The 231,833-nt window shown below is 41.2% G+C and overlaps 1 protein-coding gene and 1 long non-coding RNA gene across 8 annotated transcripts; both read left to right on the plus strand.

Annotated features, from left to right (window-relative positions):
- The first annotated feature begins 22,478 nt into the window (after nucleotides 1-22,478).
- Nucleotides 22,479-157,579, plus strand: HIVEP2 (HIVEP zinc finger 2). 7 transcript variants are annotated; one of them, XM_079330889.1, is made up of 11 exons: nucleotides 22,479-22,919; nucleotides 54,094-54,199; nucleotides 82,522-82,587; nucleotides 104,879-104,976; nucleotides 130,512-130,556; nucleotides 131,811-137,415; nucleotides 138,174-138,328; nucleotides 143,428-143,603; nucleotides 146,187-146,288; nucleotides 146,839-147,749; nucleotides 155,110-157,579. In XM_079330889.1, exons 6-11 carry the CDS (start codon nucleotides 132,022-132,024, stop codon nucleotides 155,926-155,928), a joined length of 7,557 nt encoding a protein of 2,518 aa, XP_079187015.1. In that variant the 5' UTR covers nucleotides 22,479-22,919; nucleotides 54,094-54,199; nucleotides 82,522-82,587; nucleotides 104,879-104,976; nucleotides 130,512-130,556; nucleotides 131,811-132,021; the 3' UTR covers nucleotides 155,929-157,579. The 7 variants fall into 7 exon arrangements, with proteins under 7 accessions (XP_079187015.1, XP_079187013.1, XP_079187018.1 ...); XM_079330887.1 differs by having other exon boundaries at nucleotides 82,522-82,583; XM_079330890.1 differs by lacking the exon at nucleotides 22,479-22,919 and adding an exon at nucleotides 25,179-25,309 and having other exon boundaries at nucleotides 82,522-82,583.
- LOC306815333 lies at nucleotides 148,147-152,485 on the plus strand. Its single transcript, XR_013777380.1, has 2 exons — nucleotides 148,147-150,552; nucleotides 151,202-152,485. It is a non-coding gene; the product is annotated as an uncharacterized lncRNA (long non-coding RNA).
- Nucleotides 157,580-231,833: the final 74,254 nt, after the last annotated feature.

Consider the following 231,833-nt stretch of genomic DNA (forward strand, 5'->3'; position numbering starts at 1 on the left):
CTTTAAATGCAGATTAGTTGTCTACAGGGAATTATGCCACAGACACTTCCCTCCAAAGCAATTATGAAAATAATGATAATTATAATAATAATAATGAAAATAATAAAAAATAAAAATAAATAGTTGTTGGAAATTGGTAATACTGCCTCAACCCAATGTGCTCATGGCAAAGCACCTTATACTGCAATTTCTAATATCTGAGGCATGGAGTACAAACTGTCCCAAGGTAAGTACTTGAATGTGTGGGGGTGCAACTCTCGCACAAGCAGACATTCAAAAAATAAACTTTCTTGTAAGGAGCGTAAGTGAAATTACTGAAACACTGCAAGTTAAAAATCAACAGGACATTGTTGAAAAATCTTCTCGGTGCCTAAGAGAAGAGTTTTTACAAATGCTCTCAGTTAATATGTATGTGTTTAATATATAGCTTTTCAGTCAAATGAAGTATCACTTAGGTAGGAAATGGCCTCATGTATCAGTGGAGGATTCAACTCAAAATGTTTGGTAAAGACAGATGCTTAACTAGGCTTGTTGTTAAGAGTATTAATGAAGTTTAGGCAAATTTTTATTTCTTAATTTACTTTGAATAGGTATAAATTACCTATGTAATAAAGATTGAAAGATGGAAGAAAAAATATAATAAAAATTTAAAGACCATGTTCATACCTGGTAGAAAGAGCAAGGTGTTCATATTTCTGGAACCACTTAGTTTTCTGATGACTGATTATTGCCAATTTACATTCAAATTTAGGTTTAAGAGTAACAGTGAAGTTATTAATTTGGCATATTTGTACTGCATATTGTACTATATATCTATCTATATGTATTTAACAGTGGGAAAAAAAGCTGGAGCAGAGATGACCAGGATATTAGTGAAACAAAGCTTGAGGCAGATGGAAATTGAGTTATCCTCTCTGCAAGTTAAACTTGGCTTTATCCTGAAAAAACATTAAAACATTCTCACTATAAAGATTAAATGAGTGAAAAAGCTTGCTATGTTCATCTTCTCTCTTAAATAATACTGCCCCAAAGGGATGATTTTTGTAAAGAAAAAGTCGCATTGTACAGATCAGGACTTTTTAAATATGTAAGTGATGCAGGGACTGTGTAAGCAGATTAACTTTTCTCCATATTTGGATCACATAGTTTGTGTGTAACAAAGCTGTTTCTGGGTTAGGATTTAATATCTCAGTTTCATATACTTTCTGTTGAGTACATCAGACAGTGTTAGGGCGGAAAGGGAAGGCAGGCACCAGGCCCTGAGGCACAGAGGTGTGCTACTGACTGGGAGTATTCCACCTGCCCACAGATCAGAGGGCCCTCTGTAAAGCAGAGAAAATATCCTTCTCCTGTAGCATGCAGTCTCACAGTGGCTTTTGGGAAACTGTTTAGGAACAGGCAGTGCACAGTTATAAATTATCTGCTGTCCTGTTTCAAGAGCTTATCCCTTACACTACATCTAGCTGTTGTTCTTGTAATGAGCTGGATATTAGCACCATGCTCTAACCAACTGAGCCAATCTTGGGCTCAAAAGATTCAGAGAATAATCTGAGTTGGAAGGGATCCACAAGGATCATCAAGTCCAGCTCTTAAGTAAATGGCCCATACAGGGGTTGAACCCATAACCTTGGTGTTCATTAACCTTGGTGGATATGTGGTGTTGTTTAGGAATATCAGTGAGCAGTAAAAAAGCAGTACTGTTTGCCATGGGAAATATGAGTCAGCTTCTTATTCATTAAAAATGTACAAATGAAGACAAACCAATTTTCCACAAATAATTGCAAAGCCAGAAAAATTAATCTTGTGTGGAATTGCACAATAAGGATCTGCCTTCTCTTCTTTTGATAGAATACAATCCTGGCATAAGAATTTTTACCAGTTACCATTGAAACACCTGAAATCCCATCTGAATGTAAGAAAATGCTGTTCACTCTCAGAATGGTTACACATGAGAGCAGTTGCCCAGATAGACTGTGGATTCTGCATCTGTGGTGGTATTCAAAACCCATCTAGACATGGTCCTGGGTAAACTGCTGTAGTTGACCCCACCTGAGCAGGGGTATTCAACAATATGTTCTCAGAAGGTCCCTTCCAACCTCAACAGGTTGATGGGATGTGTTAGTGCAAATGGAGATACGTTCACATTTAGTGACTAACGCATAGCTCATTGTTAAGTTGTTCTGGAGACTTAACACATCTTATTAATGGAATTGGAACAAATCTCTACCCTGAATTGCCCATCAGAAGTTGTAGAATTATTTATTTGCACTGTGTCTGTACCCAACTTCTTATCTGTAATTCTGGACTAGTAAAATGTTGTCTTGTGCCCTGACTGAAAGTTCATCTTAGTAAAAGCTGTTTCTCAATTTATTTTGAAAATAAAAACATGTACTTCACCCAGTTACATACTGGACTTCTGAGGAAATATGAAATGCTAAAAAATACAGAATTTTCTTAAACAAACAGCATATTTTCTCTGTGACAACCAACTCATAGGCAGCACTGGAAAATAGAGTAAGCATAAAATATCTTCTGTTATGAATGACTAAATTTTCTGGTTCAGCTGCAGTAAGATTTAGCTGATCAAGGGAGAGCAGCCATACACATCTTATACAACAGCCAGGACAGAGAGCACATTTCATTCAGTAGCAGAGAGACAGCACTGGCTATCAAGGACAGGAGTGACTGAATACCCATACCAGATTTGTCATGGCCAGTTTTTTTAACTAGTTTTGCTTTGATGCTTTTGCAGCAGCTTGTATTGTGTTTGGGCTGCCAAGCAAACCTGGAGGTGCCTCCCATCATCTGCTAGCCCCCCTGCAGGGAGTGCTGATCGTTGCCAATTCCTCCTCTCTTGGTAGGAGTGACTCTCAGCAGAATGCCACACTTCTGGCTTTTCGCTGTCTGCCAGACAATACAGCAGCAACCAAGCTCTCTCTGTCACCAGCTGGAAGCTCTTTTTCTATCTGATTTTTTATTCTAGTGCTCATCCTCAAAATGTCTTTCACACAACTTGTAGAAACTGTCATTTTTCAGTGTGTGTCCTTCCCATTGATCCAATCTGCTGCTGAAGGCTCACATTTCTCTGGGCTAACAATGGCAGGGGGTCTCCATCGTACTGTGATGATATTGCACTACAGATGGCTCCATAGGATGGTTTTCCTGGATACCGATGCTTTTTTTGTTTTGTTTTTCTTGTCTATGTATCAAAATTGTATCATTTTCTGGAAAATAAGAATATGAACGAGAAATCTTTGGATAAGGTATTGTCATGCCTCTGGAGCATCCTTTTTTTCCCTGCCTTTTTCATTCAGTCTGTTGCTGTGCTGATGGATTAAACTCCTTCCCTGTTCATTAATTTACACTCCTACAGCCTGCTTTCAAATCTTGTTCTTAGACACACAAAGCCACTGTGGAAATAGTAGACAGAAAACTATTCCTGCAATTTCCTCACTTATTAATCTGCCACGTTTCTGTATCTCCATAACTGAAAGCTTCTCTTAAAATCAGTTTGAAAAAATACAATAGAAACCTCAAAATGTAAGTAAAAGGGGAAGGAAACACATATAGTGATGTGACACAAAAAGCAAATTACAAACTGGGTTTAGGGAAACAACCATGAATAACTTTCTCCACTGTTTGTTCAGCTTTGTATGTTTTTATAGTCTGATGATCATTTGAGATTAATTGCAGAGGATGGAAAGATAATATGTGTTAAAGGAGAAAATGAAGGGAGAAGCAGGAGGTTGAGACCAACCTGCAGAAAGAAATCAGTTATGCACTATTGCATATTTGAGCTCTCAAGTAAATCCCCACAAATACAAATTGGAATAAATGAACACACTGAAATTACTTCAGACTTTCTTACAAATACCTATTTTCATGTTATGATTATTGCTATCCACTTGCTAAAACAAAAAAAAAAAAAAAGCAAAAAAAGAGCAAAACTGTTTAAAACCATTCAAGCTAAATCATGGGAACTTCTCTACAAGTGAATGAGATAATCATAATCCTTGTTTTCCTGGCTCACAGCAGTGCTGCACAATGTTCATAACCACTGCAGAGGACACACTGGAAAAATGGGTGTTTGCAAAGAAAAACTAGTACTTAATATCCATGGGAAAAGTTTGGTTGCCAGAGCTCCTGCCCATGAATCTCAGATTCACTAATTGAATGGACTAGCCACAAGTCACTTTGGCTTTTTTGTTCCTGTTTATAGAAGGAACACAATTGTGTACACTTCACAGATACATCATGACAAGACAGCAGTTCAAGCAGATGTGGAGCAGCATTACTGTAAGCTAATAAAGTGCAGTTGAATAAACCAGAAGAGGCTGAATTAGGATGTCTTGGTGGAAGTAACCCAGGAGACTAAGTATGATAATTAGGATACCTTTGAAAGCCTTTAGGTGCCTTTTTGGAGTATATTAATTGGTAAATCTGACTACTTATACTAGTAATATACAACTGCTAGGGATAATTGAAAATGCACAGGACTGCAATTTTTTACCAAAATATTCATGTGAATAAGGGTGAAAGAAATCCTGTTTATGAACATTTTGCAAAAATATAATCTATTCTCAAGCATCTTCAAGCCTTGCATGAACTTATGCAGCCACTGGCCTAGCAGCTTTATAATTTATGAGCAGCCCAGATGGCGCACTATGATTCAGAACACAATCTAAATCTTTGTTAGACTCCATTTAATTTTGGCTGATTTAGATTAATCACAAAACTGTCCTCTATGTTTTCTAAGCAACTCAAGGTTTGAGAGGGTTTTTTTTATTTTGGTTTTGTTTGTTTGTTTTTGGCATCTTAATATAACATATATCCTTATCAGAGTAAATTATATCATGAATATTTCCAGAAATGATTGGTGATAGAGATTTTTAAAATTTCAGACATTTTTGTGGCAGCTGAGGAAATTTTGTTTTTCATTTTGTTACAGAACACATATCCAAGTGTGTCTAATTTCCTTGTAAGCGATTCACTGCAGAGCAACAGTGCTTATGAGAGAACTGACCAGCTATGGTGGATTCACATGGAAGAAGTACACAGGTACCTCTCAGGGCCAGCATACTTTGTTAAAACTTTACCAACTGCAAGATATAATGATTTATCTCTTGGGAATTCCTGGTCTGTGGTGAGGATGGGGTGCAATGCAGGTGAATATAAATGGTTAACATTTAGTATTAGTATAAATTTTAAATGGTTACCTAAGTCTCTAGGAACTAAATTATCTTAATAAAGTCATCTTTTTAAGGTGTTTAACAAAGTGGGAACACTTAAGGGTTTCTTTGCCAAGTATTTTATATCATTTTTATATCCCTCATTAATAAAATAACATGCCTAAAAAATCTTGTGCTACTTGTATTGTAATTATCTTCAAAGATTTCAACTGATTCAACTAACCATCTAAATTTTTTGTCCAATTTTAACACCATCAGTAGGTCTCAGGTGAAAATTTGATTCTTCTTCTTCTGAATGTAATGATACAGCTTCCACTGATAATGATACATGATTAAGCCTGAACTCATGTAACTGACTTATTCAAGACCAGTGTTTTGGTATCATTAAAATATTAAAAGCAATGCATAGGTTTCTGTGCCACAACCAGAACATAGTACATAGTGAGTAACACAGTTCTTTTCTCAGTATGAGCAGATATTCTTAATTTTCACTAATGTGCCAGTAAGTTGAAGTGGAAAAGAAATAAATGAGCAGAATATTAAAGCAAAACAAAAAGCATCTCAGCATGAAAAGTGTGCATGCAAATGAAAATATGTGATAGTGGCAGGAAGTGATTGAATCCTAATCCTATGCCTTTTTTCCAGATTTCGCATTATTCTTTAAAATTATAGTGATGGATCAAGTAATTTTCATAAAACCAAAACACACTGTTATTAGTTTGAGCATATATACCATGTAGAGTTTGTTACCATTTGCTAATTTTCAATTCATTTATTAAGATCAGCTCTCATTTTTTAATTTTCAGTAATCAGTGTCACTCTAGTTATGAAAGCACCTCTGCAGTCTAGACAGTACATACTCATTTATGTGATAAATAATGGATAAATACTGAGTGTGCCATTAGCTGCTAATGCAGTAGATTGATTCCCTACAGCACACACTCCATTCTTGTTTTAGCACTTATGCCACCTGTCTCTTGCTCTTACTCTATGATGCTTCAGTAATGTCAATGGGGTTCCCTGATCATTCTTAATTTAGCTCATTTTATCATTTCATAAGTAGGCTGGCATTGCTCTGACAGATGTGCAAAAGCAAAAGGTGCCTCACTACTGCCTTTATGATCGCTCTCATTACCCTTGCCCCATGTTTTTAGCACAATACAGGTTGCATGAGTGTGATGGGATAGAAGCAGTAGACCTGTTTTCTTTCCACAGATTTCCATTTTAACGTATCACTACTGCTTTGGCTATGTGGCTGAGGCAAAGACAGCTTACTTCAAGTTCCTGCTCCTGTTTCCTTCAGCTGTAGGAACAGGGATCCAAATGGAATTAAATCAAATAGACAGATATCCGTATGTCAGGAGGGCAGGTTGGCATTCAGCCAAGATTTTGAAGGAACTCAAATGTGAAATTGTAGAACTGCTGGCCAACTTGTCTCACAAATCTATAGAAACAGCCACTATGCGAGACTGCCAGTGAAACTTCCACCTACAGGTAGCAATTTGTGATTGTAATTCATCAGTACGTAAGGAAGATTATGTACTGATCAACAGTGCTTACATATAGATTTGTTACAAATATATGTTGATAGTTCAGTGAAATAAAATTCTTCCATCGTAGAGTCTATCAATCTAATTAATGATTTATTTGTCCTTACATAATACCTTTGTTTTTACTTTGATGCCCTTAAGATCCTTCTTACTTTTGATAGCCCATTGCATTTAATCTTAATATGGGTAATACAATATTCAAGTCCTGCTATCCTGTTTTGCATGGTTCCCTCAGTTCCTGTGTTCAAAGTGAGAGATTTGTGGCTGCAAATGGGTAGCAAATTGCTATCAAACTGTTGGTCTGTAAGAGAATATGCAAATAACTTAGATCTGAGAAACCTTTTTATGCAATCTGAAACATTATACTGTGGGAAAGATGGGTGAGAGAGAACAGAGGAAAGAATGTACACAATAAACTGAAAGGGTAACATTTTCCCCTAAAAAGTTCAGGAGTTGAAGAAATCATGAAGTATATGAGAAAGTTTGCTTTAGTTCTTCCCAGTAGCAGAACAGACTATAATCTGTAACTTCTATTTCTTGTTCTGTCTTACATCTTAGGGGATTTGCTTGGGTAGGGAAGGTTTCTAATTACTTTTGGTGACTATATATTTTGCATAAATAATAAAATACTTTTTTTTTTTTTTTTGAGATCAACATTCAAGTTGTTGCAGCAGACCTCTCAGGGGTAGAAATGAGCCAGGACACAGACTCTCATTAAACAATATGTAAAGGGTCCCGGTTTATACTTCCTACAGATTAGCCATCCTGACCCCAAATAATCACAGACTTTGACTGCAGCAAGCTCCCACTGGAAGTTTCCTTTGCAGACTCTTCATCTAGCTCAACTCTGTCTGCAAGCACCCACTGCAGATCCAGACTGACCTCAGAGCAGATTCCTTACAGCAGCAAGTCTCTCTCCCATTTGGTCATTCCTCCAGTCCTTTTCCTGCAGTACCTTCAGGTCCTTCTTCCTCAGGGCTCCTCTACCACCTATTAAGGGCAAGGCTATTCTTTGGTAATTAGTACAGCTCTGACTTATCAGGGGCAGGGTCACCTGTAATCTTCTTCTACACCTACACAGGTTTCATCTATGAAGCAGGACTGAGGTTTATTGAGACCTTGACTGCTGACAGCTTGTTTTATGCAAAGGAAAATTTGTAATCCGTAGAAAATTTGGCTATTCTATAGTTTAGCCTTTAAGGTGCTCATGTAGTGATAGTGAGGGAATAAGTTTGATTCTACTCTCTGCTTCATATGATGTTAGTCATGCTCATCACTTGCATTAAGCTGGGGGGCAAAGATTTGGGTTCCCATTAATAATAATTTTCTTCCTTTGTTAAGAGGAGTCCCCAGAGATGGCCAGGGGAATTGATAGTTTGCTATCTCCTCCTTTAATAACAAAAACCTCCTTGCCCACAGAAAGTTTTGCTTCTTATGAAAATATAGACTGGATAAACTGGAAAATATGCCACATCAAGGCTGTTTACAGCACCAAGAGCAAAATTTATGTCTGTTCAGATGAGCCACAAGGTCCCTGGTCTGGTTGCAGCAAAATTCTCCTGCAAAAGATGTTTCCTCACCATCAGGTCACACTTGTGTCCAGCTCTCTGTGTCTGCCCCAGCCTAGATTGCTTCTCCTTCAATTATGGTCCTGCATGCCTGGTTGAAAGCCTGGCTTCCCCCAGAGCAGCTTCTCTTCCCTGGGAGTCTGGGATTAGGGTGATTCTCAGAGTAAGTCACAGGAATCAAGATCCTGCCTGCAGTAAATCAGGAGAAAGACAGTGGTTCCACTGTTTCCTCAGCTTTCTCCCTTTCATTCAGGAGGGAAGAGGTGCAGGACAACACTGTGAGCCTCACCTTACAGGGTTCCTGCTTAACCTCCCAGAAACCTCACTGAAGGAAACCAGGCAACATATTTAGCTTTGCTGCATGGATCATAAAGCAAATTTAAATAATGTGATTCAGTTGCTCACTGAATAAAGCTTTTGCTTTAAAAGAAAACTCAAAGAGGAACACTAAATGATGTAGGCATGTCTCTGTCTTTACAGATGCATAAACTGCTTTGACGGCAGTGAAAACCAATAGCCAAAAAAGATCAGAATGCAAGCCTGTTCAGTTTAACCAACAAAAACTGTTTCCTCAAAGCACTGTCAGAAAGTATTCACTTCTGTTTAATCTATTCATTTTGTGGGAGAAAGCTACATCTCTTATCCTCAAATTAAATTTATTTACTGATGCATAAGGGAAAAGCAGTGAGCCTGGGAGATGCCCTGTGATTTAAAATTCAGTAGATTTTGCTTCTAATTCCATTAGGTTATTTCCTTCTTGAATTTCAAAGACTTTCAAGCAACTGAGTCATGCTATGATGAAAAATTACACCAAACAATCTGACTTTCAGAAGAATGATTGTTATGGCTGAACCTTGGAGAGAGGAGTAAGAGGCCAGCTTAAAATATTAGGCGTATCTTATTGTCAGCTTTACAACGCTGAGCTACGTCCACTCTACTGTTCTTGGCAGGATTTTGCATTCAGGAGAGCAAAGTTGTTTCAGGCTGAAAAATAACAACAACTATTCACGTCCTTCAAATAACACATCCCATGTATCTTTACTGTCAACTAATCTGATTCGTGTGTGTAAGTTATTGCCCTGTCAGTTCGTCAGAAAAGACACAGTCATATATTTTCTTACTTCAGGGGAAAAATCACAACAGCCTCGAGAAAGAACTTGTGCTGAGTACCAAGATGTGGCAGATCACAGAAAAATGGAAGCAACAGGAAAAGGAAAGCAGCACAGTCCCCTTCTTCCTATGTCAGCCCATCAGTGCTGCAACTTAGTTTATCCCAGTGGACTTCTGATATCCTGAGATCATGGATATTTTTCTGGTTCCTTGCCCGTAATCCCAAGAAAGGAGTAAGGTACTGACTGAGACTGGGGACCAATTAAATTTGATGCTGATTCCACCACATTTTAAAATTTCCAATGGCATTTTTAAAAGTTCAAAGCAGTGATAAAATCTCCAAACAACAGGATTCAAACAGCTTATCCCACCTTTGTCCCTATGAAAGCATAGCTTGACGGTATGAGGAAGAGCGTTGGGAAATAAGTATATCTCAAAATATATATGGGATGAAATTGCTGACAATGACAGAAATTGCTTGACATCTGACTTCTGATAAATAGAATCAAGTTTTTGATTTTACTTGCTGTCCCATATACAAACCCCATCAAACTATATGGTGGAAAAGCATCAAAGGGGAAGATGTATCCGTTCTATAAAAAAGGTCACAGAAAGCACCAGGGAGGTCCGCTCCTGCTGATTTTCTTGCCTACCAGTGCAAAGTGAAGTAATAATCTTTTACCTTCAGCTTCCCATCTTTAAAATAGTTCTATTTTCTTGCTTATACAAGAGACTGAGAATAAATGTTTTAGAAGCAGTCACATGCTACAGCAAGAGTAACTGCAATAGAGATGGCCTCCACTGGCAAAGCCTTTGGGGGAGCCTAGAGCTTCCTTTTAACTGACCTCTACATTTTACCACACTTTACATACATATGTACACAGTATTTAGCATATGTAGCATTTACAAGAAACAGCAAGTTTTTTAAAATAGTCAGACAATTAATTTAAAATTAACAGACAAAAAAACATACTCATGTCCTTATCAATATAAGCTACATGTTTCTGTTAAATAATTAAAGCCCCCACCTCTCTTCTTAAAATTCTCTTTAATAAATCTGTGAGTTTATTCTGTCACTTCTAAATAGCTGAAGTATTTTTTGAGGAACAGCTTCAATCCTAGTCTGTCCCAACAGACCAGCAGACCCAGTGTGCTGTGCTCAGCCAGAGCGAGCAGGGCTCCAACTCCGTGGGAACAATGAGAACATGTTAGTCTTGTCATCTGGAATATCAATTAAGCATCCTGTTTTTTTTCAAGAATTCTAAATTTTGTCTTCATTGCTGTTTTGTCTTTAACATAAGCCCTGTAAAATCTGAAGGAAAAACTACATAGTTAGGTTTCATATTGATCAGGGATTATCTGACTGATGGAACTGTGATATGGTAGGAAATGCCTTTTAGCCCCTAAAGAGAGAAAAAATATTGATCACAGAGCCTATGAAATCATTCTGACTATTCTAAAATATTTAGCTGTTCTACATGTTATGAAAGTCAGTTTATCAGAGTTATAAATAACAGTACAGCCCACTAAAAGTCAGATTAATGCATAGCAATCCCAAAAGCATTCCATCATGGAGTACATTCATTTGGGTAGATAGCTTTAATCAGTTTATTACTAACCTGATTGGACACTCAAGATACTTATAATGGATTTAATTCGGTAATAATAAATTATTGCTTATGCTAATGGTGCTATCCAGATTAATAGGTTTTAAATGGTTAGACCTATTTTATTGTCTTATCCTGACTAATGAACTAGTTTATGTCTGCACTGTACATTGAGTGATGGAGACCAATAACTTAAACCATATCATACAGTGGTATCAGTATGGGATGTGTAAACATTTTTTTCCTTAAACATTGGAAGGTAAAGTTGAAGTTTATGAAAGATTATGAAAGATTAATGTGTGCAACAGAACTGTAAATAGCTGACAGAACACCAGGAAATTAGTTTAAGTGCTGCACCACTCCTCACTCAAACCATCTGTCAGCCACTTCTCCAGTAAAAAAAACCAAAAAAACCCACCCCAAACACAATTTTTAGAAATGTTTGTTCTGCAAATGCAAATTAATACTTTTAAATTTCTTTCAAGTCACATAGAAGGATATGTATCTTACAACATTTCTGCATGGAGATTTGGTGTCTATTTAACTACTTCTGAAAAAGGTTGGGAAGGCTCAGGCAGACCATCCAAGATAAGCTTGAATTGTCTGTTTAGGTTTGCTACAAGAGGAGTGGAGTGGCTGAGGACACAGAGTGCGGTTTGACAAGCGCCTTCAGCTCATGTCCAGCTCACTTGCATGTGCAGAAGAAGCCAGTCTTGGCCTCTGCCCAGCTGCTCGTCCTCCAGCCCCCATTGCAAGGGCATTGCTGGTGCTGCAGACAGTGCAGCTCCCACAAGCACTTGTGCCAGGAGAGGAGAGATGGTGGAACAACAGCAATAGGGACATCGGGAAGGGGTGGTTCATGTGTCTCAGTGACACCAAAGACTTAGGGCACTTTAAGCAGCTTGTGAAACTTCATTGCAGAGCCCCAGCTCAGCAAGATGCTCACATAAGTGCCTAACTTGAGACACACAGGCTATTGGTAAGAAGATACTGAAGCATATGCTTTATTTTTAAACATATTATTAAGAGCTTCCTGAATTGAGATAATTTCCTTTTCAGTATTTCTCTTCCCATCCAGCATAACTTTATTTTTTCACTTCCTGCCAATATGTACTTAATTTCCCTCTGCACATTGCCAGCCAGCCCTCAACTTGCTGGTTGGCATCTTTTCATTCTCTTAGGTGGAGTGTGGTGTGTGGGGCCACACTATTTTGGGAAGGCATTAAAGATACAGGGCAATAAAGATACAAATCTTCAGGGATGGGCCCTGTTCATTGACTACTATAGCTATAGTTTTGTTGTCTTTTGTGTTGTATGAGTCCTGAAGAAAATTAAAGAGACCCTAATTAAAAAGCCTAAATGTCTTTAAAGAAGTTTGGATTCAGATTTCCATACCAACCTAGGTTATGATAACCTATGATAACATAGGTTATCAGAACCTAGGGTATGGAGGAAAAATCTAGTTCTGCACCATCTCTCATTGCTATCCTGTCTCCTGTGGCCTTGGAGAGGCAGATAAGGGGTATAAAGAAGCTTGTGAGTACTGCATTGTAAGTCAGGTAGTAGGTCCAAGACAGTATAAGTAAAGATCCCAAACTGTAGACAAGTTGAGTTCACTGTCTACCTGATTTGTTGGCCCCAAATATTTCTTTAACCAGAATATTTTATTCATAATTTCACTAACAGCATTTCACTGAAGCCAAACTTGAAACTTTCTGTTTTCTTGGTAATTACAGGTTTGTCAGGCATTCCACAAACATTCTTCTTCAGTTGTGGGATCTTGAACAGTATAGAGTATGTAGGCAATATCTTGTTATATTAATGTAAATGGCAAATACCTATCAATCTCTGGAGTGCTGTTGGGGTGAAAATAGATGACCACCACTGAGGAGGACTGGCCAATCTGTTAGGTTGGTTTCAGTGATTTTTTTTTTCCCCATGGGATCTCCCATTTTGCCTTGTATCTGGCTGCTAGAATACTTTTTTACATTGTATCTTTTGACCAAAATCAGAGTCAAATTACACTTCAGAACATCTGTTTTCTACAGTTATCAACTGTCTTTAGCCATATTTTAGTTTGTGCACAGAAACTGAAGATGTAATTTTGATCTTTTAAAAGAAAATAATTTCACTAAATTATTTAATGAACATTTACACTTATGTGCAGCAGAGAAGTTTGCTTTTAATTTATTGTACAGCTGTGAGTTCCTATTACAGCACACAAAGTTAGCTGCTTTTCTGCAGTTTCAAAAGTTTCTGGATTATTACAGTTTAAGTGAAGATGCCACAGAACTTTGAATTTGCTCTTTTATTAATTTCTACAGTCCAGAGATCTTGAGCCAGGAACACTGCTGGCCATGCTGTAAGCCCAGGAATGAATCTCATTTTATACATGTTGGTATCCACCAACAGCCTTTTCTTAGGCTTCCTGCTCATTCCTTGCCAAAACATTGTAATTGCACTGGCAATTTCCATTCTTAGTTTTCAGGTAAATATGCTTCTTAAACAGTCTTACAATGTCCTTATTGATCAAGAACACAATTTGACTCTTTTTTTTTTTTTTTTTTTTTTTTAGTTCCCCAGGCAGTGATTACTCATACTGAGGTTACAACTGAAATTGTCAACCAACAGCTTCCAATGAATGTAACCTGTTTGAATTTCATAATGTCCAACCACTTGAAAAATAAAAAAATTCTCAAAAAGTAAGAAAACCATGTACTTGTGTACTAACAGTCAACTAGAGGTGTGCAAGAAATGTCACTGTCTGTGAGTAAGGATGGAGGGCACAGGATTGTGAAGTCTAGATTGTTTAACTTTAAGCCCAAGAGTACATCACTGAAATCACTAGGTTTATTCCTGCACTTAACAGTAATTGTGTCTTTACAAAGCAGCTTCACTTCAGACTTGTCTATACTATACTGACTATGCAACTTTACCCAGCTCCCATTGATCAGAATCACCGTGCAGCCCTTAGTGTGTCTTAAGTGATACTGGACATTTCATAAGAGAAACATTGCTTCCATGGCAGCTTAAAATGTTAACATTTTGAAACTATCATTAAAATATGTAGCTTTAGAACATACTTTTTTTTTTTCATGTATGTAGCAGATGGCTACTTACTGGCAACTGGTCATGTATTAATTTTTCAGAAACCTGTTTCCTGAATATGATTAATGACTCACATCCCCTTCATATCTCTTTATTCCAGATGAATGGTATATGGATGCTGAAATGCAAGGCATATGCTGAACACCTAATTGGGCTGCCAATGGCTCAAAAATATTATAAGTTCAAAAACTCAGGTAATACAAAGTTTGGGTATTTCACATTTACAATGTGAAACATGGGAAATTTATCCTGTTTGCTGAATGGCACATTTCCTGTGGCATTCAGGAAATACAGTTTGTATTGATATTTTAGCCATTAGAATTGGTAATATTATGACAAATTAGTAATTTTTTGGAGATTTTGGATGAGTTTTGGCTTTTAAAACAGAAAATATAACATGCTGTGCAATATCTCTTTCATTATGAAGAGGAATAATAATTCAAGGATGAACTGAAATTTTCATTGAATGCTTTTCCATACAGTCTTTGAGAATAATTTTAGAAGCCCAAAAGTTGTCAGACATTTGCAGAAAGAGAAGCCAGTTGTGACTGGAAAAAGCCCCCCAAAACAACCCACCATAAATTAGTAGGAAGATAAGAGCTGCCATTATTTCAGCCAGATGAGAACTTCATGTAATTTGTTGTCCTCAAAGTGTAGCCATTTACATTACTTAGGGAAATAATTTCCTCTTTTTGTCTCCTGTACTTTCTGCATGATACACCCACTTCTGCCAGTCAGTGAGTGGTTTAGGGACTGACCCCTAAGCATCTGCACATATATGAGCTATTTTTAATAGCCAGTGATGGACTATCTCACAGCTAATGAGGTGGATCTTATTTTTAAGACATTCACAGTCTGGCACCCCACAGCATTCTTCTGCCTCAGGTCTACACTTTTGCCATGTGCTATGTAAATGAGGGTTTTTTACCTGTTTTAAATCTGCTAAACCTCGTCATTTTCTGTATGGGAGGGGCAGATGGCACCATGATATTTTTCAGATTGTGCCTGAGCAGAAGAGTATTTGGTGTGTGTCACCTGGGTCTATACAGGTGTAACAGTTTTTTATCCCTTTTATTTCTGAATTACTCCTGATAATGGTGCTTTCATCGGTCACTGGGCTGATGGTTTTTCCAGACTGTCTGCAATGACTTGCAGAACTTTTTAAGCTGATAGTAGGTATAGACACTACGGTCAGTCTATAGTCAGATTTCTCCCTATTTTGTGCTTGCTGACAATTAATTTTATTTCCCTTCTATGTCCTACACATGTGAAACCTTGAGTGGTACAGTTTCAGGTGTTACAGAAGTGCTAATGTACTGTGTGACAAGCTGGTTAAGACTGACAAAACTGGTAGAAACACTTCAAACTTTTATTTTACACATCCTCAAACTATTAAGTCATTAAGATATTTATTCTAAACCACATTATTTTATTTGTTACATTCCAGAAGAAGTTTTGATGACATTCTTACTGAGAATTATTGAGAACAATATTTCTTAGGAACAAATCAGTCCAATACAGAAGTGTGAGAAACTTTAAAGGCATATATTATTTGTTAATTTAAGTGAATCACAATTTTAGAAGCTTTGATTCACTACTGTAATACACATAACAGAATTTAAATTGCTGACTGGAAAGTGAAAGGCTCTGATGAACCTCAAGACAAAAAATTTTTTACTTAAGAAGTTTCATAATATTAATAAAAGAAATTGGATCGTTGGAAAATGATCCACTATAGCAACATTTGAAACAACACTGACATCTGTTTCAATTTTTTTGGTAGCCAAAATAATGCATTACTGTGCATGAATAACTCAGCAGTGTGATACTCAGGTAACCAAAGAACACTCTGTAGGTGTGTCAAACAGCAAGTTAGGACAACAGCTGTGTAAAATTTGCCCTGAGCTTGTTCAACCAAATGATTAACTGAACAAAGCACACCCACCATCAGAGACAACTACTGCCTGGCAGTGAAGCTGGTCACTCATTTGTTAAAAATGCCTAACTTACACCTAAACTGCAAATACCATGTGTGCCAGTACTGCCAACTCATCTGCGTGTTTTACTGATTATCTACAAATCTAATATTTTCTTACATTTGTAGAGATAATTCTTGATATTGATCTCACTTCTGGCAAAAAAGTAGCAATGTAACACACTGCTTTCAGATAGAAGACTTATTAAATTATGCCACTTACACATGAATTAGATGGAACCAGCCTGGATTAGATTTGCTCATGTCCATATTCATGCCCTCCCAGTTGCAGAGTTTACAAACTTTCATAAACAAAAGACTAATTTCTAATTCAAATCAGTAGTGTGAAGGCCTGGGAAGTTCAGAAATAAGAAAGCCCAAGACATATAGAAAATGTCTGAGGTCCTTCAGTAGGTGGCACACTTCCCTCTCAATCAGTTGTGGAGGAAAGTATTTGCAGGATGCTTGGGGCGTTTGCTTGTGGGAAGATTCCAGAGATGCAAAACCAGGAAGGCAACCAATGTGGTTAGGAAGGTTCCCATGACATGTGCCAGAGGAGCAATGGAGATAGGATAATGTGGTGAAATTCTAGCTAGCTGCAACTTAAATAATGCCATTTTTCTTATCCAAAGTGCCCCCTGCCATTTTGAGATATCTTCTTTACTCTGTTTTCAAGTTGTAACTACTCAATGTTAAGAGTGGTCTGTGCCTCTGCTCTCTCCAGCCCATACATGAAATTCTCTATGCATAAAGCACTGGAGGTTTCTTTGAATTGGAAGATGATGCAAAAGAGTTGCCTGTTTGAGAAGAGCACTAAATGAAAGGCTATCAGAGCAAATGGGAATATAAATAGGTAAGCTTTTAGAAAATTAAGTTGCTTAATAGTTCAGGTTATATATAACTCAGAAGTTGCTAAATCATGCCATGCTTTTGGCAGGATCTTGCTTCAGTTGTTCCTATAAAAAATGGGGCAGGGTGAGGGGGAGAACTGAGTCTAGTATCAAACAAAATCTGTAGGAGCTAATACTTTAGATATAAAGAGAAATAACCAGTAACATGTTCCACTTGTCAGCAAGGCAATATATTTGTTTTCCAAATGCCTAAAAATCTTTCAAAAATTTAATTGGATTGTGATGTTAAAAGGGACAAGCAAAGAGAACCTGGCTATAGAACTTACAGGCTTTATTTATCTCACATGAAAAGTGCACATAATCCCTTGCCTGAGTTTCGAGTCAGCAGTGTAGATTTTCCTATTCAGCTAGTCAATTAGCTATGAAAAAAATGAAAATGAGTAAAAGTAATCAAATTTTATTTAAAAACATTTTCCCAGGATTCATGGGCTTTTAAAAAATGTTCCCATGAAAGGGCATAATTTCAGAAAATTCTGCCTTTTTCATTTTTTCACCCTCTTCCAAGGTCAAGTGATGACATGTTATTATCAAGTTGTTGATGCACACAGCATGTTAGTTCTGCATCTGGAAATACTTTATGTGAAGAAAATAACTTTTTTTTTTTTTTTAAGGAAATCTCAAGATAGCAGAAAAATATTTTTCCTTCAGGAAATATAGCCATTTGTTCATTATCAGGCAAACAGGACTCCCCTTCCTTTGGGCCCTCTGCCAGAGTTATTTACACACAGGCTTGTTCAAGCTAACCACCTTGGCTTCGTGCTCCTTCACACCATTTGATACTGTATGAGATTGGAGCTGTTGTGGATAAAGAAGTGCTTCACTGTGACTCCTTTGTGTTCTGTGGAGGAGTCATGGGCACACTCCCCTATGAGGAAAGATTATCCTTGTTTACGTAGGAGAGTAGACAAACAAGATACAGCAGCCTGGATTCAAGGAACACATAGGAAGAGGTGCTGAGAGGATGAACTGGCAGTGTCTTTTTCCCCTAATATGATAAGATGGCACTTGTGCAAAAGGAAAGCAATATGTACAAATAAGAAAGTGGAATGCCATGGCTGGAAATACATTTTATGGTATTAAATGATATGTGAAACTCATAGGTGCTAGTTATCTCTGATAAGAGCTTGAGATGGTCAGTAGAAGGGAGGTATCTCTTAAAATAAAAAAATCAGTTACCTGAATTAGTACTGCTCTTCAAATGGATTTTGTGATGTATTTGACATCCAAAGTCAGAGGCAAATGCAGCCCTTTCAGTACTCTCCCCAACTCTTCTGGTCCATCTTGGTCTCCCTTCTCACCCACCTTGCTGGCCCCAGAACCGCTGGATGTGCCCTCCAGGCTCTCCATGCGTCCCTGAGAGCAACTGGTGGCCGGGACCCTCATCCTCACAGGCTGTTCACTGCCCAGCACCCAGCTCAGGGTCCTTCTCTCTCTGATGAGGGGAGAAAGAGCAGGTCTTCCAAAGAGGAGAACAGAAGAGGGAGTATACTCACCTCTTCCAGCATTGGAAAGCCAGCCCTGAGTGTCTTGCATATTTTTCTACTAAGCGCAAAGAGCACTGAGTGTAATGAGGGCATTAGAAAAGGCAGTGGTGTAGGCAAGGGCAGCAAGAGACATTGCGGTCCAGGCAGTCAGAAAAATTAGAGAAGGAACATGGGAGGAAGCTCCTGTATAAATAAGGACAATATCTTTTAAACATCAGTGATAGGAAACTACTTGTATTTGTTTATGAGGAAAGCCATTCACAGGCAGTTTCCCATAGATTTTCTAACTTCATCAAATCTTAAGAAAGAGGATCTAAACAAAATAACACCACGAGTTTTGTTTTGCACTCCTACCCTCTGAGACTTTCAGAAAATTGGATAAATTTGTTCCATTTTGCTTTACACTGCTCACAGTGAAATCAGTAGGTAGGTATCAATGCTCTATATAAAGGAATTGTCTCTTTTGCTGCAGTTCTATCTCTAAAAACTTTGTGAAGAATAGTCATAAGCTTGTGGGTACAGGTTTGGGGATCAAGTAATTTTTTCTTAAGAAAAGATGAATTGCTTTAACATCATTAGCTATTTTGGGAATGAATGGTTGTTTAACAATTCAACTTCAGTATTATAGAAAAATTATGTAATGCTTTCTATTATCTACTTTGAGAGCAGCACAGTTTACAAAACTGATGGATTCTGCGTGTTCTGAGATCAAACCAAATTTTCAGAATAATTTATAGCGTTTAATAATCTGTGAACATCATTGCTGAATATTATCATTATACATTGTGTTTGCTGTGAGCTGCAGCTGTGATGGCCAAGGTGCTTTCCAAGCGGCAAGAATGACTTCATTTTTGATGAATCTGCAAAATCTATATTTAAATAACAGCTGTAAATCTTACGTCTGAGAGCTCCCTTAGTTCTCTTCTTTGTTAGAGTTATAGTTTTATTAAATGCTGGGTGTAAACATTAAAAAAATCTAGAGGGAAATGATAGGATAGTATGATGCAAGGACATCATTATTAAGTTGTTGCTATGAGTAGGGAGAGAAAGTGATTCAAATGTCTGATGGCTCCCTGTGGAGTCACTGGCAGGAATTTGGGAGGAGAACTATTCTGGCGTCCCAGCCACAGTCCCCCTATGGGACAGTGCTCCTGCCTCATGCTCCCCGTGGGAGGGGAAAGGGGCATTGGTCAGGGATGAAGGTCAGTGTGTACTTAGTTACACCCAATCCCCTACAACTGTGCACAAAGGGGGAGAGGGCTGAAGGAGCCCTGTGAAAAACTCCTTGCCTCCTTGGCTGGGGAGATCTCATCCAAGCTAAGGACCTTTGCAGCTGCAAGATGTGCAGCTTGTCAAAACCTGCTCTGGGGCTTGAGCCAAACAAATTTTGTACAACAGTTAGGGTCTCTGAGCACAGGTGTAGCTTTACTCTCTCCCCTGGGAATACCAAAGTACAACCAAAGAGTTGTAGCTCTAGCACATACCTTTTAGAGCCACAGTGAAGGAAGTGGCTGTGGCTCAGATGCAGTACTAATTGAATGTATTACTAAAAGAATACTAAAACAATGTGGAAAAGCACACACAGATTCTTGAGGTAACCAACATAATTGGAAAAAGATCCTTATTTTGAGAGGCATGATGGAGAATCATTTTTTTACTTTGCTTTGAGACTGAATGTAAATAAACTCCTATTTTGGACACTGAAACTTGCTGCAGTACCTTCTATGGGTTGCTCTCTGTGACAGTAAAAATGAACTTCTGAAGTCTTGCAAGAGGGAGGAGAGAGGACGATGATGCTGGGCATACACAAAGAAGTCAAAGGTGCTGGTCAGGAGTCTGCAGTCTCCCAGAGGGGAAGATACTGGCAGCCATCATTTGGGGGCTGAGATAAATGCTGCTAGTGTAGAAAACAGCAAAATGGGAAAACCTCAATCTGAAACAAATTCTAAGCACTCCCATTTCCTATTGACTTATTCTGACATGACATCAAATAAAGATCGCAAGCCCAAAGTCAATATGTTTGCTCAGACAGAATAATTCCAGTCAAACAATACTCAGTGTCAGGAATGACAGTGTCACTTACACCAAAATCAGGAAAACAAAGACAGACATGCTCATGGACCTAACAAGGAGCAAAACCCCCTTTGTTTAGCCCTCTCAGTATTGACCATGCTTGTAGGAGCAAGCGTTTTTTGTAAAAGAAGTCATAATTTATCATGAAAGTATGGTCACATGTCTATACAACTTGAGGGAAACCCCAAGAAATCCCAAGACTCTCCTGCACTTCCTGGATTGAGCAAAATTAAGCACTTAGGAACCTGACTCAGAGATCAACAAAATTAACAAGGGCCAAGGACCACAGTAGCACAGTAACACAAGAAGATTTTTATTAATAGATTCTATGCCCTTCTATGTCCCTGTATTGCCAACTGTGAGCACTGAATTGTTATTAGTCCCTAAAAGATGTAGGAACAACTTAAAATTCTTAGCTAATAAAATTACTAATGTTTTTTTCTAAATAATTTTTTTTTTAAATAATGTTTTTATTTACTGTGGTATCTGCCATAAGAACCACTGCTTTCAGGATTTATGTAAAAACTTTTTCGTCCATGAAGCTGATTTTTTTCTTGATTTCAGTCAAAAGAATACTCTCAGATGCCAGTATGACTTTTGATGTCACCGTGACCCTGCTGCGAGTTGGCATCACTTCGAATCAACTTCCAGTAGCCTGAAAACGCGGCTGAACGGATTCCCCAAATGAAAATTTGCTCTGAAAAGTAAGGGAAGACCTGCTGTCAAAAACCCAGCGGGCGCCGGTGTCACCGCAAAGCCAAACCAGGCGAGGCCAGGCAAGAGACCCCCGCGCTGCTGGAGCGGCCGGGAGAGGGAACCAGCCGGCTGAGCTTCACTCTCCGAGCAGCCGTGGCAAATCTCAGGAATACAAACGCTGTTCCCCGGAATCGCGCTCAGGCTTGACTAACTCAAAGACAGTGTGAGCGGCAGGACCGGGGCGTGTGCCGGAGCGGGACCAGGGCCGGGTCCTGCTTCGGCGAAGGTTCCGAATACCCGTGGTGGGTGCCCGAGCACCGCGGGAGGGCGGTGGGATGTCTCAGGGAAGCACGAGCACCGCCTCTCGCGGCCGGAGGGCATTCCCGCTGCAGCGCCGCTCTGCCCCGGCCCGGCCGGCCCCGGGCGCTGCGGGTCCCCATTGGCCGCGGGCGGCCCGTGAGCGGCGGCGGGGGGGATGCGAGCCCCGTTACCCGGCGCGGTGCGGCGGCTGCCCGTGTCCCCGCGGGCCGCTCCCGGGGCCGGCGCTCCGCTCCGCTGCCGGCAGCGGTGTTGCAATAAATGCGTATGTCTGCGGCACAGCCTGGGGCGGCAGAGCCCGGGGCGGCGGGCGGGCTCCTTGCCCTCCGGGGCGGCGGCGAGCCCCGCCGGCCGGCCTGGTGCGCGCCCCCTCCTCCGCCGCCACGTGCCCTGGGGTGAGCGACGGTCGCGGTGGTCCCCGCCCGGGGGACACCGGGCTCGGGCGCGGAGCCGCAACCGGCTCGGGGAGCCCCGGCGGTGTATTGTTCTCCCTGACAGATAACGTGATCTCGGCCCGGCGAGAGCGAGGGGGCGGAGGGGCCGGGGGAGGGAGAGCAAGGAAGCGGAGGGAGCAGGAGGATCCCGCGTCCTCGGAGGAAATTCTCAGGCCGGGAGGACGCGCGGCTTGCGCACGGCAAGCCGGGACTGGCTCTCCTGGGAGTTCCCTCGGCGGGGAGGGGGAGGGGAGCGGCGATCTCCGCCGGCGGGGAGAGGCCGCGGCTTCGCCCTGCGAGGCCCTGCCTCCTCGGTGCGCGCCCTCCCTCTCTCCCCCCCTCCCTCCCCGGCGCGGAGCTCCCGCGGCTCCCGCCCCGCGCAGCTCCCAGGGCGGGCAGCGCCCAGCACCGCGCCCGGGAGCGCTCCCGCTGCCGCGCGGGGGGACCCGGTGACGTCACGGGCGGCGCGCTCCCCGCGCTCGCCGCCCTGTAACTTCTGTTCTGGGAAGTGGTGCCAGGAATAGCCCGGCGGAGCCGCCTGCAGCGCGGAGCGCTCCCTCCCGCCGCGGCCAGGGCGGGCTGCGGCTCCCGGGCCTCCGCCTCTCCCCCGTGCAACACCAGCCCCTCCGCCACTGTCAGGGAGATGGTGATGAGTCTTTCCAAAAAGAGGGAGAGGAATGACCTGCCTTAAGATAAACGCGTGAAGCGGGCGCCCCTTGGCCGCTGGAATATCTCTGTCTGTCTTTATATATAAAGAAGCACCGCGAGCCGCCTCACTCCGGGCGAGCCCTTAGCAAAGGAGCAACACGAGCGCCCGGCGGGATCAGCAGCAGCAGCAACAACAACAACAAGGGCACCGGGAGGGCTTCCCTCCTTCCTCCTCGGTGATTTCCCAGGTGAGCGGCACGGGCTGCTGCGGGCAGCCCCCTCCTCCCCGCCCGCCGCTCGCCCCCTGTCACCGGCAGCAGCTGACAGCCGCGCCGGGCGGCGGGGCTCGGTGCGGGCGCCGCGGGGCTGGGGTCGGGCCGCGGCACGCAGGGCGCTCCGCGGAGCGGGGGGTCTGCGGCCGGCGCTCCGAGCGCCGCCCGGGGCTGCGGGGGTAAATGGAGGGCAAGGCGGCGGGAGGGCGCCGGCGGGGGAAGCCGGCGGGGCTGTGAAACCGCCGGACCGGTAAGTCACCTCTGTGGCGGCGGCTCCGTGCGCTGGCAAGCACCGGCACCGTCCCCAGGGCACCACGGCCGGCGGCCCTTCCAGCTGAGCCGGCGCAGGAGGGGGACACGGCGGGGACAGGCCTTTGTCGGTGACACGCCATTAGGAAATGTGGGGAATACCCGGCTTGTAAGTGTATGCAGATGAGGAGAAGGCTGCCTTGCGTAATCCCCTCCTGCGGCGGGGAATGGGCATGGTCACCGCCGGCGAGAGGCGCCCGCGGGGGGGCCGGCCCGACGGGGCTCTCACCGCGGCCTCCGGCGCCCCGGGAGCGGATGGGGGGGCACGGAGGCAGGGGGAGCGCCCGGGGCCACCCGGCGCGGCGGAGGGCAGGGCGCTGGAGGCGGCGGAGGGAGGGACGGAGGGAGGGAGGGGATGTGCCCCGGCCGCCAGCGCGTCCCCGCGGGGGTGCCGGACACGGGGGAAATGCGTGCGTGTGCGGGGACACCCGGCACCGCGGTGGGGTGCGTGTGCCAGAGTGCGTGTGCGCGCTGCGCCGCGGTGACTGTTCCCTGAAGTGGGTGGGACGTTGGCCCGTTCCGGGAATGTTCCATGACGTGTAAACGCCACAGGAAGGGGGTTAACGAGGGGCTCGGCCGGGGCCGCCGCCGGGTCCCTCCCTTTCTCCCTCCCTCTGTCCCCCCGCCCGCCGGCGGGGCTGCCGCGGGGGCCGGCGGGGGCACGATCCCTTATGTAATGCGGGGTACGTGTGCGGCCGGCGGGGATTATGTAAGCGGCACGTCCGCGCCTGTCGCATAGGATATCGCATAGGATACACCGCCGCACGCCGGCACCGCGCCGGGAGACGGGCAGGGGCGGCGAGCTGCCCCGCCGCGGCCCCGCCGTGTCCCCGCCGCCGGGGTCAAGCGGCGCGGGAGAGGCGGGGGAAAGCCCCGGGTTATCCCGGGTCATGCCCCGCAGCCCGCCCCGACCTTCCTGCCGGGGGCTGGCGCGCCGCACGGCCCTCCCCTGGAGAGAGGGAGCCCGGGGCCGAGGGCACGCAGGGCGGAGGTGTCCGGGCTGCGGGGCTGGGTGTCCCCGGGAGCGCCGGCCGCGGGAGGCCCCGCCGCCCCAGCGCGCCTGGCCCGGGGTCCCGGCCAGCACGGCTTGTCTCCGTGGGCAGGCGGCCGGGGCTCGCCCCGGGACAACGATAAACCTCCTCACAGCTTAATTTCCCGGAAAAGGGTTCTGTTTTTCTTATTAGTTGGCACTAATAGTCAAACTTTTTTTTTTTTTCGAGGTTTATTTATTTTTTTTTATATATGATAGTTGCAGAAATGAAACTTCTGTGGAAACACTAAAGAGCTGGGGTTTTTTAGGCAATAATTCTTAAAAACCTTTTTAAACTAAAGTAATCGAAATACCAGTGAGTTTCAGCCGAAATATTTAGCTAAATAGTTTCCCTTCTCTCATTTTAAAGTGAAGCTTACTTTAATATTAAACCTGTCTGGGTTTGTACATTATTAAATAATGGAGGGGGGCACTAAACATTTTGTGCTGCCTTAGTCAAGAGTGTCACTTTTTCTTTATTTTTCTAATGAATTTATACTGAGCGTTATTACGAAAGAAATAAACAAAGTGGTCGGGGTGGCAAAAGAGAAGCATTGCTGGCTAGCTCTGTGTTTCTCTCCCGCCGGAGCTGCGGGTGCAGGCTTGTGTTCGTGCGGCTCCCAGCGCAAGGGGGCTCCGGTCATCACCATCAGCAGTTCTGGGGACACCGGGTAATTAGAGTAATTACAAGATTAAAGGAACTACTGGTCTAACGAGGTACAAATTCAGTGGGCCCAGTTTTAAATTCTGTTGTTGTTGTGGATTGCCACTGACTACCGGAGGAATTTGATCCTCAGGTTATCAGGACATGGTGTGGAATCCTCAATATTTTGATAGTGAAGATGATATACAGACATGCTGAAAAAGTGCATCTGTTTTTCAAAGATAGGAGAGTCTCTGCCTGTTAGATTTGCAGCAGGAGGACATATTTAGATAGATGCTGTGTAACCTGGGGTTATATTTATTTACGCTTAAATGCTAAATCTTTCCTGATCCTTCCACTCAGGAGATATTTCTGAAACTTCAGGTACGGCTTATCTGAAACTTTCTTCATTTTTTTTTTCCTTCGTCTCATGTCTCAAAAAATTTAAGTGTTGTAGAATAGGCTGAGAAGGTTTTTTCATGTGAGTTTTAAGAAGTTACTGCTATAATCTACAAATGTATTTTAGATTTCAGCTGTGCAAAGGCAGTAGTGATATGGTATGAAGTCAGTGTGTCATTAATTTTGTTGATAGAACAATCTGCATTTTTAGCGTTTTGTAGTCTGTTGTGTTGATTTTTTTGTGTTATTTTCCAATGGCTGTTGGGCATAGCAGTTCTATGCATTCTGTCTGAGGTAACTTCTTAAAACCTCACTGCTATGTATTAGAATGGAATTGAGCAGCATTTGTCCCAAAGCACAAATGTAGATGACTTTTAATTGTGTATCTATGTCCAATTGTGTGGCAACAGTGCAGAATGCTTCTTTATAAAGGCAGATTATTAGATTCTCAAGTGACTAGATTGCCTCATATGTGAGATCTGTTTACAAACCTTCTTGTTACTATGAAGACAAAACAGAGAGCCATATGCATTCATGTGGTCCTTGCTGAATAATGGTACATGTGTCTACTTGAGTGTTTGGCAGTATATCATGTTTAGTTTATGTGGTGGCACCCTACAAGGCTATTCTTTTTTTGACTTTTAACTATTTCTAATACCACCGGCTGTGTTCAGTTGTGTGAGCTAATTTATGACCCTGGTCTGCATGTTTGTAACTAAGCTGGACATTTTAAAAGCAGGACATTTATTGTTGAGCATTTTGCCAAACTTCTTTGCTCATTCATTTATTTAGGTGCTTTTTTAAAAGAAAGGAGAAAGGTGAATTTCATTTAAAAAGAAGTGGAAGTAATGAGTACCATTTTGTATGTTTCTCTGCTCATCATTTCTGGTCAATATCAGGGGCAGTAGTAACTGTTACTGTTACTGCTTTTGTAATTTAACCATATTGGGTAAGGTAGTGGGAATATAGGAGCTGTGTGCCTGGCAGAGTGGTTTACTTAGTGAAATACTGCAATACTTACCCATCAAAGAGAAGAATGCTTGATATTTAAGAGTATTCCTGTATAGAAGTCATGGTAATGTGTAAGTCACAGTGAAGTGACTTGGATTATGAAATATGGCTTGCTGTCTCTGAAATTTGAGTGTGGTGGGGTTTATAATAAGCTGTGGTTTGTTATATGGATAGTTATCTATCCAGCTCTGTAAGTAGAGCTCAGCAAGTACTGCTTGCTTGTAGTTGATTCTGCCTAAGAATTGCAGGTAAATTGCCAGAGCTGAGTACTGACTTCCTCTGTCTTGGGTCCCATCATGAATCAGGCCCGTGAAAAGTTGCTTCTTTGTGTCTTCACACAGGGTAAAGAGAAAATGTTTTATCCATTTTACCTCAACTGTCGGTATGTGGTTTTAAATTATTGGTCCTCCAAGCAGGAGGAATGCATAATTATTATTATTCTTACAGGTTAAAGGCTTCATGTTGAGTTAATTGTTAATACTTTTGGGAGTTGAACAGGAGTGTTGAGTGCAGAGGCTGCATACCTTTGTTGTTTGAAAAAGGTCCGATAAGTTATGAGGAAACTGCTTTAAAAATTCTTTTTTTTTTTTTTTTTAAAGAGGCAGGTTATTTTTTTTCAAGATTTCTTAAACAGCATCTCTGAAGTAGTATTACAGATTAAATTATTTGGCTTTCTCCTGTGCTTTAACCATTTGTTTTTTGGAGGTTTTTTTTTGTTTGCTTGGGTGTTTTGGTTTTTTGGCATTTCCCCCCCTTCAATAGACTAACTAGCAGGTGCTAAAAAAAGTGAAAAAACAGCAAGGGGAAGTGTAAGCTAGATGGAAAATGGAGAATAGTACTTTTCACATAATCAGTCGGTAATTGGGGATGCTACATTTAAATAAAGCAGCATAGAATTGTGATAGAACAATGAAAGTTTCAAGCTGGTTGTGCCATTCTGATAGGAAATAGCAGCTTTGTACAGCCTTGTTTCTCTTTTGGGTGCTTAAAAATTTTTATAAGACTTTGCAAGAGCTCCCCTATTTCAGCAGGAAATATTAAAATGCAGTTCATTGTGGCCATATTTTTCATTCTCAAGTGAAATTAGCAGTTGTGAAAATGCTGGTCTGACAGCCTGAGAGAAAAAAATCCACTGTAAATAGAAATATTAGAAGTTTTTCCATGACAACCAAGTAGCAAGCCCCTGTTCAGAAATAATTAGTGAAATTAAAGAATATGTTAATGTCTGGAAACATCTGGGGTTTTTAAAAATGTTTTTCTTTTTATTGAAATAGCAAGTGGGAGGTAACATGGGCATCTTATTTCACCATTCTGCTTTGTTCACAGATTAAGCAATTGGCTTTACCCTCCCTACTTATTTGTAGTAGATTGTCCCCTGTAAGGTTTGTCCCCAAGAAATCTCTCTCACAAAGCTGTGAACATGGAAAAGGTTCAAGAAGATGTAGGTAGAGGGAACCATCTTACACAATATTTCAAAATCCCAATGTAGAATAAGACAAAGTAGCATATGCAATTTTGTCTGTCAGAAATCTCTTGCATTTTTTATTGTCTTGTGATTAAATTCTTGCCATCATTGATATGGTCTAAACATAAGAGATGCTTCTTGCTCTGAGGAAGTATTGTGAATCCTGAGTGCTTGTTTTCATTTTCATTGTCTTTTGGGAACATTCTCTACATCTGCAAAATGGTCACTCTGTTTGTTTTCTGTATGTCAGGGTAACAGCAATGGAGTGTTGACCACACTGGTTTTGGTCACAGGATTGCTTATATTTCCATATTTCCTTGTTCTACCCTGGACATGTCTCTCTTACTGTTTTTTCAACCTGGATGTCGCCCTTTCTTGAATAAGCAAAAATTGTGCATGTTTTCCCCCCCCTTCATTTCTCTGGATGGGAGCCTCAGGGCATACCTACCCAAAAATGTACCACTTGAGTGGTTTTCTTAAAGTAATACAGTGCACAAATATGGATTTAATTATCTGATGTAAATTCCCCTGGTACATGGTTATACTGATATGACCAGTTTGTATAGTGATAATATCCCTTTTTTCTGAGCTTGTTTATGCACATTCTATTGCTGTCAGCGTAAACTTAGTTTCAGCAGAAAAGTTCTTTCTAAATATGTCATGGAAACCACAAGAAATGTAATAATGTAGTAGTTAATGAGTTTATAGCCACTTCATGTACACATGGGTTTGTTTTGTTGCACCTCAGTTTGTGTTTTTGCAGAAAATTATTTTCTTGTTTTGGCTTTTTTTTTTCCTATTTGTTGATAGTTCTGCCCTAATGCACTTACAGAATCTGTAAAAGGAAACTCACGTACAAGAAATTTGATATTGCACACCCAAAAAAGAATAGTATAGAATACACCTTTCTTAAATGTGTAAGTTCACTTAATTGCAATGTAAGTAAGTCATAATTAGCTGCTGCAGCTCTGGCTAAAATCTTTTACTTACGTAATTTGTTAAAATTGGGGGGAAAAGGATGTACAGTATTTTTGAAAGGCATGGCTTACTGCTTTTGTGTCATACAGGAGAAATTCAAGGTTTGACTGCTACAGAAAGTTTCTTTTTCAGGTAGTAGTTTATTGGAAATTTCACACAAAGAAAAGCAGGTAATTTGCATGTATAGTTCAGTTTAATAGAAAAGTGGAAACCAGAGGAGTGAACGGGAATTGAAATTACAGTGTCAGGTAACTTTTAAAAAGTAATGCAGTAAAGTAGAGCTTGACCCTCTTCATAAGAAAATACTCATAAAAAATGAAGCAGAAAAATTCCAAGTTGTTTTTTGTCATTTATGGGGAAGTTTAGACTTTTGTGACTACAGAGAATAGTATTGCTAAAGAAATATAAAAAGCTGAAAGGAAATTCTAACTGCACAGTGTAAGATACGATATAAGATCAGAGAATTTTGTTGAAATAATAGTATTTTTGAGCAGTTTTTCAGTAGAGCAGTATCTGTGTTTAGGCAGAAAGGAGCTCTTAAGTTTAAAAAATCTAGTGGCACAGGATCAGGGTTACAGAATTAGTCTTATTAGACAGTGGGGTTTTCTTGCGTGTTGGTGTGTTTTGTCATTTTTGTTTGTTTAAATAAGATAAATGTCCCAGTTCTCTGTATTTTGTGTTTCTGGCTTACATTAAAAGAAAACGTGTAGTGTGTCAAGAGAGAATAGTACGAAATAATAATCAAGGTTACCCTTCCTTGACAACAAGACCTGACACTATTTAGTTAGAGCAAAAACTATTTAGTTTAGACCAAAGTCAGTATTCAACAGAGATGTGAGTTGCTGGCATCTATTAGCCATCTTCATAGGTCAGTGTAGTTCATTTTGAGTGTAGTCTGCTTACAAAAGTTCTAGAAGTATGGGGAGTTTTATGTTCCTTGTCTCTCAAAGACAGCTAAAATAAATAGTTCAGTTGGCTGAAAAATAAAATCTTCATTTGCTCTTAACTGTTGTCAATTTTTTGTGAGGACTGGGTGTGATTTTTTCTTTCTGCACAAGCATTAGCAATGAAAAAGAGACGCCCTAGAGTGCAGGGCAGGCCCTGGTTCACTTACACCTCTGCACGCTGACAGTGTTCAACTGAGTCCTGTGTGACACTGAAACTGATTCATCTTGAGAGCTGAATTTCTACAACTGTTCTGTTAATGTCTTAGAAAAGAAGATAAAATGCAATTCATGGTCTTCTGTAACGACAGAAATAGACAAATTTTGACTTTTTTGCATTTAAAATCAGTTGTGTTAATGAATGCAATTTCTGAAACTGCTTATGAAAAACCTTTTAGGTGCATTTGTCTGAAATAAAATAGTTCTTTAGTGAAAAAGGTGTTTATTTTTGGCAGGACATTCATAGACTCCTACAGCCAAATTCCCTGTCCTGTGTAAGTCAATAAAAGTTTCTAGTTTGGTGAAAATAGGATTAAACTATCAGCTACAAGACTATAAGGTTGGACATCTTGCTTCTGTCTTGATATGATAATCTGTTCTGATCACCAGGTGAGGCTGTAATATTAGGCTCTGAGTAAAGAGATTTTGTTTTAAAATCTCTTCAAAGGTGTGTGAATTTAATTTCTTCCTACATTCCTAGTAAATTTCTGTCAAACAAAACTTGCAGTCTGTTCCATTATTTTATGCTTGGTCCTGCAACAGTAGCAAAATCCCTTTAAAAGTTAGTGAATGTTTTCACAGGGCTGCTTGGCTCGAATGTTTTATTTCTTAAGGTTTAAATAATGGATAAGCTACACATATTTAATTTGTGAGATACAGCTGAATTTTGATACAGGCTTAGCAGGATGTTACTGATACATCTGAAGAAATTTCTTAAGAAATTTGTAATAAATTTAAGGGTAGGAGTTTATATAACACGCTTAGGAGGAAATGGTGTTAGTGAAATACAAACTGACAGAAAAGTATTTGTTTTAGAGCTAGAGTGATGCCAAATACAGTGTTGCTACCTTTGCAGTTGGTTTTTATGATGGAAAATGTAGGGATCAAGAGGACAGTGGAGTTGGTCCAGTAAGTTATCTATCATGTTTGATATGCCACATATTTTTAATCTCTGATTTACCTAATTACTAATGAAATACACAAATTGTGCTCATCTTTGACCGAATTAATTGTAGTGAGTAATGTTAATTATTGGTGAGGAACTTCATAGTCAGCCACGCATTTGGAGTGATTAGTGGAGCAATTTTGAGTCAGCTGTTTTTTTCTAAGCAAGTAAGGTTGTAAATTGGAACTAATATAGGGTAGTATGACAGCACCTTTCTTTGGCCTGACAGGACTTTGGTCTGTAAAATGTGGGGAGGCAAAAGGATGCCTACAATACGTTCATTTTCTCTGCTTTGTTTTTTAGCTCGGCTCATACAGTTGTTCAGTGATTCTATTAAATCAGTGATCTCTTCATGGAAAAAAATTTAACCACTCTGCATCTTAACGTTTATGAACAGGCTTGAAGGAGAAGTGAGAAAGTTTTGGAGAACGGAATGGAAGCATGTCAGGCTTTCCAGATTTTTCTTTTGGAGCAAGGATGAGATGCTTTTGCATGTCACCTTGGAAATGCTTGTTTTGTCTGGGTTGTGCAGATTTCCTCATCCTAGGCTGGTGAACCTGAACCCTCCATGATGGGAGGCTGAACTGGACACGTTCACTTGGAAAAGATGAGTGTACAGGAAGAATCTTTGCTTTAGTTTTGGTCTATGTCCTTTGTGTGATGCTTTATAGTCGTGTATCTGGGGTCTTTGCTCATTCTTCTGTAGGAACTGTGAAGTAGCTTGCAGTAGATGTATCCTGACTTTCTTTCCCTTGCTCCTCAGATCACCCTGTGCATGGCAGGAAAGAGAAAGACACATGGGATGATGGAGTTCCTTTATGCACAGCTCTCCAAAAGTTCAGTGCAGCATATTTTCCACAAATGGAATTAATATGAGAGAAACCTTTTAATTTTCTTTCTCACTCACAGTCTTATTAGTTATGGAAGAAAACAGGCATGTTAAATACACAATTTTGGATGTATGGTGGTTGAGGATGAGGCTTAGAAGGGAAGATCAATAAGATGAAGTGGAGAGGTTTGAATGTGACTGACAGTGGATTATAATTGCCTACCGGAAGTTATTTTTAATCACATTGGTGTCCCTCTAACCTACAGAATTTTAGTAATACAGTCTTTAGTAAACCTGTCCAGTCTCAAGTTGTACAAGCATGTGTCAATAAGTAACTAAGGTCCTATTGAAGGCACATTCAAGGACACTATTGTAAGATACTCTAACTTCCAACTTTGACATCTCCACAGATGCCTTGCGCACAGAATATGGTGCTTCTTGTCTTGCTCGGTGCTTGAAGGTATTTGTTTTTACATTTGCTTATGCATGGTTTTGATTTAATTTATTTGCAGTATCATTTGATCCCAGTTCAACCCACTTAACTAGCAAGCAGGGGAATAAATGAAACTAATTTCGACTCTTTTTCTCAGTCAAGTGGGTTGTCTGGTGAGCCAAAAGTGTAATAAATACATTTGATGACTGTTTACAGATTCACACACTAGAGAACTGAGAGCTGTGTTTTAGTTTCCTTGCCTAATTCAGACATTGTCTCATGCAGGTGATGGGAATATACATGTCTTTTATCTCAGCCAAAAATGCATTTTTTTGGCTCCTGCTTTGATGCTTTTCCATAAAAATGAATATATTAGAGCAGAAAATGGAGGGAGTTTGCAACATTGTGTGAAGAAATATTTAAGAATGCGTGTGTAAGTATATACATCAAGACTCATGTATGTATATGTGATTGTAACTTTTATCTCTAGTCATGTTCTGTCTCCTTCATAGTACCATATACCTGGAATAATTTCATGAGAGCTCATGGTTGGAGGTCTGGCTTGTTGTCACTGGGAGGAAGATTTGTCCTGGATTCTATGTTGGTTCAACTTCTGCTGTTGGTTAACTGTCAAAGAAAATATTTTAAATAAATAAATTAATTTGAATTATTTATGTATGACTGTTAGCATTTATTTCACAAATATCTATATAGATGCGCATACACAGCCACATGGTGTTGAAAAGGTAAAAAATCTTTTTAAAAATCTTAATCTGAAGTTCTCAATGAGGACTGCCCAGGGTATTTTTCTAAAATGTTATCCACTGCTCCTGGTGCTCTGCTGCTAGGAGGATGCAGCAGGATCAGCAAGTGAGCATGGCCCCATTTAGCTGCTTGTGACTGACTCAGCCAAGGTCATGTCTTGTTGGCCCATAAAGATGTTTGCCTTTAAGCTGAAGCACTTTGAATTCCTTTTACATCCTCGTGTTTCTGGGGGACATATTCACATCACTCTCAGCCTGCTTGGAAGGGGAGAGGGTCATTCCCCAGGCCCTGCCATGGATGGTGCCTGGCATTTCCCTTGTGCATGGTTCTTGCTGAGCCTTGCTCCTCTGGTGGGATGCCCACCATGACACTGCAGCTGAACTAGTGGTGCCAGCTCTTGCAGTTGTAGGGAAGTGGCTGGAAAGTCACTCCATGAGCAGGCTATCTGTGCAAATAGGTGATGGAAAGCAAAGCTGTCTAAAAGGCACTTGCATCATGCCAACGTGACTCTTATTGCTGGGCCTTCACTTTCTCTGGAGCCAACACAAAACCTCAGTCTTGCTCTCACCTCACAGTTTTCTAATCTGTGCCCCATATTTGAGAAGATGACACCAAACTGTGCCTGGCACAGCTTGGTGACACCATGTGAACTGCCCCATCTCCTGTGAATATAATGAAGATCCTGTCATTTTGGATTGTGTCCTGACCAATAAAAGTGCAGAATGGGAAGTTGCTACTGATTTTGATATATTTTTTTCATGAGGCCAGGGTTTTGCCATTGGCTGTAGATAGGACTTGTACTGCTGAAGTAGTGCTCCTTGTGACTGTCTCAGCCTATAAATGGAAACCTTCAGCACACAAAGTTTGCTTTTCATTGAGTATAGTAACGCTAGGTGAGAATGTTGGGAAAATTGTCTGCAAGGAAACAGCCTCTGGATAGTTCAGGCAGAGAGGACCTACAATGAAATGCACTCAACAGAAATGATCTTGCCATTGCCAGATAGTATAAGGTATTTCAGAAAAAATTGCGTTTTGTGTTGTATTGTACATTATGTACCCCAAGGTACTTTCCTTGTGATTTGAATATAAAGTGCATGAAGTCTTAGGTGAAGGTGTTGCAACTGACTGGCTTAGAGCTGTGGTTTTAGCTTTTTTTTTTTTTTTTTTTTTTTTTTTTTTTTTTTTTTTTTTTTTTTTTTGTTATTATTTGTAGTTCTAACCTAGCTTAAAAAGAAACTTGCTTGGAGGTGGGGCTGTATCTTACTTGTCCTGTGTGCTTCTCTCCCTGGTGAAATCCTGTTATTTGGTTTTGGAATTATTAAAATGTGAGAAACCTGCATTTAATTTCAGTTTGTGTATGATGTCCTTTTTTATTTTATTTTATTTATTTATTTATTTATTTATTTATTTTTAATGATGTCTGCTTACTTCAACTGGCATAATTTCAAACTTTTTGGGGGCTTTTTTTTGGGTCTATTTCTGGTATGGTTCAGCATAAAAAGACAGATAAAACAGTATATACAAAAGGTTTGCATGGTTTTAGTTCATTCTAGTGTACTCTACCTGCCCTGTGTATCTGCTCCTCCATCTGTAGCCCAGTAGTGCCAAACTGAGTTAGGTTATCCCTGATAATGGAGTTTTTCTTCACATTTCCCTGTTTTGGATGTAATTTAAAATAAATTCCTGCACTTCATCTGATGGGTGGATAAGAGGGGAGTTGAAGTTTTTGGTTTTTTATTTTAATGATGCAAACAAAATAAAAAAGGAAGAGGAAAAAGCCTAGTTCAAGGAAAGCTTATGACATGATTCTAGAATGCATAACCCTGGGCAAAAAGGGCCAGTTATTGGAGTAGTTCTTGAGTAACCTAATTGTTTGATAAAGATCCTTGCCTGTTTAAGTTGTTGTTGGTTGTTGGAAATATTCCATTTCTAAATTTGTTCCTTATTGCATACCCTAAGGTATGTGTACAACCCAGTGTAATTGCAGTTTATTATTTTATTAATGAGAGCTGTGATAATGTGTTGGCTCATGAATTCCCTCCAGTCCAGGTATGGTCTCCTAATTGCCCAGGGCTCTGCGATTCCGTCGTTTGCTGTGGGCATGGTGGCAGGGAGCACAAGCAAATTCTCCCTAAGCACAGTTTACAAAACTGAGACCTTGCCCTGAAGCCTGTGTTTGGTGTGATAATGCAACCAAAACCTGGAAAGGCCGGATATGATTTTAGTGCACATGTAATAAGTAACAATAGGAGCAGCAGAAGGAAATTCTTACTGCACGATCCTGAGTGCCTGAGACCTTGCCAGCTGGAAGGAGAGGGCTGCACACCTTACTTGGCCTTCTTAACCATAACAAAGCACCCCTTAGCACTTCTTTGATCTGGGTCTCTCCTTCTGCCTCTGTGCCCAAGTGGCTGGAAGACGCTCACTTCATTTGCTGTAAGGCACACAACAGTGAGCAAGCATCTGGCATGCAACAGCATCTCCTGCTTTCCATGAGCCTCAGGGGCAGCCTGTACTAGGGTGCCTGTTCCTGTGTTCTGGAAGCTATTTCTGTTTGCTGATCCTGGATCCACAGTGCATGAGAAGGGAGCAGCAGCAGTGGAGGTGTGGTCTGTGGAGCAGTCGGGGAAATCCAGTTTACTGTGTCTGTAACTCTGGAGACGAAACTTTCCCGTAAAAACCCATGGCAGGACACCACATCCTCAAACGAGTGGCGCTTGCTCCACGGCACAGCCCAGCTTTCCTGGCACTCTGTAAACCTCTGACCCTGCTTTGCAACATTTGGGGAGCTCTCTGAGGACCTTGTGGCAGCTGTAACCCCAGCCCGCAGCAGGGGATGGCGATTCCCCCAAGCGTGTCACAGCTGCCTCCTTACTGGGGTGGCTCGTACAGTTTTCCACAGCTTCTGAAACTGCTCATTACAGAACTTGGCTCTTCCACAAGGGCTTTTCATAGCTGTAGCCCCTGTGGCTTGATGCAGCATGCTTTTCTGGGGGAACAGATGGTACATTGCGTAGAAAGTTACTGTATTTTTGTATCACTGGTTTGTATTTATTTATGTCGATCTTCATCTTCCTTTTTTTTTAAGGTGTTCATATAGGCCAAGTGCAGAACTTGGAATCAGTACTGGATTTGCCTTGGATATATTTGTGTATGAGTGCAGTGCTTTACACTGAGTAGGGTGTGCTCTCTGAAGTTTTAGGGAACAGATTTTCATAATTTTGATTGAAATTAGTTCAAAGTACTGCAAGGGAGAAAAAGTATTTTCAATTTAGAAGTAAGAAGATCTTTAAAAGAGAAAGTCAATGTCTTCCTAAACAAGCTTTGTACTCACTGAAGCACAGTTTAGTTTTCCAGTCAGTAGATGTGTTTTCTGTATGTAATCTTTGGTTTTTTTAATTAATATCATCTGGTCAATTTGAGTGAAAATGCTATTCCCATAAGAAAAATATTTATTCTAAATATTATTGTTGCCTAGGATCTTGTTGAATTCATGGGATACAGAAGCAGTCAAGTTGATTTAATATTTTTAACATTTTTAAAGTGTTTTCTCTTTGTTTCCATGAAAGCAGTTTTAAATAAGTATTTTAGCAATTGCTTATGGTTTCTGGAAATTAGGTTACTTATTGTGGAAGACTTCAGGTCCTTAAACATGGGTTTCAAATCTGCTTTGTCTTGATTAGACATTTAAAAATAAAATAGAAATACTTGAAGCCACAAAATAAGGGCTTGCCTTTTCCTCCACTTAGCTTCCAGGACTTAATGTGTTTTTCCCAAGGAATCTCCATAAGCCATTGCATATAAAAGATAGTTACAATCACAGGGTTGTGGTACCACTTGGCCAAAGCACTTTATATATGAACTTCTAATGTGAATATATATATATATATATATATAATTATATATTTAGATGTCTGCATGTTATTTTTATCTATACATTGACATGTGCACAAGTGTGTAAATATGTATAGACACAGCACAGACACAAATACACTCCCACATTATGTCTCTGTGGACACTCACACACATCTGCACTACATGGGATCATCCCATTTCAAGGGTAATGTTTTCACCCTAAACCCAATCCTTGCCATATAATTGGAACGTTCCTCTTGGAATGTGGCATTTTTCCAGTAGCTTTTGGGTGGGATGGAGGCTGCTTGTCCCTGTGCCTGAAGACCCCTCAGGCACCTGGCACAAGAGACCAGTGCTGGTGGCAGTGTCCTGCTGGGGCAGGAGGGCATGGCATCAGGCAGCTGAGTGCAGTGAATGAGGGGACAAAATGATGAGGAATCCTTTGGGAAGTTCTGGAGTTGCTGCCAATGCATTGGTGGTTGGATCGTGCCCTTCAGCAATGGGCAGACTCTCCTCCTGCATTCTGTGTGCTGCTGTATTGAGGCTGAACACCAGGTTCACAGTGAAAAACAAGCCCTCCCTGCCCCCACTTCTGTTTTTTGCCACACATATTTTGAATATAAATAATGACCTGCTATCAAGTGTTTTGTCAGCTTGGACTTTGTCATCTTTGCCTTGTTTTCATTATAAAATTGGTACAGGATATTTTAATTGTCTGCTTGTAGGATTGTTTCACAGAATTCCCTTAGTGATGTGACAATTCAACAACAAAAAATTTCAATATAATGACTTTTACACCTGTACTCTTCAAATGGTAGTGAAAGGATTATAAAAACCTTGTACATAATTTGAATTCCCAAGTGATATACTGTAGTGGCTTTGTTAAAAGTATTGTGTGGATGGGTTCTAAAAGGGTAAAAGTGTAACTGAGTTTGTGGGGGTCAGTGAAGGTGTTAGATACTTTGTAAGTAGCCAACTTTAAGAGTTGTTTTCCACCTGTATTTGTACCTACCATAACCAATGTCTGTTTTGGAGTGGAAAGGAGTTTTGGAGTGTTTTCATCAGTGTAGCAAGGGTGCAGTCAGTGAGGCCAGGTCACAGTTTGCATCTGTCTCTGCTGTAAGTTTCAGCTGTTTAATGAGTAAAACACCATACAACAGATATCTTTAAAAAATATTGGGGTCATATTTGGATATTGCAGAGAGCACGTTCCACTTTCTCACCTCAAACCATGGCAGAGATGGCTTAATACTCTTTGTCAACTAATGGAACAGTAAGGTGCAATTACACGAAAATTAACTCCTGAGACATGGATGGGTGTGTAAATCCACTGCTGTTCCTTGTTATATTCCATGTTCTTTAGCAGAGCTGTATTGCAGCAGGCAGCCATAGACATGTGGAAAAAGCCTGTTGTGATATGGCACAGTGGTGCCTGGTGGTTACACAGCCTGGCCCTGTGCTGCTGCTGCTGGGCCATGCACCAGTTGTCTCAGTATGGTCAGAAGTTGAAATTGTTGGTGCATTTCCTTCATTCTTGGACATGGGTCTAAAAATAGTTGTCCAAGTTTGTTCTGAGTGAGTGCAGTACCAAGTGGTCAGATTTCAGAAAGTCGAATGGCTCTTAGAGGTGTTGTTTAGGATGCTGTGCACAGTGGAAGCTTTCTTACAGTACTTTTGAAGGTTCCATCCCCTTTTTTCCTTCCCTCAGGACAATGTCACTACTTACACCCACTGCTTTGTACAATATGGGCTGGATTCTGTTCCAGCAACCACAGTTTTAAGGGTGAGATTCTGGTCACTTTGCTCTGAGCTAATCCAAATTGTCTTTGCTGCAAATCGTTGTCAACACTGCAGACTAATTTGTCTGCTCTCTTTTTTTATATTGAAAGGAGTCCTGATTATTAGTGCCAGGTTGACAACCTTCAGGATTAGGTTTTCAAGGTAATGTCAGAACAAGAAGCAGTGGAGGTTTTTTCATACTACTTGGCAATGAAGCTCAAGAGATAAGTTACCTTTGAAAAATTTACCTCTAAAGGACAGGGTAGTAAACAACCAAACCAGCTTGTATCCTTGTAGAATAATTTTGTTTGAAAGTATATCCAAAATGTTTAGTTTCTAAATAATTAGACTATTATATCTGATCTTATTTTAGTAAAATGAGCGGTTTTGGTTAGCTGGTGACACTGTTTATGTCCCATGAAATATATCCAAGATACAGTCTGGTGATTCCCTAGTTTCAACTCTGTTTTGCTGAAAACTGACTTCAGTTCCTAGTGTGACCACAGGGTGGTTATTGCAGAAATAAGGCAAAAATACTCTCTTCAGCTAGTCATGGTGGTATGAGAAGAAAATTCAGAAGAGTATTTTCCAAACTCCTTGTAACCTTGTAACTGAGGTTTATTAAGTACCTCTATTTGAAAAACAACTTCTATCAAGTGAGGCACTGCTACCCAGTCTGTGACATTTGATGTATTCTGGGACATGCTTATTGTGGAATGACTGTATTTATCAGTGTGTTTTAACATGTTGTTCTGAGACTATCAAAAATGGGTCTAGAATGTGTCTCATGTGCATCCCTCTGCCCAGGAGAGGATCAGCTGTAACCAAAGCATTTCCTACAGCTGGTTGCTCAGAATGCACTTTAAAGCTTCCAGTGGTGGGTGGAGACTCTGAAACCTCCTGAAATTCTGACAAGGATCTCATTTGGATTCTTGTCAATGCTTTCCATTTAAAAAGTCTTTCTAATGTTTAGCTTGAGAAGGTAGTAATGGTGGGTAGGATGCTTGACAACTATACTGATTTTCTTACATTTAGATGGACAAGTCTGGGTGACAAACAGTTACCAAATGTTGGGCATCCACATGCCACTACCCAGCTCCTGCATCCTCAGCATTTTCCTTAAACTGGGACCTTACCTGCTTCAGAAAGACAGAGGCAAATTTGAAAAGAAGCCTCTGTATTCACTCTGCCAGGTTGTCAGCCATATCTGATAAGGGAGTCCTGGAGCTTTACCCTGGAGCTTTATCCTGGAGCTTTATTGTGCCTCTGATGCATTTACAAAACATGTTTTACTTCATGGCATCCAAAGCAACGTAAGGCTTGATTTCCAGATGCTTGCAGAAGTATGAGCTGCAGAAAAAAAGCTGAGTGCATTTTGATATTGTAGTAATATTTCATTCCACCTCTATATTGCAGTAATATTCTTACACAAGCTGCACAAGTAAAACAAGAGCAGCACGGCTCCTGAGCAAATATTGTTTCTAGTCACATTCGATACTTTGCAGCTGACTGCTTGGCTGTTTTGCTATGCAAGTGCAAAGAACGCTGTTAGCAATAAAGGCACTGCTGGTTTCTCCTCCAAAACCTCCCTCCTTGTGGTGCATTGGAAATGACTGAACTTTGGCCCTCAATCTGCTGACACCCTGAGGGAGCGTAAGTGAAATGACGTCTTTGCTTGTTTCAGCTGCACAACAGGAAACGCTCGTGGCCTCCCCTTCTTCCTGCTCTGAGAAAGTGCTGCTGCCTTTTTTTTATCTTTTTTTTCTCTTTTTTTTTTTTTCTTTTTTTTTTTTTTCCTCCCTTCCTCTGCAGTAGAATGGGCTGAGACCTAGTTTCAGGTCTGGGCTTGGCAGGCAGCTGGTGCTCACACAGGCCCCCACTGCTGCTGCCTCCTCCCTTGGGCAGCCAGTCGCCTCCTATTGCACTGCTGGGGGGTGATGCCAGAAATATGAGCTTTATGTTTTTCTTTTTTCTTTTTTTTTTTTTTTTTTTTTTAAATTTTAAATTTTTTCACCTTTTGTTTTTCCATCCTGGAGAAGTAACTGAGAAGAGAATACAGTTATGTGGCAATGACTTGCTCCATGGAGCATGTCACTGGACACATCTGAGCTGCAAAGACCAGGATGGTCAGGTGATGATTTGCCTTGGTGAGACCACATCACTACTTTTATGTAGAGGACACTGTCAGGTGGGAAATGAGGGACCCTGGAATATGGTCCCAATAGTGCTGAATAATGCTGGATATACAGGGCCTGAACAGATTTCTTTGCCTTGCTGCATGAAGCTCTTGCAGAGCCCTGACAGGAAGCCTGTTTCACCCTCTCTGGCTGCTGCTTTTACACTTCATAACCAAAACAGGGATATGAGTAAAAACAGTTATTTGCAAAACACGAGCATTTTGCTGCTAACTCAGGGAGGAGGATTCTATCTCAGCATAGTCATCCAGAACATTAAAGCAGTGCAGTGTTTTTGTGAGTGAAATTGACTGATTCAGTATTCAGCTGTTATTCTGTAATGACTGGGGGGGTGGAGAGGGTCACTTTTAAAAAATAAAACACATCTGCACTAGGGAGTTTGGATATAGTGGTGTGAGAAGGGACACTGAGTAGTTTAGAGTACAGTATCCTGAATTTGAAAGATTTAATTAACTTTGAATGTAAACAGTGCTGGTGCAGTGGCTTATTCATTTGTTTAAAGTTGCATAGGCATATTATTTAAGGAGCAGCTTTTGTCTGGGTTCTGTAATAAGCAACTTCTGGATTTACCTCATTAATCTTTCGTACTACCTAGCTGCATAGCTGTTGTTTTTAACAAGCTGGAGTTATGTAACATGAATCATGCCTGGTGAGATGCTTGCTAGCAGGAAGAAGCAGGATAGGCAAAGAAATAATGGCACTCAACCTTCTGCAGAATAGGATATGACTGGGTTTTGAGATGAAATGCTGTGTGTTGGTACTCCCAGCTGTACAGACAGGATCCAGGTGTTATTAGGAGGATGTGTCTTGAAACAAAGTCTTGGGATGGGAATGTTTAACAGACAGAAGAGTGAGTTTGCTCAGGCATGAGCAGTTCTTGGAGGGTTTTGTATGTGTGCATGCCAAATTCCCTCCACTCCAACCCAACCCCCTGCCTTCTTTTTCCTCTGGGATAATAAATGGGAAAATTCCCTTAAATGGGTCTGATTTCACATGTAAAAGAAAATAACTTGATGAGCTGTGATTGCCCCTGTAAAGTGTTATATAAATCTTTTTCCTTCCTTTTTTTAATATGCCCTTATAGTATCATTAGGCATGTGAGCAACACACCAATCCTCTGTCTCAAGTGATTTTACAACCAGTTTATGGAAAGGAGAGGTAAGTGATTGTATGAATGCATTAGAATAAAAGCAATTGATTTAAAGTTAATTTTTCCTTTTATAATATTTCCTTGACAATTTTCTCAGCTGTTACTTAGGCTTGATCTTCAAAGTCATACTGAGTTGTTAAGCCTGGGATGACTTTTTGCTTTACTGGCATGTATACAAATATTAAATAGTAATGTCAGGAAATAAAGATGCAAGAATAACAGATCTTCAGGTAAAGAGTAGGAATAATGAATATTTTGGAAAGGAATGGTTTAGTGCTCCTGAATTCCCCTTCAAACTGTCCCGTTTGACCAAATAATTATGTATTTTTCCTTTGCCTTTTCTGTAAGTGAAACAGCTATAAAATGTGGCATAGGGTTATAAACTCCTGTACTTTTAAACTTTATTGTTATTAACAGCAGATGGCCAAAAATGAGTGCTGATATTAATGGTTTCCTGCACTGCCATGTGTGTGAATGAACACGGTGGCTGATGGTGCCTTGGTGCAGGTGACAGCTGAGATGTTACAGTGACAAGCAGCCTCTGTGAGCTGCTGTAGCCAGCACCAGTGCTGATAACCTCAGCACAGAGACAAGGGGATGAACAAGCACAGATGGAAATGAGTGTTTTCTCGCACAGGAGGCCATCCAGGTCATGGCCAAGGGATGTCAAAAAGGCACTATATGGAAGTAGACCATGTTTTTCTTGGTATGTCTTTATTTTCCAAACAAATGCAGGATTCCTCTTGGACTGTCAGTGCAACATCCTTCAGAAGAAACTTGCTTTATTATGAAAAAGGAAAATAAATTTCAGCCTTGTGGAGAATTTTCATTTATTGTATTGAATGGACTTAGTTTTGTATAGTCTGTTGCAGCAGCAGAAGCTTAGAGCTGGGACTCTAAATAGTGGCACATGAGGACACCAAGACCTTGTAGGTGGAGAAAGATATTTTCCTGAGCCTGCATGATGAAAACCAAAATTAGAGTTCATCAAATGCTTTCTCTTTCTATCAGCTCCAGTATTTATTACTTTTGACTCTGTAGTGGGCTTTATCTGACTAATGGTTATATGCTTTCTGCAACTCCATGATTTACGTGATGCAGATGAACATTGCGTAGAGACTGCATATAAAATTGTTGACATTTTTGTTGGTGCACTTTCCTGTTGTGGCTGCTTAGGAGGATTTGAGTGTCTTTTGCTTGAGTGTACTTTACTTGAGTTTCCCTTACTCTTTTGGATGAGATGTCCTTGTGGCTTTGTTAAAAGCCATGACTTGTAAAGCCAAGAGGGTCTGAGGGAGCATCACGGGACCCATGGGAGTTTCCACCGCGTTTCGGTAGAGTTGAGCTTGGCTGCAGAGGGAGTTGTTGCGGCTCCCTGCTGCCTTATCTTGTCAGGTGAGAGCTTTTTCCTGCTGGCTTTTGCTGGGGGGCATCCAGGGGTGGTCTGGGGGCTGCTGGTGGGTGAGCTGGGCTGTGCAGCACAGGATGGTGCCACGGCGGGTGAGCATGGCTGGGATCGGTGCCTGTGAGGAGCGAGGGTTGGTCACCATGTGCTGTGGGAGGTGGGGGCTGGCCTGGATTCTGGTGAAATTCCTGTTGAAATCTGTGAGTGAGCAGAGTGGGGTAAGCGTGTGGCTGCTGGATGGAAGGAAGTTAATTGTTGTGAGTGGCACTGATGCACAAAGAGGGGGTGCATCTGTGCATGAGCAGGCAGTGTCTTGCTTAGGAGTAAACTCTCACATCCTGGGGTCTTTGAATAGATCTTCAGAGGTTACTACTCCAGGTCTTGAGGCTCTGAACATAGGGATTTCTTGCCCTGCAAGTTGCTGTACACAGTTTTATTTTCCTTGCTTTTGTGTATCTTGTTCATTCAAACCCTTAAGTGTTGTCAGGTTATCAAGTTGTTTCCGTATTGTGGCAGAACTTGAAACAATTACCAACTCAGTTTCACCATTTTTGCCTGTTAAAAAAAAAAAGGTGACATTTAATTTGCATTAATTATTTAACCAAATGAGATGCTCAGCATGAAAATGACCAGGTGCAAATTAAGATGAAATAAGTAAAGGAAAAAAATATGCTCTGCATTACATTTTTCATATTAAGCATTCTATTTGTATTTAATTACCAGTCCATCTGCAAGAAGACTTTTCTTAGCAGATTGAAGCATTTAAAAAAAAAAAAAATCAAACTAATTTACAGTAAGACTGATACAAATAAAGAATAGATTAAGATGGGAGAATATTAAACAAATCGTCTTATTATTGCAGCCTTCTTTTCTCTTAACTCTGGTTGTACTGTGAGCCTTGGTATGATGTCTGGAGCCATGCAAAGGCCACCCTTTTTCCATGTTGTGTTGCTGCAACACAACCTCTCCAGAGCTGCTGTGTGTGTAAAATTGGACCCTAGGTAATACTGAAATTTGTATAATGTGTAACCTGAGTGGTGTGAGGTCTTAGCTCCTTGTCACAGGAATGGATTTGAGAGTGTTTGCCTGGTGATTGTGCTTGTTGCAGTCCTGCTGCCTCTCAGCCAGTCCCTTGTGAACCTGCCACTGCTTTGGGAGAGGCAGATCACAAGTCATGATGGTTCCACTGTTTGTGGGGATGAGAAGCAAAAGCTTTTGTTCAGCTGTAGACAGTGCTGGCTGTGGGGTTGTGTTGATTGCACCATCAGTCTCACCAAGGCAAGTTCAGCACCATAGTGGTGTTGCCATGGTGCATGTTTCTTTGGAAGCACCAATACAAAACCCTTCTCTGTTGTAGAGAACAGATTTCACCCTGCAAAAATACGTGTTCTGTCTTTCTTTACCTTGGCAGGCCCTGGGTTTGAACCTTCCCAAACTTTGGAGATGTTTGTCACAAGGTTTACTTTGTGAATGGAGTTGGTTTTTTGAGTGCATCATGAAAAATTTGGTTTATCTGCATGGAGCATGCTTCCTTGTGGAGTTGCTTTCCACAGTGCAGTGATTGTAGATTAAAATCCTTTCTGTTGTGCTTGTGCCAGTCAATAACCCCTGCAACAGGTCCATTTTCCTGACATACTGCATGCAGTGAGGTGCCTGGTTGCACTAGTGAGAAAGAAATTTTTTTGTTTTTGCTGACGTGTCATTCTTGTTGATTCAAAATGGTAATGACAGGTTTTTTTATTACCATTTTGCAAAGAAACTCTTAAAACTAGAATAACACTCACTGCTTCAATGTATATTTTATTCCATCTGAAAAACTGCTTTAAATGCATGTGTTTGCACTCGGAATTGGAATGCTTTGCATCAAAACTAGAAATGACAACATCATGTGCATGGAGTAGACTTTGAGTTTATGGTAGTGGCATGCTTTACTGTCTGTGATGTGTGATCACACAAGCTCAGCAGCACACAACTGACTTGATGTGTTTACTGTAATTCTCTACCCAAGGAAGTACAGTCTGGTGAATTGCAGGCTGGGCGGGGACTCAGTACCCACAGCCTCAGTTCCTGGTTCTGCTGCACAGTTCATGAGTTTGGGGCAAGATTCACACCACCTTACACTGATTTTCATGTGAGTTATGTTCATAAATATGAATGAGGAACAGCAACATCACTGTTGTGCAGTGCTCTCTTCATGTCAGTTCCACTTCCTTGTCTTACAGACATGTCCTGTAGACAGATGCTGTATTGTGACATTGATCCATAGAGAGCCAATAGGGGTTTTGTGCTAAAACTGACTGTGAAGTTTGGACCTTAATTATTTTTTTGTTTGTGTCTGTTTTTAAGTGACCGTTCTCAGAGCAACTGATAGTTGTGCTATTTACTATGAGTGCCTCTGCTCATGGTATTTATGGTGTTAAACATAGAAGTCATTGCAAAAGTCAGGCTACATGTGGCTTTGGAGTCCAGTTCTATCTCCTTTACTTATGAGGAAAATTATCCTAAGTAAGGTGCAGTCAGCAGCCGAGGCATGAGAGAAATGCAGCACAAATATCTGCCAGATGAATCTGATGCTTCATTAGCAAAGCCCCTAAGAGAAACTTTAATTTCAGGCAGATTCCCAAGTTGTAGTGAAATCACTGGGTCTTCTCCTGAAGTCCTTCTCCTGAAGTTAAGTATATGGTTATATACTTTGTGAATAGGAATGGCTTATTGAGCTGGAGCCAGCATGGGGAATTTTGGGACTCCTGCTGTTCTGCTTACAGTGTTTTGCAGGAGAATTTAAGGGTGTAGAATGACACCAACTGGATTCACAGAACAATCTGCTCCTGTTCCCGTGAACTCCAAATTATTTTCCTTCTCACATGCAAAGTTGTATCGAGAGCTGCATTTAAAAACCCATCTGTTGTCCATATTATATCAATAAGAAGAAAAAGTTTAGACTTCTAAAATATTCTGGTTATGTGCTCCATCCTGCTGTCATCTGTCTTTCAACTACAAGCCATTACTTGTAGTTGCACATTCTTGTAGCTACTCAAATCTTTTCCCTCACAAATTAAACTCTGAGTTACTAAACTGCCATGATGGAAGGAGGATGTTACAAACTGGTAGTGGAAAAAAAAGGACTGCTTTCAGAATATGATGCTTTTGGTAGCATAAAATTAACGAATCTGTGTAATATTTGTTTTCCTATTAAGTATGGAAATGAGTAATAAACTACTTCAAAAATTGTCCCATCATATTTTTCATTGCACAGTATATTTGAAGTATCAAGATGTGCTTTGATATAATTCATGACACAAATGCATGTAATAAATTACAGCTTTTTAAATTTTTTTTTTAAATTTTTACAGCAAAATAAGATTATAATTTCAGTGCTGCTGGTTATAATTTTGTAATTCACCTGCTGCTGGTCCTACTTTCCTGTGTTGCAATGGTAGTAGCATGGATGTAATTATTGGTAGCCCTTGCTTTTTGAGAGGATAGCCATGAAGTTCATGAGTGGTGTTTATTTTGGTTTTGTTGTTACATTTTGCTGAAACAGCCAGTTAGGACAGAACAGGAGAGACAATATTGTATTATTTTGGGTCTGGAATTTTGTCTTTGCAACTGTAATGAGTGCTCAGGGGTGTGTGTATGTGTATTTTCTTCTGCAACAGCTCCCAAGCTTTTCTCTCACCATTTTAAAGCAGTGTCTTCTCACTGAGGGCTTCAGGATTTTTTTCAAATGCTGCACTGTGTCCTCACTAGAAAACTCCATGGGAGACACACAGGGATGGGAGCTTTGTAGGTTTTTCCCTGTGAGATACAGACCACAGATACAAACTGTCCATTTCACAATGTTTGGGTAGCTGGGCCAGTGTACTCCAGTGTGTGAAATTGCTTCCTTTCCCACTTCTGTTTAGCCATATGGGTGCACCTCTAGTGGTGAACTTCAGCTTTTGACACCATTTTGCATCTCAGTACATCTGTTTGATCTGCAAATTCTGCATTCTCTGACTCAACATGGAGCATTTTTCCTTTAACATGAATGCTGGCCATCTCTCTCCTGTCTAAGCATAAATTGGAATTGGAAGGAACTTGTGGCAACTGAGTAATTTTGAGACTGCTAGCCCTTCATTGAATGTCTTTAGAGAAATTACTAAGAGAAGAAGGACAGACACAGGCATGACATCTTACACACAGTTTGTGATTGCAGGATTTTTTTTTATGTAGGAAACATGTTTACAAGAGATCTTGGGAGGAAGGTCAAATTAATTCCTTTGAGAATACTTTCCGGATAGGAAACTTTGTGAAAATGGTAAAATGTTAGAATTGTATGATGTAAGTGATTTTTTTAATCGCCATGAACTATTTTCTGTGTGGTAATATCTGAAGACTTCTATGAAGCACAAATATCTGACAGATGAGGAGAGGAAAGAAATGTTATCACAGGGATCAAAGATGGAGACATTGTGAGATGCCCTCCATGGTCAGGTAAGAAATCACTGGCAGCTAAGAACTCAGTCTGTTTGTCAAGTGCTGTGATTTGGTGGCACTCCCAGCACCATACATCACTTAGCATCACAGAGGTCAATCTGTGTGCTTTTGTGCACTGTGTTAAACCATGTTAAACCTTCAGCAACCCTTTTTCCACTGAAGCTTTTGACATATTTAGTTTATTACATGTATCTTTATGTTGCAATTCAGACCTAAACTTGTTTTATTTTTAAGTTTAAAGGTCCTTTCTGACATAAAGCACATTGATTTTGTGGATTATTTATTAAATGATGTCAGATGCCGCTTTAAAAAAAAAAATGTTACTGCCTTGCAAAAGTGAATGTCTTGTTTTCTTTGTTTAGTAACATATTCAAAACACTTGAAAGGAAGTTTTGGAATAAGGAGATTTCTACCCTGGGGGAGTAGTATCCTGTGCTTTCGTTAGGTCATGTCAGGCCATTGTTTTGCTTTTCTTATCATAAAGATCTTGTGTCTTTATTCATCTCAGCTGTGGACTTGAGTTTCCTGGAAGAGAATGAAATAATTAAGAAATAATACTACAAAATCATATGTTCTTTGTAGCTATGTTTGTTTAGTTGAAGAGAGTTCTGATCTGTAGTTATGTAGAGTAATAAGTGGTGTAGATAACTTCCCAGTAATAAGTGGTACCTTGTATCTGCGGTTCTCATTGTAGCTGAAAAGAAATGGGATTCTTCTGTACGAAAAAGATGTAGAGAAATTCAGGGTCACCTGTCAAATGGCTAATAAAAGTGGGGTCTCTTAACTAGTAAAACTGGGGCTTTCATCTCTGACTGCCAGCTGCAACTCTCAGTGGCTCTTTCTGTACTGGTGGATGACACGGTGGCAGGGTTTGGGAAAGGACATGTTTAATTTATTGCTGTGGGTGCAGCCGCTGGGGAGGATGGCTGCTACACAGGGAGGTTTATCAGTAGAAGTCATTAAAGTAGGGTGATTAATGTGGTGCCAGAGAAGGGCATGCAGTGTGTTGTGCTTGCACTTAAAATCTGTGAGCTGCCACACAAGGTCACACAGCCTAAATGCAGTCCTGGTGAGAGGAGTTGCAGGAGGAAGAAGGGCACTGCCAGCCTGAATTAAGATCTCATATTGCTGTGCAGTTTTGTCAGGGAATGGAAGAACACCTCCTTAATGACGTGCTAATGGGATGGATGGAGCTTGCTTGGAAAATCTGGCTTGGTTCTGCTGTGACAGAGCTGAGATATTAGTATAAGTGATATGAGCAATAGCTTTCCTGGTCACACCCTGGGATACATGTGCTTGCTTTGAAAATAAGTGGAATTTCTAGCAGTGACAGTGAGATGCCTTTTTCCAGGACTAAATTTATCAATACAAGTAGGCATGAGAAGGCAAGGCTTGTTACATCCCATATTCATGGGACTTCTCCTTTGAAATGTGTTGTTCCATTTCCTCCAAGTGTTCCTTGGGGAAACAATTTGGATTTAGTATGCATTTTACTATTGATTCTTCATTCATCACTATGTGCTGCTAGATTTTTGCCATAGTTTGTGTTTACTTTTATTTGCTGTCAAACACCACCACTGCTTGCAGGCTGCACTGTGATGTGCAGCTTCTAGTACACGTAGAGAAGTCTTGGTAGAGCAGAGCAGGAGTGCTATGGGTGACCCCATAAAACACAGAACAGATATGCAGCAGCCAACAGATGTGTCAGCCTGCCTGGTTAGCACATAAACTGCCCCCTGCACAGACCTCATTCTCCCAACCAGGGACCAACATGGTCTTTTATAAACAACAACAAAAAAAAATTGCACCTAGGGTATTGTAGTCAATCCAGGGGGTAGCTCTGACTGAGAGAAACTGGAGAAAAAGCTCCTGGCAGAGGTTATACACTGAGGTTCTCTTCTTCATGTAAGTGGCAACAGCAGAAGGAGGATGAAGCTGCACAGCCATATGAATAAATGTGCAGAATCTGAAACTCCCACTTCTGGCTCGTCTATCACATACCATCCTTTTATAGTGTGAGATGAAATGACCAGCACCAAGTTTCAGCTGCCCTCAGCAGACATGCCATTACCTTCTGTCTCAGTGCATGGCCGTAATCTCATCCTGAAAAATAAGATTTTACCTTCCACTTACCCTTCTGGAGACAGCTTGTCAGAGCAACATGGTACTACAAACTTATCCTGCTTAATGTCAGCTAATTAAATTCGGTTTTGAATATAGTACTAAGCCAATTTAATTCCGTCTTTCAGGGCCTGCAGAGACAGTTGTGACTTTCAGATGGGCTTCTGTCTGTGATTAGTGATCAAATCTCTTTGTGCTTTTCTAGACTGACTCTGTCTGTCTTTTTCTGTGTGTCTCTCACCAGTACTTGGGATGTTATATCCCAATGGGCTATGGGGTGGAATGGGGTGTTTTTTCCCATGCTTTCATATCCCCAGCATCTTCTGTCTCATTTGTCAACATTCTCTGTTTAATGACTTTTTTTCTCTGAAATCAGTTTTATTACTGTGGCTGGAATAGAAAGAGGCATTACTGTGAAATTCTCCTGGTGTTAAATCTTGGTTTTAGAGGTTGTTTTTCAAAAGTGTTGATCTTTGGAACGATGGGCATTGGAGTGACCTTCTAACTCTGAGCTGATATACCCGCCTCTGGATGATCATTCACATCACAGTCCAAGTCACAGTCCAAGTGCAACAGCCTCCAGTAATGTTTACTGTCTGTCACTCTTAATATATTTTGTGATCACAAATATTCATGAAAGTAAGGGGCAGAATTTAAAAACAAACAAGCAAAAAAGATTAGTCGAAAAGAGAGGAAGGTCAAAGCAAGTCATAGAGTGACAAAGTGACAAAGAATAATGTGCTTGATTAATTAAGTAGTGCTGGTGGAATATATTGTGCCAGGGACAGTGTAACAAGTATGTTTTAATTTTAGAGGCTTTCTCTGCAGGTTATCGAAGAAAGTTACAATGGTACAAAGGCAAACTGAATAGTCGCTATCAGCCATGTAATTCTGGGTTACTGAGAAACTACTGCTCCTGTTTTTCCTCCCAGAGTGCAGCTGCAGTGTGTGTGGAGACATGGTTTGGGGAAAAGCCTGTGTCACTGTCGAGCCCTGGGCCTCTTCTGTATGGAGAAGGGGCTTCAGTCTGCGTGGATGTCTGATATATCTTACTGTCACTCCATCCATCCATCCATCCATCCATCCATCCATCCATCCATCCATCCATCCATCCATCCATCCATCCATCCATTCATTTTTTGTGTTGCCTAGTAAAGCATACAAGTGCAGTTGTGTCTGTAATGCGGCTTCTGGTGGCAGGAAGAACAAAATATCAGCTTTCTCAACTTCACTGAAATCATGCTGAAGTTGTAAAACAGAAGACAAGTGCCAGGAAAATAATACTTGAGCTTTAGATTTATTGAGAGGAAAGGACAGAAAAGTTTTTTTTAGATCATTAATTACATTTTAAAATTTAATTTTAACTCTATTTTTCTGAAAGCTATTAAGAAGTGTATTTTTTTAAATTAGAAGCTATAGTTTTTAATTAAATTAATAATGAAATATGTTCTATGATATTTATCTGGAGAGTTTTTGAGGCTTGATACCTCCTGACCTGGGTTTGGTAAAGAGTTCAATGCTTGTATATGACCAATCTAAGCTGCTGGTTGGTTTAGCTGCTTTGTCTATTTCCTAAGTCCTCATTCAGATGAGGATGTCTTCTTCAAATGAGCATGAGGAGAAAGAATTGCTAAAACCCTGGTGAGTCCTGGAGCACAACAATGGTTTTATAGGGACTTTCTAAATAGCTGTGGTTGTTAGGCCTCTGTAGCTCTGTTGTTGACTTCACTGTGTGCATTATTGATATGAATATCTATAATACAAAAAATTGCATATTTGCTTCTTCAGTGCTGTACTTTGTTGTAAGAAAGGAGAAATTTGGGATGAGGGAGTAACATATCTGTAGTTTAGTTTGTATAAATGCAATTTTAGGATAGTCTTAAGACGTAGACTCGGTCTTAAGAAGTGATGGCAAACGTGTGGAATTAAGTTGGAAGCAAAACTTTCATTTCAGCCTCCATTAATTTTTTAAACTAATATTGCATTTACTTAAAACATTGCTTGTGAAAATGAAGGTTTTAATTGATAGCACTAGAGATTATCACTGTCTAGCTATAGAAAATAAACAGTTTGGACAAGAACTGTATTCATTTTCTTACCAGTTTCTCTTTCTGTATAGACTATATTGATTTGTATGTTTAGTTCCCAGTCTTTCTCCCACTGAGGTTTTAAGTGCTGGGTCCCCAATGGATTTCTGTCAACACTAACCATTTCCATAATTGCTAGAACCATGTATTTAAATGCTTCCCATGTAATTTCCATTTCATTTCACAACAACTTCCATGGTGGCCTAGAAAATCTGGACCTGGCCAAGGAAGAGGATAAAGACTCAGTGAAGAAATCTGGGCAGAAGGGAATCAAATGGAGAATTACCAACTGATTTCCTACATGACACTGGAGAGCAGGAAGCCAGAGGTAGCTTGTGACCAAGCTACCAACTTGAGTTAGGTTTGAACTGATTCACTTGAGATGATAGACTGCACTTGGTTCCATGTGTGCTGTATATTTCTGTTCATGATGTAGCTATCTGGTGATCATTCTTTTCAATTCATACGGCGATTTAGAACTTTAAAATAAAAGTATTCATGATAGTATTCATTTTCTAACACTACTGTTAACAGACACAAAGAAAAAAGAAAGAAAAATGTTTAAATTATTCACCTGAAAAGTCCTGGTGGTTTGCAAGGTAAATGATTAGGTGCAGTCATTAGGGACAGATTATTAAATGACTCCAAATAAATCTGTGAGCAAAAGAAGAATGTCCTGCATGTCTTACTGTGTTTTTCTGTTGAAGGCAGCTGGCCGTGTTTGTCCTTCTGTGGGAGGTATGTCACGGAGTATTTCTCTGGGAAAGCTTCAGTGGCTTGAGAAATTCTGCTTTTGTAGGTGAAGGAGAGTTATTGGAAAAGAAAATTTCAGGAGTTCCATAGAACAGCTCTATCTGACACTCAGATAGATCTCCGCAGCATCTGCCAGCCAGCACTGCCTTCTGAGCAGTTGCTGCTGCTGTTTTCCTCACTGCTGCTGGGTCCCAAGCCATGGCTCAGCATCTGGCATTTAAATGTGCCCATGCCCAAAAATATGTGCACTACTCTGCTTTTGTGCTGCTTCAGAGCAGGCAACCTTGAGGGATTACATTGTAGCATCATACCCATGAGCAGTGTACTACCCTTCACCAATGATTTTTTGTTATTGTTTTGGACCCATGTATTGTGTTCTTTGTAGCTTTGTCTTTACATGGTTTTACACTTGTTATTGAAAACCAAATGCAGAGTATAGGAGACTGACTTGCTTAGGTGGCAGCAAATGAAGGTGTACGTGGTACTAGTGAACTGTGGGGTGTTGAGGCTGCTCACTGAAGTGTAATAAGGGCAAGAGCCAAACTACTCTGGAGGCATGAAGAGTCAAAGAAGCATTGCAGAGAACCAATCTGAATTCTTGAAAATTCTTTATTATTTACCAGACTTTCTCCTTGAAAACTGCTTACTCTTGGATGAGATGCAGCTTGTAGAGTAGGAGGAAGATCAGCTTCTGTTTGAGGAGGCTTGATTAAGAAATTGGATTGTTTGTTTGCTTGTTTTTGCAGTGTGTCTTGTCATTGCAGATAGCACTGCTAATACAAGCTCATTTTCCATGTCAGCATTGGTTACCTACCAAAATATTTAAAATCACCCATCAGGTGATTTTAAATTATCAAATGATTGTAAAATAAGATGATTGTAGTCACCGGTGGGAAGATCCCTTGATCTCAAGAAAATAGGTTACAAGAGAGCTTTGGCGTTGCATCTTCTTCCAAACCATCAATTTACAATGTTAGGGGGGGAAAAAAAAAAAGAAAAAGGAAAGCTAAGGCCAAACTGGAATGCACTGGTGTACTGGTGAAAGGAATTATATGCTTTTCAAGGACCTGACAAATGGGAAATCTGAAATTCTGTATCTGTCCACCAGAAAGTAACAGCTTCTGCTTTTAATATTGAAAACTAGTTTTCAATGCCTGAAATATGGTCTGGAGCAGTGGGCCAAAACAGTTTGGCAACATGAGGGCACTTTTTCTTGCCATTGTGAATGGCAAAATGTTTTCTGCGAGCCTGGAAAAGCACAGGATGAATGTGTGAAATGCACAAATGTATTGGCAGAGCTTGCTGTAAACCTCTGAATATAATGAGCTTAGTATCTGGATTTGTTATACTTTCAGGTGGGACCCTCTTCTGACATGTGATCTGCCCTGAGCTACTTTGACTCCTACGATGACAATGTTATCACTGCCACATCTCTGGGAACCAGTTATTCACAAGTACACGGTATGTGAATGTCTGCATCTTACATTAACTGTTGCTTGTTGGAACAACACAGAAACAATAACAAGAAGGTGCTAAAAGTCATTGAATTAAATGTTAAGCCACATGTACAACCAGTTACAGGGAGCTGTTCCAGCAGATGTTTATCTGCTAGGCCTGGCCTGTATGCAGAATAGTGAACTGCTTTAACTTGAACATGCATTTATTCCCAGATATTGGTAGAAGCATGCTACCAATGTTTCCTTTGGACAAGATTGTACTGGTACAGTGATGATATGTAGATCTACAGATGATTATTTTCTGTCTCAAGGAGGGAGTGGTAGCAGTAGCATGGAGGGTTCTGTACTTTAACTGTATTTACTGTTCTGTACTTTAACTGTATTGCTGCACTTACATCAGTATTTTTTTTTTGCATTTAGGAAAGGTATTTAATTGCTTTCTTTCTTCATTCCATTTTCAGTTTCTGGTCAGTCTAAATTGGATTAATTTCACACTCCAGTGAGTCCCTAAAGAAGTGCAAATTAACTCCATTTTACCAAACTCAACCAGATGATGGCAGTTACTCCCTTGATGTTTATCTTTACATCACCCACCATCTTTGGCCAGGATTTCAATAGGAAGTAAATTCATAATTGAGCCTGTTTTCCTCACCCTATATAAGGAAATGGAGACTGAGATCCACATCTGGTGAACGGAAGATATTCAATTTATGGCCTACAAGGCAAAAAATATAAGGTCACTGATAGCTGGCATATTTTTCTTTTCTACAATTCTGGCTTGAAATTTTTAACACACACTCAGCTCCTGGAAGACTATGGAAAAATGGTTTTATGAGAGTGATTACATTGTTGTTTTAGGTTCTAAAGCAGTTCAGAGCCTACCACAGAGCTGTTAGCATGGAACATCTTTATCTGACTTATGGGCCCAGTGCAACTTCCACCAAAGCTGGCTGAAAAAAGTTTCTGCATGATGATGGCAGTGGAATGGCACTGCATTTAGCACCTTCTGTTAAAGTAATGTTCCCTGCTTGGATATTTTTTTTTACTGCTTAGCCATTTCTTAGAGATAAGGTATTAAAAATACAAAGGTAAAACAGAATTACAAGGAAATGGATAGACAAAATAATGAGAAATCAGTTAGTGAAATGCTTGTTATATGTGATAAGGAGAGATGACTGTTTCCTTTGAAAGTATATATCTGGCTGTAATGCACTGTATTTTTATATGTAATTTTGAAGACACTGTCAGAAATATGGACGAACCCCTGCTATAGCAGTGATGTAAGAGAGGGAAAGCAAGACAGAAGTCTTATAAGGAGCAGGAAGAGAAAGATCATTCTTCATGTATCAATGCAGTGTTTTGGGAAAGCAGTTCACAACTTGGGTAGCTTGTGTGTTGGTTGGTGAAGGTTTCCACATCTGGCTGGCCAGTTCCAAGAGAAGCTCTCAGAGGTGACACCTACCACTAAAGTGAGAGAGCATTGAACCTGCTTCTGCTGGCAGAACTTCTAGCATGCCTTTGTAGCCATCCTCACTAGTCTCTGCTGGTCAAACACCATTCACATCACCCTTTGCAGACTGTTTGTATTTGTTCTGATGTCTCTTCTGTTGTCCATACCTAAGCACCTGTTCAGGAGGGATACAGGAATAAGAATTTCTGTTGCTCATGTTTCTTGTGAATTGATTAATTTTCAAACATTCGTAATTATTTGTTGGCATGTGTTTTTGTAAATAAGTTGTTTTGGTGTGTGTGAAAGCATTGGTAGTGGAAAACTGCTTTGAAGAAGATGAGTTTCATGTCCTGCAGGGGCAGAGGTCTGGAAAGGACCCAGCAGATCAGCTGGTCTGCTTTCCTGCCATCACAGGTATCATCATGAAAAGCATGAATGGTCTTGGTGGACATTTTCAGTTTTCAGGTGGAGGGTGGCTTTTCTGGGACCTCTTGGAGTGCCAAGGGCAGGTGGTGGGGAGAGGCAGCTGTCAGAGTGGTGGCTGCTCACAGATCTCCATGTTCCCCAGCACAAAGGGCCAGCAGCCATCCACAGCTGAACTTTTAATGAGCTGTAGGGCAAGGGAGGCTGTCTCACACCTCATGAGGCTTCTGGTACACAGCAATAACCTTCACGGATTTGCCATCTACACACATCAAAATGAAATTTCCTTTGACCGATGAACACAGGATCAGAAGGAAGTGAGGGTTTTCATGTTTTGAGTGTTATTTTGGTTCTCTTCTTTTGCCAGTTCTCATACAGCATTGCACACATTTCAGGAAACTAATCTACAGGAGCACAGCTCATAAAAGATCGACCTGCCAGAGGACGAGGCTCTGCTTATTACAGAAAAGCTTCTGAGACAGTGACAACTGAAAAGATTACACACTTCCACAGGAAATTAAATTTGATGTAATATAGTGAAAGAATGACAAAATGGAAAGAGTGTATATATAACATATTTGTGATTATTAAGCGGTAGAAAAATGAAAACTTGAGATCCAATAAAGTGCATGTAATTTAGATATGGACAGAAAATTCCCAATAGTTGGTTTTTTAAACTTGGGCACTCCACTTTGCTTTGCCTTCTCTCAGTGTTATTATTTCAATGTGGAAAACCATTAACTTCTTAGAATCATAGAATGACTTCAGTTGGAAAGCACTTTTAAAGACCATCTAGTTCCAATGCCCCTGCCGTGGGTAGGGACACATTCCACTAGACCAGGTTGCTCAGAGCACCATCCAGCCTGCAACACTTCCAGAGGTGGGACACCCACAGCTGCTCTGGGCAAACAGTTCCAGTGTCTTGTGAAATTATGTTAACTTTCAGGCACATTAGATTATAAACCATTTAAATCAAGTTTCAGAGCAGTCCTGTGGTATCCAGGTAGATTGCATTCTTCAGCAGAAGTTGCATATGTGGCACCATACAGGGAGAGGCAAGAGCTTCCTTCTTTGCTTTGTCCTCTTCCCTTGTGGATGTGAAGTGCCAGCAGGGAGGGAAGCTTTTCTTCCCTGTCTGCCCATGCATGTTCCAGAGGCACAGCCTGGTGCTCCATGGTCAATGGAAGTCCTAGCTCTGTCCCAGCTGCCAACTGGAGTGGCAGGGGCCAGGAGGATCCACTGGGGACTGTTCAGGTGACATACATGATTGGTACTGAGGTCCTTGCTGCTAACCCAAGGTAGGGCAGCTGATGTATCTCCTTTTCCTCTCTTCCTTGGTGTCAGTGTGGGTGCCACAGTGAGCCTGACTCTCTCCTGGCCAGGTGCTTCATAGCAACACATAGGTTTTCTTTCAGATGGGATGGTAATACCCTTAATAATTTTACACCTTAATAATTTTTCCTTTAAGATCTGATTACCTGCAGTTGGAAAGAGTAAGCAGAACTTTGGCAGATTTAACTTTATTAACCATCATAAATCCTTTCCTTTTTGACTCTAATCAGTCCCTGGAGTCCTTTTAATGCTCTTGACATTGCACTGGCCTTTCATCACAGCTCAATATACATTTTCCTGTAACTGGAAAGCTGATGGTGGGAGCCTTATGTGAACTGGAGGTAATGGACACAACGATAGGGACGTGCAACTATCAGACTCATGCTGAGGATGGAGGGAGGAGAGGGAGCTTATGCTGCCAGCACAGCTCTGCCCTCTGCAGAGGGCACAAGAGGGAACCCAAAAACACAGGCACTCACAGGAGTGTGACCCATTAGCATCTAGGGACAGAGGATCAGCTGCCTTGCTCTGGCCTGACGGACACACAGAGACAGCAGAGCTTCTGTGCCTTATTTTGGCAGGTGGGGTGGCCAGCCCTGCCTCAGAAAGCCCCTCTGTGAGCAGCCCCCAGCCCGTGTCCCTGGGGCAGTGAGTGGCCAGAGCCTGCCTGTGGCTGGCATACCAGGAATGGGGGGGCAGGAGCAGCACAGGGACCGTCCAGCCTGCACGGGTGGAGGTGCTGGGTGAATGGGGCTTTTCTGAGCTGGGACAATGCTAAAAGGAAGGAGTGTTACCAGGTGGTCGGGGGGCAGGCACCAAAGCAACAAATGCTGCCTTCATAAAGTCACTACCTGGGTTATTGCCTCTCTGTCCAGCCTGCACACAAAATCCTCCGGAAACCAAGAGGGGAATTCCCTGGTCGGTAGTCTGTCTGTCTCTCTGCTGTCCAGGAATTCATGGGAAGGAGAAGGCATCCCAAGAATCTGCCCCAGTGTGCAGGGACAGTAAATTCCCTCTTGTTTTTCCATATACACAAGTCAGCAAGTTTCTTCAAGCAAATGCTTTAATTTTAAGCTTAATACTATGCAAATATTTAACTTGGGACAAAAAAAGCTTCAAACTGGCTTCAGACCATGAACTGGCTTCCAGTTGTTTCTGCAGGTACAGATCCAATGTTTACGTACATGAATGGCTATTTGTTTGTTTGTTGATTTATTTACTATGGTAATATTTTTTCTAATGGACTTGGATATTTTTGTACTTTGCTTTTGCTTTGAACATAAAAATCTCTGTATTTGCAATCCGTGTACAGGCATTTTCAGAAGCTTTGGCAAAAGGCTCAGATCTGCTGAAGATAATCACTGTAGGCTGAATCTTTAGGATGACACAGGATTCTACTGACTTTGTTTTTTCTCTCACTGAAGTGCCCAAAGCTGTGTTTACCACTGATATCCCACCAGCTTAGGTTATTAAAGAAAGGTATTGAAAGATTTGGTCCCTACTGCAGGATCTTTATAGTGTAATTTGTTTATCCAGAGAAATGGGTACAAAAGAATATTCAAGAGCATCAAGAGCATTAGCAATACATAGGTTTATTAGGTTTCAAAAGTCTGCTTAAAATGCCACCTTGAAAGATAATACTTTTCTGTATCCACATGTATTTCATACACTTATGCTTTCTGCAGCCCTCATCTCAGCTGCTGCAGGCCTGAAAACAGCCTCCTATTAAAGAGGGAAAGACCCTGGTCTTGTGGACCTTCTCTAATGTGCTCAGCATGAGCTTTTGAGTTCATGAAGATGAGAAGAGCTGTGTCTAATGTGTTTCATTTGCATGTGGCAAGATAGAGAAAGCAAACTCTGTGTGAAGACGAGAAGGCAAGAGAGACATTGAGTGCCTTAAATACTAAGGGAGTTAATGCTATGCAGTGATTTTGCTTCTGTTATAGGAAGTGTAAGAACAGTATGCTTCCAAAGCATAAGTACAGCATAAGTACATTGCCACCCAAACTGCACAGGTTTCAGTTCCATGGCAACACAACGGGCTTGGCTGTGCTGAAGGTGGATGTATTAATGCATTCAGAGTGAGGGGTAGGGGTTGAGCTGGGCAAAAATAAAATGCACCCAATTTTTTCCTCTCAACTTATTTATATATAAAATAAAGCCTTTGTTCTTAGAAAATCAAAGCTGACATGAATACACCACTTTCCCCCCTCCCCCAATTCTCTCTGATTCTTTTTTACATACATTTTTATCAGGCAAAAAGCAAATGAAGAGGCTGGGGTTTCTGAGGGTTTTTTTATAAGACTGGAAGTGCAGCAGCACTTGAATGTTGCAAGAAAATAATATTAATCCCTGAGACAGTTGTATATCCCTAGAGAGAAAGACTTGGGATGGGGGTGGAGGGACATATTGTTTCCAAGGTGTACTACTTTACAGAGCAGAATGAAGCAGTGGATGGGTGGTTGGTTTTTGTTTGTTTGGTGTTTTTTTAATTATTATTATTTTCCTTAATCCTTTTGATCTGCCCTTTTTCTGCCTTTCTCTACATCTACTTCCAGTTTCCCCTACCTCCCCTGGCTGAGGAGCAGGAAATAAGACTTAGTTCTGTTTCCTGACATCCAAAGAAATATAAAAGTACAAAGAAACAGTGTATTTTGTTTTCCCAGCTGACTTGGACTCACAGACCTGCACTAGAAAGGCACCTGCTCCCAGAGAGGTCAGGAGTCACCCTCCAGAACAACTGGGCAATTGGCCAGGGAATTACTGAGAGCTGATCATTACGTGAATTTTGATGGATCTGCTTAGTTAACTGCAGGAATGTAGGATGGGGGATTGTGATAAATACATTTTGCTCAGAGTGAAGAACCTACCTCAGCCTGATCCTGACAGCTGTGCTGATGGGTGGATGAATAGCAGATTTGCAAGGTTTAAAGTCAGACTGGGCAATAGGAGAACCTCCAGATGTTGGCATTTGTGAGGCTAACAGCAGTGCTAATCTGGCACGGTAAAGCTGACAGAAGTGGCAAGTTAAACTGGATTTACAGCTGCTCTGTATTGCTAAAACAGGCAAAGCAGCCAGAGCATACCAGTGGATCTAGCTTAGAGATTTCAGCAAGGTTTCTCTATCTAACTGGGGGGAGAGTTTAGCTCTGCAGTTGGGAGTTGCTGTGCAAGGGGAGAGCAGCTGACCAACTTCCAACTGCAGATATACTCTGCAAGAGGAGAGGAGGAATGAAATTAATCTCTCTTTTAATCTGTATCCTTTTCTTCCTTTTTTAAAATTTGTTTTGGGGCTTTTGTTTGTTTGTTGATAAATAGCAGCAGGAATGTATTTTTCCTTAAAAACAAGCCTTGCTTCTGTTGCAGTGGGAAGCTTGTGTTTGAGATTTTGCTTGGAGGAAATTTCACCCTCTTCAGGAGACCAGTGCAATGTGGGTAAATCTTTTCTAAGGGAATAAATAGCATTGAAGTGATCCTGTCTTGGCATTCCACAAAGGGGTGGATTTCACCCTCCAGGCAGTAGAGCTGCAAAGTAAGAAGGTGTCATTTTTATATGTTCTCTTTCTTAGAGAGAGCAGCACTGGTAAGACCAAGTCCCCTGGTAATGCTGCAATTGACATCCTCACAATGTTGCTGTTGTTGTTGTTGTGGCTTCTGATATCTGCACAGCCCCCCCAAAACAAGGAAGCTCATTAAATACTGGCATATGCTTCCCAAATTGCCACTCCTTCATTTTCCTGAGTTTTCACAAAGGACCTGCTGTGTATACAACCCTAAATGAAGAGGAGGAATCACTCCAGTCAACAGTGTAGCAAGAGAGCTGAAGGATTCCTTTGTAGGTGTCCTTACCTGATATAACCCTCCAAACAGCCCAGCTGCTCTTTGTCAGCACCTTCCCAGGGGAGTGCCTCAGCTTGGCAGGAAGGATGAAGAGAAAGCACCCAGAGGAATATCAAAGAAAGAAGAAAAGGAGGAGTGAAATCAAGGATGGGAAGGGAAAGGAAACAGAGCAAATGCAGAAGGGTGATCAGAGAAAAAACAGGGCTGGGAAGAGCACAGCAACAAAAAGAGATGTTCCTCTGGTGCCTATGAGGGGAAAGCGGTTTTTGAGATGTAATGCAGACAAAACCAAACAAAATAAAAAACAAAGCAAGAAAATTAAAATACACAGAGTGGGAGAAGGTACCAGAGGAAGGAGAATTCAGATTGACATGAAGAGAAGAAAATACACAAAATACGTGGATGAATTTTATTTTGAATTTCATGAATTTTCATACCATGGTCCAGCCTATTTTAAATAGTAGTTGCTAAGGTTGTGACCTTCTTTTTGTGGAGGTTTTGGGGTCTGGTGAGGAGCAGTAGGGCCGTACATGGAGGCTGTTGCAGGCACCAGAATGGGTGGTTGGAGGCAGATCTTTTCTGTGCACCATGTCTGGAAGACTAAAGCCAGTGTGAATTGTCTCCAAGGAAAATTGCTCATCCTGCATCTGAAGACTGACAGTCAAAAATGTGCCTGCTTCTCTCTGAAGGTATCTGAGGAAGAGCTGTTGCCATGCAGGCAGGGGTAAGGGCTCCCTCTAGATCCCTCTTTCAGTTGTTCAAGCAATCTAGGCTACCAGAAATAAAGAGCTGAATGGAAATTTTAGTTCTGGCTGTGAAAAAGAATCTTCTGAATGAATTCTGCATCAAATAATGAATGTCTTCTTTCCTCCTCCTCTCCACCTACCTTGTTCCTAAACATTAACATTTCATGTCAGTTGAGCTAAGTTCGGTGTCAGACTCAGAGGATCCTGCTGAAAAATACACCCCTGTTTTGTGGCAAGCCAGAGGAGATGAGAGGCTTGTGGTGTTTTTCCTTCCCAAGCTCTGTTCTGCTGGGAAAAACAGCTAAGGCTGTGTGAAGCTGTCTTCTTCCCACTCTCCTAAACTTCACTCCTAAAAATGCTGCTGTCTCAACAGCTTTGCTGCTTTCTCTGAAGGAGGCATGGCTTGGCCCACCTAGTGCCATCACTTGCCAGGGGATGTTTTCTCAGATTGTGGTGACTTCCATCTTGATAGGAGGCTGAAGAAGATTGCTGTGGAACAACTCATTGGCATTGCTAGCTTTGTCATTTAAAAATGGTTATTTAAGCACAAAAGGGAAGAAAGAGATCAGAAATAGGGGATTTATACCCTATCCAAAGCTCCAAATCTCCAAATAATTTCTGCCATTTCTGCTTCTTCTTTTCTAAAGACTTAGGCAGTATTTGCTTTATGTTTTTAAACTCTTCTCAGAACCACCAAGATGAGAAACATCCTTTCTCTGAAATAGGTTGTTTTGTGGGCAGTGGTAATTGTGTGTGCCAGGCTGAGGCTCAAACCCTGGCTGGCAGTGGCCATACAACACCAAGGGCTGAGCTTGGGGCATCAGTCTAGAATTCCTCCTCAGAGCCACCTACCAATTTTCTCCAGACTTTTTGGAATGTCACTGCTGAAATGCAAGAAGATAACACATATCTGCAGAGGTGGAGAAATGTGCATTCAAAACAGTGGGTTTGTTGTACCAGAAGAGGAATGGTTCTCTGGGCACTCGTCTCTGAGGTACTCTGCAGTATCTGGTAGTATTTAAAAGCATGGGGACAGGAGAGAGGCTGGAGACCTTAATAATTTTTCCTCCTATAGAGAAAGCAAGTGGTGAAAGGCACAAGAAGGAGATGTTGGTGAAAACAGATCTTTGACAGTGAGTATGGTCTTGCTGCTTTTTGGGATGTTCCTGTATCTCACTGTAGTGATGCAGAGATGTGCTGAGACTTGCTTATTTAGATCAGAGTTGAGAAGCAGAGACATAAAAATTGCATGTGGCTTTGGAGTGCTGTAATACACCTGAAATCAAAGCCAGTGTGATGTGGAAATTATGATGGCTGATGTTTGTGTAACCCCAAATCTCTCAACCTGTACCTGAATTAACTTCTCAGTTGTTAGAGGAACACCATCCTTAACACAGATGCCGTGTGAACAGGACAACCATCTCTGCATAGCAGGAGTAGTTTTTTTCACCTACTCTCACCTGGATGTCAAGTCTAGCAATTAGGAATCAAATTTAGCCCTCAGTGTTTGTTTCAGGCCCTCTGAGTCTTTAATTCTTTGCCAGAAGCAAAACAATTATTTTTGATAGGCATGCTAGTTGTTTTTTAATTTGTTTATAATCAGTTTTCTAGGAGGTTGCTTTGATGTGGGAGGAACTGAATTCTTTGGGTGCAAATATTTGCAGTTGACTCTCTTAGTCATTAAGAGATGTTTTCCACGTTAAGGTGCTTTTACTGTTAAGGGCTAATGTGAAGCATCTTCTGACACCAGCAACATGAAATGTATGGCTGCCTAAAGAGGAACCATTTGCTGAGCTCTAGCGTGTGAGGGCACAACCAGCCCCAGCCTTCTCCAGCTTCTTGGGGAGAGGGCAAACAGCCCCCAGGCCCTTCTGGCTGCTTTGCTGCTGTGGCTGCCCACACCAGTCCCCAGGACCTGAGACCCTGCAAGTGCTGGTTTCAGCTATTGACCTACATCCCTGCTGAAATGGCTTCACACTGAAAGATGTCACTGTTCTTTTCCAAAAAGAACGTGTCTCTTTTTTCTTGGGCTTTTTTCCTCTTAAATAAATTCCCTTGCCACCTTTTTGTATTTTCCAGCTGCAGCTCTTTTAAGGCTCCCTGCCTCTGCAGTTTTTTGCTTTTGTATAGGTTATTTTTGGAAACTGGGGAACCAGGAGGAGGGAGGGAATTTAGAGGAGTTAACTGCAGTAGAAGAAGCAAGCTCTTTCCCTTGGTGTGCTCTTTCTTCCCCACCCTTTCTTCTCATGACCTCTGTGGTCCGGCCCCGCTGCGCGCTCATTCCAGGGCGAGCCGTGGCTGACCCTCTTTGTGCCCGGCCAGCGGCTCCTTCCCACGCGGTGCTGCTCTGCAAGCTGTGCCTGCTGCTTCCTCCCTGCCCTGCCTGCTGCCTCTCTGCTGCTTTTCTGGGTCAGCCCAAAACCTGGGTAGGTGGTCGAGCAGAGTTTTGGGAGCTGTGAAACACTTGGGAGGTTATGTGCCTTAGGGTAAAAATGTGTGCAGAGAAGAACGTGTTCCCTTCGGTTTTTCCTCAGGGGAGCAGCCCCATCAAGGTGGTTGGCTTTTTCTTGAAATGCCAATGTGTTTTTTTTATATTAGAAGTGTCACATTGACTGCCAAAATTTGCAAGAAAAAACCAAATTCTTTGAAAGACTGGGGAATAGCAATTGAAACCTGACCTGGCAGAGAGACCAGGAGCTCACCTTTTGGATCTGGTGTGTGGGGCAGGAGTGGTGAGCACAGACCCCCCAGAATGCCTGAACTCTTCTGAACAGGAGCAATAAATTGACCACAAAAATCTAAGGAGAAATTTTCTCTGAAGGAGCAACCAAGGACTCTTTTTCCTGTCTAGGTTTTCTAAAATTACTAATGCATAGAAAGTCATTGACCATACGGTAAGTCAGGCTGCCCTTTTGCTGAGACAGAATCCAGATAATTGAGATGCCTGTGATTACCCAGGAAAACTTGCTGATGTTTACACTGCTGTCAGGTATTGAAGTCACACCATAATATTTGTTGTGGTATTTTGCAATAGGTTTTAAAATAGATTGACATCACAGCACAAAGTGGGAATTTTCCTATTTTTTTCTGTGGTTATGAAAATGCCTAAATAGCAGTGTAGCACAGTTAATGTTAAACACTAAAAGCAGGATTTATGTGTGCTGACAAGAGGACACCAGTAGAGAGGGCAGTAACTTGAGTTTGATAGGAATATGGAGGAAATTCAAGCCAGTTATGGTTAGAGACTCAGAGCATCAATATGGTGACTTCAAGGGATGAATTTGGGTCAGCATCATACCAAGAGTTGGCATTGAGGAAGAGGAAAACTTTAACCCTAAATAAATAAATTTTTGAGAAGATGATTCTGTACAAGAAGCTGCACAACTGATACAAAAAGCCAGCAAATATGAGGAGAATGAAATCAAAAGAACATGAAATACTGTCTTAAAAGGCATGGAAATGGAGGGGATTTTACTATCATGCTATTGCAGAGATCAATTGAACTGTGCAGAATGGTTATGCAGAATGTTTGCTGTAGGGAAGTAGCAGTTTTCCATAGATTCTAGGAACGAGTACTGGCATGCTGCCGGCAGTGATTTATTTTCACCCAGCCCTGGTGCTTGTGTCTGGCACTCAATGAAATCTTCCAGGGTAAATTATTTATTTAATTAAGAATGGCTGCAGTTGCACCAAGAAACTGGCAGCACAGCAACAGGAAGTCTGCTAGAGATTGCATCTAACTTCTTACAGATAGGCTTCTTATATATACTCTCATTAATTAATATAATAAATAATTGTATGTTGGCATTTTTGTTAATTAGCAACAGTTCCAAGTCTGACTGAGGTGAGTTTACTGCCATGCATTGTGGAAATCTAATTTCTTGATTAAGTAACCCAGAGGCTTGTGTAGCAAGCTAAGACATCAGATTGTTGCAAATGAACTTTTGAACTTTTCATAGGAAAAGGAGACGTCAGTAAAAGAAGAGTCAGATTTGTCAGTGCGTAAGCTGGAGCAACCCAAAAACTTTCATTTCAGAAGGCATTCCCATAAGAGGAAGGAGAGATATCCCCATCTTCTTATGCCAAGTTGGCAAGATAATGCTTTTTTCATAGTTTAATATATTCCAGAGATAAAAGATAAAAGATGGTGGTTAAGGGAGTCCAGGAAGAGAGGAATTTGGATATAAATAACAACTGAAACTGTCTTTTGAGGAGAAATCCCTGAAGAGTCTCCATGAGATTTCGTACCTTTTTTCCCTGTTGTTTAAGAAGTATAAAAGATGAAGCAATGTGATTTGGTAATTGTACTTTTTTCAATAAACTGGATTTTTAAGCATGCTTTATGAGCTTGATCCTTGCATTCTTTCCTTCGTTGTTGAGCAACATGAAAAAATCTTGCAAGAGGAAAAGAAACCACCTCCTTTAGAGCAAACTACTCATGGATTTAAGCTGTGCAGTTTGCCACAAAGGGGAAAAAAATGAACAGAGGTTTTGAAAAAATATTGCAAATCGGCATTTCTGAAACATCAGGCATACCTGGGTTTCAACTGGGCTAGTAGGCAAATCAGCATAGAGTTAAATGCACCTTCTGGGGTGATCTGCCCTTTTGGCAGGTGCTGGTGGTGGGGACCAGCCAGGAGGCTGCAGCCAAGCTGGGTCTGTCCTTTGCAGGGAGTGCTTTGGACATTCTCCTTTCTTGCCCCTGCAGTTCCTTCAAGGCCCTGCTGGCTCTCTGATGGTCCCTGCTGAAGCTGTCCACATCAATGTCTGAAGCACCTCTCAGCTTTGAGAGGTCAGCTTTTCTTTTCCTTGGCCTGGATTCTCCAGTGCTGCCAAAGCTGGAAGTGGGTGGGCAGGTGGCTGGAGATTGAGGAAAGGTTTCCCACTGTCCTGGCGGTGGTTTCATATCCCAGAGGGGCTGCTCCTGCTACCTGGGCTGGTTTGAGCAGCTGGGGGCAGTGAGCTGTTGGATAGCCAGGATTTCTGATGGATGAGCACCTTGGATTGGGTCCCCACCCCATGGGCACAGGCAGACTCTAGAGCTGGCAGGAGCACACAGCTGGCATTGAGAGGAAGAAGCAAAGTGGCATCCTCCTTTCTTGGGTGGCAGGTCACTGGACTGACCTCACTGAAGCATGAAACTTCATCCTCAAGGGCAGGTCAGATGGTGTGCATGTGCAGTTGTTAACACTTAAACACCATCTTACATTGTCCCACTGCTCAGGGATAGAGAAAGTGAATACAGTGGAGTTTTCTGTGCTGCTCTTTCCCACTCCCCAGTTTTGGTGACCCCTAGTCACTCTCTCTGTGTTTCCCATTCCAGATGGAGTTAGAAATGGGTATACATTCTGAATCAATTTTTTATTTGCAGTGCCTGTGGATGAAGCTTGTTCTTACTGATTTGCAATCAAACATCAAACTGGAATAAATGTCATTTCAGAATAGTCTCTTTGCAGTCACTGTTTCCATTTTTGCTTTACAGTATCTCTGTACTGTACTCCTAGTTCTGTGCACTGGAATTACAGAATCACAGAATGGTGTGGGTTGAAAGAGACCTTTAAATATTATCTGTAAAATAAATATAACCCCCCTGCCATGGGCAGGGGCACCTTCCACTAAGCCAGATTGCACAGACCCCCATCCAATCTGGCCTTGAACACTTCCAGGGATGGGGCATCCACACCTTCTCTGGGACACTTATTCCTGTGCTTCACCATCCTCACAGTAAAGAATTTCTTCTTTATATCTAATCTAAACCCACCCTCTTTCAGTTCAAAACTGCTGCCCCTTGTCCTATCACCACAGGCCCTGGTAAGAAATCCTCTCTTACAGTCCTCTGTAGGTACTGGAAGGCTGCTGAAAGGTCTCCCCAGAGTTTTCTCTTTTTTCTTCAGGCTCAATACGCCCAAGTCTCACAGCCTAGCTTCACAGGAGAGGTACTCCAGCTCTCTAGTCATCTTTGTGGCCCTTTCTGGATCTACTCCAACATGTCTGTGTTTGACTTGTGATTGTCACCAAAGCTGCATATGGTATCCAGGTGAGGTCTCACAGGAGCCCAGAAAAGGGACAGAATCACATCCCTTGGCCTTTCTAAGTTTTTTTTTAAGGTTTGATTTTATTTCTCATTATTCTACTCTGATTTTTTTGGGCAAGAAATTAAACTTCTTTGTCCACATTGAGTCTGTTTTGTCTGTAATGGTAAGTAGTGAGTGATCTCCCCTGTCTTTCTCCCATAATTGTGTTTTTTCCTCCCCTGTCCATTTGAGGAAGGAGGTGACAGAGCAGCTGTGGTGGGCACCCAGTGTCCTGTACCCCACAGTTCCCCCAAGTCCTGCACAGGGCTGCTCTCACACCATTCATCCCTTGTCTGTCCTGATCATGGGGATTGCCCCAACCCATGTGCAGGTCCCTGGCCTTGGCCATGTTAAATTCAGTGAGGTTCACACTGGCCCACTTCTCAAGCCTGTTAAGGTCCTTAGAGATGGCATCTCTTCCATCAAGTGTATCAACTAAACTGCTGAGCTGGTGTCACCTGCACACTTCCTAAGGGTGCCCTCAATTCCACTGTGTCATTAATTAAGGTATTGAACAGAGTCAGTCCCAGTGAGGTTCCATGAGGAACACCACTTGGTAGAGATCCATTTGGACACTGAGAGATTGACTCTCTGGATATGGCCATCCAGGGAGTTCCCTTTCTATTGAATGGTCCAGCCACCAAATCCTGATCTCCCCAACATAGAGAGACAGAGATGTTGTGTGAGACTGTATCAGAGACCTTAAAGAAGTCAAGATAATGACATCAGTTTCTCTTTCTTTATCTACCAGTGCAATCACTGTAGAATAATATGTAGAATAAATCTGTTATGTTTTGATGATTAATATTATTTGGTCCCGTCAAGTGGCATACATGTGATGTGAACAGACCACTGAGACTACTATTGTACTATTGTTTTTCATCACCATATTCTAGAAATACCTTAAAGAAATTTTGATAAATAATAGATCTTAAAGTATTTTTAGTTTTTATCTTGGAATACAGAATCTCGTTATACACAGACGAGGCTATTGCTATAAAATCCAGTTTCTTATTTTGAGAAAATCCAGTTTCAGGTGCTCAGGCAATAGCTTGCTTTAGTTTTATGGTTTGTTTTACTTTAGAATTTTGTAAATTCTGTAATTTACTGTTAACTATTCTACCAATGTGTCTAGCTTAGAGTATATCAAAGGCAGTGTTAATTTGAGATTTAACTTCAAGTGTACTTATTTCCACAAGTAAAAATGTTGATTTTTTTATTAAATATCTAAAATAAGCACAAGTCTCACCACCATCATCCATTGTTACTTATCTTAGATTTCTTTAGGGATGCTTGAATGCAAGGGGAGGTATCAGAGTCCTGCTTCCAAGTAGAGAAAAATCAATATGTAGTCTCAGAAGCCTGTGCTTCTATAATATTTTAATTTTGTTTTTCAGTTATAATCAATATCACCTGTTTTGCCAATGCTAGCGGTGAGAGAAAGGCCCTAAGACATCGATGGGCAGACAGACTGAGAATAGCATGAACTATATTTATGTTTCTGACAACAATGACCTTGTTTTTATCTAATGTTTTATGATATGGTGACTAAATGCACCATACTATCCCATCCTCCGTGAGCCAGTATTTTCTGATACTGCTCCTTGTTTCAAAAATCATAGGAATTTCATATAAAAATTTGCTAATGTGATGTGTTCTCTTACTGTCTGTTTGGAAATCTCATAGTCTCTTTACTTATCATAAACAATATTCCTACACTACACTAATGTGTATTCCCAACTGGATGCTCCTGGGCCAGTAAGAAATAATTCATCAACTTCCTACTTCAAACTATCATTTTTAAAACTATCATGAAATTTTGTGGTAACTGGACATCTTACACTCAGTTACCACTGTAACCATGATTCCTCTTCTGTCATTCACCTGTTTTCATTGTATTTTCTCTGTATTGAAAAGCCACATGTTTTTACTACTGGAAAAAGCAAGCGCTGCTCCTACCAGATCCTAATTTTTCCACCATATCTCCCTTTATCTCATAGATACCACCTTCACTGCCCATCTGTCACATTACCACATCTGTACTTATTCTCTTCAAGATTTTGTTGGGTTCTCTAATGTTTCAAGAAATCAGGCTTTTAAAAAATCTGTTGCCTTCCAGAAAAGAAGTTGCACAAACCAGCCTTGTTCTAGGTCTCCTGTGTGAGAACTAGCAGAACCAACAGCTGGTTGTAAAAAAAAATATAAAAAAAAAAGCTGAAAAATGGACTGTGCCAAAAAATTCACTTTGCAAATGGTGTAAAATGCCTGTTTTATGTGAGCAAAGGGTTTTTACTGCTCCATGTTCAAATAGCCCTTCATCTTTTAATTGATGTGAAGATTTGGCTTACAACTGCCTAATGAGTATTGACTGAGTCTGTAGCATCCTTTTCCTAGAGGTTTACATGAAAGGAATATCAGCTGGAATATTGTAGTAAGGTGCTAGAGAAATGGAGCCCTGGGACCCTTCCAAAATGCCTGGCCACTGTGGTTAATCCATTCTGTCTTCCAACATGGGAAGGTAGCTTTCCAAAGATAGCTGGAAGTTGCAGGATCAGCCTGATGCTTCCCACATATTTGAGCAGTTTCTGCTTTACAATTGGTGTTCAAACACAGAAATGCACGGTATATGCTGCAGCTTCCTTTTTCCCAATTAAGGTTTAAGCAGACCTTTTGAGGATTATGAATGTAACCCTAAAAGTTAGTCTATCCACAATATTTATTTTGAGCTTCAGATCCGGATCTCCCTTCTCTGTTTAATTTGATTAATGGCTCATAGGGCCATCCAGAGTTCTACACAGAGGTTTATGGCTTTAATTAAATGCACAGAGACAGCCACTTCAGCCAGCCTCTGTCTCTTTTAGCTGGACAAGGAGGAAGAGAACAGAGCTTTAACCCTGCTTTCCACACAGACTCCTATTCTCTTTCATCCTTTGGGCAGCCAGTAGCTTGGAGCAGATGCACTCAAAGGTGCCAAAGAGCTGTTCTGACAGCTGCCAGGCAGCTGTCTGCCACCACAGGCTCAGCATTTCCTGGGACAGCTCTTCCTCAGCAGGGGCTTTCCTCCAGCCAGGAGAGATTTCCTCTTTGGGATTTGGACACTGTTTTGTTGACCTCACCTGTCACACTGGAGATGATGTTCAAAGTATGTGTTAGCATCCCTGCCTTGTGCATTTCCTGCCTTTGGAGATGTGCTCCAGCTGTGTCCCTGCTGGACAGGGACATGCAGCTGTAAGGGGGTGAGGCCATGTAGCTCAGTGGTACCTGATGCAACCTCCAGGAGAGGCGCTGGAGGCAGAGGGGATAGGAACAGGGAGGGTGGGATGGGGACTCTGTCCCTTTGACAGACATCAGTGTGAGAGGAGAGGAAAGCTCTCCCTGCTCACCAAGGCTTGTGTGTGGCAAAAGGGAGATCCTGGGCTCTGAGCTGTGAAATTGTCTGATCCATCACCAAATAACTTCAGAATGTGTGGCAGAATGTAATAAAAGGCTTATAAGCTTTTTAAAGCCTCTTGATGGGGAGGGAACTGTATTGCTTCTGAATGGGTGAGGGTCTTCCTGTGTTTTATGCTAAATTTCAAGGTTGTATTTTGCCAGTGAATGTGCAGATTTGTTACAAAGCGTATTTATGTGCTTCACAGCTTCTTGGTAAGGTGGTGTTAAACAGAGTTATACCTCTCCTATTTTTCACAGCACTTATGCTATTTAAAGAGCTCCTACAGTTGAGAGCACTAAGGGATTTGAGTGTTTTGATTCCTGTATCTTCTGTAGGAAGTGGCTGATTTATTCCAGGGCATTGCATTCTGGGGGCACCAGTGAAAAACCCAGGAATGTCAGGAGAAAAGACAGACTGCTGCTTGGTGTCTGCAGGAAATTGGTGAGGAAAATCAGCTAGAGGGCACCAATATTTCTTCTTAGGACTGTTAAATTAGGCCATGTGGACTGGCAGCATATGGATGCATGAGAGAAACATGAGGGCTTTACGAAACAGTTGTGCTAAAAATAATTTTTGGTGTTATTTTTAATAATGTTATCACAGATGAAGAAAGTGAGGTAGAAGTTCATAGCCTGAGACAATTCCTTCTCCTGCTTTACAGGGTAAATGCTATAAATCCTTGAGTGTTTGTTTGGCTAGGTAATGCTTTCCAAAAGTATGTCAATGAAATAGGCATCAGAGCCATAAAATATTTTCCTATATTTAGATTCTAAATGTGCAATAAGAAGTCAATAAACTTTAGACTGCTGAGCGCCAAAATTACTTTCGAAAAGGGGGGTTGGATGTTAAATATTTTAAAAAATAAAAATTTTAATATTGCCTGAAATGCAGTGTTTCATGCTCAGTGGTGCTGGCAGGTTCATCTACAGCCTGGGAAGTTTTGTTGGTGCCTGGGCATGAGAAGGATCCTGAAACTGTTGAAGGGGGCAGGAGTATTGTGGGATTATCAGTTGATTGGTTAATTTAGAGGATTATGTTTTTAATGCCAAAAAATCCAGCTGCACAGAATTGCAGAATAATTTAGGCTCAAAGGGATTTCTGGGGATCCTCTTTCTAGCCCCTGCTCAAGGCAGGTGCACAGTACATGATTTTGCATGTTGCAAACTTACCTTTACGTGGTTTTGATTTGTGCAAGAAAGATTAACTATTTGGGTATTTTTCTTTCTGTGTAGTGCAGAGGCAAATACCAAAGACGGATAGAAATTAAGGCAAAAGTTGATCCAGATAGAATTTAAACAGTACCAAAATATCCCATACCATTTTGGATACATTGTTTTGGGTTTTTTTACTATTATTAAAAAAACATTGCTCTAGGGTAGCACAAGGGGCTTAAAAATTTGTGAATTAATTTCAAATTGTTCTTTTCATTGCAGGCTAATATGCAGGAGGAATTGGTAAATATTGACGGCAAAGGCTATACAGCATTTTTTAGCCAGTAGTTCTGTTTAGACTTAATCGCTATAATGCAGTGTTGAAATTTACAAAACAGCTTGTAATTGCAGTAGCTTATTTAAACCAGCTATTTGTGGTTATGTCTGCTGAGGAAACTTAAACTTCAATGTTCCCCAGCCATCTAATAGCAGCAAATTGACTGCGGGTCTCTTGAAGGAATATCTAAATGTAGGCTGTTGAATAATCCCTTTGGGGGCCCTGTAACTATTTTTGTGCCTGGATATGCGTCATCAGTGGGTATTTTCTCTGGTGACTAGCTTACATCAGTAGGTCTCCTTCCATACGCTCTATCAGTGAGTGACTTATGATTGATGGGAGTCACGGCTGCTGTTTAGCTTTTATCTGTGACCTCAAATAATGGACAACAGGAATTTCCAGGCTGTTAAATTCCTTGAATGACTGAAGACACGGGATGGCTCTGCTGATAAGCGCAGGTAGTGCCCAGATGCCGGGTGTTGAGCGGGGGCTGGGGCGGGGAAGGAGGAGAGGGGGGTTCCTCGGCTGCAGGGCGGTGAATCCGGCGCGGCGCGGAGCCGCGCCTTGCGCGTCCCCGGCGCCGGGAAGCGGCCGCGCCGGAGGATGGGGATCGCCAGGGAGGAGGATGGGGATCGCCAGGGAGGAGGATGGGGATCGCCCTGATGCTCCGGCTCTCCTGCCATCCGTGCCCGCCGGTGGCACTGGCGTTTCCATGTGTTTAGCCGCTGGTCTTTAGGACAGTTTGTCCCTCTGGAGCAAGGGAGACGCGCAGTTTGCAGCTCTGTAGAGGGAAACGCTGTGGAATTTTCAGCTGCAGTCTGAAGGGTTTTTAACCCTTTTTGCTACCACCAGCAGCGAGCGGATTTATTGGCGTGTTTCACCCAGGTGCTGCCTGGCTAAATCTGAAGGTGCAGTAGGCTATGTGCTCCTAAGGTGAAGTTGCACCTGCCACAATGACCCACTGAGCATGCAGTCGCAGTTCATTTCCTGGTGTTCAGTACTTCATTTTAAGGAAAGAAGGGCTGCAGATACTGAGTTATCTCCTCTTTCTATGTCCACTCAGCCTTTCTGTCTGACATGTGAAATGGAGCTGCAAGACAGCTACAAGATTTTCTGTGTTACCTGTGATGAATTTAGCAGCTTGAGTCAGCCCTACGGCGAGGCACTTTGTCATTTCTTCTTCTTTCCCTCCTGTTCTTCCTGTCTCAATCCCTTTGATAAAACTATGATAGCAAACAGCAGATTGGCTCTCTGTGAACTTGTGTACAGAAATCTCTCAAGCCCTTCTCCTGGTAACCAAGGAGTGAAAATGACAGATATAGATGCTCCCAGTGTGATTGAGGATTACAAAAAAAAAAAATCCTTAATGCTGTTTATCGCACGGCATTGTTTGGCTGATGGAGGATAGCAGCTGGATCCAAATTCCTTCTCACCACTTCTTCCTGTTGGCAGGTGGCCTTCTGCACAGGCTGGGCTTGCAAATTCTCACGCGGGTCTCACTTATTTGAGTGCCCGCTGTTGTCTTTCATTCAGGTGACAGCGGATTGGGTTTTGTGCAAGATTCTGAGACTTGAAAAGTTTCAGAGGGAAAACAGGAGCTTTGTTTGAACTCGCCTGTGTGTTCCCTCCTCCGCATGTACTAGCCCAGAGGTTGTAGTTAATGAATGAAACCAGGCTTGCTGCAGAAAGCCAGTTAACCCCTGTGTGTGCCTTTGCTGACACAGTGCTCACAGGTGCGCTGCCGGGTGCGGATGCCCTCGCTCTGAGCAGTACGGGCTGCGTGCACCTTTCTGCTCCCTTCAGACTGGTGCATGGTCCAACACAGGCACTGGTCTGAAGGAAGTTTCCTCATCTGCTCTGACTAGTTGAGTGCTGGTTAAAAATTGTGTTTGGCAGAAGCAGTAGGAAGAGAAGCAGCAATTTAAAAGAGGATTGGAAAATTAAGAGGAGGAGAGGAGGGAATGGAAAGGTCTTCACTGAACTGCGATTTACGAGTATAGTCTTCCTTTATTTTTGGGTTTATTTTTTTCAGTCACTTTAGTAAGATTCTGGGATTCGTGACAAACTGGTTATATAATTCAAAATCCGCAAAAGGTTGGGCACAAAACTGTTTGACGAATCTTGACTCATTTGAATTAAAAATCAATGGATTTTTCTAGGGTGTGCTTTAAAAATGTAAAGCTTGCTAACTGGTTGATGCTACTATATGTGTCATTTACCTCAGCTTTCTAGGAATCAAAATGCCTGGCTACACAGTAATATCTTTTGGCTAATATTGACCTCATTTGCCCCCATTTTTAGGAGTATCATGTTTTAGGGTAGTGATAGTATTTTAGGGTAGCTTTCATTTATGGTATTTGTGCAAAAGCTCAGCATTACTACCTTTCCAGAAAGACTCTGCAGACCTTCAGAACATTTCCAGAAAGGGTTGCCGTTTTCTAAGAAAAAGTGTTGGCAAGTTGCCTGCCGTTTCCTGATGCTTGGCACTGAGGCCAAAGCAGAGGGATGAAATCCAAACTGGCATGTGGCAGGGTGTGTAGGTACCTCCCTGTGCGCTGTGGCAGAGATGTCGCACTGGGGACAAACTTAATTTAGGTGCTGACCCTGCAGTGAAATCACGCCCCGTGGATGCCTGGGTCTGTATGCCTACACCCTGTTGCTTTCAGTGACTAAGTGCAGGCACCAAGTTCTGCTGGCACAGCTTAAATTGAGGAATGGTGACTGCACTAGCTAAAGCCTTGCTTTTCCAGAAGAGCCTTCACTTGTTCAATGGCTGCCTTTAAAATCTTGAAAGTCACCCTGCACAGTGGCTAACCAGATGTTCATCTGTTTAAAATAATTAGGTGTTGTGAGCAAGGGATACTGCACATTCACCAAAATCAGAGTATTTACTGCTGCATCTTGTAATATCTCCATTGGCAAACCTCTCCCTCCTCCAGTGAAGCGTGTTGGTGTTTCAATGTGCAACTAATTCCCAGTGGGCACAGGACTGTAATTACCATTCCTGGGAGGCAAAAACGGAGACTGAATCTGACACAGGAATATCGGGGCTTCATTCTGAAATCTGTTTAAAGACTAAATGCAATTCTTTTCCACCTCTCCCACCTGTTAAATCTATGACTGTACATTCTGTACAGCTGCTGTATGGAGTTGGGGGTCGTGTACAGAGTTGTTGAGGATCATGAATTGGTATTTAATAGTTTGTATCATTTTTGCACAAAATACTCTCAGCGTTTAAATACTCTTGAGAGTAAAGAGGTGCCCTGGGATAGAAAGAAGAGAAAAAGTATTAGAAAGCTCACCTTGCCATGGCCCACCATTTTGACTCTTTTGTTTGAAGAGTGACTGTATGGAGCAGGCAGTGCTGCTCATTTATTATGAAATCATCAACACAAGTCAATATATGTTATTAGTGTGAGCTGGCTATATGTTTTAAAAATACTCTGAAATATGAGGCAAAGTAGTGATTTAACATTTTCAGGGGACATGGTATATTTTGTTTGTTTTAGTTCAAAATAATCTATTATAGCCATAAATACTTGATCTCTCAAGGTGATCTTTGTGTTTTCATAAAGTCCAGTTGAAATCAGTGAACCAGTTCCCTGATGCTTGGAAACTGCAGTTTAGCTCAGCTTGTGTGAGCAATAGCTTATATGGTTTCATTGTTATGGGTTTTGTTCCTTCAGGTATCATGGAAGAAATAAAGATTAGCCATCACTTCATTTAGGCATTACTCTTTTGTAGGGGGAAAAAAAGGAGTTATAAACATTTCTCATATTTGTAGTGATGAAAGTAACAAAAGTGAAGAGGAAGAAAAATAATGCAGTGAAATAATACAAGAAAAATACAGGGTAAAGAAAAGTTGGCCCAGTGAAAAAAGTTACTTTATTTTTGTGAATATAATTTTTTAAATCCACTTGATCCAGTGAATAAAGAGCCTTACATCTTTTTGATGTTACTGTATACGGTAATGTGAGTGAATGGAGTCAGATACACTTCAACTCTTCCTGTGCTTGATAACCTTGGTCCTGAGAGCTTAAGTCATCATCTGAATCCTTCCTGCAAGTGGCCAGCGACTTCCATGAGATTGTTGGAGATCCAGGACTAGGTTGTCAGTAAGTTCATAGATTTATAAATGTTACCCTGGCATCAAACAGTTAATTTGAATGAAATCCACCTGTTTGTTGGCTCATGGGAAAGAAGAGAGAAGGAATATACTGCAGGTGAAGGCTGTGTACTGCAGCAGACAGGAAGGCTTATGTCAGTACTCTGGTACCAACTCCTGTAAACTGTGGCAAAGTCTTTTCTTGTTCTTCTGTCTTGTTTCATGTATCTACATGGAACAGTAGTTCTCGTAGTGATTTTTGCTCTTGGCAGTATTTCTCTTTAGTGCCACAAAGTGAGCATTTTTCCTGCAGGACCTCAAACAGCTCAACAAGTGGTGAGCTGCCAGTGACTCAGCCCAGTGTCCCTGTCTGTCTGCTTGCAGCCACCAGCACTCCCTACCAGCTGCCTCTTCTCAGTCGAGAAGCCAGGGGTGAATCCTGGGACAGGAGCAGGTGATGGACAGGGTTACCCTGGATAAAGAGGTCCTGTACTCCAAGGAGACATTGAGGGAAGAACTTTCCTTCTAGCCCAAGTTACATTTTTTCTGAGTCACGTCCTGGCCTTTTGCACATCCAGGAGGCAAGAAAGAGATACCACACACTGACATCCCCAGGAGCCTTGATAATGTCAGGACACCTGATGGTACAGCGGCACTTCAAAGTGGCACTGTCATGAAGGATTTACATGGTACTGCAATAGCTAGTAACACAAGGGCAGTACAAGGTACTTGTTCAAGGTTGCTGAGCAGTTTGTCAGGTGTCTGTAGTTTCATGACATGACTTTCTCCCTCTGCAGACAGGCCTTTAGCATTGAGGAGTTTTCCAAAAACTCAACCAGTCTTTCTCAAATACAATTGCCAGTTGCTACACTGCTAGTTAAAAATAACAACCACTAAGTTAAAAAAATTAAATTCCTTACCAGGTAGTCATTTTGTTTTCACAGACTTATTCCAACATTCTCAAGGATGGACTCTCTTTTCTTCTTGAACACTAATTTGTCCTTTTGGGTTGTGAAGTGAATGAATGTTTGGGGATTGCTCTGTGTGCTGCTTGGGACCATCTTTGTTCAGGGACAGAGGAGATACAAAGTCAGTCCATGAGGTCATGACATCTTCTCACCCTTGCCTGGGAAGTAGGATAACAATCCGCAGTGTGAAACTCCTTTCTCTCCTTCAAGGAATTCTATTTATTTTTACAAAGACCAGCCAGATATCCTAATCTGGAAGTCTGCAATTTGGGAATGAAAAGGGAGTCATTACAACTAAGAAACAGAAAACTTGTTAAACCCCCTTTCACTAATACGCAGGAAAAGTGATAGTAACCAAATTTTCTCAGTCTAACCAAATCATGGAGCATCACATTGACTAAAGAAACTTTTGAGGCTGCTTTGCTGTTAGCTCTCCATCCTCCATAAAGCTCAGAGCCATGCGCTGATGAAATGCAGCCTGTCTTTAGAAGTGAGGTAGTGATTTTCCACCCTCTTGACTCAGGTCTCATGCAAGCAGCTTGCCGCTGGTTACAGAGGGAGCAAAGCTGCAAATCAGAAGGTCAGTTGCTCTTTTTAGTTTAGCATTTTATACCTTGATTGCTATTAAATTAGATATCACAGTGGTATCGGAGCCAAGATATCTGGAAGGGAATAGCTGACTCACAGAGGTATAAAGTAGTAAAATGATGCAAATGAGCAAAAGGAGTATTAGTTTAACTACTAGAAAAAAAAATCATATGGTGAAGGTTTTGATGGAAACTAGAGGAGCTGAATAGTTTGAACTACTCAAAAGTGAACTGGACAAAATACTGAAAAATATGCTACATAGGTTTTTCTTGCTTAGATGCAATATGATCTAATAGGCTTTGGTTGGTCATTTCCTTTTTGATGTATTTTCTGGGATTCTAAGATCACTTTTTAAAATGTTCATTTTCTAGTCTATCTCACTGCAAACCTTCTTTGTGAATTTTTTTGGTCAGTTTTACCACAGAGGGAGGCATTTGCAATAATCCAGCGTGGTGGTATTTTGAAGACTCCAAACAGGTTTCTCATGGCTGTATGTTGCCATTGCTCCATTGTAAAATTCTCAGAATACTTGATGAGAGTTTTGCATTGAATTGTAAGGTATTTATATCCAGCTGCTCTTTAGAGACCCAAGTCATATCCATGCTCTATTCCCGTGATAGCCTTCTTCCAGTTCTTTAAGTATACAATTTGGCTTTACAGGAAATAATAGTCATGCCTACCACACTGTAGCTAAAATATTCAGACACATGAATCTTTTTCTTGACTTCCTATAAAAATGCCATTTGTAGCTTTATTTTGTTTGTTCTGGTTTGACTGTAGTATAAACAAGAGTTTATTAAAACATTAAGTTGCAGTTCTTTTTTGAGACTGCCAGGTCTTACAAAAAATATTACTGAAACTGCAGTGCAAAACCACGTATTAACAGAAAAATGAATAATGAGTCTGTTTTCATATGGATTTTTAAAAAAGTACAGATTGTATTTGAACTAAATGTACTATTTCCTCCACTTCAGTCAGGAAGCCCTCATAGGCTTTCGACAGTGCCGCCAAAAAATTAATGCTTCAGCTGTTTAACAGATATCAAAAGCCAGTTTGACAATTGTAATCTCTTCCAGGAATTCCCTTTCCCATTTTCCCTCCCTATAAAAACAGATAACAAGATGCTTATATAGTAGAAATGGAAAGTCAGAGCTATTTTACGAAGCATTGTGCATTCCTTCCAGCCTTAGGAGATGAGGCATGACATCTCCACGACGGGCCAGGAAGCGCAGGCACTCTGTTGTGTAAGTAGCATTTGCTTCAAGGATTAGCTGCTTGCCAAGATAGCACAGATTTAAATGTTTCCTAAGCCATTTCTGAGTTTTTATGTAACATGGCAGTGACAGGAGAGCTGTGGAGATGGCTGGGTAGAGACTCAAAGCAGAGACCAAGGAAAGACAAAACCAAAAGAAGCAGAGAAATATGCTGTGTGTGCCAGCATCAGCTGACACAGCAGAACTGAAGGCAAGGGAGAGCAGCACCAGCCAGGCTTCTCTTGAATTTCTGTCCTCACTTTTAACATGCAACAAGATGAGACAAACTGAAAGGAGACGCCGCTTGAACTTTTGTTCTGAAGCATCTCAAGAAGGCACTGAAATACAGACTCAAAGGTCAGAAGTGTTCCCTTTTCTGGAACAAATTCCCAGGACAGCTGTTAATACTACTCTGTCTTTTAGGGCTAATCTTTAATAGTATTCAGCAATATATATTAAGAAATATATAGTATTACTGTGGCTGTGGTAAGGAATGGTTTGTTCTCTAATGACAGAAAGGAGATTCTGTGTTAGGAGGAGTGAAATAATTAAAGGGGTTGCCAATAAAAAAGCCACTGTGTTTGCAGAGGATGCCCTTGTGTTCAGCAAATGCCAATTAGAGAAACGTCACTTTATGTGTACGATGGGTTATTACTGCACAAACAGTTGTACAATTATGTGCTGGGTCAGAAGGGCAAGTTACCTTCACCTCACAGCCATTATTTTAGAGCAAACACAAATAACAAGCACACAAACATTAGGCTCTGGCAGTAAAGTAATGGCTCTTAGAAAAGGCAGGCTAAAGAAAAAAGAGTCCATGTTACAAGCCTTGGCATTGTGGAAGGTAATTTGTACCATGTCTGCACTATGTGGATTAGAAACATCACCTTTATATAATGGAGAAGCACACGCTTCCTTCCACCACTTGAAATACAGTTTATATACTGTTGCATTGCTCTGATGCTTGGAAATGTGAAGAGACTATGCAGAATATACATTCCTTTCAGTTATCTTCTTTGACACTGAAATATTTGTAGTCCACATGCCCTTATAAATGTACTTCCTTCTGTTGTGCTACCAATGGTTTGATGTCACCATCATCTGATGCACTCTGCTCTCAGCTCTTGTGTGGCTCTGACTGACTTTAGTAAATGGAGTAAAGGGCAGTTCTGCAAGTGATCTTGTGCAAGACAAGGTGCCTGTTACTTGCACTTCTTTATAGGTGTTCTACTTGGTATTTTATTTTGCATATTTTGCCTGAAGCTTCATTGGATTCAAATCTAAATAGGCAGAAGGAGCTGGGGATGCTGTGGCTGTCCAGGGTGCACACAGGATAGCTGTGCTGTATGTAGGTAGATTCATAAGTTTTGCTCTAAGGCTATCAGGTTTGCCTTCTTTTCTAATGTGGTTGCCATCTGTGCTTGTTCTGGCTTCTCTCTGGGTCGTAAGGAAGAACACAGTTCAGCAGGGATTGTGTTACCATCGGTGGCCTGAACCTTTGTGCTCGCTTGACCTCATACCTCTAGGAAGCTGGGCTGGCAAACATAGCACAGACCTTTGTGGCAACACTCTCTGGGAGCGTGGGCAGCCACCAAGGTTATCCTGCTTCCATATATGCCGAGGTATTTCCATTGAGGTGCTCTTTTCACGGGTTTGAAATCTCTGTGGCTTTAAAGCCCCAGCTTGCCTTGAAGCAAAGGCTCACCCGAGGACCTGCTCGAACCCAGCATCTGCTGGGGCAGGACGGGGTGGCAGAAGTTAAACGGAGAGCGTTACTTTGAAAAATGTTATGAGGTCACCATCCTTTTAAATTGGTTTACACAGATGGCTGTCTGGTTTGTTGCTTTGTCCTTGCTTAATAGTAACTGTTTATGGAAAAACGAATTGCTTTGCAGAAGGAGGTCCAAAAGCTCATGCTGTTGTTCCCCTCGCTGGAGATCTTCGTGTTTTTATGGGCAGACAAAGATTTGGCCTGAAATGGAGATTAATTAGGAAGCGTAGTGAATAATTAACTGTTTGACTTATTCCTAAACTCTGTAGTCACCGGGTTAGAAATGATTTCCCAAACTGCAGGAGATAAGAGAAGGTTATTCCTGGTTTCACAATGTCCATATTGTTAGGGCTTTGTGCTGTGTGTACTCTGACATCAGCTGATACCTACGCAAGCTGGGTCCAGCTTCTCATCCAAACCACTTCCTGGGGTTTTCTTGGGTAATGGCAGTGATTCAGAAAACACCACAGTGCCTCAGAATGCCATTTTTTTACACATTGCACCCAGACTGTGTAACCATGAAGAAACTAAGTTCTTAGGAAAGAGTTTTGTTCTTAAAAAAAACCCAATTTTTTTTGTTTGTTCTGCATTCAGATTTAGATGTACATTGCTTGGCTTGCATCTTAGTGACCTGTTCACAGACTCAGTTTCTGTTTTGTGGAAGATGTAGGAATATGATGTACACATATGCACATGGCAGAAGCTTGAGGCCAGTCTCCAGGCAGAGGTGCTGATTTGACATCCAAAATTGTTCCTACCTGGAAAACAATTTTAAAAAATTCCCAACCAACTAATAGACAGGTTTTTTTTTAAAAACAAATCAAATCTAAATAATGGTGCTCTGCACTTTTGCAGGATTGTCTACCTAAGAAGCTGAGAGTGAGTTAGGAACATTGATGAAGCCTCTGTTCTGTGAGGTGGGTATGTGGTTTTTATTATGATTTTGAAAAAGCACAAAAAATGCAAACCATTTGCTGGAGACCAGCAACAGAACTATTTAAGAGCTGGTAATAGAGTCCAGAAATTTTCTGCATGGCCCGTGTTCCAATCAACAATTACAAAAAAGGTCTTTTGCCCTTCTCTGAAGGAAGTGATGAGCTTTTGCATTCTGTTAGTGTTTCAAGTGGCTCTTTTGATTTTTGATTTCTGACTAATGGAATAAGTGACTCTCACAGATACTTTTGCTCCTCTGCTCTTGCAGTGGCCTTAGATCAAAGTTTGGGAAGATAGAAGTCTGTAATAGGGGAGCCAGTGGATATCAAACATGTCCACTGGATACAGGCCAAACGTAATCTGGGGCTCAGAAATGTTCAGTACATTTCATTACTTTTTCATTTTTTAGCATTCCGTCATGGTCAGATGCACCAGCAATCTTTTAATAAATCCCCTTCCATATTCAGACTTGCAGCTCAGGTTTGCAGGCCCGTGGGGGCTGGACTATTTGAATAAGTCTGAGAAGTGAAACTGAACATTTGTAGGTGCAGCAATTACAGGCAGCCAATCTAGTGAATCTTGTAGTTTTGATAACCTTCGTTCTTACAAGATGCTGCATGCAAAACCATCAGCTCTCCCTGCCCTCTGTGTGAGCAGCTCGGATGGGGACCCTCAATGCTTCCTTGTGCCAAGGCTGGCTGCCCACCCCCATTCCTGGGGAGCTTGTCTTGGGCAGTGACCTGGGGAATCTCTCTCTTGGGTTCTTGGTTATTTGCACCACTTTCCCTATTGGCATTGTGAGGTAAACCATATTGAGTGGGATTCTGTCTCCTGCTTCATGGTGTTGGGATCCTGGATTTGCTGTGGCAAGAAATAAGTCGGGATGGGACTTTTCTTTAAACTGGTGTTCATTTTTAAAAGCCTATTTTGGAATAAATTACTCTGACAGTAAGTACCAAAATAGGTATCAATAAAATATGAATTTATGCATGCCAGCATTTATCTCTTTTGTATCTATTCACAAATACATACCAAAAATTGACTCGAGCTCCATATGGCTCCCAATCTCTTCCCTCCCCCAGCTGTCAGCTTCTCCTCACCTGGATGAATAAAAGGGAGCAGAGTGTTGGGCCATGAACTGAAGGTGGGTGTAGCAGAAAAGTTACATACAGAGCATGTTTTCTCTGGGAGTCACTGTGACTCCTCAAGTGCCCTCAGTTTGGATGGAAAATGCATTAAAAAGGTGATGCAGTTTGGTGCCAATCTTAGTTTCACACTCTGAAAAAGGAATGAAAATACTCAGAGGGCGAGTTATTTCTGTGCTGGTTTGCTTTTTGGGCAGCAGTGGTTGTGTAAAAGCTATTATTGTACAGTAGTTTTTCAGTGTTTTAATATTTTCAGGATACATTATGGCTATCAATTAAAATAACTAATTTTTTAATCTGAAATTTTCACTTGACTGAAGTACAGATGTCAGGCCTTCTTGTAATCTGTTCAACAGGGCTACAAGGAAGCAGAGACATCTCCACTCCAAGATCTTCCATTTCCTGAGCATAAAGCACTGTCTAGTTTGCTCAGTTCTGAAGTGTTTAAATTCAAAATCTATACTGAGATTTGTAATACATAGTTCGATTGAAATTATGCAAATCCATTGCCGTAGTGTAAAATGATGTGAGGTCTTTGGGAGGGAAAACACCTATTTGTTCTGCCCCAATGCCTCTGGAGGTGAAAGGTGCAGGTTTCCATGGCACTGCAGGATGGGTGGTGGGGTGGCACAGCTCGCTGCCTCGCTGCCCACGCGGCACTGCCGGAAAACCCGCACTGCTCACGTCAGCGTTCAACCAACTCCTCAAAGCCTCCAAAATGGGAAAGTTGTGATCCAGTTCTAAGTGCTGTTGCCATTAAATAACAATCCCAAAGTTACAGGGTTATGCCAGCTTCTGGTGCTGGGTGGGCAGGAACCCAAGTGGATTTCTTCTGTTGCTGAGGTTTTCGTAAGGGAGCTGAAAGGATCACAGCTGATTTGAAGGTTTTTTCCCAAGATTGCTTCATGCTACTACCTTTAGAAACCAGACCTGAGCTTTCTGTCCTGTAAGAACATTAAGTTTTATTGTCAAATTCAGAGCAGTTAGATCAAGTTTTAAAGATATTTAGAGGAATAAAAAGACAAAGAAACAGCTAAGGAGGAACAGAAGACAAAAGTGGTTGGAAGAAAATTTAGATGGCAGAAGGTTCTGAAATACTTTACCTCTCCTCTAACTGGGAAAAAACCTGGACAACTCATAAGCAGTAAGACATCTTACTTCATAACATTTTAAATGTTGCTTCAGTTTTATTTTGCATATTTTTGTGTCATGAAGGTATTCCAACTCATCTTGTATGTCTTGTTAAATTGTAATTCTCTGAGCAGCACAATACTGCCAAACTGTTAGTATTGATGTATCTTGTTATATCACAAGGCCTATTATTCTCATTTATCTTCATTTAAACCAGGGACAAAATTTCTATATGTTATTGAACTTTTAATTTCTGTCAAATCAGTATGGTTTTTTTTCAGCAAACCCCAGTATGAAAAATTTGGATGAGATTCAGTTTAAGAATTTTTTTTTTCAATTCTTACTATTCAGCTTCCCTTTTTAAAATAAGTAAAACATGCCTTCTTTTATTGTCTATAAGCTCCACAAATCCCTGGAATTGCATATTTATGAAAGCATAGGATTTCAGCACAGATAGGACTGACTTTCCATTTCTGTGAGAATGTTTACAGTTGAATGGTCTCAGGAATAAAACTGAAGCTTTTTTACGTGTATGTTTTGTGAATGTAGAACTTGCACACGCTCTGAGCTGTGAACCAAAAGCTTCAGATTGAGGCAGCAGAGAGGAAGGAATTTGTCTGCTATACAGCAAAAGGAAGTATTTGCTGTGTTATTGAAGCACATGGCCTTTTGCCATCTTTGATAAAGTATTTAAGGGTTGTGCACCCAAAGTCTGCTGCCCTCTTGACCCATCATTCATCACTGGCTGTAGATGAGGTAGATGAGATGCAGCTCCATAGGAGAGCCATTGTTTCAGCCCTGCAGAGTTCCTCAGAGGACGGAAGCTGCAGACAAAGCAGCTCCCTGTGATTCACCACGCTGCTCAGCCTCCTGGTGCTTTTTCTTTCACCTGTACCTTTTCAGCTCCTGCTCTGTGCTGGCCAAGGTGGACAGGCAGCCACACCATGAAGCTGTGGGACTGATTCACTTTCCACTCAGCTTCACTGGGTGCAAATGAGATGAGCGTCTGGGATTTTTTTCTCTGTATTGAAAAGGAAAAGCAGATACAATTATCACAGCATTTGCCTTGGCAATGCATTCAAATTTATTCCCCTTTTGACTATTCAACACTGTTGATAGATGATGCTTAAAATGTGGAATTGCCCATAATTTTTCTAGCACACTGTGAATTGCCCAGTCTTTTTTTTTTTTTTCCCTCTCTGTAAGCAGTTCTGGTTACAGAGATGCCAGCATCCCCAGTAAGTATGCTAAGAATGTAGAGTTATACTTTGTACTGCTAAATTAACAGACAGGAATAGTCACACCAAACCAGATTCAGCTCCCAGATGGGAAAGTGTCTCCTCTAGCCCAAATTTTAATGACTTTTTTTACACGAGAAATTTTCAGCAATGTAGCATACTGGGTGATTTAAAACAAATGCTATCATCTCTCTCTGTTGGTGTTAGGTAACTTGTAGAAAATACAGCTATCTTTGTAATGACCAACCAGGGCTCAGAAATGTCTGGATATTTAGATAGGCTACAAATAGGTTAACTTTTATTATCTTAAACTATTTAAATTGATAATTTTTTAGTTTAGCAAAATTTTTTGAGCACTAGTTTGAAGGATCTCATTCTTACTGGATTTGTTATATATGCAATCCTCTTAGCTTTTACATCCCTGTAAGTGACTAGAGAGTGAATCCTAGGTTAGCATAATAACAATATCAGAAGAGTTGACTTGGATTATTGTAGGATGTGGTGCAAAATATTCTCAGACATTTCTGCCTCCTGAGTAGGAAGGGTCTGTTCATGAGATGATGGAATCCATGATCTTTGGCAGTTTGCCTGTGCCAGCTGGAATATTGTAGGAGATTTTGGCCCCCTGCAAATTTTAACAATGACTGTGTTATGATGAAGTGATGCAGAAGTTTTATGATTTGTTTAAAAGAAAAGGTCTTCCACTTCTTGTGAATGCTTTACCCAAGAGACACTGCAGTATGCAGCCTGACTTGTCCTTGGAACTCCTTTATGTTTCTGCCATGAAGTGAAGTGAGATGTGCAAGTGCTGGAAGGAAAAGTTGAAAGAGGTGTACATGGGCATTTGGACAGAAATATATAGTTCTCTGTAGTTGTACCAGACACTTTAAATACCTCCCAGTCACTGCAGCTGCTCAGCCACTAAGGAGATACTTTAGATGTCATTACTTTGTGCTGTTCTCCAGTTCATGGTACTTCTAATTTTGAGTGCACTGTATTACCCTATTCCTGTTTATAAATCTTTTAAGTGTGCACATTAAAAAAGTAATTAAATTGTCATTATAATTTATAGTATGCCTGAAGTCAATCACCTAATTAAATGGAAAAAGCAGAGAGGCAGTAGGTTCATAAGCATTTATTAAGTACTACAGTATTAATTATGCAGGACTTTTGAACCAAGCAAAAGAGGAAGGAATGGAAACACCAATCTAAAAAGGTTTTCCATTGCTGGCCTTCTCAATTTAATAATGTGAGATACCCCCCAACCCCCAGTTGGCAGGACAACACTAATGCTTTCTTTTTGTTAATTTTTAATGAAATTATGATGGGGTTTTTTTATGACAATCACTTGCAGCATTTTCCTGTAATATTTTTGAAAGCATAATTTGTCCCCATGCAGGGGCCTATAAATACATGAGTAGAATTGAAGATGCATTTAGAGTTATGGTTTGAGGTGGATTGTGCAGGAGCAGACTCTTGGTCGTCGCTCCTCAGCATCTCAGGCGGGGACTGGAGCCTGTGCTGGTCCCAGTGGCTTGGGGGCCACTGGAGGCAGGGGCTGAGCCCAAAGGGCAGCCTGTGAGTGGCACTAGGAGAGGGAAGGGATATGGAGGGACAGCATGGACATGACAAGGTTTGAACTTTCTATGGGCTGTTCTCTCACCTCCAGCTGCTAATCCATGTCACTTGTCTGACAGTGGAGGGCACAAAGTGCTGGCTCACCCTGTGGGTCTGGGGTCAGGAGGAGGCTCTGTAGGGTGGCAAACTGTGGGCTGGAGCCTAAGAAATGGGAATGCATTCTATTAGTGAGCTTGTGAAACAGAGCTGTCTCACTGTGTCTGGTTTGTACTTTGCTGCATTAGACAAACTGCTTGGAGGAGGCAGATGAACTAGATGGAGCCGAACCCAAAAGTTAGGATTGCTTCTCTTTTGCTAGTTTGTTAAAAGATTAAAAACTCTGGTAAGACACACACTGAAATAAGCTTCCATGCATTCCATGGTGTTTCCAGGATTTCCATTTCATTCTCAGTCACCTTTGCACCTGAACATTAGTCATTGAAACCTCTCTTTTAGAGAGCAGGGGGTCTAATCCATCAGCCCAGGCCCTGAGCCCTGGCTGCACTGAAGCAGACTGCAGGCTGTAGGGAGAGAGACTGAGCAGGCAGAGGCAGCTCTTGAGAGCATTTCAGTGGTTCATGATCTGCTGATCCATCAGCCTGCAGTGAACTGGTTCTTGGGAATACCAACACAGGCAAACATCAGTTACAAACCAGGACAAGCCCCAGGAAGGGTTTGACAGAGTCCACAGTGTGCTTGGCAACTCAATTGGATATTGACGGTAAGGGATACAATGGAATCCTTGGAAAGGAGCACCTATGCTTTTTTACTGCAAGAACTTGTAGAAACAAAAGCTGGTTCACTAGAGAGGGGGCCTTTAAAATACCTTTAGATCACAGGTCTTTAAAAGAAAAGATGACTAAAAAACCCACTACTGTATAAACAGACAGCAAGGAGTTAGAGACCTACCTACTTGCCCTGTCATTATCAATTTGATTTAACATGTTTGAAACCTAACTGCACAGGTATCAGTTTATCTTGCAGTATATTAAATAGGAAGCCATTGGCAAAACCTAATCACAACATAAGGGCAGCATCTGAAAGTTGGATCTGACTTATCTGAAAACTGAAGAACCAGGTCAATACTTCTGAAAAAAATTGAGATTATGTGACTGGAATATAAATCCCCACTGAAGACCATGTCTTTTCACAGTCTTTAATAGGCTGAAGTGAATTGACAGCAAAAATGACCAAAAAAAGGGCTAGACTGAACCATCAAGTAAATTTACTTTGTATAGGTATATGTATATGTTTTATATTTATATATATTTGTGTGTGTATATATATATATATATGTGTGTGTATGTTATATATATATATAACATATCTGTATATGTTTTATACAAAAAACATTGAGTCTGGCCATAAGCAGTGCAGGATTGAGTACAATCTTCTTCAGTACAAGGATGAAGAGGATTGTACACTAAGGCCAGGTCCAGCAGCTAAGGTTGCAGCATCCCTTTTCCTTGTCCCACACACCCTCTGAGTTACAGGCTTGTGTGTCTTGCTGGAGGGACACCTGTGGGTACTGCTCTTAACCTGTTTATTACTGTAATTAATGTTTCAAAGAGATATAACTGGGATTCCCTTTGCAACAAAGACGGTGTTTTACCTTATATGGAGCAAATTAAATTATTGACAGCTCTTCATCTCAGAACTCATAATAACCCTAAAATGAGCACAGTCATTATGCTTCAGGCTATCACTGCAGCAGTGTTATATAAGGAATGTAACTTGACAGTTTTCTGGGGGAAATAATTAGATATATCCTATATATCATTTATATATACACATATATATGTATCTCAAAGATAGTGGCCTAACCAAGGTCTCAGATGACATAATACAAGTTGGGTTATATAATTCATTTTATGGTCAATAAGCCTGTCTTCTGAGATGCATGTTGGAAAACATAATGCTTGTCTGTTTGTATCAGACTTTACAGCTCTCTCTGTAATATAGAAATTGCTCGTGCCATGCTATTGTAATCTGTTTTCAGCTTCTCATGCTGGCAGTAGGCAAAGGCAGTCCCAGCAGTGGTGTCCTCTCTTTGTTGAACCAGTGAAAAACTAGGAAACCCAAACCTTCATGTATTGATTCTGAAAACAAGTTGGATGAGTCTTACATTGCAGCCCTTTGAAGTAGCAGTGAGCAGAGCTATTCAGATATGCTCTGCCAATCTTTGTGTCTAAACAGAGGAAAATGAGTCTCCTCTTCCTGTGTCTTTAGCACTTTAGGCATGTATTTTCATTGGGAAAATGGATTTGTTTTATGCTCCTGGACTTCCTCTATGTGTCACACATATTGGGTGAAGGGAGTTACTTAAAAATCAAAGTGTAAGGGCCATGATTGCAGACCAGGCATATCAGAAGTAGCTTTAAGTTCCTGCTACTGGAATTTAGTGTGGCCTCAACAGCCTCCAGATGTTCTGTGTAAATGTTCAGGTAATCTTGGTGCTGATGTGGCTTCATGCCGAGCAGCCCCTAAAGGAGGTGACATAAGTATATGGAGAGAGGTAACACTCTTGGTTTGTGTTTGGGTGGAAGTTCTCTGGAATTATAGGGCATATCCAGAAGAAGAGCAGTATTAAATTCCAGCTATTTAATTAATGGGAGTATTGATCTTTTATGTGGGATTTTCTTGAGGTATCTCTTGGGAGAACAATATTAAATTTGGAAGAACAAATACCACTAGAAAGCAGGGAGTTGTGCAGTGACATATTTTTAACTTCAAGCCTCATAAATTAAATTCCTAACTAGACTTGGTGCAAATATTTAAAATTGTCTTCAGTCCACAAAATCAAAGAGTCAAAGGGCAACCTCAATTCACAGAACTCTTCAGGAAGCTGGAAAAACCCAAAGTGAAGCTGAAAGTGAGAGAAGAAATCTAGGTACATTAGGTCTGGAGAGGGCCGAAGTGAGAGCTTTAGGTGCACATACATGTCTGCAAGAGCTGGAATGAACAGGGTAAGATATTTTCCTATGTTGCTGGAGAGAAACTGGGAGGGAAATACTGTGGTTAAACTACAGCAGGGAGTGCTTTGCTCTAGACTGTTCGATATTGGAAAGGGGGTTACTACTATGCAACATTTAGGTCAGTGGAGCAAACTGCCATGGGAGGGTGTGGAGTCGGTCACAGCTAGACTAGATAAGTGATTATTATAGGTGACCTGAGATGACCCATTTAGAAGTGGCTTCTATCCCAAATGATTCTGTGATTTTTGTTCTCTTCAGATTCAGCTCTTGTCAGACTGATTTGTTCTTCCAGTTGGTATATGAATTATTACAGTCCCATTGACAACAAAGCCCTCTGCACTAAGGATAGATGTAAGATAAAAATATGACCAATATTGCATTGCATTTATTGCACATGTAAAATGCCAAATAATTATTGCATGAATTCAATAGTGTATTCATGTTTATGCATAATCTCTGGAAATTGGTGTTAAAATAAAATATCTTACACATATTTAAGCCATACTTACACCATTTTGTTTTCTTCCTTAGTATTATACTTTTTTTTTTCTCCCACAGGAATGTCTCCATATCTTAAAGATAGGAAATTTATAAAATTTTAGAGAATGATCTCACATGGGAAGTGAGGTGCAATCTGTGTCCCCATGACCACATGAGCTACATATCTCCTGCTACAAATGTCAGTGGTGCAGGTTCCCAGGGGAGGGTTTAGAGGACCTGCAGACCAGTAAGCTGGTGCATGTGTGTGTGTTGGTATGTGTGTGCCTAACCTTAAGTAACAGTGTGGTAGTCTTACTGAACAGGCACTCTAGTCAGTGGAATTTTTAGCTAAAGACATGTTTCCTCTATGCCAGGTTATGTATTCTTTCATGACATGACATTGTTCAAAAGCAGGCTCTATTGTTAAATAATTAAAATTGGTGCATGGGCAAAGATTCACTTTCATCCACAGAAGCAACATGATGTATAGCTAGTCACGCCTGGCAGGGAAGAGCAATTCTCTTTGGTCTCAATCCAGGTTCCATCGACTTTTATGATATTTGGATCAAGTTTTCTAATCATGTTGCTGTGATGATTTGCAAACCCACTGAGGAGTTCATTGCTCATTGCCAGGACTAGTTGTAATGAAATGGTATGAAAAGCATTGGAACATAGGTGCCAAAACCTACATCTGCAGTTCAAGTTAAGAATTTCTTTGACTTGTCAGAATGAAAGAAATGGAGTAGCCCCAGCAAAGTTAATTCTGACTCCATTTACTTATCCTCTTTTAATCACATTTGAAACTGCTATAGGATTGGTGTATTAGTAAGCAATCCTTAGAGAAATGATGAGCAGTGCTTTACCTGTCCTGAGGTCATGCAAGATTCATCAGGCTCTGCCTGGAGCCTCTTCCTGGGATCTCATTATTCTGCTTGTCTCCCATGAAGTAGTCCTGACAGAAAAAAATACCTTCTTTTCTTTTAGTGCTTGCTCTTCTACCGTGCAAGCAGTTTATGATGGTCACAAAGGTTCTAGAACAGTGCAACAATAGTTTGGGACATAATTGACCTAATTTTAATATATCTGTTGAAACTGCCTGAATCAAAATTGATGGTATTAATCTCTGGAAATGCTCGAGTGGGAATTTGAATAATTCTTTGGAGATGTAAATTCAGTAGGGCTCTGCTTTGTCTTTTTTTCCCCCTACCTTATCACTTTTCTTAGCTATTCATTGTATCTGAATTTCTGAGTGATCACTATGGTTTGTTTGTCTTTTATTCTTCATGAGAAGCCTTTAGGTTGATTTCTTATGTTTCTTAGCAGTGGCATAGTGTTTTCCCAGGAGAAACATTTTTATAGGCCTTATGTGTTGACTCTTTTATCCAAAAGCATTTTTAAGTCCCGTGCACTTCCCTTGTCTCCTTTCCTAAAGCAGTTTTTCCTTGGTTGGAGCTTTTACAGTCAGACAGGCCTCTCACCATTTTTCTGGTTTTGCTAGTTTTTGAGCAGGAGCCCTAACATAAAATCAAACCTTGGGGGTTTAAGGGTAGGAGTCTTGGTGATACTGCCATCTTATTAGTCTTTTGCTTGCAGCTGCACCAAAGCTCAGCTAAATGCAAAAGAGAGAGAAAGCAAAGGTAGCCTGAAAACCTGTTTTTCCATTTCTCTGTTTCCTGGGGCAACCAGGCCTTGAAGATACCATATGTTAATATGAAACATCCTCAGAAACCAGGTTTAGCTAATCCCTGCCAGTCTATTTAAGTCAGCAAGTTTCTTTCTGCCATTTAGTGTTATGGTATCTGTTTGAGCTGGCACCTAGCTTTTGGAGCACAGGCATCAAATTTAGTGGAGGCTCTGCTCACCTGCATTATCATTTGTGTTTCAAAGGCCAGTAATTCTTTTCTTAAAATACATTGCAGTTTTCTGGGCATAGTGAAAAAAGACAATTTAAAGAGGGATTGGTTTAGTACACTATTTGGAGTCTGTATTTTATTCTTTCTTGTCTTGACTATCACAATAGGTTATTCAAGGGGGGTACTTTGTCTACAACAACATTCATGAGTTCTGAAAATTCAGGATAAAACCTGTGTGTCTGCTCTGAAGAAATGAGTATTCTTTACCGCATCGTAGATAATTTTTATTTAGGGCTTTATGTTCAGTAGCATGTCTGGTAAGCTTATTTCTTCAGCTGGTACTTTAGTGATGCAACAAGTTAAACTTTGCATGTCACTTTTTCTATAACTCTTCACCTGTGCCTCAGCTCTCAGGCAGTGGACAGGAATTGCAAGAGACTGACAGGTTAAAGGTGACCCTCTGCCCAGGGATCATTATTGCCTACAGCCTGGAGATTACTACCCCAGCACCCTACTTGTTAGAAGAGCTGTGGAAGTGCTCTCTTACTCTGGGCAGAGCCATCTGGGTTGGCTTTGGCTGAAGGTCAGTGGAGGGCTCATACTGATTGAGGCAGAAATGTGAGCCTTCAGCCAGCATGGAACAAGTAGGGACAGAGGGACCTTCAACTTCCATAGCTAGAGGAGGACATGCTGTCAGAGCTCTTAGCCAACAGCATTTTCCTTTAAATGAGACGTGCTGGGATAGCTTGGATAGCTACAAGCTTTTGCATCATGTTTTCCTACATGATGCTGAGGAGAAATTCTTGAAACGCTTATGGAAAAGTATACCAGAACCTGTCTTGTAACTGTCCTTGCAGGAGCTTTCCACTGGCCTCCAAAATCCAGCCTTTTATCTGAGATTATTCTCCAGGCTGTTGATTACATTTTTCAGAGCTGCAGTGTTCTCGGTGATGATTGCGTCAGTTATTTCCAGGTCCTCAATTTTCTTTTCAACCTCCTGCTGTTTTAATCCCAAACCTTCAAGCTTCCTGTCTATGGAAACCATAGTAGCCTGGAGTAAGTCCAGCCTTCCAGAAATAGGTACTGTATGTTTTATAAAAAAATTAGATAATACTGGGTTTCCAATGACTGCTGCTCTAGTCATTGTCAGACCAAAGGCAGGTAAGCAGGTAAGCCCTTTTAACAGGCTGAAGACTGTGTATGAGTATATTGCCAGATCTTTTGCTGGTCCTAATTTCTTCAAAGGCATGTTAAAGTCACTTACAAAAATCACAGACAACAGTCTTAAAATCTTAAATCACTTAAATGATTGTGACCAGTAGGTCATACCATATAACACACCTGGAAAATAACTTTTCACATAGCTCCTGAAAGCTTTCTAATAATATTTAAAAAAAAATTAATCTTAAATCAGTTGTTTTCATCATCTTGGTGAATTTGGTTGCTTTCTTAAACTGCCCACACAGTACCAGGCACTTGGTTTGGCATAATTTCCCCCCATGTCTCTGTACATCATGGTCCTCCCTTCTCCATCCTGGGAGGAGGCTGTGCCTGCAGCAGGCAGCAGCACCAAGCCCACTGTGTGCTTCCCCAGACAGGGGAAGGGTGCTCAGCCCCTGCTCAGCCTCACTGGTGTGGGCAGGGCCAGGTGGGTGAGCCTTCCACAGAACGGGGGTGGAGCAGGAGCTGGGGTCAGTCATGGGAGGGCTGGAAACTTCTTTTGCTTGTGGAAATACCATAACCTTTCTGATAAGGACATGTGTGCTGAGACATTTTGTCTCTGCATTTCTGCAAAAGTGCATGAGAAGGTAAGATTCCCAATAGGGGCAGAAGCCAGTACTGAAGCCTTTACAAAGGACTTCCTACTCCAGTCAAATGAAGAACATGCCTGTTTTACAGATTTTTGCTGTCTCTGCTGTCTTGGTGTAAAGAGGTGTAAAGAGGCATGATCTTTGACTTGATCTCTAACACACACAAAAGCTCTCACTGTGGATACACTTAGAACAAACCTTTACTTCTACTGAAACACTTTTAGTGTGTTGGATGAGGGAAGATGGAGCTCAGGAAAAAGCTGTGCCAGCAAATAACACAGTGTTGCTGGTACGAATGAAGGCTGTGCTGGAACACTGTCAGTACAGTGTGCTCGGACAGCTGCACCAGCAGAGCTATCCTATTCTGGATACAGCCTTGTCTTCTGTTCCAGTTTGTCATGCATGATTTATCTTTCTGTCACCTCCTCAGAACCCTAGGCACCTCTCGGCATAAAAAGAAATTAAAACACAATACAGATGAGTCTGCTCTGTATTGGAGCCTTGACCTTTAATATATCAGGTTTTCATATTGCAGCTTTTCCAGCAAATAGGCTGTTCTACAAGAACAAGGTGCTTTAGTGATCTGCAGAGGTCCTACCTTAGCCATGCTTCAGTTTTATTTGCTTCCACTTACCAGCTCTCAAGCTGCCTGAAATGCCTTTGAGAGGAGATAAGGTTTTCAGATTGCCTGCAAGATCATAACCATGAACTCCAGCAGTCCAGCAAGGCAAAAAAATTATCATTAAAAATCAGAGAAAACAGCCTGGCAACCTGAGTGTTAGAAAGATGGCTGAATGTTTCATCCTGTTTTACCAGTTTAATTTTTATCAGCCTTTGGGGTTTATGTTTTTCCCCTTGGTGCTCTCATTACATTTTCCTTCCTTTATTAAAGAAAGTGCTTGTGCCTTACTCTTGTGTCTGCATTTCTCCTGAACAGACTGGTGCATTGCTCCAACAGCAGCTTTGCAGTCAGACCCCTCAGATCAATTAACCATCTTAGTTACCTGTTGAGTATACCAGATCTGAATTTTAAAAATTCACAGTTGCACTTAAAATATCTGATATAAATTTAAAGAGGCATCTGAAGAATTGCTGTACATTGCAGCTTTTCCAGTGTTACCTTTTGACCAGATCACTGTTTGATTGGGTTTCAGTCTCATGTTTTTCTCTGCAACTATTCATGGTGTTGGTGTTCATTTTTTCTCCAAGAGACAGACAACTATGTCTTTAGAGAAACAAAACAACTGTGTCAACAGATGGGAGAGAAAATACTGTCTGAAATAGTGCTAGGAATAAACCATGTTAAAAATAGGTAGTCTTGCCACAACTGTTTCTTTGGCCAATGTGGAAATCCTTCTTTCCCATACTTACATGTTATCAAAACTATACTAAAATCCTGCTAGAAAAGCTGCCAAATAAACCTACAAAAACATTGCTACAACAATAACTATCCTTTTCCTGCCTAATTTTAGCAGCCTTGCTAGTAAAGGAGGAAGACTAAGGAAGTTGTGCTACCATGGGAGTGCTCTGAACACTGCCAGGGACTGACCTCTAGCCAGCAGCACTAAAACACAGCTCTTTCACTTGTGGCTATAGATTTTATTGATGTGACCTTCCTTTCCCCTCCCAACAGTACTAGCACAACACCAGAAGGTTGTCAGAATTTTGCCCTTTCTTAGAAGTGTTTCTGCATTCCTAAGTTTGGAGAAAAATAATTTTCCTGTCCCACGAAATACCTGGGGAAAACCCACAGCAGTTCAGCTAACAAGCTGGGTTTTTTTATAATAAAAACCCTTTTCCTCTCCAAAACTGGAAAGCAAACTGAACTGCTTTTAAATGTGACTGTTACCAGCAGCATTTTAAACTTTGCATTTCTGCTTTCCATCTGTCTCATTTATTTTTGCTGTTTGTCTCCTTGCTTTCAGTTGTCTCTTCTGTGTCTCAATTTATCCAATTTTTGTGGCTGACCAGCCAGTTCAGCATTATGACTGTCCTAATGGCTGTAAAGAGAGCAGAGAAGCCCTTCACTAAATGAGGTTTTTTTCCACAATGCCTCTGTGCTTTTCTTTGGTCCATTTTTGTTTGTGCTTGGTGCTTTGCATTGTGTCATTTGGGAAGAGAGAAGATGTTTGCATAACGTGTATTTTTCTGGAGTTGTTTAATTTCTGAAAACATTTATACAGTTGGTAGCACCTTTGGGGCAGGTACAGATTGCAATCTCAAACACAGAACTTGTCAGTGTGTTGACAGCAGCTGGAGGAGCAGAAAAACAGGTAGAGCCTGGCCCTCAGAGCTCCCTTCCCCACATTCCCCACAGCCTTTTCCTATGGGGACTCGCTTGGGAGCTTGGCAGAAAGCAGCCTCGGGCAGCAGAGCATAATTTAGGGCAGCCCCATGGTATTTGTAATTGATTCTGATATCTGCAAGGTAGATAAGGCTCCTTCATCTGGGGAGAAGGGCAGAGGCAGCCAAATGGTGCAGCCTGCTGCTGGGCATAAATTCCCTATGACTGGTTCCAGCCCTGCTCTTTGCAACAGGCTTTTCCTTTCCCACTTGTCTGCAGTCGAGGAATGCTCCTGGGGATCCGTGCTTGGCTGGAAGTCGTTTCTGTTAGATTAATGTTGCTTGCAAAGACTGAAGGAAATTTAAAGGAAAAGAATAGGTTTCAGATGATGTTAAATGCTGCCCTGTTACTTCAGTCCACCAAGGAAAGAGCCACATTTCCTATCAAAGTAGTGTGTGTATTATCCCCACTCTTTCCTTGTTGACACATGAGAAAATGTGAATGAAGAGTCAAAATGCCCATTATTTTTCACTCTTCTTCCAGTAGATGAGGAAAGCTCCAAATTCACTCTGTGAAAAGGCTCAGTGAGGCACATCAGCAATGTATGTACAGAATTTCCTAAGGTAGCTTACCTCATTCTTTTTGTGTTGACTCCTGCCTTTGTGGTCCCTGCAATCTGTGGGTAATATGTATATGTACATATATATATATATATATATAAATATCTGTCCACTCCAAGGATATATCCCGTGGCCTTTTTAAAATTTGTTTTTGATTAACTGATCTATGGATGAGTTAAAAAGGCTAGTACTTGACATATGTGAGTGGCAGGTTGATTAGCAGATGAATTCTACCTTCTTGTAGCCTGCTGAGCTCCAAAGGAAATCAAGGGAAGTTTTGTGTAATATCCTCACTTTGTGAGAAACTGATATTCAAAAAGATGCACACTACCTATTCACTTTTGACTTGAGCACATGCTTTGCTTTGCTGAATTGGCTTTACTGATTAGAGATGGGATTAAGTGACTTGCTTAAATGACTTGCTTAGCTATGATTGAGGTTGCATAATTTCTCTGCTGGAGCCTTCCTCCCAAACCAGTGAGAGTGAGCTCAGGCTACAGACAGCAGGATAATGTAGTTGTAATGGGTAGGATAAGTTAAGATTTATCTTTGTAAAGTATTTGTATTGTAAAGTGACATTTTACTTTTTCATTACTGCCAGTTTCAAATTATGGTTGTGAATTGTGTCAAGTGAATATAGTTTCGTGGGGCAAATACAGCAAAATATTTTTGCTTCAGCTATAGGAAGGTATAGCTAACAGCTCTTGTGCAGCCGTGTCCAAGCTAACTGCTGTTGCACTGCCTTGTTTTTCAGACTCATTCTTGTGTTGGATGCAAAAATGATTAGAAAACATTCACTGGCAGCATTTAATAGCATATATTTAGAACATGAAATAAAGAAGTCAAACATTGGTGATGCACCATAATCTATTAGTAATTTGTTTAGCTTCACTTGTCCACAAATACAAGAGAATAAAATGAAAGTTATTCAAATAAAATTGATTTTTAAAAAAATCTTCATATTTATGGTTATGTATGTTTTTTTCTTCTTTTTCTGAGAGTCAATGGTGATCGCGAAATGTGAAAAATTGCAAACAAAACTAAGGAGAAGTTCAGGTTAGCTTGGGAGCCAAAAGTGTGATTCAGTAGCTGAAAATATCTCTGCACTTCATGCATCAAACTCAAACACTGTGCTTTGGCAACGCCCCCTGGATTAGAGGCAGAGTTTGAGGTCATTCCTCCTCCAGCCTGCCATGTATGGGTAGGGCCCACGCTCATGACAAATTACTGACTTACTGAGCACACCCCAAGAGTGGAGTGACATCAGTGCAGAGGGATCTTGTCTCTCTGAGGAGGACTAAAGACTTCACTGCTGCCTTTCTCTTGGTAGACTTAAGACCTGGAGGACCAGAGTGGAGAGAGGACACTTTAACAGTCCCTCTCTAGATGTGGCAATAACGAGATAATGAGGTTGTTTCCTTGTAAAGAGATCACATGATGCCCAGCAGAAGTGCTACAAAAGTGTGTGCTCAGAGATGGTTTGGTGGCTCGTTCAGGTTTTCAAGACAAACGATCAGCTGCCAGTGATGGTGTTACACTGGGGCTGCCAACCTGAAACATCAGCTGTGTGTGCTCTACAAGCTGTCTCTGTGACTGTCCCAGAGTGTCTCAGTTTATCTGGTCGAAATTCAGAGTGCCATGAGTGAAGTCTATACTTTCAGTTGACACCAGACTCACTGACCTCTTAGTTTTATTTTATAGGGTACCTTGGCTTAGATTTTGCAGGTACCAACCAAAACTCTGTAAGCAGACCCTAAGTCCTTAGATTGTTTTCCCTGCTGATAAAACTCTACGGCTTGCAGACATCCCACTTCCCTCCTGCATGACTTCTCAGGGACAAGTTAGCTTTCACCTTCTGCTGAGATTGTCCAGCACTATGGCCATTACTCTGCCATGGGCTTGATGTTGCAATGGTCTTTCCATGGAGATGGAGGTGGTTTTGGCAGCTTAAGTGATTGCCATGGTCCAGTGGGCTACCTGCCATATTGTAGCCTATCTGCTTAGTGGTAGGCTTAATGGCCACTTAGTGCTTCTGCCTCAGTTTCTTCATTGTGCAATTGGTTTTCCCCAAAGCATGGGTGTCATAACGAGGTAGTCGTTCAAAGAGAGAATGGAAGCCAAGGCCAGTCAGTGTGGGAGGTTCCTCATGATGATTTTGCCAAAGTCTGTTTTGCCAAAGAGCATGTTTGGATCCCATGGAGCATGAGCTTTACCTAGAATCCTATCTTGGGCTTGGCTGAGATCTGATGTTTTCATTTTCCCTGCCTACTCTCGGAGGATTGCCAGATGTACTCCCATCTTCCTGCCAGCTGCCTGCACAAACAGCCCTCTTGGCAGCAGCCAGCCAGGCAAATGGGCTGAGCAATGTGTGTTTGAGGACACTGTGTCAATTGTCAGCTTGACCATTGTCTGAAAGCATCAAGCCTGGTTAGTGAGGGTGCTGGTCTCAGCTGGCAGTGTCTGAACTGTTATTTGCAGTGAGGTTATGGACCTATACTTAGGGGGATGTGCTCTTGCTAATTTAGCTCCTGGCTGAAGTGAAAAAAGCAACCCAAAGTCATTGTTTCAGCAGCGGCAGCAAAATGAGCTCCTGTGCAGATTGGGCATGGAAGATACAGGAGATAACATAGGGGGGCTCCCGAGAAGAAATTTGGCTCTTGGTTTTAATAAAGTGAATTACCTATGTGTAAAGTGAAAAAATTCATGGGAGATCTTCCTTTGAGTTAAACTCTGTTTGCATTGCAGAGAGACAATAAAACCAGCTCCACTAACCCACATGCATTAGTAAATATGTCTTTTTTATTTATATAATATGTATAAATATGCACATGTGGATATATACATATATATATGTAGATAAATACATATGTATGCACATAAATTTATGCATGTAAAAATTTGAACAAACTGAAATTTTACAAAGATTTCTTAGTGCTCTTTGCATTGAGATCTGCAACATGGAGTTATCAGGATACCAAAATGAAGAAAAGCTGTTTTTAATACAAATTTAAATAGTCTGTGACACTCCTATTGAGAAAATTGTAGAAAACAAAAGAATCATATTCTGAAAAATAAAGCAGTCTTCAAATCTCTTGCTGTTTTAATAATGAAGACAAAAATGTTTACAGCATAGAGACATTTGATTTAAAAAGAAATTATATTTCTTTTACTTTGGAAGTAGTTCAAGATTTGGTCCCTTAATTTTATCAAACTGGTTGTAGGAAAACATATTTCTGCAGTATTGGGAGCTGCCAGAATGACCTAGAATTAAGAGGGCAGAGGTAGAGATGCTTTAGGTATTTTAATTCATCTATTCAAAGGTGATTTGTGTGAACACATCAAGAACACCAGTAAACTAATGGGAATAATTCTCTTCCACTTTTTCCAAATTCAATTGCATATGGTATGATTGCATTTGATCAGGGCATGAACATCATTTCACAGATGATTGTCTTCTCACATTGATCATATGAAGTCAATTTAAAGGATGACATTGCTTTTACCTTCCTCATGTCAGAAGATTTTTTTACGTCTAGTCTTAGCTGCTGTAGCTATCAAATTGTGTGCATAATAAATTGTGTTTTGTTTAGAGAGCGATAACTAAAATATTGCCTGTTTGGAGTAAAAGTGCTGCTATTGAGATTGATGCCTGGAACTTAATGCATCACAGCTGCAATCAAGCAAATTTTAGACTTCTTATTTGTCCCATTACAGATGAGAATTCATAGAGTTCTGTGGACCTTTTGTGTTTTAGAAGGAAAAAAGGAGCAAAAAGAGAAAAATGAGAAAATTAAAATATTAAAATATTAGAAAATCCGCTCTGACTGGTTTCACACTCTCTACCTATTACAGTACAGAAGTTTTTATGATCAATTCATTGCATTAAGTAAGAAAACATCTGTAGAGAGAGAACTCATGCAAGATGGTTTGGAGTGGGAGATTTGCATATAGCCTCATGTTTTGAGTTACCAGCCATGAATTCCAGTTGTTTGTTGATGCACTGCAGAAGTGTGCACATTCTTCTACCCATATTGCCTAGCTCTTCTTTAGTACAAATCATTCTGTATAATCTTGGAACCTGACTTCAACTTAATGGTACCTTACAGACCTGGTCAGAGTGAGGCTTTAGGTAAATTCCCAAACCATGCTAAGTTACAGTCTTTATTGGAATGCTATCTGCTGCAAGCCAGTTAAGGAGTAACACGGGCATGAGTTTATTTGCCCTTTGTACTCTTGAAGCAATTTCACCTGTTTACTGTACTATTTCAGAATCTTTGAATAATTAGCAGTAAAATATTATCCAGTTGCTTTCCAAAAATTTTAGTTTCTGATTAAATTTCTGACTCTTTTTTTGCTTTTGAAGGTGCACAGGAATCTCCCTGTCAACCTCCCACCTTAGAGTGTCAGTTTAACAAGAAGTAATATAAAGCAAAGATTTTGTTGTTGATCTATGACTAATTAATGTGGCCAGATGATGCTGATATCTCTGTTACATTTTTGTTTCACCACTGAAGGTGTAGTTTTATGACTAGAAAATGATTACAGAGGTTGCCAAGGCTGCTAGCAGTCTTTCAAAAGCAGATGGTGTAAGAGTCATTATCAGAGCACTTCTGCCTGTGTTTCCAGGTCCTGTGTAAAAGGCTATTCCCAGAACGTTTGAGAGGCAAAGTTCAAATTGAAAAAGCTCTTCCAAACAGTGAGACATGCTGTGATTTTCATATTCTCATTTCCCTTCTGATGAGTTTGTCTATTCATAGTCCAAACAGCTGGCAAACTGCAAGGTATTAGGAGAGTCATGACCAGGTATGACCACATAGAATCACAGAATCATTTAGGTTGGAAGTCCAGCTGTTAACCTAGCACTGCAAAGACTAAGCCTTGTCCCCATGTGCCACATCTGCATATCTTTTAAATACCTCCAGGGATGGTAACTCAACCATTGCAAATAGAATAAACAGGTTTAAGATGCATATTAATTAAAAATAACTGCGTGCAATTGTAGCCAGCATCACTAAAACCAGTTCAGCCTGTGAAAGTACAGAGGCATCTGCTTTAGGGCTGCAAGATATACTTCCCACACCAGGGGAGGATGCTCCAATCCAGACTACCCCTAGGTCCTACTGAAGGATGGGATAATAAGGCCTCATGATTTATTTATTACTTTGCTTTGCTTTTTTGGCTGGAACTTTTTTCAGGTGAACTGTAAAAGTAGTGATTGAAATGCTGGCCCTGCTAAATACAGAGTTCTGCCCTTGAGTAGAGCTGTGCCAAGGTTTCACCAACAGATTAAAACCATATTGGGCCCTGTCTGTTCAAAGGTTCAAAACTGGCTCCTGGCTTCACACCCAGATAATTTCCTAGAAAGCTGTAGATTGGTGTGATAAAGCACCAGGGGCTGCAGCCAGAGCATATGTCATTTTATATACTCAGATGCCTGTATAGACTGCTGTTGACATTGCTGGTCAATAACACATTATCATTTGCTATTTGTTTTTGTTGCTGGTAGCAAACATTGCAGGGAAAAGCTGCATAAGCATTTTATTGCCAGCTGGTTCCAGACCTGCTTTACCATTCAGCTTTTGGCACCCTGTTTCCACTAGCTCACATCTGTGCTCTGTTAGCAGTGGAAGCACCACGTGTTGCCCACTCCACAGAGGACAGGCTTTCCCTGCTGGGAACAGAGGGAAGTTTGCTTTTGCTTCAGGGTATGGTATGGTCAGGCCACAGGCACAAATCTGCAGGTTAGGTGTGCTAAGTTTGAGATTTTCCTGTCCAAGTCCTCTGTCCATGCTCCTTTACCATGACTTGTGTAAGCCCTTGGGGAGTCATACCTTCTTCTGCTGTGGTGCCCTGATCACCTGAGATGGTAGCCAGCCAGGGCCAGTGACACAGCCAGGGCAAAAGAGCAGGAGAAGGGGCAACATGAGCTGCACTTCTTGCTGGGACCCTGTGCACCCCTGGAGTGCTGCCCTGTGCAGGAGCACACCCACTTGGGATGCTCACACTTGTTGCCTACCCATCACATCACCTGGGATCTCACATGTGGGTATTCAGGGATGCAGGGATGCCTGAAAGGAAGTGCCCTGAGCACAATGCTGTGCTTGTTGTCTGTGTGTTCACACCAGTCTTTGCAAAACCAGAACAGCCAGGCCCTTTGGAGTGCACTGTCACTACAAGATCACTGAAGGCTTGTTGCCTCAGTATTAACAAGATGGGCATTTCAGTCAGCTCTGCTGTGTACACATTAGATCTGAGTCTCCAGTTCCTGGTGCCTTGTCTGTATGCCCAGTTAGGGGTATTCAATAACCCACTCCCTGCAAGGTGTGAGCAAGGCAGCCTGTGGCTGTTGAACGTGTCTGACACATTAATGAAATATCTCCTGGTGCTTTGTGCCTCGGATGCACAGACACTCCTGCACACATGCCTACAGCAGGCATTTTGTATGCTTTCTTTGTGGTCTTTCCCAGAATGCGATCACATGGAAAGAGAAATGTAAGGGTTATGACTTTTTCAAAGTATATGCTAATAACTTACTTTCTAAAACATACTAATATCATATGGAAAAGGGAATTCCTAGACATATCTCACTTTTAAAGCACAGTTTTAAATAGGAAAGAAGCAGATTGAAAGACAATCATGTTGCTCTGGCTCAATAAAAGGAAAGTACTTGCATTTAATTAAAAATTATGTGCTCTTAAATTAGGATTTGGGCATTATGTTTTCAAAATTAGACAGCAATTAGGCAGAACACTTGGAATGACAAGGCCTAAATGTAAAGATACTACAATGATACTTAATGCTTTGTGTTTACCCTGCTTTTTGTATAGGTCATGTTTGAAAATACATAATTCTATGCACCTACTGGCCTTATATGCCTATTGTTTTCACTTTGATATGAATTAGTTGATGTGTATTCTAGCCCACAGCAATCTGGAAACCACAGGTGAGCTATTGATTGCTGGTGCCACATTGCTCTGAAGGTAGCAAGAAGGACTGTGACAATCTCTGAAATTCTTACATATATTGATGTAACCAACACCATAAAGTCAGTTAGGTAATAAAATCAAACAGCAGGCTGGATTGGTCACAGTCGTTAAAAATCTTTAATATTTGTTTTCCAAATAGGTGGAAGAGAGAGCCAACAGCCATATTTGCTGGAGTAGTGAACCAAATTTCTTTGACTGGAACCATTACTCACTTGCACCTTTGATGGCAGCAGCCAGGTAGGAGAGTGAAGGAAGGGTGGTTTGTGTGAGGTGGGGGAGCAGGTCTGAGAGAACAGGTCTTTGTTCTCGAAAGACTTCACGTGGAAGTCACCCTCATTTAAATCTTGTGTCCTTTTGTTGCAACTGAAGCCAACTTTTGCCAAAATTAGAGACATTTCTCTTTTGGGGCAGGTTTTTGCTAATTTGGAAGTGATGCCTTTGCTTTGTCTACATATTTGGTTTTACAATTTCTTTTCTCTTATGTAATTCTTGTATCAAGTATCCAGGAACTCCACTTCTTGAGCTAAACAACCAGAAAAGTGTGCTTGTAAAAATACAAGGAGATATGGTGTGTGAGGTTTTTATATCAGAAATGTTTGGGGATTTTTATTTACTTTGTCCTAAAATACAAGTTGGTAGTTTCTGCTTGACAGTCTTGCCATTTCAAATGGATCATGGACAGTACTGTTCAAAGTTTATTTTTTCCTCTGGGTCTTGAACACCTCTTGGGCATATAGAAACTGCATTTATGAATGTGCTGATGTTGTATGCAGTAACACCCAAGATAGCTTAAAATTAGTGGATCCCCAACAGAGGTCTTACTGTGACATCACATAGTTCAGAAGACAATTTATCTTGTCAAGAAAAGGTCCATTTTCAGCCACTGATTGCAGCACCATGGTTGTTTGGGTTGGTAGTCCCAAGTTGGCCAGTTTCCACAGTTTCCAGTCTCAAAAACTGTGCCTGTGTGCAGTACACACAGTTGCTTTTGTTGCTGTAGGAGACTGAAGCACTGAGAAGCTCTTCTTCTCTCATCTTCTCTGTATAGGCACATCCTTGATGGTCAAAGAATTGTTAGCCCTTAGACTTTAATAAGACAAGCTTGAAAGAGTGAAAAGTTAAGGAAAGTTTGATCTCTCTCATTGACTTTTTTTTTTAAATTATCCAATATTTATCTTCAGCCATAGAAGCTAGGTGTATAAGGAAGACCCTGGAGATTCTCATGTGATATCATGAGCACAGGAGAAGGTGTTCAAAGAAAACACAAAACATATTTTGAGATAACCCTGCCAGATTTTTCAGTGTTTGACCTATGTTCCATTCTATATATGAATTCAGTGAAAGAAGGGGTGAAATTGAGAAGGGCAATCCCTTGAACCTTTGCTCAACCCTGGAACTGATCCCACATATTCTACAGTCCAGGATGGTGCTGTATGGGATGTCTGTTCTTAAGAAGTCGTGGGTATGTGCGTTGTTCTCTTTCCCCTCTGCAGTCTCTGAGAAAAACCGAGATGTTTCTTCGCAGCCTGGGATCAAAGTTGGGTGGGCGAGAGGGTGTGAGCTGATGGCTGTCAGCAGGGCTGTTACCCCCACCGAGGTCCTGTGGAATTTCTGTTTAAAGTCCAGCAGGAAAATAAACTGTCCTCATGCACCCCTGAGCTCTGCTGCCAGTTTGGAAAGCATTAATAGCGTGTGAAATTTATAAGGAGGAGTAATGGAAAACTGCTGGAGTATGGAAACCTGGCCATGTCCTGACTCACCAGGCAGGATTTAAGTGGAAAACTGAGAACTTTGGTACACAAGAATATGGTGGCCATCCTCTGAAATGGGATTTTAACACACATTTTTCAGGTTTTGTTAGCATGTAACTTAATGGCACTTGTGTGCATTGGGCCCTTGTTGCTGTGGCTCTTGTACACCGAGAACTCTCCCTGATAATGTGTCAGCCAAGTAATAGCACACTTCACTTTTTGTTTGGAACAATTGAATTTTAGAATAGATGCTCTCAATTAACATAGTTCAAACCAGTGTTATTGTAACTATGATGCTATGTACCACTACCTCATGTGCTAAGGATATTAAGGCAAGCACTTAATACTGGTAGGGTAGTAAATACACTGTGTGAGCTAATAAAATGCTCTCATTAAGAAAAGGAACCCTGTTCCTGCCCACTTTAGAGATGAAAGCTCACAGTCTGATTCCACCACCAGGCATGAGGTGGTAGGAAGGCACATCTCCAAGGAGCAGAGCATGCAACACTACCAAACCAGCAGTCCCGGGTGTCCTTCAGGAGTGTTTCCCGCAGCAGAGCAAGATTGCAAGCTGTGGTGTGGAGCACTGGCTGCATTATTTTGGCCGAGAATCCTTTGAAGATACTGGTCCTGATTCTCTACTGCCTGAAACCTTTTGCTATTTTTATGTGGGTAAAGTGAATGCCGAGCGAGCATAAAATACCACTATGCTAGTGCTAAAGGAGCTGTTATCCACTTTGCCCAAATATAAATGACTATGCAAAGGGTGAAGCAAGTTCAAGGTCTCTTTTTTTGTAGTGACATTGCCCCTCGATCCTGCTGAAGAAGAATGAGGCTGAATCTTCGTGTAGGTTTGAGCTCAAAATGTGCAAACTCGGGGCAGTGGGAGCACTGGCTCCTGGTGCCTGTAATAGCCAGGGAGAGGCAAAACACGTTTGTTCTTTCACGAGCAGGGTGGCTGGACAGCAAATCCATTCGTCAGCTCCCTGACGGCTGTGCCGAGCAGGGGGAGGAGGGGGATGAGGCACCATGAGCTCCAGAGGAGGCAGGAATGGGCTCTCCATCCAGCCTCACAGCTGCCGGGCACCAAGGGCGAGGCGGCTCCGGCAGCTCGGCGGGGGCGGGCGGGATGTGGAAGGAAAAGGAGGAAAAGCCTCGTCCCCCTCGGGCAGCTGCGGCACTCTCCTGCTGGCGGCCTTTCCTTCTGCTTATTGCAGAGCGTCCCCACCCCCAAAGAACCGAAACCACCCCGAAGCCATAAAAATCAGCGCTGGTTTAATGAAACCGAGCAGATTCGTGTCCGCCCGGCGCACGGCAGCGCGCTGACATCCCGGCTATTGCCGGGACGCGGTCCTTGAAATCCTCCGCACCGCCAGCTGCTGCTTCCAAACCGGAGCAGAGACACATCAGGGTATCGTCAAGGAGAAATTTGGCTTTGCGTATTATGAAACAGAATCCTTAAAAAACCTGCGCGCTTTTGGCAGTATTTCATATCGTGTAAATAGAAGCCCATATATATTCATGCGTATTTTAGGCAGAATACAGTGTACTGCAATTTCTGCCATCTAAGCAGATATCTTGGTAGAGTAATTTAAAAACAGAGCTGCTGGGTTTGGGGTTTTTTGTAGCCAGCAGTGCAGCAATTAAATAACAAGGCCATCATTCTGTGTGTGGGGCATCCTGGTCCAGGCTGAAGGCAGTGCAGGAGTGCAGGAGCTGACCCAGCACAGGGTGAGGGCATCACTGGCTGGCTCTCCCTGGGCAGAGCTGTGTGGGGATGCTGTGCTGCAATGCAAGTGATACTTTTAAACAGCAAGACGTGCAAATGATCTTGAAATGCAGGCAGCTGGAAGGATTCTTTATAATACCTAGATAAACCTCCATAGGTTCAGTTTTTTATAATTCTGCAAGTATCCTTACGTCATAATAGCATGTATGATGTATAACAAGCATGAACACTTGAACTACTGAGCCCCCCCCCTTGATGATTATTTTTAGTTAATTTCCAATACATGTATGTACCTATTTGCATCTATATTTCCCTCTGTCTAAAAATATCTTAAGGTTATAGATTCGAGGCTTATAGCCTCAATTAAGCCATGGGGTGAACAATTGCAGTTTTAAATCTGTCAGTGACATATATGCAGAATTATTGTTTCATGCCATGCTATTGTAACCCTAAATAATTTCAAAATGTAAGCAGGACACTATACTTCTTTAAAAGCAATCCTATGAACCTTGCAGTGTTCAAAACAAAATTGAAAGAATTTATGTTTTTGAAAAATTACTGTCCAGAGCCCTGTGCAAATCTGTGTGAGGGGAGTCTCTTGCTCATTGACACTTTGCTGAAAAGTTCTGAGAGTGCAAAGTTTCAGCCAGTTGGGAAGCTCAGATCCACACTAGCAGTTACCTCCATATGGCTGCACTTTCATTTGGTACTAAGCCTTCCAGCATCTCAGTGTTTGCATGTTTGGGATGGTGATGTGTACTATTCCACTTGTTTTTGCCAGAAAATGTACAGGGCATTGTATGATAAGTTTTGACACATGGTATAGCTCAAAGAAGAGGTGAGAAAGAGAGTGTAGAGAGAGAGAATGGACAAGGAAAAGAGGAGGATAGGAAAAAAAAAAGAATAAGAAAATGCAGCAAGATAAGATTATGTCAGTGTAATGAATTCAGCCTGACTGGCAAATACAATCTGACTGTAAGTTGTGAATTTCATTGAATTTGATCCAAGAAAGACACAGCTGAGCAATCTGCAGGAAGCAATCTTTTCCTAGAAATATGCAGCTCCAAACTGTACAAATTCTTCCACTGGTCGTAAAATGTCTGTCTGCCACTGAACCTGTGCAATCAGATACTTTTGAAGAGAAAGTGTTGTACTGAAACAGTCAACTGAAGAATAACTTAAAAATATCACTAACTGTAGAGTTTTGAAAGAAGAAAACCTATATAATTTGAAGTTGGCCAATGAAGCCTTAGTGATAAGGACAGTTAATCATTCTGGTGCAGCTGTTTCCTGACATTTCTGCAAAATGTTGTGGAAAAATTAATGAAGGTTTGTTCAGTAATGGTTTCAAGCTTGGCTAGTGGAAAATATGACAGTATTTCCATCGTCAATTAAGAACAAGCAAGGCCTTTTTTTTCCGTAGGGGAAGTGGTATGCAGTTTGCACTGCACAGGAAACTGTAGACTTGAGAGCAGCTGTGTGATAGTAACAGGTATGCAGAGAATATGGAGAAGAGCCTGGGCCCTCTTCTCTTATCACATGTGCTTCAGTGTAGCAGAAGTGGCTCTGTTACATACTGGAAATACAGGATACTTATGCTATCTACCATGTGGGGTATTCCTTTGAGTGCCTGGCTCTGAAAATAAATGCCCTTCTTGTCACTTCAGTAACAAAGCTTGCTTTAAAAAGGCTTTCATTGCAATTGTATTACTGTGACATCAGCAAATACTAATTCCTTCAGGTGGAGAGACACGGGATTTTCTGCCCATCTCTGGAATTCAGGTTACATGCATTGAGCCTGGGGCTGTCTGGCTGTGGCAGCCATGCAGCATGCCTTGGTGAGCACATCTGGGTGTGGAGCAGCAGCAGGGCTGGAGGGGAACTCGCTGGCCTCGTGGGCAGGGTGGGCACGGGCTGTGTATGCCAGCTCAGTGACATGTGTGTGTTTGTGGTGTTGCAGATGGCCAAGGAAGCGTGTGGAATCAGGAGCATGGCCAGAGGGTGCACTCCTGTTGCAGATCAGCATAGCTGAAGGTCACTGGAGCAGCTGAGAAGTGACCTTTGTCCACTCCTTCACCTTGTAGCCCACAGCCCCTGGCAGGCAGGCAGCTGCTGAAAGCCTCCTCCAGTGGCACCTTGGGGCTCCTGGTCTTGCCAAGGATCCACTGTGCTTGAGCTCCTCCAGCCCAGCTCAGTCTGGGTTATGGTGGATCCTCTCTGTCCTTGAATAGGCTGTCAGGGGCAGAAGGCCATTGGGAAAGACGCAGTTTAACTCTATGGAATAAATTGTGAAGACCGGTCCTGTACAGCCAGTAGAATAAACTTTTTTACTCAGGGGGTTCTACATTTTATTTCGTGTTAAAAATGCATTAGTGTGAAATGGCCAGGTCTGGTACAGAAACACTGTAAGTCACTGCAAATGTTTAGGTGAATGATTTAGGTGCTCTGTACCTTTCTAGTACCTTTCTGACTGTGAGGTTTTGTACAAGCTTGCCTCCTGTAGTATCTTTTTTCTTCCTCTGACTTTCTGAGATACTTTGAGCCCTACCATAAATATGATTTCTAGCCTGTTTACACAGTATGATGATTCATGCTAAAGTGGTGGATAGAAGATGCATTATAATGAATGGTTTATGCTTTCCTAATATTACTCTGTAAAGGCGACACTTACTCAATGCTTCTTCTGGAAATTTAGAAGACCCTTAGCAAGCTAGCTAAAAATGTTTGTCTTGCTCTCTGTAATGTAGCTGTAGAGTGTATAGTTCTTATTAATAGGTTTAATAATGACAGGCTTGTATGCATGATTTCTCACCATTCACATAAGCACATAAAAGCCAGCCCCAAATTCTCTCTCCCTCATGCAGTCCACTGTGAGAAGCTTCATTTAAGATTCTCCCAAGCCTGCAATCCCTGGTGCAGGTAAACCTGTTGCTGGAGTCAGTGACAGCTTTACCAGTATCAGAGTTATCAGAGAATTAGAGAAAGCTCATATAAGATCCTCTAGTTAGTCTTGATTTGGGGACATTAAAAGATTAATTCTGCAAGATTAATTCCCCCATCTATAACCACATGCAGGCTGCTACTGCAGTCAGACACTCTCATGCCCACAGTGACACTGTTTATGTGCTGCAGGGTGTGCTCGGGAGTAAGGGAAAGACCAGGGCTTTGCTTTTGCAGTTTATCTGATGTGGGAAATCTGAGGGTGCTGGGCCAAACATGAGCTGCTTTTAAACTTCTCAGCATGAGGGCTGTGCCTACAGCTGCTTAGGAATTTCCCATAAAAACAATTTGTCAATTGAAAGCGGAATTTCCACAAGAACAAGTTTTCCACTGGAAAATTTCCATATTGCTATTTTTATTTTTTTTTGTTTTCCCATGGAAATCTCTGAATTAAATATTTCCCTTTAAGTCACTTTACTCCATGAAGAAGGCCTTTGTTTAGCTGTTCTGAGCTAAAATGGTTTCAGTTGCCATTAAGTTGCATCTGCCTGTTATGTGTCTCATCTCATTATGAATGGCAGTACAAAAATTTTATGCTTAAGAAGTTCCTGTGGGCAGATCACCCTGACAGTCTTTGTGTCCCACTCTGGGTTGTAGTCACTTGTGTGAAAAATTCTACTCACTACTGAAAAAGTAATGTCAAAGTGAAAGAAGTTATAAAATAGAGGCCCCAAACCCTGGGAAACCAGGGGAGCCTTGCTCTATTGTGAGCTTATATCTTTGCTGTTTAAACTCAGTTTCCAAAAATTTTGAGCATATTTTATTAGTTATTTAAAATGTCTGCAGGATTGTAAAACTCTTGGACTCCATTTGAGATTAATGGAGAATAAAAAGTATCTTTAAGTGATTGTAAAATTGACTAAGATCACACAATCAAGATGAAAGACTTCCACTTGTAGTGTTTTAATTCTTTCCCTGACAGTCCCTACCAAGGGCAGCTGGGTAATGGCTGAGATATTACTGGAGGTGACTGGACACCTGGTATTGAGCATATGGGAAGGGAGAAGAATGCTGCTGACATCATGTTGTTCATTGTATGACACAGTGACCTCTTATGGATGAATGTTTAAAAAGAATTAATACCACTTTTACTTTTAAAACTAACGATTTGAATAGTACCAATATTTGTAATAGGTGCTGGGCTCTTCTTGTGGTACTGTGTCTTCAGATTTCTGTGAATCTTCTTTGTCTTGCCGTCTCTCATTAGTTCTTCATTCTGTTCTCACTGATGCATGAAGCAAGTTCTAGTCACAGCACTAAAACCTCGGTTGCATTGCGTGGTGGCCAGCTGGCACTTTTGGTGATGTTGGCATGTGGCACGCACAGAGTACCAGTCCCTGCTGTCCCCGAGGGGAATATCCCCCAGGAGGAAACGGGCTGTACCAGAAAGTGCACTGTGTGACAGCCACTGCACCAGAGGAAGCTCACTATCTACAGGAGCCTGAGTGCAGGTGCAGATTTTCTCACCTGGTGCACACAGGAAGCAGCATGGCCAATGTCTGACTTTCCTTCAGGCAGCCTCCCCAGTGCTCCTCAGGAAGGCATGGGAGTTGTAGTTAAATATTACAGTCTAACCTTTTGCTTGCTCACAGACTGAACAGGAGCTAAGTTACTTTAAGCCATTAGTTTCATTTTAGGATTTTCTTCCACTAGACGAGGGGCAGTTGCCTTGCAATCGTATCTTCCAGGTGAATGGCTCAGAGTAAAAACTCTGGGCTAACTTTACCTACAGAAAAGCATGGTGCCAGCACACATCTAAAGCATCCTCCTCTATCCCTTTTTCTGCCCCTGTCATAGGAGTCTCTCAAGTTCCCATTCCCCCTTACTCTGTCACTGATACCCTCATAATTTTCACTGGGTAGCCTGAATTAGATTTCTGAATGCTGACTGTTGGATCTGAACCTTCTTCCTTCTGGGAGGGATAGGACTGACAGCTTATGGAGAACTTGTTTGACTGTGAAATCAGGAAGGGTTTTTGAGAGCTGCCTTAGTCATTTATCCTTCCAGCATCCCCATTCTTACCAGATGGTGCTGGGAACCCTCCCAGCCCCAAACCCTTCTGCTTTCCCACTGCTCAGCAGCCCCAGTGGTGCTGAAGACAAAGGTGAGAGATCTGAGTAGAAATGAGAGGGGACACATAAGGACTGGTCATAAATCATTTATTTAAGTATGTCAACAGTTGCCTTTAGGTGATACCAACATAAGTTGATGGCATTCAAGAAAACACCAAATAGGCAAAGACAATTGTACCAAAAAGCTGAACACAGTTTCAGAGATAAGACTGTGTATCTCCACCATTTCCATTTGTGTTGTCCTTTGGGTAAAGCAATAAAGCTCACCTCGCTTGTAGTCCCCTATACTAAAATGGAAGGTTTTCTTCAGGTATAATTGAAACTGGAGGTTTCATTCACCTGTTAGAATTTGAAGACTAATTGAAGGAATGATCACAGCAATTACTCACACTGTTTGGCAAGAAAAAAACAATTGGCAAAACCTGCATTTGTGACAATCAGTTGTATTTCACAGTTGCTTTGCAAAAGCCTTGGTTCTAAATATAAGATAGGCAGAAATTGTTCTGTTTAGTGTGTCCTAAAATTATCCAGCACAGAAATACTTTGAGGAAGTGTAAAAATGAATTCTCAATTTTTCAAAAGGCAGCTTAAGGAGGAAGGCATGCTGATGTGGAAGTATTGAATAAATGCCTTCTTGGTAACAATTTTACCAAATGTAGGGAAGAGTCATACACGTCATGTCCTTGTTATAAGATTCATGGAGAAAATACTCCCACTCAGATAGAAATTCACTGTAAACATCTCTCTTGCTGTTAGAGTTGATGTACTTTTGAAGATTCAGTGGCTCTTAGAAGGAAAAGAGCATGTTGTGCAATAATGTGACCTGACGTTGCATAGACACTTCCAGTTTTGGAATGTGAAATGTCTGAAACTGGGAGTGGGTGGACGAGAGGTGGAGCCAGCCAGGAGCCTGGGTGGCTGCATTTCTGAGAAACTCTCTTCTGCTGGTGAGTGCTGCTAATTCACCAAGCACACGGCTAAAGCCCTGAATAGTGCTGAGCTGAACCACTAAACAATATCAAGTTTCAAATGGACATGGAGCTATAGGGTGATATTTTGGAAGTTAATTGTATAAAAACCTCATTGAAAACAAGGCTGAGTTCTTTCAGACCTGAAACCACAGCCTCCCAAAATGCGTCAGAGACTCTTGATGCTGCAGCGAGGTCAGCTTCCCTCCCCCCCTACCTGTGAGTCAGGACAATTCTATTATAGGAAGCTTTTATTGGAGGCTCTCGATAGGGAGGGAGACAACTTGCAGATGGTGAGGACACAGCGGGACAGAGTTTGGATCCTGTGCCTGCATAAGTGGTCACCAACAGGCGACCAATAGGTCAGAAGAGCATTTTTTCTGGATAACAGTGGGATACTAAGGAAAGAATAGTATTTGACCAAGAGGTAGGTTTGACTGATTTCACCTTCTGTCTAATTAAAAACTTGGATTCAGAGTCCGCTCAAGCTGGCATTGTATTGATTTCTCAAGGAGGACAAAGGCTAAGTCTCTTGTGGGCTTAATGCCCTCAATGCTTGTCAGCAGTTCCTTCTGTATCTACTTTAGCTGAAAATCGCAGAAAAAATAATTTTAGAGCAACTCAGTTCACTGTAGAAAGAAAAAGAAGATGAGGAGGAAACAGAATGTGTTTGACAGGTGGGAATTTCAGAGGTGTTATCTTGATTTTCAGTCAAGGCAGACGCTTTTTAAAATAGAAACTTCCTGTGGGGTAGTCATCCACTTACTCTTTCCTTTTCTATAAATCCAGACCTGCTTATGGGTGGATAAACACTACTGGGACTTTAAAATACCAGTGAGCAATGCTGTCCTGTTTATATTAGTGTTCCTATAGCTTTTTCCTAGCTTTTTGTTATTGCTGTTATTACCTGGACTTCTCTAGCAGAGTGTTAGCATAGATGAAGTTCCTGCAACAAGCATTATTTTGGCATCTTGGAGCTGTGGTTTTAGATGTGCTCTTCTTTTAAATCTGGCAGATGCTCTGTGCTTCCTGGACTCACTGCTACTGGAGAAGTATCTTACAGCAGTCTGTGATTAAAAGGATACCTCTAGAAATAATTTACTCAATGAGGACTTTTATTATTTCTATGTGAGATTGCTAGCAGCAGGTAAGGGATCCTGGAAATCAGCTGCAGTTATTTAATTCATAACCTGTCAGAAAATAGGGTTTTGGTTTCCATTGCTGATGGCCACCTTGAGTGAAAAGCAGAGCATGCAAAAGGCTGACCTAACTGAGCCCTCAGCACCATGGGTAGTTCTGCATTTGAGTGATTTTCCTGAGAGCACCCCATGTGGAGTCTTCCACTTTATTGAAGGCTTGTGTTGTACTGGTTTGATCCACTTTTCATTTCACTGATGGAATATTTCTATTAACTTTCCCACAAGCTGGTTCAGACTGCATAAAAAGGGATAAAAAAGAAAAGATTTGAATTTGAATCCATGTGTGGTGCATTTTATGAGCAACTTCATCAATGCTTTGTTCCTAGAGGTGTAAACCACCTTTTCTTTAAAAAATGAAAAACAACTGGGTGCACTTCTGGTGTCCCTCTGGTGTCCCTCTGGCTGCCAAGTGTTCTTTAGTAAACACACAGGCAAATGAACCTCTTTATGCAGATGTGTCTGAGCCTGTATGTGGACCTATTCACATGTGGAGTTTGAATTGGAGAAAATAAGGTGCTTCTGATAGACTTGCTGAGGCAGTTATCTGCCTGAGATTACGTTTGTGTTTTTCATTCAGAAAGTTTTAAGTCTGAAGACGGTTGTGATGGGAAAATAGCTGCCTAACCCCTCAAGCAAGGCTGTAGTTTATCTGAGTTTTGTGATGGGGAGGGGGTGGAGAGGAAAACCTAAGCAGAGCACTGTAGTCTCCCAAAAGGGGTGTAGAACTGCCCCAGGCACAGGATGCTCCTGGACATTTTGATGGCACTATCTGCCACATTCCCCTTTGGTGTGATTCTGCCAATTATTTCTCTGTTGGAAAAGATAGAAGTAGGCTTCCTTTGCCCTCTGCCCGGTTGCCTGCTGTTCAAACTGACTCTGACCAGTCAGCAAGAAATGTGAGTGCCTTTAACCTCCACTGGCCCTTTCCTGGCCTTCCTCTGCCCTTTGCTCTTTCAGGCAAGGTCCTGTTGCAGCTAGGCTTCAGGATAGCAGCCTAAGTGCCAGCACCTTCCAGCTGTTGTCTGAAACTGCAATTTGGTTCACATCAGTTCTGTTCTTTCTCTAAGCAGTTTATATGGAATATAAAAGTTTGTATCCTATCTTATGATTAGATTTGACATCCTTCAACAGATCAAGAAGAAAAATGAATAGTTACCCTGAAGAAAGTTTTGAAGAAAAATATCAGAGTGATGGCTTTTTTGCCTCTAAGTTTTGCTTATCAGAAATCAGAGGCTGAATTTTGGATCAAACATCCGTAGCGATTTTGCAATCAAATACTCCCAGCTTGTGAAGATGCAAGCAGCAGCTCCTCCAGCTTTGTCTAATGAACCAGCAGCTCTTTGTTGATGCTAGCAAAGCAATTAGGCTCCCTGTTACGCAGTTGCATCTGAGCAATTTGGTTTATTTTACTCAAGCAGACCTCACCAATCCACAATTAAAGGGGCATTTTCATCTCACGCTTAGGGGTTGAGAAAACGCTTTTGAAGGTCTTTGTTCCTCTGATGAGCTTGGGAGAGAGGAGCAAATTCAAACAAAGTTTTTTCTGTGGCAGGAGTTGGGTCGTGACTGAGACAGTTGGCTACTTCATTATAGCAAACACGTAGGTGGCCTTTCTCATGTTTTGAGATCCAAGAGAGGAGCTCTGACGGGAGTGGCATCTTTGAGGGGAGTGGAGTCAATCCTCTGCAGAAGGAGGGTCGGGTCAGCTGTGCCATGTGCAGCATGATGACAGTGAGCCCTTTCCTCTGCGCTGCTTTGAAGTTGCAGTCTGTCTCTTTGGCAGGATCAGATCCAAGTGACGAGATGGCCCTGAGTTTGGGCAACTTGAAATGTCTGTAATTTTTTTGCACCTGTTTGATCGTGGTATTTATAGTTCATTTTTACCTGTGCTTGCTTTTCAGTGTAACAGTTACCAGCAGACTTCCTTGCTGGTACTGGTTCCACTCTGTAGGATAGGCTGGATGTAATTTGGAGGATCACTAGGGTGAGATCAGCGCTTGAAACCCGAGTCAAGTTAATGATGAAACCTGAGTTTTGTTAATAATACATTGTAATTATTAGTCCCAGCAGGGCAGATACCTCATACTTCTCATCTTTTTAGCTCGAGGATCCTAGTTACTGTGATCTTGTTCAACTTGTCGGTTGTTCCACCCTCTTGTTTGGGTCTACAAGAGGAAGATACCTGGTCTCCACCACCAGATTTCCACTTGAGCTTTCCCAGCTAGAGCAGTGTCTCTGCAGATATTGATGTGTTACACAAGCTGGGGTGCAGAGGGGCCGAGAGGAGGATACCTGATCAACAGATGAAACAGCAGAACTTTAATAATAAAAGACACCTAATTGGATGTGCCCTTTTGCCCAGTAACAAGGACATATGTCAGTGCACACAAGGCACCAGGCCCGTGGCAACCTGCTCCCACCTCCTACAGGTCTTCCTGAGGACAAAATTGCATGATGAGCTGAGCCACTTGCCAATAAAGCATTAATCCTAACCCTGTGTAGACTGCATCTATGCTTGCACCTCCATTGCCAATAAAGCATTAATCCTAGCCCTGTGCAGACAGCATCTAGGCTTGCACCTCAGAGATGCAGGGCTAGATTGGAGAGGTGACATAAATCATGATGTGCCTTATGTGCTGGTGAGTGGGAGGGGAGCACACATTTGGGAAAATGACACCATGCAGGGGTGGGAGGGAGAAGAGAAGGCTGTGGCAGGAAAAGCAACCTGCAGCAGGATGTAGGAAGATGTGAGATAGTGCAGACTCTCTTTACTTAATGCCATATTTCCTTACTGTGTCCCGTAGCTCCTGTTGCAGCCTCCCCTGCTGTCCTGTGCTCTCACTGCCTCCATTTGCCCATGGTAGAGTGGTGTGCTTGAACCAAATGTAGGCTTTCATTTTGTGGGAAATGCCACTGTGAACTGCAGTCCCATCTGGAGTGCAGGACACCCCTATATCCAGTCTCCCACCCCACCTGTGCCATCTGTTTGTGAAGGCATGAATTAAAGACTTACTTTAGGACAAGCTGAAATGGCCTTAAGTTGCATCAGGGGAGATTTAGTTTGGGTACTAGGAAAACTTTCTTCATAGCACTGGAACGGGATGCTCAGGGAAGGGTGGAGTCACTATTCCTGGAGGTATTTAAAGTCTTGTAGATGTGGCACATTGGGACATGGTTTAGTGCAGGACTTAGCAGTGTTAAGTTTATGGCTGGGATCAATGGTGTTAAAGATCTTTTTCACTCTAAATGATTCCGTGATTCTACGTTTGGGACAAGAAGGTTCCAACACCCATAGTTTAAACTCTGCCAAAGGAGAAAGCCTATAGCAAGAATTTGCAAAAAAAAAAAATACTTTGTTCTATGATCTGGAATTTCTGTCTATTCTACAGAATTTTGGAAAAAACAATGTAATAGCAAATGTTATGTTTTCTTAAGTGTACAGTGAAGTTGATTTTTCATTTTTCTAATTCACTTTTCTACAGTTTTCTTTGTTTAATCTTCTCCTTTTTACATTTCTTTAAATAGGTGCAGTCTTAAAATGATAGGTAATATATTACTGTTGCTTAGACAGAATTTCTGTTCCAAATCTGAGTCAGGAGATAGGCTGAGGTTGTGATCACTGTGCTTCTAACTTTATTACTTAAGGTCCCCAAAGTGGTTGAGGTTATGTGGACTTGTCTCCTCTGAACTTTATGAAAATGTACTGCCAGAATATGATTCTTCAGTGTTTAAGCCTACTAATAATTATTTTTACATCCATACTTCCTCTAATATAATATCACTTAATATTCATTTCAGATGAAAATTAAATTGTCTGAAAAATAGTATCATCAACTGATTTGTCTTACATCATCATGTTTATCTATTCTAGTAAAAAAAATCAGTGATTATTAAATTTACTGCTAAGGCAAAGAATGAAAAGACAAAACTGTGATGCTGCACAAAGAGTGCCCTTGCATCAATGGAAATTAATCACAGCATATCAAGAAAAGAACATGGTCTCAATTTCCCACTGGAGTTAATGTTAAAAATTTAATCTTATTAGCTTCAATTACTTTTTATTGAATGTTAAAATCAGAGGAAAATAAAAATTCTAATTTCAGAATAATCATTTGGATTGAATCTTGCCTATGAAGTTGTCAATATATTTCAGTGGGCTTTTTTTCCCTGTAGTAAATGGGAGAAAAAGTCTGGTAAAATCCTGTGTGTTTTTGTTTAGCCCAGCAGCGGTGATGGGCAACATTTGGAGGCACACAGGAAGGCTCCACAATAATGAAACAAACCCCTCCTGTGCACATCAGCCAAACGAGCTATGATATCAAAGAGAAAAAGTGAAATTGTGGGAGAGACCATTTCTTTGCACAGCTCATGCAGAGCACTAGTCAGCACTAGGAGTCTGGCATGAGTGTGGCTTCCCGTGGTGGTATCCCAGTCACAGGCTTTAAATAGTGGCAGATGTTCTGAAGGGGATTGTAGGGACCATCCCTGCCTTCCCTTTGGGAAGCAGGGAGTGAAGTGCATGGCCTGCTGGGCAGAGTTTCCCTGGAAGGAGACTTGAGCATCTCTGACCACCTCAGCTGAGTGTAGCTGTGGCTCATTGTTGCAGTGAAACTGCAACTGCAACTGCTCACGCTCCCATCGGGATGAGCAGTGGGATGGTTCCTGTGGCAGCCCAACCAAGGCTGGCCAGCACTAGGTCAAGCCCTCCCGTTCTTGCCCAAGGGGCAACCCTTTGGCTGCAGCCTGAAATGGCCACAACTAATGTTTCCCTTCCTGGCAGGTCCCAGGTGCCAGGGAAGGGCTGTGCACTGTCCCGGGGCAGGAGCGGGCTGTGAGAGCCACTGTGCCCCACTGCTGCTGGCCAGGCACAGCCCTGCTCCAGGGCATGGGACCTGCCCCTGCCTTCTCCTCCTGCTGCTCCTGGACCTTGCTGGTACAGTTCTGGTTTTATCTGAGTCTATTCCCAGAGTTCAGTGGGTTGTTTATCGGGATGTCTTCATAGAAAGCTTCCAACTATTTGTTATGGGATGTCAGGATGCAAAAGCCACATGGAAGATCTGCCTGGTCTTTTCACCTTTACTCTTGCTATAATGTCAGTGAAAAGGGGATGACTTCAAAATCTGACTTTTACCCCCCTCCTTGTTCTCAAGTTTCTCAAGTTAGAAACAGGAAGCTGTTTTGCATAAAGGTAAGATTGTGTTTTTAAAAAGAAAAGTTGGTGTTAGACAGACTAAATATACCCACACAGTCATACTCAGTGGGTAGTCCTGGCTATTTTTAGGCTTTATTTGTGCCTCTCTTTATTTGTTTTTTTTTTAGTGACACCTCCACTGTACCTTCAGCTGGTAGAGAGGCACCACTTCCTGTGCTGGTATGAAACTGGCAATTACAGCCTGCCTTGTCAGGTGTCATTTATCAGGCATTGCAGAGGGCTGGTTTCAGCAAAGGAAGAACAAAGCTTAATAAAAAGAGAGAGAGGCAGAAGCATTCTCTTAATAATTTGCCCTTTGCAACAACAGACCCTTATCAGATCACCCACGCTCATCTGGCTGCTGACGCTGTACTTGCTTCATTAGTATGAGCTATTTTTGCACCTTTTGTGTCTTTTGAGGAACCGACCAGTGCTCTGGCTTGTGGTGATTCACCATCTCCAGGCGAACAGGGTGTCCTCAAGCCCTGTCCGTGGGGGAGGAAGGGAAAAGTAGGGGGAAGAGTTCAATTGAATGAGCAAGTCAATAAAGTTGATTTTTTATCTTAGGTGGTGTGGAGGCTAAAACATTGCACTGTAGTCTCAAGGAAAATAGCCCTGTGTGTTTTCAGTTTGCAGCACAGCATTTCAGATTGTTAGGGGCTATCCCAAGGAACATTTCATAATAGGTAATTCAAGTGTAGCTTAGCAAACATGAAGCCCTGCATGCTTGTGCATGTACTCTACATAATCATTTCCCTGTCTATAAAGGGAAGGACGAGGGCTAGACATAGGGATGTTTGGGAGTTGAACTTGATCTTTAAAGGTCACTTCCAACTCAAAACATTGGGTTGCATGTTGGAGATGCTTTCTTTTGTTTGTTGTGTACAAGTGTTGGTGTATCACAAACACCCAAGATACTCTGGGCCAGACTGTTACATGATTTCACTTCCACTTCTGATAATGGAAAGAAAAACTAAACTTGATGGAATGAGCCAGGCAGGATGCAGGAGAAGGAGAGCCCTGTATGAAGTTGTCTGGAGTTTTTTTAAGCTGAGCAATGGTTACTTTTCCTTTTGATGGACCATTTGTCCTGAGAATGTCCTCTTAGAGCCTCTTGAGCTCTTGCCTAGTGGCTGAAATTAGGATTCTTCACTGCCCTTACTTCAGCTTTTTATGGATAGGAGTAATTTGGTGTTCAATGGTTTCACATTGCAGATTTCCTTGGCGTAGTTTCAAAAGTTAGTGGTATGTGGGATACATATGTGAAACTTTAAGGTGCTGTGGTGATGCCCATGATCTGACCGTGTCTGATAAAAGTCATCATGAAATCTGAACAGTGTCTTTCCTGAAAAATGTTTTGGCTTTTATTGTGTTGCACTTGTTGAGAATGTATAACTTAGCTGTCAGCTTGTTCTGTGCCTTAAATAGCAACAGCTCTGAAATAACAGAGGTTTTAAATACAGTTAAAGGCATTTTGGTAGACATTCATCTCTTCTGAAGTGTTTGCCTTGGGAGAGTGATGGTAATGTTAATAAACACAGTTGATTTGTGTTTTGTAGAAAGAAACTTAAGTGCAAAGAGTGAAATTTCAAGTATAACTACAAAATGCAACAAAAAGCGTATGCATATTTTGCTGAATTTTTAAGAGTTGTTCTGATGCAGTTGAATGTTATACATACTGACTTTCAATGCTTCATACTGTAAAAAAGAACAAAGTACTGTAAAATACAGCCACAATAATTTTAGAGTTTCTTTTTTCTTTTTTTCCTCTGCCAACTATCCTGGAGGTTGTAAAGAAAGTAGCATTCTTAAATATTCAATCTAATTAATGTATCCTGCATTGCCACTGTAATGATCAGTCTTCAGGCAATGCTCAGCGACTGGATTTGCTACACCAACATACCTGTATTGAGTCATTAGTTAAAATGAAACATTTTGGCCACTGAGTAGTGACTGTTGTGACATCTATGCATTATTTAGGATTTGAGGCTTAATAACTGAGCTCAGCTGAACTCTTACAAAGTATTCCAAATGGATTGAAATAAAACTGCTGTGAAGATCCATTCTACTTTGGGGTCAAAAATTGAAAAAAAAGTAGTAAGAATGTACTGCTGATGTTTAGTATGTGTTTGTTTTTGTTTTGACTTTTGATGACCACAGAGCTTAGTAAACAATGGCAGGTTTTAAAATAAGCTTGTATAATAATTGGTATGAGTGAAAAACAAGTGCAAGCTCAGCTGCTATAAATGTCTTCATATGTAATTCTTCCCAGGGCAATGGTTTCAGTCAGAGCCAGTGCATTTGCTCATTTAAAAAGGTGTTTGAAAGATACTGGTATTTTCATGTGAAATGAAAGTAGTTTCTTCTGACATGGTGTGAAAGGAGGCATAGCTGTTCACAAAATCTGCCGTGGTTGCATAATTAAGATTGTGTAACTTTTCAACTTAAAAAACCTCACTTTGCAGAAAAATCAGTTATATTTTCCCTCTGAGGTGAAAATGCTAGGAAAAAGCCTGATATTTGCCTAGTATTTCCTTTTGGCATGAGAAGAATAATTACTTTGTACCTAAAAATGTTGCAATATTTACTGAAATTTTGATTTATTTTTTTTTCCTGGGAAAACTTGCAGGAAAGCTGTATGATATCTTAACAGGGATTTACCAGTACAGCTGAGTTCTCCCCAGGGCTGCCCATTTGCAGTCCTGGTGTGAAAATGATGAGACTTTTCAGCCTTTGCATGGCTTTCAGCTAGAAAATTCTTATATCTGACAACTTTAACAGTTTGAACTCTCCAGTGAAAATGTTCTTACCCTTCCTACTGTAGGTGATGTTTTATAAGTCTATAAATGACTATAAACCACATCCGCGTGGGAATCTTGCTCCTTGTGTGCTCTATAGCCTTCCCAAGTGCTGCTAAATTCATGGTTTACTTAATCTGTCCTTTATTAGGTGTGAAATTTCCCTTTCCAATTAACACTTTCCTTTGTGCTGAATTGAGAAAAAAGTCCTTTAATCTCAGCAATTTTCAGCAGTTCTTCCAAATGCAAAACTTCCATTGCAATCCCGGTGGCACCACAGAGTATCACTGGTTGGTGTCTGAGCCTTTGCTTTTCAGAGGTTTTTAGCTCTTTTTGGGCAGGGCCAAAGCTCCATTTCTTTCCTACATGGTGAAAAGTAATTCTGCAAACAGTGACTGGAAACTATTTGACACTTCTATGGTTTGGCACAGTACCCTTATGTTTAACTGCTGTGGCTCAGAAGAAAGTGAGATAAAGTTGAGTTTCTGCTGACAGAGAGTAGTCCAAGAATTAAATTAATTTGTATCTCGGCACTGTTTGGATACTCTTGTACATTGATAATGTGTATTTAATAAATACAGTTGCTTGCTCCTTAATTAATCCTTGAGATGCACTCATTCTTCTGCAGATAGCACCAATGGGATTAGGCGTCATATAAACCTTGGTTTTGGCATCAAAATGGTGTTTAAAGAGCACCTTGCTGAGCAGTGGTTTCTGACTGTTCCCTGCATGGGAGCTGTTCTCTCTCTTTTAGTCACTGTGTGCTGCAGCTCAAAAGAAAATGGGGAGTTGGGGTGGGTGTATGGGCAGGGCAAAGCAATTGGGGTATTTTCATTGCCATCTGAAATTTTAATAGTCCTGGAAGTGCTGCCTGTCAGATCTGCCATTTTCTCTGCCATTGCATTTTAAGGTCCACATGGGAAATGATTGCTATTTTATTGAACTGTTTTCATTTTTTAACTTGCTCCCCAAGGAAATAAGTACCAGTGTGAAATTATTAGCAGTTTATATAGTTCTCTTGTTTAGTTTCATATCTGAATAATCCAAATCCTTTGCTTTTGTAGAGAGATAGATTCAGGATGTCCATGTCAGAAAGCAGTCAGACAGAACAGGTCTGATTTTGTGTTATCTGACATGCTCTGTCAGACTCTTGAAGTTCACAGCAAGATTAGGCAACCAGAAACAAAATATTTACCTGATCCATTAAAAGCAGTGGGATCAGAGGGATCAATTAACTGCTAATTGGTTGACAAGATTGTTTGACTTGTTGGCTGTTTTGGCATCTCTTTGATAGCAGGGTTTTGTTCAAGGAGAGAAGAATTGTGATTTGTTTTCAAATTCCTACCTATAAAGGAAGTGTTTAAGATTAATTTAGTTCCTGCATAGTTTTTTGTCTTTTTTTTTTTTGCTTCTTTTCTTTTAATACTCATCCTGTGGAAATAAGTGTTCAACTGGTGTTTGGCAACGTTAAAGCTTTTTTTATACATTTTTTCCATCTGGTAGCAATGTGTACATTGTGTATGATGCTGAAACAGGAAATAGTGATATACTTTTAAGTGAGCAATCCTTGTCATTATAGTTAAAAGGTCAGTGTTAAAGCATTTCTGCTCTAGACTTCTTTGGTTTCTTAAAATATATTCAATTTGAAGTTAAGGTTTTTGGTTGGTCCAACTTTTCTACAGAGAGCAGCATTTAAAAATTATATTTCAGATACTTAAAATAGAAAAAACTGAGTCTTTTCTGCAGCTGTACTCAAAGCATTTATGATGCAAGCCAGCATTTCTTAATGAAAATCACCCATGTTTTCTTACTACTGTGTAATTGAACATTTCCTGCAATATATGTTACAATTTTTTCTGTAGGCATCTTAGAGGTGCTGGATTAGTTTATTCTCACCTGTGGCAGATAACTTCAGGTATTTCACATGTAGGATGTAAAAGCCTAAACCTAAGTGGTCTGATTCTGTTTGTTTTTATGAGGAATAAATCTGGAATTATGTCCTTGGATTTGCTATTTGTTGCTTCAGATTCCAGGTTAATGTAGAGCAGAATTTGGCTCTCCTTATTGTTGAAATGATTTGTCTTCATTTAGTCTCTCTGAGTCAAGTCTTGTAAGGAGTGGCTCTTGTTTTATACCTGGTTTTTCTGTTAGTGTGTGCTTGACCTCTGACTCAGTAGGGTTACATTCAGAGTCTAGCACTTCTTCCCAGCAAGTGCACATAGACATTTATATGAACTGTCTGAACAGGTCTAAGGTCCTACAGTTCAGGTGTTAGGGTACAAATCAAAAGAGATTTGATTATTTAATTGTTTTCTTAGTTAGTTTCAGTGTGCTTTTATGCAGGAAGATTCCAGTTATTTTCTTCAACATACTCTCATAATGGTCTCAGGTAATATTTTGAATTGTATGAAATAATTAGGATTAAGGTGAATTTGGTAGCAGCATAAAATTAATTAGACTCAGCAGTACTACAGTTATCTAAAATGTGTTAGATGCCAATTCTCAATGGCTGAGATTCTAGAACAGTTCTCAAAGTACAAGCCAGATATTGTTCAAGCACTGAAATAATAATTGCAGAAATCAAAATGCCAGGTTTTATACCACTTCTAGTTTTACACACACAGAATCTGTCCCTTGAAACCAGCAACTACCAGGGACATGAAGGTGCCCTCATGAGAGTAAAAGCCTGAAGTTGTTGTTTGTTCACAGTGAGGTGGCAGTCTGCCCTTGATGGATCTGAAACTGGATCCTCTCAGTGAGTGCCCTCAGTTCCTGGTTCTTGGGGAATCCTTGTGAGCACAGTATAGCAGTGGAGAACAGATCCTGCCCTGTAGCTTGTCCTCAAGTAAGCTCAGTACAGTTTGTTAGATCACTGTGTACTGTATGTACTCACTGAGCAGTGTTTGGATTTGTATTGGATGGTACTTTTAAATGACATTTTTAAAAGTATATAGTAATAATTCAGCTGCCCAAATAAAACAAAACAAAATTAAAAACAACACCAAAAAACTCCCAAACCCAGCCATACCCTATGTATTATTCTAAATATTTCAGGGTTTTTCCAAAACAGTTCTCTGGCTGTTTTTGGCGAGTGGCAATGCATTTGATAAAGCACTGAAATCCAGAGGGCAGCCAAAATATTTGGGGTGGGATTAAATTAACAAATTAGAGTAGTATCTTCAAATCTGAAGAGGTAACAACAGCAGTTACAAGATAGAAAGTGATAGATTGAAAATATACATCTAAACTCTTTTGAAAGAGCTGCCTTCTTTGATTCACATGAGCAAAATGATGTCCTGCAACTCCTGCCAAACTGCAGCAAAGGCACAGGCATGCTCCCATTCCTCAGTAATTCAGACTTTGCCAAGTGTCAGTTGGTCACCTCTTTTTTCATTTGTGTAAAATGCCAAAAACTATACACCCCAAGGACTGCATTCTTTTTATTATATTGCTACATAATATCCTCAGCCCATGAATGAATATATAACCTTGGAAAGAAGCATCCTTCAAATGCTTATGCCAGTTAAATCCTTCAATTCAGAGGTGCACACTGGATGCTGGTTGAGAGCTCTTCTTCATACTTAGCCCACCTATGGCTTTGCTATGCAAGAGAAACTATAAATCTATGTTTTACTAGAGATCCCAGTCTTTTTTAGTTTTTCACTGGGATATCAACACCAAGCAGTTATTTGGGGAATCTCATTAGAGGACAGAGGGAAACATGCAGGACAGCAAGCTGAAAGTGTCTTTCTTCCTGAAGGCAATTTTCTTCTCAGTTGCAGGTGGGAAAGAGTTCAGTGTCAGCCTCTCTTATAAGGCTGGACTTATCCCAGGCATAAACTAGACTTGCTTAATAATGGTCTTGGCAGAGACCTGTGCATGGATGTAAGGATTTCATAGGAGCCACTGCAGTTTGTCTGTGCTAACACGTGCCCTATAGAATACAAATTCTTCAGGGGCCAGTTACTGTGGTTTTAGGCCAGTTTTGTGCTGGCAGAGCTGGACAGAAAAGACTTAAAACAAGGCTGGATCTGACCCTTAGTCCTTACGCTAGAGTCAATATTTATTCTGTTTGGTGCACTCAGGATTTAGCCTGGAAGACATAAGCTTCCAATTTGTTCACTTGCAAGAATTGTAATATGAGCTACAAATTGAGAAGCAGTAAAAGTAATATTTTGCCAAATTTTATTTTAAAGCTGTTGAGTGTAACCATTTTAATGGTCAGGGAAAAATAGAGAAAAAAGAAAGAAAAGTTGGAATAATCTTGGAGCTCTGCAGTCAATCAGATATACATCCCCTGCATACAGCTCAAAAAGGCATTCTCCTTAAAAAAGGAGCAATAGGATAATGGTCCTTTCTAGAAAGCTTTGGAAATCTTGATTTAGTAGGTGCATCTAACATAAATACAGCTCCTGCTTTCCAAGTAATCTTCTCATGTTCAAAGTTTTTGTAGAAGTGAAATGTCCTGTTTTGAAGCAGGCACAGCTAATGTCACTGGGGAAGCTGGCTCTTGGGCCACATTCCTGCCAGGAAACCTGGCTTGGAGCCCATCCAGGAAGGACTTTGCAGCTCCTGTCAAACAATGTGCTCTGTGCACCTCCCATACAGCTTCTGATCCGGGTAGGTGGGCTACTCTTACTCACTCCAGCAGAGTAGAGCTATGCCAAAGGTATTTAAAAAATTGTGCACTTCTGTCATCCTTAGTTTCTTGGTTTTAAATGGGTAGTACTTGAAATATAACGAGTTTCTGGCTATCAAATAGTATGTATTTGAGGAAAAGCAGCATTTAAAAGTATATTTAGAATTTTTTCTAAAGGAGAAACATTAATCACTTGGAAGTCTTTTGTTGGTTTAAGCTAGGCTGTGGATGCAGCCAGATGAGATAGAGACTTGAGTGGATAAAACAGACAGAATGCCAACAAGCTTTGCAGTGTCTTATGTTTCTCCAGTTAGGTCAGTCTCCCATTAGGGAGGGAAAAAAGAACAAGAGAAATAATATTAAAGCCATCTTTGACACAGGATGGATGACAGCTCAAACCAAACCAGAAAGTATTATGTTCGTTCTGGAAAGGGATTTATTTTCCCCAGGAGAGTGGCTCTTGCCATACTTAAGCCATCAATAATCCCTGTAATTAGTCTGTACCTGTTTCATAGTGTGGGTTGAAAAATTGTATAGAATGTTCTGAAATTGCAGGACTGAAGAATGGCTTTAACTCTATAACAGAGTTCACAGTCCAGAACAGAAAAGTTTTGGATGTATATTAGTATCATCTTTTTCTGAAATAAAACCATTACTATCACATTTCTGTGACTGGCAGATTTCTTCTATAAAGGTGCTTTCAATAAAAGGAGTATGGAAGAGAAGGATACTCCCATCTTCTAGAAATTTCTCCTTTACCATTTGCGAAATTGCCTAATAAGGAGAAGAGTATTTTTTCTTGAAGATGGAAAATGACTTTATGCTCTCTCAGGGAGGAACATTCACTCTTTTCCCTGTTTCTGCTTTCCCAAGCCACACATTTTCCTTTACATCTGTGCTTGTATATTGGCATCATTAGCAGCCTCAGTGTAGCTCAGCTGCTGGAACTGGCTGGTCACTTACCTGCCATTCCTCATGAGCTCCTGCCGAGGTGTTCTGTAGTAACCACTCCTGATATATTGTAACTTGTGCACAAGGATTTATTTTTCCATTTGGACCAACACTTTTTATCTGAGGAACTGGATTAGGAAATTTAAAAAAAAAAATCTTGCTTAGATTGCATTTTTCTTCTTTATTTTAGTCAATCGGACAAGAGAGTTATTTTAAAAAGCTGTTAGCATATCAAAGCTAAACAACATTATGATCTAAAATATTCTGGATTGCATTTGATAACTTGCTGTTGTTTTGTACTACAGGAGATTTCTCTATAGGTAAAATTTTAAAAATATTTGACTAAACCAACATTCCAACAGTTATTGCTGGCCTAACACTGATATATTATATGTACTACTGGTAATTAATTCGTAACAGGTGGCATGGTACTGATTCTATTTGTGTCAAGTTATCAGACTTTGCTAATGTCCATTTGTTCTTGGAAAGTGTTATTAACAACAACTATTTTAAAAGTATTTTTCAATTTTTGTTGATTTTATTCCCTCTATAGGCATTAGTTTTTAATCATCTTTTATGTCATTCAATAGAGAAAACATGAGTGTTCCTACTTCTTTCTGATAGTTGCTAATTGAGGATATTTATAATAGTCTATATCCCCTACTCTGAAGTTTATGTTCCAGATTTTTCTAGAGGTCTTTCTTTAGAGATGCTCTGACTTTTGGCATAAATAAAAGTCATAAAGAAATGCTGTCATTGCTTTTGTTATCATAATTGAACAAACATCCCTTTCAATGAAACAAAAGCAAAAATCTGTTTTTGAGGAAAGATTTGTTGCAAACTGAAAGGGAGAGTCCTCCTTTGATGGGAGAAATGGTCTTAATGAGATGACGTTCAGGCTCCCTCTTCTCTCATGGCAGTCACAGAAGTCTTTTAACCATGTATTCTGTAATTTTCTTCTGTAAGTTTTTTCTTTGAGAAGGCACACAGGTGTTAACTAATTTGGACCCTTACTCCTGTTTCACTACATTTTCTTGTCCCTGAATGGTGACACCCTGACCAGGAGTTTGTGCTGGTCCCTGAAACATTTAATGAGAGGCCTGGAGTCTAAAAGTATTATCTGGAGAGAGGCATTGAAAGGGGATTTGCCAAGGGGAATCAGGGATAATCCAGGCTTAACAAAGGCATAGGAATGAAGAGGTACATTGGCAGCTCTCTTTTCACTGATTCAGAAAGGTGAGACTTTATTAGTTTAGACTTGCTGCTATTCATCTGCACATTAGAAACCTAAGTCCTTTAAAACTATTCATGCTTATAGTCTTCAAATGTAATTGCTTAGACCTCTAAGACACTACAAGAAATTTTCCAGTGGATGGGTAAATGAAATTTTTAGACTTCTACTGTAAAGAATAGAACTTTTTCATCATCTGTACCTAATATCAAAAATGTCTTATAATTATTTTTTTTTCCACAGGAAATTTGAAGATAGTCATGCCTACTAGATGTTTAGAAGATGCAGGTAATTACTTTATACTGAAAAAAAAAAATCAGAAGTGCCTATTACCTGTGTATTTTCCTGCACTTTGTTATTGTTTCTTTAAGCCAAATTTATTTTCTCCACTGTAGGAATGAAAAGTATTCCAGTATCTCTAATACTGATTTTTTTACCCTTTTCCTTGCTATTGTTAAATCATGGCTGTCTTTATAATTCTCGCTATTTTATCCAGAAAATGTCCTGTGTTTGGATAACATGAAAACAGAAAGCAAACATTCTACTTCAAACTCAAATGCTGTACTTTTCTGTGAAAATCATACCTCTGAGCTTTTGGTATTTTTAATAGAAATGTGGAAACCTATTGCATTTAAGCATTAAAAATGTATGTATACCTGGATGAAATAGTTTCAACAGTGAAATCTAAAATGCTGAGGTCACATAAACACAGTCTCTAATACATCCGTTATATCTAGCAAGACATTCTCACTAGAATTTAACATGGTGATTTGAAGATGGAGCTGGAGAAATACACCAGTAGTGCTCTGTTTGAAATGTCTCTTTGATGCTTCTTTTTTTAAGAGTAGTTTAGAATGGTGAACACCACCACCTTATAAAATCAGTTAAAGGATCTAAGGTAAGAAGTACCTCACTTTAGCAATTTTTTAGCAATATTTGGTATATACCCCAAGGTGACTAGTTGACTATAAGAAACCAGCATCTCCATAGTGCAGGGCCATGTGCAAAGGCAGCCTCAGTGTCAGAAGCACCTGTCATGATATGGCAAGATTTATTCTCTGATGAACCTACTTTGACTTGGGAGGAAGGCCAGGTGAATAAAGTGCATGTCTGAACCGTAGGTGAGTAAAAGGACAAGGTATTTCCCACTCACAGAGTTAGGCTTCTGTTTTCAGCAGTGATTTGCTGAAAGAGCTTTGAAAGTATGTGGTGGAGTTTTTGAGATTAAGCCTTTAAACTGTCCCCTGAAAGCCTTCCAAAACTACTGTGTAATTTGGAGAGTGTAGGTCTCTATTTTCTGTTCCTAGAGTTGCTATTGGGTAGTGACTATGATTGTTGCAGTCTCTGGAGCCATTCTTTACTGTGTCTGCTCACAAAAGGGAGTTTTTTGAAGTGAGTTACCTTTGCTGAAGTCTGTCAGTAATTTCCATGTAAGGCTAAATAGAACTTCAAGTGACTGCACTGATGTTGTTGAGTATGGCTGTACTAACTGGTGTGTGTGGATTTTTTGTTTTTGTTTTTTTATTTTATATTTCTGTACAGATAGGTGTGTCACCATGGAAGAGATGAAAAGAACTTTGCTCTAGGAGATCACAAGTATCTCTGGATCATTCTGTGTCCCAGTATTTAATAACAATGGAGCATGTCCAAATGCTATAAGAATTCTTTGCAAATGTATAATAAACTGTTTAGGAAAGTTCATGCCATGAACAGAACTGTGTAATACTCTCATTAGTGTACAGACACAAATCTAATGCCTATAGACTACTGCGTGGAAAGTTCCAAAGAGAAAGAAAAGTCTGTGAACTTGCAACAGCCCTGGAAAAATGGGAGCAACAAAACTTTAAAAAGCACAGCTTTGGGCACACTCCATGTGTCTGCACAGCTTTCAAGTGAACTAGCACTTAAGACCTTGTGTAACAAAATGGACTCTGGGGACACGGCTATAGGGCAAAAAGCTACCTCAAGGTCTGGAGAAACTGCTAAAGTACCAAGTAGATGGAGGCAAGAACATCCAGCTGTTGTTAAGATGAGCACTTTTGGCAGCCAAGAAGTACGGCGGCAACCACAAATAGATCACGAGCAAGTAGGAAACACGGCATCAGCACAACTTTTTAGTTCTGGGAAACTGGTATCATCAAGTGAAGCTGCACAGCAAGTCACAGAGAAGCAATATCCACAGCATCGTCCAAGCCCTTACTCATGTCAACATTCACTTTCCTTCCCACAGCATTCATTGCCACAAGGCTTCTTGCACAACATAAAGCCACATCAGAGCTTGGAAGGCCCTCCATGGCAGTTTCCTAGCCACTTGCAATCAGTTGCCTCAGAGGACTTGTTTCCTTTTCATATGCATAGCCATAGTGGAGGTTTCTCCAGGAAGAAGATTTCAAGTTTGAACCCTGCATACAGCCAATATTCTCAGAAATCTTTAGAACAATCAGAAGATGCTCACAAAAAAGAGCACAAACCCAAAAAGCCTGGCAAGTACATTTGTCCTTACTGTAATCGGGCCTGTGCCAAACCTAGTGTACTTAAAAAGCATATTAGGTCTCACACTGGTGAGCGACCATACCCTTGTGTCCCTTGTGGTTTCTCCTTCAAGACGAAAAGCAACCTTTACAAACACAGGAAGTCACATGCCCATGCAATTAAGGCAGGGTTGGTACCTTTCACAGAGTCAGCAGTCTCTAAGTTGGACCTCGATGCCAGTTACATCGATGTGGAAGCTGAAATACATTCAGATGGGGAGCAGAGCACAGACACTGATGAGGAGACCTCACTCCTAGTGGAAGGGTCTGACAAACTGAGCCCTGTCTCGCAGCTCCCACTGGACATTGCTGGCAGGAGTGCTTTTCACTCCTCCATGGAAGAGTCCTTGGTGGGGCCGATGAAAGTTCCCATTTTGATTATCCCTAAAAGTGGGATTCAGTTACCCAGTGAGAGTTCACCATATATTAGCTCTGATATGTTGCAAACCCCATCCTTAAGTACCAAGTCTGATGACTCTCATACAGTTAAGCAGCGACTTGCACTAAGACTGTCAGAGAAAAAAGGACAAGATTCTGAGCAGTCATTAAACCTCCTGAGCCCACACAGTAAGGGAAGCACTGACTCCGGCTATTTTTCCCGCTCAGAAAGTGCTGAGCAGCAAATTAGCCCACCAAATACTAATGCAAAGTCTTACGAAGAAATAATTTTTGGGAAGTTCTATAGGATTAATCAAAGAACAGCACTAACTGTAGCCACAGCAAATCAGGAACACAGTTTAATGGGTAGAAAGGGCAAAACAGACCCATCACCTCTTTTAAATAGCAGATTAGATATCAAGATGCTTGAGGAACATATTTCTCACCTGACTCCAAGTAAAGAGGAATTCATTGACTCCAGTAATTTGAGCACTATTAAGTCTACACAGGTTTATCCAGGCAGCAATACAGAATGCAGACAATCCCAGACCACATCATCCATCAAAAGTGAATCCAACTTGTACCAAGTCGGTCAGCAGGGTGATGTGCCTGTCCTTCTAGAGCCCCCAGTAGATTCTTCTCCTCTCATTAGAAGTAACTCCATGCCAACCTCTTCTGCAAACAGCCTAAGTATTCCCCCATCTCTGAGAGGAAGCCACTCATTTGATGAGAAGATGACTGGCTCCGATGATGTATTTTATCCTGGGACAGTGGGAATATCTCACCAAAGAATGTTGAGAAGGCAGGCTGCCTTTGAACTGCCATCTGTACAGGAGGGACATTCAGATTCAGACTATCATGGAAGACCAGGGAAAAATATCATTATTGCTTCCAGCAGACAGACAGCAGGTGATAAAGGACCATCCTTAAAAGAGAAGAAAGGAGACAAGACCTTTTATGACTATGATGCCAGTGGAAAGCACTACAGAAAGTGGGAAGAATTTGAAGCTCAGAAGCAGAGCTACAGGGACTCACCATCCTTAGGTGGGATGAACAAAGGGGGAGAGATTTTTATTGATGCACTTGGACAATCTCAGTCAGTGCCATCCATTCTTGGAACAACTTTTGAAAACAGAAAGCGCAGGAAAGAGGAGAGTGTTGGAGATGAGGAAGACAGTCCTATGATTTGCAGCAGTACAACTGGCACCCCAGGGGGAATTCAACCTTTGGACTTCGATCCCAAATCCCAAATTCAGGAAGTGCCAAGAAGTGGGTTTGCCCTCCAAGGCCTGGAAAATGCTCCCCATTGCCATGCAGAGCGTTTTGAAATGTGCAGGCCTTACTTGCAGTCTGGAAGTCCAGCAGCTTCTCTGGAAGACTCATCCCTTACTTCCGAGCAAGAAAAGGCTGCAGAATCACTGGTTAGAAAGCCCCCTGGAAATGTCATCTCTGTCATTCAGCACACAAATTCGTTGAGTAGGCCAAACTCATTTGAAAGGTCTGAATCTACAGAACATATTGCATGCCAGCAGGAAAAGATGCATTCACCCTCTGAAACATGCGAGAGTGAGATTTGTGAGTCGCCCATGAGCCCAGAGCGAGCTCCACAAACGGAAAGTGCTGACTCTGGGAAGCCATCCCCATCCCAGCAGCCTCAGCCGTGCCACATGCAGCCCAGGCTGGTTCGCCAGCACAACATACAGGTACCTGAGATTCGTGTCACGGAGGAGCCAGATAAGCCCGAGAAAGATAAAGAAGTGCAGAGTAAAGAGCAGGAGAGACCCACTGAAGAATTCCAGTGGCCCCAGAGGAGTGAAACCCTTTCTCAACTTCCAGCTGAAAAGCTACCACCCAAAAAGAAGCGCTTAAGACTGGCTGACATGGAGCACTCCTCTGGGGAGTCCAGCTTTGAGTCTACAGGTACAAGTCTCTCTCGCAGCCCTAGCCAAGAAAGTAATTTGTCTCACAGTTCAAGTTTTTCAATGTCCTTTGAAAGAGAAGAGAATATGAAGTTCATCACACCTTCCAAACAAGATGAATTTGGAAAACAGTCTGAGTTTTTAACAGTTCCAGCAGGTGCTTACTCACTTTCCGTCCCTGGGCATCACCATCAGAGGGAAATGAGACGCTGCTCGTCTGAACAGATGCCCTGTCCTCATGCTGCTGAAATCCCAGAGATACGAAGTAAATCCTTTGATTATGGGAACCTGTCTCATGCCTCTTCAGCTGGAACACCTACTGTGGCATTGTCTCCATCCCGAGAAAGGAAGAAATGCTTCTTGGTTCGCCAGGCTTCCTTCAGTGGTTTTCCAGAGATTTCTCAGACTGATCAGAGCACAGAACAAAGTATAAAGCAGGAGCAGATGGAACATTCACAGGTTGGTCTTCGTTCTTCCCAGCTTGTCTGGCATCACTCTCCTTCCTCTGTACTTCAGCCCATTCAGGTAGATGACTCTGGAAAACAGTCTATTAATAATAGCTCATCCCACCTTGCCCAGCAACAGGCTCTTGTTGCAGACAGCCCTGAAATGTTAAGGACTCCCTTAATCCAACAAGCACCTTATATTCCTAACAAGCATCCATCAGAGCAGCAGCAGCTATTTGCACATCAGGAAAAAGTCCCATTTCCCCCTATCCATGGCACCTTGTTTCAGTTCCCCTATCCAGCTGTTTGCATGGTTCACTTAACACCATCTCAGCAGCCTATCTTGTGGCAGTCCTGCACAGAACCTCTGCACTTCCAGCATCCATTTGTAGAACAGCTGCAGAAATCTTATGTCAAACAGGCTTTCCAAATAGATGTACCTCCAAGTTATCACCTGGAACCTGCACCTGAGCTTATTGGAAAGAAAGCAGCTGATTATGTGCATGTTAAAGAGCAAGCATACCAGCATTACTCAGGAACATCTGGGCCGTATTCAAAAAATACTCTTGTTAAGTACCAGTCAGACCACAGCATTAAACCAACAGATACCTCCTCTGAGCAGCATCTTCAGGCAGATTTTGACTCCCCAAGTGATGGATCTGTACAGCCTTTGCCAGGAACAGTTGTTCCTGTCAGGATTCAAACTCATGTGCCATCTTATGGTAGTGTCATGTACACAAGCATTTCCCAGATCCTTGGACAGAGCAACAGTCCTGCAATTGTGATTTGTAAAGTTGATGAGACAGTTTCTCAAAGAACATTGGCAACTAATGCAACCATGCAAGGAATTGGATTTAACATAGCTCAGATGTTGGGCCATCATGGAGGACTAGAAAAATATCCTTTGTGGAAAGTGCCACAGACACTTCCACTCGGACTGGAGCCACCAATTCCCTTGTGTTTGCCTTCCACTTCTGACATGGCTTCTACCTTGGGAGGAAGCAAACGAATGCTCTCCCCTGCCAGCAGCTTGGAGCTCTTCATGGAGACCAAGCAGCAGAAACGAGTCAAAGAAGAAAAAATGTATGGGCAGATAGTTGAGGAACTAAGTGCAGTAGAGTTGACTAACTCAGATATAAAGAAAGATTTTCCAAGAATGCAGAAGCCTCAACTAGTAAGGCAGAGCTGTGCTACTGAGCCAAAAGAAAGTCTGCCATCCATGTCATCCTCTTCATCACTGTCATCCTCAACATCTCAAGATTTCCCACCTGTCAGCATGGCGGGAGCTGATGCATTCCCACTGAGCAGAGACAAACTTTCCAGTTTCGATTCCGCATCACCAGGACAGAAGTCCAGTGGCCCATCTGAAGGAAGAGACTCACCAGAGGAGTTGGATGTGGATGAAACAGCCTCAGATATGAGCATGAGTCCACAGAGGTCTTCATTGCCACCAGGAGAAGTTCAGGCAGAAGACCAGCTGAAACATCAAAAGTTACCTCTTGGGATGTTAGTCCAGATGTCATCTAATGCTGTTGGGAAAGTCACAGCCTCAACCATTCTCCTGACAGACGTAGCAGATTTTCAACAGATCCTGCAGTTCCCAAGTCTGCGTACTACGACTACTGTGAGCTGGTGTTTCTTAAACTATACAAAACCCAATTACACTCAGCAACCAACCCTCAAAGCTTCTGTTTATGCTTCATGGTGTATAAGTTCATGCAACCCAAACCCATCTGGGCTAAGTACAAAGACCACTTTAGCACTTTTAAGGTCCAAGCAAAAGAACACCACGGAAATCTACACCCTGGCTGCTATGCACAGACCTGGAGCTGGTAAACTGACATCATCAAGTGCATGGAAGCAGTTTGCTCAGGTAAATAAGAAATTTTAATAAAATCAAATTCATATGTGTTTATATTAGAAATTTCTAGTAAACTAGAAAGTGCGAGTTAATGATTTTTTTTTTTTTACAAAAAAGTTTCCCCATTGGGAAATCAGCCAGTGACATCTTCCCAAGACAACTTTTGAGCCTCAGTTTATCTTTCTGCAAGCTCTGCTACTTCTGCTGTCTCTGTCTCTGTCTCTATTTTCAAAATCAGATGTAAAAAGTGAGGCTTTTAAAGCCCTCCCCTCACATGTGCCAGAGCCTAATACATCATCCCCTTTTATTTTGCCCTTTGTTTTTCCCAATTAAAAGTGTCAGACACAAACATCCACATGCGTTTGTAAGAAAAGATTAAGATAATATTGAGTATGGATCTCCAGATCCATTTAATGTCTTTTACATATTGACTCTTCCTCATGGATTAAGCATTTGCTAATGGTGCCAGGGAAAATTCTGTAATGGTAATAAATTACCTTCTGAGGCTTTTCCATATCTATTTTCCATGATTTTTTTTTCCTGAGGAAAGATACAGTATTGTCTTTTCTGTCAAAACTCTTGTAAAAATTTGTCCGTGTTGCCTCCTCTCTTATTCTCTGTCAAATGAAATGGGACAGATTAATTTATCATATAGAGTTAGACCAAAATGAGAGTTTGGCTTTGACTTGGTATGTTAAAAGTATTTGAAATGAAGTGTGCGTTTATTGTATGCTCCAGAAGTAACACCCTTCCTTGACTTTGTTCTACAGATGAAACACGAGCCATTCTTCTTGTTTGGCAGCAAGCTTGAAAAGAAAGTAGTGGGGAATATTATAAAAGAAAGAGTAAAAGGAGACATTCATGGAGATAAAGACATTACATCCAAACAAACTGAGCCGATACGAATAAAAATCTTTGAAGGAGGGTAAGAAAATATAACTGGAAATTTCAAGCTCAGCCTGTCATTTTAAAGACATTTGAAAATGAATATGAATGAATTAGAATGTGAACAGTCTCCTGTATTCTTGCCATGTCTTGTAGCTCCCAAGTATTTTCTTTTTTTGTGTATTTGTCAGTCTTAAAACGCACTGCAGGATACCTGTATACTCACTTTGGGCTCTACTTTGCTATTAAGACAATTGTTTTCCATCTGTGTGAGAGCACTCACTTGAAATTGTTGCTTTAATGCCTTAAGTCATAAGGAAGTGGATGAACTGTTGACATTTTGGTGTTTTCTATGCCATTTCTTTGTATTTAATGACTTCCATGAGGATGTGTTTCCATTTTTAGGCACTGTGTGTTCCACTTAGTTGAACGGGTTGACCAGGTGTGCTTAGTCTTATTCTTGTAGTATTATATTACTTACTGAGAATGGATTTTTGAGATAAAATGTAAGATGCCAATGAAATCTATGGCATCTAAGACTAATCCATAGATCTATCATGTATAGTTTATAAAATAATGTTTAATTTTACTGTGGCAATCTATCACTCTGTGATAACAGAAACAACAAAGAGGAAAAAGCCAATTAACATTGTTTTGAGGCTTAAGAAACTTGTTAAGAAAGGAAAATTAAGTAGACACTTGTTTGTGCCTGCAGTATAGTCTAAAATGGAAGATATTGTTTAGTTTCTTTTACAGAATTCTGACAAAATGCAATTAGTTTGCCAATTTTCAGTAGTGCATAGTCAGGTGGCTAAACAAGATGTGCTTTTCAGTCTTACCAAGCTCAGATGGTCCCACAGCACTGTTTTATTGGCATAAATAAATAGCTCAGGAATGAGCTATAAGAAATTCATACATCTGTTTCCTTCTCCTGTCCATTTGTACCCTTTAAAATCTCAGTTGTCCTGACATTGTGTTTTTGTCTAAGATTGAATAATCTCCATGTCATTACTGTTGCCATTCCTCTGTAATCTGCAACACTAAAGAGTATAGCCTGCATTTTACCTGGAAAAGTAATTTTGGAGATTTTTGTAGGTGTACTGGCCCAGACACCCTTATCCTGACTGTTTTCTGTAGTTGTACCTTGTCCTAGTACCTAAGCCAGTGGACTGACTTTACAAGAGTGACCCAAATTCAGCAGTGAGCCTAAGTTTACAAGAAATTTAAAGAGCTGTTGCTTCAATTCACACCCACTTTGAAGTATAAAATTGCCTGCTTCCCACTATGTACCATTTCTGAATTTGGATGACCCAGCTGAAGATAGTCTGCCTTGATGTAAGCTGCATGATAAGAGGTCAGAAGGGTAAAAATGTGTTAAGAAAAGCAACTTAAAGCAAGATTCAGAGAAGTGTGAGCTGCAGCAGATCACTCTTAAAAAAACTTCTACTCTCTAATACTTACTTCAAGAAATTTTGTGTGTTACATTCCTTAAGTTTCCTGTACACCAATGAGGTTTATGAAACTATTTGAGGAAAAATCATATAATTCACACTTCACCTAGAAATGTCTCCTAGTAATACTTGGCTATGTTTAGTTACCCTTTGAGTAAAACTGAACATAAGAAACCTTCATGTGCACATTAATTTCTGGAGTGGAGAGAACAAATAGTCTGTGCAGTAGACTGAGACTTCCTCAATAGAAACATATAAACTGCAAAACTGCAGCAATGACTTGATGCAGTGTCAGTAGGTCCACTCTTCATTCACACATCATAAGTTTATAGTACATTTTACAAGAATTATTTGAGGAGGAATAGATTCATTCTTTCCATTCTAGACATTCATTTGGCTATTTTTTAAATTGATGTAATTGATATTATTGTCATGTCTTTCACTGCCTTCTGTCCTGGTTATTGAATTTTTCCTTCTTTTCAACTTACTGTTTATGACTTCTTAAAGCTAGTTTTTGACATGGATGGGTTTCTATGCTTGCTTCTTCTTGGCTGTTGAGCTGTTTTGTTCTCTCTTCAAGCACATCTTCATCTCCTCTCAGCACATAGTACAATGAGCTATATAGCAAATGTCTGTTGTCTTCATGTCTTATTTTCTCCCCTGGACAGACAAGCATGGATGGTCATGTCTTGTTTCAGCAGGATATTTTCAGTTTGTTTTTTTGTTTTCATGGGGAATGGGTTTCCTTAGGCTTTGTGTTTGCTTTTGTTTCATAGTTGTGAAGAAGGTAACCTGAGCAAGATCTGTGGCTGTCTGCTTTTAGTTTGTGGGAAAGCCTGTCCCCCTGGCAGGGAAGTGCAGCTCTGCACCCAGTGGGGTGGAGCATTCATATGGCAGCTGGGCAAAAAGCAGATAGCTAGGGATGAGTGAGAAGCTGAAGGAACAAAATCAGAATTGAGGCTAAAAGTAGATCATAGAATCACAGAGTTGTTACTTCTAAGGTTGTTGGGTCCCACTGTCACCCAGTATAGCACCAGATGTCACAGCAGATCACCACCTCTCTGCAGAAAGTCCATCAAGAGCATTTTATAAGCATTGTAGCAGAGGGAGTTTGGAAGGAAGAAACTAAGGGAGTTTGGAAGGAAGAAACCAACCACCGAGTGGCATTATTACCACTGGCAGGTGGCTTGATTTGAGTGAAATTATCTGAATCACAAAATCTGCTTTCCCTCATCTGTGACTGCAGATGTGACTGATGGGATAGGAGGCAGTATTTCTGAAAGGAAAGCAATAATTTGAAGTTCACTTCTTGCTGCAGTGTAGTTACTAATGGTGTACAAAGAAAGAGACAGGACAAGTATGCCTGCACATCTGACACCTACCTTAAAGACATTACCAGCTGACAGCAAGAATTCACAGCTTGTTTATGTTTGTACTTACATATCTACTAGTAATAGACTCTAATTGAAAAACTCAAATAAAATAACATTTTGGATAGAAATTGCAGGACTCTGAGAGTTGTTAATGCTTTAACTCAAGAGTTCAATCCTAGTCAAACTCAGAGAGACAGTGATCAAAGTCCTTACATGGATTCTATGTAGTAAGAAGCAGAAATTACTCAAAGCTTTGAGAGAGGCACAAGTTAGCAGTAAGATCTAATATTCCTGAGGTCTAAAAGGTAATCACCATAGACTCAGACTTCTGGTCTTAGTTTTTGTACCAGCCCTTCTTTAAATGTCAAGTTTGTGTGTGTCATTTCTCTTACAGTCATTGTTATGATGAAGCATACTTAAAGAGTCAAGGTCAGTTGTGGCCAAAAACCATCTATATGAATGATGAAGAGACACATGTTTTATCATTGTCTTTATGTCCAATGGGATCTGACAGGTGACAGAAGCCAGTGGAATGAGGTCAAGCAGAAGAAGAGCAGAGATGGAGCAACAGAAAAGCGCATGTAATAGCACAGCATTTATCTTACCAGTATCAATCAGGGGTAGTATGATAGACTCCATCCCAGCAAAATCAGACTGTAAGGAGAGATGAAGAGAAGATAAAATAGCCGTATTTAAAATAATATTAGGCCTTTTTTTGTTTGTTTGTTTGTTTGTTTGTTTGTTTTTTGTTTGGTTTTGGGTTTTGATTTTTTTTGTCTGTAGGAGAAAGTTTGGAGGTAGTTGATGAAGCAGTGGACAGAGAGATGACTAGCAGTCATTGGCATGTGCATATGAAGGAGAACCTGGGAAATGGGGCAGCCAGACAACCAAGACCCCCAAAATGTTGTACAGAAAACCTGCTATAGAGATGACTAAATATTAAATTACATTACACTATGCCAGTTTTGCCCATGCTGCCAGGGACAATGAAGGAAATGGGAGAGGTGAAACTTTATTGGAAATTAGATGTAAAAACCTGAATTTAGGCAACCACATTTGAAAGAGGAGCTAATGTGTTTAAAAGATAAGAAGATGGACTTGAGAACAGGACACTGTTTTATGTTTTTCTAAGATATTAACTTCAGAATTTATATTGCCCATGATATAGCTAAGCATATGGGGAAGTGTTCATCTAAGAACAGCACACTTGAAAAATGTTCCAGCTCTGTAACCCAAAAATTGCCACTTTTTTCTGGTAGAGTTTTCATCACATTAACAGAATCTACCACACAGTCTCTTTTTTATTTAAAGTATTGAATGGCTGTGCATCCACAGAATGACCAAAAGTAGTTTGTGCTACTTACAAACAGGGCAATAGAGGACAGAGGGCAAAAAAAATATTTATTTCACAGTTCTTGCACTTCCTGGATTTTACTTTGAATGAATGAGGATGGAATTCTTCCCCAAAGGAATGCCCAGCAGTCTTCTAACCTCAGAACAGCCTGAGTAGATTCCCTAGACTCTTTTAGATTTCAGTATTAACAATTTAGCATGATAATAATAAAGGCAATGTACAGCTTTACAGAGATTTTCATATCTTACTTATTTTCTAACTACACACTGTGTGATCAGCAAAAACAGCATAAAAAAGCTTATGTTTGTGCTAAGAAAAATTTCAGTAATAACTTTCTTCAAAGTATCCATGTTGGATATTTACCATTTTATTTCTAAAGCTTCACTTACCTGAGTGAACTCAACTCAGTGTCTCTTTAGGGAGCGATTTATCCTTGGGAATGTCAGGAATCTGTAATGTGGACACATACATCCTTGCTCATCATCTGTGTTCCCTTCCCTTTATGCTTAATGGGAAGAAACAGGCATTTCCAGGATGTGATTTATCTGATCCCAAGGGATAAATGCACTAAAATAGTTAAAGGAACTGTGCTGCAAAACAACACTCTTTTCAGCAGTGGTAAATATCTGTGCTGTACTAGACTACAGTGGGCTGAAATAAATCCAACCTGCAGGCTTATATGGAGTTGTGTCTATAGGAATGGTTGCTCATTGGTTTTCTGACAAGGTGTTTATACTGTTCTCTTCCAGCAACCTGTTGGTCTCATATTGTTTAAATATATTGGGACCAGCACATTCTCTGTAAACCAAGTACTTTATGAGTTCCAGACTGAAAATTCAGTAGTTCCTTTGGACTTGTGTGAGTTTGCTTTGATGATGAGGATCAGATGTGTAGAAATGATGTTTGTACATGCATGAGACCTAGAGTCTGTGTGACTGAAACACTTGCTCTCTTCCAACAGGTATAAGTCAAACGAGGATTATGTCTATGTCAGAGGTCGTGGCCGAGGAAAGTACATTTGTGAAGAATGTGGCATTCGCTGTAAAAAGCCAAGCATGCTCAAAAAACATATCCGCACTCACACTGATGTCCGGCCTTATGTATGCAAGTTGTGCAATTTTGCCTTCAAAACTAAAGGTACTTGACCCTTTTTGCTTGCCACTTCTGGGGCTATTTTGCCCTCTGGGATCCAATCACCCATTGCAATCAAGGGGAGCATATTCTTCAGAATGAAATTGTTGTGTTTATGTATAGAGGACTGATAAGAGTGTTCTCTTCTGTTTAATTGATCCAGGGATTTTGTAAGACTCTGAGACTCCTTGGATAGCTTCATTAAGATACCTATAAGTTCTTAGTCCTTCTGTCTTCAGAGAAAATGTAGTAGCATAAGAGCCACCCTGAAAAATAATACCCTGCCAACATTGTTACATGGTGCAAATTTTAATTGCAGCAACACTTGAATGCTACCAGGAGACCACACTTCTTATGACATAATGTAGAAGCAGAGCATCAGCTGCTGAGGAATACATGCCTTCACAGGCTTTACAGTGGGTCAGTTTCAAGTTTATAAATAATGTATGTCTCCCAGATGGCCCACTCCATCCACTGTGGCATTAATTATGAATAGAGATCTGATAGCTTCTGTTCACATGTATTTATCAGCACAGAAAAAAGCTTCCATTTGTCACCCTGAGGCCGTGGATAATGATATTCTTTGAAATTCAGATTTGTGATGCAACTATCTCCTTGAAAGAAAAAATCCTTTCCTTGGTATCATTTCTTTGTAGCACAGCCTAAATGAGCCTTATATTCTCAGTTTCTTAGGTTCCCTTTGGCAGACAAAATAAATGGATTCTGGTCCCAGTGCAGTGAAACTTAACTCATAGGGGTAGAAAGGAGGCTGAAGGAAATTTCTCCCAAGATCCCAGTGCAGCTTCATGGCTGTTTTGAGGATTGAGAATTGTAATAGTTTCCATGACTCCAGCACTTCTTCCTGTGCCAAAGATGGGAATTGCTGATGGATGGTAGTAGACCCATCAGCCTAATTTGAGAACTTTCATGGGCATGTAGAGACAAAGGCAAGGAGCTGCTTGTTTGTAGTCCCAATAGACCATCTGGTGAGCTGTTCTCATATCATGGCTTACATTTGACATTGCTGGAGGAAGGGTGTTGAGTAGGGGCTTGAAGTACATGACAGTATTGAGGTTTTACAGCTGTGTTCAGAGAGGACATTCCAGGAAGAAGAGGTGGCATGGAAAAATAAAGAGAAATTGCTCTCTGGGGCTGACATTTCTGACAAAGTAGAAGAAACATGGAGGAGGTGGTTTGCTACTGCTCAAAAAGGGCATGAGTAGCAAGAGACAAGGTTAGCTTTCGAAGTACAAGAAGTCTTTAACTGATGGATAACTGATTATAAGCAGTTGCCAGCCTCATAACTATTGTTGCTCTATTGCTGAGAGCAGTAGGGCACAAACTTTGAGACGTACTTGGGTTTTCAGGTTTTTTGAGCATTTAGCCATCCAGAGGCATAAATGGCCAGGTTAGACTTTTCATGCAGTGCATAGGCACAAGAGACTCCTACTGAGAAGGGAATTATTTGACTAACTGGAACTGAAAATCAGAGAAGAGCCTGCCTTGAGAGTTTCTAAGCACACCTGCACTATCAAACAGAGTGGTTCAGTGTTCCTGCCCCAAGAGGGCATGTGCCACAACACCCTCTGGAGATGCTGGTTGGGGTCCTGGAAGCAGCATAAATTCATTTCCAGAGGGCTTTCCTCTTTTCCTGCCAAGAAGCACCATGTCTTGGTAGTGGGTTGGGTTTGCTTGTGCCATACTTTCCCTTTTGGGTGTTGCAAGTGAGACTGAAGGGACAAATAGATTAGAGTGATATTCTCCTGCTTGTGCTTTGTGCTCAAGATTCTTTGTCATGAAATGTCTCTTGGGGCTAATCTCAACCCAGATTTTTTATCTGTGAAAAAACAGACCAAGACAGGCACTCCAGAAAGTCAATAGTCTAGTGTTAGATTGCTCCCTCAGGGGAATGGGAGATTTGCTTTCAAATCTCTGCTGTGTCTGGACTAGATCCGTACTCCAAATCTGGGAGCTGAACCTGAATTTCCCACATCCCAGGTGGGTGTTGTAAACACAGCTCCTCTCAGTTCAGAGACTGCAGCTAGATGGTAAATTTGCATAGAGAAGTCTCCCATAACTGACTTTTTATTTTTTGAGGGGTACTTTTCCTTCCAAATGCTTCAAATACATGGAGCATTTGGAAACCATGTGCAAGTAAATGAGAGAGCTCTTATCTTGAAAGTGCCACTGTGTAAATAGGAGCATGAGCCCTGAATGGCTGCTGTGCTGAGGATTTACTTTGATGTCTAAGCAGTCCATACACATAATGAACAGAGAGTCCAGGAACAGATGACATCCAAAGTGAGATTTTTAGGGGTGCCTAAATATCATGTAGAAAATTGGAGAGATGCTTATGTACCTCTCAGGCCCTGAGTTTATTTGATTTTTTTCTTTTCTAATGATACAAAAACCCACTCTTATTAAAACAGGTTTTGAGGCCAATGGTCTTGAGTCAGCCCTGTCTGTTGTTGTTTTTCTTTAAACTAAAATCCATTATCTGCAGCATAATGGAGTTAAGATACACCAAAACCTTACTTGAAGAGTGATCTTTGTTGTTGCCCATTAATTACGTTAATCTCTGATCCATAGGAAATCTGACAAAACATATGAAGTCTAAAGCACACATGAAAAAATGCTTGGAGCTTGGAGTATCAATGACATCTGTAGATGATGCTGAAACTGAAGAAGCAGGTATGTCAAAATGATTTAATTTAGCTGGAATGGCCTCATTCCAACTAAAGTATGGAAAGTATGGAGTCTGCAAATGACTCATTGCACTTCAGCACAGTTATGGGCATGGGAAAATATATTACAAGTATTTGGAGCATTTTTCAATTGAGAGTTAACTTTTTAATAAACAGGAAGTAAAAAAATAAATTCTATCTAGTTGTCTGGGTTATACTTTTTTACATGAAGAGGTGCTGGAAATGAAAGTATGGTCAGTTGTGATCTGTTTCATACAAGATTCCCAGTCTTTTCACTTAAGATATGAGAGATGGCAACATTTGGTGAAGTTGCAAGGTAGTGTGAGATGAATTTGTTTTCATACTTCCTATCAAGTATAGTGTTTTAAGGTACTATTTAGATAAAAATAAGATTTTCCTCCATGAGGAATGGCTTCATGCAGCCATTCCAGGTGAGGACCATCCAGTGAAGGCAATGAGTGTTCTGGGTGGGGAATGGTTGTGGTGTGAGAGGTGAGATATGTGCTAATCATTTGGACTTGCTGTTGTTGTTTCAGAAAATATGGAGGACATGCAGCAGGAGGCAGAGAAGAGCAGCAACCTGGCAGGGCTGTCAGCAGAGCACCAGTTTTCTGACGCAGAGGAGTCGGATGGCGAGGACGGCGATGACAATGATGATGATGATGAAGATGAGGATGATTTTGATGATACTCAGGGAGACTCGACACCAAAAACCAGATCAAGAAGCACCAGCCCGCAGCCCCCTCGGTTCTCCTCCCTGTCAGTGAACTCAGCTGGGGCATCACAGGGGGCTTCCCCAGAGGGCTCCCTTTCAGTGGGACACTCTTCCCTCATCAGTTACTTGGTCACCTTACCTAGCATTCAGGTTACTCAGCTTATAACACCGAGCGACTCCTGTGAAGACACACAAATGACAGAATATCAGAGGTTTTTCCAGAGTAAGAGTACGGATTCAGAGCCCGATAAGGACAGATTGGACATACCCAGCTGCATGGATGAGGATTACACTCCTTCGTTAGACCCCAGTTCTTCTCCGAGGGACCTCTCACCTTCCAGTCGACAATCGTCACCTGGCTACGATTCTTCACCCTACAGAGATAACTCACCAAAGAGGTATTTAATGCCAAAAGGGGATTTGTCACCCAGAAGACATCTGTCACCCCGACGAGATATTTCCCCCATGAGGCACCTTTCCCCGCGGAAGGAGGCTGTGCTGAGGAGAGAGTTGTCACCAAGGCGGGACGTGTCACCAAGGCGTCACCTGTCGCCAAGGAGACCAATGTCACCAGGGAAAGATGTGTCTGTCCGAAGAGATTTGTCTCCCAGGCGAGAGAGGAGATACATGGCCTCTGTTAGAGCAGCATCTCCCCGCAGGGGCTTGTACCATAACCCAGCGTTGTCCATGGGTCAATATTTACAGTCTGAATCTATTCCACTGGGACATTCGGTAAGTATGAAAGAATACTTTCACTGCTCTTGTCAAAAGCTGTCCTCTTACCGAATTTGGGCATTTCAGAAATCTTTGCAGCTTTGTAGAAGAAGAAGGCATTAACTTTTAGCCTTGGTGGGAAGTCCTAGAACAAATACAAGAAATTTGGAATAGACAGGGAACAAGTCAGGATGCTGATTCATTTAGATGCACTAGAGTCAGCCTAGGGGGCAAGTGTTCATTGGTAGAACCCTGAGTGGCTCCACCAACTTCAATGAAGTTAGGCTGGTTGGTATTTTCTACCTCCATATTCATTATATTTATGATAGATGGATAGATAGATAGATAGATAGATAGATAGATAGATAGATAGATAGATAGATAGATAGATAGATATAGATACAGATATGTATAATTTTTCACTGGTCCAGAAAGCTTACATGGTTTGTGAGGCTTGCTTCTGCGCTGTAAAAAAATCTCATACTTCCCAAACTCTCAGGTGAGATAAGCCAAGATCAAAGCTTAAAGCCCTGTTCCTGTGGTATGGTGCCCACTGAGTATGGAATAAAAATGTTAAGATAAAGGAACCTCTTAGAAAAGCAGAGTGCACACTGAAATCAGGATCCGTGGCTAGAATTTAAAGGATATTATATTATTGTGTGAGAGGAGCAGGCAGCTGTCTGTCCCACAGAAAGTACCACAACCATTTGGGTGGAAGTTTGCAAAATTTGTGCGGCTGCTGTCTGTGCTCATCCCTTTTGGTAAATCAGCTTTCAGAAATTGCCAGATTGGAACTTTTGACCAGCCCTAGCATTCACAAAGCACTCCCTCCACAAATAGATTACATCTTCAGAGGTAAGGAATGGCCTTGCTAGGTGTGAATTTACTTATGTATTTACTATGCTTCCCTCACCAGGTTACTGTTGTGGCTGCCTTCTCACTGCCTGCCTCTGTGTGGGTTCAACCTGGGCAAGCTGTGACAGTCTCAGATTACCTCAGAGCTACTTGCTCCCTGCTCTTCTCCTGACTGGCCTCTTCTCCCTGCTTCCCCATTCCCAGTCTTCTTGACTCTCTGTGTAGTTTTTGCTGTGTTCCTCTGTGGAGGAGAAGAATTGAACCCTGAACTCATACAGTCAGCATTTCTCAGCTCTGGTGTGATTTGCTCTGTAGAGTCAGGCTGATGTGTAATCTGTTCCCAGGAATGGAGTGAGGGATGCACCCAAAGATAGTTGTAACAGGGGTGGACCAAAAAGAACTGAGATGCTGCCAGCCTGGCAGATCCAAAAGTGATTTCCCAGCATTTCAGGGGTATAAAGGAAAGCTGCAACTTGAGTGGCCATATTTATAGGAGAGAGCAACATAGGTACTTCTCCCACATCTTAGACATGGCCCCATGACCTAGTAAGTTGTTCAGGAGAGCACTGGAGAGGGGTGACTGATTAAATGGTCCTTGAGAAAGGGCACGCTGAAACCCTGCTGCACTCTCACAGGAGTGCTCACTGCACAGTGGAGAGAGGATACAGATCCCAGCAGCAGTTCTACTGACTACACAAGGAAGCATAAGTGGGTGAAGAGTCACCAGTCTAAACAGTCATGATGTCTTCTTATCGAATGAGTGGGATCATATGGGATTCTACAGCTGACATTGTGCAGGGTGCCCCCAGTCCCTCATGGCCGATATGAGACACACTGACATCCTGTAGTAAAGATTTTGGGTGTGTAATGATGCTACCGAAAGTGTATGTTAACAGTCATCCTTGGCCACCTGACAGTTCCTGCTGTAATATTTGTCTTATGTGTTATGCACACTTTTCAGCAAAGCATTTAGCACATTGTAAAGACTCTCTTAGCACTTCTCACTCCTTCTCTTGAAAAGTCCACCATGCCACATGGACATCTAAAACTTAACTTGTTTTTGAGGTAGAGTCAGGCATGTGGCAGTGAAAAACACAAGGTAAGAAAACAGAAAACATCAGTAACTTGATGCTGTGTTGAGTGTTTTGAGAAAGAAGGCCAGACCTCAGCAGAGTCACTACAACCTGAATACAGGAGGCATCACTGTTTGCCTTAAGGCAAACTTAATGAAAAAAAATGACAAGCGAGGATGATTGCCCATTGCAACAAATGACTGCAGGGAAGGAAAGATGGATTCCTCGTCTCTTGTTGCCTTTCTGGAAAATGTACTTTAGCCAAACATTAGACAAGCTTAAGTGAAACACAAGTAATTATACTCAGCATGTGGGAAGACAAATAACACCTGAGCTTGCTATAAATGAAAGCTGTCAGAGGAGAAAAAGGATTAAAGGTTGTTTTTCACTTTTTAGAGTAGTGAAACCCAGCAAACCAGAACATCATTAGCAGCTGCATTGGGGATGCACATGCCAGCTTACAATCCTTCAAATACTTCAAGATCTGCATTGGGTTCCCAGTCCTTGCAGGAATAAGGGCAGTTTTGTGCTTCTAGTTCTTGCAATTCCCAGAAGAGACCAGTTTTCTTTCTTCTCAACTGAAATTGATATATTTGCTCTAGTCTCTTTGGCCAGTGCTGGTCTAGTTGCCCTTCATCTTGCTTCCTGTTCAATGTCCATGCACTTACATGGTCTTGTGCAAAAGGCTTGTAAAGTGCTTTGGCACTGAGAGCATAGAAAGAAATTAAAATTATTTGTTTAGAAAGTGGAAAAGAACATGGTAAAAGTAAATATTTTTTTAGATTGCATAAAAATACAGGAAAATACACACTTTTTTTTCCTTTGGAAATCCATAACGGGATACACTCTTGCAACAGAATCCTAAGTCTGTAGTGTATGCTGGGTCACACTTGGCTTTTGTGGGAGTCCAGGGTTTTTTCCTGGCTCCTTTGGGGGTGCACAAACCCCCCTGGCAAACCCCTCAGAGACTCCTGAGTGCTGCCCAGGAGCTGCAGGGGCTGGATTTGGCTCCTTGGGAGAATCTGCCCACATTGAAAGAAGAGACACAGAAAATAATGATGAGTAGAGTGTAAATTAGAATGTTAGAATGTAGATAAATAGGTTTTCTTGAATGTTTATGATAAGGGACACATGGCCAAGATGGAGAATTTGGGGGGTGGACACCTTTTCCTCCTTCTTCTCCATGTCATCCATGTTGGGTGACACATTGGCCTCTTGGATTGGTTGGGGTCAGGGCTGGACCATTTAATAAAATTGTATTGTATTGGTAAAATTTTGTAAACATGTAATACGTAGTACTAACTATATAAGATAAGCCCTGCCTTGACCAGAGAGATTCCACCATGGATGCCAGGCTGAGCAGACCGCTGCTGGCCAGGCAAAGTGTCCCAGAGATAAGAAACAATAAACTGTCCTTGGAAAAAGAGAAAACTGTCTCCGGCAGTCTCTCTTCGGCGGCTTCGGGGAAAACCAGGTTTTGAACCACCTTCGTGTCCCTCTGGGGTGATCTCGGGGAAAAGGAGAAACCCCAGACTGGGACAGGCTTTGACAAGTTAAATTGGTGTTTTTAAAATTAGTGCCAGATATCTTCTGCTCTCTAAATAAATTTGGGATCTAGTCTTCTGTTGATGCCAGAGGTTTCTTTCCTTACTGAGGAGGCTGATGCCATTATCAAAGGGCTCAGATTCTTCTTCCCAGTCATCTTCTGCCACACCTGAGAGAAAGAGAAGGAATAGGAAGGCTTCATTTGTTCACCCTGAGTGAATCTCTCTTATCATTTTAGATTGGATCAGGCATATATCTCTGTTGTCACATTTTTTGTGCTTTGACTCACATTTTCAGATCAGTCTTGATGTAAGTGACCTGCATTGTTGTCAGATGGAATTAAATTGAAAATAGGCACCAGGAGGGCAGCAGGTGCACTTGAACTGTGAGTGGCCATTCAAGTGACTGCAGAGGCCACACAGGCCTAATCTGAAGCAACCTTCCCTTCCAAACCCACAACACTTGCATTATGAATATGCAAAACAGTTTTCACTCCATTCCTGCTTCTCCCAACCCCTAGTAAACCCTACTGCTTCCTAGTGCAGACCAGAACCTTCATCTCTTCTTTGAGTCCAAGGATAGACACAATGAGATGGAGAAGGTGCCTTGCTGTGAGTGGTACAGACTTGTTTCTCACAACTATTTTAGATACCAGGCAGCAGTGGATTTTGCTTGTGTTGCCATCATGTTGCTCATCTCATTCATTTTGAAGTTTGAAGCCTGTGTTGGTGTATTCAGAAGGACTGAAAGGAGTTAGGCACCTACCTCCATGACTACTTGAAAGTTGATAGAACTTAAGGTCCTTTGATCATCCCAAACGTGGATATTAAATCCCTTCCCAAACACTCACTACTTTATCATCTTGAGTGAAATGCATTCTTGTACAGGGAGCCAGAAACTCCTGAATTCCAGTAAACTGTAAATAGGTTCACTGGTACACCTGAGCTACTGTGTGCCTTCTCTGTAGGGCTGCAAATTGAGCTGATCCTGAGAGTTGGCAAGTTGGAGTTATACAGTTGCTTTATTACACACCATGTCTTTTGGGAGGCACATTGGTAATATGTTCTGTTACTGCATTTCACCATAGAGTTCAGTGTTTTCCTGTTTTAACTTTAAAAAATCTCCAGTACATTATGACATTCTAATCAAAGAGACTGTTTTGCACCCAAACATGTTTTTCAACCTGTGGTCTGAGGCTGCCCAGAGGATGTCTGTGAAGGGTGCTTGGCTTTGAAATGTGATCTTCCTCTTAATCTCCCACAGCCTGATTTGGATGATGTACCAGATACAGGGTAATCCCTGTCTCATCCCTGAGGCATTCTGGAGGACTTGTGAGGCTGGATATGGCTTTGCTCAGGGATGGGATGTGGCAAAGTCTAGCTTTGTGATCAGGTCAGAGCTTTCCTTTCCAACACTTTCCAGGTCAAATCTACTGCAGAATACTGTTGCTTGGGAAATTATATGTCACCTGGAGTTGAAGGGAAATATGCTAAACTGTAACAAATTAGAATTATTAGGAAATGAACTGGATTCCCATCACCTGACAAAGGGAAGAGCTCAGCCCACAGCACTGGCAGCAACCCATTCTGACTGCACTGCAAAAAGATCCCGTGACTTCCTGCACTTGCCCTGTCAACTGAAGAAAGTCTTTGGATTTTCAGGATGCTTGTTGTAAAAAGACAGTTTTTCCCTGTGAATATGTGTGTCTGCTTGTAGGAATGAAAATGCTAGATATTGGTAAAGGAAATAAAATCGGGGTAAGAGGTAGGAACAGTTACTAGTGATTGTAACCATTTATGTTACCTGCTTCCAAATTTACCTGCCAGAGCTAGATAAGAATAATCCACTTATGTGCCCAGCCAGGCTTGGAAGGTATCCAGTGACATGCACCCACTGTCACTGTCTATGTTAAAATCAGGCATACAAGACATATATTGGATGATGCTGCTGATCTTAAAGCACACAGCAGTTTCTGTCATGTTAGCCACCTCTATCCAACAAGGACAGACTCTTGCTCTATTCCCTTATGAAACTCTGCAGGGCAAAACATGAAGACAGTGTCTTTCTCAATTAGAGATTTATATGTGACTAGTTTAATTCTTCAATGAGTTTTACTCTTTTTTTTTGCTCAATTTCCCTTAGCTCAAGTTCACATCAGATGTAATAGTAATGAATGTCATGGTGCAGGAAACATCCAAAAGAACATATGACTGAGAAACTGGTTGACAGACCAAAGATGGAAAAAAATAGGGGGCAAGCAGCTGTGCAGAGGTGAAATTAGTGATAGGAAGGACTGACAGGGTAGGTGAATGTCTTGTGGCTTTGCAACTGCAGTTTAATTTGCATAGTTTTCCCCATTCAGCAGTATAATGTGCTGTCGCTGTGCTTTCTTATGACAGTTTCTCTTTTATGAGACTCAAGCATCTCACTTTCTGAATAGGAAAATTCCCAACATAGATTAGTCTCTGAATAATATCTCTAAAGTTCGAGTCTGATGATTATGGGTCACCCTTTCCTGTCTCAACATTGATTTATATTAAACAGGACAAAGCATCTGAGCACAGTGAGACTGAGCCCTTGGGTAGCACAGAAACTGAATCTTTAATTGCCCCCTAAACTAGCTCCCTGGGATGGGATCAAGAGGTTGCTTAATGCCTTGAGAGCCAGGGTTTTCCAGCAGTGAAGTGCTGCCACTTTAATGCATTGGCATTTAGCAGCACAGTCCTCGGGCTGCCACACCAAGGCTGTGGTAGCATTACAGCTCTGGGGCAATTGATCCATGTTTGGTCAATTTACAGAGCAGAGATGAGCGTTTTCATTTAATTTCATATCAGAGTCCCTGAGAGTTGTGTGGCCAAATCCCACGTATAATTATGAAAATGTCATCCTGCACTTCGTCATCATTGCTCCTCTGGTCAGCAATAAATGATACTTAATCATCAGATAGCAAGCAAATTTTAAAACTTAAGAATGAAAAAAAAAGGAACCCAAAAGCCCAGGGCATATTTAATACTGAGTAGAGATGGAGCTATTTATTTTTCCAAGGCAGGAACTAATGGGGAGGCAGTGAAAATGTCAATATTGCGAGATTGGCTTTTATTAGCCGTCACAAAATCCCCCATTCTTCTCAATCCCATTATGAGTGGGTGAGGCTCCCTGGGACAGAATCATCACTTTTTCCTCACAGCTGATGCCTGTGCTTTTGTTATTATTTATTGTTTACACTGCAGATAAGCCAGAGGGGTGCTCCATTGTCTCAATGACTAGAAAAATTTGTGTCTTCATTTCACAGAGACACTTGAACTTGCATGGAAATACCCATCTGTTTTCACCAAGGATTGGGTAAAGCTCCCAGGGACCAAGTGCCTTCTGTGGGGCTCAAGAGCAGATTTTTTTCAGAGGGCAGTAAATACATGTTGTCAGATACTCCCTGTTATGCCAAGCAGTGGTGGTGAGCATGGGATATTCAGGTGTATACTTCTCTGCAACGAAGTTTAAATACCAGCATAGTTTTCCAAAGGAGAGGGTAAGATGGATCTCCCGGCCAAATTTCTCCCAGGGAATAAAAATCTATCTACCCCAAATTCTGTTCAAAGTTTCAGTTGAATATAATATCCTTCACTTCCTGGCCTAAATTGCTGCATTGTGTTGCTGAACTCTCTTAACTAGCCACTGCCTTTCACCTCAGAGGCATGAGCCCTGTAGGGCTGAGCTAAGCAAAACCTCCTCTGTTGTTTGGATATGCAATTAGTGGAGTTTTCCAAATGCTTTGGGATCCATCTGGATGAAAGGTGCTTCGTGAATGGGAGGTTGTGTTAGACAGGAAAGCAGATAGGTGGTTTGGCAGCCAGACAAGAATTCTTCTAGTAGCAGTGCTGACATCTCTGTTTTTCTTCTGATTACAGAGGAGGGGGCTGTCTCAGGCACCTTACTTCAACATCTACGGAGAAAAAGGAGGCCTGGAGCACCGCAGGTCTAGCCTGTTCCCCGAAGGTCCGAGCGACTACGTCTTCAGCCATCTCCCACTACACTCCCAGCAGCAGATCCGAGCACCTATCCCCATGATGCCCATTGGGGGCATCCAGATGGTCCATTCAGTCCCCGTGGCCCTTTCAGGTTTACATTCTCCGTCCGCTCTGGCCCTGCAGAGGGAGGTGTCCGAGGAGAAGCAAAGGGGAGCGGCGGAAGCCCTCCCGAAAGAGCCGTACAGTATTTCCAAGCCCCACGAGAAGCGTACCTCTCCGCACAGCTTGCACCCCGCTGCTCCCCCCAGCGCCCCCTCCTCGCCCCTGCTGCTGCTGGCGCAGAGCACGTCCGAGGACAGTGTGGTGGCCACCGAGAGGGAGCAGGAGGAGAACATTCAGACTTGTACAAAAGCCATAGCCTCCCTGCGGATCGCCACAGAAGAAGCCGTTCTGCACGGGGCGGAGCAGCTGCAGAGGCCTTCTGAGCCTCACCAGAAACCTTTAGAAAGTGCACATTTTAGCATTAAACACTTTAGTGGATCTGAGCCGGGCCAGCCCTGCGCCTCAGCCACCCATCCTGACTTGCACGGTGGTGAACAGGACAGTTTTGGTACATCACAGACTGCGCTAGCCCATCCCACCTTTTACAGCAAGAGCTTTGTGGATGTCCAGCAGCTGGGCTTTCACAGCAGGAGCGACCCCCCATCAAGCACACAGGAAAGAAAAGATCCGTCATCTGAGAAGAGCAAGCCACATTGATCTGAGATGCATGGAGACTTTCACCCATACATTTACCCCACTTTTTTTTTTTTTTTTTTTTCTAGAGATAGAAAAAGTATTCAACTTTACAGCATGCCTGTTCTAAGTTACAGTAGTTTGCTATTATATATACTTTTGTTATATCAAAAGAATTAGATAAAGTAACAAGTCATCATGAGCCTGACCAAAACTAAATTTGAAATTCTTATTGGGTCTGGTACTTTTAAATTGTACAGATGTTTGTGCCTTTTCTTTACTTTGCTTATATTCTTATAAGCATTTTTTTAGCAGTAATTTGTACATATTTTAGAATTTGTGTATCTGCTTTGTAATAAATGTAATTTCTTTCCTTTTTTGGACACTTGGATCTAAATGATGTAAAACAGAACAGCATCAATATATGTGAGGTTGCACTAAAACATATTTTTATATGATTAAAACTGAACAGCTTTTATGTACAGCTCTGATTCTGTAATACTAATATTTATTTACTTTGTTTCATAAATTGTAAATTTTTTTCTTAATGTTGTGGATTGCTTTTCTATGTGAAGCATGGGATTTACTGTTGCGTAATTAGAACAAAATGTATATTGTAAAACAAGATATTTAAACTAGAGTATCTTATCTTATTCTGCACTTATGCATTAGTTAAAAAAACAAAGATAAAAGATGTATCAGTCAGTTCTTAACTCTTGTAATTTTTTTTGTCTCTTGTTTGCTGGATTGACTATAACTTAAGTGCTGATTGTGATTTTAAACTGATAGTACCGTAAAGCATTAAAGTAAAACAATGTGCTATTGTGAGTTTTTTCAAAGCTTTATAAAACAGTTATAAATATATTAAAAGTATTTGGTCTTATGTGAACATGTTGATCTATATACTCCTTACAAGCTATGGGAAAACATTCCACCCCATGTAAATATGTGCATCACTGGTGCCATCTGTGTAGCTCACCGGGACCGGCAGGATTTGCTGTGCTGGTGCTCCCAGGAGCGGGACCGGGGCACTGCTGGCTGCCAGAGGGCAGAGTCCAGCAGTGTCCTGGCCACTCCCTGGCCTCCAGCAGCAGGGTGGCGAGGCCCCTATGGCCGCATGGGGCTGGGCCAGGAGCTGGCCTGCTGGCTGGACACTGCCGAGCCCGCAGTCCCCTGCTCCTGAGGGCTGACCGAGGGGCATAGCTGTCATGAGGAAGTGCCCTGGAGTGTCAGAGAGGGGTTTGGAGAGGAGGAAAAGGTGTTTCCTTGCACTTGAACTCCACAGCTGGCCCCTCCCTACTGCAATACCCGTGCCAGCTTTGGGGGAGGCTCCCGTTCTGTCCTGTTTCATCCTGTCCTGTGGATGCAGAGAGCACCGCCACCCCACCCTCTTCTGAAATGGGTTTCATGGGCAAGAAAGTCACAGTCTTCCAGTGTAGGGTCTCCACCTGGGCAAGGTTTGCTCCAGAGGGAAGAGAGGAGGAGCCCGGGCTTGTGTTTGAACACCTGTGGTGGGTTACCACTACCACCAGCAGCATGCGTGCATGCACGCACGCACACTCACACTCAAACACACGCATGCATACGCACAGATGAGAGAAACCAACGACCTGGATTATATTTTGTGCTATTTAGTGGATTATAAATCTGTGAAAACAAGTTTGTATATTGAAAATACATCTAAGGAGTGTTCTTTAAAAAGAAATAAATATACAGTTACATGCATGAGGTGTCTAGTTTTCATGTGTTCTTTGAATTTTACAAGTTTATCTGTGTTCCAGTATTCTGCACAAGAAGCACCCTTAAAAATATGAGTGGTAGTGAAAAATGTGGACCATATATTGGCTTTCTCACATATTACCAAATGGAACCAGTTTATTTCTCCAGTAATGCCATATGGGGGCAGAGCCACAGGTGGCATGTCGTAATTCTAGCATGATGGCCCATGATTAGTGTAATAACATAATGGATGGTGACCACTTCTAAACATTAAAGCTTAGCTTCTCATACCCATTGCAAAGCTCTGCCTGTATTCCAGATCATTGTGGTAACCTTGCCAAGATAAGCATGTGCCAGAAAACTGGCTCGTCTCAGGCTGGAGAGAGGAGAAACAGTATATGTAGTTGGAGATGAGCAGCCTGTTGGATCATGCTTCTATAAAAAAGGGAGAACTCAATTATACATTTTAAATAAACAAGCTCCATCTGATAAAAGCGTCTCTCCTCCTGGGCTTCATGGCTGTATTGAGAACAAAATGCTCTGCACAATGATCAGCTAATCAGGTAATCATAGATATTTTATTAAAAGGGAACCAGGCAACCCCTGATGGTAAATGCTCTATTAACATTGCCTTTGTAAGCAATCCTCTTACTGTGGGAGTTACCTCTGACTTGTTTGATTATTTTAATTAATTTGCAGCTGCAATTTACCATCCACCTTCTCAGCCTTGGGGCATTTTTTTTTTTAATAATCTGTGAGCAAGTATCACTGAAATTACATGTGATATTTTTGGGTTACAATGGAGCAACGCTGAAGAGGTTTCAGGTACTTACAATCTTAATTGTGTTTCCTTAATGAGCTAATGTGTATACAGTGCTTTGAAAAAAAACATATCCTCATACAAGGCATGAGACATCAATGATGACTTTTCATGCTTTGGAAAGGGTGTGGAGGAGAAATGGCAAACATGTCTGACAAAATTTCCCCAGGCACGACCAATTTTCAGAATCAACATAGCAAGCACAGCAGCTGGGACTGGGGGGCAAATAATTCCGTGAGCTCTCTGCCCGCACTTCCCAGTGCAGCCCCCTCCAAGCTGCCTGCAGAGATGATGGTGTGGGGCTGTTTGTGCCCCGCTGTGATGAGCCTGCAGCTTCAGCCTCCGTGCTGGGAGAGTGCAGCTGCATGGCTCCCTGCCATGCTGGGAATGTCGGGCTCCAGGCAGGACTGGAGCTGCCTGGGTGAGACAGCCCCTCTGAAGGGGACAGGGAGGGGGTTCCTCCACAATATTGAGTGCAGTGGATGCACAGAGGTCTCTTCAGGCCAGAACGTGTAACCCTGAGCTCTCTGATGTAAAGGTTCTGTGAAAAGGGGTGAAAATAAGAGATTTAACAGGGCACTCTAGAATAAACTGCAGAACCGAACAAGGATCCTTATATGCAATGTGCTAAAAAAAATTCCACATCAGGAATATAATTACCTATTATACTGTTCAAGGAGCTTATAATTTTCTATAAAGATCCATATGTCTTTTCTGTAAAGCACGAGGGAAATACAGATGCTCTGGCAAGCTCTCTTTATTTTCTTCTCTCAGAATACTGTCACCAGAGTCACTTCAGGATTTACTCGCATCAGCAAGACAGAGGGTGTATCAGTCTCACATAACTGCCTGCACAATCCTTGCACAAAGCCTTGGATTCTGACTCAGGGTAGTAACTCCATCGCATGTTAAATACTTCTATGTGGACTTCCCCACTGCAGGACATACTGCCAGCAGTGGGCAATAATTAGCACCAATAAAGAGCATCATTAACTATAACAGACCCAAATGGAGTCAGGGGATTTAAGTACAAAAATTTCAGTTTAAGCATGCTGCAGTCAACTCCCATTAAACCCTAGAGGTGCCTCAATTTGCAAGGCTCCCTACCTTGTTTGAAGTTCTTTCCTGCTTTTGGGCATGAGGTGAACTTCTCTTCTTGGAACTGCTTCATGCCTCTTCCCCTCCAACACTGGCCTGGACACCAGAAAGTATGTATTTCTATTTCTTGCCCTAGATCCTCCAAGGAACTTGCTCTACTGAGTGGGTCTTTGAAAACACCTGACACAGGATGAAATATGCTTCCCTCTTGAATTATGCTTTTGGCAAGTGCTGTCAGCACTTTTACAGATTAGTTTAATGATTTGGTCCCCATATATGGTCATCTAAAAAAACCTCAAAACATCCCAAATCTGTGCTGAAACTGGCTAGATCAACATCTCCAGTCTCTTAGGAGAATGCCCTAAATTGTCCCACAAGAAGTTTTTTCTTTCCTGCTGAAGTTCTCCTACCGTGGAACAAAATATTCTAGATTCATTAGATTGCCATTACTGTAGGTTATTGTCCCCAAGAGGAAGAGATGTTGGATGTGTCTTGTTCAGTAGGCAGAGAGCTGCCTGGAAAGCTGGTGAGTAAAGTGATGTGACAGAGACTCAGAAGGACAAGGACTGAGTGCAAGCAGCTCACTGCCTGAAGTCTTCGAGAGAGCTTGGAGAGCACTGTTTCCAAATATGCTTTCTACTTAGCATCCAGCTCCTGTCTGAGGTGGCTGAGTCTCTTATGTGCAATAGAGGCAGGTCAAAACTTAAAATTTTGGGCTTCAGAATGAGGAACAAATCCCAAAATTAGGTGTTAGAGTGCCTGAATCCTTTATTGGGTTTTTCCCTAAATAGCTCAGGGACAACAAGCCTTATCGATTTATTTCATTGTCCAGTGGACCAAGTCAATAGGAGTTATCCTTTTAAGTCATTTAGCCACCCCTGAAAGTCTCAATCAATATCCTCTAAAGAATGTCCTTAAAGTAAATCCAGGATATTCAATGCAAAACCTGCATAGCACATCATATATTTTAGTCTAGTCATTATTTTGGTGTTTTGTTGTTTTTTGGGTTTTTTTTTCCAGTTAAAATGCCTGCATGAAAAAATCAGCAGTCTGTGTACTGAGTTTATTACAGTGACAATATTCCTGTGCCCTTTTCTCAAACACAGATTACACGCACTAAGCACAGACCATGAACATATGCTTACTGTAAGGTCAATTTAAGATGAAAATGCTGCCTTGACTTGTTCTGCAATTATTCTTGGGGTCTTTACATACACTACATCTGTCACGTGTGTTTGCAACTATCTTTAATATGCCTGCTTTTAACAGGCTTCAGACTCACTGATAGCACCAGGAATGTGGGAGACAGTTCTCATTGGGAATTTTTGGCTTTTGCCCCTGTGATGATGCCTACACGAGATATAATAAGCTGATTTCATGTGTGCACATAAGTCTTTTCCAAGTGGTTGTGCTTGGTGACAAAAGCTCTTTCTAAGAGTTTCTTCAATTTATGAGTGTACATATGTGCAGAGCTTTAGTAGGCATACTGTAGAAGTAAAGGAAATGTCTCTATCTTTTCATACAAGACAATCTTACGTGGAGGCAGAACTGAATGAAACTCAACACGGAGCAAAACCGTGATCCACAAGAATCCCCATAAAGGATGAACTGGCCTTAAGGACTGCTGTCTCTCCATGCTGGCAATTCTGCACAGGGTGCCTTGGGGCCATTTTCCCTGAGCTTTAAGAAATATGGATGGTCTTCTATCGCACTGTGCATTGCTGTACATGTTGCAAAATCATGTCCTACAGGCAAGCTTCTCACCCACGGCACATCAGGCACCAGTGCACCTCTGCTGTAGGGCAGCCAAGGGACTCTAGGAGCCTAACACCTCCAAGGTCTGTTCAAGCATACAAATAGAGATCTGCTTGCAGGCTGGACTGCAGGCTGGTGGGAGCAGTAGTAGAAGAAAACAACAGCTTTCTGAAAACCATAAAAATTTTCTGCTCTAGTGAGCTTCCTTCCTTTTCTGCATTGTATGAATATTCATTCTGAAGCTGACATGTTGAGGGGAGCTTGGTCAGCAGGAGGCTTAATACATGAAAAGCCAAACAATATTACTATATAAACTGCCTTTTTGGATACCTTCCTGATGAGTGACATCTCTGAACTGACAGGAGCGCTGCAAAGCGAAACAGCCGGGATGAATACGCATGGCAGCACACAGCCCCCTGAGCACCCACTGAGCTGCAGAAAGCCAGTGGAGGCAGATGCAGCTCTGCACTGAAGAACAGCATTTCTTTTCCCCCATCTCCTGCCAGAATATAGGAAGAGGCTGACACCCTGCCATAGAAACCAGTGGAGTTTCCACATTCATTTTAGCAGCAGGAGGTGTAGTCTCTAAAGGCTTGTTTCCATGAGGTGATGAGAAATCTTGCTGCTAAAGTTGCAGAGGAATGTCAGAGTACTTGGCATTTTGCCGTTTCCACCTCTTTTGTTGCCATCTGTTCCTAGAGAAGCAAGGGTCTTTGCCTGGTTCAGCTGTGCTCTGCCAGGGCCATGGGGGACCATGGGAGGAGGTGGTGCCTGAATATCCTCCTTTCTGGTATAAATACCCTGAATCCTCTGAGCATGTTAGCCCATTAGCAGTAGTATGCAAGGCAAGGAAGGTTTGGGAAAAACCTGTGTGCTTATTCTTCCTAAACAGGTATACACTTAAAATCTCTCAAGGGTTACTTTGAAAGAGTGACTCTTAGAAAAGCCAGGTTTTCTGAAGAGTTGAACTTTGACTGAGGCACTAAGATGAAGTGGTCAGAGTTTGCAGAAGTGCTGAGCATTTGTTGTCGGCAGAAACTGCTGGTTTCTGGCCACATGTAAAAATCTGGCCCTTAAAAACTTAATGACTAACTTAATAATGCCTGGCACTTCACCTCCATTGGTTATTTTCCACAATCTTTCTTTCCCCTGCAACATCTTTATTTAGTCAGAAAAAAGAAGGAAAAACCAAATGAATGAAATAATGAGCCAATGTTCATGGCTGAAATACCCTGTTCCTTTTTACTGCCAGGAAAAATGTAAATGATAAAGTGGACCAGTTTTGTGACAAAGTTTTTCCTCAACATTTCATATTTCTTGATGACATTTTAACACATGGGGCTGGCACAGTGAGACATCTTGGACTGATTTTTAATATTTTAGAAATTTTCCTTGGACATACAGAAGAGAGGGGATCTTTTAACTCTGAGAAAAAAAAAAAAAAAAAGATAAATCAGAAAGGCAAAGGGATGGAGTACTGCAGGGAGCAGACTTTCTCTGGCAGAAGATGAGCTAAATAGTCTAATAGTTTTTTCCATCTGCATTTCCTCTGGCCCTACAGTGAGCAAAAGGGATTCAGATCCAGCTGATCTGTCAGGGTGGGGGTGAAGGGAACGGGGTGATGTTATAAGTCGAGTCCTGCTGCCTGGTCCATCAATTAATGCAGGCAGTAGGAGAAGCTGGGGGGGGGGGGGGGGAAATGCCCCTGTAGTGTTTGCCCTGCTCTGCAGGATCCTGTGAAATATTTTTGCTGCTCTCCGTGGAGCTGGATTCCTGCCAGACTGCAGGAGCAAAGGATCAGCCACTGTCTAGAGTGTTATCTTGCCTCACTAACCTGCTGGATTTCCATGCAGAAATCCAAGTGAGAGCTAATGCTGTGTTAGGCAGCCCAAACTTTGGCTTGGTTTGCTCTCCAGCTGCTGCTGTGCAGCTGTGGCTGCCTTGGCCACTGCTATGAAAGCCACTGGTGGGGCAGTGCTGGCTGGGGCTCAGCTGAGTGGGGCAGCTCAGGGAGCTGGTGGAGGCTCCAGAGATGCTGGCCTTGGCGGCCAGTGCTCTGCTTGAGGCTGCTCTGGCTGGTCAGTGTCCCAGGAGCTCCCAAAACGCACTTGGAAATTCTGTATCCTGGAGCTTGCAAAGTTTCCTGGCTCCTGCAGTCTATATTTTCCAGGAAAGGGGACAAGCTAAACCCTCCAATGGTTTGGTTTCTGTTGTTTTTTTTTTTTTAATTTAAGGTATACAAAATAATGCCGATGGTGTCAAACATTGCTCCTCCCTGGGGAAATATGAGACAAAAATATGTTGTCACAATGCACACTACCTGCGAATTTTGTCAAATTAAAAAGAGCAGTGAATAAGAAATGCTCTGACTCTTTTAAATAGATAGGATAGAGTCTCTTTCCTTCTCTAACTTTAGTCTGTTTTCTCCAGAAACATCGGCTGTGATGATAATTATTCATCTGTATTCTGCATGTTTTAATGAGATGCCAGCTCCTGATTTTATGCACAAACTTTATGATAGACTGTCTATTTCAACAGAAATTACTGTTCTCAGCTTAGTGCTCAGGGTGCTCAGATTATCATTGTCTGAGGTGGGTTAACCCTGGCTGGACATCAGGTGTCCACCAATGCCACTCTGTCCTCTCCTCCTTAGCTGGGCAGCAGACAGAAACCATGATGGAAAGCTGTGGGTTAAGATAAGGACAGGAAGAGATCACTCCCCAGTTATAGGCAAAACAGACTCAACTTGGGGAAATTGTGTTTATTACCAATAAAATCAGAGTAAGATACTGAGAAATAAAATTGGATCCTAAAAACACCTCTCCCCACCCCTTCCTTCTCAGCAGGCTTAATTTACTGCCCATTTTCCTCCTCTCCCCCAGTGGTGCAAGGGGGTGGGAAATGGAGTCTGTGATCAGTTTATCACACATTACCTCTGCTGCTCCTTACTCCTCATGGGGAGCTCTCCTCACACTCTTCTCTGTCTCCACTGTGGGTCCCTTCCACAAGGTGCAGTTCCTCAGGAAAAGGCTGCTCCAGTGCTCCATGGGGTCACAAATCCAGCCAGCAAACCTGATCCACTGTGGGCTCCTCTCTCCATGGATCCACAGGTCCTGCAAGGAGCCTGCTCCACTGTGTGCCTCTCAAAGGGTCACAGCCACCTTCAGGCATCCAACTGCTCTGGTGTGGGATCCTCCAGGGGCTGCAGGTGGATCTCTGTCCACCATGGACCTCCATGGGCTGCAGGGGCACAGCTGCCTCACCATGGGCTGCACCAGGGGCTGCAGGGGAATCTGAGCTCAGGCACCTGGAGCACCTCCTGCCCCTCCTGCCCTCTACCTTGGGATCTGCAGAGCTGTTCCTCTCACATATTATAACTCTGCTCTTCTCCAGCTTCAGCTGGGCAGTTTTCCCACCCTTCTTCAGTCTGTTATCCCAGAGGCACTACCACTGCTGCTGATGGGTTCAGTCTTGGCCAGCAGCACATCTGTCTTGGAGCCAGCTGGCTTTGGCTCCATTGAACACAGGGGAAGCTTCTGGCAGCTTCTCACAGAAGGCAGCCCTGTAGCCCCTCCTGCTACCAAAACCTTGCCTTGCAGATCCAATACATGTCCCAGTGCTCTAAATAGATGATGCTCAATGCGACATCTGAAGACAAGAACTCAGAGGGTGCCACATTTTCCAAAAAATTGCCATCACTCAAATGCTATAGGATTTGCATTTGGAATGAAGGCTGAGGCAGAAGAGGAAACCTTTTTGCATTATAACAAATAAAATGCTACTATGGAGTTTGAAGGTGCAAATCAGGCTGTAACAAAACATGAGTGTGCATGCTTTCAACACCAAAATGACTTACTGGCTGCTAATTAAATCTCACTGCAAATGGGATTTCATTTTTATTTTTTGATGGAAAAAGTGGTTTTATTACATTTACTTGGCTGACAGCCAGGAATACAGCTCAATACGAATCAAGCAAAGTTAAAGCCCTTCTGCAGCAACATATGGCTTGTTTGGGAAGTATGAGTCATAAATGGAACCAGATGCAAAAAAAAAAAAAAAAAGAAAAAAGTTATAAGAAGGTAGCAACTCTTCTCAGACAGATGCTACTATTGTTATTTCTGATGTTTCCACCCCATTGTGAAAAATTTTCACATGCATATTGGTGAGCAATTTTTTTCCTTTCAGTATGGATTGCTGCCTGTTTCAAAGCTCTTCAATGGCACAGGTCCACTCAGTCTGCTCATGCAGCTACTTCATACCTTACACAAGCTGTTTTCTTCTTGTGAGTTATTCAAACACAGTTCCCAGTACTGTTTGTTTCTTCTCCTGGTTTCAGGGTGTTTCTTAACATATGCAGGGTTGGCCTTTAGTTTGTTCTCCAAGTCCTGTGTAAATACAGGCTAATAGAAGTATGTCCTTGCCTAGGAAGAAACCCTACGGATGCTTTGTCACCACACCCTGTGCATATCTGCGGGGAGGGCGTGTGTGCATATGCCTGTACACACACAGCCAGCCCAAGTGCCAAGAAAATGACAACCAGCAGGGGAGGGGAGCCATCAGGGGCTGTCTTCTGCCAAGAGCTTCGGCTGCCAGCAGCAAGGCAGCAGGTAAACAAGGGGACAAGCTTAGCAGTGATGGGGGGTGAGCAGCCTGGGTGCATTTTGGCACCATCAGTTGGCCTCCCAGCTTTGCCTGGTGTCTGCTGCTGTAGGACTGCTGTCAAGGACTTTCTGCAGCCACATAAAGGAGCTACCTGTCTGTGCACTCATTGCTGTGTTGAGTGCCCAGAGTGTAGGTGTGCCTCTACCACAGGGGCCCAGAAATTTCTAAGAGTTTGACTCTTGAGCCCTAAAGACCATCCTCTTTTTGCCAGAATCATATTGCACCATATTCCTGCTGTTTTCCACATAATTTCTCGAGGCCTTCACTCCTTGTTTCCCATGAATATGTCAAGAACTTTGCTCAAATTTAACTCATCAAAAGCCCCTTCCTTCCCACATAAAATCCTCTTTCATTCTACAGGTAAAACAGATTGTCTGTGTCTCCCAGCTGGTCAAAGCCTAGCTAACCCTGGTCTGAAAGGAAGTAATGTCTTACATGCTCAAGTCCTGTACAAGAAAATGGCCACACACCCTTCAACAGGGACAATTCACATGGTGCAAGCAGTGCAGGTGCAAACACCAGGTGGTAGGGTAGGCTGTAAATCAATCTCCTTCCAGTGGTGGATGCTGGATGATGACTAAACAGGGAACACCCCACTGTTTGAACATGTTGTCCTGTTGCATGTGTTGTCCCACACCCAGCTCTTCCTGCATCCCACTGCCAATGCTCCTCCAGTGTGGACCCCTACAACAACAGAGCAGCACAGGGATGACCTGTGGCTCAGCCCTGACGTATCTCTTCAGAGGTGTAGCCCTGTGCCCAGGTGGACAAGGCCCTTGAAGAGCTTGTGAGGCACCTGCTTGGTGCTGTGGCCTCTTCCAGCAGGATGTTCAAGAGCTGCGCAGAGCCTTGTTCATGTCCCCCACCTGGAAAACTCAGTGCTTAAACCACAGCTCGAACCACTGCCCTTTTCTTGGCAGGCATTCTTTGTCCTTAGGAAAAAAGGCTATTGTACAACTAAGTGGCTATCTGATACCACAGCATCTCACCTTATTTGATCTGCAAGGCTGGTGAATCACCTGCTTCTCTGAGTGGAAATGTGTTTGGAGTCAGTGGCTATAGCCTGCCCAGAATGCCCAGTCACAGTCATGCCAGCTCCAGCCTCTCTCACTGCAGTTCAGGCTACTGCCCAGCTACAGCATAATCTGATATATGAGCAAGCTGGCTGACCTGAAGAAGGGGAACTGGCTCAACTCATAACTCAGGTGTGTGCTTGCTCTCTCTTAGTAAAAAGTCAAACTACAGGCAAACATTACCTCCCAGGGTTTGCATCACAGCCTATGTGCAACCCTTTGCACTTTAGGAATTCATATTGGATATCTGAGTTGGAAATATTTCCTTCTTTTGTACCTTGTTTCTGCTGATGTCTGGGATTATGGCAGAGAAGAATTGGGTGTCAATAATTTTTAAAGTGATATCAGGGATTGAAGCTAAGGAGAGAATTACTTGTAACGCTATTGCTTTGTATTCAAAGAAATCCTCTGGGAAGGTAGAGGGAATTTCAGAAGACTGCAACAACCTCTGTGAAGAACAAGAATCTGACACCTTGGTTGGGAACCCAGAGTTCAGATGGACAGTGAAACAGGCTGTGTAAGCTGAATGGATAAAAATTTATACCCACACTAAAACCAACCTCATGACACACAATACTACTTAAAAGCAGATAGATTTTGCAACCCTTTCTCATGCTGATGACATCAATGGGATTACTTAAGTGAACGGGTGTTTATTAAACATGAATAAGAGCTGTGCTATGTAGCATGAAATGCACTCCAGTTGAGCTGGGGGTTTGGGAGTTCATGTTCATGACTAATTCTTGGTGCTTGCTAAGAAGAGCTGGGAGTGCCAGCAAAGGAGCTTCCAGCTCCTGGGGGGAAAGGCTTTACTTTCTGTGCATTAATTGTATTAGTCTTGCTCATTGTGAAGGAAAAACTGAGCTCTCCATCATCCCCTCCAAAGGCTTCCTACCTCAGGAAGAGCTGTGGGAGGTTTTGTGTGCAAATGCTCCATAAGAAGAAAAGACCAAGAGAATGGAAAAAGTCTGTCTCTATAGCAAACACCCACAGAGAGAAATTTCAGGGGGGTTGGTCCTACCGAGAGAGAGGTATGTGCTTAACACACCCAGAGAGGCCCCATTGATTAAATATATTTAAAATCATTGTATGGTCTGTGTCTTAATTTGTAAGCTCTTTTAGTCACAGATTTTGTCTGCCTCTTTGGCCAAGATTTTGTTTCAGACAGAGCATCCTTCCAAACACAACACTTGTGGCAGTGTAATGGGTAACCCTATTTCTTAAGCACAGGAAACCCAGCAGTTTTTCCATGCTCGAGGGTTAGATAACCCTTTAGCATGCACTGGAGGCCAGATTTTCTCATGGAACATGTGTCCTGGCCCCTGGGGGGTCTGAGCCTGTCCCTAGTACACAGGCAGCCCCTCTAAAGAGCCTCATCTCTGCTGGTGCAGATCCAATAACAGAGATACCCTGATTTAATTCTACAGAGGATTTGGCTTTTAATTTTTACATGATTTTCATGAGCAGCTGGATGGAAAAAGAAATGTCTGGAGCTGAGTTTTGCTTTGACTTTCTGAGGTTTCCAGGTGAGTACAAAATGTATTAACAGCAATCAAAACCAGATCTGTACTTTTGCAGACCAAATATATATGTCCTTAGACTATGTGTGACTACAATAAACTGTAGACAGTTGTATTTAGAAATCTATTTGTTCCACCTCACCGAATATGCACTCGTGATGACAAGTTGCTATCATAACCCTTGGTGCTACAGCAAGCTTGAGCTTTTTGAGCAGTTTCCTATTGTCTTAGTGGTGTAATTTTTCATGGTTGTCCTTCATCACCAGTCTAGCGACACAATCACTGGCAGCTGATTACAACATGGAAGGAAAATCCACCAGCTTTGACCCATTTGTTTCCATCAGCACAGAAATCTGGAAACTGTTCCAGGTGGCCTGGGGGGACAAAGCCCCAGGTAACAAACTCCCAGGCCAGAGGAAGTCTTGGAAAAAGGACAGAGTTCACAGTTTCCCAAGGGCCAGGGGTAGGTCAATGGTCTTTTCAAAGTGCAAAATGATAACCAAAAGAGGGAAAGAGAATAGTAAAGGAAGCAGCAAAAAGCCCTAAAAAGGCTAGAAGTATCTTTTCTTATAGCACATTACACTTCCTATTGCATGACCATTTTGTGATGTTTTCATTCAGATATCTGTCCCTCCCAGGAACAATGAAATTACAGCAGGTCTGTGTGGAGACCAGGTTCAAATAGCTAAGCTTGCAAAGAGATATTTTAACAAAAAGCTGTATGTGAGCACCTGGCTGCTGCTGAGAATGAGATCAGGTAGGACATTTGAAAGCCACTTCTAACTTTTAGTGAATTGCTTTTTCGAATCTTTTGGTACATTGAATATTCCTGAAGGAACTCAGTTGCTCAAAAGCAACAAAACATCCAAGGTTTACAAGGTTTAATTTAAGACTCTTACTTACTAGTGAAAGAATTAAAATTTCAAGGATAAAATGAGATATGTGCAACAGGAGCAAACTAGAAAATTCAGCCTCGGGTTTTATGTATTCTGAGTGAGAAGATTAATTAATTTTAAAAAATTAAAGTATCCATGGCATGGGTAACAGTGTAAGTCTTTGTCTCCCATGGAATTCTTGATAACATGTGAGGATAGGTTGCTTCCGTAGTATAGAATATTTATTTATTTTTATTTATTTTGCTGGATTCTTCTCTGCATTGCACTTGTGGCACATTAATATCCAGTGCACTCCACTGAGCCAAATGAGGTATATTAGTCAGGACATACAAGAGATTTAATACTGTAATATTTTGTTGTGCTGGAGGCAGCTGGTGTCTTGTGGCAGATGTGATGATTTGGGGCATTTGTTGAAGAAAAGTTTAGGGGTTATGGATTTTGTACATTTGTGAGATATGGAAAACTCAATTGAATCAGAAGGCTGATCTTTGTGTCACTGCTACCTTTCACCCTCTGACTCAGGCTAGCTAGTGCTCCTAGGAGGAGCTGGCACAGGGCTTGTACTGATAATTGTTGATGCCCTGCAATGCACACATGCTGACCAATGGCAAGTCAAACTGGTTCATGGCTGCATAACTCAGTTTGGCAATGCTGTCACCTGGCAAGGGACTGTTGTCGTCAAACGAGGTGAATCAGAAACCAATCTGACAAAGGAGGGAGAATTTACCCTCTTGAATCATGCTAAGACTATCAGCTCATACAGCTGAGAAACAGCCTGCAGGAGGAAATCCTTAGGACAGGGAAACCCCAGCACTGTTAAATGCACATGAATTAGCAAGGGCACCCAAGAGAGTGGAGACAAGAGGCTAGAGACAAAAGCTGTTTAGTGAAGAAGTTTGTCCTTGGAATTTAATTGAAGCTTAAAATAAAAGGTAAACAAAATCCCAGGAAAATTATATGTATGTATCTGCTCATTTTTCCATGTTTGTTTACATACCATATTTGTGTTCATGAAGAGTTAATACATGAACCAGAATGTTTGTTTCTCCCCTAAAACTCTGGGAAAGTGGAACTCTGTGAGGTCTGTCTGGACCCCAGGAAAAGGTAGTTCTCCTGTGGGTCTCACACTCTGCCTGATCTCCCTGATCAGACAGCAGCTCATCATTGCAAGCTTGGCAAGGGCAACTTTCAATCAAATAAACATGAGGGAAAGAAGGATCCAAAATTGGGCTGTCATATTGTGAAGACTTTATTTCTGAATCTATATTTGCTCAGTAAACCCACAAAAATTTGCAGTACTTCAGAACTTGAAGCAAGTGGATCAATTGGGTGCAATGAGGAAAAAAAAAAGGATAATGAAAGAACTTCCATCAGGTTGAGGATGTTTTCAGCAGAACATCCCAAAAGTTTAGTGAAGGAATTGTACCCCAATACAATGGGCAAAGAAGGAAGACGTGAGATGCTCTAAGAATGAGAATTTGAGGACTGAAATGCAATAATGACGTGAAAATTGCACAGGAATATGAGTACTGGCTCACCTATGACATAACTATAGTGACAAGTGTCATGCAGAGCAATATTGGAAGATAAGAGACCCAGAATAAGAGACCCAGAAGTATTAGTCTTAGGTGCAGAATATCACATGGAGTTGTGCAGCTCTTCAGGTCTGGGGAAATTATAGAAATTTAGAAAGTGGAATTTTGAAGTTTGAAAAATAATATCAAAATAACTGGGACAGAAGATTCCTTTGCTGTTGATTCATGTCCTAAATGTCAGAAAAGAGGATTTCTATGTGAAAACATCAAGCAAATAGTTTGTGGGCAAATGGTCTGTTGTGGTAAAATGTGGCTTTGCCTAAGAAAGTAGAAGATATAATTAATTGTATATTGAAATAGCATTCTAGCAAAGAGTGGAAAAATAAAAAAGCAGTCATCAACTAAATCTGATTTTGAAGTCCAGGTTAGGATGAATTTTAAATTTTACCTCTCAGACGTTCTCACTGGTATGGATTCCTACTTGTTTCTGCAATATCTTTGATCCACGCATTTTATGTGTTTTATAAAACGATGACATACCCAAAAGAAAAAGTGAGTCAGTAGATTTGATAGATCACCACATATAAAACAGCCACAAAGTTCAAAGACGTTAAAATGTCTCACTTTGAAATAGGAAGTGGCCTAACTTCACCCTGTCCCACAGATTCCCTCAGCATTCTGGTTAAAAAGTCCCCAACAACCACAAACTCGATGCAGTCAGTGATTTGCCTTCACATAAAGAACTGTGCAAAATGCGGGCAGGGCAGAGAGCATTGGCACAGCAGAGGTGATGTTTGTCTTACAGAAAAGGGTACATGTAAAACAAGAATGGCCCTTATGCAGAGTATCTCATGGGATCATCAGTGGATCACGGTTTTGATTTGTTTTGTTTTGGTTTTGATGTGTGTAAACCTGTGCTTGAGGCAGGAGTAGGCAATCAATATTTGCTGTCAGCAGCCAACTACTCACAAAATAGTTGGAAGTTTTTCCACAAAGGAGACAAGAGACTCTGAGAGTAATAAAATTTTTGACCACATCTGATAAAGGCATTTGCAGAGATGGTTTTGAACCTACAGTTATTCCATGAGTTTACAAGGAATTGGCAGCCTACCCACTGCAGCATCTCAGGAGATGGGGGAAGAGTTCATTGAGGCTTATCAGTTTTCAGAGTGAACACTGTGGTTTTGGGACCGGACACATCCCACTTCTTCTCGTAAATTACAAAGCTTTCTGGATTGCTCCCTCCCCATTCAGTGAAACAGATCTTTGCACCTTCTTTGTAAATGAAATAGTCAATGCTCAGGAAACACTTGGCTTTTGCCAGCCAGTCATCCTGGATGAAGCTCCCTGCATGGCTCCAGGCTCTAACTGCTCACAGCAAAGCAGAGCCCCTTCAGGGTGCTAGGGGTTAGGTTGGCTTGCTAAAGCCTGCTTAATAAGTGTGCTACCCCAAGGAATGTATTTCCTTGAATGCACTCCCAGGGTCCCTTCCCTAGGAGGAAAATATTTCCCCCAGCTACGTAAATACCCCTGAAATAAAATTACCTGGTGTTCCCAGGCCAACAGTGCAGCCTACTGGCCATTTCACCCTAATTAGCTGATTGAGTCTCCAGAAAATCCAGTCGCCAGTGGGAACCTCATCAGGTCCATGCAGACATGCTTGGTTTCAATACAACGTGTTTTTACTAGCATTTATACCAGTTAATATCCACTGAGGGTGGCTTAAGTACCTTTGATTTGTGGCAGATCCCATATATCTTCGTAGAGAATTTGCAGTTACTATAGCAAAATAAGTCACTTAAGCTGCCTTAAGTTATTTCTTGGAATTTCCTTTGATTTATTCATGGCTGGAGGATTTGCAATTCCGAGTTTTGGCTGCTTGTCAACAGTTTCTCTGAGGGAGAGATGCATTCCACAACCTTTAAATAGGCTGGGACCATCTTGTCAGATGTGTTTCCTACGTCTGACCACATTCCTTATGCCTACAGTTAACAAAAATTTCTTGCAAGTATTTCCACTTTCTAGCCAATTAAATTTTTTCCTTAGAGCTTGGGTTAAAAAAAAAGTTATTTACCTTGTAGTTGATATGAATGCAGGAGCATATGGGACATGTTTTAGAAAAAAAATGAAAATTCATAGTATACAACCAAGAAAAGTAGTTATTCTCTGTCATTATAATTCATTGTCTCTTATTGTGGCTTAGGGTCAACCCTCCTTCTCTAGGTAAAATGTTTTCTTTCTGGTAGTTCTTCGACAATGTGTTAATCAAAAAAGGACATAACCATAAAAAATAAAGTGAAACACTATGTTATTTTCACTGGAAATTATCGCATTCCTGAATTTTGGCTTGGGTTAAATATAACTGTTCATACTGATCAGAAAACATACATAAAAAAGTATTTCAGCAGTGTTAATATTCATAATGGTGTCCTCCTCCATTAACCTAGCATTTCATTATGTTACTTCTCATTTACTGTTGTGTAAATAAGGGTATAAATATATCTCAGTTCCTGTGCTTGTTTCTTGAAATGTAATTTCACATTGATTTATTTTTAGAAATAGTAATAAAAAAAGAAAACCTAATTTTTCAGAGATTCTAGCTCTGTGCTCAGGAATTGTGAAGGAACTTGGTCAGGACAGCATCCTAAATCTCTTAAAACACTTCCTGCAAAAGCATGTTTATCCAAAGGAAGAGGTTCCTGACCCAGCCAAGCACTTAGCTGCTTATTTAGTTTTAAGCCTCAGCCTAAGTGGCTCACGGAGCTATCATCCCCCTCCTCTGAAGGGTGCTGCATGGAGCTGGGGGAGTAACAGGCATAATTTTTTGAGTCAAGAAAGTTTAACACATTGTGGAGGAGGAGAAATGTGGGAGGAATATGAACTGATTTCAACTTATCAGCCTCAAAGAAATGAGGAATGAAGTCTGAAACTGTGCTGCTCCTTTCCCCTCCTAATGAAAGAGAGAGCATCCTGCTGCTCAAGAGTTCTTCTTGCCTGTCAAGAGCATTCCCTGGGCCCATCTCAGCCAGCTCCCATTTATTCCTCTGCACTAAATACAGAGCCAGGCCATCCAGTTTATTTATGATTCAAATTTTATTGTTTTCCTTCCATTAATTTATCTGTTTATTAGATTTTTTCCCCCTGTGCAGACATACAGGAATTGAAATAGCAAAGTAACCTTTGGACTTGAAAATGTTTGGAGGCAAAATAGGCAGTTGGTATCATTGGAAATCACCCTGTAATTACAACCTGAAACACTTGTTGTGATTGGGCTTTGGCTTGCAAGAGCTAGCATAACCCCCTAGGCTGAAAGATAAAGGTCTGCTGACGTTAAATGAGGGTTGCAAATTAATGTAATGAATGACTTTTAATAATAACCTTTTGGAGATGGTTCAGTGTGGTTAGCAATAACTCAGAATCACAGAGTCATTAAGGGTGGAAAAGACCTTCAAGATCATCATGTCTGACCTTTGACCAAACACCACCATGTCAACTAAACCCTAGCACCCAGTGCCATGTCCAATTGCTTCTTGAACATCTCCAGGGACGGTGACTCCACAGTCTTCCTGGGTAGCCCTTTCTAATACTTCACCACCTTTTCAGTGAAGGATCTTCCTGCTGTCCAACCTGGACCTCCCCTAGAGCATCTTGAGGCCATTTCATCTGTTCTGTCTCTGGTTGCCTGGGGGAGGAGACTGATCCCCACCTGGCTACAGCCTCCTTTCAGGTGGTTGTAGAGAGTGATCAGGTCTCCCCTGAGCTTCCTTTTACCCGGGTTTAACAACCCCAGCTCCCTCAGCCACTTCTCTTAGGACTTACTCTCTAGATCTTTCACTGGTCCTGAGGGTTTACTGTGCCAGCCTGAAGGATGGGGGCAGGTACCATCATGGAAAGTAAGTGGGAGTGGGAGTGTCCTCAGTGTTTCAGAAAATCTCCATATTCTCTGTGTGGTTGCTGTCAGGTCTTTCATGACTCATAATTTCAAGGTCAGATCTTCCTAACTTTTATCTCCAGAGATGTGAACAGAGTGACTTTAGCCAGTTTATGTTAGGTCAGACCTTATTACGACATACCCTGAATCCTGAGGGTGATCCCATCTCATCCCTTTAACAGCCAGGGGAAAAAACGTGATGGTCAGCAGTTATAACTATGTTTCAGGGCCAAATGGATCTCTTTTGAGGTTTTTCCTCAGGAGAGGGGTTTTCCTCTGCTTGGATGCCAAAAGGCTGCAAAGGAAAATGATGACAGAAACCAGAGGAAGCAATAATAGAGAGCAGTAAAGAGGGAAGAGTATGGAAAAGCAGAAAATAGTCTCTTCTGGGTGTGCTCAGGGCCCCTTTTAATTATTTCGCACTTGGCTTAAATTTAAATATACCCGAGGCATTGTATGCGAGAGGAGGCTGGATGCCTTTCTCGGCAAGGCAGGCACAGTGTTTGCGGCTACAGCAAAGGGGGAAGGAAAAGCATAGCCCAGACTGAAGCAGCAGATAGAAAAACCCTCAGACATCCTCGTTGCACTGATCAGTATCTTGAGTCATTGCCTTTGAGGGAGGCGAGAGTTTCCTCAGTATGGGGGAATTAGATGAGCTCCTTTAATGAGGTTAGATACCAGAGGCATTGCGCAGTACCCTGCGGGAGAAAAGAAGGATACCTTTTCCCTGCAGAGAACGGAGACCTAACCGGGGGTGGTCGGGGTGAAAACAGTGGGATTTGGGATCTACTGAAGCTACCCTCGCTACGGCAGCCAGAAGCGGCCGCTGGAGATGGAAGAGCTGTGGCGCTGCGTGGCTGCTCTGCCCCGCAGCAGAGCTGCCTCCAGACCCTGGGCAGCCCTGAGGCTCAGCCTGTCCCCAGCCTGTCCCCAGCCTGTCCCCAGCCTGTCCTGCCTGTCGGGCTGGCCCTGCCCCAGCCCTGGAGGGACGGCCGAGGCACGGGCGGTACGCGAGTGCAACCCGAAACCTCCCCCGACCGCGGGGCGGGCAGCCCGGGGGGAATGAGGACACGGGCAGACAAAAAAAATAAAGGGAAAGAAATCAGGCTGTCTCTTTATCTCCTTTCAGCAGACATCTGTTACACAATGTGTGTCTTTCTGCTGCTTTATATAGCATGCGCTAAGTTTTCCTGCTTCCCGCAAGCGCTGCCCGGGACAAGGCGGTGGATGAAGCAACGCCGGCTGTGCTTCAGGAGTTAAACTCCGCCAGGAAAGGTGAAGGTGTAACCTACACAAACCCCATGACTGCTGATCTCTGGCCTGTGACTAATGGAAAAAACCCCAGTCTGGCTGTTCCGGCTTGGAAGCCACTTGTGCCCAGGCTGGATCCCAGGGGCCTTAGTGAATTTCAACACCAGAGGCAGGGCTGGTCGCTCTGAATAACACTGAGCTAAGAAAGCAGAGCTGGCCACTTGGCAGCTAAACCTGTTGAGCACCCTCAACTGCTAGCTGGACAAACAGGTTGTTGCCAACTTCAGGTGACCGCTGTGGAGGGCTGACCCCTAAAAACATCATTTGTCAGGCTGCTTCACTGAAAATCCTTCTAAAGTATTAAAAAAAAAAGCAGTAGAGGATGTTAAAATTGGAGATTTCACTTTTCATAGTGACCTGACTGTACTCAGGTTGAGTTTTGTTTTTCCATTTTTTTAAATTTAATTCTGTTTAAAGAATTTGCAGCTCTTTGTATAATTTTTGTAATAGTTTGGAGTGTGTTTAGAAGCTTGATTCTCTTCATTACCACCTTTCCCTTTTTGAAAGTGCCAGACTATTTTTTTTGCACATATTAATAGACTCAGGGCTGCTATAGTGTTAATAAAACAAAAATACAGTGCAGCTAGCATCCTGATGCAGAGGAGCGGTGCATCTAGTCACCAAACCTGTCTAACCAAACCAAAGGGGCTCTCAGGAGCCCTCTCCTGCTCTTGCCTACAATGGAGCTCAAACCAGCAGCAGATGCCCCAAGGGTAACCAGTCCAACTGAAGCTGCAAAGAAATTTAACCAAAAAAAACCAAAAAAAACCAAAAAAAAAAAACCCAGGCAAAGAGCTGAGATCGAAATTTAGCTTTGGACCTTTCGAAAGCACGGAGTGAAGTGTTCAGGTTTGGAGTTCTCAGCAGCTGCAAAGCTGAAGAAGTTCAAAACTCAATGAAGTTCCTGGCAATGAGAGGGAAAGTTGGTCCTGGGATAGCAAATGTGGAGGCACCACAACTTCCAGTAAAAACACCCCTAAGCTATTCCAGTTTTTCTTTGGTGAACACTTCTCTGGTCCCTTTAATGCATTCATCGCCCCTACTACCTTTCAAGATAATAGCTATGAATGCCTCCTTTGTTACAAGACGAATGCTGCCCTGGGTGTGTGGGAGGTGGGTGTTACGATAGGCATCATGCAGCAGTATTCTGGTATTTTAATAAATGAGCTTCTGCTGGAAGTGACATTACTTGAGTGTAAAACCAGGCATATCTGTCTCCTTAGTAAGATACAGGGTATTTTGTGGGGGTGTGAAATAATTTTCTTTGAATAATTGAATTAATTAATTGCAAGTTACATAAATGTATAAAGCTCCAATTGCCCATAGTATCTGTGTACCATTCACAGAACTCTACGCAATATTTTCTTCTGATTACATGAACATACTATTCTGAATATGCCAAACAACCTTCCTTTCTCCTTTTTTATAGTTCCCTGAGAACTACTTCTGCAACACCCATGAGATGTGAAGAACAACCAGAGACCTCCTACAGGGAACAATCTGCCACCAGAAGAGCTGTGCATATCACTGATTTTTTTGGCTCTGATGCCAACTCACACCCTCATTCTAAGACAAAAAAGAAAAAAATAACTTTCAAAAAATGGTAAAAACTTTATTTCTTGGTGAAGCAAAATCTCTGAACATCTGAAGCGTTCAAAAGATTTTGATTGAGGTCCTTGCAGACCAAAAAAGGAAATGCTAGATTCACAAAAGCTGCTATGGGAGGATATATTACCCAGTAGCCTCCAGCACACATTAAGCTTTAAAACTAGTTCAGTTTCCATCTCTGAAGAAATCTGAGAGCAATAGGACAGGGTTTTCACTAGCACCCTGCAAGCTGGTTGTGCATGTGCAAGGCTTGAAGCACTGCTCCTTGGTGTCTCCTGATGAGACAGCCACTCTGTGTGCAGCATTTCACATTCACTGCCACATGCTCTAGAAGCCAGACAGCCGCTTCCCAGAAGCGTGAATCATTTTCACATTTGTTTTCTGCTTTAGCTCCTGTTAAAAGTACTTTATTCCAAGCAGAATGGTTTTAAATGGCATACCTAAGGAGATTCAGCAACTGGAGAGGGATTTGTAAGGCATTTATCTTCAAGGCTGATCTGCCTCTAAAGGATGCAGCAGAGCTCTGAGCGGGCACCCTGTTCTCCCCAGCAGTGTCCGAGTCACTAGGCAGCCCTGTGCCCCAGGCAGCACCTTGTAAGCACCTCCAGGTGCTGAGTACTAGACTGGGAATAATGTCCAGGGGACTGGAACACACATCTGGGGAGTGCAGCCACACTGCAGAGCGTGCAGGGCTGAAGAAGGATGTCTCATACTGTCCAAGGTTTCAGTCACCATAATAACTTGGGGATGTGGTGCATCTGAGCAGAACAGACCATGCTTGTGGATAGAAGTGTCTGAGGTGGAGCTGGGGTGCCACTGCACATTTTCCATTCCTGCTCTTTCTTCCCAAGGCTTACAAAACAGGATCATAGCAGCATTAGGCAAAGCTGGCCACCTTAGTTTGAGGGGTCTTCAGATGAACTCTGGGAGGAAGCTTTTTCAGATTTACTGAGGAAAGCGAGAAATTGCCAGGAACACTAACGATGGGAAGCCCCACACTTTTCCTTTTGTTTGCTCTTTAGCTGTGTAGAAAAAGTGCATTATGAGTGAAATACAAGTTTGCAATACCAAGCTGTGCATCAACCATTTTTCACTGCTCTCTGGGCTGTAGAAATAGTAATGATTTCGCTTTAACTACTCAATCTTTTTTTAAGTTTGTTGTTTTTTTTTTTTTTTTTGACAATCTTTTCATTTTGCTGCTCTGTTTAAAAGCACTGAATTTTTCCAAGATCCTCTGGAAATTTCCGAGATGTAATGTTTTGCTTTGGGCTTCAGTGGTGCCACTTGTGACAATGTTTAGATTTTTATTTCAATTGCACCTCTGAGTCACAGAGCTATATTTCTTCCTTCTTTTCTTTCCCTTTAGAAAAATGTTTCAAATCTCTCCCTGTAAAAGTGCTTTGACAATAATAATAACTGGAATCTTAACAATTAATGGAGCTGTTTCAGTGTCTCTACTAGGAAACATATATTCATTGGTTTTTATTATCATTTGGAAATAAGCAGGTATGAATGTGCAATGCAGTTTGCTTGTGACATTGTCTTTAGGCATATTTTAAAATCATAATGTCCCTGGTGCTGGCTGTCCAAGAACAATGCAATTTCATCCCTTCAGGTGGTTCTGATGATACCAAATGTCACCCAGCTGCCTAATAAAGTCAGCTAAATGTGGAATAAACCAGTCAGTAGCCTGGGGAAGTACCCCTTTCTGTGTGGCTTCGTGTTCCTTGGCAATTTTATATGCCTGCATACATTATCCTTGTAAGTGTGATCTGATGTGTAGGTGGTCCCTATTTCTGACACATTACATTTATCTGCATCTCTGGAGAAGCTTAAAAAGTCAAGCCTTTTTTACAGTCAGAATATTGCCATGAATATGATGTATTCTGGGGACTGCATTCTGCATCCCAAGCATTCAGCTAATCAGAGCTGCAGCTCCAGCTGGCCTTATTTTGCCAGAGAAATAAAGTGGAGCTATATAGGGAGAACACGTGAAGGCGTGCAGTAAATTTTTATGAGCCTGAGAATGGAATGACCACGTTGCTCAAGGCTCACCAGCAGAAAGCTATGAAAGGCTAAGCTAAATAAGTGGCAATTAAAACTTTATAGTGTTTCACATTGTCATGTGTTTGTGCCCTGTGTGTAATTTTTATCTCTTGTTTACACCTGCACTGATGAAACTGAGGATAGTACATGTTGCTGTACAGTCACCCAAAAGGCATGGTTTCGTTTAGTTTGTTAATGGCTCTTTCTGGAAGCTACTTGGAGGTTTTATATGTTATTTTGAAACACCGGGAGGTATGCAGCCAAGAGGGAGCTGTGTGGTGGAATTGCCTTCTTCCTTCTGTGCTGCACAGTGAGCTGCTCTGTGCCAAGTACTGACAGTGCTGTGGTCTACAGCTCCTCATAGGAGCTCTTATCCTCCAGGAAGAATACTCTGTAGATGCCATGGAAACTGAAATGTATTGGTGGTGCTTATTACTGTATAACAAGAGATGAAATACAGATGTCATGGCCAGAGGGTGTATTTGCTGGACATCTTCTTGAACCAAAACTAGGTTTAAACATACTTTTGAGCTTTGTGCCTGACCCTAACCTTCCTTGCTTCTTTGGTTTCAAACTGCTTCCAGGTGTTTCTTTGGGGTGTTTTTGTTTTGTTTTGGTTTGGTTTTCTATTCCTGATACAGGTGGCCTCTCTGGTTCTCCTGGTATCCTGGCAAGGCCCATGGAATGTCAGGACAGGCAGAGAGGAAGGGTGAGGGTGCCAGCTCAGTACATCAGGGAGGAAGAGGGTAGAAAACTCAACTCAGTACAGACATGAGAGCAGAAAGCAGGGCAAGACAGAGTTAAATAGCTGGGACTGCAGAATCAAGTTTAAAAAATACAGTAAATAGTCTTGACACCTACATTCTGAATCCCAAGCTGAAAAAACCCTGAGTTACTCAGCCTCATTCACATAATGGGAAAATCTTCCACTCTGAAAAGTCGTGCCTCTGTCATTAATACCAGGCATCTCCTCCCCATTTCTGGCCTTAACATGTTCACCCGTGCAACCCTGGAATCCTGCAAGATGTTACTTTAGAGATAAGCCTGTCCCCAGGGAATCATAGAAAACAGAGATGGAAAACACCTCAAGAGATAATCTACCCCCTGTTGTTGCCCCAGGCAATGGAAGGCAAATTACAAGTATGGGCTGGGGTGTGGGGAGATGGGTGCATGGGCAGGGTTTATTTGCTGGAAAGCTGTTAAGTAACACGCTGGGAGAACAGTGAGGTAATGGGAATGGCGTTGCATCCAGGTGGTATTGGAAACTGTCAGGTTGAAATGAAGTACTTTGTAGTGGCAGTGGAGAGGCAACAATACAGGTTAATGATCGTGCTCTAAGTGTTGCCATCCACATGATTTAGGGCCATGCAGGCATCCTGAACTGACTGGGATATTCTTCATTGCACATCTGTATCATCTATATCCCACCTGGTGGGATGGGAGTAAGGATTAGGAGGGCTGCAGCAGGACTGCAGCTGTACATGCTGTGCTGTGCAATCCCAGTGTTGAGCAATGCTGCCCTTCCCAGTGACAGCACTGATGGATCCAGCTTGGTTGCTTTATAGGATCAATAATTTGCAGTAATCAGCTCAGTAGTTGAGCAAGGTAAGAATCAAATTATCTATTCGAGATTCCTGATTATTTCAGACATCAAAAGTGGTCTGATTGTGCAGTGCTAAAAACGTGTTTTCAGACATAGGGTGCCAAGTTCCTGTCCTCTGAATTGCAAAATTTCAGAGTCCTCTTTTTTTTTTCTCCATCTGTAGTGAAGGGGAAGTGAGGAGGACTAATGTGAAACTCGAGACTTAAGTGAGCAAAGTAAAGGGTTAGGGTGTAGAATAGTGCTGGAAGTCAATATGGGAAAGACGAGAGGGAAAGAACTTCAGCATTTATCTGGATAAAATTCTGCCGGATGATTAAATAAATAAATAAATAAATAAATCTGCAGAGCAGAAGGAAAAGAGATTGCAAGACATAACAGCGTCGTTCGCCAGCGGTCGGTGCTGGGGGCGGTGAAACTCGGTCCTTCCATGCCACCTAGTGTAGGGAGCTGAGCAGCTCCTGCTCTCGGCTGCAAGAGCTGCGCACCCAGCCGGGCTGGGCTCTGCCGGCAAGGGCGATTAGCAGGAAATTAGGTGAGGATCAGATGGTATAAACCATCCCACCCATGCGGGTAAAAGCCTGCTTCTTACTGCCATGGCAGTAAGTGACTGTGTTTGTGTTGTGTGGCACACTCAAAGGTTTTAGAGAGAACGGCACTGCTTGTGTTTCTGCATGCTTTAAGTGAAAAAGAGTAAGGTTACCTAGCTTGCAGGTCTCAACACACTAAGAAAAAGATAGCATGAGATGTTTTCATCCTAACTCTTACTAAAGTGGTGTGAGTCCTCATTTCTGTGACTAAAACTGTACATTGGATAGGTGGATATTAGGTAAAGTTGGATGGTTGGTTTTGTTTTTTTATTTGTTTTGTCATATTTGCTTGTTTGTTTGTTTTCAACAGAATAGGTCCGCAAATTTCTGGGTTTTGGCTGATTTGTGTAAGGAGAAAGAACATTTTGTTTCCATTAGCAGTTGCTCCAAAACATGCCAATGGATAAAAAGGGCCTAAAGGTGTGGTGAGTTATCTAATTTCTAAACATACATATGCTTCAGCTGAGTGGTTAGGAATACTTTTCTCTAGTGCCAGTTACTGGTGAAACTAAAAGACTAAAGGCTAAACCAAGGACTCCTGACCTTACTTTGAAACATCCAGTGCTGGTTTGTCTTTGACACAAAAAAGCAGATGAGGTGGGAGAAAATTTTGACAGCCTTTGATGCTCCCAGAAAATCTATACCAACTCATTAGACTTGTTCAAAACTGCTTCTTAACAGATTGCAGTGTCAATCCAGGATGTTACCAATCCCAGAATAACCAGATAGCTCTATATATATATTTCACCCAACACCCATGGACAAGGGCACCTGCGTGCTGGCAGATTGTCCCACGCTAAGATGTGAAGTGTGTTTATAAGCAAGTTTGAGAGTCATAGCTGCTAGCCTTGATATATAAAGAATGAATGATCTCAGCAGGATTTTTAAAAAAGGCTGTGATGGTGCCTGCATCAAACATAGCAAGAAGTAGTTCATGCTTAGTTTTGGACCTAATAAATGTCTCGGTTTTTTTTCTGAGCTTTCCAGTTTTTATTTTGTCACTTTGTTTATTCCCTCTAGAAAAATAGCTGTTTGAGTCACTGTCTTGCTGGAGTTGATAAACATTATTGCCTCAAACAGAAACGGTCCAGGCTCAAGAGGAGATCTGTGCCTGTTCTCCACCCTGACTCCTGCTAGATGCCCTCACCTGTGTACAGGCTTCTGTGCTCCCACATGCATTTACTGTGGTGCAAGAAAAGTTTTATGGGGTGTGCAAACAAGGAAATCCCTAGAAGCAAAAGAGCACTTCAGCTTGCATGATGGCAAAATGATGACAGCACTGATTAGGGCTGCATGTCTGCTGTGTGTTGAGAAATGGGTGAAGCACAGCACAGGGGAGGAAGAGATGGAATGTCATCATATGCTTTCCATTTGCACCCACATAAAAAAAAAAAAACAAAAAAAACAAAAAAAAAAGATAGTGTTTCTACTCTTTCCAAGGAAATGTGATGTATGTGTCTGGTTCCATTATTAAAAAAAGATTAAAATGATTTAAAATATGTTTCAGGATTAAAAAAAAAAAAAAAAGGTGGATGTTGGCCATTTTGAGTCACCAGCCAAACACTTGGCCTTCCTTTTTTTTCCTTTTCTTGGAACTCCCACACATCTCTAGTTAACAGAACTCCCAAAGATGAGTGATGTTTAAATATTTAAAATCGTTATTTTTCAACATTTTTCTAGTCTAATTATTGATCCCACAATGTTTAGTATCCAGGAAGCAATCCTAAGTTCCTGAAATGAAAACCACCTTCCAAAAGCCAGGCTTTTAAAAGATGAGTCATTGGCTGGCACTTGAGCATTTTTTGGCACTTAGCTTAAAAGTAAGAGGTTTTGAGGACAGTTTCTGCGTGTGAGAAAATAAAACAAAGATAAAATCAAATCAAAAAGTGCTCAGCATGCAGCCTGCCAACTTTCAGAGAAAAGTGTAATAAAATCAGTGTCCAGGCTGAAAGTAGGAGCACTCCTGTATTTAGTGTTTAACTCTTTCCTGTATGGCTTGTAATTACCATCCTGCATTTCTCAGAAGCCAGGGCAGCATTTCTCTCTTACTCAGAGTGTGTCTTTTTGCAGATGAGACTCTGGGGTCTATGAGGGCTTTGGTTTGCTTGGGGAGGTGGAGAAGGGGGAGGAAACTGTAGAGACCAAGTTCTCAGCTTCCTCATTAGCTCCTTGCAGAAACTCCTAATCCTATTAGGACTGCTGTCCTTGAGGCAAATGCTGGATTGGTAGAAGATATTTCACAACTGATGCACCTGGGGCTTGCCCTGCTCTTTGTTCCCTTAGGCAACACCTGGAGCAAGGAAAGAAAGGGCTGGCAAACTGATATGATTGTCAGTTAAAGTGCTGTAAACCTCTGCCTATAAATAAAAATCTTTTCCCTATTGTTTTCAACATCTTCCTCCTGAGAGCTCTAGTCCACTTTGAGGGAAATCTGCAGGTCCAGGTCAGCAAAGATTAACATTAAATAGAGAAGGCAGGAATTGGGATATATATCTCCCTGTATTGAACAAAATCTCAACAAAAATGAGTGTATTATCAGCATGGTGAGTGGTATCAATTAACCCTTGGAGATGGAAAATGTATTGATGACATGCATAGAGGACCTGTAGCCCAGAGGGTTGTGCTGCAAATTCATGGGTGTCCTGCAAGGTCAATAGCACAGTTATGTGCTCCATTGTTCCTGCCATGAGTAAATGAGGAGTAATTCCAGTGAATTGAGAGAATTGAAGGTTGATTATTAAGGTGTTTTTTAAAATTCCTTACACTTTTTTTTCATGTTACTCTAAATTACAACTTCCCATTTTCAGCTTACTCCTCCACATTGTTCTGCAATGGCTAAGCTTTCTTTGGTTTCTCTCAGACTTCATAATTGCACTGTTGCAGTGTTTGTAGAAAATGATGATGACGCCTCACAATTTCCATTCTAGGTACCTCTTTGATAAACTGCAGAATGATGAGGACTGAGGCTCTATACCTGTGTGAACACTTAGACACATGAAATCATGTAGCAGAAGACAGGTTGAGAGAGTTCCCTTAGACTCAGAAACGATTTTTCAAGCAGAAAGTGTAACCAGCTGACCTGGAATAGCCGTGGATTAGCAGTAGCATCACCTGTGCTCATTCCCAATGCCAAGCAAAACCCCCATGAAAACCAATGAAGTTACAGGTTTGAAGGAAGAAGAAATGTTCTGTACCCCTGATTGTTACAGATTTCCACAATCCAAGCAAGTGCTTTGAAAAGCACAGCTGCAGGAAGCAGGTGTGAGCATTTCAGTGCCTCTGGCTCTTGGCGTCGTGGCTGCAGAGCGCAGCCGGGAAAGGGCTCCCTGCAGCTGGGCAGGGAAACTGGGCTTTCCTCTGGAAAAGCTTCCCACGGCTCCTTGCCAAGGAGGCTGCACCGAGTAACCCTGAGCACTGGCCCTTTGCCCCTGTGTTCCCCTGCTGTGGTCAGGGCGGCAGCCTGGGAGGGAGCAGTGCGATATAAGTTGGGAGGAAGGGAGCAGATAAGGACACAGAGTAATGAAATGAGGAGCTGGAGTCAGGGGAAGTGGGAAGCTGACCTAAGGACTGAGGAATGTCGTTGGGGACGGAGGGGTGGGGACGTGCGAACTTGGCAAAGAAACTGGGAGGGGAAGCCAGGAAGAGAGGGTGTGGAGAGGCTGAGATTAGAAGGGGACCAGAGAGAAAGTCTTATTCTGGGGTTGGGTTTGTCTCGGGTTTGGGAAGAGGACAAGGGTCCAGAAAGCGGATCATGGCACTGGTCAGGAAGTGAGTCAGAAAAGAGAGCAGGAGGAAAAGTTGAAGGGCACTGTAGTGGGATGGAACAGAGACAGAAAACACCCACCCAAGTGTGCTCTAGCCTCCAGAGCTGGAATGGGACCCAAGAGGAATGGGTGTAGACCCCAACACTGTCTGCAAATACCTTTCAGACCTGTTCTCTGAGACAAGACTCAAGAGCACGCTTTCAGCTTCTTTTGTGAACTTTTAGAGGTTTGCCTGACATGGCATTGAATAACTTGGCTAGACGGGGTGAAAAGTGAAGTCAGGAAAGCAAGATGTGATATATACAAACAAATTGGTACTTTTTTTTTTCTGCTTTGTCATGATATATTTTTAAGTAAAAATCACATTTTATGGCTAAAATATTTGTCATAAGTTCCTTAATTTGCTATGCAATTGATCAATTATTTACATTTTAGCAAATATTTGAGTAGATTAACTTTAGAAAGATATCATATAGAAATAGCCCATTATTAAATAAACTATGACATGTTCTCTTGCTTTATCTTATCAATTTTTATCATTCTCAGATAATCTAAAAATTGTAACAGATATTTTTCTCTTATCAAAATTTCTAGCACCTGGCACAGATAAAGACAGTTAAAGACAGATTAAAAGTTAAAGACAGCTAAAGACAGATTAAGTCATACTTTAATATTTCCACGCATTTCATGACAATAAAATGTGATATCCCCTGTGATTTTTAAAACCTTTTGTCAGGTAATGAAAGAAAATATGATCTAAAGTTGTCTTATCACAAGTGCATTTAATAGAGTAATGTAGTGCAAGAACTTGGTAGTCATGTGGAAGTAAATATACCTCCTCAGTTTCTAGTTAATTTGTAGAAAGAAGAGAGTTCAGGAAGAGGAATAGTCTGCCACAATTAACATTGCTAATATGAAGTTTGCATCTAATTTAAAAATTAAAACCATTTTACTACACAACAGTTTTTACATTTTTCAAATATTTCTGATGCAGCTTTGGTGCAGTCAAAAAAAATGAGACAAGTAATTCCTTCCTTTCAGTTTTTTTTAAGGAGTGTAATTAAGTGCAGTCTTTGGGTGAGATAAGGGCAAAACTTCATTTTGATTTATTGTTTGTTTTTTTTCCTTATCTTGGTATTAATGTAGATTCTGCACTAGAAGCAAGTATGATCAACCTACTGAGGATGGATGTGTGCATTCAGCCTCCTTTACATTTATGTGATAAAAAAATGATAAAAGGTATTTCTGTACAATGAGACTGTGCTCCTGTCACTCACAGCAAGGCCCTGCACAGTCATCCCCTGCACTTCACTGCCTGCACTGGCAGCAAATGCCACACTAGCCTGTGATCCTTCAGCTGCCTTTGACACTGGAAGCCACAGAGAGGTGCCTGCCCTGTGCTAACACAACTGTGTGGATTGGCAGGAATCCAGTGAGATTTTTGGTATTGCACTTTGCTGGGTACTTCTACTGACTTACCTGGAAGTTGCTTCAGTATTTCTAACATTGCCTAGTACAGAGAAATGGAAAATATGATGGGATCTCTTAATTAATTCCACATTGAAATGCAAGCACATGAGAGGACTTAACATTCTCAGCCTCTAGTGAGAGAGCACAGGATACTGATACACTTGCTCCTTTCTGATTGTCATTACAGATGGCCTTTGGAATATAGCCCTGAGACTCCTTCTTTTTTCCTTTTGTAAAAATACAGTGTCATGTTGCTAAAAGATACTTAATGAAAATAAAATGTTTTCTAGAACAGGTACCATATGAGCAGTCGCTTTTCCTTGCTGCTCTTCATATTTTTACCACATGTATTTGCAGTATAATTTTTAAGGTTCTCATCCAGAAAAGTACTTGAGCAGGTGCTTAATTTTAAGCATATGCTTAAATATTTTTCTCTCTTAAACCCTTATTCTTGGCTTCCACTAGGAACTGCTGAAAAGGATGATAAATGTATGGAAGTTTCTGTGATGTAGAAAGCTGTCTATTAGTGACTCCAGAGAAACCACCAAGTGATTCCACATGGACCACCAAACTGTCTTCAGAGTCTAATGATTTTCATTTGCTCTGTCAGTCCAGGGTAGACTCAAGATGAAAAGTTATGTATTATTTTTCCAGCTCCCCGAGCTATTCAATCCTTCTTCCATCATTTGTTTAATACATTCCTCATATGCTAGTCTGGTCTCCTGACACCCAGGCTGTTCCTGGGAACAGCTGAATTCCCACATGAGGGAAAACATATTTTCATATGTTTTTGGGTATTTCAGAAGTGTTATTTTATTTAATAGATTTAAAATATTTAAGCCCCCACCCTTCCACCACTCCTCTGGCATGCTTTTAGTGGGTGTCCCAAAAGACTGTAAAGCAGAAATGAGAAAAACTACAATGGTACAGAAAAGCATGCTTTTCATGGGAGTTCAAGGTGACATGCAGTCAAGAAATACATTGCAAATAAACTGGACTTTGTTTCCTCTCAGGAGGAGATCGACTCTTCACCTCTCTGTCTATTTTCAAAACTACTTCTACTGTTTTACTTTTAAGACCTAATAAAAATACAGAGCCTGATTCTCCTCTTCCATCAATTTTAGATTGGCAATGTCAGGGTTATTGTACTCCATTACCTACAGAACTCCATTAGATGTTGGCACTACATCAAGAAGGAGAACTATGTCCATGTTACCTGAAGAATTCTGTCCTACTAGTATTTTGTGTATGTGCAGGTTAGAGGTATCTCTTTAACACAGAGGTGTTAGTCCTGCATGAAATTGAAATGGGAACAGAAGACATGGGCTAAATTTTAAAACTACATGAAAAAAATATGAGAAGAAAAGAAGGTAAACTCCTGAAGTCAGTTTGTGTTCCTAGTCACACCCATTTATCTTCCTGAAGCTTTGGAATGTCAGAGGACAGATGCCAGTGACTCTATGAAGCTCTAAAGAAATAACATTTTTGAAGTGAAATACTGGCACAGATGAATGCAGTGGGAGATATCTCTTGCTTCTTGTGTGAGAGGATTTAAGCAAAGTGTAGGTGCTATGGGGTGCAATGGCCATGTTTAATCTGGAGACTAATGCTCTTGTTCTTGCCCATCCCAGTCAGGTGAAACCATCACAGTCTAGTATCCAATAGATCCCTGGAAGAGCATATTTAGCAGCCATAGTGTTCCATGGCTTTGAAGCTTCAGGAGAGAATGAAGTAACCCAACATGTATTGTGGAGAACAAAAGTAACACAGACCATTGAAATAAATGATCTTTTTAATAGGAACAGCATGAAATCATGTGGTGTTCACTAACTTATGCTCCTTGGGATTTCAGCATTCTTCATATCCAGGGAATGCAGTGTGGTGACCCCCAGCATCTAATTTCCAAAAAGAGTGGAAAACTCTGCAAATTGGAGTAAACATGACAGAGCCAGAACTCTGCTTTGCATATTTCCTCCCCTTCTCCTCCTATCTGTGTCACCAAGCGTTTCCTATTAACACTTCTCCTTTATCCTACGCAGTGCCAGAACTTGAATGAGTCACTGCTGGAGAAGGGCTCGTTTGATGGCAAAGGCAAAGCAGCAGCATTGCTAACAGTTTCAAAACAATAGGGAATACTCGAATGTACAAAAAAGGAAGCACAAACTTTTGCTGTGTGAGACTGTCACTGGCTTACTGTCAACTCATTAGGCAGCATCCTGAGCAATGACGAAGGAATATATTTGAAAATACATTTGGGAATGTTTTGCAAGCATCAGATTGTTTACGCTCCATGTGAGCTTTCCACTTCTTTCCTACTGGGTTATTGTGCTTAGAGTATTTGTAGTTAAGACTGTTGATTATCCCAGCAAGAAAGCAGCATTTTCTTTTGGTGAGTACTTCTGAGGTTTTGAAATTTGATTTTGGTCCACATTTGGTGGAATAAAAATTGGAATTTTAGAGGTTTTTTAGGAATAACAAGTTGCTAGGAGAAGAATCAGGAGAGAGAAAAAACAGCAAAAAGATGAATCTGGCATTAACCTGACTTATGGGAAAACAACAGCTGGTACATCTCCTGCTAAGGTGAGGACCTTATAAATTACACTTTCAACTATTCTGCATTCTTCTCTGATAGCCTCTAGGAAATCTTTCTGATTCACAAAATATTCTGTGTTTAGCAGAATGTCAATTCTGGAAATAAAAATATCACTGCAAATGTTTGGATTAGCTGTATTGAGAACCCAAGAGCCAACTTTAAGGTATTATACCTGGAAGAATGGAAAATTAAAAGATCTTAAAGTCCTAATCTTACATTCTCTTTAGAGGAATCTGCCTCTAAATAACATTGATTTGACAATAAATAGTTTCATTAGAAAGTGTTAGCAGCATCTGCATTTTACTCTAGGAAGCACGAATGGTGTCCCAAGACTGCAATGAAAAATGTGAGCCTGGTCTCCACTTAGCACCTCTCATTACCAAATTGGTATTTTTTCTTCTGACCATTCACGTGGCTTTAGAAAAAGCCAGAGGCCATCATGGATAGTAGCTATTGCAAGAAATTTCATATATTGGAGAACAAAAGGGAAGCAGGTTGACAGGGGTTCTGGGCTCCAATAGCAGGTCAAATTGAAAATCATAATCTGGGGTTCTGTCAAATCCTGCTTTCCCTTTTCAGATGAGACTTCCACTACTGTGGCAATACTTAAATCTTATAAATCATCTCAAAAATCTGAGAAACTTCAAAAATTTCATTTTATATTTGTAATAAATTGCCAAGAAAGAAAATTGAAGCAAAGAGCATAAATAATCTTAGAAGTCACCTCGGCTTATTTATGAACAAAACATGAGATGAGGGATATGATAAAGAGCAAGAAAGAGAAATTGAGCAAAAGAAGGATAGACATACCAAGATGGCTGGTCTTTTTCCTGTTCTTTAGCAGTTCTGTGCTTTAATCACAACCTAGAAACAGCATGTGCCTCACTCAAGATCATGAACACCTTCCCTACATGGCCTAATTCTATAAAAACTGCAGTTTTGCACAATATCTTCTAATCACAAACAGATGCAGCATCAATTCCAGGTGTAGTATCTGAAGGAAAAAACCAATCTGTTCGGGAATATTTAGGAATATTTCAGGCACAGTGATCTAAAAGTGGATTAAACGGTGGGATTGATCATTCATCCTTTACACCCTTTGCATCTTTGCATCCTGATGCTGGCCCCAAGTGGGGGCTCTAGAAGCTGCTGTGCTGGTGCAGCCCTGTGCTCCAGGGGGGAACTGGGGCTGGCCTCCACAGGTGCCCTGCTCCCTTCTGTTGTGGACTCAACTGGAATCAATTCAGGGCTCTATATTTTGTGTATTATCATGCTGTGTGGACTTGAATAGTCCTATAGGACCATGTCTGATGGTTTAATTTAAAGCAAAATTTGAATTGTGAATGCATCCCAGAAGTGCAGCTTTTGGTGTATTCTGGCATCCACTTCTGGTCCTGAAAGACAGAAGTGTTTCTGGCCCCAGTTGAAGAGAAGAGTATTAAAAATTGGCTTTTCTGCATACAAAGATACTTAGATGTTGAAACAGGTTTTGAAAAAGCCTCTTTTGGCTTGTGTATAAGTGTGGAGTTTCTATGGCAGGGAAAGACCAGAGGTTTAATTGTGTGGCTCTCATCTTCAGGCTTCTCATGTCTGAGGCATGTAAAAAGGAGGTGGTGGCTGTCACCATGGCTCTACAGTGTTTGGGACAGAAAGGCTGGTACAGGTGGGCTGCTGTTTTACTGACAGAGGCTATAAAACCTCCTTTCTTTCCCAACCAGACATCTTATTTGGAGATATCTAACAAGAGTATGGAGACATTTTCTTCTTTGTTCTCCTTGTTTCTGAGTGACACACAGAAGTGTACCACATCATCTCTTTTACTTCAGATAATTTCATAGGCTTATATAATTTATTAATAGAATTTTTATCTCAGAGCTTCAAAGGTTGTAATACCTGTCAGAGTTTCTTGCTGTTATAACCTGTGTGTTGATACCATTGCAAATCCCTTCTGCACACAAGGCCCTTAATGACAGCAAAATTGCATTTTTAACTCAAATTACTGGGCTCAAGGGGGAGCATTAGCTACAGTTTATTAGCTCAGCTCCCCAGTTCTAATCCAATCTCCCTGCATGGCAGGGCAGTCACTGTGTAGTACAGGTATTAGTGCACAGCGTGCTCTCCCTCCAGCCTGGCAGGAGGGTTAACTGCAAGGCAGGTGTCTGATTTTGCAAAGGAGCTATGGTCGTGGCAACAGAGCCAACCAGCACACCAGCAGGAGTTCAGATGTTAGTTCTGTGTGAAGGATTCAACCAAAATTACCCTTTTGTGTACAGGAGATGCTCAGCAGATGGCCTTCTCCAAGGTTTTGAGATTCTTAGTTTGAGTCTTTCATTTTAGATTTTACATTTGTGTTTAAAAGTCTCTTTAATACCTCCTCAACCTATCTGCATTTTTATTGCCTCTGAAAAGCATGTGCAGACCCACCAGCCTGCTGGCTCTTCTGCACAGTTCCAGAGCAGATGTGGCAGGCAGGCACTGAGTGACTATGTGGGTGACAGAGTTTTCACCAGACCCAGCTCCCAAAGGCTGAGGGTCTGTTTCTGAAACAAAATTCAAATGAACAAGCTGATCTGTGAATCAGAGCCTAGGTCTCTCTTCTCTCTTGTTTACTCCCTTTGAAAGTCAAGTAGGCAACTTTTAGCTTAGGCCACATTCAGATATTCTGAATTCCACCAGTGAGCTTGCCTGGTGCTTCCTACTGACTGAACCTGAGTAATTCCCTTTGTGGTGTTTGTGCAGTTTCTCTGATACATCTTTCTGGGGTTCTTGGCTTTTTCAACAGACTGGAGATTTGTGATTGAGGTGATATTTAATTATTCCTAGGTGAGGTTTGAGGATGACATTGGGAAGTAGAGAGTCTTTATTGTAGTGTAAATTCCCCTTAATTCACTCTCTATAATTCTCTGCCCTGAATTTTAAAGGCACAGCACTGAAAATCTGCACAAAAATCTCCAATACAGACCAAAAAGTAGGACTTGTTGACTGCTGGCTTCATGGAAGTGAGGATAATAAGAGATTTTTCTGGCTACCCAGACAGGGAACACTTGCTTAAGTTGTAGGACCATGATTTCTCCTGTTTTCTCCAAGTTGCTTGTTTGAGGGCTTTCATCTCAAATTCTGGTCTGGAGAAATGAGCAACAGAGTGTTTTATACCTGGAAAATTGAATGGCTTGATGGTCATAACCTAATGAGTTTCCCATATTTTTAATCCAGAAAGTTTTTTTCTGGTTATGTGTTTTAACTAAGCACCAGAAAAATACTTGGAATGGAGTAATGTTTTAATATAGATAGCTTTGCAAGATTGAGTAAAACTAGTTTTTCTTTGGAGTGGTGCAAAGAAGGGGGTGCAAAGAAGGACGTTTCTGGGCCAGAGGGCTGTCAGCTGAACAGCAAGATGTGAGATGATAAACTGAAGAAGTCGTGTGTTCACCTACTGGGGAACTTGTATTTTCTCCCTCGAGGAAAAAACCCACAAGTGTGTGCTTACAGAATAGATGGACAATACATTGAATAGACTCCTACCACCATAAATGGATCTAAAAAGGATCTGCAAAGATGCATCATCAGCCAACACCTTATATACAGTTGTACCAGCACCAGTCCTGCCAGCAGGAAGTTTTCCCTCCACCTGTTTTCAATAAGACCATTTGAATCCAAACACAGGGAACCTGGCAGAGATTATTTACATATAACTGTGAGAGAAACTTTCCAAGTCTACCAGCAGGTGATTCATATCCTGAAGTACTAGAGAATGTTGACTGACATTTTGCATGCAAGTTGTATGTGAAAAAGCAACAAAAGGGAAGCATATTAACACTGCATAGTTCCAATATATTTTATTTTCCCTCCTAGCAATTACTGAGAAATGCAGTTCCAGTTATTTTTCTTTGGCTTGCATCTTGCCATCAGGTTCCTGAATATCTTAGCATACCTTATTAAGATTAGCTATATTCAGAGCACTGCCCAGATTGGGTTAAATGAGCCTCAAGACAAGTCCCTAGAAACTGATTCAAGGAATGCAAGCTCAGCCAGCTTTTCAGAAATGCCAATGTTTAACAGATGTATAGTCTTTCAGAGTAAAGCTCTTCTGAGCTACAGTTTAATGCTGATGTATCAGAGGCTGATAGCTGGTTTTTGCCACTGCAAATCTCTGGCTCAGATGGATTTCACTGGAAAAAGTCAGTCATGTGCACTAGAAAATCAAGATCTTGGACACTGCTTACTCTACCTCCTGCAAAAGCATCACCTCCACACTCACAGAAAAATAGATTCCAAAATTCAGTTTCAGAGGCATTTGAATGCCAAATAATGTTTTTCAAAAGATTTTTTATACTGTAAACACCTATAAGTAGCATAGAAGTCTCATCCCTTGTGACTATATAATTATATTAGAGAATATAAATTTGGCAATGATATTAGTTAAATATTTTAAAGACATACTTCCCCTCTAGATGAGTTTTCCATGTTGAACTTTTTTTTGGTTAATTGTAGGTGTAGACAGAAATATTGGAGTTGTTCCTATGAAGAAGGAAAATATGCTGAATATGGGAATGTATTTCAGACTAAGAGGGCCTGGCTGTAAGATTTCAAGTCCTGGATCAGGGTTTTCAGTTATCTGAGTTGATACTAGATGACATGTGAATCTTCCTGCAAGAGGATTCTGTAACAAGCCATTTTAAATAGAGAAGATTTTTGTTGAATTGGGAGTTACTTTTGACTTAATTTACCAGATACAGCATCCATGCTGCATAACTGGAAGCAGTTACTAGAAAGATACAGAAGATAAATCTGGCAAGTTTTCTCTACATATGTCAGAACTGTTCTTATGTTAATTGTTTGACTAGAGAGTGGGAGTTCTGTGTCTTTTAGAAGCATTGATTTTTTTTCCCAAGTGGAAAACAAGGTCAGAAAGAAGAAACTGCCTCTTTTTCTTGCCTTGCACTCTTTTCCTGCAGTGATTTGGGAATTTGGATTCTGTTGCCTGGCTGCATTTATAAATCTGTCCTAAACTAAGGCATTTACATTTGGATTTTTGCCCAATGAATCATTTCACTAGCTCTCCCCAAAACCTCGAATTAGCTCTGTGTGAGAAAAGATTTGAAAACATTTACACTGGTGGGGGCAGGGAGGATAAGAAGAAGTGAAAATGTGCTTTATGTGCATGCTCAAAAATGTTAGAGCTGCTCATTGGGTCAGTAAGTTCAGCTAAGCTCCTTCCTAAATTCTGCTGGATATCAGATAGCAGGATTTAGCCCTTATTCTAGTAAAGCTTCACAGTGGTGGTCTTCCACTGTTTGAATGCAACACAAATACAATTTTTTGCTTCAAGCTTTATCTGTCTGTCCCTGTGAAGCTGATTTATGGGAATAAGAACCAAAGAACTATGGAAACTGCTGATGTGGGTTTATCAAGGTATGCTGGATCTCTTGTATCTAAAACGAACTATCCTGAGTGAGTCACTTATTTTCCATCAAGTGCTTCATGATGTCACAATATAAATCAAATGCTCATTGTAAGGAGTAACTGGTTGCCAGATAAAAAAGTAACACTGAAAATCTAAGGGTTTTTTTTTCCATGAAACATTTTGAAACCTTAAATGATTTTGTTACTAGTGAGGGTAACAAAATGCTTGGGAAAGAAAAGCGATCATTATGATTTACTAGTGCTAGTCTCACTAAGATTTTTCTGCAGACAAGCTTTGACCTTGGAAAGAGTCAGAACACCTTCATCTTTGCTGGCTGCTCACAACCCCAGGGACTGTGAAAATACTTTTTGTTCCAGGCTCCTCAGCAGCACTGAAGGGAGGCTGCTTAGAGCCACTGTCTGGGCTCTGGTGCTTGAATGAGCTCTGGGGGCATCACACTCTCACAGCAAGCTGCAGGGTGAGACTGGTCTCCACCCTGGCAGACCCTGTACTTTCAAGGCCTCCTGAATGCTTCTGTGTCCTTTCTGCCTTCAGTGAAGTGATGGGGAGGATATTTCCATGGAATATAGGCTCCTGAGCTGGCACATTCCCCTGCTCTGCTATACCACCCTGAGCAGAACTACTCTGGTTTCACTGCTAGTGGTGCCCCCTTGGTCTTCAAATTTGCCTGTAAAACTCACTCTTCAGCACTAGTACAGTTCTGATTTCATGTGTTAAAAGTCTTTTTTCCCAAGCATTTCTCCCATTGATGAAGACAGGTTCCTTCATAGCATCTTTGTTTCCGCTCCCTACACATATCTCCTGTAGATATAACATATGTTCATAAAACCAGCAGGAAGTGGGACATATAAACAGCAGTCACTCAGCAGTGGCTGCTCATGCCAGTTTCAGTGGAACACAGTGTGAGGATTGCATTTATATTGTCCTGCTTCCCTACATAAAACCATTCTTTGCTCCTGGCATCAGCTTCTTGCATAAAGTCAGAGAAGCTGCACCAGTTTGCACTTAGCTGAAGATCCTTATCTATCTCTGAATTGTCAAAAATCTCTCCTTCCTGGGGGGAAGGAGACAAGGGGAAAGAAAGAGCAGTTGGCTATAGCAAGTGAAAGCCTGTTCTGGTCTGGTGAGAATGCCAACAGCAGCGTTAGTGGTTATGTTACTTTTCCTACCGCAGGTGTTAATCTTGGCATTGGAGAGGGCTAGCAGCACAGAATGAGTCCTGGGCTCCTGCGATGCAATGACATTTCTTTAAATGGTCTGTTTACTTAGGTTGGAAAATTACAAACTGACAAAACTGGAAACAAGTTTTCCATTGATCCAACAAACAGCTATAGCAAGGAAGAAGGAAGAACAGATGTCTCTGCTAATCCCCTTTCCCCATTTGGCTCCCGCCTGCATCTCACCTCTAAAAGAGTTTCTCAAGAGTGGATCATTAAACTGGTTTTTGATCTGATACTGCCTCTCTTGCCACAATTGCATAGGCTGTGTCCACAGTAATGAATTGAACTTATTTTAAAGCCACCAAGAATGGTCACTTGGTCCATCACTACTTACTTGGCTTGGATTGGACTCTTTTGCTTTTTAATGAAAAATCATCCATTTTCATTTTATTTCTGTAGAGGAAACACCATGAAAACATCTTTTCATAACAGAGATACATCAGCTTGTATCTCAGATCTACTTACTCCTAGAACAGGAAATCTTTCCCTCATCATCCTGAACATACCTGCAAACTAGCAGAAAAGACCAAAAGTAACTCCTTGTGGAATGTGGGTATTTTAGGAATTGCATTATATGTAATTTGGGTCACTTCATTGTCCAAGCTGGCCTTGTGGAGGAGATCCCTTTGAATCAGCTACACAGGGATTATTTTGTGGGGAAAAAAAGAAAAAAATAAAATGTAACATGTTTGTCAACTTTGGGCATTTTTCTGGCAGTTTTCAGAAGTACTGAGGTGAATAACACATTTTTCATGCAGTCATGTGTCCTAGCCAAGTCCTTTTCTTTTTTTGGTACTGTCACACTGGTGATGGGGCTGGAAGTGCATGGGAAGTTGAAAGCAGACACAGCTGGGGCATCTGACCCCAGCCAGCACATGGTTAATTTTTGCACTAACCATGAGAGGTCATGGCTAGGGCTTGGAGGTTATTCTATAACACCTCACAAACTTTTTTGGGGAAAGGAAATCTCTTCCTGGGAGAAGGGTTCCCTTCCTGGTCACATTGGATGGTGAAAGGAGTGATCAATATTGTCAGGGGTGAGAATTCCTGTGTGAATAATTTGTTTCTTTTACACTGTTTTATTAGTATTTTTGTTGTTACTGTTTGGTCTTTTAAATCTCATTATTTGCAGTAGTGTTGGCTTCAGCTAATGAGATGAGATATATCGATCTAGGCAAGAAACACCACAACTACTTTAAGTCATGAAAAAATGACTTCAGATATACTTACAGTTTATAGTATAATTACCTTAGATCAAGAAATAAACCAACCTTTTTCTTATTCTTCAAGTTGTTCAATTTATTAATGGAATATTGTGCTGATTTTGGCTGGGGTAGAGTTAATTTTCTTCCCAGTGGTGGGTATGGGGCTGTGCTCTGGATTTGTGCTGAATGCATGGTTGACAATATAGAGTTGTTTTTGTTACTGCTGAGCAGGGCTTTAACAGTGCCAAGGCCTTTTCTTTTTTTAGTTCTGCCACACTGGTGAGGGGGCTGGAAGTGCACTGGAAGTTGAAAGCAGACACAGCTGGGACATCTGACCCCAAGTGACCAACATTCCATACCATATGATGTTTTGTTCAATATATAAGGAGAGGACATTTGGACTGATGGCATTTTTCTTCCCAAATTCTAAATTTTGTTTCTTTTTCCTGGAGACTTGTTATGCCTTCCATAAAATTTTCACTTTTGGTGACAGGAGACATTATCCAGATTGTTGGGTTATCTTCTTGTCCTTGGAAGTATTGGTAGAAAAGGAAAGTGTGATGGTTTATATTTGATCTGAACAAATTCTTTGCCTTCACTGACACCAGGACTAAGGTGAGGGCTTTACAGTTGAAAGCATCATTGGTAAGTGAATATAATTTTAAGTTCTGTAGCAATCATCACATGTCCATAAACTGCACAGCATTTGTGGATTCAGTGTAGCTGAGATTTTCTTGATTTATTTCTTCTTTCCTGTTTTTGCCCTTTTCATTCACTCTGCAAGATATTCATGCTTTCAGAAGGAAAAATTAATTCCCCCTCACCTGCACTGAAGGTTACTAATTACTTTTGTCTAATACATCTTTTTAGAGATGTTTCTGTAGATCCTTACTATGACCCTGGATGTTATCTAGCATATCTCTGAATCTTTCAGATAAGCAGCAAACCAGCAAATTAAAGGGTTTTGATTGGTGCAATGAAATTTTATTCTCTAATCATTGCAAAGAAGATTTCTTCATCTCTTTGATCCACTTCTGATGATCAGAATGGATTTTAAATTTTTTTTTAATTTTTTTAAATTATAAAGGAAAAAGCTACTTGGGCCATTCTGCCTATTAGAACAAGAATGGAATAATCTTAAGGCAGACTCAACACTTATTTGACTGTCCTGTATTGGAAGATGGGGGATGGATTAGAGGGGAGTAGGTGTCAGGATCATTTAATGTTCATGTGCTCTTACAGTTCAATGGCATCTGTGTCTGCTTATTTGAGAGAAAAACTGGAACCAAAGACTTTTAAATAGATAACTGCCCAAACATGTTATAAAACAGATACAACATAGATCATTCACAAATAAATCATCCTGCATAATTAAAACACTGACAGCAAAGTCCAGGAACTTCATCCCATAGTAGAATTGAAGATGGAAAACACTGAAAATATTTTTATATGGATGACAGTTTACACAAAGGTAAAATTATATTAAAAAGTTTTTAACATATACTTTGGTGGGAATCAAAGAAGCGTGCTCCTCAGAAAATGGATGGCAAACTGTTTCCCTGGAAAGTGTTCCAGGGACTGGTCTGGCAGAGAAATAGGCTTCTCCCCAGGCTTGAGAGTGAAATTTCTAAGGCACTTTCTGCTCCTTGCCCCCACTTCCACCCACCCTGCACCTGTAGTCTTTGCCAAAGGATGTAGCTTAATCTTCTTTAGCTTTTTCACTTGCCTTTATGATCTGAGAACACTCTTCCAGCCTGGAGCAGGTGTGAAAACTTAGAACAGCAGCTGTGGGATTTTATGCTTCAAAGGGAATTACATTGGTGCAATGATCATGTTTTGTACTGGCTTGTCCTTTTAAAATCACGTAGCCTTTTTATCTAAATGAAACCATGTGATCCTTGGGAACTATAAACACCTCAAAGACAATTTTCTATTCAGCATCCTCACTTTGGTCCATTGACTCCTCTGCTTATTATCATGTTAGTTCTTCAAGCCTTTTCTTCATCATCTTACATCGGTATAAATTACCATGTACCACTCTCTCCTCAAGCAAGCCTTCTGAATGAATGTTGCCAACCTACCCTTGGTGTCCAGAGTGTTTATGAAGTGTTTTAGAAGTCCAGCAGAGAAAAGCAATGAGGCACTCCAAATTAAATGAAAAAAGGATCACACCAAACTTGTTTTGAATACAGCCCAAGGCACAAAATGCAAAAGGATTAGTTCAGGTACCAACAGCCCAGACTGTGGTGTTCTGTGTGGGTTGGCTTTTGGACTGTGTGCTGCTCTCAGACAAGTATTGTAGCACATCAGGAAGCCATTTTCTGCCAGAGCAGCATGAAGTCTAAAGATGTGCATTGACTTCTTCAGATATAAGATTTCTTTTTGTTATGTCTTTCCATGGTTTTGTGTGTGAGTGAAAGGGAAGGCAGATGAACAGGAGCTCTGTGACTTTAGGGTTAGGGTTTGGGGAGAACATATGTGCCACATACTGTGGGGCTGGAGAATGCAAATAAAGGAGATGGGAGAAAGCAGGTAAGAAGTGTGGTGGATTCAAAGCACAAGGCAGGGAACTCCATTAAAATGATACAAGACAGTGTGAGTAATGAAATCAGTAAGTAATAGAACAATACATGCTAGTGTGTTTGTTGTTCCTATACAGAGCATGTCTATGTGAGACACAGCTGGCACAAAAACACACAGAAAGGGCACTGGAAGCTCCTTGCACCATTCAAGGAGCAACATGTAGCAAACCAGACACAGGGAGTGTCCCAGCTGTGACTGTCACATTGCTGTCAGGGGGCACACACTGCCCTTGCAGGGAAAGCAGCTGGGGGCCAAGGAATGGTGTGCAGGACCTTACACCTGGTCTTCTTGTATTGTCTAAACATGTCTAATGAGACACGGAGCAAAATGGAAAATGTTTTTCCTGCACGAAATATAAATTGCTCTGTGTGCCTCTTCCCCAGCTTTCTCCCCACTGGCTCCCAGAGGAACTCAGGACTGGAGCATGTGGCTGTGGAACTGCATGGTGGGGCAGTGCTCAGGACACCTCCAGGGAGGAGGAGGAGGAAGGTCTGATGGCCATCAGATGATCTTTGAAGGAGCTGGCGCTTTAAATGAGTTTATTCATAGTTCAACATTTCACATGAATTACTCAAGAGAACATGTTTGTTAGAAGCAGGTGGTGACTAATCATCTCTTAGCCCACCTTTACCACATTCAAGAGTTGTCAGAAAGCTGACAAGCAGAAAAACCTCTCAGTAACTCGTCATTATAACAAGCTGACATGGGAGGCACCAACCCCCGCTGCAGTTGGATTAAAATGGGAGATATAGGGCTTCCAAGTTCCTTTTCCTTGTCCTTGGAATTTCATTACCTAGGTAAGGGCAAAAATATGTTCTTCACACGCTGAAACTAATGCATATCTAATTCTCCTTCCCCACTCAGAATTAATCATAACTTCCAAATTCAGAATTATTTTTTTAACTCTTGCTGTGCTGATGCAGCTGAGGTGAGAGATTTAGAGAGTCTTCCTTCAAGGTCCCATGGAGTCCCTTATGTATTGACTGCCAGCAGAACAAATAAGCCAGATTCCAGTGTTACATGTCAAAATTGCAAGCACAAAGAAATGGCTAGAGTGTTAGAGTATTTTCCAGCCTGGAGCAGATGTTGGGGTGCCCTATATTCCATAGCTTCCAGGCAGTCACAGAAGATCTGAGCTGGCTGGGATATAATCAAGGAGTGACACAGCCATTTTCCTCATCCTCAAGCTGAGGTGAGGCCAAAAGACAGAATGAAGTTGCTTTTATACCCATTCTGCTGAGATAGAGATGACAGCAGCTTGTGTGAGCAGAGAGAACTAGCTTAAAATGGAGCATATGCTGCTCTTAAGCCTTGAAAAATATAAGGAAAATTAGTTGTGCAACGAGGAAAATATACTGCAGCTGGAACAGAAAACACTGCAGGGATGAAAGGAAGCTAGGTATCCTTTGAGATGGTAGATGTACTACCAAATATTTATTTCTTTTAAATATTTTCTTAAGTCTTTAAAGTAAGGTAGTAGCTTCTATTGTTTCCTTTGGCAGCTTATTCTAGCCACGAGCTTCTCTGTGTAATGAAATTCCACCTACAGTAAATCTTCTGAATGCCTGGCTGTTCCTGAGGTTAACTCTTCCAAGTCTAGTTCTTTGCTTATCTGCCTGCCCTGTACTGAGCTAATTCCAATATACTGTGAGATTGATACCAACAGTCCTGTCTCAGATGTCCAGGATTGTCAACTAAGTGACCCACCTTCCATGATTCTCTTATTTATCTACTTGGTTTGATCACTGAAAATCTTAGTCTTTATTTCTGCCTAAGAACTCACTATTTTGACCTGGACAACCACTACTTGTAAATTCAGTGTGTTTGTCCCAGTTTAAATCTGTGCAGTTTGTGCCCTGGATGATCCCAGTCTTGCTAGCTGGTCTACTGTCAGTAGTCTTCAGGCTGGGTTGGACTGGCTGTGAGTGTGTGTGAAGGACATGTCTGAGGGAGTTGGGCAAAAGCCCAATCTCTAGAAGAGGATGCTTGAGGGGACCTCATCACTCTCTGCAGGGAGGTTGTAGCCAGATAGGGGCTGGTTTCTCCTGCCATGCCTTCAGTGAGAGGGCTGAAAGAAGTGGCCTTAAACTGAGGCAGGGCAGATTCAGATTAGATATTAGACAAGTTTTTTCACTGTTGGAGTGATCAAGCACTGGAGTAGGTTGCCCAGGGAGGTGGTGGAGTCATCATCCCTGGAAGTGTTTAAGAGATGTCTGGATCTGGCATGGGGTGATGTGATTTAGTGGTTTAGGGGCTACAGTGGCAGTGCTTGGTGGACATTTGGACTTATCTTAAAGTTCTCTTCCAACCCATATGATTCTATGACTCATTCAGTGAGATGATAAATCTAACATCATTGTGGTACCTGGATACATGGAAAACATCTAACATAACTAGGAAAAGAAACACAAAGGCTTTTGTCCTTTCCAGGGTGGCTTCTCTGATTTCCTAGCTATCAGAGGCCAGCTGAACCTTGGTGACTTATTCTGCAGGTCAGCCACCAATTCTGAGCAGTTCAGCCCCATTTCATGTTGACCATATGCTTGAAGACATAGCTGCAATAGCAGCAAACTGAGCTCTAACTCTTCCTCCTGACAGCAGTCAGTGATCCAATGTCCACACTGGAGTGAGAAATGGGAAACAAACTGGAGCTTAAGGAGGACATTTGGTCATATATGGAAAGCAATTTTTTAAAGACATAATATTTCAATCTATTCATTCTTAACTTGGTTTTCTCCAGCAGGAAGTGCTGAGCTTATTTTAACCAACATCCCTCTTTGATTAATCCAAACTGTTCTTTGGAATACCTCTACTCTGTTGCCATTGACTAAAACATTAAAAACAAGCTATTCTGAGGGAACAAAAAGGTATGTGTGGATTCTGGCACCAAAGCTTTGGTCTGTATCTGTAGATAGTGGAAGTCACTTACTTCACTGGGAGTTAGATTGTAAAATGCCTTTAAGAATCAGAGCTTTATTGGGAAATTATGTAAGCTTGCTTATTTTTTCCCCTTATCCTTTCCTTTCACAATCCATTTAATTCAGATGGTAAATATGTTGTGAAAAGAAGCAACCTTGCCATTTAAGCATGCTGGCTGCTTAATATGTGAACAATTGCCATAAATAAACAATTAGTGCAGGTCACTGCTTATGGTACCGGTTTGAGGACTGGCAGAAAAGAGGGGGCTAGAAATGACAGAGAAGAGGCTGCATGCATAATGTTTCTTTCCTACAACAGAATAAGAAACAGACATTAACTCATTTACATTGACAAAATCTGAATATTGGCTTATTTTATGTGTAGAACTTTTCTTTCTGTGTGATATTCTAGTTTTTCCCTTAGGAGCTGTGAACATTACATAACCATTGAACAACATTCTATGCACTGTGTTAAATTTCCTAAACCTGCAAGGAGGAATGTGTCACCAATCAGAGAGATGTCACTTTGGCTGACTGCTGAGTCCCTTGAAATAGACTCTGCTCCCCTTTTGTGCATATTCAAAGTGAAATGGTTTAACAGGACGAAGTGATTTATTTCAGTAGACATAGCTTCTTGGAAAAATGAAAAGACATTTGTCCTCTCCACTAGATTTATTAAGCTACAAACAAACTATGGCTATTCAAATGAGCTCTGAGCTCTATGTACCTGGAAGCATCTAGCACTGTGTATCCAGTACCAAATCTGTCATGGCTGCATTAGCTAAGGGATGATGTGGGACTACCTTACTGCAGAGATGCCCAACATGTTTGGTTTGTGTCCAGTATCTTGGTTTGCATGATTACACAAATCTCTGTGCCAGAGCAATGCACCCTCAGTAAATATAATTATTCTGCTGCTTTTCACCTTTTACTCTCTGCATTTAAATGACTTCTATTGTGGTACTGAACAACTAATACTCTGTAGTGGATCTCACCTTACAGATAATTTTAAATTTTAAAATTCTTTCTCTATTTTACAGGCAGAAAAATGAAACACCAAAGAGGGTGACTGAGTTTTAGACTCTGGATCTGTGTTTGTATATCTCCATCCTGTTCTTGGCTTTATTTAATCACTGAGTTGAAGCCACGGGTGAAAATACATGGATTTCCATTAGCATGGAAACTGAAAAAGAAGTTTTGTAATTTATTCACAGAAAACAGCTCTGAGTTTGGGAGATGGATGAGTTTCCCGTGGGTATCACTATCATCATAAACTGTTAGTGACATACAAAGATTGTAATCCAAAAATACATTTATCCTTGAAATAAGATGTGTTCCCTCAGTGGAGATTATTAAACCTTTGGATGGTTTAGTAAGGTAGTTCTTAAATTTGTCTTCTATTATAATAATCTTTAAAATAGGTTTTGAAGTTTTTTAAAATTTTGCTTTTAATTCAGGAAGACATCTCTATCCAGCAGTTGGAAAACCTCTTGCAACCCGGGTATGCCACAGTCAGATGATCACTGTAACATGGGCTGTCATTTCTAGTATGAGAAAAATCCTAGAAAATCAGCCTTGTGCAATTCAATTGCATTATTGATTGTCCCTGAAGTCCATAACCCATTAAGTATATATTGGCAAGTCTTTCTCTAGACTTAGAGATTGTTAGTAACTGAAAATGAGCAAGCTCAGCATATATATGTGCATGTTTATATCCATACTTGTATATAGCACATTGTAAACAGGTGCTAATCTCATTTGCTCATCTTACATGAAGTACTGAAATATCAGACACACTGTCATGGCTTAAACCCAGCTATCAAAAAGAGCCACACAGTCTCAATGTTCCCCTCTCCCCAGGGGATGGAGAATCAAAAGTAAAACTTATAGGCTGAGATAAGAATAGTTTAATAATAGAAAATAAAGTAAAAAAAATATAGTATTGGAAAGGAAAGCTGCTCACCATCCACTGACCAATGCCATGCTCCATTCCAAAACCCAGATCAGACTCTCTTCCATCTAACTCCCCCAGCTTGTGTATTGGGCATGACATTCTGTGATGTGGAATATACTTTTGGCCAGTTTGGGTTATGTGTCCTGGCTATGGCCTCTCTCAGTTTTTTTTATTTTTTGTGCCCCTCCCTGTCATGAGCATGAGACATAAAAAAAGTACTCATTGACTAAGGATAAACACAACTTAGCCAAAACAAAAACACCAGAATGTTAGCAGTATTATTCTCATTCTAAATCCAAAATATGGCACAGTACCATCTACTATGAGAAGGAATTAAATCTATCCCAGCTGAAACCAGGACAACACAGAGATCTTCATCATTAGTATTTGTCTGGGAAATTTTAAAAGCAGATGTGTGAAAGTGCAAAATGCATAAATCATTTCTGACAAATCCAAAGGAAGGCTACTAATTAAAAAAAAAATTACTTTATAAGCTCAAAGGTCACATGAAGGTTAAGTTAAGCCAGTTAATGTATGTTTTTTGTTTTTAAATTGAATGGAAGCTTTGTCCATAGATTAATGTGACACAGAAAAAAAGTCTCTAATCAGATTAAAATGGGAGCTACAAGAAATACATAAATGATCTTTAATGTGATACAAACTGAAGAAGAAAAAATTTAGCTAACAATGCCTTTTCTGACCTGAATCAGTGAATCAATAAATACTATAAGGCATGGGTAGCGTAAACCACTTTTTAAATTATATGGATTATGTCATATCACAATGAACTGTTTCCTTAGTTCTCCCTCCTCCATCCCTGTTGGTTTTGTTTTCCTGATGCACTGCCTTAGTAATTATTTTGGTCTATATTTACTGTATTTTGCTCAGTGAGAAAATCTCTGGCTATATTCCTACCAGATAATGTGGTAATTTCTATTACATAGCAGAGGTTTTGAATCTGCAATGTGTGTATATATATATATATATATATGTTTTTTCTCCCTCCCCATAATAATAAATAAGCAGTAGTCATTGACTGAATCAATATTGGTTATTACCATATTAGCTTTGCTGCTGTTACACATTACATTACACATTTTATCTACACCACCAGAAAATTTTGATTTGGATAGAACTGGAAGCACCTTGAACTATCTGCCTTTGAAGCTGACATTTGTTTGTACTTTATATTTCTTATTTCCTGTAGAATTGAAGCACTTGTAACTTCAAAAATCCTTTCAAAAATCAGCAAGAAATTTCTGCATTGTTTTCTTCCCGTAATTTGCAATTAGGCCAAAGCCTCCTAAGTCCCAGATTGCTCCTTTGAAAGAAGAGCAAAATACCAAAAGCACAATAGCTGAAGTATTAAACATCTCTCTGGACTACAACATCCATTTTCCTGAATCACACACAGATGGTTCAGTGAAAAAGAATGTCCATGTTTATTCTGGCAGGAATCCTGGTCACTGTCAAGGAAATGCTATCTTCAAAAGAAAAAAGATATTTTGGATTAAAATCCCCAAAGACTGACTCTTAGTTTTGAGATCACTATAGATCCAGAAATGAAATAATTAAAAATCTAGTTTAGGTATCTTACAGACTCGCCAGATATTTTTATAATAATGCCAGATATTTTTAGTACTCCACAAGGATTCTTGCCTCGTGCTGGGTTGTACTGCATCTTTGTGTTAGAGACAAGAGCAGTGCATCCTGCACAAGGAAAGGGCTCATGTTTTCATGAGAAGATGCAGAGCATAGAGTGACAGAGGGTGAGGTGCAGACTCTTTGTTCACCCCATTCTTTGTTTATACCCTTTGGCTAATACTCTGCAGGGCATTAGAGGGCAGCTCAGGATAAATGCTTCTTATAGATAAATGGACAAGGATTTTTTTCATCCCAGTCACAGATGTAAAAATAGGATATCTCACAAAGATTTTCTAAAAAAAACAAATGGCTCTAGATGATAGGCTACAGAGAGGCTGGGCAGAAAGAAAGGAGACCAGCAGGATACCTGGATGTCGGCATTATGACGTCCAAAGGCCCATCTGGTATCAATGCTGTGGAGTGAAAGGAGATATCTGGTAATCAGGGTTTTGAGGTATATTCAGAAAGTGGAAAGGAGGTTCTGAGTAAGGATAGGGAACACAGAAGGATCACTTATGGAGGGTGGAGGAGGGGAAGAGATGGCCAGAGATGCTTCGCTTGTCAGTGAGGGAAAACCAGCAAAAAGCTCAGCCTCAGAGCTGTTTTTTCTATCTCAGCTGCTCATGTCTTCAGTACTGAAAATTAGTTCATTCACTACAATTAATCACAGAAAAACTAAAGAAACAAGCTTTTATATATTTCTCATGTGTTTGACATGAGTGTTTCTTCCTCCAGTTTTTCATTTAAGAGTAGAATCAGAAGTGGTAGAAACCTCAGTAAAGGGTTGTTCTTGTGAAATTTCCAATGTCTTTTTCTCTTATTCAAGAAAGGAAATATGCAGGAAAATGAGACAATCTTTCAGCTGTTTGGATGGTTGCTTGAAGCAAATCCAGTCCCCAAACCTTTCAATACTTCTTTGCTGCAAATGCATATTGACAAACAGACAGCCAAATGCCACAGAAATAGGCTCTGGTAATGCATGTAATTGAATTATAATGCCAGAAAAGTGCTGAAAAAGAGGGCCAATATAATTAATATAAGCAGTCTGAAATTTGTAATCTGTTTTTTAATCAAAATTACTCTACAAGCAAAGCCTATTCCTTCATCCTCATGTGAGCCCCTACTAATACATTACTTCTACTCTTCCATATTCATGGACACAAATTTTTTAAGTCAGAGTCAGATTTGTGGATTCAGATTCTAATTTAATATGCTTAGACTTGGCTGGCTAATTGAGTAATGCTGTGGAGATGGTCAAATCTCAAATATAAAAAGGAGAAAAGTTCAATACCAAAAGTTTTAAATTTTAAGTTTTAAACTTCAAAACATTTAATAATAAAGGAGGAAAGTTTCTATCAACAAGCCCTACAATACTCATAACACACACACAGGACATGACAAAATGACATTTTGTTCCTTCTTTTCACCCTGACCAATCAAAACATAGTTTAAGAGACACCAGCAAAGAAAATGTAGGACTTCAAAACCCAGCACATTCACCTTGGCAGGGGAGGGGTTCCTTAATGCCTTATTCTTACCAAACCATTCTCTGCCATGCCAAGTGGTTGAGAAGAATTGCTTCCTGAATTCCAAAATACTCTTTGCTTTCAGAGAAAAATATGGGATTTTATCTGACAATGAGTATTGCAAAAGAGGGGGTTATTTTGCTCTTCTGTGTTCAGACCTGTGTCTTTAGATGACTGTCTGCAAGTGAACATCCCCATTAGTGTGTTTAATAGAACTGATTTCAGGACACTGTTTTCACTTTGTGTGATCAGAATCTGTCTGCTGTAATACAGCAGGTAATGGAAGAGACTGAGATACCATATTTTCCCTACATCCTTGGAACAAACTGGTTACTCTGGTTTTCTAGAGACATTCTTTGTAAGTGTATCCTTCTTATGAGTATTTCTGGGAAAGTGTAAAATCAGTGAAATGAGATTAATTCGTCAAAATTACACTGAAGAAAAGTCCACAAGACCAGATTATCAACCCTTTGTAGTGAATATCAGCCCATTAAATGATTTATCATCTCTAGATACATTCCTACAACATTCATGCCCTTTTTTGTTTTTTCTGCTCCAACCTCCTTCAGGAAGGGTAGGGATGAAGATGTTTTGATAACTGGTAATTATCAGTGCACTGAAATAAGCTTCCAAAATATAATGAGGTTTCTGTGCTTGGGATAAGGCTAGATTCTTTAAGAGAAATTAAAGGACTCTAAAATAACACACTGAAAAATCAATATATTGTTTTGGTTTGCTTGAAAAAACATCTTGCAAAAAGAGTCTTCATTTTTCAAGTCTCATGACCACAGCTGAAACACATAAACTGAAAAGAAGTGCTATAAAGATATAAATCTTCATAAAAATCATAATTTTCTTGTGCCATTATTCCTGCTCCTTAGCAAAAACATGCAGCCAATTTCCATTCATTTAGAATTCAGTCAAGTAGAATCAATTCAGGCTTTGCTTGAGTGTATCCTGTGATGTAATTCCAGCTAATGAAACTGCAAAGTATAAAATCTGCCTTCTGCCAGCAAGACCATTACAAGGCTCCTCCTTCTATTCTGACCTTTAAGTAAGACTCTAAGGCAGTGAGGGCTGCCTGTAACTTGCACTTATGGCAACGTGTTGAGTGCAAGTAGGGATGATGGCTCTGTTGCTATGAATCATCTAGATAACATTATCTAAGCAAATATTTTATTTCAAGCAAGAAAACTTCATTAGAAAAATTAAGACTGCCATGCTAAGCATGCAAAATTTAGGAAATGGTAGAACTAAGATGAACCACTCAGCTTCAATTCAAGTTCCCAAATATCTGACAACTGGTTGATTTAAGAAGTTGTCAGAAGTTTATATAGGAAATTTCTGATGATGTGTTCTGCAAGGGAATCCTAGTAAGTATCTAAGATTCTTCTCCTGCTAAAGTGTGTGCAAAGCTCATGAAGACACAATCTTAATGTCTGACTATACATTTCCTGGTTGATTTCTGCTACCTGTGCTTAGGAAAATTAGTGCCTCAGAAAGACTGATCCATCTCTCCCTTGCCATATATGCACAGTCAGACATGCAGCCAGGTACGAGCATTTGCAAGGTTTGTAAGATGTGTGCTGTGATCATCATGTCTTTATGGGTCCTGTGCAAGGCAGGGGCACCAACCTCCTTGTGCAGTTCCCATGGCATTGTCCCAGCCACAGAAACTGGGATACCCTGGGAGAAGTGGCCTGTTCACTTCATCCAGTTTGCAGTGCAGCTCAGTCAGTCCCCCTCAGGCTGCCTCCCACGTAGTGCAGCTGGTTCTTGAGAGCTCATGTTATGACCAAATTTGAGCTGCATTCTGGGGTCTGTCTGATGTCTTCTCTATGTATTTGGTGTTACAGCAAGAAGGTGCTCAACAATTCTAGACTGCACAGTGTGGCTGAGCACAAGATTTATTCGAAAAAGAAAAGAATGAAGAAAACAAGTATGCCTCCTAAGTGTGATACAAGCATCAAACATTTCTTGGGACAATAGGGGAATAGAATAGGTGGAAATTGTTTCCTCTGCATTGCAAATAGAGAAGTCAAGATTTCTTCCTGGAGTGAAGAAATCTGTCAAAAATAATACAGAAATCCAAGGCCAAAAGGGAACTAGGAGTTTTCATCTCTTATTTCTGTGTTGATTCTTTTCAACCAAGCTTCTTCTTGTTAGTCACATATAGTCATTATTTTTCAGCACCAGTTTCAGTATTGACAGAGGCACTCTGCAGTCAGCTGGAATCAGTCAGGCACAAATAATTGCCTTGTGAATGTGAGGCATTTTCTTTCCCCATTCAGTTCAGCACTGTAAATCAGAGCATCTGCACAGTGACCTGTTGTGTGTATAATCATGGGCCAGGTCAAAATTCTGCATTGGCAGTTTGGTTTTCTGCAGCTCTGTTTGCTAATTCGCTTTTTCAACTGGCTATGCAAAGATGTTAAAACCTACTTTAGTAAGCAATAATGGAAAGTGGCAGGATGCACTTTTAATAAAAATGAAAGGATTTTTTAATGTCAATATTTTCCCTGGGCATAAAAAAGAAGGAGCAACCATCTCAGAGCAACCCAAAAACGCAAACTTCAGCAGTAATCCAAACATTGCTTCCACAAGAAAATCACAATTACTTTGGAGTGAAAGTTATAACTTTGGTTGCATTTGATAGACGGAATTCTACCACATTTATGCAATGAATTTATTGGGAAGCTTGCCTGGAGAAGGGAAAAGAGAACAGGAAATTGTGGCAGGTGAACATGAGAAATTGCTTGAGAACAGTTTGTTTTGTTCCAGCTCAAAACACTTGGTGCAGTGACTGTTCAAGACCCACTTCCACTGCCCATTGCATAAATTCTCATCATGTTGAGTTATTTAATTATTTAGGCTGCCAGTATAACTCATTACAGATGAGGCAGCAGAAAATGTTTTCTATTTTCTTTTCTCTGACTCAACACTCCACATTTACATCTGCTGGAAGACCAAAGAACCACCTGTTACTTAGATTTCACTTGTTTTTGACAGATACTAGAACCCAGCTGTATTTTCTAATCATCTCTGGGTCTGTATTATGTTTTCTCAGGGCAATTTCCACTTCCTTCTGGTGTTGTTTTGCTGTTTTTTTTTTTTTTTTTTTACAATACTCAGTGAGACACAGCAATCAATTATCTCATGGAAATTGCTCAGGAGATTAAAATGCTAAACAATTTTTCATACACATTCCCCTCCAGGAACAAACATCTTAAGTCACAAAATTATCTCTCTGGAGCACCATGCCAGTAGGCTCAGATGGCTTCTCCTAGCATTTACATTTTTTAAAATCTCCAGGGAAATCAGAAGAGGCACTTCTTGTGAGTGGGATTTTACACAGTAAAGTTACACAGGAAGTTCTGGTATCTGGTGATACCCTTTGGTAGAGTACACCCAGAGAGGTTCAGTCAGGGGAAGCTCCCAGCATCCAGATTTTTCCTTGGAAGTGGCAAGGTATTCTTTTTTTGAAACGTGCTCAGTTTTTTTGCATTTCCTTCCAGTGTGCCAGCTCACTCAGAAAGTTGTTTGGAGGGAAATTGCAGTAGCACATGGTTGTTAAATATTATTTTATTACCTTTATATGTCCCATATGGCTCCTATGACTGTGTCACTTGATTCTACTATTGCTGGCTAATCAATAATTTTCATATTACTCCTTAGTGATATGAATTCCTTAGTCTCCTTATTTCTAGGAAGAAAAAAGGGACATGGGAATCCATTATCCTGGAAATTTTAGATTTCCTAAAGAATGTTCAAAACAGTTCCTCCAAATAGGCATTAATGACTTGATAGCAGCAATCACTTCAAAACACTCCAAACAAACCAAGACCACTCCAAAACCACTGAAGCACACACTTTATTTATCAAATCAATTTTCCTCAAAACACAGATCAGAAATCACATGGAAGATTGTGATGTACAAGACCAAATACATGGACAGGTAAAGATGTAATGTCATATTTTCTAAGTTTGAAGGGATGGACCAAAGGTGTATTTCTGGGTCTTTAAGCCTGGTCCTTTTCACTCATTCTGCTCAAACTTTATTCCTCTAGAGAGAAATTTCCTTTGGAAAACTTTCTATTGTTGCTTATCATTATTTTAACTAGTTGGCCAAAAGGAGATGTTTAGTTTTCTCCAAATTTTCCAGCAAGGGGGCCTTGCAAGTACCCATCTCCATGGCAGAGTGCCTGGGGTCCCTGGCATTGTTAATTATCCTAAAGCCCTGGGAATTCCCTCTTTTCCCATCAGGCCCAGTTGTGGGGTACCTGCATAATATGATGCTTTTCATTAGTGTCTTTCTAGAAGGAAATCTTTGGAAGTGAGATCAAATAAATGTTCTGCGCACAAACACAAGTAGCTTTTTGTACTGGTAAATTGATCCCTACAGAAAAGTGACCATTAAAACTGATAATAACTAAAATTATTCCAAAAAGATAAAAATAAATTTACATTATGTGTGAGCTTGCAATCCAGACAAGGTCCAAGATTTTATTATTTGGCAACTTGCCAACCAATTTTTCAGTCTGTCTACAGCCTTTCTAGGGGAGTGGGCATTTTCTTTTAACATACTTATGTAACCATAACCTCAAACCTGTCCAAAATTGTAATGTCAATGTCCAAAATGTGATAGACAACTGTTCAAGAACTTGGAAGAAAATTACTTGCAATTCTTTCTCTCCATTTTTGTAATCAGATAGTTGACTCCAGTTCAGACAGTGATATTTTGTATTGTTTATTTTTTTAATATTGATTAAATATTTCTAGCAGTTTGAAATTTTCAAGTGAAAAGAATTATAGGAAGTTAATAGGATGAGAAAATACGATGCAAAAGCAAGTATTTATTAATAGCATTTTTCTATTTATATTTAAAATATCCCAGCATAGTCAAATTATCTTAGACTTTTAAATACTCAGTCTGCTATTTCTCAGTTGAAAGAAATCTTTGCTCTGAGGACCTCTATGACACTCTTATAAGCTGATCCAATCTCATATGCAGTCAGTGGAGGAACATCAAATGCCTTCACCAACTCTGGATCAGTTTCCAAAAACTTTTACTTGGAAAAATATTGGATGCTCTCTTGTACCTTGTATTCTTTTGACAGTAAGACATTTCAGAATAAATCTTCATTACTTTCCATCAGGATATGAAATCCATCATGGCCTATACTATAAAGCAGCAACATTGGTAATATTGAACTAAACAAAACCTCAAATGATTAACCAGAAAGTTACTCATCTTCCTTGATTTTAGATTAATGATTATTAAATTTTAAGGATTTTATCTTTAAATTATCCTTGTTTGAAGATTACTTTTAAGGATTACTTCAGTAGATTTGTGAGATTATTTACTGGACCTATTGAATCAGCTATATTCCATGGGAAACATACTTTCTAGAAACACCCCCACCTCTTGTTTTTGTTATCCAATTAATGTTAATTAATCAGTAAAATATGAAGGACAATGCAGACAAAACAATACTATTTCCAAGATAAAATTTAATACACAAATCACTGGAAGATTTGTCTGTTTAGTGGTAGTACATATGACAACTAATAATTTTAAAAGCCAATGTTGTATGGATTCCTGTGTCTATTGATTATTTAGACCTTTACATTGAAAAAAATATATTGAGATAAACCAAGTCCAATTATGATATGAAATTTTGTGACATTTCACAAACATGATATTTCACAATCAATTAGGACTGTGACTCAGAAATGAATGCCTCTATGTAACTCAAAGTCTGGCATTCAGGAATTCCAGAGTTGTACAATTACACATGGAAATTTACTTTATGAATGGGGGTACAAATTCCTTTGGTTTAGAATTAGTTTTCAAAGTGTGATACCTGGAACTGACCAGCCCACTCTAGATTAGAGATGTTTTCAATCCATCCTCATTTTAGAACAGAAGTACCAGGACTATTTATTGAATAAGTAGGTCCTGTAATTTCCTTACCTGAAGGACTTCTAATTATTTAAAACATGAAAACCTGCAATTTTATAAAAATATCATCAAATAAAACAAACTTCAGGTTATTTTTCTCATATATAACTCTGGCTTCTTATTATGCACTACTTATCGCATAACTTATGGCTGGCTAAAGTGGTCCAGATTCTCCAGGCCTAAACAGCATCCAAACACCTTAAACCCTGGCACATCAGGACTATCTGATTTTAAAGCTTAACCTACCTAAGGCAGTTTGTGTAAATGTCTGCATCTTATCTCTAGAAAGTTACCAAAAGTTCTACTTCTGCTTCCCTGGAGAAGGCAAGTTGCAGGCTGTGAGCACCCCAGGTAAAAATATATCCATACCCTTCATATTTCCACATTTTCAACCCCCAACAGCACTGTGCAGGGTCAGTCTCATCTATATATTTTGTACTATGATGTGGTAAAGGACAATTTCTCTCTTTAGCTAAAATCATAGCTTTTCCTCCTTACTTTTGTTTTTGTAATATTTTTTTTTTTGTAATTTCTTTAAGAAGGAAAGAAATTACTCTTCATTACATGTGTGCTGAACCTAGCAATAAAAATTTTAACCCAAAATTTCTAACAAGTACCTATCATTATAATGACTATTAGAGTTGCATAGTTATGCATTGCTACCAATAAGCATTTTTGTGACTTTCCAGGAACTTGCTCCTCATGCAAGTTTTTCCCCACATGTTAGTGCACCATGTTTAATGATGTCTGGAACAATGAAGCATAGTGCAGTAAAATAATAATGCTAAGGTCTCTTACAGAGCAACCTCACATTAATTTTAAAAGAAACTTTTGCTATTTAGGGACTGCAGAGTTAGGCTAACAATGTTAAATGAGCTTTGTTCCAAAGTCTATCTTGATATCATCAGCAATTCTGGTTTGCATTTGAGGATGCAAATAAATAGAAGCAAAATATTTTCCAGAGCCACTAAAAAGAGCAGGCAAGATTAAAAAATACTGCTGTGGGGAAATAAGGTGATTTTTTATTGAAGTACACTTTATCAGATTTTCTCAGCTTTTATGCAACTGCAGTGAGCATGAAGTTATATGAATTACTTAAAAATGTGTTTTTGAAAGCTGACTTACCTTCAGTGGAACATTGCTTACCAAATATTTTCCTCATTATAAGGCATCACATGGGGTTAATTTGCTGCTGTCCATTGCAGTGGTGATCATCACTGCTTGTGATTAAATATATGCTGTCAGTAATTTCAGTTCATTGAAACAGAAGCATTAGATAAGATATTCTTGAATACTGTAAATATTGCATTAAGTGTATGAAATGACTATCCAATACCTTAAATTTGAGAAGTGAGGTGGGGAATTGCATTTCATTTATAGAAATACAAACAATGTGCAAGAAATCGTCATTGTGTTCTCACGCAGCAAGTGGCCCTGACATTTTTGTGTGTGATGCAGAAGGAATTAATCAAATTTTGCAACCCAGTCAGAATATGAGTGCTGGATAAATATAGACCATGGAAGTGGTGGTATGACATCATTGCTTGTGACAGCTTGCCTCATGAAAACCGTAATCTAAACAGGAACATCAATTTCTCATCCTTTCAGATGACATCAAAGGTCCATGGGAAATACGTTTTCACTAACATCTTCTCCACTGATGGCAGTAGGAAAAACATTTTTTTGTCTAGAAAAAAAAATCAACTTTTTTTTAAAGTACCGAATATTTTAAAGTAATTTAATTTGAAACTTCTTCAACATATGCTTTGCATTCTGATGCATTAGAGACTTCAAAATCATTACATCACATCTTTTCATGTTTTCATTACATTGCTGTCACACAGCCTTCCCTCCCTGCCCCCAGGAAGGTTTTTCTGGCATCTAACTGCAGCTGAGACCTTGGCTCCAATACCAAGTGTGAGGTAAAGCCTTCCCTGGGGCTCTCAGTGATCATCAGAGAGTGTGAAGGATGTTCATGGGACCCTCAGCTTGTAAGTGAGAGCCTGAATATTACCTCAACTCCCTGACATTCATTCCATTGGAGTGGATTTCCAGGACAGGGCCTGGGGGAATGGAGGTGACAGTGGCAGGGCAGAGTGAAAAGAAAGTGCAGACCAGACTACTGACAGCAGCAGCAGCAGAAAGCATCTCTGTCCCTCTTCATTCCCTGTCTGTCCTCAGCTCTCTGTGCTGAAGCTAAACCAGTGGTCATGAGTGGAGCTGCAATCCATGACAACAGCCAGAGACCGAGAGAAGACAAATGGAGCAAGGGAACAGATTTGAGAAAAAGAGAGGGAGGCAGTGGCACATGAACCACTTTGATGGGGGTGGGGAGGGTGTAGGATCAGATACAGAACCCTCAGACTTCCCATCCCAGGCCAACAGAAGGATATCTCCCATGGAACCTGAATTCAGATGAAGAAAGCTCGTCTTCACTTCGTCCCAGCTAAGAGAACCTTGAAGGACAGCTCTAAGTTTCCCATGTGCTTTAGCTGCCAAACTGAACCAGCTTGCAGGCATACCCATGGCCAGAATCAGCCTTTTGTGAGACCTAGGAGACCTGGGGATGAGGTGGGTGCTGGGAAACTCAGTATGACCAAGGCTTGGGAGCATTGCACTGCCCAGAGGCAGATATTTAGAGGCTGTGGTAGTTACTGGCAAAAGCTAAGGAAATGCAACGTGATGGATTGAGCATCTGTTTTTTGCTCTGTGCACAGTGCTACCTGCAAATGCTTCCTATCTTTTCTCAAATAAAGTAACTGAAAAATATTTTCAATGGACTGTTTAGCATTTTACTGCAGAAAAATTGAGGTGTCCCTGATTTGCTCTTATCTGAATTTTTTACTTTTTTTTTATTAGCTCTAAAAACACTCTATACAGGAACGCAGTAAAGTTTAGGATTCTAAGTCTCAGAGCTGGGTTTGGTCCTTCAAATTAGCTAAATGCTGCTATGCAGTCTATCCTAAGCTTTCCTTTCCCTTCTCCAACTGAGTTTGTTTCTCTTTCATGTGCAATGGTAACAGAAATGACACAAATATGTCTCCTTCCTGTCCATTTTTCTCTTTTTACTCAAGTTGGGTCCCTCAGTGTTTGAAAATACTTTTCAAGGATGGAATTTTTCATGACACATGTTGAACATGTAGTAAACTTATCAATAGCTGTAAACTTGAATTGTGAGACTTCAAGGAGAAGGATTTACTACCAAAGGGCCTAAAGTTGTTATTATTATTGCCATTTTGGAGAAAGAGAAGCTCAGCTTAAGCAAGTGTTTAAATTGACCAAGCAATTACTTTTAATGCCTTTATTCCTCTTCCCCTCTCACAAATATTTGCTGGAAACTGGTAGTTTCATTTCTCAAACAAGCACCAGATTTCTTCAGGGAAAAGATTGGCTCTAGGCAGATGCTCTGCTTAGCCAACTTCCTTTCTTTGGAGGGAAAAGAAAAAGATGTCAACACAAACACAAGTCTGTGATTGATGAGATGTTTTAGGGCATGGGGGAATATTTCCAAATTTAATATGTTTTGCCCTTTAATGATGAAGAAGCTAAGTAGATCCTGAAAGCTTATTTAACTTACATAAACTTACTTATTTGCTGGCCTGCTAAAGGCTAGACCTTGGCCAAGGACAAAACAAATTTTAAAAAAAATCCTCTGTTGACTTTGGGATGTTTTACTTTTAACTTAATTTTCAAAAGCCGTTATTTGCATTAGTATACAGGTGATTTAATAAATATGAAAAAGTGTGTGGGTAACGAGTCCTTGAACACAGTGCATTTGGGGCTTTTTTGACCAGTTAGTCAAGCACAAAACTGACAATTCCTGTGGGCAATGTCAGTGTGGAGACAAAGAACTCAGTGGTTGCAGTGACCAACATCCTGTGTATTTTCTTAGAAAATCAGGATTAATTTTCTAAGAACAACTGAGCACTTTAACAAATCATCATAGATTGTTTTAGGGAATTGGTCTCTCCTGCTAGACTTGTTACCTTGTGATTAAAAAGGTTCATTAGGAAAATGGATTAGAACCTTGACAGCTGTCACTCATGTCAGTTCAGACTTGTATAGATTAATTTATAACATTGTCATAGAGGAAACACACTTTGCCTTTGAACTTATGTGTGTACAGAAAGAAAAAAGAAAGGATTTTATGTCATCCTAGTCCTGTTCTTTCTCATCTAGACAATCCTGTGAAGTCTTCCTGAGAGGACCTTCCCAATTCTTAATAAACTACCTATTTTTTCAGATATTTGACTGAATTATTTGATCATCCCTTAGGAAAATATTATTTTTAAGAGTTTTGTCTATTTGATTGCTAAAAAATTACAATTAAAATTATTGGGGTTTTGCCTACCATTTTGTGTTTAAAAGCTCATTCCAATCTTTTGGAAGGTTCAAAAATTATTCCTCTACTGTATTTCTTGTCTGGGTTTTGATTTTATCTAAGTTCTCTTTTTAATATTGCAATAATTCTTATGGTACAGTAGATTGGAAGATGAAAAATAAGTTTTCTTTGCTCTTCATGTCTAGTGAATGATCTTGATCTCTCTCATTTTTATCTCATTTATAGACCTGTAAGATTTTTTCTGTTTCATGACAGGAAAGTGTCATAAGAGGGCACATGAGGGATGCTGCCTTGGCTCATGGCAGTCACAGGAAGGAGGAGCAATGAGGAGGGGCCCTGTAACCAGGAGCACCTGTGACAAGCAGAGCTCCTAGTTTGTGCTATAACTCTTTGAACTCTCTAGGCAAGGGGTCTTCCAGCTGCTGAGTCTGTGCTCCAAACACAATTTCTTTGAAAATGGGTAAGGTTCAGCTCAAGCCTAAAGATCCCAAAGAGGATCGATTGTCTAAGTCTGAAAATGCTTGATGTGTGAGACATTACTTCCAATCTGGATGACTGTAGTTGACTTCCAGCTTATTACCTGGAGTCTCTCACTTACAGGACAATAATTTCCTCTTAACCACATGTGGTATTATTGGGAACTGGATTTCCTCTTCTGCCAGTAACACCTGGTAGTCCCACCTTAGGAAGGATTGGTTTTATCTTGTAGTGTCTCTTGCAATCCAGAGTTGCCACTTTCTTTTACAGAAAAGTGTTCAGCAAAAAGGTGTCAGCAAATTGCAAAAGTCTTGTCTGTGGGCGTGGTTTCAGTAAATCCCCTTGTTAAATATGGAGCTCTCCCCAGACACTTCTCTGCAGCCAAAGACTTAAATATTCAAATAAATATATTTAATGACTCGATGGTTCTCTTATTCATTGGTGTGAATTTTCCCCTACATGCCAGAGAGCTAACAGGAGAGCCAAGTGGCTTGAATCATGATAACCATGTTGCCAGTAAAAGGCAAGCTCCGTGTTTTAATTGGCAAAGGCACCAAGGAACATACCAGCTGTGAATTATTTCTTCTCCCCAAGTAAGGGTGTTTTCAGGGCAGTAAAAAATAGAGCCAAACTATTGTGCACTGGAAATGATAAGGAAGTCGAGGAAAATACTAGAAAGAGCTGAAAAAAGTCCAGAGTGAGCTTCCCTGTGTTGTTCAAAATTATCTATATTTGTCATCTATAGTCAAGCTACAGACTGCTCTACAAATCTCTGAGGAAGAGGGAGCCAGTGAACCTGAATGAGGACAGAGACTCAGGAAAAGCTGCATCCATTATGCTGACATAGCCAATATTAGATTTTCTAAAGAAGAGTGTGCATGCAGGGAAAAGTTGTGAATTAGCACTCTTAGTAAATTATGGAAAATCCTAGTTAAGGCATGGAAGCTGGAGCTAGAAAGATCCTGTTAATCCATCTAGTTCAGACTTATCAGTCCAGGAGGGGCTCTTATGATATTTCTAGTGACTCATCTAGCCTCACTTAAATTCATATCTATGAGGTTATTGCTTCCTCTTGCTTTTTAGGAATCATAATCATGGAAAGTGGGAATCCAGGCTTAACTGCTAAGAAATGGAAATTTATTGCATTGGAATGCATGGTTCAGCTCCAGCAGAATACTCCCTTCTCCTTTGTAATTTAAAAATTGAGTGTTTTTTTCTCTTGCTCCTCAAATGTCTTCATTTTTATGTCTTTTGCCTTGAGTACTCCATAAAATATGCCTAAATCATGTTTTCTCTTATAGGCTGTTGCAAGATTCCTTCAGTACCCAATCAGCTATGAGACACCAATGGGGCAGCACCAGTACCAGACCTTGATGGACACAGACTTCACTGACATCACAGATGATGCTGGAGTGGCAGCATGCATAGATTATATACAGATTTTTAGGGGTGTAATGCAGGCATGGTGGGGGGCCCAGAGAGGAACTGTGCTGCTGTGCATCCCTTGCAGCCTGCTGCTTGCTGGGTGGTGCTGTCTGTGCATCAAGGCACAGCCTGAAGGAAGGGAGGATCCCAGAAAAAGACATGATGCCTTTTCCTTTCATTCCTGGAAAAGGCCTTAGATATAAACAACAAGAAAGACTTTGTCAAAAAGACCACCCCACATATTTTTCAGGTCAGACTACTATGGAAGCCATAACAGAATTTCCATTTCAGGTTTTTGAGTGAAGAAGGACAAACTTTACAGATCACCAGGACTAGATACTGATGGTGCCATGAATTCTGAGGAATCTCCAACATAATGTAACTAAACTATTGCACATGGGAATAATGTATAGTTTAACCCTCCTACAATACCAAAGAAAGGAAAGCTCACAAAGGTAACTTCAGCCACCGAAGAGTGGTCTTGGAATGTGTAGACAAGTGAGTCTAATTTTCCATTCTGGAAGATCAGTTAGAAAGCTTTAAACAGGTATTTGATAATACATGCATGATTTTGACAATGCATTTCAAAAAGAAACAGGCAATATGCGTACTATCAAGACAGTTATGCCTCACAGAGCTGTTAGAGCAATGTATGTGGCTCTATGTAGAACATATGGACTTTCCACAAGCTTTCAGCAAGATCATTAGCCAGGTTAAAAACTCTAAAAACTCTTAAAACCCCCTCCAACTAGGAAAGAAGCTCCTTTGGGGCAAATAACTGCTAAAAGATAGAAAATTAAAACTTTCAGCAATGGAATGAGGTTACTAATGCAGCCCCATGAGAGACACATTACTGCAGGCTGTACTGTTAAATATACCCATACACAATTTGTGAACAAAACAGAGAGGTGGTGAAGCCTGAAGGTGGTTTGGGATGCTCAGGGGAAAGATGACAGTAAGAAAGTGGAGTATGTATCCCAGTATGGGGCAACAGAGGAATAAAATGATAGATGAAATACAATGTAGAGTACTGCACAGAGGGTGTGGGGAGGAGGGGGACACCTGCACTCACTTCTGGTATGGATTGGTTGATATTCTGTTTCCCAAAGTGCCTGTACTTATCTTCTGCTGGCCAGACAACAGATGGATGAACTGTCAGTCTGAACCAATGGGGCATTTTGTTGTGGTTAGAGATTTTAATGGAAAAATTGGGAAGAGATGCAGAATTCATGAAGCCACTTTAAATGCCTTCTGCTTTCCTAACCTCTCTGCACTAACGAATTTTATCTTAAAATGCTTGAACCATGGCCACTGTAATACTGACAGAAGACAGACTTACAGGCCAATACATATAAATTATATCATTCTCACCATGCAATCAAAAAAGCAGAGGAAACTCAGATACATTGCAAAGGTAATGAGATTTGGAACAGAAGCATAAATACTTGAATACTTGTTTCTATAAGATGAAAAACATAATGGTTTAAATCCCCTGAGAATTCACTTTTGAACTTATGAGACGTAGGCAAAATATTATGTTTTGTACCAGAAATTAATTGTAATGGCTAAATCTAACATGAATGATTATATTTTATTTATGCAAATATAAAGTTTTAACCTTTTCTCTTTGTCTTTATGTTTTTCCTCACAGTACTCTTAAGTGCTCCTCTATATATGGTGTATTCCAGTTGCATTAATTATATTGCTCTGCTGCTTTAACAGGTTTCTTTCTGTGCTGTTTGAGAAAGATCGAGGTTTTCTGGGGGGTAAGAGTGAAAAACCTCATCATCGGTGCCTTGTTCAGAGCTTTTCAGCCTGATGCTGAGTTTGTCATACACCAAGCCCCATCTGGTCATGGCCTTTATGCACCAACGCTGATGGTGAAAGGATAAGGGGTGTGGGAGGACTGGCCACTCCAGGACCTCAGCCTTCACTCTGAGCTGTCTTGTAGAAAAGTCCAAGCTTTTCCTTTCCTTCTGTTGTAGCAAATTCACAGTGTTGGGTGGAAGGGTGACACAGAGTCATATTTGCCCCCAGAGACAGAGAATTTCTAGGTTCTCCCCTAGACCACCCTCTGCAAATGAAGAGCCACAGAGAACAGACACTGTTTACTCTGGCTGGCAGTACCATGAAGTGAGGGCCACCTTCTCTCCTGTTTCTTGATATTTATTTCTCCTCTGTGCTCTTCCCCTAAATACCATCAGTGCTATGCTGGAATGTGCTGCATGTGTTTGAAAAGCATTATCATGAGCTGAAGGGTTGCCAGCATTTTGTGGTCCTTGGGTGGCAGTGAGGGGAACCTGGTCTGCTGCTGAAACATGACCCCTGGAAAGGGATGAAGAATAAACCAGAAAATTGCTTCTGTCTGGTGAACTATGAGAAAAAAAATCTATGGAAAGAATTCCCCTTCATAAACTGTAAATTGTACTTGTAGTCTATTGAGCCCAGATATGCATGTTCTTTCTATTACAGCTCATGAACTCACAATTGGAGTTTGTTTTTTATAAAAGAATGAAAGTAGAAGAAGAAAAAAGACACATTGAGCCAGCCCACAAAGCAGTTTGGACTCTAAAATTATATTAAAATTGGAATTTTAAAACTTATGTACAAATATTAATGTGTTAAAAAATCTGAAATTAGGTATTTTCAATATAGAAGTTAAACAAAAAGAAACGCCAGTAGTTTAGGGCAGGAAATTACACATTGAAGCACTCAGTTTAAAAGGGATTATGGCTAATGTAAAATAGGCCTTTCACTTAGCACTTCTTTGCAATTCTGGCAACCAGGCACCAAGAGACAGTTACATTATTTGTGGCTGTAAAATGCTATAAGCATTAAAGTCATGTTACAAGACTATCAAGCTGAGAAATCAAAACTTGGGGGGAGTCTGCTTACTTACACTTGCCCCTGCCCCAACAAAGTTGATAGGGAATGCAAAACAAGAACAAGCTTCCTAAAATGGGGGAAAAGCAGAGTGCCAAGGCAACAAAGATCTGTGACTCTTCAATTTATTTTCAGTTCTTCCAATTTTGGGTCTGGGCTGGTTTGTTTTCTGAGAGAACAAGGTCAGGATTCCAACAAGAAAAGAGCGCACAGAGTCCTCAAAGCCTGTTGAGAATCAATGGGTCCAAACAGGTAAAAACAAAAGGAACTGCAGTTTTTCTAGGCTGGGATCCAGCCTCCATCTTGACCTCCCAAGTGACCCATAAAAGAAAAGTAGCAATAGGGCAAGATAACCAAAACCAAGGCAGAATTAGCAGAGAGGTAGAAATGGATGTGTTTGCACTCCTACAGCTGTGTTGGCTGCCCCATGTCGATGCATATCAGGCCACTGGAGCCTGTGGGGCTGATTTTGACCTAACCTGAGGTCTTATGGCTCTTCTATTACACTGCAATCGGTTGTGGTGTGCTGCAAAACAACAGTGAGATACTAAGTTAACTGCTTAAGGTTTTGAGAAAGTATCCTACAAGTAGTTATAGACACCAGGAGGAGACTTCTTGCAGGGACAAATATTTTTTCCTGCAGCTGCATCAGTTATCATGCAAGGCATAGGGTTCAGGCTGTCTGAGGCAAAACATGCTGCTTTGCAACAGTTCATATCTTAATTCTTTAGAATTCATTACAGAACTGGGAAAGCAGCAGCATGTGAGATAAATGAAGCAGCTAAAAGATGTATGGGAAGAACCTGTGATGATTAACTGAAGCAGTTCTGCATAGACTAATTCCACCAGTATGACTACACTGATTTATGCCAACTGAAGCTGAGATTGTTTGTTTGTTTGTCTTAATTGCATTTAAAAAGTAAAGCATTCATTTCCAATTCTCATGTTTGCAGAGAAGTGCTTGAAAACGTAAGTGCATCTAATTGTTCAAAGAAGCAGAATGCAATTAGAAGACAACCTAGTGGCATTATTATTTAATCTTGTGGTACTTAGAGAAAATTATTCCTATTTTTGATCAGACTATTTTGAGAATTTGATTGGAGTCTTGTATAATGGTAATTTCCCCGAATTTTTTTAGTGCATCTCTCAAACAGTGTCAAAAAGTCTAAACATTACTTAAGGTAAGCAATCTTTAGCTTAAAAATTAGGCAAGTTTGACAGAAACAGATCTAGTGAATGCAGTATGTAAATTATGCTTATCTGCACTGTTTATCTGGAGGAATTGATTAGTTGCATCCTGTAAAAGTTCCTAGGAATTTCTAACCCTAGAATTTGCAAATATATTTCTCAGAATTTCACACCAAAATATTTGAAACCTCTTTTGACCAAATGACCAGAAAGAAAAGAATTGAAATGCATGATCACATTGAAATTTATTGAAAACTTTTGTTTTCAGGAGGAAAGTAGTTTATCTAAGCAATTTAACATCGTAGAATGTGCTGGTTTGGCCATAATAGAGATTGAATTCTCCACTCACCAGCCAGATACAGAGCAAGAAGCAGCAAGCACAGTCAACCAAACCTTTTCTTCTTTTTATGGCTTAAGTGTTGTTCTGCCAACATTCAGTGAGTTGCTGCTTTTGTTGCTGAGTCAGACTGTAGCAAATATCTGTTTCCTAGGGATGTTTCTTCTGGGCTCCTGTCCTGGCTTCAGCAAGGGTAGAGTAACTTCTCAGCTACTTTTCAGTAGCTGTTACAGTGCTGTGTTTTGAATTTGGAGTGAGAATGGTGTTGATAACCACTATTAAGGAGAAGAAGCAATTATTTTCTTATCCTTTTCAAAGAATGCAAACCTGAAAGAGGGTGAACTCACTGAAGAGCTTGGATGCAAGGTGGATACACTCTGCACCTCTGTGTATCCTGTCATTGCAAACCTGTCTTCTTCACAGAGCAGTCTACCTGGCATACTAAAAGGCCCCAGACACTATGCAAATACAGAAAAATAGTCAGTAAAGTGGCAAAAAGTTTTACAGACGAGCAATAACATCAAAAAGACATCTAAAACTCATTTGTCTAATATTCTTAGAGGACTAAAAAAAAAAAAGAGGCCAAAACTGGGAAGGCCTTACAGTTGTGACTTATCAGGCATTTCTGCTGCAACTATTTATCATTCTTCAGTTCCTCCATGTGGATTTCTTTTCCCCCTGCTTTTTCTTGAGGATGTTCCAATTTTTCTGAGCCCAAAAATTATCCAATAGGAGGTGGCAGCTAGAGGGTTGACTCACCCCCTCAACACCAAAGAGTAGTGCCCCAAGGATTGGCCTACAAGTCAAAAGGTATTTTGGGATGACTAGTTTGAGGAGTGACTTGCATGTCACACTGCCACAGCAGCTAGGTGGCTTCCCTAGTGCTATGTGGAGGTTGGATGCAGGCAGTGGTTTTGCAGATGTGTTGGGAAGTTTTGCAGGTACAATGTGTAGACTCAGTAACTCTACAGATACTAGGTGAGATGAAATTCATACATGCAAAGAGCCACATTAAACCCTATAAAACAGGTAAAACTGCTTGGGAAGCTGCCCAAGGAGGTGGCAAGAGGCAGAGGCAGCTCTGAAATTGGCTACTACAGCCTTACTTGACCACTCAAAGGGCAGCAAAACTATTTTTAAATCAGCCATACACTTCAGCCTGCAGTGTCCTCAGTTGTTGGATCTTTGCACTGGGTGAGTTCAGAAAAAAACTTATGCTAGTGCCTTAAGTTATTAGAACCTCTACTGGAAATTCTCCTTTCAATGGATTTTCCCTCTATTAAGCAGGAAAAATTTCCAGAACAGGAAAAATGTGTTATCCTCAGCACTGCTTGTAGTCCACTGGCACTGTGCACAGGCACAGAAGGGCTCCTCTGAACTCAGGAAAGCACAGGCTTGAAACCAATGTGGAACAAAAAGTGATTTCTGACAAAAAATAAAATGCTGCTTTGATCACTGTTTCCCATAGTGGTTTTCTTTTTAGAAGCATAAAGATGTAAAAGGAAAACATCTGTCAGTGTCTGCAGATTTTTTGTATATACAGTTTTTCTTTTAAATTGGAAAGAGATGCTGAAGAATTAAAAAATACATTATTTGTTAACATATTCCAGTAAATTTTTTGAGACCTTTCCGACACTTGCTCTTGCTTCTTTTTAATGTCTTTTTTGACATTAGACTTAGACTTAGCTCTTTGACTAGAGCTTATGCATCAATTTATCTGTCTACCTGGATTTGAAGCCAATTATAGCAGACAGAAGTTTGACATTTGGCATGTGAACAGATTTCCTAGGAAAAGCTTTGGTCACAAGCTGGGATCTCTTTAGGGTGATGGGTGAATCTCAGTGACTTTCACCTTTCCCTGCTTTCCCTCTAATGTGCGTTTTCATGAACTGCTCCACACAGAAGTTAAACTGGGTTTATTGACCCAAGATGTGGCAGCCCTTTTCACAGAGAGGAAACAAACCAAAGAAAGATAAAGCTTCCACTTTTGCATTTTTGACACTGCTGTGGCTACAGAAGGAAGACAGCTGGGAATAGAGCCCTGCTCTGGAGCTGTCACTGAGCTGTGCCCCAGGAGCACAGACAGCGAGGGACAAGGTGCTGCTGGGGTCACAGGTGAACATAGAGGGGGGCTGCCATAAAAACACCAGGATCTGGGGGTGCCAGGAAGTGGCACTTCCTTTCTGCTTTCTATCTTTTCCAAGTACCAGTGTGTTCTACGTGCCTGTGCTCGTTGGGAGATGCATGGAAAGTTTGAGAACAAGATGAGAGCTGGAATAATGATCTTGCAAAAACTGAGTTTTGCTTAGCCACAAGAGAAAAAGGGCCAGGAATGAGGGGAAGGGGAGATGGTGTCCTGCTCTGTAATGCAGTTCCCTGGTGGGGGAAATCCTGCAGTGCTCTAGAAAGACTTGCACTGAGCATGTTGAACTGGGCCCATGGGACTCAGGATTTATCTGTGCTCTATTGCTCTGGTAATGCAATGGCACCTGTCTCTTGGCAGGCTCCATTTGGTCCCAATGCAGAGTGCAGCAGCTCTCCCAGAACCCCAGAAAGGATGTACATAATCACAAGTCAGGCTAGACGCTGAATAACTCTCTTCTTCTGCCTCACTCCCTGTTTTTCAGGAGAAAGGTGCCTCAGAGGAGTGCAGTGGCAGGTCCCTTCCTCAGAGGCCAGGCCAAAAGTCAGCAATACAAATTGTTCCATTAGAACCATGCTCAAGCCTGGACATCTCATTGTAAGTCTAATGAGTGACTCAGTCTGCCTGGTGCAGTGTCACAGGAGGCACCTGCCACCCTCCTGGGATAGCCTTTGGGACCAAACTTTGATGACTTTTACTTCAGTTTCATGCTTTCAGGAGATAAATTACACAACTTGCAGCTGCTCTTTGCCTTGACTTTTCAGTTTTGGCTCATTCCTGAATTGTAACTATAAATTTCCTATTGGTTTAAGGTATCTGACAGTTTCTTGCAACTGATGCTTTGATCAGGATGAGTGGAGATGGTTGATTTACCTTCCAGTGTGTACTTGCAGATATTTTCATATCTCTCAGACAGAGAAGTGCAAGATGTGCTATTCATTCTCTCTCATGCTGTAACTGATCAGATGCAATTCCCTTTTCTTCACTCAGGACTTTGAAAGCTGTTTTCATCTAAAACTCCATTGCCATCAACTTGGAAGCAGCATTCCTTCTGCAGATAAAAGTATGATAAATCCAGTATGATAAAGGATTTCTTCTTTTTTTTTCTTCCACAAGAAGTTCAGATATTCTTAAACACTTCATGTGTATTATCTAACAGGCTTGTAAGTTGATATTTTGCCTTTTAAAAATTATAATTTAATTTAAATTCAGAGATCATTCAGCTAAAAAAGTGTAAAAATAGAAAATACTATATCCTCATTCATCTACTCTGAAGTAATTTATTCTTATGACCAAAATCATCACAAAGACAAACAATCCTTTATTGTTTTTTATACCACTACTTACACCCAGATTCACAGGCACAAGGAGAAGCCATCAGTAGCATGTCACACTTGGTAAATTGGTGCATTCAGGTCCTGAGCACAATGCTCTGTTCCAGCAGCTCAGTGTGTGTCAGCTGAGTGGGGGCTGGCAGCAGGGAGCTCAATTCTTGTCACAACTGAAACGTTGGAGAAAAAGAGGTGGATGAAGAATCTTCACCTTGGCAGTCCTAATGACTCAGGAGGATAGGGAAAATGTCTTAAATGACAATAATTTCATTGTCAGTCTGAGCCCTGAGATCTATGAAAAGGGCAGTCTGAGTGCTTGAGCAAAGGTCCAACTTCGTGGATATGAGAGGCCAGCCAAGGAGAATACATGTGGTGAAGCATCCACCTTGGCTTTAAGCTTCTGCTACCTCTGCAATGAAAATATATGCCAGGTAACTATTCAAAAGCTATCACTGTGCAGCTAAATGGATCCTGATAAAATACTCAAGTGGATAATCCATAGTAATTGTTTGTGCATTTCTGCTGCAATAGATGAGCAAGTTCTGGGGAACCATGGCAGTAATGCCCCACTGAAAGGACACCCATTGTAGAAACCCAAAACTATACAGAGAGGGCTGGGCTCTGCCTGTTTCTGGCTCTGGTTGGGGAAGGTGGGAGGGCTCTGATCAACCTGAGTGAGGCTGATGCTCCCCATCCTCTTACATAGTGTAACTTAAGAAATAAATCACAAGTGTAGGGCAAAAGAGTTAGAGCATACTGGTCCTGATTTAGCTGACAGGAAGAAAATTGTTTCTGTGAGTTTCCTACCTTACATGTAGGTGTTGGTTTAGTGGATCCTATCCATCCCAAACCGGACAAATGAAACTGTACAGGACAAACAACCGTTGTTTCCTGTACTCAGGCACTTAGTCATCAGTAATTAATTACTACAGGTAAATGAGCCAAAACACTTCATAAAGCAGTATTTTTTTTTTGTTGTTTCTCAGCTATTGCATCTACTGCTTTTCCACAACCACCTTAATATTAAAATGCTTCTCTTGGCATTGTGCCAGCCATGGGAGAAACAAGCTGGTTGAAAGTAACCACATGCCAATCACAGTCACAGGGTTGCTCTACACACATTGACATATCTGGTTTTTGGGAATAAGCTACTGCAGATCCTATCAGCAGGCAGCCAAATCCGTCGTGATTTGTATGTGCCAAGACAATTCAAGGTTTGTGTGCATAAAAATCATGTTAGGCAGAGATTGAGATCTAAGGAGGAAGGACTCTCTGCCAAAGGGAGAATTTTTTTCCTGTGGTATGAAAAATAACAAAAATCAACTAATTTAATTAAATGTCTCAATGTATGGAGCTAGGTTGAAACATTTATTTGCAAATATCCTGGAAAACTATCTGTTAGTTTCTGTGCCTTGACTTTGGGACAATTCTAGCTAGTGTTTTGTTTTTGTGATGGATTGTGTACACAGTGGTTCAGAAAAAAGAGCAGAGAACAAACACACGGCTCATTTTTCATACCTGTCTGGGATGTGTGTATGTGCTGTATGTGCAATTTATGTTGTTCCTTATATCCTTCCCATCTCATTGCCTTCTGACTACTGACTGAAATGGCTGCTTAAACAGGAAGCAGACTCTGTGCCTGCATGCCCAAGTGTTTGAGAAGTTAATTCTTGCCATCCCTGGCAAAGTCAATTTTTGAGTCAACTAAACAATTTTAAGTCAAAGTTCTTCATGTGAACATTATCCCTGAAGCTTCTTTCTCATCTTCTTTCCTCAGCCTAGCTACAAGAAAACACTGAAATTTTTTTTTTTCAGCATCTTCAGTAATGGATTTATTTCTTTTAACTGGGAAAAGGCCTGTTGATTTTCCTGGCAGAGTCAAAGGAGGTGACAGCTGCCATACTCACATAGGCAGCTACATGAATTCATTGCAAAGGTTAGAAAGGAAAACAGATACCTAAAGCCCTGGGACAGATTTAACCTGGTCCAAAAAGGTGCCAAAGACAAGTTTGGTTTCTAATGGAAACAGCCCACACAACTTGACATTAATCTGAAAGCAAATGGAACCAGAAAGGCTTTCAGAAGGGTGTCTATTTTTCCAAGCTGTTTAAAATCTCTGTCAAAATCAACCCTGAGATACACATGCCCAAAAATCTAACCCAGAGGTTTGCCATCCCACCTCTAAAGAGGATCAGAGCTCAGGGTGATGTGGCAATGGTGCCTGCACCTGCTCTGTGTCAGGGCCAGGCTGCTCTAGAGCTGGGAGATGCTGTTGTGGCCATCTCTGCTTTATCCCACAGAGGTTGTTTCTGTAAAGGACAGGGGCTGCTGCTGCAGTGGGGACAGCTGGCAACAGGACTGGTTATTGGCAGTGTGGGAGTGTGATGGCTCTGGGGTCCTTGTACAGACAGGTGAAGCTATTTGGTGGATGTTGTTACTGGCAAAGGGTTTGCAGCTGAAAAATTGAGGAGGGTGAATAAGATAGGAGGGGATTGATGAATTTGTTGTGGGAGCACCTTCCTCCTTAGGCAGAGGGCTGTGTTAGTAAAAATAGCTCCATGTGATTGAAGAGGATCATCACAGGGCAGGAGGTTGTCTCTGTGTCACCTGATACTGCTGTCAGTGTTGGTGGTGGCACCCACGTGTGTGGGTTTAGGAAGCCCAGGTGCAGCCTGTTCTTAGACACCTCCAGTGACAGAGGGTATTCTCTGTCCTGAAAGCCTTCTGGTGCTTCACCAGGACATATCCTTCACCTGTGCCTTGTTCAGGAGGCGGTTCATTGACTGTCCTTGGATTAGTCCCCAAGTGATGTCCAGTCTGACTGCAGTGAGAGGATATCTTTGTGTGAATGCAGGAAACTTTGCATACCACATCTGGTAGGATAAACTATCATTGAGGAATTGCCTATTTGCTTTGAACCAAAGCACATTTCAGTTTGGGTGAAAGCAAGAGGCAAAGTGAAAAAGACCCATCTTTGAATCAGACACTGAAAAATCAATGAAAATAAAAGAGTGGGATGTGTTAAAATCAGCTGGCTGTAACCCAGCAACAGTATCCAATAGCCACACTCTCAGGGACAGGCTGCTTCTGCCTGTGCTGATCTTTTTCTGGTTGATCTTTTCTGCAATGAAATGTGCATTTGGCTTTTCTGTCAGTTCTGCCCAGCCACATCAGGAGTACCCTGACAAACTCACACCACCATACCTCCATCTCAAACTGGTGCACAGATCTTGAGGATCTAATCTAGCTAAAATAAATATGCTTTTCATCTCTGGTAAAAGCTGCCACCTAACCATAGCAAGGGGTAGGGGCTGCTTTGGATGCCAATTTTAAGCTCCAGCCTGCCTGAATATACCTTGCTAGCATGCAAGAATT

This window comes from Erithacus rubecula, assembly GCF_903797595.1.
Source record: "Erithacus rubecula genome assembly, chromosome: 2".
Taxonomy (NCBI): Eukaryota; Metazoa; Chordata; class Aves; order Passeriformes; family Muscicapidae; genus Erithacus; species Erithacus rubecula.

Excerpts from the sequence above, each read along its gene's own strand:
- HIVEP2 (XM_079330889.1), top strand. The coding sequence starts at position 132,022 with ATGCCTATAGACTACTGCGTGGAAAGTTCCAAAGAGAAAGAAAAGTCT. Across the intron at positions 138,329-143,427 it reads ATAAAAATCTTTGAAGGAGG|GTATAAGTCAAACGAGGATT; the intron begins GTAAGAAAATAT and ends CTCTTCCAACAG. Across the intron at positions 146,289-146,838 it reads TGCTGAAACTGAAGAAGCAG|AAAATATGGAGGACATGCAG; the intron begins GTATGTCAAAAT and ends TTGTTGTTTCAG.